This window comes from Moschus berezovskii, chromosome 11, assembly GCF_049115385.1.
Source record: "Moschus berezovskii isolate FMDL1 chromosome 11, NW_MosBer_1.0, whole genome shotgun sequence".
NCBI classification, from domain to species: Eukaryota; Metazoa; Chordata; class Mammalia; order Artiodactyla; family Moschidae; genus Moschus; species Moschus berezovskii.
Window position 1 is genome coordinate 25,782,422 of NC_142470.1, and position 288,358 is coordinate 26,070,779.

Consider the following 288,358-nt stretch of genomic DNA (forward strand, 5'->3'; position numbering starts at 1 on the left):
TAAATTAAATGATAATATTCCTTCGATGTTTTTAGAATTATCGTTCCTATTTGACTACATGTGACTTAGTGTTACATATATAAGAGGCAACACACAAAACATTTTAACAACAAACACTAAAAAGATGAAGGATTAAAACAGATATCGCCAAACAACGCCTCAGTGCAAACAGAAGTAACAAAATCTGCTTGCCCAATGAGACAAAGCAGCTTCACAAAAGCGCACGCTTCTAAACCAAATCTCCCCTACAAGAGAACACGTTTTAAAGTCTCAGTGTTCACTTTACCCTACACACAAGTTGTCGGTTAAGTCATCTAAAACCTAACACAGCCACGAGAGAGACCTCCAGGGGGAATAGGGACATCTCTCTGAACAAATGGCATCATGACCCCTTTGGTTGATGCAGATTGCAGTGCGGAGACTGATCTCGAGAGAGAAATCAGCACAGCGTAAAACGCTTGAGTAGGGAAATCGACAAAAGACGAGGAATCACTTTGAAAGCTTTTGGAGGTCGTGTCCCTGGCCAACCAAAGCGACTTATCTGCAACTGACTTTTGCCCCCACCCCATCCGGAGGAACAGAAAGAATCCGACCGGGCGAGCCCCGCTGCGCAGTGCGCATTGCGTCCCGGGAGCGCAGGGCTGGCGCCCGCCAGATCCACAACCTGCTCGGCTGCCGCAGCGCGCCGGGGCAGCGCGCCCTGCTCCGCGCCAATCCACGCTCCGGGTTTCCGCGGTCTCCGCCGCCGCGCGGAAGAGCCCCGCGGGGAGGGCGCTTCGGAAAGCCTAGTTCAGGGAGTCCCGAGAGCGCTCCTCTGCTCTGTGCCGCCTGCCCAGGGCGTCTGGCCCAGCGGAGCGCGTTCCTGAGCTCTGGGCTGGCCAGGTTGGCTTTGAGCTTCAGGCACCGGCTTAGGTGTCACCACCTGGGGCCCTCACCCACCACTGCTCTTCCAAAACCAGAGACTTGTTCCTGAGGAGTTTCTCTTGATCTTTGCTTAAGCAGGCTCAAGGTCTTCCAAGCTGGGCGCCCCCTACTAGCAGTCAGGAGTAGGCACCTTCCTAGCAATGGAGATGTGTCTGTCTCCAGCTCTTTTGCCCAAAGAGATACCCTTGGTGTCCTCAGAACCGAAAGGTTAACTGCAGGTTTAAAAAAAAAAAAAAAAAATTTTTTTTTTTTTGCTGTACCGCAAAGTGAATCAGCTTCCCGGATGTGATAAGGTGTTTGAAGGCACTTTGCAAGTTGTAAAATTCTCTGCTTAAAAAGAAAGTCCATCTACACTGTGTAACAAAGAGTATCTTTGTTACCCCATGGACTGTAGCCCGCCAGGCTTCTCTGTCCATGGAATCTTGCCAGCAAGAGTACTGCAATGGGTTGCCATTTCCTCCTCCCGGGGACCTTCCCCACCCAGGGATCAAACCTGCTTCTCTTGGAATGGCAGGTGGGTTCTTTACTACTGAGCCATTGAGGAAGCCCCCATCTTCACCGCCCCTCCAGAATTTCCCTCTCTTGAAAACTCCCATCTGAATGAAAACCTCAAGAGGGATTTTGTTCGCTGCCTTTACCCCCAAGGCATTGAAAAATGCCTCAAGTCAGTGGGCAGGTGGTCAATGAATAATTGTTGAATAAGCAAAAGTACCAGAGAAGGCAATGGCAACCCACTCCAGTACTCTTGCCTGGAAAATCCCATGGACGGAGGAGCCAGGTAGACTGCAGTCCATGGGGTCACTAGGAGTCGAACACGACTGAGCGACTTCACTTTCACTTTTCACTTTCATGCACTGGAGAAGGAAATGGCAACCCACTTCAGCATTATTGCCTGGAGAATCCCAGGGACGGCGGAGCCTGGTGGGCTGCCGTCTATGGGGTCGCACAGAGTCGGACACGACTGAAGCGACTTAGCAGCAGCAGCAGCAAGCGAAAGTACAAACAACACACTTTAGGAAATTAATTGGGTTGAGAACATTTGAGACTTCACCTTGCTTTCCTGATAGAGAAGCGACCAAACATTTACTGGGCACTACTGCTTGCCAAGTCTTCTAGGCTTTGGCTAGGACAGTCAGGATCCGGGGAGGGCTGGCAAATGTACGTGTCCTTCAAAGACATAGAAGGGGGCTTTATAAGATGGCTTAGTCCAATCCCTCAACCCTAGATTCCCATGAGGGCTCATTGACTCCCTTTCACTGCCCACCGCAGCCCCACCCAAAGCATATTCAATAAAATGTATTTAGTGCACAAAGAAGGTGCTTGTTGGTAAATGCTGGTTGATGATTAGCATGATTGGCCCAAGGTCACCCAGGACCAGGAGGAGAGCTTCAGCCCCACCTCCCTTCAACACACAACTTCTCCAAGGCCGTTGGGGACCACGACCATCCTGAGTAGAAGGCTTTTAGAATGCCTGGCTCCCAGTACTCTCAGTATAAGACCCTCGAAAGAAATGGCCCACGCAAAGTGCCAACCATAAGGGTTTTCTTCAGAGTGAGCCATGGAGACAAGCTCACAGCTTGCTGGGCACGTTTCCTTCGGAGCAAGGGATTTCTGCAGTTTTCTCCTTCACCTTACAAGCCTGACAGAGTGGGCCGGGGGCCCTCCAGGCCTGAGGGTGGCGGGAAGCAGACTCCAAGTGTCCCATTTCTGGCCTCAGCCTTCACCACCAGAATTGGCTGGTTAACCGCGGGGGCGTGGTGAGGCCAACTCGCTCAGGCAGTCCAGGTGAAGGGCTGCGCCAGTGGCCAGGCTTCCTTTTCCTATCTACTTTTCTTCAGAGTTTCTGCTAAAATCTGGAGACGTGGAATCCACTCGCGGCAACTCCGAGCCTTTCCAACTGAGCATGCGCCAATGCCTGGCTGCTTTTGGTCACCGGCCCCAGCTCCCTCTGAGCTGGGCTGCGGAGCCGGAGGAGGAGGGAGGAGGGGAAAGGGGAGGGGGTGCCTGGAGAGGCGGCGGCTCGCGCGCCTGCGCATCCAGCTCCAGGGACCTTAGGTTTTCTATGGGATTCCCAATCTGCTGCAGAGACCTACCGGAGCGTGTTGCGGCGGCGACTGGGCTTGCAAGGCGCGATCCAGGAGGGATTTAAGCAACCCAGAGCTCCACTAGAAAAAAAAAAAAAAAGAGCGCGAGAGAACCATACCCAGAGACGGCTTAACCGTTTATCCGAATTAAATATATATATACATACATTTATTTATACAGAACTGTTGAGTTTTATCATTTTCGTTAAGTGACCGTGAGCAGCGCTATAACTGTAAGTGGAAAATACAATCTTCGTTGCATTTGTGCATGTGTAGTGCAGCCAATTGTCTGGGAGACGCTTTGGTTATTGTCACCTACTTGGCTTTGCATAGATACGTCTAAATGCATGGTGTGACAATAGCTTTGGTTAATGCTGGTGATCTAAACGTATACTGTTAGTCCATGGGGGACCTTTTGGAATAATGGGGGTGGGGGAAGGGGGAGTGTTTACATGCGGGGTGTTTGGGGAATTGCCTTAGGCTAGATTTAAGACAGGTGAAACTGAGGTGCTTTTTAAGTTTGTCTATACATAGGCAGATTTCCTTACACAGATTTAAGTAGCAAATGGACCGATTGTGAAGTTTTCCGGTTGCTGATAAAACTATTGAGCGGTTGCAGTCAAGTACCAACCTGTCATCCGTTGGGCTGGTGCACCATTTTTCTCACTGTGGAAGAGGAGCGAACGTGTTTGTTAAGTGAAACTGAGTGGACGAGATGGTGTGGAGACCAGGATTGGTTTCCAAAGTGGGATGTTTAGAACCACAGGGCTAGGCGCAAAATCAGCTCATTTCTCTTAGTGTTTAAAAATGAGAAGATAATGTTTCGGATTTGATTTTTCGTCACGATGGTGAATGGGCAGAAAAAGGAAAGATGTTCAACCGCCCGGTCAGCCCGGTCTATTTTGAACAGAGTATGAGACTCAGAGCCTTTGAATGGGGACTGTCAGATCCAAACTAGTTACCTGCCTTTGCATGCTGTATTTGCATTCCAGAATGCAGGGTTGAAAAAACCAAATGTTTTACCTTTAGTAGTGTTTCTTTAAAGGAGAAAAGGTCGTTCTGTGTTTTGAGTTAAAATGGATTGTTCCTTGCCCAGATACTGAAGAAGGGTCTTTGCAAGGTCAAACCCCCCCGTGGAAATCAGGGGGTCTGGGGAACTGGGGGAGGGTGCAGGAAATGGTGATGCTCTCTGTGGGTGCTCAGCACTGCAAGGAGATGCCAGAGTGAGAATACATTTTTCTAGAGTTGCCCTCCTGTCCATATTTTGGAGATCAAAATGAAGTGGAAATGCTAGTAGGCATAGAAAAAAAAGTATATACTATCCATGTGTCACATCTCACTTGGAGACAAGAGGACCCAGGGAGCTGTATATCTACATATTGATTTTTTCAATTTAAAGGAATTTCACATTGAAAAAATTAAAAATGAAACTCTTGGGAAGACACATTTTTTTCCTCACTACCGTTTAGCTATTGTCTTTGGTGGAGGCGGCCAGGGGCGGGGAAGGGGTGGTGTTGTAGAGGGGTCCTGCATCATTGAACACCCCACTCTTGAGCACACGCTCATTAAGCTTCGGTGTTTAACCCCAGAAAATGCTGCACTGAAGCAGGCTGGCAGAATGGCATGAGGCAGGCAGACAGGAGAAGAGCATGGCCAATGTGTGCTGAATTTCCACAGAAAAAGCAGATCCAGTTTCTAGGATGAAATGAAATACATTTTACTCCAAATAGGACAAGCCATTTTAGACTCTTGACCCTTTAGTCAGTTCAACTATTTGGAATGTTTCAAAGGAATCTATAGTTCATTTAAGTGGACGAAATGTGAAGTAGAAAATTCGAGAATATCCTCTCCGTGGAAACCTAAAGTGTAAATCATACTGCCTTCTTGGTCCTTCCTTTCTTTACTCCAGGGCAGAAGGGCCAGTCATTTGTCCTAACTGAGCCATACTCCTTGTCATCAGTGAAAGTTGGAATGGCTCTCTGATGGAGCAGGTGCAACACTGCATTGATAAATGGGTGGAGGAGAAAGAAGGGGAAAACCTGGTGTGAAAGGTCATAGATGTTTTCTCCCAGATACCCCGGTTCATAAGGCTGAGTTATGGAGAATCGCACTGGGCAGAGACCTTCGAAAGCATCTAGTCCAAACCCCTTGTTTTATAGATGAGAAAATTGAGGCCCAGAGCCATGAAGCTAGGGGAAAGTCAATTAACTTCGAGTCTATGGAATAAAGAATTAAAGAGTAATGTTGAGGGAAAATGTTCCCTTCTCTCTGCACTTATAGCATCCTCAGTGACATCGCTGAGGTCTTAAAATAAATAATTGCCTGCTCCCAGCGCATCTTTCAAGAGAGTCCCGAAGGTTCCTTTTTACACCACTGCACCTCTCTTTGTCTCTCTTTTTTGGCAAGGTCTACTGTCTCTCTTTTCTGTTGCCCCTCACTTCTAATATACCCACTTCCTTAGATGTTTAGTCTGGCCTTCCTGGCATTCTCAGTTAGTTCCTTTGGAATCCTTCGAGTTTTTGGAGAGAACTGACAAACCAATTGGAATCTTCAGCTCCCGTTTGAAAACTGTCCAGGCCCATCGCCAACCCCTCTCTGCCCTGTTCCCCAGAACCTTTCAGGGAATCCAGCCTTCTGAGATGCTGCAGGCATCTCCCCTTCTGTTCTACCTGTCTCACCTCCTTCAGCTCTGCTGCAGCTGCGGACACTGGGACCTCTCAGAGTGAGGAAGTTGCCGTGTCAACACACAGCAGGCGCTGCCAGCTCGCGTCTGGCTCCTAGAAGGCAGAACCCAAATCCAAGATGCCTAGCTGTCTCCAGCCTTCATGGAAATCCACCAGACAAAGCCACCTGCAGAGAAAGGGACTGAAGACTGGGCGGGAAGACTGGAGGAAGACACCTGACTGTTCCTTCCTGAAGTCGGCGCTATAGAGGAGAGCAGAGCAGCTTTTTAAAGCCTTTGGAGCTTTTAAAGCACAGTCTTGCTGGACAGGAACTGCAAAGCAGGCAATAATAATACCTGCCTAATTGGCCCTTCTCTTTCCTTCTTTTTTTATCTTTTCCACTCATTTGCTTTCTCTATTTCTCCCTCATATTCTCCCTTCCATACAAATTTCTTGAGTATCTGTGCCATGAAGCTTTAGGCCTTTTAAAGATAATCTAGTCATCCCTGTCCCTTCTTCCCAGGCACTCAGGAACTATCACAAATATCCCCTTTGGGGAAATGCCAGGAATTCTTACCTGAAAAAGCTGAGAAGTTGGGGGAGGCTTGAGAAAAACAAAGTCTGAGACTCTTCCTCATTTGAGAGATAAGCTAAATACACTTGGCAAGTTTTGAAGCTCAGAAAGCAAGGTAGTGAGTTTCTCAACACATTTCCCAATCAACAATTTAACTTAACCATTTCCCTCGTGGTAAACTTTTACTGAGTTCGGATGAGCTCTGTCTTGGAGAGAGTCTGTCCCTAACACATACTCTTGGATCAAATGTCACCTGGCCTTGCTATTCTGTTCTGAAAACAGGCATGTCCAAGCTATTCTATACACCACATACAGAGGTCAGAGACTTGTAGCTACTAAAGATGCTGCTTTGCTTTGCTGTGGTGTGCATCTCATTCTGTAATAAGACAGCATGATTAGAAATGTCCTGAGCAAGCTATAGGTTTCTCTATTTTTTTTTTCAAGCGAACATCCAGTTCTCTTTATTAGGATGTAAATAAATCTCTTAGCACTACAAAAATATGAGTCATATGAGAGGTTTACAGTGGTCCTAGTACTGTATGTAGGAGGGGTTTAAATAAAACAGCTATTGATAATTAAAAGCGAATTAGTCCAATCAAGTTACAGTATCATCCTTCAGATTAAAGTGCTCTGATATTAACTAATGTGGCAGCAAACGTGATCCTGAGAAGGAATCCCACTGCCAGTCATCTTGCCTCTTAACTTTGAAACAACCAGAACGAACACAGAGAGAGTTCCGTGTAATAACTGCTCTCCCCTCAAGTCCTGCCCGCCCCCTTGGCCTGTGACATTCTCTCCTGAGGAGAGATGTCGGGATTTGATGAGATTCTGTCTCAACTGGGACAAAGAAAAATGAGTAATATGGAAAACATTCTAATATCGGGTTATGAACAATTGAATTAAACAAATTACCTGACAACTCTGTTTAGTTGCTAAGTCATGTCCAACTCTTTGTGACCCATGGACTGTAGCCCACCAGGCTCCTCTATCCATGGGATTCTGTAGGCAAGAACACTGGAGTGGGTAGGTTTTCTATTTGGGTTGCATGTACAGATGGATTCCAAACCTTGCTGAGGAGCTCCCTGTGGAATTTCATAGAATGACAGTATAATATCAATATCAAATGCATGGTTTCCTAGTTTGCAAGAGCAGAATATGTTTAATGTCATTCCAAAGGTCTTTTTCTTTGTGTTGAATGATTTTTATGTCTCTACGATTAGCAATTATAGAGGTGATCACATGCCATTGATCTAAGCTTGAAATCAACAATGCCCATCTCAGTTGCATTATTAGATGTAAATATGTTAATTTTCTGAAGTATCAAATGGCACAGAGAGAAATGAACAAATGGTTGATATTTCTACTATGCTGGTGGTTAATTCACATAATTTATAGAGTATGTGAACTGGATGGGATCCATATAAATTACCTAATCCATCCCTTCAATACATAAAAAAATGTAGTATAGTAAGGAACATTTTCCTGTAGGAGGACATGGCAAACCACTCCAGTATTCTTGCCTGGAGAATCCCATGGACAGAGGAGCCTGGCAGGCTACGGTTCCTAGGGTCACAAGGAGTCGGACACAACTGAAGCGACTGAGCAAGGAACATTTTATCTTAAAGACATATCTGCAATGTGAAAACACATTTCACAAAAGCAGAGATTTTAATGATCTTTTTTATATTTCCACAGAATCTATACAATGTCCTTTATAATAAATACTCTGTAATATTTCTCAATTAAATATTCTAATAAGAATCAGTTACATGGCCCTTGTTAATTATGTCAAGCAATTAAATCATGTATACTAAAAGCAAGGCTTCCCTCATAGCTCAGTTGATAAATCATCTGCCTGCAATGTAGAAGACCTGGGTTTGATTCCTGGGTTTGGAAGATCCCCTGGAGAAGGAAATGGCCATTCACTCCAGTATTCTTGCCTGGAGAATCCCATGGACACAGGAGCCTGACAAGCTATAGTCAATGGGATTGCAAGAGCTGGACATGACTTAGCAACTAAACCACCACCACCACTAAAAGCATGCACAAAATTAGAATTGCATTAAGTATCTTTATGTCACTAAAAGGAAAATCTAAACTAAAAGTTATTTTATAATTTATTTTCAATAAGGACATAAAAGCACTATGCTAATAACTTTAAGCATGCTTTTTAATGTACTTAAAGAGTATACTCCCTTTTTATCTCTTCATAGGTAAAAATGTAAATTATTTTATGTATTTACAAGAATTGATATCAATATGTCAAAAAAGGAGTATAAACCTACACTGTAGTAGATATGTATACCATGTATTTAAATCATGATTCTCTTGAGCTATGGAATTATTTTAATGTGTTCACCCTGTGAAGAGACCATAACACTGGATTTCTCATTTACAGTTTGTTTCTAAAGATAGCTTATGATCTCTTAAGTGAATCAAATAATTTGAGTTGCTTCCAGTTTCATTCATTGAGAACTCCACAAATGGAATCTTAGGGGTGCTTTAGAAACTGCTTAATGAATGAAATAGATATGCAATAGAAAATTACTGAAGAATCCTCAAAGAGGTTTGACACTTTAATAACAAGGTGTCTATGAATACATTAAAGATGCTCTATACCCTTATCAGCTAACTTATAGCATGCAAGTCGAGTAATTTGTTGGTGATTCTTTTGTTTCACTCTGGATTTCTCCATTGCCTTCTTTAACTGCATTTCTAACACAGATGACCTGCTGTGTAGCCATCAATTGTTTTTTTTTAAAGACAGCGCACTGCATTTCTAACCATTTGTTGGATTATTTTCAGATGAACAACATATTTCCTTTTGTTCTAAATTACATTTAAGATTTGGAATATCCTCATTCACCAGCAACCTTCAAGCTCATTATATCTAATGCAGTAATTGCAGAACATTTTATAGAAAATTAGACTCTCAAAAAGAGTTCATTTTTATTAAGCATTGCCCATAAAAGGCAACATGTTAACAAATTAGCTAAATTTACTTGTAATTTTTATATATCTATAGAATGAATATGACTTTTGTTTATTCTTGTTCATATAAGGACTTTTCTAAGAAATATGTCCCTTTAAATATATCATTTTCTCCTTTCTTTGGATCTTATTTATTATCTCTCAGGCTCTGAAAGACTGTGAACTTTTGAAGAGCTGAATGTAAATAGATTTTTTGCAAATTATTAACATGTTCAATGTGCTTTGCAGCCTTGGTAAATTTTTTCCAGTGCGAACAACTAGATCCTAATATTTCTGCTGTTTCATAGTTTAGAATGTTTATTGCAGTTGAAAGCTTCTCAGAATAGTAGATTTTGATGCTGCTAGAGTCTCGTGTTTTACATTTTGCCTTGGCTTTATTAATTTGTGATTAGTGTATTTATTTTTGATTTATTGAAACCCAGTCTTAAATTATGAGTGAAATTTCCCATTGGAGGCCCATTAAGAATTATCAATAAAGTTGACATGCTTATTAATATAATAGCTTATTTTTAATGTGTGGAATAGTGCTGTACAAGTTTGATTTTCAATTAGCAACTTCTGGAGTTTTCTGGCTTTTGATCTTATGAGCTAATGAAAGACTATCAATTTTGTTTATTCCAGAAGTTCAAGTGTTTCTGAAATTTATACGTAAGGTGTGTGGTATTTGCTTTCTTGCTCATATGGGAAATTTTATGAAAAATAAAAAAGAAATTGTGAAATGTTTAAATTCTAAACAAAATTGTTAGTTTTTTTTAAGTGTTTATAAAGATATTTATTCCTCAGAGTGAGATGAAAACCATCCATGTAATCTTCTGCCATTTTAAATTAGTGAATGGAAAAATTCCTCCATTCTCACGGTTTCAATTGGCTCAAAAGAAATTATGAAATTGTAAAACGAATTTTCAAGCTATATACACTTAGATAAAAATCCCTAATTCCACAGTTTATTAGTTCTATGACCTTGAATATATTGTTTAACGTGTCAAGCTCAGTTTCCATTTAAAATTGGATTCTTGAACAGAAATAGAAGACTATGTATTAAAGAATATAATATAATGCCTCATTATTGAAAATGTGCAATTAATGATAGTCATTATCATTACTGTCATTTCTTGTATCAGAAATTAATGGTTCATAAATCACTTTAGTCTCTGAGTTATATAGTAATCCCACTCGTAATAGAACCTCTGAATAAGAAATTGAGCTATGACCAATGAACAGTTAACAGTGCTTAACCTACCTTGTAAAAAAAGCATCCATTAAGTAAGTGTGCCAAGCACTGTGTAGTCACCAGAATCAATAATAAATAAGTTACAGTCTCAGCCTTCAAGGAATTTATACCTAATGAGGAAGGTAAACACAGTTCAGTAAGTCAAGTGAAACAAAAATATGGTATAGATGCATAAAGGAAATAATTTGTAGAAGAAATGCCTACACTGAGACCTTATTCTCATTCTTATTTCTTTCATTCTTTCCTTAAATGCATCTCCTTTCATTATACTGTTTCTTTGCCATTATCTCCCTACCATAAAATACCAGCGTATAATTGGACACAACAGAATATGGAACCAAGAAGATATTTTTAACTTTGTTCCCTTATTGAATACATTTTAAGGTCATCTATTAATTATTTTCCAATGTAGCTAAATAATATGGCCCTTGTCTCCCACCCAAGCCTCCAGAGGGTCATTGAAACTCAGTGAAAAAAGAGCCTTGCCTTTGGTTTAAATATTATACAATGATACTTCTATCCTTTAACACCTTCCAAAAAGAGCTTTCTATCTGATACTCTCTGTGCCAAATGTAAGTTGCTTCAGTCGTGTCTAACTCTTTGCAACCCTATGGAATCTTAGGCCGCCAGGCTTCTCTGTCCATGGGGATTCTCCAGGCAAGAATACAAGAATGGGTTGCCATGCCCTCCTCCAGGGTATCTTCCTAACCCAGGGATCGAATCTGTGTCTGCCACATTGGCAGGCGGATTCTTTACTACTGAGCCTCCAGGGAGGCTCACACATACACGTGTGTGTGTGTGTGAAAGTCACTCAGTCATGTCCGACTCTTTGTGACCCCATGGACTGTAGCCTGCCAGGGAAGCCCACACATACACATACATAAATCCAAACTGACCTTAACTATCTTCAGCTCTTCTAAGAGCTTTTTCACTTTTCCTCAGCTTTTCCTCAATTCTCCCTCTATTTCCTGCTCCATTTACTAGGAAAACTCAAGTATATTTCTTATCTGGAGTTAAAGAGATATCTTTTTTCCCCTTTTGAAGTCTGTAACAAAGTTGCACCTAAATTCTGAGGCTCTTTTCTGTAGGAGGAGTATTGTATGATTCACAGAATTAGGTAGGAGTTTTGATTCTAATTGATTTGGGGACTTTTTTTCTCATTTTTGAAATGGGGTCATATATCTACCTTGGTACTAATATGTGTGTGTGTGTGTGTGTGTGTGTGTATCACATGTATATGTATACCACTTTAAAGAACACACTTGCCACTGCAGGAAACATAAGAGACGCAGGTTCAGTCCCTGGGTTGGGAAGATCCCTTGGAGGAGGGCATGGCAACCCAGTCCAGTATTCTTGCCTGGAGAATCCCATGGACAGAGGAGCCCGGGAGACTACAGACCATAGGGTCACAAAGAGTTGGACACGACTGATGCATGCATCCACGCACACCACTTAAAAGAGATTAGCACATAGTAAATAATTCTTCCTCTCCCTCCAAATTTCCACCTTCCCATCTCCTCTTCCCCATTTATCCTAGCAGAACACTAAAGTGTTCTGTTCTTTTCAAGTATATTTGTCCTAATCTGCTGGTGGTTAAATAATGCAATAGCTAGGACATGCATATCCTAGGTAATGTGGTGAGTATGGTCCTAGAGAAGGCATCCTAACTGAATCAAAGTCCCAGCATAGACCTGTGTTCCTACATCTGTTTGAAAAAGACTTCCATTCATTTAAGACATGCCTCCTACTAAAGTTCCAAAAGCTTCTACTGACTATGTTCAGTTGATGAATAATCCATCCCCATTCAATGATTTATAAGTTTAGTTCAGTTGCTCAGTCGTGTCCTACTCTTTGCAATCCTATGGACTGCAGCATGCCAGGCTTCCCTGTCCTTCACCAACTCTCAGAGCTTGCTCAAACTCATGTCCGTTGAGTCAGTGATGCCATCCAACCATCTCATCCTCTGTCATCTCCTTCTTCTCCTCCTGCCCTCGATCTTTGCCTGCATCAGGGTCTTTTTCAAGGAGTCAGTGCTTCGCATCAGGTAGCCAAAGTATTGGAGCTTCAGCATCAGTTCTTCCAATGAATATTCAGGACTGATTTCCTTTAGGATTGACTGGTTTGATGTCCTTGCAGTCCAAGGGACTCTCAAGAGTCTTTTCCCACGTGACAGTTCTAAAGCATCAATTCTTCAGAACTTAGCTTTCTTTATGGTCCAACTCTCACATCCATACATGACTTTTGGAAAAGACCTTGGTTGGCAAAGTAATGTCTCTGTTTTTTAATATGCTATCTAGTTTGTCATAATTTTTCTTCCAAGGAGCAAGTGTCTTTTAATTTCATGACTGCAGTCATCATCTGCAATGATTTTGGAGCCCAAGAAAATAAAGTCTGTCACAGTTTCCACTGATTTATAATGCTCTTCATAAATCTTGTCAGAAGATATCTGCCAACCTTTAATTTTCAACCTTCATACTCTCCCTCCCCTACCTTTTCCTTCAAGGTGCCTTGAGTGTGTTTTAAACATTCTAATGACATCCTTACTTCACTTCTTTGTTTCAGGTCTAGCACTATCACTTCTATATTTTTGGTCCAACTAATGTCCATCAAATAAATGATAGAAAGGGAGCCCTCAATGGAGTACATAATACCTGTTGCAGATCATGTTCATGCCAGGGTTGGCCTCTCAGAGCCTTCATTTGTTGAGCATTTGTAGAAGTGTATCCTGATGTAAGTTAGCTAGGAGCCAAGAACAGCTCGCAAAGTGGGGGTGAAGGAGAGGTACACCTACATACAGATATATAAATACTTACATATTTACATGCATGATAGATACACAGTAAGTTCAGTATGTTGTCTTAGGTTGTTTTACATTTTAAGGAAAAGATTTAAGAGCAAATAGCTTTATAATAAATCAGCACTTTTGCTCTCATTCTAGGTGAAGTGGCAGATTTGAAAGTGAAGGAAGTTTTAAGGCTTCCCAGGTGGTGCAGTGGTAAAGAAACTGCCTGCCTATGCATATGCCGTTCTGCTATCTGCTGTCTGCCAGTGCAGATAGGAGATGTGGTTCAATCCCTGGGTCAGGAAGAACCCCTGGAGTGGGAAATGGCAACCCATTCCTGGGAAATCCCAAGAACAGAAGAGTCTGGAGGGCTACAGTCCATGTGATCCAAAGAGTCAGACAAAACCAAGCACTCACACATTAAGGACATTTTAGACTGTTTGTTTAAAGAAATATTTCCAAAATGCTACTAGTTATTTCCCCTTGAAGAGTCTTGTGGAAACCCTTTTTGAAGTAAATAATGTTTCCAGCATCCCAGTCTTAAATTATTTGCAGTGCATATTTTCATATTAATAGTAAGTCTGAGTGGTCCTGAAGACCCAGCATATGTTTCATTTGCTTAACCTTATGTTTCCAAATCTTTTTGCACAGTGAAGTTATGTTAAAATGTGCTTGTTAACCATCTCATGTGGTTCTAAAGAACCCAATTGAAAAAGAAGGACAAAAAACTGAACTATGTAGTGAAAGGTACTTTAGAACAAGGAGCCATTAATTGTGTCTTTTAGGTATCAAAGTTGTGTTTTAGGTATCATAAGTGTGAAGTCTTGCAAGAGTTACTTTACTTTTCTGAGTTTTGGTTTTGTCATTTAAAAATAAATATGAGATTTTCTGCCTTCCCTTCTCTGGTTAGGAGTTTATTGTGAGATTGAAATGACTTTGAACATACTCTATAAACTGGATAGTGCCAAGTAATGGTAAGAGGCTTATGATTATTATTCAACTTTAGAGTTTTAGTTTATCTTTTATTTTAAAAAGATAAATTAAGAATCAGAGTACTGGTCTGGTGCAAATTATTGCAATGAGATTATATCTTCTAAAAGAAGTCCCCTGCCTCCTATCCTTCCTGCCCCCTATCCTTCCCCCTATCCTTCCCATATGGTAACTATAACTAGGTCTTCACACAGTAAAATTGAAAATGTGATTTTAAAATAAAATAAATCTGAAGGGGAAAATCAAATTACTTACAATTTTAGACACATCAACCTCTGGTTTTTTTCCTCAGGATTTCTCGTGTAGTTGAGCCCACAGTGTTTCTCGGTGGAGTAAGCATGTTCCAATTTTCAGAGATACTCTTGTGGAAAGAGAGGCAACCATGGCCATGTCCAAGTGTTTGTTCCAGCAGACAGGCTTTGGCAATAAAACTTTTATCCTAATGGAATAAACAGGTCTGTGAGAGTCACTGGGCCTTACATTCTTGAATGCAACATGTGTATATAGAACTGAACAATGCAAGGACAGGGGAAAATGACTGAAGAAACAAGAGAGACCCGTATATGTCTGTGTCCAAAGAGAATCCATTTTGAACAAGGTCTGTGCCTCTCAGTGCAGGTCAGCAGGAGCAATGACTTCCCCTCAGGGACAATGGAAATCATTTCTCATGAGTTTCTATAACCCTGATTATCAAAATCTGATTCCTTCCTCGGAATCCTCCCCAGTCATCTTAGCCAAGAGTTTTCTCTCAGGCTTCTTACCATATCTGAACTCATAGTTACTTGTGTATGTGCCAATTCTCCTAGAGAATTGGAAGTTCCTTGAAAGGAAATCTGTCTGATAAATTTTTAGGTCCCCTCTAGAGAGGTGTGCCACTGGAGGGCAGTTGAATAGGGGTGGTAGCATGCCAAGTGTACGTTGCCCCATTAATAAGTTGTAAAGAGTGGCAATCATAGTCAGGCACTATTAAAGAGTTCGCAAACAGGTTTTGAGAAGCAGCATTTGGGCGTCTGACTCACAAAGGGTGTTGATGGCTAGGTTACACAGTGCCTCTAAGAGTAAGTAAGACTGCCCATTTCCTATATAACCTCCTTTTCTCAGCCCCTCCCTGGAGCAGTAGAGCAAACAGTGAAAGAAGGAAGCAAGCAGAATAAAGAACAGATTACAATCTCCTCTCTTCTGCTTGGTTCAAAATTGAGCTGAGAAAGGAGAGACTAGGTTAGATATATAGTGAAAAATTACAGTTAAGTTAGACTGAGCTTTTTAATACCTACTTTAATACCTACTTTTCTGATACCTGAAAGTTACTTGGAAAGATAAAGATCAGCCCAATATATCATTCTGGAATGGGAAAGGGAGGCACAGTTAGAGCATATTTGAGGAAGAGATTAGAAAATAAAGCTATGTAGCCAACCCATTCGATAAACTGGTTATAAAAGAAACAATACAAAATGGCCTATGATTCATCCATAAAGCAAGAGATATAGGCCAGAATTGCTGGTGTAGGTGTTAGAAAGAAGAAACTGGTGTGAACTGGAGTGACAGAAGAAAATGGTCTGGGTCCAGATCACCAGTGGTACAGGAGAAATTGGAAAAGAATGACTTCCAAAGAGGCGCTCTGTAGATATCCAAGTACACAGAGCACTTGTATCATTCATCTTTGGCTCATAACCAAGATCAGATTCATCTGAATATTGGAAGTTATCTCTAAGCTAATTTCAGGAGAGCAAAGAAATAAAAGCAAAGATCATTTATACTTGGTAATAACATTAAATAGTAATGGTATAAAGAATTTAAAGTGTATAGGACACTGTGTTGGCTATTTACACGTTACTTTATTGAATCCACATTACAAGTCTGCAAGGTAAGCTTCATTTTATGACCAAGAAACTGTGTGTTTCAGAAAGTAGTTTTTTCAAGGTCACACATCAACTAAGTGATAAAGGTGTTGTTTAAACCAAGGGCTCTATCTTTTTGTAGTTGTTTAGTTGCTAAGTTGTGTCCAAGTCTTTGTGACCTCATGGACTGTAGCCTGCCAGGTTCCTCTGTCCATGGGATTTCCCAGGCAAGAATACTGAAGTGGGTTGCCATTTCCTGCTCCAGGGGATCTTCCTGAACCAGTGATCAAACCCATGTCTCCTTCTCTGGCAGGCAGATTCTTTACTGCTGAGCCCCCAGGAAAACCTGCCTATCTACATAGGCTTTTTTTTAAAAGCTTTTTATTATGGAAAGCATACACATTTGAAGAGAATGATATAATGACTCTTATGTACCCATCACTCAATTTTAACCACCAAGAGTCACTTTGCTTCACTTCTATACCCATACTTCCCCTTCCAATGGTTTAGTTTGAACAAATTATGACACTATGTCATTGCCTCTATAAATATTCAAACATGCATCTATAAGGAGTCTTTGAAACACGTCCACAGTAATGTTATATACCCCCAAAATTATTTAATGTCATCGAATATCTTAGTCAGTGTTCAAAGCTCATAAGTATTATTATAATTTATCTGAATCAGGATCTCGATAAGGTCTACTCATCCCAGTTGGCTAGTAGACAGCTGCTGCTGCTAAGTCGCTTTAGTCGTGTCCAACGCTGTGCGACGCCATAGACGGCAGCCCACCAGGCTCCTCTGTCTCTGGGATTCTCCAGACAAGAACACTGGAGTGGGTTGCCATTTCCTTCTCCAGTGCATGCATGCATGCTCAGTCGCTTCAGTCATGCTGGACTCTGTGCGACTCTATGGACAGCAGCCCACCAGGCTCCTCTGTCCACGGGATTACCTAGGCAAGAATACTAGAGTGGGTTGCCATTTCCTTATCCAGTAGACAGCAGCTTGTTTTATATAAAACATTTATATAAGACATGTTTCTCACTAGAGGAAAGTATGGTATGGATAAAAGAGACATGGCTTCAAATTTGAACTTGTTATCTAACTTTTGAAAAGTAAAAATTATGTTCCTGAGATTAGTTGCAAGGTTTAATAGCATAATGTCTATGAAAGTGCTTAGAACAATCTCTGACATGTACAAATATTTTAGTGAATTTTAGTTTCCTTTCCTTAAAAAAAATTTAAAAGAAAAAAATAATATACTAGGCCAAGAAACTTGAGGAAACTTCTTCAAGTGCTTTGGCTACTGACGCTTGTGATCATTCCCGTTTTGCTTCTGGATATAAATTTGACCACAGTTATCCCATAATGGCTGATGACTAACAGCTGTGAATCCTCCTCACTGGCATGTTTCATGTGGTTTCCCGCATGAAAAGGAAGGAAATTTGTGAGTTTAAAATGATCTCAAGTTCAAAAAAATGAAATGTTACAAGCTATTATCATCTCAATTAAAAGTAATAGGAAAAATTTAAAATATGATATCATGTTAGCAGAGGTTAATATAACTTTGCATAAGTAGCATGATTTAAAAAAAACAAATAGAGGTTATTAAAATGATTCAGGTTTGAATATACTTTTTGTTCTTATAAACTTAGGCAAGTCACTTCATTCCTCGAGATCCCAGTTTCCTAGGGTGTAAAATAGAAATTCTGAATAAGATAATCAAAATAATCTAAAGATCAAACATCAGCAACCTGGGAAAATGGAAATAATATTGGGCAATAAAACCAAATTTGAATTCTGACTCCACTATTTAATGGCTGTGTGGCCTTAGGCAAATAATTTAATCTCTCTGAACCTCAGTCTTCTCAGTTGTTAAATGTAAATTATAACTGTCTCACAAAATTGTGAAAACCAGAGGTTATAGGTACATTTTAAATGACTAGCAGAAACCAAGCATTTAATTGACACTCAGTTTTTTAATAATGAAGTAGTATTTGCTGTTCTCAAAGAGTTTTTCATTTAAATTTAGAAAATTAAATGAATTCATAATCAAGAAGCATAGAACTGAGTACAGCTGACAGGCCATCTCCTGAATTGAGTCCATCTAAAGCCATTTGTGAAGTTAACAGGTACTTTATCTAGAACATGATGTTTGAATTCAAAACATTGTATTTATAAAGGCTTATGACCAACCTAGATAGCATATTAAAAAGCAGAGACATTACTTTGCCAACAAAGGTCCGTCTAGTCAAGGCTATGGTTTTTCCGGTGGTCATGTATGGATGTGAGAGTTGGACTGTGAAGAAAGCTGATCGCCGAAGAATTGATGCTTTTGAACTGTGGTGCTGGAGAAGACTCTTGAGTCCTTTGGACTGCAAGGAGATCCAACCAGTGCATTCTAAAGGAGATCAGTCCTGGGTGTTCACTGGAAGGTCTGATGCTAAAGCTGAAACTGCAATACTTTGGCCACCTCATGTGACAAGTTGACTCACTGGAAAAGTCTCTGATGCTGGGAGGAATTGGGGGCAGGAGGAGAAGGGGACAACAGAGAATGAGATGGCTGGATGGCATCACCGACTCGATGGACATGAGTTTGAGTGAACTCCGGGAGTTGGTGATGGACAGGGAGGCCTGGCGTGCTGTGATTCATGGGGTCGCAGAGAGTCGGACACGACTGAGCGACTGAACTGACTGACTGACTGATAGCCCAGTGACAGTAACATAATGTTCTTATAGTGCTTATGCCTGCTTATTTAGAAAATATAAAGTAAGCAGTTTTTTTCTGTGTCATGTGAGACCAGAGGTTGCTGGTGAAGAGTATTCAGATTTTTATAATAGGTTTATAAGGTTATACATCTGTGAATAGAAACTCACTAGGCAACCCACTCCAGTGTTCTTGCCTGGAGAATCCCAGGGACAGGGGAGCCTGTAGGGCTGCCATCTATGGGGTCGCACAGAGTCAGACACAACTGAAGCGACTTAGCAGCAGCAGCAGCAGCAGGAGGTGATGTAATGTTGATAGGAGGAAGGCTAAAAATTCATACAGCATTCCAGCTAGTTTATCTGCAGTGTAGTTACTGATTTCTACGGTCAGTAGCCAAGAATCACATTATTTCTCTGAATTTGAATCTAACTGGACACCACTGATTGTTATCATGGTGATTGAGTTTGCATCATTATAACAGTGAGAATATTCCAGTTTTGTGGTTGTCTCAGATTAGATATGAGTGCAGAATTTTTTTTTTAATTAAGTGGAGACAGAGACTGCTTTTTTTCTTTCAAAAGACTTTTTAAATCTAATTTTAAAAATTCATTTGACAAAACTCCAAAAACTAGAACTAAAGAGGGTTACTGTCGACATTCCAGATAACTCACCAAACAAATAACCACACTTCAAGCTGCTCCTCATATGACAGCTCTTAAATGAGCTTCATTGAAAGCCAGGACTTTGCTCTTTTAAAGTACTTTTTCTGAGTAAAAAGAAGAATATTTGCTCACTGTAGAAAATTTAGAAAGCAAAACCCAGAACAAATAGAATCAGAAAAGAAAAACCAGAGGAAAGAATAAAAATCACTTACAATCTATTATTTATAGGTTATATTTTCCTCTTTTATAAATATTTTTTTCTAATTGAGACCACTCGTTTCATTAAAATTTGTATTCTGCTTTTTTTCCCCTTAACACCAGCTTTGCAATTAAAACTGTTCACAAATGCAGTTTTTAAAAAAGATGTATTTATTTATTTTTGGCTGTGCTGGGTCTTTGTTGCTCCCTGCAGGCTTTCTCTAGTTGGAGCAAGTGGGGGCTACTCTCGAGGGCGGTGCACAGGCTTCTCATGGCAGTGGCTTCTCTTGTTGCAAAGCCTGGGCTCTAGACCCTCGCGGGCTTCGTTGCTCTGTAGCATATGGGATCGTCCCGGACCAGAGATCAAATCCATGTCCCCTGCATTGTCAGTCAGATTCTTAACCACCAGACCACTAGGGAAGCCCCACAGATGTAATTTTAAGACATTACACTCCACCATATGCACAGAGAAGATTTGCTTCAGTATTCTCTTATTCTTACACTTTTAGCCTTTTAAAGACCACTGAAGGGAGCATATTGTGCACGAACTTCACTGCCTTTTTAAGAATGGACTGGTCAAGGTCCTTGGTATAGATTTCCGGGCATCACTAGCAGAATGAGTAATTTCTTTGAATGTAGGCTTTTCTGCTTGGTGACAGGGAATGGGACTCTGGAGAAACAGTAAGCCTAAGGAGTCATAATCTTAAATACTTTGTGGAAAATTCACCTAGTTTGTAGTTTTTGGAGACTCCTTTATGAGCAGATAGCTGAATTCGTTTCAGAAGTTCTGAAAAACCTCTTCTGATCAAAACCTTCCTGAAATGTCATTATATCTGTCACTTTGTTTTGAAGCAGGAAATAGGAGAGAGAGCCATTTCTGGGCTAAGATCCCAGAACATTGTTTGATTACCATTTTTAACATCATGCTTTGCCTTTATTATCATTATTACCACTATTACCACTGTCATCGGCATCCTCTTCATCGTCATTTCTAGTAGGACCCTTCGTAACCCATCTGGGAATTCCTAGAAATCAGACATAGGGCCTCAGTAAACTTTGGATCTCTCACAGGGCCGTACACCTAAGAGGACATAGTTAGGGGCTTTAAAACAGAATTCACCCGTATAGGTTTCAGCTTAAATAAATTTCTGAGTTTTTCTCTTGAAAGCAAGTTTTGTTCGAAGAAACTACATAGCAGACTGTTAGGCTCCCGTAAGGTGGTGAATAACATTTCCTGCATTCAGAATTTGTTCTGTTCCAGGCCAGCCCTATGCCCCATTTTGACACTCCCAGGAGCTCTTAATAGGCAGAATTTCTCTTACTCATACAGCAGACACCTCTTGTGCTTTTACCATATGCCAGGGATCCAGTTTAATTCCAGGAGTATAAAGATCTTTAAGATAAATCTGTCTTCAAGAAGCTCATGATCTAAAGCAGCAGTTAAATGAAGTGGGCTGTATGTTAAAGGAGTGTTAAAATGGTGATATTTTGATCAAACAGAATACTTGCCTAGAATCTTTACCTTTTAAAACACTGTTGTTGTTTTTCAGTCGCTAAGTCACGTCTGACTCTTTGTGACCCCATGGACTGCAGCACGCCAGGCTTCCCTGTCCTTCACTGTCTCCTGGAGTTTGCTCACATTCATGTCCATTGAGTCGGTGATGCTATCTAACCATCTCATCCTCTGCCACCCTCTTTTCCTTTTGCCTTCAATCTTTCCCAGCATCAGGGTCTTTTCCAGTAGCCAAGGGATTGGAGCTTCAGGTAGCTCCAATCAGGTAGCCAAGGGATTGGAGCTTCAGCTTCAGCATCAGTCCTTCAAATGAATATCCAGGGTTGATTTCCTTTAGGATTGACTGGTGTGATGTCCTTGCAGTCCAAGGGACTCTCAAGAGTTTTCTCCAGCACCACAGTTCAAATGCATCATTTCTTTGGTGCTCAGCCTCTTTATGGTCCAACTCTCACATCCATACATGACTACTGGAAAAACCATTGCTTTGACTGTACAGACCTTTGTTGGCAAAGTGATGTCTTTGCTTTTTAATACACTGTCTAGGTTTGTCATAGCTTTCCTTCCAAGGAACAAGTGTCTTTTAACTTCTTGGCTGCAGTCACCAACCACACTGACTTTGAAGCCCAGGAAAATAATATCTGTCACTGCTTTCACTTTTAAAACATAGCATGGAGTAAACTGGCCAACATAAGCACATACATGGTCTTATGTGGTTCAAGGTTCATTAATTTGGCACTCCTGGTGTAAAAGAAAAACTCCTGGATCCTAACTTTTGCTATTATTTTAAGGCTATTTTTATTTTTAAGGTTGCTGTACCAAATGCAAGTGGTGTGAAAACTCAACTTTTATGAACCTATATTTTTACATCAGTTATTATAAGAACTATATTTATTAAAGTGACTAGCAAAGAGTCGGACACAACTGAGTAACTGAACTGAACTGAACTGAGCCTAATAAAATAAATTATAAACTAATGCCAGTTCAGTTCATTTCAGTTCAGTCGCTCAGTCGTGTCCGACTCTTTGCGACCCCATGAACCATAGCACGCCAGGCCTCCCTGTCTATCACCAACTCCCGGAGTTCACTCATCACTTCTTAAATCAGTTAGACCATTAAAAGTGATAGGCAGAGGTCGGTGGTAGATGGAAAAATCATGTTAGTAGTGTTACATAGACCTGAAGTCAAACCCCAGCATTACCACTGGCTAGTTGCAGCATCTTCTGTTTCCTTGACTGAAAATGGAAAGTCTATCTTGTGTCATCCTCATAACGATTAAATTAGTTTATGTATGAAGCATACGTAGGACAGAGCTGGGGATAGAAGGAATGTGCAATATCAGATAATTATTATCATTATTGTTTACAGCGATAATGTGAATAATTAAGGTCCCTAGGTTCTTCCAGGACTTATTTGCACAGCAAAGCTTTTAGAATCAACTTCTATGTAATTCACCAGTGTATTCTCAGAACCAAATCCAGTGATTAGCATATACAGCAAAGATGCTCAATAAATATGGATTGAATGAATCAAAGAACCCCAAGAGGTCTGAGATGGAATAGGGAAGAGGAAATTTCTGGTTATATGGGGAAGATATTTCAGGGGCAAAAGAACCTCACATTCTCCAGGGTTTACTCATCAGAGTTCTTTCCACTTGTCACAGAGTCTTACACCTTATGCTGTTCAAAAGTTCTGAAACTCCCCACAGTTTATTCAGCAAAGAAGGGGAGAAGAGGAAGAGCTGCTTTTTCAGGTATGCAGGGTTTGCAAATACTTGCAGCACTTACCCTCCCTCTGTGCCAAAGACTGTGTAGATGCTTTACTTTACATACACATTATCTCACGCATTTTCACAATAATTCAATGAAATAATATCTGCACTTTAGATGAAGAGATTAGTACTTACAGGGAACGGTTAATTAACATAAAGTCTTAAAATTTGTAAGTGACGGCTCTTAGACCCGAACAGATCTGTGCTCTTTCCACTTACTTTACCACGTTGCTTTTCTCTTCACTGTGTTACTTTCACATGAAGTACCATCCCTGTGCTTCATCAGTTCATTCATTCTTTCAACAAATACCTGTTGAAGGCATCTATCATTTGCCTAGTACTAAATGTACAGGGTAAACTAAAACAGCCATAATCCCTGCCCTTAGGCTTCCCAGGTGGCCCAATGATAAAAGAATCTGCCTACCAATGCAGGAGATTCAGGTTCGATTCTTGGGTTGGGAAATTCCCCGTGGAGAAGGAAATGGCAACTCACTCCAGTATTCTTGCCTGGAAAATTCCATGGACAGAGGAACCTGGCGGGCTGCAGTCCATGGGGTCACAAAGAGTCGGACAGGACAGAGCACACACATGCAAGCACAAGAATCACAAAGCAGCCTAAAATTACAAGTAAGATTAAGTATCATGAAAGAAAAATACTTCGTGCTGTAAGAAATGGTAACATGGAGATCTATTTTGAGCTGCTTGAAGTAATAGATTCCAGGGAAATCCACTGAGGTCTAGATTTCCAATTCACCCTCCTGGGATTGCTACTAAGACATGTTTACTGTGGCTGTGTCTCAGGAAGGTAATGAGTGCTGCATTTCTCCTTGAGAAGAGAGGAACAGGCCTTGCTTCCAGGTTTTAACATTTCCCACTTTATCCATCACTCACAAGTCCCCCAGTAATAAGGACAACAGAGCTTTTGATGCCAGCTCATCTCTAAGAGGACCACACTCTCTGGTGCATAATTCACTGGGACAGTTTCCAGATAACTTGCAAGCACCTGTGTGTCAAGGACTTCTCCCAAACCCTTGGTTGTTTTCATGTGGGCCTTTAAACACACCCAAATGCCTCTATAGTTCCACTAAGTAGAAGTGGTTTTCACTGATTCAACAAGTGTTTATTAAGCACTTACAATGTACTCTGAGGATACAAGACATTGTTCGTACCCTCTCAGAACTCGCACTGCAGTGGTGAAGATAGGTGATAGTCTGATAAGAACGGCTGTGAGAGAAGCAGAATGTGCTGTGGGAATACTTCTGGGATACACAGAACCCAGACCTCCCTAGGATGAGAGTTGGAGGTGGGATCACTTTGAGGTCACCAAGGCTATGAACTAGGAAGACAGTGGGAAAGAGGAGTTAGGACACTATTATTGACAGAAGGATCAGGAACCACAGTATAGTTACAATAATGGCAAAAAATACTTTCAGATGAGTGTGTTTGACATAGAGTGTTAAAGTTTATAGAATCTTAAATAAGATGAGCATGGCATAATGGAAAAAATTGTGGGTTTTGTAATCAGGCCCTGTCACAAAATATTCCAAATTAGGTGAGTCATTTTATCATGAAATATTGATAATGATACCTATGGGACAATATTATCATGATAATTAAATTACAGATATTACCACGTAAGTAAATATGATATCTAGACTTTAGAGGTAGTAGTGATGGTTTCAATGATAAGATCAGTTACATCATGGGGTTGATTTATATCGACATTATCGTATGTGTTTATGTTTCTAATGCTCACAACCCATGCTAAAGAGCTTTTGATGTTCTGACTGCAAAGAAAACTTAGAAACAGGAGGCGACAGGCCCACCGTCACACAGCCAATAAGCGGCAAGACCAGAAAGTATGACTTCAGAGCCATTTCTTGACTGCACTCCATAGTAGTCAATACACTGCGTTTATTATCATTATCATTATTTTAAGTTTCAAGTTCTTGAGAATATAACCAGAATTCTATTAAACATCTTGGCTCAGATGATAAAGAATCTGCCTGCAATTCAGGAGACTTGGGTTCGATCCCTAGGTCAGGGAGATCCCTTGGAGAAGGAAATGGCAACCCATTCCAGTATTCTTCCCCCGCCCCCCACAGTATTCTCTCTCTCTCTCTCTTTTTTTCCTCTCCAGTATTCTTGCCTGGGAAATGTCATGAACAGAGGAGCCTGGCGGGCTATAATCCATGGGGTTGCAGAGTCAGACACGATTGAGTGACTTCAGTTCAGTCAGTTCAGTTCAGTCGCTCAGTCGTGTCCAACCCTTTGCGACCCCATGAACCACAGCATGCCAGGCCTCCCTGTCCATCACTAACTCCTGGAGTTCACTCAATCTCATGTCCATCGAGTCGGTGACTTAACACTTTCATAATCGTTATGCTTTCTTTTTTTTTTTTTTTTTTTGAGCAAGAGCTTGCATTCCTGTAATTTACTAACAGACCAGTTAGAATTAGATTCAGCTTAAAATGACAGAGAACCCCAAATAACAATAAGTTAAAAGTTTATTTCTCAATCGTATGAAAGAAATCCAGCAGTTGGCAGTGCAAGGTTGATAGGGGAGCTTCACAAGTTCTCAGGGGCTCAGTCTCCTTCTGCCCTTCACCTCTGCCATCCTTCACAGGTCGTTTCCATCTCTCGATCTGCCATGGCTCCCAGCCTCACATGCACTTTCTACTAGCAAGAAAGAGAAGGGGGAGATAAAGGATGCATCCTTTCCTTTTGGCATATATACCATTGGCCAGAAATCAGTCACATTTAGCAAAAACCCTGCTATAAATTAGGAGTTTTATTATTAAGGAAGAAGGACATAGATTTTGAAGGAAGCTGGAAGCTTCTGCTATGCTAGTTATAATAAAATTTTAGAATAAATATTTTTATTTAGATTATCAAATTTTTTATGTGTAATATTAAAAAATCAGCACACACACAAAAAATACCTCTAAAGTTCTAATCAACAAAATTTTTCTTAAAAACATTGTCCCAGGGGTCATAAAATTTTGATATTTTTGCCTGGGCTTTACTCCTAGCTTTTTGTCTTGGTCAAATCACTTTCTCTTGCTGGGCCTCAGTTCATATGTAGAATAAGTAGGGTTAAACCAGGATATCTCTAAGATCTTTCCATCCCTACCTACTATTATCAAATGTAATAGGTAAATTTCAAGATCTTACCAGAATATTAAAGTGTTATAGAGCAAAAATCTTGCAATGAGCCACTTTTCTCAGAAATAGGTACAGATTTATTACTGTATATTTATACTTTGGGGGCTTCCCTGCTGGCTCACATGGTAGAGAATCTGTCTGCAGTGCAGGAGACCCAGGTTCAATCCCTGAGTCGGAAAAATCCCCTAGAGAAGGAAATAGCAATCTACTCCAGTATTCTTGCCAGGAGAATTCCGTGGACAGTGGAGCCTGGCAGACTACAGTCCGTGGGGTCACAAAGAGTTGACATGACTGAGCGACTAACACTTTCATTTTCATTTATACCTTGTCTTCACTCAGAAAAAAATTAAAGATTTCTATTGTTCTTTATTTGTGCAAAAGCAATATGACGACAAAATAAAATAAGCAGAATAAAGACTGAGAAAGAGATTAAGCCACCAATTTTTTGGGGGGGGTGCTGAGCTTAAAGTGAAAGTGAAAGTCACTCAGTCGGTTCTAACTCTCTGCAACCCCATGAACTATATAGTCCATGAAATTTTCCAGGTCAGAATACTGGAGTGGGTAGCCTTTCCCTTCTCCAAGGGATCTTCCTCACCCAGGGATCAAACCCAGGTCTCCCACATTGCAGGTGGATTCTTTGCCAGCTAAGCCACAAGAGAAGCCCAAGAATACTGGAGTGGGTAGCCTATCCCTTCTCCAGCAGATCTTCCTGACCCAGGAATCGAACTGGGGTCTCCTGAATTGCAGGAGGATTCTTTATCAACAGAGCTATCACGGAAGCCTTGCTGAGCTTATTTAGAGAAAATCCAAAGTTTCAAGTAGAGTCAAAAATTAGTAAATATTAGGAGGCTGGATGCAAGATAAATTACAAAAATAAATAGACTTTTCTTTTAGTCTATCAGAAAAGCTTTCAGAAATGAAAGTGGAAAGATATTCTATGTTCAATAACAACAAATACAAAATAGTTAGGATTAAAAATTTTAAGAAAGGCAAATGTTTTGTGGATGTTAACTATCTGAAATAAATCAGTTATCAGTAGATTTTTGAAGTTGCCTCTTCAGGCCTCAGAATTTCTTCTGTGAGAGTGTGACAGTTAATCCAACTCAATAAACATTAATTGATTAATCCGGCTTAGCAGATTTTAATTGAGTGCTTATTATATGCCAAGCCCTGTAATGGAAAATTTAGGAGTGGGAAAAAAAAACAAACCCAACCTAGAGTCTTTCATGGAGCTTATAGTAAGGAAAATACAGCAAACAAATGATTAAGAACTGATCAGGTGGTGGGTTTGGGGGAAGCAGAGATTATGCTCCTATGGGCATGTATAGCAAAGAGATTAACTTAATCTAAGGAATTTAGGGCAGAGACAAGGTAAAATCTATGCTGCAATCTAAAGTAAGACTTCCCTGGTGGCTCAGATGGTAAAGTGTCTGCCTACCATGTGGGAGACCCGGGTTTGATCCCTGGGTTAGGAAGATCCTCTGGAGAAGGAAATGGTAACCCACTCCAGTACTCTTGCCTGGAAAATCCCATGGACGGAGGAGCATGGTAGGCTACCAGTCCATGGTGTCGCAAAGAGTCGGACACGACTGAGCGACTTTACTCACTTAAAGTAAGAGTAGGGGCTTCCCAGGTGGCTCAGTGATAAAGAACCCGCTACCAATGCAGGAGATGCAGGTTCCATCCCTGGGTGGGGAAGATACTCTGGAGAAGGAAGTAGCAACCCAGTCCGGATTCTTGCCTGGAGAATCCCCTAGACAGAGGAGCCTGGCAGGCTACAGTCCGTGGGGTTGCAAAGATTCCAACATGACTTAGCAACTTAACAACGACAATGAAGTAAGAGTGGGAGTCAGCCAGGTGAAGGAGGCACAGAAAGATTGCTCCCAACACAGATAATGGCAAGTGCAAAGAGCTGGCTTTGAAAGTGAACCTGGTGGGAAACAGCAACTCCGAAGAGTGGCAGACAGCTAGACTTCATATTGTGATGAATCTTATGAGGACTGTTCAGAGTTGTTTTGGTTTTGTTTTTTTTTTAACTGGGTCCTAAGAGGAATAGTGAAGAACAGGGAATCCTCGTGTGCTGCCGTCCATGGGGTTGCAAAGAGTCAGATATGACTAGGCAACGGAACAAAAACAACAAAGAAGACAATGGAAACTGTGGAAGGTTTTTGAAAGGAAGTGACTTGATCAGACTTGCATTTGCAGAAGATCCTTCTGGAGAATGAATTAGGGAGGAGCTTAATGTAAACAAGCCAGTTTGGAGACAATTATAATTGTCCACGTGAGAAGTGATATTAGCTTGGGATGAAATAGTGCAGTGCAGATTCAGAGACTTGTAGAAACTTGGGAAATATTTAGGAGGTAGATCACATAGGAGCATGACTGTGTTTGTGAAGAGAGAGAGGAAGATAGTGTGTTCATAGAAGATTGGGTTGATGGTATAATTCATCAGATAGAGAATGAATGCTGAATATCTATTCTTTTTTGTAACTCTCAACTCTACAGCCCAGAAGTTAGTAGAGAAAATGGCACTCCTTTTATGTTGTTCTAAAAAGGTATTAGTTGTTGTCTAGTCACTAAGTCGTATCCGACTCCTTGCAACCCTATGGACTGTAGCCTGCCAAACTCCTCTCTCCATGGGATTTTCAGGCAAGAATACAGGAGTGGGTTGCCATTTCCTTCTCCAGGGGATCTTCCAGACTCAGGGATTGAACCCACGTCTCCTGCTTGGCAGGAAGATTCTTTACCATTGAGTCACCTGGGGAGACCCAAAGATGGCTTCTTGTTGTTTTTGCTAAGTTGTGTCCAACTCTTTACGACCCAATGGACTGTAGCCTGCCAGGCTCCTCTATGCCTGGGATTCCCAGGCAGGAATGCTGGAGTGGGTTGCCATTACTCATCAAAATAAAAAATGTGACTCACACCAAACCCTCTAACCCAGCCAGCAGGGTCTTCAGTACCCCACCCTTCAGAATTAATATTCTATTCTATTGAGGATAAATTCAAACTTATTGAGGTTTTCATCAGGTCTACAGCTTGTCAGGCATTCCTAATTTTTTTCAGCACTACTTTACACTCCTAGGACTTCTTTGTAATGCTAGCACTATTTCAAGTCTCAAAGTTAATCATTGTGATTTCATTATTAGTCAGTTGAAAGAACACAGAGTGATAAATAGCTACTATAAAATTCAGTAATGCTTAAAATTCATGTATTATTAATAGCAGTAGCATTGACATATATTTGAAAATAATGCAATGATATATGAAAGACACACTATGCCATTTCCAAGGCTTAGTTTTCACATGTGTTCACAGACCCCTTAGTGAATTTAGTGATTTAGTGGATTTCTCCACTTCCACAATTCTCCCAGCAGTCCACAGACCAAAATGTATCTTTCAGATGATTAAAAAGAGTTTTTGTTTTACATAAAAGAATGCTGCTGTTAAAATGAAAGAATCAATTTTTGCTCCCTCACGGTGGCATTTAGACCGGGCCATGAGATTACATAAGCAGGTATTCTCTGAGCTGCGGCATAAATTTAGAACCTAGACGCTGTCTCCAGTCAGGGCATACATTGCATTAAAGCAGTGTTATCTGCCTCTGAACATTGAATTTATACAAAGAATACTTATTTTAAGAATGAGCGTCAGAACTAGACCTAAGGAGCCATCAGGAACCAGCAGAACGCTGAGGACTTGCTGTTGTCTCCTTTTCTTGGTCTTGTGGAATCCAAGATGTTCTTCTCTCTATACATAGCATCTCAGCTTCTCTCTCTGCAGTTTAGCTTTGTAATCACTATTGACGAAAGATCCAGTACCATCTGCTTTCCATTCCAAATCCCTGAAAGTGTAAGTCTGACAACTTTTATCTCTATTTGCACAGCCCTTCCCATCATCCAGCGTCACTGATTGACCTGTGTGCTGTGCCAACTTTGATTGGATTTTTAGGTCATCTCTGCCTAAAAACACCTTAGCAATACTCCCCTGAATATGAAATCAGATAAGACCGTCTCAGGTAAAAGAAGAGATAGGACATATTAATAGTACCATATCCAGTATATCTAGTGAGGAATAACCAGGAAGGGGAAGATGCAGAAGGATGGGAATTATTTTATGACAAAAATAACTCAGGCACTTCCCATGCATCCATAACAGAACACATTACCTTCAGAACAAAACCAGAGGGTTTATAAAAGTTCTGTATTTAACCAAAGAGGACAGTGGAGCTTTGAGGGAATGAACAATGTGCTTGGTCATCCAGCAGACCCAGGCCTTTTTGACTCCAGAACTTGAGCTTTTTGCAGACCCCTTCTAACCTGGAGTGTTTAGCTGTCCCTGGCATCAGTCAGCATTATATGTTTAATTCTGGGGAGAACACTTGTTAATCAGTCAACTTGGTTAAATTTAGGTCAGTCAGGACAACTCTAAAAACATTAAGCAAATATATAATTGCTAAACATTTGAGAATTGCCTGTGTGCTATCTAAATGTGTAAGTCCTTTAAGGGTAATGTTCGGTTTCATTATAAAGATAATATTTGACAATGATAAAAATCTGAAAAATTCTAAAATGGAAAGAAATTTAAATCATCATCTTAATATTCAAAGTTAATTATTGTGATTATTCGACATTTTCTTTCTGATCTTTTTTCTGTATGCTTACTTTTTTACATAGTTGTGATATAAAGAAAATTTACCTTCTTCTAAGTATTCCTTTTTAAAACAAATTCTTCTGATGATAGCACGTGTTTTTCGAGTCATGCTCTTCTCTGTTTTCTTTTATCTAGTCTTCTTCCATACTTCGGAAGTGATTTCAGTTAGGTTTAGGAAATGTATCAAATACAGTGAAATAAAACAGTAAAAAAAAAAAAAAAGTTAATTAGAAAAGAGAGGTTTCAAAAAAGGAAAACAAGGAAGTTTTTCTGTGTAGCCTGGCAAACTCCTCTCTACCTTCCTTGAGTCCTCTGACCCAAAATATGCTTCTAGAGCCTATGAGCTGAAAGAAACTGTGCCTAGATAGTTGGCTAAGGATTATGTTCCATTTTGGCAACAAAACACATATTTATCATTAAGTGGACTTTATTACACCATTCCATGAGACTATTCAGAGTGACCTTTACAAAATTATCCCAATACTCATGCTTACAGTTCTGGAAAAACAACAACAGCAACTACAAGCAATTACATACTCATTTAATGTGCTTAGTACAATGGCAGAAAACCAGATGGACTCAAAGAGTTGCTATCTATCCAACTTTTTTGATTTAGCACCTCAAAAGGTCAGACTCTCTCAGAAACTCTTGCCAATGTTTCATTAAACCATTGTATCTAATATCTCCATTCACAGATGAAAGTTGGGCTTCCCAGGTGACGCTAGTAGAAAAGAACCCTCCTGCCAGTGAAGGAGACATAAGACACGTGGGTTCGATCCCTCAGTCAGGAAGATCCCCTGGAGGACAGCATGGTAACCCACTCCAGTATTCTTGCCTGAAGAATCCTATGGACAGAGGAGCCTGTGGGCTACAGTCCATAGGGTGGCAAAGAGTCAGACACAGCTAAAACAACTTAGCACACACGCACAGATGAAAATTGAAATTTTATAAAATCATTTTAAAAGCACTCACTGAATGCCCATGTGATAAGGGTATTTGATGAACAAAATTGGGTCTCTATCTTCAAAGCATTCCAAGAGTCTAGTCAAGTCAGGCAAGGAACAAGTAATTGTAATGCACAAAAACTACCTAGGAAGTGTTAACTGTAGATGCAATTGTAGCACCAACAAAACAGTCATGAAACTATGGAAATTAACTTGATTTCCATTTTGCTTTGTGCTACCAATTTGTATACCACAAAAATGAAACCACTTGGGAATTACCAATGGAGAATAAGAAAAATGTCTTTTTTTCCTAGACTTAAAATGCACATGCTTTAAAGTATTCAGTAAAATTCTTAGAGTCTGGCACAATTTTCTCCTCAGTATTCTGCCACATGTTTTCTTTGAAATGAACGTTATTACTCTAAGAGCTGAAAGAAAACATCATTATTCAAAATCATAATGGCACCCAAGCCATTTGATTAGTTAATCTTCCGCAACGGAGTGTACCTAAGAAAAAGTCAGTTGGGATTTGAGAGAAATCTGAATTATAGAATAAAGGAAAATAAATTACTTTTTTGTTGTGAAAAATTTCAAACATTCAGAAAAATTTAGCGAATAGTATGAAAAATATCCATTTACCTACTACCTAGATTTCAGAAAACTATTGCCATCTCATGTTTTCAAATTATCATTTTCCTTCTCAATCCCACTCACCTCCCTTATTCCTCAGAAAAATCATTCTGTTATTTGCTATGCATTTTCGTCTTGAATACCTTATTCTTTTGACCAATTATGTATATCTCTATAGTATCAGTTTGGCTCTTTGATGTTTAAGTAGATGACATCATAATGTATGTGTCATTCTCCAACTCCTCTCAAAAATATTTTTAGATCACCATTTTTATTCATGTAATATCTTTGTTCTTTTTGACTACTGTATAGTGTTTCATCATGCAACTGTATTTCAAAGTAATTACTCATTTTTCTATTTCCCTGGTAGCTCAGTGGTAAAGAATCTCCTGGCAATGCAGGAGATGTGTGTTCAATCCTTGGCTCAGAAAGATCCCCTGGAGAAGGAAATGGTTACCCTCTCCAATATTCTTGCCTGGAGAATCCCCACAGACAGAGGAACCTAGCGGGCTATAGTCCATGAGGTCACAAAATAGTCAAACACTACTTAGAAACTAAACAACAACAAACCTGATGAACATTTAAGTTATTGTCACTTTTTTTTTTTTTTTTACTTTGGTATTACAAATTTGTTGTGTACGTCTTTTTCACGCATCCCCTTATGTATTTGTGTGAGTTTCTCTAAGGTTTGTATGTCTAAATGGAATTGGTGCATGCATGATAAGTTTCTTCAGATATGTCTGACTCTTTGCGACCCCTGGACTGTAGCCCCCAAATCTCCTTTCTCCTTAGGATTCTCCAGGCAAGGATACTGGAGTGTCTGTCCTCCTCTAGGGTGTCTTTCCATGCCCTCCTCCAGGGTATCTTCCTGACCCAGGGATTGAACCCACGTCTCTTATGTCTCCTTCACTGACAGGTGGGTTCTTTACCACTAGCGCCATATGAAAGTGAAAGTAGCTCGGTCGTGACCGACTCTTTGAGACCCCATGTATCTCCATACAGCCCATGGAATTCTCTAGGCCAGAATGTGAGAGTGGGAAGCCTTTCCTTTCTCCAGGGGATCTTCCCAACCCAGGGATCAAACCCAGGTCTCCTGAATTGCAGGTGGATTCTCTACTGGCTGAGCCACCAGGGAAGCCCAAGAATACCAGACTGGGTAGCCTATCCCTTCTCCAGCGGATCTTCCCAACCCAGGAATCAAACCGGGGTCTCCTGCGTTGCAGGCGGATTCTTTATCAACTGAACTATGAGGGAAGCCCAGGGCCATATATACATATACATACATATATATATATACATACATATATATATGTATATAAAATAGCTATTAGCATTTTGTCTGGCATATTTTCAGTTTCTAATAGTTTTCTTTCATTTAATTTTATATGAAAGTGTTTATTTTAAATGGTAATGATGTGTTAAAAGATGTACATGGTGTGGTTCTGACTTCCTTTTTGCACCAAATGGCTATCAAGTGATGATGATAGCATCCCCTACAAAATTATATTTTCTTTTCCCCTTGCTCTGAAAAGCTTCCTTGATCATACATTAAGTAATTATGTATAGCCAGATCTATTTCTAGACTCCCCGCTCTGTTATGCTGACTTATAAGTCTATTTTTGTACCAGTAAATCCTTCACTTATATGAGGAGAGCTCAAATTTCCTCTCTAGAGCCTTTGCTTCTCCAGCCTAAACATTCCCAGTTCCTTCAATTGCTGCCCTTGTATTTAGCAACCCACCCCTCCCCCAACCCCATGAGGACCAAAGCCCAGCAACTGGGAGGTAACTGAATAGGACTACCAATACCTTGAAGTTGACTCATTTAGGTAAAGAAGTGCATAGATCAGAGCAGCACCCAGGCAAGAGGGGAGAATACTGAACCCTAACATTAAAATAACAGTTTTTGCCCTGGCAAGCACTTTCTTGTTTCTCTTCTCCTTTAATAAGCAGAATAGCTAACAGAGGGTAAGAGCCTTCTAGGGTTCAAATCCCACTGCTTTCTTTTAGTGTGACCTTGGACAAGTTTGTTAAATTCTCTGAGCCTTATTTTCCTTGACTCTAAAATGAAGATCTACATGGCATCTACTTTAAATTATTGTAAAGATGAAGTGCATAATCCATGAATGAACGCATGGTAAGTACTTGCTAATACAAGCCAGGGTTGTTACTGCTAAAATATCAGTGAAATAGATTTTTATTTCATTTAGTTTTTGCTGCTGTTGTTGTTTAGTTACTAAGTCATGTCCGAGTGTTTGCAACCCCATGGACTGTAGCCCTGTCAGGCTCCTCTGTCCATGGAATTTTCCAGGCAAGAATACTGGAGTGGGTGGCCATTTCCTTCTCCAGAGGATCTTTGACCCAGGGATCGAACCCATGTCTCCTGCATCAGCAAGGCAGATTCTTTACCACTGAGCCATTTAGCATTTTGAGATAATTATTAATGTACATTTAATTTAAAGTTGGATGAACGGGATAAGAAAGATTAAATAACTTTCCTGAAGGCACCAACTAATAGAAGAGCTGGAGGTGGAGATCTCGCCTCATATATCTGACTCCAAGGTCTGGGCTGTTTCTCGTAGATGACACTACTGCACGGCACGATGTAAGATACTTAGAACTGGTTCTTTGGGTTCGGCGATGGTTACATAAGTGAAGCTGCAAATTCTTAGGTAAATATAAGGTTCAAATATATGATTATCCTGAGATTTCCTTTTGGTTTCAACATGAAAAGCCATTAGATTAACAGGAAGCAGAGATACGGTTTGATCTTAATCTACAAATTAGCTGATGTGGAAACCTATTCTTTTCAAACTATTACTCCACCTGCAGCTCCAAGCGGCAGTGACATAGGCCCAGAAGCATTTGTCATCCCCACAGGGTGCCAGGGGAAGCAGCATTTCCACTCCTTCAGCACATGTTACCTGTGCTCTCAGAAGGCCCAGGGCCAGGAGGGAGGCGGGGAGAAGGGGCCACGTTAGCAGCCTGTGCACGCAACTGCCAAGTCAAACAGCACCGGAAGGTCTAATTTTAGCCTTCTCAGCCTTGGCATTGTCCCTTTTAGCCAAGATATTTTTCCTGCACCACAAAAAAAGTGCTTTGTTCCAGCCTTACTGGGTGCTTCACAAAGACCCAGCAAGGACGGGGTGAGCATAATTCAGAGCTGGAAGTACAACAGAGATAGGAACCTCCATGGGAGGGTCAGCTCTCTGCTGGCAATTTTGGGTAAATATGCTCTTTCCATTCCCCTTCCAAAGCCCCAAGGCGGGCCGTGTGGTTGCCTCCTCTTCTCTAGCTGCTTTGTGAAGCTTCTGATAGCTGCTCATCCCCAGGTGTCTTTGCACCTTTCGCTGGGACTTGCAAGTTACTCTCTCTCTTCATTCTTGCCTAATAAAGCCCACTCCTTTCCACATGTCTGGGTCTTATTCTCTGCTGAGGTGTCCTAGAAAGTGCCTACATTGAGAGCTAGGAACACTTGCCCATTTCACAAACTGCCTCTGTGGTTTTTCCCAGTGAATTAGGTGAATTCTCTCATAGAACTTTTGGAGATGAGAAAATGGAAGTTTAAAGAGGAAGCCAACTTTTGCCAACATCACACAGGAAAACATGGGCAGAGTTGGGACTGAAAACCCAACTTTCGTGTTTTAAGAAAAGGCATGGTCACATTAACCTGTCAAAGCAGAGAAAACCCATACAGGTCTTTGGGGAGGCCCTGGGAAACTTTTCCTGAGGATGTCAATGGGTTTCATGGCCAAAAGTTCCAGATTGAGAACCCTGGATGGGGGTCTTTTGTTGTTGTTTAGTCTCTCAGTTGTGTCTGACTCTTTTGTGACTCCATAAATTGTAGCCCACCAGGTTCCTCTGTCCATGGAATTCCCCAGACAAGAATACTAGAGTGGATTGCCGTTTCCTTCTCTAGGGGATCTTCTGACCCAGGGATCAAATCCTTGTGAATTTGCAGGTGGATTCTTTACCCCTGAGCCACCAGGGAAGTCCCCACAGTGGTCTTCACCTTCAAGCAAATCACCATTTCCTTATTTCTTAGGAAGATGGCAGGAAAGCTTCATCCCAGACACATCCAGAGATACCACTATTTCCAAAACCTTTGTAAGGGAGGAAAAATAATTCTCTTTCTGCCCTATGGGTCCTTGGTTAAGATAGATTAACTGGAGAAAAACAGAAGTTTAATAACATGTATAACTCCTTATACAAGCAAAATATCCAAAAACCTGAGGAACTCTCTGAAATGGTCCAAACCATCCTGTCTCTTTCAGAAGGGGAACGTCTACTTGGTTTTCAGAGATTCTCCTATGTCTGGTGTTTATTAAAAGTAATCAGCCTAAAATAATCCTTATGCCAAAGAGGCATGTTTTGAGGTGACAAATTCGATTCCCCTTCACCTCAGAGACTCCGACACACAGGGCTCCCCTCCCAGCACTGTGTCTCCCCATCACTGCCTCTCCAGGGTGAATGTGCGTGAGGAGGCGACAGAATCGGGATTCTTCTGAGCATCTCTTCCATGTTCATCACTTCACCCAGAGCCAAGCCTGGCTTCAGAGCTAAAGGTTTGTTGTCTCACCACACCTGGGCTTCCTCCAGGGGAAAGTGATTATCATGTTCTCCTTGGCATCCAGTTCAGACTGAACCCTGAAATATTGCTGTGAATTAATTGTTTGAAAAAAAAGTGGCTTTAACTGAAAGCACCATAAAAGTTCTCTTTCCACAGTTTCTGAGACTGATTGTTTTGTCAACAAAAGACATTTCATTTTTAGTTGAAATCATTTATGTACTTTTTCTCTATTATAAATGTTACATGTAAACATTATAAAAATTCCAGAATGATTCTGAGCAGTGAAATATTACCATTATACTGCCAGCAGTAATAATAACCACTGCTAAGACTTCATCATAAATTATGTACTGCCCTAACTTTCAACGCACAATAACTTGAGCTTGAACACATACAGAGTAAAAGCAAGGCAATACGACATACACTGTTTTATGACTTGTGTTTTCTACTTAACAGTTTATTGCAATGTCTTCTTTCATTTTTTTCTTTTTTTGGATCTCAAGAGCACATGATCATCATATTCCTCTGTTCATGACAGGCAATCATCGTTGTCTATATTATAAAGTCCCTCTTGTGTTTGATTACATATTTTTATCTTCTGCACTCACTTCCATTCTTCTCTTCCATTCTATTTTATTTAATACAATTCTCGATGGATTTTTATCCTTGCATATATACAGTTGTTTTGTATATCTGTGTGTTTTAATTTAAATGAATGACATTGATGCAATACTAATTCATCCCAATCAACGTAGATCTACATTACCACTTGTAATGGCTTTGTCATTTCCATTGTATAGTTTCACCAAAATCTATTTAACCAGTTGGTTTTTTGGGGTTTTTTTGATGGATAGTTAGGGTTTTTTTTTAAAGATTTTTCTAAAATTGTTTTAAACAATGATGGGGTAAACATTCTTTTGGATATGTCTCTGAAGAATTGTGATTATTTCCTTGCAATAATTTTGTGGGACCACTTTGTGAGAAATCCTTCATTCAGTTTTTTCATTTTTCATCTCCTTAAGTAGTTTTGTTACTGAGTTCCAGAAGTTCCCCACCCCCATCCTCTTTCTCTATCTGTCTCTTTCTCCCAAAACTTTGTTGGTCTCTCTCTAATGGCACTAAACACAGTCATCTTTGATCTATTTCTTGCTTATCATTCAGCTGATAAGCTCTAGCTCCTTTTCGACAGAGATCACGTCATAATTAATTGATTCGACAACATTTCCTGGGCACCTGTTCAGAGCTAGGCTCTGAACTGGATGCCAAGGGGAACATGACAGTCTACTTTCCCCTTGAGGAAGCCCAGGTCTGATGAGACAGCAGACATGCCTTATGGTGACCACGTCATGGCAGGTGGCGTGGTAACAGCAGTGTGTACAAGAGTCAAGGTGAGAAAGAGGGAACCAGACAGCATAGTCACAGACGAAGATCCCCATCTGTGTCTGGAGCGGACACTGGAATTAACCGGCAGACCAAAGTGGACCTGAGGGGACTGCCCTCAAAGCAAAAGCAACAGCTAGTGAGCACCCAGAGACGTTCAAGATGGTAAAGGCAGTTGGAGCACAGGGTGGGAGGGTGGACAGAAAGGTTCCTGGGTGGGGGCCAGAGCAGGCCCAGGCGAGGCCTGAGGCCACTGTGGGGTGAGGCAGGGCAGTGATGTGACTGGACTTCATGTTTTAGAGAAAAGGTCATTTTGGCTGTAGTGTGGAAGACGGATTTCAGGAGGGCAACCCAGATGGACTTCAGTAGAGGCTGTTGTAACAATCAAAGTGAGAGACGATCCTGTCCTGAACTGAAGTAGAGGCAACAGGGAGAAGTAGATGGAATTTAAGAGACAGGAAGCAGCGCCTACACACTATTTAACTGGATGGTGGACTAGGTAATAGGTCTACGCAAGAGACCCTGGGCAGGCGGTGAGACCATTTACCCAGTGAGGAGCACAGGAAGATTCATTGAGTTTGATATGGTTGTAGGACGAAGGTAGAAATGTCCAGCAGGTAGAGGGTATGTTCTCTAGTGTTCAGGAAAGGCTCACCATAGAACGAGATTTGAGAATCATGTTTACCTTTCTAATATATGTTAATATTGAATAAAACTTCATTAAATAAATGAACAAATTAAATTTTAGTATCATATATCCTTCAAATGTGGAATAGGAAATGGCAAGCCACTCCAGTATTCTTGCCTGGAAAATTCCATGGACAGAGGAGCCTGGAGGGCTACAGTCTATGGGGTCTCAAATAGTCAGCCTCGACTGAGCACATCCTTCAAGTGGACTTCCAGGTGGCACTAGTGACAAAGAACCCATCTGCCAATGTAGGAAAAATAAGAGACGTGGATTTGATCCCTTGGTTGGAAAGATCCCCTAGAGAAAGGCATGGCAACCCGCTCCAGTATTCTTGCCTGGAGGATCCCATGGACAGAGGAGCCTGGTGGGCTATAGTCCATGGGGTCACAAAGAATTGGACATGACTGAATCGAGTTAGCACTCATGCAGGCATCCTTCAAACAGAGCATTTTACTTCTATCAAGTCATGTTTATCTGAGAATTTGCAAGTTCTCTGTACTTAAGGCCCACCAACATGAGTTATAGTAATTTTAGAAATACTGTAGAGACAACAGTTCAGGAACATGGTAAAAGCAAATGGTTCTCAGAGGAGATAGGCCACCAGCTGAACAGTCAGAAGACTTGCACATCTCTGCCATGACCAGTAGACACTTGAATGCATCCCTTGCCCCTTGAGGTATCTCCTGACTCTCCAGGCAAGGAGGAGCTCGCACCACTGATGCTCCAGGCTGCTCCTAGCCCTGTGTCTAAGGATGTGCGGGTGACATCAGTGCCCCCGGTCTGTACTTCTCTCTCACAGCTCCCTGCCGCTCGGCGATGAGGGCCATGGTTCTTCCCCACTGGGACTTGGCAGCACAACCTGGAACACAATCTGTTGGACAGAAGGGGGTGGTTATTAATGAAAGCATTTCCTCTGTGACCTCGCAGGACTAAGCAAGGCTCTGACACTGCCAGAGGCGGCCCATTTCCTTTCACAGAAATCGCTGCTCAGAAACACATAGCATGGTCAGAGGCAAGACCAAGAGGAAAGTAAAAAATAAGACTCAAAAAAGTGGGCAGTGGCTTGAACGACTCCCAGATGAAAGGTTACCAGCTATTAATCAACTCACATTCTGTTCAGTGGGTGAGCAAGGAATTGGATGGAAGCTTCACTCAACAGCAGAGGCTTCGTCAGGACTGTGGAATCCTCAGATGACCTTCCTCTGTCAGGTTGGGTATGAAGCACTTTTACTAACAGGAAAGAAGCAGAGAAAATAGGAGCACAGTAAAATTCTCCATGTCTGACTATGTGTGTACTTCCGTTTGGTGGCACTCGTGGTCAGGAACCCACCTGCCAATTTAGGAGACTTAAAAAGATGTGGGTTCAATCACTGGGTCGGGAAGACCCTCTAGAGAAGGAAGTGGCAACCCACTCCTGCATACTTACCTGGGAAATCCCATGGACAGAGGAGCTTTGTGGACTACAGTCCATAGGGTCGCAAAGAGTCAGACATGACTGAAGAAACTTAGCACGCATACATGCACACACGCACATACTTCTGTTTATGTACAACAGGCCTGGTGTAGGTGTCAAAGTTAAAATGACACCTTGGTGTCTAGACCTGAAACCTGAAACACTGGCCTCTGCCTCTTCTGGAATAACCCAGTTTCCTGGGTCCTATGCTGAGGGTAATAATAGTTACTGTTTGTTGAACACCTAGTATGTGGAAGGCATTGTTGGAAGGAATTCAGTGTGTTATCTCATTAATTCTCATAACAGCTCAGTGAACCAATGTCATCATTTCCATTTGACAAATGAGGAAACCGAGGCTCCAGTGGGCAAGTAACTTGTCAAAAGTCACACAACTTGTGTGCAGCAGGAGCTTCATTTGATCCCAGGTCTGACTCCAGCACACGTTCCCCGTCCCCCACTAAACTAAGTCCAAGTACAAAATAAAAGAGGCACACAGCATGATAGAAAGAGGAGGGAACCCGCAAAATGAGTCGAAGGGAAAACTAGGTCTGAGTAGAAACTTTTCCAAGGTCGTAGCCCAGCACCTGGTCACGGACTGCGGCTTCTGTCTATGTGTCATTTCCAGGTGTTCAGGAAGTGTTCTCTGTGCAGAGAACAGGAGGGGGAAGATGGCAGTTGAATCTGACCCTTAAAGGCTTATAAGGCCACTAGATTCCTTGCAGATCAGAGTCCCTGAGCACCTGGCCACCGAGTTACCAGATGGATTCAGTTTGGAACCACCTAGTCAGATCCATGGGCTAATGTCCACTGGCAGCTCCTGTCCTGCGGTCAGGATGGGCTGTCCCATCCAGCTGGTTCTCCAGGGCCCCTGCAGCTCTCAGACTGTCAGTTGTAGAAGGACAACTCAGGTGGTAACTTGACTGGGGACAGCAGACACGGGCCTGGGAAGGAGGCCACTCTCCACACCTCGGTCATCGGATGACTCTTCCCAATCCTGCAGGGCCTAGAACCGTTGGCCGATCTCAGCACCCGAGGATCACAGGCCTGCACATGGCAGCAGCCTCAAATCTTATTGCCAAGGCTTGGTAGCCAGGGCGCTGCTAGAGCCTGTTGCTGACTTGCTGTAGTCCCCATGTTTAAGTCCCCTGACCTCCCAGGCTGTCTCTAGAAAGCAAAGGGATTGAGTCAGACGGTGGATCCCTTGGGCCCTCTTGTGCTTTCCACCTTTTGTTATTCTTTCTGGAATAGAACTCTTGTCACTTGCCCTAACACTGCCACTGCCACTGCCATCAAAATGTTTTTCTTCATTTATGACAAATCAAATAAGTACTCTTGCCTTATCTCGAGTCCTCAAGGGTGTAATCTCTGCCCCCTGCCTGTTTCATGCTTGTGGGCTAGGACTTCTGCTGTCATCCCAGGAGATTCCTAGTTAGAGGTAAGATCAGCAGAGAATGCCCCAAGAAAGCCTGTCTCTCCCTTTCTGAAGCTGCTCTGGTCCCCAGAGGTGGTGTGAAATGCCAGCCTATGATCAGCACTCTCCTTACCCCCTGGGAAATGCTGCTGGGGACTTGTAAGTACTTGGCTTTCAGGAGATGAAGATGAGAAGAACAGAAAGAGCCAGAAGGACACATATTTGCCTTTGTTAGAAAAGAAACCCCCACCAGTGTACTGGGAAACTTTGAGGCTTAGTCTTCAGGGCTGTTTTAACAGTCTCTGGAAACTAGCAACCTAATGTCATTTGTTTATGGGATCCAAGAGGGGTGGTGATGGGGATTGTTTCAACATCCTGGCATGGAGAAAAACATGCCTCCTGGCTGACGGACTGTGCATGTTTGGCATGAGCACAGCGTGCTGCGGGGCTGAGAGGGTGTGGGCACACAGTTAGCTTGGGAGAATCGGGGTTCTCATCCTGGCCATGCCGTCAGTTGTCCGTGTGATCCTGGAGGAATTTTAAACGCACCAACCTACGGTACGACCAGGGGGCTTAAAACAGAACAACCCAGAGGCAAGTCTTTACACGCTTTGATCTTCCCTGGTTGTGTGATTTTTAGAACCTTAATGCTAGTCCCTCGATCTTGAAACCACATCAAGGATGCCAGATGGAAGGCATGAGGGATTAGAGACAGCGGGGTTATATCTGTGCTACTGTGGGCATTTTCCACCTTGATTTTCGTTCATATTTTTCATCAGTGATTCCCAAATTGACTGAGAATCATATTTGCCTGAGCTGCTTGTTCAACATATAAGCTTCCTTCTAAGTGAAGGTCTCTTGAAGCTGTAACAAAATAACCGAGGATGACTCTTGTACGTAGGCAACTTAGGGACACACTGCTTAAGAATTTTCACCTGGGGACCAGTCACAGGTAAAATTGCCTGATGGGAATTTGTCTCTCTGTCCCTTGTGCTCCCTGGCTTTCAGCTGTGACCATTCATCTCACGAAGCCCCACATTCCAAGAGGTGTCTATTTCATCCAGTACTGAGCCCTTCAAGGCTGGAACCTTGTCTTCTTTTTTACATTCCACTGGGCCCAGCACAGGGCCTTTTTCACAGATGATGCCTATAATGTCCACTGAACTTGGACAGTTGCCCAGAGAGTTTCTATCTGCCTGAGTTAACCAGACCATCAGTCATTACTGGTACAAATCCATGCCTTTAGGGACAAGGAGGAGAGGAGAATTTGTAAAGACGTGCCACAGAGAAGACAGCATGGAAACTGAGCCTTGCAGAACGAAGTAAGATTTGGGCAGGCAGTAAGAACGAGAAAGGGGAATCCAGGCAGAAGTTTAAGCGTGAGCAAAGCCAGGCTCCTCCATATTTCCGCATTCAGGTAAGGATCCCATGGCCCAGAAAGAAAGCTGGATGTAGCCTTTGGAGGCAAGCCAATTGGAATTCTTTAACTTGTATTTTCATACTTACCAAACTTAGGTTGCAAATCAGTGATCGGTGGGGTCAGAAGGACCTTAAAGATTATCTTGTGCAAGTCACTCACTTTTCACTCATTCAGATCTGGCCCAGCTAACCTGACACTAGAACCACCTTAACTCCATTCAAGACTCCTTCCTTATCAGGCACTGTTGTGTGTTCCTTAGGCCTCCCACCTGAGCCCCTAAAGATCTTTCATCCTCCAATCTGAACTCTATTTCCAGGACTATTTCCCTATCAGTGGTGCTCATTCTGCTGTCCACTTGCTTGTGAGGTGGCACCATCCCCATCTCAGCCCCCCAGTCTTCACATGAGCCTCACCAAGACTCAGCCAGGCTGATGGCCAGGTTCTTGGGAGAGCCAGGCGTGCTATTCTGGGTGCCTCAACGCACACAGCAAGCCTTGGTGTGCCCTGAGAAGCTGGGCTTAGATGTCAGAGTAGGCAGGGTACAGGTTCAGGCCAATACACACACACACACACACACACACACACATGCACACACACACACATGCACACACACACACATGCACACACACACGCACACATACACACCATACAAAAATATATTTAATTTGAATCCTCTTCAAGACCAAAAGGGTCTGTGGAGGAAAGATGGGCATGGGAGCTTCTCAGGCCTTCTGGGGGTCTCATCCCCCTTCCAGGAAGTTCCCCAGTACTCTCCTTAGAGCATTCTTACATGTCTCACCTCTTCTGTGCTAGAAACCTGTTATCCAGACAGGGTAGCAAATGGATGAGAAGTGGCCAAACGCAAGACAGGAAGACCAATTAAGAGGTGGTTGCAGTAGCCAGGTAAGAGGTGACAGTCTGGAAACCAGTGGGGTTTGAGACAATTCATTTACTCTGTACTTGTGACTCAGCTGATAAAGAATCTACCTGCAATGCAGGAGACCTGGGTTTGATCCCTGGTTTGGGAAGATCTCCTGGAGAAGGAAAAGGCAGTGTTCTGGCCTGCAGAATTCCATGGACTGTATAGTCTATGGGATCGCAAAGAGTTGGACACGACTGAGTGACTCACTTTTCAAGCTTTTTGCTAGCTGTGGAGCTAAGGCAAATTACTTCATCTTTCCAAGGAGCTTCAAACTCCTCACCAATAAAAGGGATGATAATTATCTCTTCCTAACAGCATTGTTATGTGGGTAAATATTGTTACACAAAAGCCTTTTGCAAGCTGTAGTGTATAATAATGTGGTCTTTTCTGGTTATCATTTGCACTTTGGTGCCTCGCCCACAGGTCTGTTCCTGGTGGTCTTCTCTTGCCCATCAGAACCCTTCCACCAGTCCCATTTTGTGCCTAGTGCCGAGTCTCTCTCTGATATCAAACCATGAGGAGTGATTTGATCTGGGGCTGGGCTGCCCTTTATCTTACAGCCTGGAGCCCTAGCCTAAAAATAATACACTCCTGTTTCTGTTCCCTCCCTTCTTAGGTAACAGACTCTCAAGTACCGACTGGCTTTCAGGTAAAGAATCCACAGAGCCAACATGCCCTGACTCTTTAGAGACAAGCCAGATGGAAGTCTGTGACTCGTATTTTCGTACTTAAAAAACTTATGTTGCAATCAGTGAACGGTGGGGTTAAAAGGACCTTCAGTTCAGTTCAGTTCAGTTCAGTCGCTCAGTCATGTCCGACTCTCCGCGACCCCATGAATCACAGCACACCAGGCCTCCCTGTCCATCACCAACTCCCGGAGTTCACTCAAACTCATGTCCACAGAGTCGGTGATGCCATCCAGCCATCTCATTCTCTGTCGTCCCCTTCTCCTCCTGCCCTCAACCTTTCCCAGCATCAGAGTCTTTTCCAGTGAGTCAACTTGTCGCATGAGGTGGCCAAAGTATTGCAGTTTCAGCTTTAGCATCAGTCCTTCCAGTGAACACCCCGGATTGATCTCCTTTAGATTGGATTGGTTGGATCTCCTTCCAACTCACTCATTTTTCAGTTGGAGAAACTGTGCAACAGAGGAGGAAAAGATCTTGCCCAAGATCACAGATTTAACTAGAAACAGAGCGGGGATAAATACTCCCCATTATGTCATGGACACTTTAGGGAACATGTTAAGCTTTACTGTCATTTTTACCCTTCCTTTCATTGCCATCTCATAATGAAAGAGACTACTTGGTCCACATCATTGCAACTCCAGTATGATGGTTGTTGTTCAGTGGCTAAGTCATGTCTGACTCTTTCAGACCCCATGCACTGCAGCTCACCAGGCTTTCCTGTCCTCGCTATCTCCTGGAGTTTGCTCAAACTCATGCCCATTGAGTTGGTGATGCCATCTAACCATCTCATCCTCTGCCACCCCGTTCTCCTTTTGCCTTCAATCTTTCCCAGCATCAGGGTCTTTTCCAATGAGTCGGCTCTTTGCATCAGGTGGCCAAAGTATTGGAGCTTCAGCTTCAGCATCAGTCCTTCCAATGAATATTCAGGATTGATTTCCTTTAGGATTGACTGGTTGGATCTCCTTGCAGTCCAAAGGACTCTCAAGATTCTTCTCCAGCACCACAGCTCAAAAGCATCAATTCTTTGGTGTTCAGCCTTGTTTATGGTCCAACTCTCACATCCAACCATGACTAATGGAAAAACCATATAACTAAGTACCACCTTTGTACGGAATACTGAGAATGCTAAGACAAAGGCGCAGATCCTGCCTTCAAGTTATGTAGAATGTAATGATGAAGACAGACAAGGAAACAATCTCTTAGAAGGGCAGGCTGTTTTCTATACAGTTAAATGAAATATTCCTCCCATCTGCCATCTGCGCCCTATGTTCATACTTATGGTTGCACTAACTTTCCTCATGTATGGATTATTATGAGGCTGATTTTCCCAGAAAGAAACATACCAAATCCCATAACTTAATGAAGACCAGTGACCAGCTCCTTTATAGTGGCTCATGTATCCTTCATTCATTCCCTCAAAAAATATTTGTTGAGCATCTAGTATGAGGTACCAGGCTGCAAAGATTTTTTTAAAAAAGCAGTCCCCTCAAGCAACTAACAATCCAGTAGAGAAATAATGATTGTGGAAGCTTTTACAAGGGAAGGAAGATGCCTAGGACAAAGGAAAGTCCTTTGGAAAACCTTGGAAAGTCCACAAAGATTTCACAGATGAGGTGGTATGTGAAACTGAGACTACTTAAAGAAGTACGCTGAGCAGACAAAGGAGGATGATATTCTAGGAAAAGAAACAGCACATGCCAAGCATGAATGTGTGGAAGCATGCAAGTCCTGGGACCTGTAACAGTTGATTATTGCTGGCATGTGAAATGAAAAGACAGGTTGGCAGAAAGTGAGTTTATGAATAGACAGGACTGTGCCATGCTAGCAAGCTGGGGCTACATCTTGTAGACAATGGAGAGCTGCTGAGTGTTTTAGGGAGAAGATCAGATGATGAGGTTTGCATTTCAGAAATGCTGTTAAGCAGCCATGCAGAAGGCAGGCTACAGTCAGAGAACGCAGTGAGGATTACTAATCCAGGCAAAACCTAAGAAGAGCAGTGGCAGGCTGCTCAGATCCAGGCCAGAACTTGATCTTCTATATGATTCACTTATTTCCTGGCACACCTGAGTGATGATACTGACCATGACCCATAAACAAGTTGCATGAGTTTATGTATTTGCATCTCCAAAACTGTGATTCATGATGCTAATCATGTTCCCCTTGTGTGTAAGAGGCCATCCTTTCCTGGGTCAACTGAACAGTTTAAGGCATCACAGTGATCCTTGGAGAATCCAAGTTTCCTTGCCTAAGAGAGAAGCTGACACACTGTTGACCTTCTAAAGGCCCTTGGGAGAGGAGGTTTTTAATAACGCTTAATCCATTTTCCCATCATTCACATAAACTCACTTCTGAGACTGTGGTTTTGGCAAATCTAACAGGCTTTTCCAAATGACAGCCTGGCAAAGTGATTGCTCTCTCATCCCTTCTTTGAGCGCCAAAGGACACTGACTCAACCTCTCACACCTTCCTGCTTCTGCTCCTGTTCCTTCTCCTGAAATATCTTCCGACCACCTATCTCTTGGTAGTTGTGCACTGATGTCTTCCTTACAGTTCCAGGTTCAAATTCTAGCTCTGGTTGTATGACTTGTACAAGAAAGCCACTCTAATCACTTGCTCAGTTGTCATGGGGCTAGAGGTCAAGCTTATGAAGTGTTCAACATACTGTCTACCCCCCAGTCACCGTCAGGACTCAGTAGCTATTATTATTAGGTGAGACTCTAGTTCAAAAATGACAATTTGTACTTCTCTACTGAAAAGAGCATAGAGAAGTACTGAAAGGTTGGGTAATACATCTTTTGATTATCAAGAAAACCATGAATTACAGTTTTCTTACCCAGATTAATTAAATCTGACACCTGAGTACCCACTTGATTTCCAAATCCAGCTGTGGAATCCCACAGAAACCTATAATTAAGAGACAGTTGCTAATAAGAGACTTGGAACTTGAAATTAAGAGTGAAAATAAGTAGAGAAACTCCAGAGGTCATTGTTGCTGATCCTCAGGTCCTTTTCTCAAACAGAAGCATTTGAAAGCAAATGGCCATCTTAACATTACAATTCATAAGATAACATTCATTACAATGAAAGAATTGTGCAGTGTTAGGGCAGGCTACTGACAATGGGTGTGGAATCTGTTTTAGAAGAAGGTAAAAAAATAATAACAACAAGGTATGTGGTAAGATTACCCCTCTTGGGCTATTGCAAGTGTAGACCTGCTGAAGGCCTGGTAGAGAATTTGTCTCTAGCACGTAAAAGGGCTAGGTCTGCTTGGGTAAATTCTTCTAAACCTCTATCTCCTCTAACAGGACTTTAAAGATCTTGTGATACCTTTCTTGTTCTGGTGACTGCTCATATTTTCAAGTCTAACTTGATTTTTAAATCACTCTGTGGTTAATTTGTTTTGTTTTCATTCTTTTTTGTTACAAAACAACAACATTAAAGGGGAAAAGTTTAAATCACCTTTAATTTCCCTTCACTAATTTTGGAATAATTTTTGCTCTTTGTTTACCTACTTGTTTCTTAATTAGCCATCACAGTAAGTCTGAAAGCGTTTTTTGTTTTTTTAATGTGTGCTTTGTTGGGAAAGAAATTGAAGATAAAGCAGATAATTAATATTTCTCTAAGCAGCACACAAGATAAATGGCCAAATCAGGGGTAACTCTAAACCTTTGCTCTGCCCACCCACACTTGAGAGGGACGTTGGTCACACAACCTGCCACATGATTGATATAGTTTATATTTTATTTTATGCACTATTATTTTTACTTACTAGCAGTAATAATAAAAGAATGAAATTATATCAACTGAAAATCACTAACCAATCTTGAAAAAAAGAAAAAGCCACCCAGAGGTTGTCAACACGGAAGGCAATGTTGTAGGAAGTCTCTGAAGATGAGAAGAGAAATAGAGAGCTAATGTGACCAGTAAAAATGAGCTGTTTCCATCTGAAAAAGAAAAAACAGCAGACACTTTAGAATTAGAACCACCACCATTGCTGATCATGTTTTCAAAGCCATTTTTTGATGATATGCCTATAAAGCCTTCTTATTGTTCTTGTCAATAGCCCCACTTAGCAACCCTGCAAACTAAATGCAGAATTAGGTATCTGGGCAGTAAGTGCTAAGGAATCATAATTAATAAGATGATATTATAAAGTTTCCATATACTTTACCTGAATAGCATAGAAGGAGATGACTGGCTTTCCTTGTGGGGGTCAGTGTGTGTAAAAGATGACACATGATAAAGGAAGATGAAGTCAACAGCCTTCTGAGAAATCTTTTTCATGCCTCGCTTTTCTAGAATATCAAATAGAAGGAAACAGACTTGGGGAGACTGATCAGACACACTGGAGGGACTTCCAACCAAGAGACTGCTCAGAACTCTAGCTTGGCTCCTAATCAAGCTTGAAATGATCACAGCCCCAGCACTAATTGCATTAATTTGCTCTTCTTCAGGCAGAATGGGGAAACAGAATAGCAAACTGGCCCCCGAAGTGATGGAGGACCTGGTGAAGAGCACAGAGTTTAATGAGCATGAACTCAAGCAGTGGTATAAAGGATTTCTCAAGGATTGTCCAAGTGGGAGACTGAATCTCGAGGAATTTCAGCAGCTCTATGTGAAGGTAAGTTGTTTTTCAACCTTTTTAAAAAATTTTTCAGGCCAGAAAACCTTGTCTTCATCAACTATAGCTTCACATGGAATTATAACTCCAAGTAGCCAGTTTGTTTCAACTCTGGTGGTTTTCCACCCCAAAAGAAAAATGGTCATTTTTAAAAATATGTGAAGGAATGTGTTTTGTTCCAGAGATAAGTCAAGCAATTTCTGAACAAGAAGAGTAATTGTTCAATAAAACACCAAACAGAGTTCAGACTTTGACAGCATCTGGTAAAGAGGAGTAAAAATCTCAGATAATAGTGTTTGTTGATGATTATGGACAAGCAACTAATTGCATCGTTTGGCTTGTTAAAGGTATCTACACGTTTCTCCGGCTTCCCTGGTAGCTTAGCTGGTGAAGAATCCGCTTGCAATGCAGGAGACCCCGGGTTGATTTCTGGATTCAGAAGATACCCTGGAGGAGGGCATGGCAACCCACTCCAGTATTCTTGCCTGGAGGATCTCCATGGACAGAGGAGCCTGGCGGGCAACAGTCCATGGGGTCGCAAAGAGTCGGACATGACTAAGCGACTAAGCCCAGCACAGCACATCTCAGTTAAATAGGAAGTGCATGGGAGGGTTTTTGCAACAAAGTCTCCTTTATTTGCAGATAAGAAAAATATATAGATCTCTAAAGCTCTGAATTTAAAAGGAAGTAGGGAGTTCTGATGTATAGTAAGGTCAGCATGGACGGTCTTCTATCATTTTATCAAGTTCTAAAATATTAATTCCTCCCAGCATTTTCTATTGTTTAGAAGTTAAAATTCCCCCGTTGTTTAGTGACTAAGTCGGGTCTAACTCTTTTGCAACTCCATGGACTGTAGCCTGCCAGGCTCCTCTGTCCTTGAGATTTCCCAGGCAAGAATACTGGAGTGGGTTGCCATTTCCTTCTCTAGGGGATCTTCCCAACCCAGGGATCCAACCTGTGTCTCCCTCATTGGCAGGCAGATTCTTTACCACTGAGCCACCACAGAAGCCAGGGACATTAGATAAAACCATTCCATGAAAGGTATTTGTACTGCAGTGATGTTGTTTCGGTTTTTCTGAGTTTATCAGTTGTATTGGTTCTAGATTTGGCATGATCTAAGGATAGCATCACCGACTCAATGGACATGAGTTTGAGTGAACTCCGGTAGTTGGTGATGGACAGGGAGGCCTGGCGTGCTGTGATTCATGGGGTCGCAAAGAGTCGGACACGACTGAGCGACTGAACTGAACTGAAGACATTCCTTTTAATTTATACTTGAATAATTTGAGGCTTGTGGAAGAAATGCATTGTTTTTCTTTTAATTTTTTCTGACTAAAATACCAAATGTGTGATAGTGCTCTTATCATTTAAATGCAGCGAATACCAATTTGAGCAATATGAACCATCCACATGCATGTATGTGTGTTGGGATAATTATATAAAATATTAAACATCATCATTCTCTCCTGAAGTTGAACATCTCACATAGTCTTTGCTCCAGCAATACCATCCTGTGCATATAAAAAGATACATATAAGAATGCTCATAGCTGCACCATTCACAATAGCAAAACTGGGAAACAACCCAAATGCCCATCTAAAGGAGAGTGGAAAATAAACTGTGGTATACTCACACAGTCATCCAAACAGTTGAACTTCCGCAACCACTGAAACATTAAGTGCTAAAAGTCAGTCTCAAAATACTTTAAACACAGATAAGATAAAAAATATATTTTATAGAACTACAAATAAAAGCAACAAAATCACACAAGAAAGCAAGATGAAGACAGGATTAAAACCGACGGTTGCCTCCCATGCATAAGAGGCAAGGGCTGAAATGGAAGTTTAGCCACGTGGTTAGATACAGATTGTGTCAAAGTCTTAGCCACAGCTTTGGGGGCTGGGTTAATGCAATAAGCATGGACCACTAGTGAATGTCAAGAATCCATGATTATCATGAATCCAGTGCTGACCCCCTGAGAGCTCGAGGCATATAAAATTCTCTCTTTGCATGTCTGTAGAAAGGACAAAAAGTGGCAGGTGTGCATGTTATAAGATCACTGTGACATTTTTAAGACGATCTGAGCCATTGGTTTTAGTGTATAGAGATCTTCTATATGGAAGCACTGAGAAATGCATTTATCATTGACAGAAATAGACATAAATTGCTTTTGCACAGAAGTGGGATGGTCATTTTCCTAAATTTTTATACCACTCTCCGTAGCTTTCAAAGTCACATCTTCTATCGTTTTATTACCCAGCAGTGAGCCTGTTCCTCCACATTGTCTTCCCTCAGCCCCAAGAAAAGTACAAATAAATGAGATTTGTCAAAGCCACTTTCCCATCAGGAAAGGTCATGCAGGCTGTTACTCTGTGTTTAAGAGAGCTGTGTGTACCACGTTTCTCACTATTTGTTTACAGTGAGAGCAATTTTGCCTTTGAAGAAATAGTTCAAATACAGGAAATGAAGTATTTTATTTACACGCTGGAGGGACTCCACACTGAAAATAAAATCCACCTCAAGATAAGGGAGGAGCGTGTATAAACATTAAACATCCTTCAGCGTTTTATGGTACAACTGATGTACATGGACCAACATCAGCCCCTGTTTCTACCTCCCCCAGTCCACCCCAGAGTAGACTTTTTTCCAAGAAGGTGAAGTTTTATCCTGGTAGATGGAGTTTAGATTCTTGGCAAACTCTTAACCGTATTTAAACTCAGCCGCTACTCTGGTTATCAAGTAGTCAGAAAGTAGGCAAAGTCTTCCTCTCCTTTGAGAGTTGTCCAAGGACAAAATACAAAAAAGAATCACAGAGGAAATATGCCACTTCCTTCCACAGGGAGAAAGAAGGAAAGAAAGACAGATCTGATAGGTTGGAAGGGAGAATAACAGAGAAAGATGTGGTTTATGTAATGAAGGCCCAGGAGAAGGGCTGGGAAGAAAACGCTTCCTTTAATGCTGCTTAAAAGTACAAATGTTCACCAAGGCACAGTCTTTATCTTGGTGAATAGGCATTTTTCAATAGTTCCTTCTGTCTCAGGCTGAACAGTGAGACATCCTGGAATCCAGCTGAGTGAGCAAAGCTGCCGGTGGCCTCTGCCCTCTATCTGTGAGGTCAGCCTGGCACATTAACTGTTACTGACCTGACCCCTTTTAGGCTTCAGGAGATTCACCTCACTGCTGTCGAGTCAGCTGTGATGAGAGCATGGGGTGGAGCAGGGTAACCAGAGAGCTCCCCCGCACCCGCCCCCTGCAAGGCTAGGAACCACAAACCCTCAACTTCAAAAGACTTCGTATGCAAAATATAAAGAAATTCCATCCAGTCTCAAAACGTAGATAATTTTCCCAGTGTCACAAGAAGAGTGGTGATCAGGACAGACATTAAAAATGGGGTACCCTGACTCGCCCAGCAGCACACGGCCCTGCCTGTCCCCTGGATTCTCTTGACAGCCTCTCATCACCCTCCCTCCAAGCCCCTCCACCATACCAGCTGCTGGAGTGGGATTTGAAAAACACAGGGCTGGGCATGGTCCTTCCTGGTTTGTGGCTGGTGTTAACCAAACCAGGTTCATTTGCCTGACGCACGGTAAGCCAAACGCTGAGATGCTGAGGTTTGTGGCAGGGAAAGAGCTGACTCAAGACAGCCAACCAAGGAGCTGATTGATAAAACAGCCAAGCAAGGAGACAGGAGAAGGAGTCTCAGATCCACTTTCTTGATGACAAAGGGCGTGAGATATTTATATATAAAGAAGCGAGGTTGTCGAGGCCTGGGACAAGGTGATGGGAGGTAGGGAAAAGGTGAGTTATCAGCATTCTGTGCAGGTGTGTGTGGGTTACATGCTTCTTCATAGGATGCATGTTGAAAAATGGAGGTGCTTTAGCAAGATCTGAGGGTGGATGTTTTGGCAATCTAACATCAAAAAGTCACTTGTCAGACAACTGTGCAGGCCGTTTTAGTGTCAGTGGTCCCTGCCTGCTTGAGTCAGCCTGACTAGACAGGCGTTGATGCCAGGTTTCTGGAGAACGGCTTAAGTGGCCGTTCCTATAGTGATCCATACGTCAGAGGAGTTATCTATAGGAGTGGTTAAGAAGTGTTGTGATATTATTACCTCGCTTTGTGAAACTTGGAAGGTATGCAATTAAAGAAAAAAAAAAAAAACTAAAGCAAGCTTAATCAGTAAAGGCAGGTTACAAGCAGGGTTTGTTTGTTTTTTTTAACAATCTGTTCCCTTATCTGCTGTTCTGTGGAAGTCAAGGATTTCTGTTAACCCTATGGGGCATGGTTTTGCCGGTTTCATTCATCAGTCCTGTACAGCAGGAGTCCCCAGTCTCTAGGATTTAATGCCTGATTATCTGCGGTGGAGCTGATTTAATAATGATAGAAAGTATTAATAATAGAAATAAAGTGCACAATAAATGTAATGCACTTAAATCGTCCTGAAATAATCCCACCCATCCCACCCCCCAGTCCATGGAAAAATTGTCTTCCACAAAAACTGTCACTGGTGCCAAAAAAAGTTGGGGACCACTGTTATAGAGAACAGTCAGCTCACTGTCCCCTTATAACATAAGACCTGGCGGCTAGCACAGGGCCTGCCACAGAGCAGGCATCAGTGTTTGGTGACTGACCTATAAATAATAAACTCTGGCTGTGTATCTCCTTTTCCAGAAGCCTTGTGGTGGAGGCATAGAGAAGTGGCTAAAGAATAGTCCTGCCTGCTCTGCAGGAACTCAGAAGCTAATTGTAGAGACACAGTTAACCACAAGCCAAGGCAGAATGACACTGATGCATGTTGTTGGGGCACAAGCGGAAGGTAGACGTAATTTCATGATGGCATATTAAAGTAAGAAGTTAATTAATGCAGTGCAAATAGCTTTATCTGTACCATTTTTCTAGATTCCACATGTTCAGTCACTAAGTCATCTCTTTGTGACCCCATGACCATGCAGCACGCCAGGCTCCTCTATCCTCCAATATCTCCCAGAGTTTGCTCAAAATTCATGTCCGTTGAGTTGGTGATGCTATCTAACCATCTCGTCCTCTGTCGTCCCCTTCTCCTCCTGCCCTCAATCTTCCCCAGCATCAGGGTCTTTTCCAATGAGCTGTCTCTTCCCATCAGTGGCCAAAGTATTGGAGCTTCAGCTTCAGCACCAGTCATATCAGCAATGAATATTCATGGTTGATTTCCTTTAGGATTGACTGGTTTGACATGCTTGCAGTTCAGGGGACTCTCAAGAGTGTTCTCCAGCGCCACAATTCAAAAGCATTGATTCTTTGGCTCTCACATGCGTTGATACACAGTATTTGACATATGTGCACTGCCATGTGTGAAACAGATAGTGGAAACCTGCTATGTAGCACAAGGAGCTCAGTTCGGTGCTCTGTGATGACATAGATGGATGGGCTCGGGCGTGGGCTGAGAGGGAGGTCCAAGAGGGAAGAGATATATGCATACATGTAACTGATTCATTTCATTATTCAGCAGAAACTAAAACAACATTATAAATCAACTATACTCCAATTTAAAAAAAAAAAGAGAGAGTAAGTTTAAAAAAATCACGGGATTTAGAATCTGACAGACCTGAGATTCAATCCTAGCTGTGCGACATTTGCCAGATCTCTGTCTCTCTGAATCTGTTTCCTTATCTACATGATGGAAATAATAAGCCCCCCAGTCTGTCACCTCAGTGGTGGAGTCCCAAAGGAAAGAAAGGAAGTGAAAATGACTTCCAACCTATAACAAGATGTTTTTGCCGTCATAATAGATGATCCGCTCATTTACTCTCAGAGAACCAAGGTGGAAAATAGGTTTTATTTCCTGTGCCAAAGGCAGTGGCAGCATAGAATGGTCTATAGAGGAGGAAGTGAGGTTCTCTGGAGGTTCAATAGGAAAATGAGCCTCCTAGTGTTGTCTACCATGTTTCCAGGGTAGCAGGACCCACACGAGGCTACATCCCCAGCCCTGAGATTCTTAGCCACTGAGTTCTTTGTTTTCTCCAGCACAATGGCCTCTCCCAGCTCCCTGCTGCCAGGCAGAATAAAGCGTGGTGTTCCATCTTCTGTATTCAGTCCCGCCAACCACTCAGTGTCCTGTCCCCCACACACCTCCACCTGCTCCTACCTGCTCAGTCTCTACTGCATATCCTTTTGCAGATGGAGAAAGAGATAAATTCTCAGAGGTAACTAAATAGCCAAAGATTGTTCTTCTGGTTCTGTTCTGTGCTCAGTCGCTCGGTGGTGTCCAATTCTTTGTGATCTCATGGACCGTAGCCGACCAGGCTCCTCTGTCCATGGACTTTTCCAGGCAAGAATACTGGAGTGAAGTGCTATTCCTTCTCCAGTTGATCTTCCTGATCCAGGGATTGAACCTGCGTCTCTTGTATGTCCTGCATTAGCAGGCGGATTCTTTACCGCTAGTGCCACCTGAGGTCTAGCCCAATTCTCCTGAGCCACTACTTTTCCACCAAGCAGAAACAATTCCACCAAATTTTCTCCTCAGGAGTGTTAAGTGTTAGGCAACTGAGGCAGGTGGGAGGGCCCTAGAGTGCCTTTGAACCATCTCTTATCCAACAGTTTGAATTTTAGTAAAACTTATTTACATATAACAGAAGAGATCTTGCCTAGTGATTCCACGTGTCCACTCAAGCAGTCGTTTCCTGAAGAGCTCCTGTAATTTGGTTATTAGAAAATACCCTTGCAGCTTATCCTTCAAAGAGTGGGTTTATCCATTCATTTAGTCATTCAAGGCCCATCTCCTTTATGCTTTCTGTAACATGTTCTCTGTCTTAGGTCTTGCCCTTGGTAATCTCAGAACCTGGTAGAGCTGGAATATCTTTTTTTTTTTTTTTTGTATAATGCTTTTCACTTCACAAAACTATGTTTATTTTACAATAAAATATAATTGGAATCCCAGTCAATGAGCAATTGTCGGGGCCTAAAAGTTAAGAAATACAAATCTTGACCCCAAAATTCTGATGTTGTAACTACCCAGAGAGAAGGATTAAAACAAAATTTTTAGAAAATGCTATCATAGAATCAGGAACATTTAAACATTTGATGATAAAGACATTTTAGTAGAACAAGAGAGATTTTCCAGATAATAATGAATCAATAACCTCAGATATGCAGATGACACTACCCTTATGGCAGAAAGTGAAGAGGAACTCAAAAGCCTCTTGATGAAAGTGAAAGAGGAGAGTGAAAAGGTTGGCTTGAAGCTCAACATTCAGAAAACAAAGATCATGGCATCTGGTCCCATCACTTCATGGGAAATAGATGGAAAAACAGTGGAAACAGTGTCAGACTTTATTTTTTTGGGCTCCAAAATCACTGCAGATGCTGATTGCAGCCATGAAATTAAAAGACGCTTGCTCCTTGGAAGGAAAGTTATGACCAACCTTGATAGTATATTAAAAAGCAGAGACATTACTTTGCCAACCAAGGTCCGTCTAGTCAAGGCAATGGTTTTTCCCGTGGTCATGTATGGATGTGAGAGTTGGACTGTGAAGAAGGCTGACCGCCGAAGAATCGATGCTTTTGAACTGTGGTGTTGGAGAAGACTCTTGAGAGTCCCTTATACTTCAAGGAGATCCAACCAGTCCATTCTGGAGGAGATCAATCCTGGATGTTCATTGGAGGGACTGATGCTAAAGCTGAAACTGCAATACTTTGGCCACCTCATGCGACGAGTTGACTCACTGGAAAAGACTCTGATGCTGGGAAAGGTTGGGGGCGGGAGGAGAAGGGGACGACGGAGAATGAGATGGCTGGATGGCATCACCGACTCTGTGGACATGAGTTTGAGTGAACTCCGGGAGTTGGTGATGGACAGGGAGGCCTGGCGTGCTGTGATTCATGGGGTCGCGGAGAGTCGGACACGACTGAGCGACTGAACTGAACTGAACTGAATGAATCATTACCTAATTCGCTAAAGGACTCCCTGGATAGCTCAAATGGCAAAGAATCTTCCTGCAATGCGGGAGACCTGGGTTTGATCCCTGGGTTGGGAAGATCTCCTGGAGAAGGGCATGGCAACCCACTCTAGTACTCTTGCCTGGAGAATTCCATGAACAGAGGAGCCTGGAGGGCCAGAGTCTATGGAGTCACAAAGAGTCAGACACAACTGATCGACTAACATTACGCATTGCACCTAATTTGCTTTGTGGCTTTGGAAGTTTACTCTAAAATTGTGCTCTTATGTTAAAAAACCTACTATTAAAAGGAAATATGACCTCAAAGATAGTCCTAACAGAGAAAACCCATGAATGACATTTTGAGAGACACTGCCTAGAGCCTAGCCTGAGAGTATCCTGGGATAGACTCCTAGAGCTCTATACACACTGAAATGTAAAATTTTGTATCTACACTCTCGGGATAACTTCCTCAGATTTGTTTTGTTTTATTTAGTTAGTTTTGGCTGTGCTGGATTTCCTGTTGATGTGCAATGTGGGCTTTAGTCACAGCCAGCAGGGGCTACTCTCTAGTTGCAGTCAGTGGGCTTCTCATTTCAGTGGCTTCTGTCATCGTGGTTCCTGGACTCTAGGTTTGCAGCCTCAGTAGTTGTGGTGGCACACAGGCTGGGTTGCTCTGTGACGTGTGGAAGCCTCTCAGAGCAGGGATCGAACCCACGTCCCCTGTGTTGGTGGGTGGATCCTTAATCGCTGGACCACCAGAGAAGTCCTGTCCTAAGATTTCTAAAGGGTTCTTTGCAAACTCTCAAAATGTTGTTATTGGTGTTGTTGTCACTCAGTCATGCCTGACTCATTGCAACCCAATGGACTGCAGCATACCAGGCTTCCCTGTCCATCACCAACTTCTGGAGCTTGCTCAAACTTATGTCCATTGAGTCAGTGATGCCATCCAACCATCTCATCCATCATCATCCCCTTCTCCTGCTGCCTTCAGTCTTTCCCAGCATTAGGGTTTTTTCCATCAGGGTCTGAAATGTTAAGGATCACCAAAGATACTTGTATCACTGACAGGCTGAATATTCTAATTTCCATAACAGCAGAGTTATGGGGTCTCGACTGACATGAAACAAATGGGGAAGATCTCCCTTCTCTACTAGACTTTCAAATAAACTTTGCAGGCAATAAAAGAACAAAAGTTTCTAGATGGCACTCTGTGAAATTGTTTTCAGTTTGTTGGGGATGCTTTCCTGATTCATTCAGGGCCCATTATTTAAGCTGTATTTTGTCCAGAGCCCCATGAAAATGGGAAGGCCCCACAGGGATGAAATGTATCTGCTTGCCTTTCATTCTCCTAAGCACCTATGTGCCAGATGCTGTATAGGCTCTGGGTCTACAGAACACATCTCAGATCCTTGCCCTCAAGTGGTTATGATCTGGTCCTATCAAGAAGTCTATAGGTTGAGTGTATGAGATGTGTGTGTGTATGTGTGCGTGTATGTGTGTGTGTTCAGTCACTCTATCATCTCTGACTCTTTGCAACTCCATGAACTGTAGCCTGCCAGGCTCTTCTGTACATGGGATTTCCTAAGCAAGAATACTAGAGTGGTTGCCATTTCCTTTTCCAGGGAATCCTCCTAACCCAGGGGTCAAACCCTCATCTCTTGAGTCTCCTGCATTGGCAGGCAGATTCTTTGCCATTAGCACCACCCGGGGAATCCCTATAAATGGGTAGGTATATATATAATACATACATATATATATATATATATGTGTGTGTGTGTGTGTGTGATATATATATAAGTATGTGGTTTTTATATACACACATACACATACCTATGGTGCAGGGGCTGTTGTTCTCAAGACTATGAAAGACAAGGAAGGACATGAAGGCCCAGGGAGGGCTGGTGGGAAGGAAATATTAAAGCTGAGCCTGAAAAGAATAGTAATTTGGACATGAGCTGTCAGTCTGTCTGGAAACTCCAAAATCCCAGTGACCAGAATCACAAAAGCTGAAATAAAAAAATTTTAAAAAACTATTGTGTTTGAGAGCTCCCTTGCATAATGCTGGCAGGAGGCCCTTCAGATTGAGCATATTAGGTTGAAACAAAAGTACAATGAAACAAAACACAACAAACTCACTCACCAAAACCTCTCAGCAGAAACTTGCTGATAATCTGGAAACCACCTGTCGAAGATAAAGCTCATTCCCACCAGGACTCCACCACAGGCCTCCTCTCCATTGTCTCCCCTGGTGTATCCCCCTCTTCTCCCTCCCCCTCTCCCTTTCTTTCCTTCCTTTGTGATCACTCTGAAGTGTTCCATCTGCCTGGTAGCTCACTTGATTCTCCATGACCAAGGAGCCAGACTTTGGACATAGTGTTTCCTCGTTTGAAGCCATAGGAGTTGGAAAGTCAGGAGACCTGACCTGCAGAGGGGCCAGCAGAGTCAAACATGTGGGCCACCTTGCAAGCAGCATTCTCCCCTCCTTGCTGTGCTTCCTGGGTCCTCTGGGTCCCATTCAGGAGCAAGCACCAGGAGTTTCTCTGTCTAGTTTGTTGTGAGCCATGTGCGCCACACCCAGCCATCTTTCTAGGACCAGCTCAGAAGTCTTGTTGCAGCATTCTGGGAAACAAACTCACTCAGAAAGACAATGCAGATAGTGGATTGCAGTATTTTACACCAGCGGGCCCAAGGCAGAGTCTCCTCTTAGCCAAGGACCCCGACCAGTTTTTGTGAAAACCTTATATACCCTAAGCATACGTGTTCAAACTCACCTCCCCAAAATTCCCTGAAACTAGTCTGAACAAAGGAAAAAGAAAGATACAATCAAAGTTAACCTGTGATTCATAAGCTTTAAGCCTAGGTAGTTAACAGTGGACAATTATCAATAGGTTTGTGGTCATACCCCATTAAGCATAGTAGAGTGTATGTTTCTGTTCGGTTACACAGATAATTAGGGTATTCTTTTAGGCCATGGAGAGCCCTGGGGCTCTTCTTTCCAGGGGCCTGGTTTTCCAGTTGGTATGTCATTTCCATAGATACTGGGCATATAGCTCAAAGTTCACAGTCCTGCCCAAGATGGAGTCCTGCTTTCAAGATAAAGCCTGTTCTGTTTCCTCCTTCAGTCTCGCTCTGGAAGAGCCTCTGATCTCTTTACCCTCAAAGTCAAAAGAATCTCTTTCTCCTCTGAGTTCCTTTGACTTTGATTCACCTGCATCCAGCTCAAGACATTATGGTTTTGTAACAAAATTCTGTAAGCTTTTTTCACCTTCTCTCTAAATAGAAGCCTTCTTCATTCTCCAGAGCCTATACTGCTGTCAGTGTTTTGCCAGAATACACTTAAATGTGATGTGGTTTAATGAGAAGGCTAGAAGTGTACCTGGCTCTTCCGTTAGCTGGTCTTGTGAACTTGGGAATGTCTTATGCTTAAATGTTAAGTAAGTCAACAAACCACTCTAACCCTCAGACTCCTCATCTTTCAGATGGGGAGAATTACTCTGAGGCCTGCTTATATCATGTGAGAGCCAACCAAAGCACTTTGTAAACAGTGACTGTCCTTGCCCAGGTAAGACTGATCAGGACTTGATCTTAGGCACCTGGGCATGGGAAGACTTCCAGATGCCCAATAGCCAGTCTTTTGGGCTGTGGCATCAAGAGCTGGCTCCCCTATCAGATATTTTTCAAAATAAAATGTAACATTGCTTCTCAACACCTGATTCAAATCCATTTTGAAAATAATGCTCTTGGATCAAGAAAAGATTTTTGGTTAATTGGTTTTTGGAGATTCAGATTCTGCTTGTTCATAAGAGGTAATTAGGAGCAGGCCTTATTAAAAATTTGTTGGGCAGAGCGATATACAGAAGCATTTTAATTCCTTTGGGAAATAGACATTACATAAGACACAAAATGTTATCCAGATTGGGCTGGTGAGAACGTGGTGATTTTTAGTGAGAACCTGGAAATCCATTTCCACTTGGAATGTTTGCCAACATGATTCAGGCTGCACTTCAGCTTGAATTAATGTGGAAAACAAGAGCTGGGGTCTGAAATCTCAAGGAAGAGATGACAATAAAGTTACAGTTCTGGGAAAACAAGGTCCCATGTAAGACTGCAAAGATACTTTATCATGGTGAGACTGTCTCAGGGAATAGCTGGTTATTTCCTGCATGTCTTGCATTAGAGGGAACATTTATCCCAGAAGGTTGGAAGTGATAACCTTCTTCTGTCTCAAAGGGTGTGAAATTATGTTGAATGGCTTCCACACCTTGGGACTTTGCTTTCCCATGATAGGATAGGTGTCAGTTAGAGAGATAGCAATGATCATTGCAGCCATGCCATCTAAAGGAATGCTCTTAGAGAATACCTCAACTTCTGCAGCCCCAGGATAAAGTTGGAAAGAGTCCACCCTTCCCCCATTGTACAAAAGAGGAAATAGATGCCCTGGGGGGTGGGGGCAGGGCTGTCCAAGGAGCTGTTTCCTAATCGTTCTAACTAACATCTAAAAGGACATGCCTCAACTTCAGCCTCTGTGAAAGTGAAAGTCACTCAGTCGTGTCCGACTCTTTGTGACCCCAGGGACTATACAGTCCATGGAATTCTCCAGGCTAGGATACTGGAATGGGTAGCCTTTCCCTTCTCCAGGGGATCTTCCCAACCCAGGAATCGAACCCAAGTCTCCTGCATTGTGGGCAGCTTTTTTACCAGCTGAGCCACAAGCCTCTGTATGAGGGTTTAAATCCAGAAGAATCTACTCTCCTGTTAGCTATTCTCTTCAATTAATTCAGTTCAGTCGCTCAGTCATGTCTGACTCTTTGCAACCGCATGGACTGCAGCACACCAGGCCTCCCTGTCCATCACCAGCTCCTGGAGTTTACTCAAACTCACGTCCATAGAGTCGGTGATGCCATCCAACCATCTCATCCTCTGTCATCCCTTTTTCCTCCTGCCTTCAATCTTGCCCAACATCAGGATCTTTTCAAATGAGTCAGTTCTTTGCATCAGGTGGCCAAAGTATTGGAGTTTCAGCTTCAGCATCAGTCCTTCCAATGAATATTCAGGACTGATTTCCTTTAGGATGGACTGGTTGGATCTCCTTGCAGTCCAAGGGACTCTCAAGTGTCTTCTCCAACACCACAGTTCAAAAGCATCAATTCTTCGGCACTTAGCTTTCTTTATAATCCAACTGTCACATCCATAATGACCACTGGAAAAACCATAGCTTGGACTAGACAGACCTTTGTTGGCAAAGTAATGTCTCTGCTTTTTGATATGTTGTCTAGGTTGGTCATAACTTTCCTTCCAAGGAGCAAGCCTCTTTTAATTTCATTGCTGCAATCGCCATCTGCAGTGATTTGGAAGCCCCCCAAAAGAGTCAGCCACTGTTTCCATTGTTTCCCCATCTATTTGCCATGAAGTGATGGGACCAGATGCCGTGAGCTTTGTTTTCTGAATGTTGAGCTTTAAGCCAACTTTTTCACTCTCCTCTTTCACTTTCATCAAGAGGCTCTTTAGTTCTTCTTCACTTTCTTCCATAAGGGTGGTGTCATCTGCATATCTGAGGTTATTGATATTTCTCTCGGCAGTCTTGATTCCAGCTTGTGCTTCCTTCAGTCCAGCATTTCTCATGATGTAGTCTGCGTATAAGTTAGATAATCAGGGTGACAATATACAGCCTTGACGTACTCCTTTCCCAATTTGGAACCAGTCTGTTGTTTCACATTCAGTTCTAACTGTTGCTTCTTGACCTGCATAGAGATTTCTCAAGAGGCAGGTCAGGTGGTCTGGTATTCCCATCTCCTGAAGCATTTTCTACAGTTTGTTGTGATCCACACAGTCAAAGACTTTGGCATGGTCAATAAAGCAGAAGTAGATGTTTTTCTGGAACTCTCACTTTTTGGATGATCCAACAGATGTTGGCAATTTGATCTCTGGTTCCTCAGTTAATTATTAAAGGACAATATACTTCCAATTGGAAACAGAGCCAAAGAGGAAGAAACAGCCCATTCCTATTACAGGGTTGGACTTGAATATAAAAAAATCATATCTGGATCTCTCAGTGTAAAGCTGTTTTATATCACTGGGTTTTTCTGACGTTTTGGAAGGGTGAGAGGGACTGGAACCTGATATCACTGACCCATCTTAGTAGAAATCATTTCCTTTCCTCCTGTGGCCTGTTCAGCACCTGCTAGAAGAAAGCTGTCTGTCTTATTGATTATGTACCTCTGGGTCTCCACTCGGAATGGTTCTTGGACCCTCACTGTCCTTCCGAGGTTGTGATGGAACTTGGGATCCCCTCCCTGTGACAGCACTTGTGTTGCTGGTATCATAAGCAGTTGAGCTCTAAGACAGCTTCTCCCCTTGCGTCTGCAATCAGTGTGCTCCCGTCATTACTGTGGAGAGAATGCAGCAAAGCTAGGGGGGAGGTTCAGCCATGAAACAGGCCTCTCCACCTATGAAATGCCCAAAGGCATCCTTCACTGTCTTAGGGGAATCCTTTTGTAGATAATCACCCATAGCAGCTTCTCCCAATCACCCATCTTTGCCAAGCACTACTGGGTTGTATATATAACAAGTCTGTAACCAAGAGCCCTGGAGAATACAGTTTGAACCAGACTCCCTCACTCCTTTAAAGAGCTTGCAGCCTAGTAGAACAATCCATGTAGAGCATGCGAAGATCATAGAGAAAGTGATATCTGTGCAAAGCCCATGTAGATGTTCTAGCATAGTGAATTTCTAGATAATTCTCTTTACTGAATGGACTTGCCTGGTGGTCCAGTGATTAAGACTCCGTGCTTCCAATGCAGGGGACGTGGGTTCAATCCCTGGCTGAGGAACTAAGATCACATCTGCTGCATGGTGTGGGCAAAAAAATATCTTCACTGAAGATTTCATGGTACCTTGAAATATAGGTCAGATTGGCAGCTGCAAGGATGACGACATTAGCAGCGGTACAGGGCAGGGGTGCAGGGGAGCAGCAGAACAACAGCAAGCCACTGTGTTGGCTAAAATGTTGGCTCACCAAAGAGGTATCGAGGGAAACAGAAGTTGGAGATGTGAGTGGGGTTCAATCTCAGAGAGCTCAGACTGCCAGAAAAAGCTCTGACGTCCTGAATGCTGTGGGCAAGGTAAAGAGACGGCTTCCTGCCGGAATCTGTTTGGGGACCATGGAAATACTGGTGACCTGGTGTTGTCTTCCTCTTAAAACAACATAATGACGGGACCGGGAAGGAAGAATTATTTTTCATTTCCTTTGTAAATGTCCCCAGTGACTCTGTGGGTGAGGCTGCAGGAGCTTACCGTGTGCCCTCCAGCAAATGACTTACTTCAAAGTTGACGGAGTTATTCACCAAGTATGTACCAGCTGTACCTTGTCTGTGCGTACTAAACCCTGAGGGGAGCCGGAGGTAGGACTCCCATGGAAGCGCTGGGCCATCTGGGGGAGATGAAGCCTTCCAAGCAGACAAGTGTGGGGACAGTCTAAGAGCTCAGTGAGGTTATCGGTCAGTCAGAGGTTTGTTATCTCGGGTGAAGAGAAGGGAAAGAGAGGACCAGGGAGGGGCTGATAAGGCTTCCTGGGCAGAGGGTACAGGGCCAGTGTGGGCGCTGGGGGCTGGGTCCCAAGCAAGAGACAGAGTGGGGAAAAGCGTATTGCCTCCTCAGCACAGGGGGTGAGCAGTAGGTGGGTAAAGCCCTGCTCTTGGAGTGGCCGGCGCCTTCTGGAATGCTCAGCGGCATTTGGAATGTTCTTTCCCATTGTCCGTTTGCCCAGGCAGCCTCGCTGCCTCCTCCCTTTAGCAGAGGAGGCTGACCCCACCCCACAAGACTAGTCCTGTCCTGTCATCCTGGCCCAGTTCCAAGCCAGAGCTGCCTGCTCCGAGCCCTCCGCTTGCTGAGAAAGAAAGTGAATTCGTCAAAACTTTCAGGGTGAAGACAGTACTCTGGGTGTTCCAGAAAGACCCTTTGGGTCTGGCTGTTACAGGCAGCATCCGTGCCTTCAGATCCCACATCCATGTCTTCTGTAGACGAAAGTCCTCCTCTCTGAAGTCAAGGAGCAAACTCAGTGTGTTCTAATTTGAAATGAAAGAGAAATAGTAGGACTTCCCTGGCTATCCAGTGGTTAAGACTTCACCTGCCAACGTAGGTGGTGAGGTTTCGATTTCCGGTTGGGGAGCTAAGATCCCATGTGCCTCATGACTGAAAAACCAAAAGATAAAACAGAAGCAATACTGTAACAAATTCAATCAGTTCAACTTAGTTCAGTCGCTCAGTTGTATCCAACTCTTTGCAACCGCATGAACTGCAGCACGCCAGGCTTCCCTGTCCATCACCAAGTCCCGAAGTTTGCCCAAACTCATGTCCATTGAGTCAGTGATGCTATCCAACCATCTTATCTTTTGTTGTCCCCTTCTTCTCCTCCCTTCAATCTTTCCCAGTATCAGGGTCTTTTCAAATGAGTCAGTTCTTCACATCAGGTGGCCAAAGTGTTGGAGTTTCAGCTTCAGCATCAGTCCTTCCAATGAATATTTAGAACTGGTTTCCTTTAGGATGGACTGGTTGTATCTCCCTGCAGTCCAAGGGACTCTCGAGAAGACTCTCCAACACCACAGTTCAAAAGCATCAATTCTTCGGCACTCAGCTTTCTTTATGGTCCAGTTCTCACATCCATACATGACTACTGGAAAAACCATAGCTTGGACTAGACGGACCTTTGTCAGCAAAGTAATGTCTCTGCTTTTTAATATGCTGTTTAGGTTTGTCATAGCTTTTCTTCCAAGGAGCAAGTGTCTTTTAATTTCATGGCTGCAGTCACCATCTGCAGTGATTTTGGAGCCAAAAAAATAAAATCTGTCACAGTTTCCACTGTCTCCCCATCTATGTGCCATGAAGTGACCAGATGCCATGATCTTAGTTTTTTTAATGTTGAGTTTCAAGCCAGCTTTTTCACTCTCCTCTTTCACTTTCGTCAAGAGGTTCTTCACTTCCTCTTCTCTTTCTGCCATAAGGGTGGTATCATCTGCGTATCTGAGGTTACTGATATTTCTCCCAGCAATCTTGATTCCAGCTTGGGCTTCATCCAGGCCAGCATTTCACACGATGTACTCTGCATATAAGTTAAATAAACAGGGTAACAATGTACGATAAAAGACTTTAAAAATGGTCCACATTAAAAAAAAATCTTAAAAAAGACAAATTGGATTTTTTTATTAGCCTAGTGCAGGATGGGTTCAGGGAAAAGTATAAGACAGATGCAGTCCTCTGTTTTCTGTATGTATTTTTTGCTAAAGGGAACAACGATGGGAGCTAAAGTAATAGATATTATTAAGATTATTTGGGGCTTGGATCCCTCTATCAGAGACACAGAAAGCAGTTCAGAATATGTGTTAAATAAGTAAGAACTGAAAAGGCAGCTTCTTTTATGTGCAAAGAACAACACTGGAGCTGACACTCAGTTTGAACCCAGGTTCTGCCCCTAAGATCTGCGAATTCTTAGACATGGTCCTTCACTTCTCTTATCTTCACTTCTGCCGCTGTTAACTTCTTCTCCCTCTCTCCCTTACAAGTGCTTCCGCTAAAGGTGCTCAACTAATGCCTCGGTCACTTTGGCCCTGAGGACTGATGACAGGGGTGCAGGGGTGAGGAGGCTGGTCTCACAATGCAGGAGAGATCCTTCTGGCTCTGTCTGCCTCTCAGCAGCCTCGTGTCACCCTTTGCCCCAGGGCGTTGTCCATCTCTTTGGCGGGGAGAACTGTCTTGCCTCGCATCCTGTGAACCAGGCTTCCCCGGGAACCAGCCATCCCACCCCTGTGGGGAAAGAGAGGAAGAGAAGAGATTGTTCCAGGCACAGATGCCAGCTTGAATTCTCCCAGCAGTTGGGGAGGGAATCCAGTAGACAGAAAATTCTCCCCTTCCCTGTGCATCTCTGCTACAGACAGTAACTGCCTCGGAGGTGTTACCCTGACTCCAGAAAAGAGCTTTGGGAGGAAGTGACTTCCCCTGGACAGGGAACCCAGGTGGCACACTTGGGGCAGGTGTACAGTTTCCTTGGAGGGCTGAATGGGAGGAGCAGGATCCCATTTGAGGCAAAGCATCCTCACACTAGGGATGGAGGTCAGTGGCCGGGAAGGTTCCTCTTATCCTCGTGCAGTCTGTAAATATGCTGTCCGCTCCAGGGCACTGTCACACCCTGGTGGTGAGTAGAGAGGGGGCAGGTTGTCATTATAACAAAAAATACAGTAGAAAGCGCACGCTTTAGGTCCTTTCTGTTGTGTTGTTCTTCAGTCACTCAGTCATGTCCAGCTCTTTGCGATCCCATGAACTGCAGCCCCTGTCCTTCACTATCTCCCGTAGTTTGCTCAGACTTGTGTCCGCTGAATCAGTGATGTCATCCAACCATCTCACCCTCAGCCACCCTCTCTTCTCTTGCCCTCAGTCTTTTCCAGCATCAGAGTCTTTTCCAGTAAGTCAGCTCTTCACATCAGGTGGCCCAAGTATTGGAGCTTCAGCATCCATACTTCCAGTGTATATTCAGCATTGATTTCCTTTCGGATGGATTGGTTTGACCTCCAATCCCAAGGAAAGGCAATACCAAAGAATGTTCAGACTACTGGACAATTGCACTCATTTCACATGCTAGCAAGGTCATGCTCAAAATCCTTCAAGCTAGGCTTCAATAGTACTTGACTCGAGAACTTCTAGATGTACAAACTGGATTTAGAAAAGGCAGAGGAACCAGAGATCAAATTGCCAACATCTGTTGGATCATAGAAATGATCCAAGAGAATTCCACAACACATCTACTTTGGCTTCATTGACTACGCTAAAGCCTTTGACTGTGTGGATCACAACAAACTGTGGAAAATTCTTAAAGAGATGGGAATACCAGACCCCCTTACCTGTCTCCTGCAAAACCTGTGTGCAGTTCAAGAAGCAACAGTTAGAATCAGACATGGACTGGTTCAGAACTGGGAAGGGAGCACCTCAAGGTCCTTTCTAGGACAAATCAAACTGTGACTAGTTGTGGAGATGAATGATGGGTAGGTGACAATAGGCAACACTAACCGAATGCTTATCAAGAGTCAGGTACTGTTCCAAACATATCATTTTGTGTATGTTAACTCATTTGGTCCTCACAAGGGTATATGAAGTAGACATTGGTATTCCCCCACTTTTCAGATGAGGAAACTGAGGCATAAGACGATTGATAACTTTCCCAGGGTCACGTGACATTCACACCCAGGCCGCCGGGCCCCATTGCTGGTGCTTTTAATGGGTGGATGGATCCCTAATAGAAATCTCAGAGGACCTGATCCCTACTAAAAAGGGTAGTTTGTATAGTTTACCTTCCCACAGTCTTTAATTACAACATCCAAATAACTGCTGTGGTTCCCGAGTACAGACAGGTGGAAGGAGTGAGGAGGCTGGAGTCCAGGAGTCTGTTGGACTGAGGCAAGTTCTTCACTCTCCGAGCCTACGTTTTTTCACCAGACAAGGCAAAGGCTAGGGTCCTTGTGAAGGCCAACGAGTGCCTATATTTCCAGTGTGAGATCTCCTTGCCAGCAGTGTTAGAGCTGGCTCAGCAGAAAACCAAGGAGAGCTGACTATGTCTACAAGGGTGGAAAAGACTACTCATTGTGAGGCATTACAGCTTCCTTCTCAAGCAGGCTTAATGACTACAGATTATGGGACCAGAGTGCTTACTGCCTGGCACCGGCCAGAGGAGACACAGAGGGGTGGCTTGATTAAATGAGGTGGTAGACATTGTGGGTTGTATACCCGGTGGCCGTGGTCCTCGCCTCACCATTCTTCTCTGCCCATGGCCTACCTCCCATCAGTTCAGTTCAGTTCAGTCACTCAGTCATGTCCGACTCTCCGCGACCCCATGAATCACAGCACGCCAGGCCTCCCTGTCCATCACCAACTCCCGGAGTTCACCCAAACTCATGTCCACAGAGTCGGTGATGCCATCCAGCCATCTCATTCTCCGTCGTCCACTTCTCCTCCCGCCCCCAACCTTTCCCAGCATCAGAGTCTTTTCCAGTGAGTCAACTCGTCGCATGAGGTGGCCAAAGTATTACAGTTTCAGCTTTAGCATCAGTCCTTCCAATGAACACCCAGGATCCATGGCAGAGGCTAAAATCCCAGGTCCATCTTGCATTTGAGATGTGTGCATGTCACCCAATCCTGGTCCAAACAGATCTGAGAAAAGCTGTGCTGGAAGCTGGGACTGGTACTGCAAAAGGATTTCTTCACTTTAGAAGGACCAGCGTAGTGATGTTTGTATAGTGCCTGCATGTGATTTCTGGAATTGCTATGGCTAACCCTCAGAGGTAAAGGAAGATGCTGATTCCAAGCTGAACATGGCAGAATGGAAAGACAGAAGGAGCCTGGGCCCTTGCTGATATCCCTGGGCTGCTGACTTGATCCTGAAACAGTGTCTGGACCGTGCATTGTATGGGATAATTAACCCTCTGTGGTGTGGGCCATCTTTGGTTGGTCTGCTCCTTGCAGAAGAAAGCATCATAGGAGATTGAAACTGAGAGCCAGGAGCCCTTGGTTCTGGTCAGGGCTCCACTGCTAAGAAGTTGTGTGACTCTGGTCCAGTTACCAATGTCTCCGAGGCACAGTCTCGATTTATTTACTTAATTATTTACTTTTATTTATTTTTTTAAAATTTATTTTTTATTAAAAAACTGAAATTTACAACGTGTTTATATCACTCACTGAGTACATGGCATTTAAAAACAACATCATTAAAGAAAGATAACAAAAATACAAAGTCTTAAAACCTACAGGATATGGAAAACATTATCCACTGAGGCCTTGAATGTGGTAGACTTTACATAAAAAGAAAAATCAATGAGTATACAAGTGTACAGCCAGTTTAAGAAGTTAGCAAGATAAGCAGAATAATTATAAAGAAAAGAAAGCACCTAATACATATCAGGTATTAATGCAATAAAAATAAAGTTGAGAGTCTCAACAGAGTCAAAACTGCCTTAAAAAGCTTCTCTAAAATTATTTACTTTTATATTATACTTTTTTTTTTTAACTTTTCAGACGCACCTTGCAGCAGGCAAGATTTTATGTTCAGGGATCAAACCCATGCCCTGTACAATGGAAACATTTAGCCTTAACCACTGGACCTCCAGGGAAGTCCCTTAATTTATTGAAGAGGCTAGTAACCCTTGTTTTACCTCCTTCTCAGAACACTTGTGAGACCACATGAAACTTTTTTTAGCCCCACCTCTACTTTGTTCTGAAGATATATTGGGTTGGCCAAAAAGTTCATTTAACAAACTTTTTGGTCTACCCAATAGAAATGAATAAAATAGGGTATGGATAAAAATGAATGAATAAATGAAATGAATGGGTAGAATGAATTTTAAAAGACAAATATGGGGGCAAACTCCATGTTCCACGGACAGAAGAAAGGAGTTCAACACGACTGAGCACGGGAGATGGAGGGACCAGAGGCAGAAGATGAGAGGTAGGAAAGGGAAGCGCAGCCTGAGCTCCCACCTCTGTAAAATGATGGGGAGAACCACATGACCTCTTAATTTCTTCTCCAATACCAAGATTCTGGAAGCCAAGCGGAGCTGTCACTAGATCTCTGCTAGATGTGAATGTCCCAGTACCACATGTCACTTGGCATCATAGCAGTTTTTCTGCCCAGCTACCCTCAGGGGCAGGGACTGTCTTACTCATCACCGTCTCCCCAGCACCCAGTAACTAAAACTAATTGGTTAATTGAACAAGTTAATCAATGAATAAAGGACTCTGTCTTACAGGTTAACTGAAGTGTTTGAAAAATAAATGAACGAAACATTTTCTAGTGTGTAATCCAGAATAATAAACCTACAGAGATCCATAATGAACCATTGCATATAGTACATTTAAGTAAACAGGATGCAGCATCACGTAACAGGATAGCATAGCATCCCCATTCTCAGAGTCAAGTGGCTCATTTTCTTACAAATATTTGCCAGCAAAAGAGAGTCATCATGAACTTCCTTAAGTACTATTTTTCCCAAAGAGGAAATGAAAGAGGAAAATGTAAAGTCAAGATGTCTCATATGAAAAAGCTATGTAATGACTTGAAAATTAGGCTGCTTACGTTTGAGTTTGTAATGAGATTGTCAAAGAAACAAAGCTGTGAGAACTGAAAGGATTTTCTTTTAGAAGAGATGCGAAGGAGACCATTAAAAACATAGATGGTCTCTGAAAATAGATGACTGTCTGCTTTCTGAGTAAATCTCTCTGCATAGTCAAGGTAGGACTTATTTTTATCTATGTTCTTTTAAAAAATGTGATGTGTCTACTGAGAGCACGATAAATGATGACACTGTTTAAAGCTAATATGTTGTGGCTTCACAGATCAGCCCAGTAAAGTCTTGCAGACTCAGAAGCAGGGACCTGGAGACATCTTTCAAGATGACACAGATGGGTTGCCAGGGTAACTCACTGGATGAGGATGGGGCTGGTTTTGGGAGAGATTACATAAGACAAGACCCACTGGGAAGAGCTAAGGGAAGTCCTGGAGTCAAGGGATGAAGAGTTCCTTCTGCCTTCAGAGGAGGACATCAATTAAGGTGGGGACACTTGGAAATGGACAGCGTTAGACACCTGGATTGGCCACCTAAATGGAACATCTTAGGGAACAGACTGGTGAAGAAAGCTCTGGGTAACTGAGGATTCCAGTTGATAGAGAATTAATATAACATATAAAAGCAAGGATGACCATTTCCCTAAGAATCAGTCTCACCATTTTCTTTTAAGGTGTCAGAGATATTGAAGAAGATGCCCTCTTATTTTGTGTTTATATGTGTTTATTGTTCAAATGGATGAATGACTCCCTTGAAGGACCAAGATTCAGTTGAATTTGTAACTGTCAATGGAGGAGACATAAAGATACTGCTGAGTATGTGTGTGTGTGTGTGTATGTAAGAGAGAGAGAAAGAGATCTGATACACACACACACACACACACACACACTGTCCAGATACAGTGTTTGAGTTGCTCAGTCCTGTCTGAGTCTGCAACCCCATGAACTGTGTAGCCTGCAAGGCTCCTCTATCCATGGAATTTTCCAGGCAAGAATACTGGAGTGGATTGCCATTCCCTTTTCCAGGTCTTCCCAACCCAGGAATCAAAATCCAGGTCTTCTGCATTGCAGGCAGCTTCTTTACCATCTGAGTCACACACATCTGAGTCTGCAACCCCATGAACTGTGTAGCCTGCAAGGCTCCTCTATCCATGGAATTTTCCAGGCAAGAATACTGGAGTGGATTGCCATTCCCTTTTCCAGGCCTTCCCAACCCAGGAATCAAAATCCAGGTCTTCTGCATTGCAGGCAGCTTCTTTACCATCTGAGTCACACACACACATATATGTTCAATTTACACACATAAAAATATATTTGTTTATATGGGTGTCTTTTTAGAGAGAGAGAAAGATTTTATACATACACACACACACATCTATATGTCCAATTTACACACATATAAATGTATTTGGTTATATGGGCGCCTTAATTAAGATGAAAGTTCAACCGAGTGTGACAGAGGTTCATCTCGTTTCAACATGACTGAAAGCTATTTTTCTATTGTGGAAAGTCCAAGCTGGCCTGGCCGCTCTGCTGTGCAAGCCATCAGGGACTCAATCCTCTTGTCTCCTGATGCACCTTCCTGGAGTGTTGCTCTGATTCAAACATCCCCAAGTGGCTCCCCATGGCATCACATTCCAGCTAGTGGAAGGAGAAGTCAGAAGAGGTGGGGGAACATAAAGACCCCAAAATTGCACATATCCAGAGCTTAGTCTCACGGCAATACCTAGCCACAAAGGACACTGGGAAAGTGGCCTTAATTTTGGATGGCCACATGCCCAGCTTATAAGTCACTCACCCTGGAAGACTAAAACATGGGGAATCCTAGCAGTCTGTCACCAGCCTCTCCTCAGCTGAAACAGACATTCAGTTGTCTGAGCATCTCTGTGGTTGAGATTTGAGACATGACAAGCAGAAATGGACTCACTCTGTGTGTGCTTTTGTTTTACCAAAAGTGTGCGATGCCGAGTTACCCGTTCTGCCGGACTGGGCCTCGCTACCTCTCCCAGGTTTTGCTCTGTCTGATGTGCTGGGGCTTGATGGAAACTTCATCCAAATGGATGTGGCCATAAATGTACCAGTGGTGGTCACTCCATATGCTGCAGGCAGGGGCGTTCATTTCTGAAGCCTGAGAAACTGTTGTCCATAATTTGCTAACCCAAAGCCCCCGTCACTTGCATCCTTTTCCTGTGCCTGCTTTCTGAATCTTTACTCCCCACAGGGCTGCCTCTGCAGGGTGCAGCACTGGACTAGAGGACCATGGTTTAGTGCTTGCATTTCCCTCCTTGTGTCAGTTTGGTAGCAGAGGTGTTTATTTGCTCAGTGACTTGAATATCACGTGAACAGCAGGCCTCTGGGGGCATTAGGCAAATGCACCATCACATGAGGGGCAAACACCTAACAATGGGTGAGAGACGCTGAGACACAGGGCTTGTAATCACATTCATTGTGAGAGTTATTGATGCAGAATGACTGTTTGGTCTTTGTATCCCTTCCATGCATCCATGCATCCATTCATCTATCCGCCCATCTGTCCATTCACCCATTCATGCACCCATCTGCCCATCTATCTATACATCTGTCTATCTATCCATCCATCCTTCTATCCCTCCATCCATTTATTCATTAAAATGCCCTACAAAAGTCCCGAATTAAGAGCTGGGGATATTGAAATGACTCAATAGCCATGATCCATGAGTTCCTGTCCTCAATGAGCTCAGTCAATGGGAGAGATTGTTAAGTAAACTGACATTGATGACTGTTGTTGTTATTTAGCTGCTAAGTCATGTCCAACTCTGCGACCCCATGGACTGTAGCCCACCAGGCTCCTCTGTCCATGGGATTTCTCCAGGCAAGAGTACTGGAGTCGGTTACCATTACCTTCTGCAAGGGATCTTCCTGACCCAGGGACTGAACCCACATCTCCTGCATTGGCAAGCAGGTTCTTTACCACTGAGCCACCTGGGAAGCTGGCGTTGATGATCCAGTGAGGTAAATGAAGTGCTGCTGCTGCTGCTAAGTCACTTCAGTCGTGTCCGACTCTGTGTGACCCATAGACGCAAGCCCACCAGGCTCCCCCATCCCTGGGATTCTCCAGGTAAGAACACTGGAGTGGGTTGCCAGTTTCTCCAATGTGTGAAAGTGAAAGTGAAGTCGCTCAGTCGTGTCTGACCCTTAGCGACCCCACGGACTGCAGCCTACCAGGCTGCTCCATCCATGGGATTTTCTAGGCAAGAGTACTGGAGTGGCTTGCCATTGCCTTCTCCAGGTAAATGAACTAGAAACAGTGAAAAGCAAGTAGTTCTGGGAAGAGACTTGGGGTGGAAGAAGGGGGCTTCCCAGAAGAAATAATGCTTGAGCCACATCTTAACACATTGAGCCAGCTGGCAATGAAAAGAAGGAGCTGTTGACAGGAGCACGCGTTTGCAATCCTTTTCTCTTTTGGCTGAGATTTATTTCTTCCTAGTCTTAGTCCACACAATCATCTTGCAAGGCAAGATCTTAGATATTTCTCAGCCACACTAAAAATACATCCATAATCTAATGGAAACAAGCACGCTGGCAGAATGTTCCCCTTCCTGCCCATTAGTCAGCCTTTTATCAGAAGGTCCCCTGTCGAGGACCAAAAACATGACGTTGGATTGCAACGTGTCAGTGATAGGGGACTGGAAACATCCGGGTGATGGGGCCTTGGCTGTCCGTCTCCACTGTGTGTTTCCAAGGAGTCTTCCTCTGAACTCTAGCCAAGCAAGGGCACAGCTCAAAGGCCTGAACCCTGCTTGCTTTGATCCAGCAGTGCCTCAGTTGGCTTTTTCTCCTGGGGAACATGAAAATCTTTGTTCCATTAAACAAGCAATTATGTCCCTTTTCTGTTCCTGATGGCAGTTTTCAGAAAGAGAAAAGAAAGGGGAAAGGGAGCTAATATTTACCGAGTTCCTACTATGTGTCCAGTAGATGCTATGAGAAACCGCGGAGATAGGATCCCCTTGGAAAATGTGTGAATAGTTATAGTAACAAGGACAAGAGCAATAATAAAAGCAAACACTTGTGTATTATATGCCAGGCATTATACTACGTATGTCCTATGTCTCAATTCACTTAATTCATACACCAGCCTTTTGTACTGGGTACCTTTACTGTCTCCATTTTGCAGATGAGGCAACTGAGCACAAATAGCTGTAACGTGTCTAAGGTCACACAAATGCTGAACGCCTGAACTGTACACAGAATTCAACTTTGGAACCCCCAGCTCTGGCCTATACTGTATGACCATGGACAAATTACACAAACTCTCTGGGCCCCAGTTTCTCCATCTCAGGGATGGAGATAGCAATGCTTCATGCCCAGCTCAGTCATTATGTTGAGATACCAAGCTCGTATAGATACAAAATGAAGGGAAACCTTGCCTATGACAAATACACAGTGGAACCCTCATGTATGACTTCCCTGGGGTTGGCTTTATCCATGAAGTGGGGCTTGACCTGGGCCAAAGGGTAGATTTTTTTGGGTTAGGATGAGGTTCGAAAGATTATTCTAAAGAGAACAGAGGTGGCTCCAACTGATCCCCATGAGATCCCAGACCAGACAAACCTCACCTCTGGGTTTATTCCCTCCTCATGAAAGGTGTCGGGACTAAATAACCTCTAAGGACTCTCCTTCTTGGGACAGTCACCCCAATGTTTCTTTCATGTTAAACTCCCTTCTGTGCTCATGGTTGCCCTCCACCCCCAGCCAGGCAGAAGGTGGGGCCCTATGACGGAGAATGCTCATTTTCCCGAGCTGGACAGAGCTACTGGTCCAAAGTAGCTCATTGGCTCATTTTTCATACAGTCGCCTAGAAGCAAAGGATTCATCTTTCCCACCAGTTATTCATTCATTTATTCCAGCAAAACATAAGTAGCATGTGTCAGTTACACAGCTCTTTATAGGGTGATCAAGAGAAAAATCCACCAGACAGGATCCCGCCCCCTAAAGAGCTCCTGGTCCAGGTGTGAGGGATAAACTGTTAACTCTATAAAGCAAAATGTGCTCAGTTGCCTTCAACAGGGAAGTCACAAAGGTTTGGAAAGGAGGCTGGGAGGGAAGCATGCTGAGGAGGGGCCGTCAGAATAGACCTCATGGAAGAGGTCGTATTAGAGCTGGGCTCTGAACCAGGGTAGAATTCCCCAGGACTGTAGTGGGGAAGGCATTGCAACAGGCATTCCTTTTATGTGGGCAAAGCCCCCTACAGTCTATCTGAGGCCTCTCCCACCACCTTTGCTTTTGTGGCAGCAGAAGAGAGGGCACTGAAACAGCACTTCCTGTTGTCAGACTTCCCATTTGGGGAAAGCATGGGCTTAACGATGTTCAGCAAATTGCATATTCACAATGAATCCTGTTGGCAGATTTTGCCAGCCCTGAGCACTAAAGAGTGCCTCTGACAGCATAATTACCCCTCACTATGAGTTTTGCCAGTTGTCACTTTTCCCAAGAGCTTTGCTTAACAGTCAGAAGGGAAACCAGTCTGATGGGCTCCACACAGCACTTTCTGTGGCTTTCTCATCTTGTCCTTTCCCTCCAAACCCATGCCAGTTTGTCCCTGCCTTACTTACTCAGCTTTGGCCAGCACCCAAGGGGACATTGACCCTTGGGATCAGGTTCAGAGCATTTTGCTTCTCAGCAGAACCCACCAGGAGGAAGCTCCCTGGGCAATCACTTTGCATTATGTCCCATCAAAGCCATCCAGACATATTTGTATCTGGAAGCATGAAACACATGGGCAGTTATGAAGGAAAATGGGAAAATGCAAACCTGCTTGTTGGTGAGACAGCGGACACAAGGGCTTTGGGTTTCCCAGGTGATGCTAGTGGTAAAGAACCTGCCTGCCAATGCAGGAGATGTGGGTGTGATCCCTGGGTCAACCCCAGGGGAGTGCATAGCAACCTGCTCCAGTATTCTTGCCCAGAGAATCCCATGGATAAGAGGAGCCTGGCAGGCTATGGTCCATAGGGTCACGAAAGAGTCAGACATGACTGAAGTGCTGAAGTGACTTAGCAGTCAAGCATGGGGAAGACAAGTAGGGGGTGACTCAAACTACTTGCTGGATGGCCTGGTGACTTTTCTTTCTCATGGCGTTAGTCCAAGCACCAGCTAACACAGACAGCTTACTGTCATCAAACAAGCCTCCACGTGGCACCTCCATCCCTGTACTCCACTGTTCTCTAGGCTACGACAGGTTCCCTTGGGAGGTCATGGTGAAGGGAACAAGGCACTCACACACTGTGAACATCGTCACAGAGAGAAGCCCAGCTGCCACACACTGAGTCTTGACTCTGGGTGGCCCTGCAGCCAGCTCTGTGGCTCCTGTTGGGCTCTCATGATTAATTAATGAAGTTCTATTTATTTATTATGAAGTGTTATGAAATGGCACAGTGTAGCCTTGTCCCATGAACACTGCTAGCTCCCTGGATGCTCTCTGCAGCACTCTAGCAAGTCCCAGAAAGATGAGGAAGAACAGAATAAGCTACTCCGAATACCCATGCTGATGGGGTATTAGGTAGTGTTAGGTAGCATGAGCTAACGGAGCGAAGTGAATTTGCTTTCTAAACACAACCTTGGTCAAGGTGGGCTCTGTGTCGACCCTGGATTACAGTTACTTGTGCGTATGTCTCAACTTGCTTGACTACAGCTCCTGGAAGTCAGGAGCTAGTTGAGCATCCTTAGAAAAGTTACCTTGTGGATCAGATTGGTTGGAGGAGTTTCTCCTGCTTTGTATTAACAGGGTCTCAGAATCCATCCTTGCCAGGGGTGGGGCTTAAGAACTATGCCATGGTCTCTGAGGAATAAACAGTACAAGAAGCAAAGCTATCTAGTCTCACAGCAGGGGCTCCTCCAATAGATGGCAACCGGAGGGTGGATTCATCACGTATTCTCCTACCTCATCCACCATGGAATCGGGCATTCCTTGGAGAAAAATGAGAACTTGGAATAACACAGAGAGTAGCATCTTTTGGCAGTTGTCCGCTGGGGCTCTTCTCCCCACTACCACAGGGAAAAGGTTGGTTTTTGGGAACACTAAAGAATAGCCATCAACCTGATTTCTTTAGCTCCAGCTCAGTCTTAAGTTTAAGTTTACTATCTCCCAGTGAACTTTATCTCCGAGTTGTTAGAGGGGCTCTCAGGGGCCCTCCTGGGCAACCGCTTGTTCATCACACCAAAGAGGAAATGGGCTAAGCAGGAAAGGCCTTAATGAAGAGATCTTGAACCCAGTGCTCTGCCCACTCTTCCTTGCAGCCTCGTATCCATTTCCTGGCTTCTGGAATCCTGCAGTTAGTTTAGAAAGAGGGAGCATAGCGGAAGTGCTCTAGCCTCATGGAAAGTCACACCCTGTCTTGACCAGGAACTGCCGAGCCCTGGGTGGTGACCGGATTGCACAGCGGCAGAGCTGTTCTAAGGAGGCAGTGAGCAGAAGCCAAGGGATGCTGTTTCCATGGCAACTGCCTTTCATCCTCTGTTTGCCAGGTTAGGCATTCTGGAGTAGAGCAGGGCTGAATTTTTGCCCCACCGTGTAATATTTTTTCAGTTTGGAAAATGCCTTCATTTCATGCACACACACTCACCACTTTTGATTCCCAGGGACCCTTTTCAGGTATGGAAGCACCTTCCCAGCCCCAGACAGCATCAGTAATCTGGGAAGGGGAAGTGGGGAGAGGGGATGAGAGGTGTGTGAGGGCAACCAGCTATCATCACCGTGCCTGGTGACCAGAGTTTGGCGGCCACTGTTGCTGTCAGTGTTCGAGATTGTTGTCCCCTGGTGCATTAGTCTCCTACTGCTGCTACAGCAAATTGCTGCAAACTGAGTGGCATACAACTACACAGGTTTATATTCTTGCAGTTCCAACGGTCAGATGTGTGACATGGGTTTCACTAGGCTAAAATCAGAGTGTCTGCAGGGTTGTGTTTCTCCTGGAGACTCGTAGAGAATCTACTTCCTTGTTTTTTCTACCTTCTAGGGGCTGTTGGCTTTCCTTGACTGATGGTCCCTCCTCTGTCTTTAAATACAGAAGAATGGCATTTTCAAGTCTCAGTCTGCTTCTGCTTATGTTCTCACATCTTCTTCTCTGACTTTTTTAAGGACCCTTGTGATTACATTGAGTGTGTGTTAAGTCACTTCAGTCATGTCTGACTTTTTGCAACCCCAAGGATTGCAGCCCGCCAGGCTCCTCTGTCCATGGAATTCTCCAGGCAAGCATACTGGGGTGGAGTGCCATTTCCTTCTCCAGGGGATCTCTCCAACCTAGAGATCGAACTGGCGTCTCTTGCATCTCCTGCACTGGCAGGTATATTCTTTACCACTAGCGCCTCCTGGGAAGCCCTATGTTAAATGTGTCATATGTGTGCAATTTGATGAGTTTGGGCTAGAGATATACCCAGTATACCATCACCACAATCAGGTAATGAACCTATGCATCACCTCCAAAAAGGTTTTTGTGTCCCTTTGTGATTTGTGTGTGTTTATGTGTGGTTAGAAAACTTAGCTTGAGATCTGCTCACCTTAACCAGTGTTTAAGTGCATGACAGTGTATCATTAACCACAGGCACGAAGTGTAAGCCCATCTCTAGAACTTAGTCATCTTCTGTAACTGTGACTTATCTCCATGGAGCAGCTTTCCATCGCCCCCTCCCCCATACCTGGCAAACTCCATCTATTTTCTGCTTTTATTAGTCTGACTGTTTTAGATACTTGTTAACCACGGAATCATTTAACACATGTCTTTTGATAACTGACACCTTTCACTTAGTACAGTGTCTTCCAGGTCCATCTACATTGCTGCATATGAAAGGATTTCTACCTTTTTTAAAGGCTCAGTAATATTCCATTGTATCTATATATACCTCATTTTTCTTTATCCATTCATCTGTCAGTGGAGAGTTGGGTTGCATGTTTCAGTTTTAAAATAAGACATTTTAGGGAGTATAATGCATATTTCATATAAATAAAATGTCAAATAAATATATACATGCTAAGTAAAATGTGAAGCTTCAAACAGCAGCCCCTGAGCCTGCCAAGGCCACAGGTATTTTCTGCTTCAAAGTGTACACTGGTGGCAAATCTGAGCCTCGTCCCCCAAGGTGCTCAACCAGGTCGATTGTCTCATATTTGCCTTTTTAGAAAAGGCCTCTTGTAAGCAGAGTAAGTGGGTCACCGACAATATTAGAATTGTCCTGTCCTGACTCCCATCTCCTGCTTCTTTTACTTCACCAGCTGCATTTCCCCACCTGAAAAAGGAAGAGTGACTCATTCATTCACTGAGTCAAGCTTTATTGGGCACCTGCGATGACCCGGAACTGTACTAGACACCAGAGATTCGAAGATGAGTTAATGTCAGTCTTTTTAAAATGTGTGTTCGGTTGTTTGGCTGCACCAGGTCTTAGGTGTGGCACGCGAGATCTTCCATCTTTATTGGAGCATGAAGAATCTTTTTAGTTGCAGCATGCAAACTCTTAGTTGTAGCATGTGGGATCTAGTTCCCTGACCAGAGATGGAACCCGGGCCCCCTGCATTGGGAGCTCGGAGTCTTAGCTACTGGACCACCAGGGAAGTCCCTAATATCAGTCTTGTTTTCCTAATTAAAAATTAGATGCAGTCCCTACTCTTCAGGAACCCAGGGATGTTACTGGGCTCTTCTGGCATGTGGTTGGTGCCACACTGGGTCCTGTTGGGGGTGTTAAGAGGGCGGAGAGGCAGAGCACTCCATGTGGCTTGAGTTCAGGCTCCCTATGTTACCTGAGTCCTGGAAGTTGTGTAGGAAAATGCCAGGAGGTAAGAAAGCATCAGAGTGAAAGCTTTCCATATAATGGGAGAAGTGTGGAGATGTGAAACTACATTGGGACGAACGTTGAGAAGTATTGATACAAAAGTATCAATTTTACTAGAGTGGAAAGTGTTGATCAGGCAGGTAGGGCACAGCTGTATGAATGGGATAAACCCTAGAGAGATGAACAGCCCCTTTTAAGTAGTTGGTTCTGGCACTGTGTGTGGACAATGGATTGGCAAAATGAGAGGGATCGGCTGGAGGCAACAAGGTCAGGAGCCACTGACCAGGTGACCCAGGTGGGAGGAGGGCGGGGCCCTGCCTCTTCCCTCGGGAAGGTCCTTGAACCCCCACGGGATTGCCCTGCATGGAAAGGTTTCAGGATAGGGGACTGTCTCTGGCTTTGGCGTAGTCTCCCTCCCTTGGAGGAGGGCATGGCAACCCCCTCCAGTATTCTTGCCTGGAGAATCCCACCGACAGAGAAGCCTAGTGGGTTACAGTCCATGGGGTTGCAAAGAGTCAGGCATGACTGAGCAACTGAGCACGCATACACCCTCACCAACAGATCAATGCTATTAATTAAAACCAAGGGGCCACTGGAAAAGTGCAGTCATCTCTGTTTTCCTGGAAAAGTGGGCAGGTGAGTAATATGTTAGTCATGATATTCTCTTTTGAGAAAAAGATTTTCTCACCCACCATTGTCTTTCTTCTAGTAGCATTGCAAAATAGATTCCAAGCCTCAGAAATCAAAGAGGGTGTATAGTTAAAAAAAAAAAAATAGCAAGATCATACAATGTTTCCTTGCTTGTGATAAAAAAAAAAACAAAAACAAAGCTCAGAGAGGAACTCCTGATAAATTCAGGAAAATGTAGAGTGAAATGTCTCAATTCAAACTCACTGGAGAAGGCTTATTTGAATTTTACATGGTTCCTAAGGAATGCAATTTTATTCACATCTAATGGTAAGAGAATATTTGTGTCATCAGATGCTGATGAGTAGAATAAGGCAAGTTAATATGAAAATATAATAGACTTGTGTTACATAATGGTGAGTCAGGAACAGTCTGGTCGTTTTCATATACGTGAATGAACTTGATGACGGATAGCTTTCTTAAAACAATATCCAGCCTCTCACTTAATAGAGAATCTCTCGCTGACAGATAGCCCTGAAATAATCAGTGGTTTCCAGGGAGGCTACTGGTTCTTGGTTCAGTTCTTCTGGGAAGACCAGGAGAAGTCACAATGCAAGAGGTTAACCTGAATAGGTGAAGTCCTCATTCATCTCCTCACTTTTTCTGAGATGCTCTCTTACCTCCCCCTTCCCCCTACTTATGACACAAATCAAACCCAGAGGCATCCCAAACCAGAGCACTCCAGCTCGTCTCTAAATCCAGCATGAATCTTACCTCTAAACATAGAAAAATCTTCCATGAATCCTGGTCATCCATATTTTTTTAAACTGTGTATTTATCTGGCTATACCAGGTGTTAGTTGCGGCATGTGAGAGCTTTTAGTTGTGGCACGTGGGATCTAGTTCCCTGACCAGGATCAAACCTGGGCTCCTTGCATTGTGGAATCTTAGCCACTGAGCCACCAGGGAAGTCCCCCTAGGCATCCATATTTAATGCATAATAAAACAATCATTTACCACAAAGTTTTTGTTTCCTCCCAAGAGTTTAAGGATAATTTAGCATTAGAAAAAACTATAAATACTTTATAATTACACCAAAAATTTTGAAAAACATCATCTAAAATAATAACTGAGGGAAATTCCTCAATTTGAGCAAGGTTCACTATCATAAACCTTAATTGGTATCATCATCTTTAATAATAAATATTTATTAAAGTCAAGACTGATGAAGGTACATCCATGATCTTTGACTGCTGTTATTTATTTTTTTATGGAAATTCTCCCCCATTCAGTAAGATAGAATATCAGCACTAGTATCATAAGTTAAGAGATATAATTATCAAGGGACCATGTCCCCCCAAAACAGCTCCATGAGTATCAACAGAAAAATTTATATTAATAATGATTAATTTTAAATGACCTAAGTTAAAAATATAATAGTCATCACCTTCCCTATATACATCAATAATTAATCAGAAAACATATTAGAAGAAAGGTAACAATGATAATAGCAACAAAATAGAACACCTAGAAGCAACCTTTTGAAAAAAGAGTGCAGGACTTGTATGATGGACTTAAGCCTGAAGTAGATGGAGGGAAACTCAATGTTCCTGGACAACAAAATTACATATTATAAAGATATCAATTTTCCTGTAATTAAATGTCAATTTTAGATGATTCTAAGATCAACTTGGAAGAATAAATAGCTGAGAGCAGCTAACTCTTAAGTAAGTGGGATACTTGTTCTCTCAGATATGAATATGTTTCATAACTTCAGTAATTAAAACAGTATGGTACCAGTGTCCATCACAAAAAATGGCAGTTAGGTTGGAAACAATGCCCCGCTGCATAAGAACATCGTGTGTGCTCAGATGCCATCACCAACTAAAGACTGCTGGGACATTTGTTGGTTTTTCATTTTCTGTGGGGAGAGAGTAGAAAATAAATTCAGATCCTCTCCTTCCATCCAGCATTAAATAAATTCAGGCAAATGAAAGAATTGATTATTTAAATTAACTAATAAGGAAAATAAGGAAATAGAAAAGTGTTATTTGCTCAGTCATGTCTGACTCTGCAACGCTATGGACTGTACCCTTCCAGGCTCTTCTGTCCATGGGATTCTCCAGGCAAGAATACTGGAGTGGGTTGCCATTCCCTTCTCCAGGGGATCTCCCCGACCCAGGGATCAAACCCAGGTCTCCTACATTGCAGGCAGATTCTTTACCATCTAAAGAAAGGGCTGTTAATTATCTGCATGAAGGGCGATTTCTAAAAGTAATGGAAAATATATGTTCTATTTGTTTACGTACATGTAGTTTGACTATATATAAATTATACTGTCAAACCAGAAATGCCCCGGGCTAAATTAAAGACTGAAAACCAATTCTGCTGTAGAAACATCTTGCACTGAGTTACAATAAGGACTAAATTTGTCGATCAAAAATACCGATTTCTGCAAGGCAACTTTTGAGAAAGGACGTGTTCAAGTCTGCCAGAGGTTGGTAGAGCATTGTTGATTTCAGTGATATGAGTCAGACCCAGTGTTTTTGGGAAGCCAAGCCTCGCTGTGGACAGATACCTGCAGTGTGTGATGATCAACTGGCCTGCATTTACCTACTGGGTAAACTTGGAGTAGTCCCTCTGCATCCCTGTGCCTGTTGCCTCCTGTGGAAAATGGCAAGTGTGGGATGCAGAATAATGCTCCCCCAAAATTTCCACAGCACCATCACTAGAGCCTGTGGATATGCTGCATTATGTGGCAAAGGAGAAGTAAGGTAATAGTAGAACTAAGATTACTAATAGGCTCACCTTAAAATAAGGGGAAAACCTTGGATCATCCAGGTGCCCAATGTAATCACAATGGGGTCCTCAGAAGTGGAAGAAGGGAGCTGAAGAGGAGCTCAGAGATGTGTGATATGAGGATTCCACTGCTCATTGCTGGCTTTGAAGATGGAGGAAAGGGCCACAAGCCAAGGAAGGTGGACATCCTATCTGTTCAGTTCAGTTGCTCAGATATGTCCGACTCTGCAACTCTATGGACTGCTCTACAACTCTATGGACTGCAGCACGCCAGGCCTCCCTGTCCATCACCAACTCCAGAGCTTGTTCAAACTTATGTCCATCGAGTCGGTGGTGCCATCCAACCATCTCATCCTCTGTTGTCCCCTTCTCCTCCTGCCTTCAATCTTTCCCAGCATCAGGGTCTTTTCAAATGAGTCAGTTCTTCACATCAGGTGGCCAAAGTTTTGAAATTTCAGCTTCAGCATCAGTCTTTCCAATGAATATTAAAGATTAATTTCCTTTAGGATGGACTGGTTGGATCTCCTTGCAGTCCAAGGGATTCTCAAGTGTCTTCTCCAACACCACAGTTCAAAAGCATCAGTTCTTTGGTGTTCAGCTTTCTTTATGGTCTAACTCTCACATGTATACATGACTACTGGAGAAGCTATAGCTTTGACTAGATGGATCTTTGTTGGCAAAGTAATGTCTCTGCTTTTTGATATGCTGTCTAGGTTGGTCATAAATTTTCTTCTAAGGAGCAAGCTTCTTTTAATTTCATGGCTGCAGTGATTTTGGAGCCCCCCAAAATAAAGTCTGTCACTGTTTCCATTGTTTCCCCATCTATTTGCCATGAAGTAGTAGGATCGGATGCCATGATCGTGGTTTTCTGAATGTGGAGTTTTAAGCCAGCTTTTTCACTCTCCTCTTTCACTTTCATCAACACGCTCTTTAGTTCCTCTTCACTTTCTGCCATAAGGGTGGTGTCATCTACATATCTGAGGTTATTGACATTTCTCCCAGTCATCTTAATTCCAGCTTGTGCTTCATCCAGTCCAGCATTTCACATGATGTACTCTGCATATAAGTTAAATAAGCAGGGTGACAATATACAGCCTTGATGTACACCTTTCCCAATTTGAAACCAGTCCATTGTTCCATATCTTGTTCTAACTGTTGTTTCTTGACATACATACAGATTTCTCAAGAGGCAGGTCAGGTGGTCTGGTATTCCCATCTCTTGAAGAATTTCGACAGTTTATTTTGATCCACACAGTCAAAGGCTAGGGTAAAAATTAGGGTTAGGGTTCAGTTCAGTTCAGTCGCTCAGTCGTGTCCGACTCTTTGCGACCCCATGAACCACAGCATGCCAGGCCTCCCTGTCCATCACCAACTCCCGGAGTTCACTCAAACTCATGTCCATCAAGTCGGTGATGCCATCCAGTCACCTCATTCTCTTTCATCCCCGTTTCCTCCACCCCCAATCCCTCCTAGCATCAGACTCTTTTCCAGTGAGTCAACTCGTTAGGGTTAGGGTTAGTCAATAAAGCAGGCAATAAAGCAGAAGTAGGTGTTTTTCTGAAATTCTCTTGCTTTTTCTGTGATCCAATGGATGTTGGCAATTTGATCTCTGGTTCCTCTGCCTGGATTTAGAAAAGGACATCCTATAGAAGAAGGAAAAAAGGGCATGGGAATGGACTATCCTCTAGGGCTTCCAGGGCACCAAAATCACTGTGGTCAATGACTGCAGCCTTGAAATTAAAAGACACTTGCTCCTTGTAAGGGAAGCTCTGACAAACCTAGACAGCATATTGAAAAGTAGAGACATCACTTTGCTGACAAAGATGTATATAGTCAAAGCTATGGTTTTACTAATAGTTAGGTACAGATGTGAGAGTTGGACCATATAGAAAGCTGACTGCCAATGAATTGATGCTTTTGAATTATAGTGTTGGATAAGACTCTTGAGAGTCCCTTGGACTGCAAGGAACTCAAACCAGTCCATCCTAAAGGAAATCAGTCCTAAATATTCATAGGAAGAACTGATGCTGAAGCTGAAACTCCAAAACTTTGGCCACCTGATGTGAAGAGCTGACTCACTGGAAAAGATCCTGATGCTGGGAAAGATTGAAGGCAAAAGGAGAAGAGAGCGACAGTGGATGAAATGGTTAGACAATAAATAAACCAACTCAGTGTTTATGAATCTGAGCAAACTCCAGGAGATAGTGAAGGACAGGGAAGCCTGGTATGCTGTAGTCCATGGAGTCTGAAAGTTGGACACAATGGAGCAACTGAACAGCACCAATGACAAGGGCCCCCAGAAGGTAATGCAGCCCTACCAACACATGGCTGTTAACTGAGGGAGACCCATGTGACACTTCAGACCTCCAGAAGTGTAAGATAACACATTTGCTTTGTTTTTAGCCCACAACTTTGAGGGTTTTGTTACAGCACCAATAGGAAACCAATGCAACAAGTAACATATGCAGGCTAATTCGATTCAGTTGTGTCTGACTCTTTGCGATCCCACGTACTGCAGGCCCCCAGGCTCCCCTGACCGTGGGATTTTCTAGGCAAGAATATTGGAGTGGGTTGCCATGCCTTCCTCCAGGGGGTCTTCCTGACCCAGGGATCGAACCCACGTCTCATGTCTCCTGCATTGGCGGGTGGAGTCTTTACCACTTGCTCCACCTGGGAAGCCTGCAACAAATAATACTTCAATGTATGATTAAGCTATTTTCAATGAAAGCACCTGTGTGAAATGCTAGTATGGTGATTGGCATCCAGATGCTCAACTGAAAGCATTGGTTGCCTTAACAGAGCCGCTGTGATGAGGCTCAGTAACCAGATTTCCTGAGGAGTCTTGACTCCTTGACTTATCATCGTGAAGTGTTTTTTTTCCCTTACAACCCCACATAGCAACCATACTGCTGTACCCTTTGTAGTAGCTTCTCTGACAGCATCTTGGCAAGATTCCCTACATTTGCAGTCACTTTTGGTTATTAGAATAGACTCATTTCAGGTATTTGGGACTCAGTCCTATTCATTTGAAAAAAAAAAAATCCCATCTCCATCTCATGTCTGGTTTTCTTTCCCCTGCCTCACTCCACAGCGTAGGCTGACTTCTCTGTAGCCTCAGCTTCTCGTGACGGGGGTGGGAAGTTTCAATGATCAGCTCTTGGCAAAGCACTCCTCTTTCCTCTACCATTAGAGCTCCTCTCCCTCTTCAGGGCATTGGGGCAGGGAGAACAGTAGAGAAAAGGGAGTCCTCTCCTAACTGAACTGGGCTGGTTACATCCTCCCCTTGGCTGATCTAATCTAACCCATTGTCTCAGGCTCCTTGAAGGATGGCTGTGACTCCAGTAGGCTCCCCCAGCAAGAGCGGAGCTTATGACTCTGCAGAACTCCCTAAGCCCTTGGATTTCATGCTGCTTTTCTGTGATGTCAGGGTTTCCCTGGTGGCTCAGACAGTAAAGCGTTTACCTGCAATGCAGGAGACCCGGGTTCGATCCCTGGCTCGGGAAGATCCCCTGGAGGAGGAAATGGCAACCCACTCCAGTACTCTTGCCTGGAAAATCCCATGGATGGAGGAGCTTGGTGGGCTACAGTCCATGGGGTCGCAAAGAGTCGGACATGCCTGAACCACTTCACTTTTTTTGTGAGGAGTTGGGTTGTGTTCGCCCTCAGCCACCCCCAGGCTAACACTCGGGCTAGTGGGCACCCGCCAGATCCATTGTCTAACCCCCTTAGAAACTAAGAACTGGGAAGGGGGACCTGAATGGGGAGCCACTAATGAACCACCTGCACAGCATTCATCCAGGGAACAAGATGCCAGCCTTTGCTTTATGCAGGGCCTGCTGTTCCTTTATAGTGATCCCCCTGGAGCTATTTTAATTAAGTTAATTTGTGTATTTTTCTTTTTTCTCAAAACAAAAACTGCTTTTTAAAAATCTTATCCACTTTTTTATTGAAGTATGGCTGATTTACAAGTTGTGTTAATTTCTGCTGTGCAGCCAAGTGATTCGGTTATACTTCTACATTTATTCTTTTTAAATATTCTTTTCCATTGTGGTTTATCACAGGATATTGGATATCATTCTCTGTGCTATACAGTAGGACCTTTTTGTTTATCTGTTCTATATACATATATATATATATTTATACATATATAAAAGTTTACATCTGCCATCCCTTCCCTACTCCCCTGCCTCTTGGCAACCATCAGTCTGTTCTCTCCATCCGTGGTTCTGTTTCTATTTCATAGGTCCATTTGTGTCATATTTTCGATTCCACATATAAGTGATATCCTGTGGCATTTGTCTTTTTCTTTCTGACTTACTTCACTTGATATAATCATTTCCAGTTGCATCCATGTTGGCTGCAAATGGCATTATTTCATTCTTTTTTATAGAGCCACCCACTTTGATGGTAAGGAAGGGAGGCATGGCAGGAAAAGGGTTCAGGCTTTCTCAAGTACCCATGAGACCATGGTTGGATGCAGGACTCATTCTTGGATTAGCACCTTCTCATAAACCCCCCTCAGCATATGGCTGACCCCAACTGCCAGCAGCTCTCTGAAGCTAGAATGAGACGTGCTTAGCGCCTCTAATTCCCAGTTTGGGCCTTGGGCCACAATTCCAGGACACCAGGAAAAAACTGTCACTGGCTAGAAGCTTCATTGACTTAGAAGAAGAAGTGAAAGGAAGATTCATTAATGTATTCACATGATTAGAACTCCAGCACTCCTATGCCAGCCCCACTTCCAGCTGACCATTGCCAGGGCCTGCTGGGTCCCCCATGCCTTCACAGAGACTCAGGATGAGTGAGACCCAAGCAGCAAAGGCCATAAAGGGCTATTTTGTTCAAAACTTACTGTTCCTGGCATATCCCAGCAGCTCCACCCTCATTCCAGCAACACTGCCTCCAAACAGCTTCAATGATCAGAATGAAAACCCAGGGCTGCGCATCTCCAGACTTGGCTCCCTTCTACTGCACCACTGCTGTGTGGCTGCCTCGGGGTTACTGGAGGAGCTTAGAGGAGCACCCCTCAAACACTCATACATATCACACATCAGAAAAAACTGCAGTTGTTTCCAGGGCTTCTTCAGTTATTCATTCTTTCAATGGGGCACCTATCTTGTGCCCTGCTATGTGCCTTGAGGGACACAAAGATAGAAATGACCATTTCCCCCTGGAAACAGACAACCTACCTATAAAATAAGATACAATAGGGTAGGAACCCTTAGAAAAGTATAAATAAAAGGTTAAGAAAGCATACATCCAGGATATTCTTTTTTTTTCTTTAATATTTTAAAAAATGTATTTGGCTGTGCTGGGTCTCAGTTGCTGCATATGAAATCATTTAGCTGTGGAATGTGAGACCTAGTTCCCTGACCAGGGATTGAACCTGGGCCCCCTGCATTGGGAACGTGAAGTCTTAACCACTGGACTATCAGGAAAGTCCCCCAGGATAGAGATTCTAATCTGAATCAGCAAAGGCACAAGAGTGTGAGCTGAGGACAGCCTTGCATCATCTCTCTCTCTCTCTCTGTATTTGTCTGGGTCTAGCACTGTGTCTGACACGTATTGGATACCTAACATTTGTTAAGTTAACTTATCGTTGGAGGCATATGGAGAATTAGGAAAAAAAAAAAGATAATAATAATTCAACATGTCTGAGTTCCAGCAGAGAGAGAAGAGACTGTGAAGAGAGATCTGGTACCCCATTTCAAAGGCTTTGGGATGCCGTGCGTGGGAGTCAGCACTGTTTCCTCTGGGTAAGAAGGGACAGAAAAGATGTTCAAGAGATACGAGAAGCTGTGAAATGTGTGGCTTTGAAAATACTGCCCTTGGGTAGTGATTAAAGGCAGGAGGTGTGGCAAAAGAGTTCTTTTCGAGGGAAAGAGATTTGTGAGGGCTGCAGTCATCTGAGTCTTCAAATGTGGGTTTCAGTTTGTTGGAACATCTCTTAAATGGTGGTGTCAACCAAAAGAAAAATTCACAGCATAAGAGATGTGAGTTATGTTTTATTCAGGGTTTTACCGAGGACTGTAATTCAGGAGACAGTCTCTCAGTGGCTCTGAGAAATTGCTCCAAAGACACAGGGGAGGAGCCAGTATATGTATGAGTCATTGTGGTTAGGAAATCCGTATGGTCAAATGTACATCTTGATAAAAGATGATGGATAATCACAAAGAATGTATATCTCAAGTTAATGATTTTAGTGCTTTTTGAATATGTTGTCCTTCATCATCTGCCGGAGTTTGCTCAAACTCATGTCCATTGAGTCGGTGATGCCATTCAACCATCTCATCCTCTGTCACCCCCTTCTTCTCCTGCTCTCAATCTTTCCCAGCATTAGGGTCTTTTCCAGTGAGTCAGCTCTTTGCATCAGGTGGCCAAAGTATTGGAGCTTCAGCATCAGTCCTTCCAATGAATATTCAGGAAGATACAAGAATCCAGGGTCATTGAAATTCTTTCTGAAATATACATCAAACTAGCTATGGGGCCTTTTCCCAATGGACAGAGAGTCCAGTCCTGTTTTTCCATCCTCAATTCCCCTCAGGAACACTGTCCCTGGGTTGTGACTTCATCCTTTGTATAACTGGGTGATGAGTGACACTCTGTTCATTTTTTGTTCACAGTTTTAAAAGAGAAACTCAAAGTCCTGGAGCCCTGGAACAGGCTAGCCACCTCTGGGTGTGAGGGAGGTTACCCCATAATATCCAAGGTCCTTGAGTTTGGAAGGTCAGGGAAAGCCCTTGGACCCTGGCAGATGGACCCTGAGCTGGATACGAAGCTTGGCCTCCTGCCTGGTCTGGGGCCCCATCGGTGTCTTGAGTGGCCAGGGCTCAGGAGCCGGCTCTCTGCCCACCGCCCCCAGGCGCTGGAAGACCCAGCCCCCCACTCGCATCTTCATTCTCTCCTCTGTGCCACCTGTTCAGATTCTGCCTCCCCCACACTCACAGAGCGTTGGCTCTTTCTTGTCTGAACTTCAGCTCTCCCTGCTCCTGATGGACAAGCAGAACTTCTGCCTTCCACATGGGGCTCAGCGCCAAAGCCCCATCCTCCTCCAATCATGCATTTCTCTTGGGTGTCCACCCACCTGGCCCCTCTCCCAGGCACCCAGCCTGGGGATCCAGAGCTGCCCCCTCCTTCAGTCTCCTCCCTCCCCTAGGCTGGGTTTTCAGGCTGTTATTAGGTCCCTTGATGATCACGATGATTTAATGAAAGGCTTAGAGCCAGGCAGATCTAGAATCCAATCCCAGAGCCTCAGCTGCCAGGCCTTGGGCGGTCACCAAATCCTCCTCTCTATCTCTGTTATATGGGGCAGCGTCATCCACCTCCAGGGTCAGCAAGAAGATGTGGTGAGATGCTTACATAAAACACCTACCCTAGGAGGTGGGCCCAAATTAGCACCACTTCACTTGTCTCAGAAAAGGCCTTTTGAGCCACCCCTACTGAGATCTAGGCTAGGGCAGTTGTCCAGAGAAAGATATATTTATTCCCAGGGCAGGATTTTCTAAATTCCTTCCCTGTGTATGCACCTCCGAGTCCAACAGAATTGACTTACCTGGCAGTGGGTTCAAGCTACCCCTGGGAATGCCAGCCCAGAGTCCTTCTGGGCTGGGGGGCTCATTTCAAGAGCTCAGTGCCTCCCCTCCACTCTTCAAGGCCTGGGGAGCTGGCTGTTCACACTCCAAGAGCCCAATCGGTTGGGCAGACATCAATCAGCACATGGATGCTCTTAGTTCTTGGATAGGAAGACTCAGAGATGCCAGGTCTCCGTGAATGAATATAGCAGCTCAGAGCAACCTCAGTGAAAATTCCATTTGCTTTGTTTAGTTGTTTTTGAACTTGACCTAATTATTTTGCAGTTCCTCTTGACAAACATATTTTCAAAATAATTCAGAAAAGAAGAGTAAAAGGAATGCTTGCCATGCACTCAGTTCAGTTCAGTAGTTCAGCTGTGTCCAACTCTTTGCGACCCATGAACCACAGCACGCCAGGCCTCCCTGTCCATCACCAACTCCTGGAGTCCACCCAAACCCATGTCCATTGAGTCGATGATGCCATCCAACCATCTCATCCTCTGCCATCCCCTTCTCCTCGTGCCCTCAATCTTTCCCAGCATCAGGGTCTTTTCCAGTGAGTCAGCTCTTTGCATCAGGTGGCCAAAGGAATTTCAGCTTCAGCGTCAGTCCTTCCAATGAATACCCAGGACTGATCTCCTTTAGGATGGACTGGTTGGATCTCCTTGCAGTCCAAAGGACTCTCAAGAGTCTTCTCCAACACCATAGCTCAAAAGCATCAATTCTTCGGCGCTCAACTTTCTTTATAGTCCAACTCTCACATCCATTCATGACCACTGGAAAAACCATAGCCTTGACTAGACGGCCCTTTGTCAGCAAAGTAATGTCTCTGCTTTTTAATATGCTGTCTAGGTTGGTCATAACTTTCCTTCCAAGGAGCAAGCGTCTTTTAATTTCATGGCTGCAATCACCATCTGCAATGATTTTGAAGCCCAGAAAAATAAAGTCAGCCACTGTTTCCACTGTTTCCCCATCTATCTGCCATGAAGTGATGGGACCAGATGCCATGATCTTAGTTTTCTGAATGTTGAGCTTTAAGCCAACTTTTTCACTGTCCTCTTTCACTTTCATCAAGAGGCTCTTTAGTTCTTCTTCACTTTCTGCGTATTAAAATGTATTATAATCTTGCAGTAATTCAAGCAGCAAGCTATTAACAGAGGAATAGACTGCCTGACAGGCAAAGAAACAGAAGTGCAAGCATAGGCCCCAGGATAGCGTTTCAAACAGCCAGGGGAAAAATGGACTCTTCATTAAATCATATAAAATTTGTCTCTTCATCATATTCACACAACACCTGTGACTGTTCAAGGGTAAGTGAGAGACAGAGTGAGAGAGAATTAGAAGAAAATATGAAGGAATATTTTGAACCTCAGTGTGAGGAAGGCCTTTCAAAGTATGACCCCCAAACCAGAAGACATTTAGAGGAATACTGATGGATTTGACTACCGAAAAATTTAAATGTATGTATAGAAAGAAAAGAAAATTATAATCAAGCTTATTTATGATTTCCCAAAGGAAATGCAAAAAATATTTTAAGCTCACCAGGAATCAGAGAAATGCACAAACTCTTAGATAATAAAGTGATATCCTTTTTCTTCTACCAGAAGGGAAGAGATGAAGGAGAATGTTCATACTCAATTTGACAAAGATATAGGATAAATTAATGCTGGTTAACTATTGGAGTGTCATTTGGTATATGTGTCAAAATTAAAATGTGTGTACTCTTTATACCAGTCATCTATTTTAGGAGGTAACCAGATCAACCAGGGCTTCCCAGGTGGCTCAATGGTAAAGAATCCCCCTGCCCATGCAGGAGCCACAGGAGATACAGGTTTGATCCCTAGGTCAGGAAGATCCCTTGGAGAAGGAAATGGCAACCCACTCCAGTATTCTTGTCTGGGAAAACCCATGGACAGAGGAACCTGGCAGGCAACAGTCCATGGGGTCACCAAAGAGTCAGACACAACTTTAACAACGCACCATGCCAAGAGTGAAGACTTGATTAAAGAAATTACAAAACATTGACCATGAAAAAGAGGGTCATTCGTTTAAAGCCAGTGGCATGAAAAGATTTTCATGGCATATCACTAAATAAATAAACCTAGTTAGAAAGTGCAAATACACTTGTGTGTGTAGGTGCCGTGTGTGCAGAACTGTACACAGGCATATACATAAGCAATGGCTAGAATAAAGAAAAGGCTTTCTGTGTGCCTGATTCACTTCCATATCTCCAACACATGAAAGACTGTAGTGTTCAATAAATACTCTGAATCAGTGAATGAGTGAACTATTCCTAACGGCTCTCTCTAAGCGGCAGAGATTGGATCAGTTCAGTTCAGTCACTCAGTCGTGTCCGACTCTGCGACCCCATGAATCGCAGCACTCCAGGCCTCCCTGTCCATCACCAACTCCCAGAGTTCACTCAAACTCATGTCCATCGAGTCGGTGATGCCATCCAGCCATCTCATTCTCTGTCGTCTCCTTCTCCTCCTGCCCCCAATCCCCCTCAGCATCAGGGTCTTTTCCAGTGAGTCAGCTCTTCGCATCAGGTGGCCAAAGTTTTGGAGTTTCAACTTTAGCATCAGTCCTTCCAATGAACACCCAGGGCTGATCAGATTTGGATAGTTAGTCCTTAATGACTATGCTTTAATTTTTTTCTTTATAAAGGTGTTTTATCTTTATGTTCAGTTCAGTCGCTCAGTCATATCTGACTCTTTGCAACCCCATGGACTGCAGCATACCAGGCCTTTATCTTTATAGTCAGAAAAATTGCTATTTTCATTAAATGAAAATAGAAATGCTTCTTTAAAATCAACAACGAATCTCTTTCAGTAAGACATCGAGCAGATCACTCTATGGAAAAGAATTCTAAAAGAAATGTGGAACAGAGCATATGAAAAATTTGTCTTGGCTCACTTCATATAAAGTTACAGCAGAACTGTATACAACAGATCTGGTGGAGGGCTTCACCCATTAAATTGTTGAAGAACTAGAGATTGAATATCCACTGTGTTCCAGGCACTAGAGATACATAAATGAGTCAGGCACAGTCCTTCTCTCAAGGACCTCAGAGTAGCGTTGGAGGCAGGCACATAACAGGTCAGGACGGTGATGAGTGGTGAGTGTCCTGTACACAGTGATATAGGCTGGGCTCCATCACTCCTCAGAGGGGAAGCTTAGGAGGGGAGAGTGTGGGCTCTGAGCTTGAAAGGGAAGGACGATCTGGGAAGACAGCTCAGAGGAGGTGACTCTTGAGATGAGTGGCATAGGCCTAATGGGAAGTAGCCAGGAGTGAGAGAGAAAAAGGATATTTCTTGCAGAGAGAGAGAGAAGTTTGAAAGAACACTTTGGGAGGATTTCCATCGGATCATACAGGCATGGAGTGCCCAGGGGGTGGCCTGGGAAATGAGACCAGGAAGATGGCTGGACCCAGGTCCCAAAGGGTGACTTTGTTCCTGGGGCCGTGGGATACTGTGGTGGTAAGAACATCAAAGAGCTTTCAGTAGAGCTGTGAAAGGGTTAGACTTGCTTATGTACTAGTTCATTCCAGCAGCAGTGTGGAGGCAAGGCCTGGGGTCCGCCCTTGGATGTGAGACCAGAACGGCGGCTCAGGACCATGTGTTCAGAAGGGCCTGCACTTGGTTTGATGTTCCTGTCGCCATCTTGAAATTCTTAATCCCTGTTGAACAAGGGCTCGCATTTTATTTTGCTCATGCGTGTGTGCTCAGTTGCTCAGTCATGTCTGATTCTCTGAGACCCCATGACAGGTAGCCCATCAGACTCCTCTGATGGGATTTCCCAGGCAAGAAAATTGGAGTGGGTTGCCATTTCCTCCTTCCTGACCCAGGGATCAAACCTGCGTCTCCTGTGCGTCTCCTGTATTGCAGGTGGTTTCTTTACTGGGCCCCAAAAATTATGTATAAGGTCCTGCCAAGACTAGAGGCAGGCTTCGTGTTTCAGTGGACCATAGTGGGAGGCCATCCTGGTTTCTGTCTCCCCCTCTCTCGGCCATTGTATTTAAAGGTCTTCTCAACTCATTTACAAGACAGGAGTGACAAATCAGGGGGCTCTGAGTGGCCTTACCCAGGCCCGTGAAGATGCCCTGCAATGCGGAAGTAAGAAACTTTGGTCCAAGGCTCACTGACTGTGGCCCCCTTCTCCTGTCCTGCCATCCTCATTTCTCCTTTCTGTGGAAATTGGGCTCAGCCCAGCAAGAATGGGCTCCAAAATCACTGCAGATGGTGACTGTAGCCATGAAATTAAAAGATGCTTGCTCCTTGGAAGAAAAGCTGTGACCAACCTAGACAGCATATTAAAAAGCAGAGACTTTGCCAACGAAGGTCTGTCTAGTGAAAGCAATGGTTTTTCCAGTAGTCATGTATGGATGTGAGAGTTGACTATAAAGAAAGCTGAGCACCAAAGAACGGATGTTTTTGAACTGTCATGTTGGAGAAGACTCTTGATTGAGAGTGCCTTGGACAGCAAGGAGATCCAACCAGTCCATCCTAAAGGAACTCAGTCCTGAATATTCATTAGAAGGACTGATGTTGAAGCTGAAACTCCAATACTTTGGCCACCTGATGCGAAGAACTGATTCATTTGAAAAGACCCTGATGCTGGAAAAGATTGAAGGCAGGAGGAGAAGATGACAGAGGATAAGATCATTGGATGCCATCACTGACTCGATGGACATGAGTTTGAGTAAACTCCGGGAGCCAGTGGTGGACAGGGAGGCCTGGCGTGCTGCAGTCCATGGGGTCTCAAAGAGTCGGACACGACTGAGCGACCAATCTGAACTGACAGCAAAAATGAGGTTCACAGCAGACCCTGAAAGAGATGGGGAAGACAGGTATTTTTGTGTATTCTTTTTTCCTCCCTAAGGAGCACAGCTACCAAAGAAGAGAAAATGGTTACCTTCCTGCTTTAGGTCATTTAGCTGCACCCGCCCTACCCCCATCCCCTCCCCTCCTGCCCCCAGCCCCCTGCCTTCCTGCCGCACCCGTGCTGTGTTGCAGTCCTGCTGCAGGGAACTGGTCCCAAAGCCAGTGCTGGCTGCCAACTGGACCTGAGTGGGTGGGAAGCTCACTGCTACCCACCCCCAGCTCCTTTAAACACACACACACACACACACACACACACACACGCCCATTGCTCCGGGCACATCAGGGTTTGTTTTTTGTCACCATGAGGGTTCTTTCCACACATCTCAGCATGCACCAGCTGCTTAGCAACACACCCTTGGGCCGCATTGGGAATTAAATTGTTCTCTAGCTGCTGTAACCGCAGGTGCCCCATGGGAGAAGGAGGGTCCCTGGGAGGGACTCGAGCTGAGGACAAGGCTGTGAGGTGGCCAGGAGGATAGCAGAGACAGGACAACTGAGGCACTGATGCTGAGCCGGGACTCTCAGGGACCTGCTGAGAATGATGGTCCAGAGAACAGAATCCTGACAGAAAGCCATGTACAGTGGGGAAGCTGCCCGGATGCTAATAACAGGTGGCAGGCAAAATGTACAAATTCATAAATATATGTTGATGGGATTTGCCTTGGCAGGATGACCTGGGTTCAGGTCATTAGTCTTCCACACTGGTTTGTGGTTCTTGCCTTTGGTGCTTGAGTGACTGCTCGGTCATGTCCAACTCTTGTGACCCCATGGACTCCATTCCATGGCTCCTCTGTCCATGGAATTTTCCAAGCAAGAATACTGGAGTGGGATGCATTTCTTCCTGCAAAGGATCTTCCCTACCCAGGAATTGAACCTGCATCTCCTGCGTTGACAGATGGGTTCTTTACCATTGCATCACCTGGAAAGCTCTAGCCTTTGGTGCTTAAAGTCAAAATTCTCTCCCCTAAGAGTCCTGCCTTTGGTATAGCAGTGGGGGGAAAAAGGACCCCCGGGCTCCACAGGTAGCTTTCCCAGGTTCATACCTCCATTCTGCCATTTCCTGTGTGACCTTAAGAAAATTGCTTAACCTCTCTGTGCCTCAGATTTCTCATCTGTGGGCACTACCTCATAGGACCGTTGTGAGAATTAAGTTAAAGCAGGTTCAGTCATTCAGTGGTGTCTGACTCTGTGATCCCATGGACTGCAGCACACCCGGCTTCCCTGTCCTTCACTGTCTCCCAGTTTGCTTACACTCACGTCCATTGAGTCGGTGATGCCATCCAACCATTTTATCCTTGGTCACCCCTGCTCTCAATCTTTCCCAACATCAGGGTCTTTTCCAATGAGTCCTCTCTTCACAGGTAAAAGGACCTAAACTGAGGTCCAGCTCGCAGAGGTGGGTCAACCTGCGATCAATTACTCTTCTCTGGGATAAAAATGGTTTTTGGTTAGAAATGGCACAAACTGTAACGTAGAGTCTGAAACACAGGCATGCATGATCTTGAGGGCGGAGGAAGAGGTGTAAGCTACCCTTTATTTGTTTATTTTCTTTAGTGTCATCCATGTACCTGACATGGTCCAAAATGCTTTACATAAGCTAGTGCATTAACCACTCCTGGGATTGGTCTTTTCACACCTGAAACTGAGGCTTAGAACAAAGTGCCCTCCTCAGGGTCACACAGCCACTTCAGAGGTGGACTGGGGTTTGATGTGGTCACTGTGGCTTCAGAGCTTCACTCTGAGGGACTCTGACAGCTGTGCTGTCTCCCCTGTTACTTCTCTGAGAAGAAAAACAAACACTGGTCTCTCTCGGAGGGTCAGGATTTGTTGCTGGAGTCAGCGCCTCCCCAGAGTGACAGCTTAAAACTGTGCAAATTCAGTGGCTTTGCACCATGGCACTCCTTGTGCACGTACCCAGAAGGGGGAAATACTAGCCAGGGTTTTGAGGAAATGGGAGATACGACCAACATGAGAAGGCATTAGACACTGGATCTGGAATAAAGCACCTCACATCAGCAAGATGCCCAGACCAGCTGGCGGAGAAGCCTGGGGTGTCTGAGGACAGGAAGGAAAATGAGTGACGGCTTGAGAGGGCACGGCTTTCCTTGTTAACACACACACTCCTGCTTCCCTGACCAAGTGGACGCTTCTGCTATAACATATACATTGTTCCAAAGTTCATTTAAAGCAGTAGCCTATATTTCTAGAATCTAGGTAATTAAAACACATTCTAGGTTTTCCCTGGTGACTAAGTGGTAAAAAAAATCTGCCTGCCAATGCAGGAGACACAGATTTGATTCCTGAGTCAGGAAGTTCCTCTAGAGAAGAAAATGGCAACCTGCTCAGGTATTCCAGATTGGAGAATTCCATGGATAGAGGGGTCTGGTGGACTGCAGTGCATAGAGCTACAAAGAAGCAGCGGACAGGACTGAGCAACTAAACAACAACCCCATTTATAAGCAGAAAAGCTGAGGTGCTAAGAGTAGAAATGATTCTGGCACTCCACGATCATCTGTAGACCCTCCACCTGGCCCCTGGCCCCCATTCCCACGCCCCCTCCTAAGGCTGCTGGTGGGTGTTTTTTAGCGCCTCCTGTCCCACGAGGACTCCCCTCCCCTAGGGGAAGGCCTGCAAGGCTCTCCTTGGGAGGTTCTGCATCTTTATTCATGAGCCTGGGGGCGGGGATTGAGGGGGGAGAAGTTGGGAGCCTTGGTAAGTCTGCTTTCTGCTTTCCCTGCTGAGAGATAAATATGGAAATGTGAGAGAAGAACTTCCCCATCCAGAGTCAGAACTGCCACCTCATCTAATGCATGAGCACCTCGAGCCAGAGGAGGTAGCTCCTGGCTCTTTAAGGCTGAATGGCTCAGTGTCCTCAACCCCAGCTCAGAGACCCCTCCAGCCTTCCCCCCAACTCCCAGACAGGATCACCCCTGCAGACTGATGCAGCTGAAGCAGCTCATTCACAGGCTCCGGAGCCATCCCACATCATCATTGCTGCGCCCACCCCCCGCACCCCTGCGGGCCCTATCCCCAACCCCGGCCAACACCCCCACCCCCGTCAGCAATGCTGAGCATTTAAATCAAGAAGCCTGGGCTCTGGCCAAAGCCCACGATCCTAGGCAATTTCTGAGCGACTGAGCACATCATGAGCTTCAGAAGGTCTGCTGACCTCACCCGCCAGGCTTCTCTGCTTCTCTACCAGACTAGAATGGACGCAGATGGTCTGCTGTTGGTACATGGTGAGAGTGAGGGCGGAAATGGGGTTTTGCTCTTTCTGGTGTTCCTACGTGTTAGATCAGAGGCAAGCAGCTTGGTAAGAGTGTAGCCTCTAGAGTGAAACGAGTTCAATTCGGCCAATAACGAGGTATGTGATCTTGGGCAAACTAACATAATACCCCTCATGCCTCTGCTGACTCATCTCTGTAATGGGTTGGGAGTGGTACCTCTGTCAGAGGTTGTTAGAGGATTCCACGGGGAAACACTGGCAGTGTGCTGAAACACGCCTGGCACGTAGGAAGTGCTATAAAAGTGTTGTTAATTAAATCAGCATCTTTTGTCAAGTATAATGTTGTCGATTACGCAGATTTAGAGTTACAGGGGTTGATAGACCCTCTCGGGCTGATGGAGTATCGACCCCCTCATTATACACGAGAGGAAACAGGCCCAATTGCTCAGACCCTTCCCCGACATCAGTAAGTGTCACCTTCAGAACTTGGACTCCGCCCCTTGTCTGCGATGGGGTCACGCCCTGCAGGAGCTAGTTAGAGAGTAAAACCTCTGCTGTCTGGCACCCCGGAACCCCAGTGCCTCCTGTCCTTGTCCTCATCAGGGTGGGAGGATTCTATCATGACCCCCTACTGGCAGACTCTTCAGAGATTTCCCCTGCACCCTGAGATCTAATCTCTAAATAGATCCTTCTAGACAACCGAGTCAAGAATCAGATGGCCTTTGCTGGGGTTACTCCCCAGGGAGAGGAGGATCAAGGAGTCTGGGTTTGGGAGGAGAAGCTGCAGAGGCAGTTTCTGTCGCAGAGAGCTCTGTCCAAGAGCTGGTTCTGCAGCAGGATGAGAAGTGGTGAGGGTCTGACGCCCCGGCTTGGCTGCTCTTCTGTGTGGGTTTTATGTTCCTGCTCTTTGTAACCTTGAGTCCTGACTCTTGGTGCCTTTTTTGTGTGTTTTAGTCATTCAGTCACGTCCCACGCTTTGCGATTTCATGGACAGTAGCCCACCAGGCTCCTCTGTCCATGGAGTTCTCCAGGCAAGAATACTGGAGTGGGTTGCCATTCCCTTCTCCAGGGGATCTTCCTAACCCAGGGATCGAACCTGGATCTCCTGCATTGCAAGCAGATTTTTTACCAACTGAGCCACCAAACCCAGTTCCTCTTTTGGCCTTTCTCAAATAAAGCCTTCTCCTTCCTACAGCAGGTTCTGGACTCTGGGTTGTGGTAAAAAGGAACCCCTCCTGGAATCAGCAGTCCAATGAGATCTGGAAATAGGGCTCTGGGGTTTTTCTGTAGCAGCGGGAATCTACTGCTATGGTCTGTTCTGTTTTTTTCATTCTTCCACTCCGGGGCTGGGTTGGGAAGGTGGGATATATTGCTGCCCTGGGGGGCGAGGGAGAGCCTACACTTCCTAGAATTTCTCCTCTTGCAAGAATTCTTTGCCTCAACTCAAAATCTGGCCACAGTTTATGCTTTTCTGCATCCCTTTCGGCAGTAGACTAGCACCTGTCACATCATGGGTGTACTTGGTAGACCATTATTGACTAATCGTTCCATTTTTTCGATTCTAGTGTCCTCCTCCTTACATCCCAAAGATCCCAGCCCAGCAGCCAATTCTCCCCCTTCCCAGTTTTCATATAAACAAAGACTTTGAAAAAGCTTTAAAAACACTTTGCCAAAGGTCCCACATTTAAGAAACTGCAGAACTGACACTCAATCCCAGATGCATCTGATCCTACCACCGTGGCATACCACCCTTCCTCCTCCATGTGATCTGTTTCTCTTTCATTTCTTGGTCTGCAGTCAGACCTTTTTCTTATACCTCTGGTGGCAGAGATGGTATTACATCTGGAGCAATTTGTGGCTCCCCTGGTGGCTCAGTTGGTAAAGAATCTGCATGCAGTCCTGGAGAAACTGGGTTCAATCCCTGGGTCAGGAAGGTCTCCTGGAAAAGGGAATGACAAGGCACTCCAATATTCTTGCCTGGAGAATCCCATGGACAGAGAATCCCATGGACAGAGAATCCTGGTGGGCTACAGTCCATGGCGTCAAAAAAGAGTCAGACACGACTGAGCAACTAAGACTTTCGCTTTCACTGGAACAATTTATTTAAAAATTATGGCTATGTCAGCCATGATGGACAGTAAAAAATTGAGGAGACATTTTAGAGTTGGGAGGGAGACTTCTCTTTCCAGGAAAGGGAGGACACAGCTACTGAGGTGGTGGCCCTGTATATGTTCGTTTCTTACAAATGAGTTCAACTGCTACAGACAGAACTCCCCATCTCAGACAATCATTGCGGTCCCTGTCTCCAGCTGTGCTGTACAGCTCTCTCTTCAGAGTTGCAGCCTTGGTGGCCTGTGACATTATATTAATAGGTTTTAATTGAGATGCAGCCATTCTGAGCAGTCTCATCACGGTCACCATGATGCTGTGAAATGAGTTGGGCCTAGGGTGAAATGGTCATTGATCTTGAAGAGACTACTTTATTCTAGGAGGAGTTCAGGAGGTGAAATAAATAAGCAGTTTCAGACCCATTGCAAAATCTGCTGCTCTACCCACTTCAGTTGGAATAATTCAAGAGACTATGAGATGAGGAATACTTTTCCAGTTTTCCCCCCACGCAACCAGCTTTGCATTGAGCATCTTCAAAGAGCCTCACCCCTTCCTTAGTTTCAAAGATGGGTTTCTTTATAAATTGACAAAATTGTCTTCTTTCTAATATAGTAGACTGACTTTAAATGGAAACATGACAATTTACTGTTGTGCAATTTACTATAGTTGACCCCCTATTTTGTAATAAATGCTAACAGTAGACTGCTTTACCTGGTGGTTCAACATTAGTCAACAAGAGAAGTACTGGAGGAAACCCGTTGTCCCAAATCAAGATGTCATTGAACCAGTTTGTAATGTGAATTGGGTGTTTGGGAAGAAGTATGTGAGAAGGCGATGGCACCCCACTCCAGCACTCTTGCCTGGAAAATCCCATGGACAGAAGAGCCTGGTAGGCTGCAGTCCATGGGGTCGCAAGGAGTCGGACACGACTGAGTGACATCGTTTTCACTTTTCACTTTCATCAATTGGAGAAGGAAATGGCAACCCACTCCATTGTTCTTGCCTGGAGAATCTCAGGGACGGGGAAGGCTGGTGGGCTGCCATCTATGGGGTTGCACAGAGTCGGACACTACTGAAGTGACTTAGCAGCAGCAGCAGCAGAGAGAGTTTCTATTTTTTATTTATTTTTTGAGAGAGAGTTTATTTTTAAAGTCTGAGTAACCAGTGAGTGGCCTTCTCAGGTGGCTCAGTGGTAGAAAATCTGCCTGCCAGCACTGGAGACCCAGGTTTGATCCCTGAATTGGGAAGATCCCCTGGAGAAGGAAATGGCAATCCACTCCAGTATTCTTGCCTAGGAAATCCTATGAACAGAGAAGTCTGGAGGGCTACAGTGCATTGGGTCACAAAAAAGTCAGACACGACTTAGTGACTAAACAACAATAGATATGTTAACCCTTCAAAGTCTGATCCTGTAATTAGGCTATACCAACAAAAGGGGCCACACTCACTGGAAAAGACCCTGATGCTGGGAAAGGCTAATGGCAGGAGGAGAAAGGGTGACAGGGATTGAGATAATTGGATGGCATCACTGACTTAGTGGACATGAGTTTGAGCCAGCTTTGGGAGATGGTAAAGGACAGGGAGGTCTGATGTGCTGCAGTCCATGGGGTCACAAAGAGTCAGACACTACTTAGCAACTAGACAACAGCCACACAAGGGGGCAGTAGATTAACAAATCCAAATTCATGAAAGTATCACCCATTTGCCAAAATTATTTTCTTTTCTCCTTTTTCTTTTTTAAAGATTTCTAGAATCAGAAAAAAATAAATAAAACGTGATAGCTAAAAGAAATTTTGAAGCTTACCTGATTTATGCTGTCATTTTATATCCAAAGTGGCTTGAGTTCAGTCACAACTAGATACCCTGCCACAACCCAGCATCGGCTCTTCTGCAGCGAGTTGCTTCCTTTATCCACTCGGAGCATTTATAAAGCATTTATCAAGCATCTGCAGGATAACAAATCCTAATCTAAAACCAGTGAAGATGCAATTAAGAGCAAAGCATAGTATTTCCTTTAACGAAGAGGCGATTCTGGCTTTACCCGTGGTGTGAATTCTCAAATGAGGGAGACCTGAACGTTAGTCAGGATTTCTGCTGCCTGTGTCTTGTTTTCTATAAGAAGGTCAGAGAACTTCCCTGGGCTTCATGACTTTCTTGGGGCGATATGCTTATGGAGGGACCTGGTCAAGGACATAAATGAAAATTGCTTCCGTGACCCAAGGGGCAAAACCCCCTCTCTAGGAATTTAATTCAGGACTAATTTTCTTCTCAAATAGATGCAGCTCAAGAACCATGAGCTAACAGTGATTGTCTCTTAATAAAACCTGCAGTCCTGAAGGACCCATAATGTAAAAAATGGATATCATCACCTAGAGGACAAGTGAAGAGGCAGCTCTGAAAAGTGACCTCAGGATCTGGGTGCCCGCAGGGTAGAGGGGCTGTGTCTTTAATCTCTTTCCAGAGAGCCCACATGTGGAAGTCAGCTCACACTTTGGGCTGCGTCTGCATTTGATTGGTTATGTCTGCTTGAGGGCAGGGACCGGGTCTTCTATTTTACTCTTATTCTTCTTTGCTGCCCCTCACCCTCCCTCCCTCCCACACAGAGCTCAGCATGAAGCCTGGCACCACCCCTGGCTTTGGGAGTATCTGTTGAATGAACATCTTGGCAGAGAACAGTTTGGGGGCCACCATTTCTGATTAAAGGGAAATATCTCTCTCCTTTCCCCTGCACATGACCAAGTGTACCTTGTACTGCTCTGATGATGATTCAATCCTCGTGAATCATCGGCTGAAGCGGTAATGGGGATGACACGATTTAAGGCCAAGTGGGAGCCTTCTTTAGCAGAGCTGACTTTAAACACCCTTCGGAACACATTTCAGGCCTTCCCGGGTCATTGGGTGGATTTGCAGCTGTATCCTCAGGCTCGAAAAAGACCTGCTGTGCTGAGTCATATGTTCATCTGACACCTCCTGTGTGCCTGGCCCTGTACTAGATGCCAGGGATCACAGTGGTGGGCGAAAACAGGCCACTCCTTGCCTCCATTTAGTTTATGGTCTATTAGGGGAGGGGCTTCCCTGGTGGTTCAGGGGTAAAGAATCCACCTGTCAATGCAGGAGACGCAGGTTCTGTTTCTGGGTGAGCAAGATCCCCTGGAGAAGGAAATGGCAACCCTCTGCAGTATTCTTGCCTGGGAAATCCCATGGACAGAGGAGCCTGGTGGGCTGCAGTGCATGGGGTCACAAGAGAGTGGGACACGACTTGGCGACTAAACAACCACGGCAACAACTACTAAGGAAAATGGGCCTTAATCAAGCAATGCCATGAACGTTTCTTCACTATGATGATAAATGTAACCGAGGGTGGGACTCAGTGACGTGCGTGTGTATAACGGGAGCTTCTGATGTTGGCTCGGAGAAGACTTCAAGGTCTGAAGAAGAACACAGGCATTAACTGGGTTGGAGCAGAAAAGGAACATTCCAGACAAAGAGAAAAGCATGGCAAAGGTTGCATAGCTGTGGCTGAGAGCTCAGTAAGGTCCCAGGTAGCAGTTAGTGAAAGAATCCCAGAGGGCGGAGGAGTGGACCGAAAACTGGACACAGAGGCTTGGGGGTAATTTTGTTCCTTCTCCTGAAAACAGTTAGATGCTATTGACGGTTATGGGAAGTGGACGGGAGAAAACTTGGGTGTGTAAAGTTCCCTCTGGACGTGTGACGGCTTGTGGGTGTGATGAGCCTAAAGCCAAAACCAAATACCAAGTGAATCCTCAAGGACACCAGCTTGACCAGCAGCCCAGGGCATGTGTGTGAGAGAGCCCACTGCTAACCAGCTGCTCACCCAGCTGCCATCTGCAAACATCAGGAAATGGGACGCTTTTGAGCAGCTTTGAGGGGAACATGGAAGGGACCAGGCCCGGCTCCTCACAGCCTCAGTTTCCATATGTTCTGTCCCCAGTACATCTCACAACCCTTCTACATCATAGGTATTGATTATTATTGACTTATTTTGTGGAAGAGGAAACTGAGGCTCAGATGACTTCATCATCACAGAATAAGACAGAACTGAGCTCGCATCTCACCTCTGCCTCTCGCGAGCCTGGGGTGGGTCCTGCTTTCTCTCAAGGACCCCAACCCCCTGCAGCCCTGGGGTCAAGATGGAGTATCTGCTCTGAGCTGGGCCACAGTGAGGTCCAGGAGGCTGACTGCCATCCTTGGTTGGCCTCTCTCCCTCCACAGCAGTACCTGCCCTGGAGCCGGGGGCTATGGTCCCTGCCGACCTGCCCAGGGCCCAGCCCTTCCTACTGCCTGGAGAGGAGGGGGTGTCCCCCGTGAAGGACAGGTGTTTTCCCCGCTTTGTCCCTAACAGTGGGCACCACTCCCTGTGAGCCTGCTCTGGCCTGGACCAGCCTTGATGACAAGGATTGAAGCTCCTGTGAGCACAGTGCAAGGCAGGAGTGCGTGGGGAGGACGAAGCAGAACCACCGGCCAGATGGGCAGATCCTTTCCAGAACCTGGTGGAGGAGGCGGGTTGCAGCTCCATTTCGGTGCAGAAGGCCAGGCAGACTCAGCAAGTGCAGGAGAGGCAGCGTCCACTGAGCAAGCTGGGTTTGATCCCAGTGCCCTCACCCTCCTTAGAGATACAGCCTTACTGTTGTTCAGTCACTCAGTCACATCCGACTCTTTGCAACCCCATGAACTGCAGCATGCCAGACTTCCCTGTCCTTCCCTATCTCCTTGAGTTTGCTCAAACTCTCGTCTACTGAGCAGTGATGCCATCCAGCCATCTCATCCTTTGTCACCCCCTTCCCCTCTTGCCCTCAATCTTTCCCAGCAGCAGGGTCTTTTCCAATGATACAAACTTGAGCCAGTTACTTAATGCAGAGCGATGACCCTCTAGTCCTAAATATGTTGAAAGGCCAGCCGAGGCAGCACAAGAGAAGGACCTGCCTAGGATCTCACTCCCCGATAGGCTCTCATGAACCACTGCTCTACTGGCAGGACTTGGAGAGGTTGATTTCTGAGCCAGGACATCCAGGAGAGGCTTCCGGCTAATTCCAGCAGAGGTGAGGGAAGATGACCTTGGAAGCAGAATTGCCATATTTCAGGGGTGCAATAGATAAGATTCTGTCGTACCGCTCATCACACGACAGGCCAATAAATCGAGAGAGAAGTTGTTGAGACAAGGAAGAGTGACTTGATATGGAGAGCAGCAGACCCAGAAGATGGTGAACTTGTGTCCCTAAGAACCATCTTGCCCAGTGGGATGTTAGCTTATTTTATAGAACAAAGAGCGGGAGGTGAAAAGGTAAAGTTAAAAAAGGCAATAAGTTGTTGCAAATATTTCCTGGTTCCAGCCAGACTCCAGGGAGGATGTATTAATTTCTTCTTTCCTGCATCCATTCACAGGTGGGTCTGGTCAGTATGTTTCCTGAGAGCTTAAACAAAGATATTTTAGCTTAACTCTCAGGCATGGGAGGCAGGGTTCCTGGAGGTGGGACATTATGTATACTTCAAGGTGGCTCAGCCATTAAAAAAAAAATCTGCCCGCCAAAGCAGGAGATGCAGATCCAGATTTGATTCCTGGGTTGGGAGGATCCCCTGGAGAAGGAAATGGCAATCCACTCCAGTATTCTTGCCTAGGAAATCCCACGGACAGAGGAGACTGGCAGGCTGCAGTCCATGGGATCACGAAGAGTGGGACATGACTTAGCAACTAACAACAACTTTCCTTTTGCTTATAGCAAAAGCAATAGAATATAAGGGTTAAAGTTAAAAAAATAGATCCAATATGAAGTCAGATTTGTTCTTCCCTACTACCACTCCATCCTTGGGGAGGGGATTCTGTATAGCTAGACAATATAGGCTTCTGACATTTGAGAACAAAGGAAAACAGAACTGACCTGAGCAAGGACTTTTCCAAAAGGACTGTGTCTGGTGAGAGACTGGATGGCAGGCCTCTCTGTGACAGTGAGTCGCAGAGTGGTCCAAGAATACTCTTCTGTTCTTTGATCCCATTGTGAGCGCTATTTCAGGCAGATTAATGGGCAGATATCTGTTCTGAGTTCTGAGGGCTGCCCAGCAGCAGCCCAGAGCTGGAAAGAGACCGCCCTCCTCACTCCCCCCCATATAGAAGGTCTGTGGTCAGCTGTCACCGTGGGTCAAGGCCTTGCTTGTGAAAACCTCCCCTGCCTGAAGGTTGGATGGAGAGCTTCTAGGGGACCCAAATCCTCCATCAAATTGAGGCAGGCCCCAGTGACTCTGAGAGAGAAGGGAGGATTCTCATGGGAAATGTTACGATGTTTTCTTGGAACTCAGTACAACTTCTAGAAGGATGAGCTAGACACACGGACAGCAGCTAGGGCTGGAGTGGGGAATGGAACACTATGTTTTGACATCTTTTTTTTTTTTGACGCAGCCACCTGTGTTGTACTGCGGGTAGTGGGGGGTTGGGGGAACTTTGGCATATTCAGTATGAAATATCTGGGGTTCACTCACCATCTCTTAAGGAGACATCCCATTTAATATTCACAACTGCATAGATTATTGAACAGATGGAAATGTGGGACATCAGCCCACTCTGTGTAAGGAAAACCTCTGCTGTGGCTTTGGAGTAGGCTGATTAATTTGTGCCAAGTCTCCCTTTGCCCCCTGGGGACAGGCAGAGTCCTTGAGCATTTCCTGGTTTTGTTCCTCTTCTGCACATGGGTTAGTTCAGGATGTGGAGTGCAGCGGGACCCCGAAGTTTTGGACTCTGACAAAGTTTTTGACTCTTAAACTATGACGAAGAGCAGTGAATTGCCGCCACCTGCATAAATGGGTGGGGGAAGGGAGCTGAAACTGAATTTTCAGTAAGTTTCAAACTCATAAGATCATTCTCGTAACTTTCGCTTGTGGCTCCATGCACTTGTGTTGTGCTCAGTCGCTCAGCCGTGTCCGACTCTTTGCGACCCCATGGACTGCAGCCCGCCAGGCTCCTCTGTACCTGGGATTCTCCAGGCAAGAGTACTGGAGTGGGTCGCCATGCCCTCCTCCAGGGGATCTTTCAAACCCAAGTCTCCCGCATTGCAGATGGATTCTTTACCAGCTGAGCCACTAGGGAAGCCCAAGAATATTGGAGTGGATAACCTATCCCTTCTCCAGGGGATCTTCCCAACCCAGGAATTGAACCGGGGTCTCCTGCATTGCAGGCAGATTCTTTACCAGCTGAGCTACCATATCATAGTGCAATTTTATATGTATGTAGTTGTATGATTCGGAGAAGGCAATGGCAAGCCACTCCAGTACTCTTGCATAGAAAATCCCATGGACGGAGGAGCCTGGTAGGCTGCAGTCCATGGGGTCGTTATGAGTCAGACATGACTGAGCGACTTCACTTTCCCTTTTCACTTTCACACATTGGAGAAGGAAATGGCAACCCACTCCAGTGTTCTTGCCTGGAGAATCCCAGGGACGGGGGAGCCTGATGGGCTGCCGTCTATGGGGTCGCACAGAGTCGGACACGACTGAAGTGACTTAGCAGCAGCAGCAGCAGCAACAGTCGTATGATTAGTGTCTAGGTCTCCCACGATTATAAATATATATTTTTTTTCTACTTTGGCCACCACCCAGAACAGTGCTTGACATGTTGTAACTGCTCAGTAAATATTTGCTGCATTAAAGAATGAATGAATCATGAAAAATATCCCTCAGGAGCATTCTAGTGATTTTCATGTAGTACATACTTCTTGCCAGGAGATGGCGATAAATACACAGTATTAGCAGGATGAAAGCTAAGAATTACATAATGCAGCAAATTCGTTTGTTTCATCGATGTGGATTTAGCTTTATTTCTTCACCTAATACATGGTTAGGGCTTCTCAGGTGGCTCAGCGGTAAAGAATCCATCTGCCAATGAAGGAGATGCAAGAGATGTGGGGGCAGTCCCTGGGTTGGGAAGATCCCCTGGAGAAGGAAATGGCAACCCACTCCAGTATTCTTGCCTGGGAAATCCCATGGACACAGGAGCCTGGCGGGAACCGTCCATGAGGTTGCAAAGACTCGAACACAACTGAGAGACTGAGCACACACACACAATACTTCATTAAGAGAAACAGAAAGATGTAGCAGAAATGACCTGGCAGATACACATTCCAGTCCTGCCTCTCTCATAGCCAGCCAGGCACCATGAGCAAAGGCCTTGACATTTCAAGCTTGTCCATAAGGAGTTTGTGATGGCAGAGTGTTCCGAGTACGATGCAGAGTTCATGATCAGACTGTTCCAGGCAGATCAGGCAGATAAAATTTTTTTCCCTAATTTTCTACCTTCTGTTTGTTATACAGTAGTCAGTCCCTCAGCATCCATGGGAATTGTTTCTAGGACTCAAATAGCAAAATCCCCAGATGCTCAGATTCATTGTATAAACTGGCCTAGTACACTCAGCCCTCCATAGCTGGGGGTCCCAGAGAACCCAGGGACAAAGGGGCTACTTGGTGGTCCCACCTTCTGTTACTAGCTCTGAGCCCCCAGGTGTTTGAACCGAAGGGCTGTGGGCCACACAGGGGCAAGGACAAAAGAGGGCTGTAGAGAAGACTGCCTCCAGGGCAGCCTCACCCCCAGCCCAAGGAGCCTGGGGGACTGGCCAGCTCAGATGTCCCCAGAATTAAGCCTAGGGCTCTGCTGGCCTGAACCTGGAGCAGACCCTGCTCCACTCCAAACCCTGCTCTTCAAAAAGGAGCCTTCTCCTGGATATCCTCAGGAGGACAGGCTGCCCCACTGATTCCAAACCCCAAAGGATGCCTCCGGAAAGCACACCACACAGCTTCTGGGGTCAGAAGAATTCCTGGCTGGAAGCCTGGATTCCCATCAAGCAGGCGTTATTAACTGGCCATTTGCAGCTGCTTCCCTGGCTTCCCAGGTGGCTCAGTGATAAAGAATCTGCCTCCCAATGCAGGAGATGCAGATGTAGGTTCAATCCCTGGCTTGGGAAGATCCCTTGCAGGAGGAAACGGCAACCTGCTCCAGTATTCTTCCCTGGGAAATCCCATGGACAGAGGATCCTGGTGGACTACAGTCCATGGAGTCTCAAAGGGTCAGACACAACCTGGTGACTAAACAGTGTAATCTGTTGTTTAGTCAGACAAAGCTGAACATTCTGTTTCTCAGATGAGGTGTTTCGTTTTGTTTTTTTACTTTCCTTTTATTGGAAATACAAGATACACTAGATTTAAATTTTTTGACCAAAAGTAGAACTGTGTGTGTATACGTGGGCATAAAAGAGGCAATGGACATTAATTGAAGGTTCGTTAGATGATCTAACATAGTTTTTCAAAATTTTTACGACAAAATTTATTTCCTTTTAAACAAGTTGCTATGGGCTGAATGTCTGTGTGTCCCAAATTCATATGTTGAAACTTCATACCCAAAATGATGGTATTAGCGTGGAAGTGCTTAGGTCATGAGGGTGGAACCTCCATGAATAGGATTGAAGAAAGTGAAACTGTTGCTCAATTGTGTCCACCTCCTTGCAATTGCATGGACTGTAGCCCGCCAGGCTCCTCTGTCCATGGAATTCTCCAGGCAAGAATACTGGAGTGGGTTGCCATTCCCTTCTCCAGGGGATCTTCCCAACCCAGGGATCGAACCCAGGTCTCCCGCATTGTAGGCAGATTTTTTACCATTTGAGCTACCCAGGAAGCACCATGAACAGGATTAGTGCTCTTATAAAAGAAACCTCATAGAGTATCCTTGCACCTTCCAGAACGTGAGGACACAGCAAACAGTCAGCAGAATGCAACCCAGAGGAAGGCCCTTACCAGTACCTGACCATGCTGGCATCTTGATCTTGAACATCTAGCCTCCAGAACTATGAGAAATAAATGTGTGTTGTTTACTAGCTACCCAACCCATGGTAGTTATTTTATAGCAACCTAAGGGCTTTCCTGGAGAATCCCAGGGACAGGGGAGCCTGGTGGGCTGCTGTCTATGGGGTCGCACAGAGTTGGACACGACTGAAGCGACTTAGCAGCAGCAGCAAGGGCTTTCCAGATAGAACTAGTGGTAAAGAAGCTGCCTGACAATACAGGAGACATAAGAAACTCCGGTTTGAGCCCTGGGTTGTAAGGATCCCCTGGAGGAGGGCATGGCAACTCAATCCAGTATTCTTGCCTGGAGAATCTGTGGACAGAGGAGCCTGGTGGGCTAAAGTCCATAGGGTTGCAAAGAGTCAGACACGACTGAAGTGACTTAGTATGCACGCAAAAAGACACAAGTGAAATATATAAAACTATATATATATATAAAATTTTTCAACTTCCAAGTTTTTTATATATTACAAGACTTGGATTATTAATAATACAAAAATTATTTCTACATCAATATTTAATGCAGGAGTTGATACAAAATACATTAAATTTTAAAAATACCCTTCAAGCAATAATACCCTCCAAATACTTGTACTTCTTAGGCAGTGTTTTACTCCAAGAGAATTGGATATGAGTTCAAGACCTTGATTTCTTCCTACAGAAATTGAAGGGAGTATGGCTTCATTTTTTCTGTTATGACCCAGAGTTGAATTATTTCATCAAAAGAAGGATCATTCCCCTGATTCGAAAAACTTGAAGTACTCAGAAAATGATAGGATGAATTTTCTAAAGGAAACAACCACTCCAGATATCTGAGGGCTCTTCATCACACACTCCGTTCCTCCAGAGAAAACATGTTAGCTGTAAAAGTCACTAAACAGACCTTCAGCAAGGCACATGCAACTTTTATAGCTCAAAATTTACCATCGATTTTTTTTTCTGAAGGTCTTCCAGATCTAAATTAATTTTTAATACACTGACCTAAGATGCCCAGCTATTTTCAGATAAAAATATCAGATAGCCCTTAACTTAAAAGGATGCTGTGAGATATAAAATGGGTAAAGCATTGCACCACCAGAAACCTACAGGATGGGGAAAAATTATACCCAATGGCCTCATGTCACTGGGTGCAGAAAGGCTGATGGATAAAAATCCCAAGGGAGACCTTGGAATCCACCAAGGGGCTCAGTCTGCTCTGTTTTTAGGTTATTATATTTCTCAGGTACAGGCTCTGCTCAAGACCCCTGAACACAGACGACACATTAGCAACAGCACCCCCTTAGAGAAAGAGGACGACCGCTCAGGCAGAGGGCACATGCGATACTTAGAAGAAATAAACATATTGATCTTAGTCCTCGGTTCCTGGTACAGAAGTTTCTAAGACTCTAGGAATCTCTGGAGTGATCAGTGTCCGCATGCATGTTCAGTCGTGTCCAACTCTTTGCAGCCCCACGGACCATAGCCTGCCAGGCTCCTCTGTCCAAGGGATTTTCCTGGGAAGAATACTGGAGTGGGTTGCCATTCCTTCTTTAGTGTCTATTGTGTGTTAATAAGATGAGTGGTGGTTGAATGCCCATCGCTTCAGGAGTGGGGCAGGATTTGGGGGCGGGGGGCTGGTCCCAGAGAGACAAGGGACAGATTAGAGAACTGGAACTTCCAGCCCCAAGCCAGACCTCCAGTGGAGAGACGGTGTCTGGAGATTGAGTTCAGTCGCCAACGACCAATGATTTAATCGATCATGCTTGCATAATGAAACTGCCATCAGTTCGGTTCAGTTCAGTCACTCAGTCGTGTCCGACTCTCCGCGACCCCGTGAATCACAGCACGCCAGGCCTCCCTGTCCATCACCAACTCCCGGAGTTCACTCAAACTCACGTCTGCAGAGTCGGTGATGCCATCCAGCCATCTCATTCTCTGTCGTCCCCTTCTCCTCCTGCCCCCAACCTTTCCCAGCATCAGAGTCTTTTCCAATGAGTCAACTCGTAGCATGAGGTGGCCAAAGTATTGGAGTTTCAGCTTTAGCATCAGTCCTTCCAATGAACACCCAGGATTGATCTCCTCTAAAATGGACTGGTTGGATCTCCTTGCAGTACAAGGGACTCTCAAGAGTCTTCTCCAACACAGTTCAAAAGCATCAATTCTTCGGCGATCAGCCTTCTTCACAGTCCAACTCTCACATCCATACATGACTATGGGAAAAACCATAGCCTTGACTAGACGGACCTTTGTTGGCAAAGTAATGTCTCTGCTTTTTAATATACTATCTAGGTTGGTCATAGCTTTCCTTCCAAGGAGTAAGCGTCTTTTAATTTCCTGGCTGCAATCAGCATCTGCAGTGATTTTGAAACTGCCATAAAAACTCCTTAAACTATGGGGTTCCAGGAGCTTCCAGGCTGATGAAAGCATTCAAGGGCTGGGAGAGTGGGGCAACCTATACTGGGAGCTCCATGCACCCCTTGCATTACTCTATGCATCTCCTCCGTTGGGTTGTATCTTTATAACAAACTGGTGAAGTGAAAGTTGCTCAGTTGTGTCTGGCTCTTTGCGGCCCCATGGACTATGCAGTCCATGGAATTCTCCAGACCAGAATACTGGAGTGGGTAGCCTATCCCTTCTCCAGGAGATCTTCCCAACCCTGGGATCAAACCCAGGTCTCCCTCATTGCAGGCAGATTCTTTACTAGCTGAGCCACCAGGGAAGCCCAAGACTACTGGAGTGGATAGCCTATTCCTTCTCCAGCAGATCTTCCTGACCCAGGAATCAAACTGGGGTCTCCTGCATTGCAGGTGGATTCTTTACCAACTGAGCTATTAGGGAAGCCCCAACAAACTGTTACTAGTAAATAAAGCTCCTTTCAGAATTTTGTGGGGCTATGGGAACCCTCTCACTTTATAGCAGGTCTCTCAGAGGTGCAGGGGGCAACCTGAGGCATGTGACTGGCATCTAGGGTGGGCGCAGTCTTTCCGGACTGATCCTTCCCTTCTGGTTTAGTCGCTCAGTCGTGTCCAACTCTTGAGATCCCATGGATTGTAGCCCGCCAGACTCCTCTGTCCATGGGGTTCTCCAGGCGAGAATACTGGAGTGGACTGCCATTTCCTTCTCCAGAGGATCTTCCCCACCCAGGAATCGAACCCAGGTCTCCTGCATTGCAGGCAGATTCTTTACCAACTGAGTTATGAGGGAAGCCCCCAGTAACTCCAGGCTGTTAGAGTCAGAAGTGGATTGACCTGTAGGACACCTAGTTGGGATACAGCCAGTCGGAAAATTGGTTGTTGTGAGGAGGAAAAAATAGAACAACCCCCCAACTCCTCCCCGCAACATGTGGTGTTATAAGTGTTACAAATGATGAACAGTTCAGAATATATGAGGCTCATAGTTACAGAATGAATTGTTTGATTAGGAAAAAAGAGATGGTCAGTTTTTATTTTCCAAGATTAATAAAATGATTGTTGCTGTTTCACACCACCAGGTTTAGGGGTAGCTTCTTACACAACAAGAGCAAGCACCAGATCAGATACTGGCATCTGGAAGAGGGAACTACTGAAATGCAAATTGAAACCAGCTCTCCCTACCCCCACCCCATCCTCCCCCCCCCCCTGCCGCCCCCGCCCCCAGGGAATGCTTGTCTCATCCCTGGGCCTCCTGTATTCGCTCCTTACATGAAATGCTTGTCTTTTGTTTCTGGAGGGAGATTTCCTACCATCCAGTGTGCTTCTCAGTGCAGGGGCAGTGGGTAGCAGGGCTCAGCGGGTCCCAGGTCAGGATGTACGGTGAGAAAGAGGACACGGTCAGAGAGGGCATGACGCCAGCCATCTGTGTGTGGCCAGCCTGACCCACTGAGCAGGTGGCAGCACCCACACCAGAATACGAATGCCACGGCATCCTTAGGAATCTGCTTTGGACTTTGTATTTGGTGGACTTCTTCATCCAGAAACACATACGCACCTTCTCTGGTTTAAAGCAGCCTGTGGTTTGTTTTCGTTTGGGGGTGGGATGCGGTTTGTTTGCTAGTTTCCTGTGCTACACCTGGAGAATGTCTTTTCCTTTTTTTTAATATTTTTATCAGAGTATAGTTGCTGTACAATGTTGTGTTAGTTTCTACTATACAGCAAAGAGAATCAGCCATACATATATGTGTCTACGTATATGGAGAATGTCCTTTAGCTTTGCTGGGGCAGAGGGTCAGGTATCAGAGCTCCCTGCTGTGTGTGGTGGGCCCAGACGTGTACCCAGGACCGGGGCCACCGCCACGGTCTCCGTGGTCTTCCCACTTTGGGAGTCTGCAACCCCTCCTCCTCCTGTGTCCCTCTCCTGTCTCCTGCAGCACCCTGCCAGCTCTGAGAAGACCCCTCTTTATGTCTCTCAGAAATAAGCCCATTCGTGTTCTATTTTTAGTGGGTCTTAAATGTCCTGCAAAAGAAAAGTTTCTAGAAAAAAGAGTTGGATGCTGGCCCAACACCCAGGGGGAGCATGGTGGGCTGGGGACCGGGAGCCACTGGCGGGAGGTCAGGGCCACCTCGCTCAGGCCCCACGGGCAGTGAACCTGGATGATCACAGCCAGAGAAATGTGGGAGTCCAGGTCACACTGCCTTGTGCAGGCGAGAAGTCAGCTGGCTGTCCCTGTCCTAGACCTTGAGGGATAATGACCAGAAAGGCCACAGAGGAGGAATTCTAGCAGCTCTGATACAGGTCCCACCAACCTCAAAGCCCAGTGTCTCCAGCCTCACCCTCGGGAAAGAGCGAGGGGCCTGGGAGTGAGGACGCATGGGGAGACTGCTTCCCTGTGCCCGTCCTTAGCCTTGAGTGTTGGGCCAAACCTTGTCCACATGGGCAAGCCTGACCCCCTCACCCCCTGGGAGGGCTGGGAGAGCCCCAGACCAGCCTGTGCTGGTGGCCTTTCACTTCGGGGCCTGTGATTCTTCCCCTCCTAACAGGTGACCTTGTGTGTTCTGCTCTGTAGTTCTTCCCCTATGGAGATGCCTCCAAGTTTGCCCAGCACGCCTTCCGCACCTTCGACAAGAACGGGGACGGCACCATTGACTTCCGAGAGTTCATCTGTGCACTGTCCATCACCTCCAGGGGCAGCTTTGAGCAGAAGCTGAACTGGGCTTTCAACATGTATGACCTAGATGGGGACGGCAAGATCACCCGAGTGGAGATGCTGGAGATCATCGAGGTGAGGTCCTGGGTGTTGTCAGGGCCTGGGCTGCTGCCGGCAGAAAGGCAGACCTTGGGAAGGGGCTCCCTGGGCACAGGCCGATGGCAGGTCCCCTTCTCCCCGACCAGGAGCCCTGGCAGGCCTATGAATCCTCTGTCCTGTCCCCTCCCTCCATGCTGGATAATGTCTCAGCTCCAAGCTGCTGGGCTCTGACTGACAACCACATTTCAACCAGCCATGCTCGCACTGTGAGATCTTCCACCAACAACAGAGGGGTGCGAAGGGTGGTATCAGGACCTGGCTTCTCTGGCCCTTGGCTTAGCTCTGCCCTACTGGATGCCGCTCTCTTCCTCAAGCCAACTTCCCCACGGTGGGCACAAGATACTGCCCGTGGTCCCCAGTTTCCCATCATTCCACGTGAGCAAGCATCTTCCTCAGTTGCCTGTGCAAATGTCCCAGGGCCCCCTGCCCACTGCTGCGACCTCAGTCTTCAACACCGCTCCTTACACACTGAGTGTGATATCCCTAGGCCTTGGTTTTCCTGGAACACACATCCTCTCCCTCTGCCCAGGACCGCCCCCCCGCCAGGTCCCCTCGTTCCTCTCGGGGCTGCCCCCTCATCTCAACATCTTGGCAGTCCTTCCTCCCTGAACTCACATCCCCCTACCCCTGGGTCATCTAATCCCTTACTTACCTTTTTTTTTTGGTCACAGATTTTATCACTGCCCTAAATCACCTGATATAATAGAACACCAGCTACATGTAAAGAGAGGGCCATACTCTCTCACTGCTGCATCCCCCCAGCCGGGAGCCTGCCGGGCACTCACCCGCTGATGAGTGAGTCAGTGCCTCTTCACTCACTGTCTTAGCTTGTGTGTCCACCTCTGCGCTGACAGGGTGACCCAAAGAGGGAAGTGCACACTGTCACAGGCAGGACAAGTGTCTCATCCTGGAGCTGGGGCAGGCCCTGCCCAGACCACGGGGCTGAGACTTAGGGGGCGGAGGGGTGGATCTCCAAAGCAAAGCTAAGGGGCGATGGCAAGAAACAGTAGCCAAAACCCAAGTAACCAAAACCCCCAGATGCCCTCTATGCTGTGCTAACTCTCCTCCCTCTGGGGCCGCTCTTCAGCGCAGTCAGCTCTGGCCTCTGGAGCCCTGCCTTCCACTTACCCCACCTGCCCCAGCATCTTTAGTCCCTTCTCTACCTTTAGTACCCACTTCCCTTCCCAAGTAAACTGGAGACCCAGTAAGGTTCAGGCATGGAGATGGCTATAGGGCGTTGAGCACCAAACCATCAATGTCTTTATGAAAAAAATGATAATAAACCTACCCCTCAAGACTGTGGTAATGATTAAGCACCTGGCACACTTTCTCTCAGGCTTCCCTGGTGACTCGGTGGTAAAGAATCTGCCTGCCAAGGCAGGAGACTCAGATTTGATCCCAGGGTTGGGAAGATCTGCTGGAGAAGTAAATGGCAACCCACTCCAGTATTCTTGCCTGGGAAATTCCATGGACAGAGGAGCCTGGTGGGCTACAGTCCAGTGGGTCACAAAGAGTTGGACTCAACTGAGCTACTAAACAACAATACTTCCTGTCATGTAGGAAACACTCAGTACACGGCAGTTCACTATCGAGGTTGTCTCCCTTGGAAATATCATCCACCTCGACTCTGAGCTCCTTTCCTTCTAATCAGCCGCGCCCCTTCTTCATGCTCCCTCTGCACGTGGCTCCCTATCTCTTTCTCCAGTATTTTCTCCAGCTTCTAGCCCTCTGCACTTGCACCCTGGAACCCTGTCCTGCCTCCAGGTTCCTTTTTGCTGAGTCACCTTTTCAGAACCAAGGTATTAGTAGCTGATACAGCCTTTACAGCATCTCTGTACTTCAGGAGCTGCTCATTCATTTAGTCAAAAGTCTTTACAGAGAGGTTCCTCCATGCCAGGCACAGCTGTGCACATAGATCCGGCTGTCCAGCTGACATCCATTCGCTTGCATGTCTGCTACAGCTTCACTGTCCATCCAGGGCTGCTCACCCTTGAACACACACCACTGGCTACTTTGGCCTTTACCATGCTTTTTACCTGGGCTTCTCACCTTTTCCTTCAGGGCTCTGGGCCTATCCAAATCTTCTTTACCCTTTAAGGTCTAGGTTATTTTGCCATCATTGTAATCCAATTGTAGAACACTTTTATTCTCCCAATAGGATCCCTTATGCCCTTGGATATTCCCAGATTTTGGAAACTACCCTTCTACTTTTTCTTTATGGATTTGTCTCACTGAACATTTCCTATAAATGGAACCTTACAATATATGTTTGGCCTTTTAGATCTGCCACTTTTTTTGACATTTATCTATGTTGTAGCATCTATCAGTATTTCATTCATTTCTGTTGCTAAAATCATATTCAGTTGGATAGATGTGTCATATTTTATTTATCTCTTTGCCAGTTGAGTATTTGTGCTGTTTCACTTTTGGGCTATTATTGAAATTGCTGCTATATGTTTACCTACAAGTCTTTGTGTAGATGAGCATTTCTAAGGCACTTTCTAAGAATGAAACTCGTTTCTACCTGTAATTTCCATTTTGAGAATTACATATGTGCAGTCTAATGGAAAATGTAATCATCTTACTCTGTTCTTTCACTCATGAAGAGAGTCCCTGACTCACAGATCCCCCTCAGCTAACTTCTTTCAGGGCTTAATTTTACTGGTGCACCTTGCTTGCTTTCTTGACAGATTGTAAGTCCCTTATCAGTTGGGACCACTGGTTACGGTCCGTTTCATCTGGGACCACTTCATCTTTTCCTAGATCTCCAAGGAGTAGAGCTTGTTGATTCCCTTCTGACCTCAGACTCAGAAGTTTTCAAACTGAGCTCATCATTTTCCTTCCTAAACCTCCCTGATCATCATTCTTGGTCTCACCACAACTCTTTTCACTGACCTCCTCTGGCCAGAAAAATTAGGAGTCACACGAAATTCTTCTCTATCCTGTTAGTCATGAGACTCACACCGATTTGATTACACCACTCTCTTATTTAAAAGTATTTAAGGAGTCCTTTAAAGTAAATTTAAATTCTTTACCCCATCCTAGGTGAACTTTATGATCTACTTCTTGTCTTCCCAAGGCTATCTACAAAATGGTGGGCACGGTGATCATGATGAAAATGAATGAGGATGGCCTCACGCCCGAGCAACGAGTAGACAAGATTTTCAGCAAGATGGATAAGAACAAAGATGACCAGATTACACTGGATGAATTCAAAGAAGCTGCCAAGAGCGACCCTTCCATTGTACTACTTCTGCAGTGCGACATTCAGAAATGAGCGGAGGTCAATGCTATGGACTGCACAAGGGTATCAATGTTCCATTCAGTCTGCAGCTATTAACACACACACACACACACACACACACACACAAATATCGCTTGGACTACCTATAAATGGACTTGCTTCTTGTGTTTGAAACACTTGTGTGCATGAGAATGTCATTTGCTAATGAATTTTAAAAGCATATATTATAAAACAGACAACCTGCCACAATGTGATATGTGTAATATCATTTCATAAAAAAACCTTCCTCCTCCAAAGCCTGGGCAGAAACGTGCTGCAAAGAGTTCTATGATTTCTTGTTCATGTTTTGCTAATGCTTGTGTCTTCTTGATTACATAATGTTAGTAGCACTGAGACCCCCACGGTAATGTAACTGAATTTTAAGCTGTGTCACCATTCTCCTGTAAAATAGTACTAGACAGACACACTGAGGAGTTCTTGACTCCCCTGTGTGGTCCACACACAAGAGCTTGTATTATCAGTGAATATAAATGTACGACATTTGCATGCCTTTTAGGTTTGCCTTAATTCTTACCTCATTTGCACCCTATCAACCTGGAAAGAGCTGTGTTGGAATTAATGCAGTATAAACCTTACAAACTCTGCTAAATGACTCATAAATATATCTATCTATAATATACATATACTCAAAGATATTATTTATTGAAAGTAAAAAAAAAAAAGGATGTGTATTGATTTCTGCTTGAATTTTCAAAGGCTTCCAAAGAGGTGGCAATAGATGTCCCAAATAAATTTATAACATTTGATTTTTCCCCTCAGTTCTTATTTCGTAATTTTAAATTGGAAACAGATGTTTCATGATCATCCAGGGTCAGTAGCAACAAACTTACTAAATTTCCCTTTGAACACACAACTTGGGAATTCAAAGACAGAGTGACAACCAATGGGAAAAAAACAACTTCTCCATACTTCATCCTGGCCCTCAGAAGAGGGGAAATTAATATGGCATGTCAAGTTTAAATAAAACATAAAACTTGTTCATTCTCAAAAAATGCTCACTATATGACAATACATGCTATCTCAGGGTGACTGTGTGTTATGTTTTACACAACTATGTGTTATGTTCTACATGACACACTGAGTGGGAAGCGTCCTCTGAAAGACGCTGGCAGAAAAGGGGCCCTCTGTCTTGCCAAATCATAAACATACTCGTGGTTTTAAAGATGGAACAAAATCCTGACCCTTTTGAGCTTGAGGAAGGAAGGCAGAGATTCCATGAAGAGCCCTAGGGGTGGGTTTGCGTTTTCAGAGCAAGCGTGGATGAGACCAGTTTCTTTCTCCAGGACCATCCAGTAGAACTTGCTGGGATGGTGGAAACTTCTGCACTGGTTGTGTGTGACTTTGGAGCACTTGAAGTTCAGCTTATATGACTGGCAAACTGCATTTTTCATTGTATTTTAATTAATTTACATTTAATTTGCCCCATGTAGTGAGTTGTCATTGTATTAGTACAGTGCTAAACTGTTTGCTTTTTATGGACTGCCTTTTTTCCTAAATATTCGTCCCTTGTCTGTCTTAGGATCCTTAAGTGAGACCAGAGACCAGGGCCTGACGATTCCATTCATCTATTCAGCAAGAAATTGGGAGTGAGCTAAACTCCCCACAAACTCTCAGGAGACCGGCGGTACCTGAAACCCTGCCAGACCACAATTCCACCCCTAGAGAGAAAAGTCCCAAGGACTCATAGGACTTCTGGGTGTCCTTAACCCTGTGCTTGGTGAGTCCAGAGTGGAGGCAGGGGAGACAGGGTCCTTCAGAGCCCCCAGTACTCTCTCCTCTGATTGGGGGTGGGGTGGAGGTGGAGGGCCGAGGAACTGGGAAGACTCCTTAGAAGGGCACTTGGTGAAATCAAGCCTGAGCCAATGAATTCTTAGCAAATTTTGACTGATCACCTATAACACACCCAACACCATTCTTCTGGGGAGAGACAGACAGTAACCACACACGCTCACACAAACTTCCGATTGTAAGAACTCTGAAGAAAAGCACAACAGGTGAAGACAGATGGAAAACGATGGGATGCAGCAGTGGTGTTTGCTCTAAGCTGGTTCGGTGACACTGATGTACGACCCAAGCGAAGGAAGTGAGCCACATGGGTATTTGGGGCACTTAGGTAAAACAAACTCTCCAGGGTCTTCCCTGGTGGTCTAGCAGTTAAGAGTCTACATTTCCACCATAGGGGCACGGGTTTTATCCCTGCTCAGGGAACTAAGATCTTGCATGGAACTAAGATCCCCATACACCTTGGTGCAGCCAAACAAACAAGAACAAAACACACACCCTCCAGCAGACTCAGTTCCTTTCAGTTCAGCCACTCAGTTGTGTCCAACTCTTTGCAACCCCACGGACTGCAGCACACCAGGCCTCCCTGTCCATCACCAACTCTCAGATTTTATTCAAACTCATATCCATCGAGCCAGTGATGCCATCTTGTTCTCTATCGTCCCCTTCTCCTCCCACCTTCAGTCTTTCCCAGCATCAGGGTCTTTTCAGATGAGTCAGTTCTTTGCATCAGGAGGCCAAAGGATTGGAGTTTCAGCTTTAGCATCAGTCCTTCCAATGAATATTCAGGACTGATTTCCTTAAGGATTGACTGGTTGGATCTCCTTGCAGTCCAAGGGACTCTCAAGAGTCTTCTCCAACACCACAGTTCAAAAGCATCAATTCTTCGGTGCTCTGCTTTCTTTATAGTCCAACTCTCACATCCGTATGTGACTACTGGAAAAACCATAGCCTTGACTAGACGGACCTTTGTTGACAAAGTAATGTCTCTGCTTTTTAATATACTGTCTAGGTTGGTTATAACTTTTCATCAAAGGATCAAGTGTCTTTTCATTTCATGGCTGCAGTCACCATCTGCAGTAATTTTGGAGCCCAAAAGAATAAAGTCTGCCACTGTTTTCACTGTTTCCCCATCTATTTGCCATGAAGTGATGGAACCGGATGCCATGATCTTGTTTTCCTAGCAGATTCACTGGGGAATAAATAAAATGTAGAAACTGGGCCAGCAAGTGAACATCTTGTTGTTTGTTTTAGTGCTCACTGGTCTACTAGTGTAGACTGGTGCAGAGGGCTGAGAGCAGTCTGGCAGTATTGGTTAGAATAAGTGCGCATAAATCCTCTGACCCAACATCCCCACTCCTGTGTATGTTGCCCAAGATGCTCTCACAGGGGTCTGGATGGGGACTTTTCCCAGCATGTCCATGACAACTCTGTTTCTGGAGTGGGGACTGGAGGCAACTAGTAGTTCGTGACTAGACTAGGTAAGTAAGACGTGGTACATTCACCCTATGGCTTACTCACCTTCAGCTGAGAGCCGACATTCACATGGGTTTTTACAATGCTGAAAGGGAGAAAAAGCCATAGTGAAATCTGTTGCACAGTATAATACATACAAATGAAGCATACATTCTCACAAAAGAACACTAAAGGCACATAAAATAAAAGGAAATATCACATTAGAGTTGGGGGGGCATACCACAACATTTTATCCTCTCCAAGTTGTGATGGCTTAAAATAGAAATCATCATCTTAATATTCCTCACAGCTCCTGTGGGTCAGGAATTTGAGAAGGTTCACCTGAATGTTTCTGGTTGGGGGTTTCTCATGCAGTCACATGATAGTTTGAGCTGAAACAGGTCCCTGGAACGGCCTGGAATGGAGAGGGCATCTCTCCTCTTCCAGCCTCAGAGCGTCTCCACACAGGCTAGTTTGTGCTTCGTCACAGCGTGGCGACCTCAGAGCAGCCATAGTACTTACCTGATGGTTCAGATCTCCAGCACAGGCATTCCTGCAAAGCAACTGGAAGTTTCATAGTCTTTTCTGACCTAGCCTCAATTGTCATGAAGTAGCACATCCACGGCATTCCATTGATTACAGGAGTCACAAACCTAGCCCACAGTCAAGAAGGAAATTAGACTCCATGTCTTTCTTGATGGGTTTTTAAAAGTTTCTGGAAGAACAGAAGCAATGTTGTACCACCCTTTTTGAAAAGCCACTCGCCACAGTCTGCCCTGTAGCCACAATCCATCTCTTCCACTTTCAAAATGCATTCACCTGCTCCCAAGTAACGACAGAAGTCTCATCCCATTATGACTTCAGGGTCGGGCTTGAAGCCCCAGATCTCATCATCTAAAAGTTCCTCAGAGTTGGTTCATCAGATGTAGCACATTGAGATCATTCTTTTTAATCCAAAGGCCTGTGGATAACCAATAGGTAATTATTGCCCTCTTTCCTGCCTGCCTTACACAACACAGAATGTTTGGGATGGGGAAGCATAGTCAAAGCTATGGTTTTTCCAGTAGTCATGTATACATGTGAGAGTTGGACTATAAAGAAAGTGAGCGCTGAAGAATTGATGCTTTTGAACTGTGGTGTTGGAGAAGACTCTTGAGAGTCCCTTGGACTGCAAGGAGATACAACCAGTCCATCCTAAAGGAAATCAGTCCTGAATACTCATTGGAAGGACTGATGCTGAAGCTGAAACTCCAATCCTTTGGCCACCAGATGGGAATAACTGACTTATCTGAAAAGACCCTGATGCTAGGAAAGATTGAAGGCAGCAGAAGGGGACGACAGAGGATGAGATGGTTGGATGGCATCACCAACTCAATGGACATGAGTTTGAGTGAACTCTAGGAGTTGGTGATGGACAGGGAGGCCTGGTGTGCTGCAGTCCATGAGGTCGCAAAGAGTCGGACACGACCGAGCAACTGAAGTGAACTGAAGCATAACTACAGTAGAGACACACTTTCAAAAAAGGGGAGACTGGGGAGCTTAAGGTAGTCCTGTCCATACCAATTCTGATACCCAGCTAGGTACGTCTTGTGATTTCCGTGATTAAGGCTCAGTCCTACTTTCTGCGGGTTGTTCTCCATGGCTTTTGGCTCTGCCTTTTGTGTTCTTGTTTCTATCTTCTGAGTTAGCCTTCCTTTTCCATAAAAAAATGTAGCCTGTTTATAGCTGAGTGGTTTCTCTGCCTACTGCCTGCCCATAAGGTTTCAGGAGTACAAAACCTTGTTTTCATTTTTGTACTGTCTCTTTCAGTCTAAGCTGATACAATTCTTTAAGGAAAAATCTTACACTTTTTTTATGGATCGGTTTATAAAGTCCTATGAGAGGGGACTGGAATGCAAAAGTAGGAAGTCAAGAGATACCTGGAGTAATAGGCAAATTTGGCCTTGAGTACAAAATGAAGCAGGCCAAAGGTTAATAGTTTTGCCAAAAGAACACACTGGTCATAGCAAACACCCACTTCTAACAACACAAGGGAAGACTCTACACATGGACATCACCTGATGGTTAATACCGAAATCAGATTGATTAAATTCTTTTCAGCCAAAGATGGAAAGCTCTATACAGTTAGCAAAAAACAAGACAGGAAGCTGACTGTGGCTCAGATCATGAACTCCTTATTGCCAAATTCAGACTTAAATTGAAGAAAGTAGGGGAAACCACTAGACCATTCAGGTATGACCTAAATCAAATCCCTTAAGATTATACAGTGGAAGTGAGAAATAGATTTAAGGGATTAGATCTGATAGAGTGCCTGAAGAACTATGGGCGGAGGTTTGTGACACTGTACAAGAGGCAGTGTCCAAGACCATCCCCAAGAAAAAGAAATGCAAAAAGGCAAAATGGTTGTCTGACGAGGCCTTACAAATAGCTGTGAAAAGAAGAGAAGCTAAAGGCAATGGAGCAAAGGAAAGATATACCCATTTGAATGCAGAGTTCCAAAGAATAGTAAGGAGAGATAAGAAAGCCTTCCTCAGGGATCAGTGCAAAGCAATAGAGGAAAACAACAGAATAGGAAAGACTAGAGATCTCTTCAAGAAAATTAGAGATACCAAGGGAACATTTCATGCAAAAATGAGCACAATAAAGGACTGAAATGGTATGGACCTAAAAGAAGCAGAAGATATTAAGAAGAGGTGGCAAGAATACACAGAAGAACTGTACAAAAAAGATCTTCATGACCCAGATAACCATGATGGTGTGATCACTCACCTTGAGCCAGACATCCTGGAATGGGAAATCAAGTGGGTCTTAGGAAGCATTACTATGAACAAAGCTAGTGAAGGTGATAGAATTCCAATTGAGCTATTTAAAATCCTGAAAGATGATGCTGTGAAAGTGCTGCACTCAATATACCAGCAAATCTGGAAAACTCAGCAGTGGCCACAGCACTGGAAAAGATCAGCTTTCATTCCAATCCCAAAGAAGGGAATGCCAAAGAATGTTCAAACTACTGCACAATTGCACTCATCTCACACACTAGCAAAGTAATGCTCAAAATTCTCCAAGCCAGACTTCAACAGTACATCAACCGTGAATTTCCAGATGTTCAAGCTGGATTTAGAAGGCAATGGCACCCCACTGTAGTACTCTTGCCTGGAAAATCCCATGGATGGAGGAGTCTGGAAGGCTGCAGTCCATGGGGTTGCTGAGGGTTGGACAAGACTGAGTGACTTCACGTTCACTTTCCTGCATTGGAGAAGGAAATGGCAACCCATTCCAGTGTTCTTGCCTGGAGAATCCCAGGGATGGCAGAGCCTGGTGCGCTGCCATCTATGGGGTCACACAGAGTCAGACACGACTGAAGCAACTTAGCAGCAGCAGCAAGCTGGATTTAGAAAAGGCAGAACCACCAGAGATCAAATTGCCAACATCCGCTGGATCATGGGGAAAGCAAGAGAGTTCCAGAAAAAAAATCTACTTTTGCTTTATTGACTACTCCAAAGCCTTTGCTTGTGTGGATCACAATAAACTGTGGAAAATTCTGAAAGAGATGGGAATACCGGACTGACCTGCCTCCTGAGAAATCTGTATGCAGGTCAAGAAGCAACAGTTAGAACTGGACATGGAACATAAGACTGGTTCCAAATCAGGAAAAGAGTATGTCAAGGCTGTATATTGTCACTCTGCTTATTTAACTTATATGCAGAGTACATCATATGATATTCCAGGCTGGATGAATCACAAGCTGGAATCAAGATTGCCGGGAGAAATATCAATAACCTCAGATATGCAGATGACACCACCCTTATGGCAGAAAGTGAAGAAGAACTAAAGAGCCTCTTGATGAAGGTGAAAGAAGAGAGTGAAAATGTTGGCTTAAAACTCAACATTCGGAAAACTAAGATCATGGCATCCAGTCCCATCACTTCATGGCAAGTAGATGGGAAAATAATGGAAACAGTGAGTGACTTTATTTTGGGGGGCTCCAAAATCACTGCATATGGTGACTGCAGCCATGAAATGAAAAGACACTTGTTCCTTGGAAGAAAAGTTATGACCAACCTAGACAGCATATTAAAAAGCAGAAACATTACTTTACCAATAAAGGTCCGTCAAGTCAAAGCTATGGTTTTTCCAATAGTCATGTATGGATGTGACAGTTGGGCTATAAAGAAAGCTGAGTGCTGAAGAATTGATGCTTTTGAACTGTGGTGCTGGAGAAGACTCGAGAGTCCCTTGGACTGCAAGGAGATCCAACCAGTCCATCCTAAAGGAAATCAGTCCTGAATGTTCATTGGAAGGTGCTGAAGCTGAAACTCCAATACTTTGGCCATCTGATTTGAAGAACCAACTGCTGGGAAAGATTGAAGGTGGGAGGAGAAGGGGATGACAGAGGATGACATCACCAAAGCGATGGACATGACTATGAGTAGGCTTCGTGAGTTGGTGGACAGGGAAGCCTGGTGTGCTGGAGTCCATGGGGTCACAAAGAGTCAAACACGACTAAGTGACTGAACTGAACTTATAAAATCCATGCCATTAGAAGGGGCTCATTTTGTGATTGCTTGGGAACAACACCCCTGATATTCTTAGACTATTGTTTAATGAAGAGCACTCAAAAGTCACAAGCTCAGAAAGAGGGGTCTTTTATCTGTCTGAAAAGGTCTAAAAGCCCTGCCTTAACTCTTTCTTCGGTCCTAAGCAACGGTCTTACAGTGTTCTCCGTTCTGTTCCATTCCGTTCAGTCGCTCAGTTGTGTCCGACTCTTTGCGACCCTGTGGACTGTAGCCTACCAGGCTTCTCCGTCCATGGGATTCTCCAGGCAAGAATACTGGAGTAGGTTACCATCTCCTTCTCCAGGGGATCTTGCCGACCCAGAGATAGAACCCAGGTATCCCGCATTGGAGGCAGACGCTTTAACCTGAACCACCAGGGAAGCTGGATTTAATTTTGTATGGAAGCCTCTCCATAGTGTAAAAATTGGTTGTCGTCTGGGAGTATGGAAATAAAAAATAGTCCTGGCTCCTCATGTGTAACTGCTGACTTTTTAGTTCATCTCTCCTCTCATGTTTTGTCATAGGCAGCAAGAAACCAGAAGTAACTTTTCACATTCTACCTACACATCTCTTTGGCTAGATCACCAGTGGATTAGGTACATTTCCTACTTTCCATGTTATTAGTACCACGGCATCAGCTATGCCAACTTTCCATCACTACATAACAAGGGTCCCCTTTTTACTCCTCTTCCAATGGCATTTTCCTCTTTTAGCTTTCACCAAGAGCATCCTTGAAATGCTTTATTTTCTAACACTCTCCCCAAGGCCCTTTTAAGCTTCCACAAGCATCTTCCTCTAGGTCCTTTATGTGCTTGTGAATCTAAACTTCCAGGTCCTTCTAACCAGTGCCATATGGCTTAAATTCATTTTTATTTGGGTATTCCTTTTTTCAGACGCCAAAATCCGTTTGTTACTAATACTGTGACAAATCACCCCAAAACTTAATGGCTTGAAACAATAACTACTGTATTATCTCCCATGGTTGTTTGGGCCAGGGTGTCAGGAAGGACTCTGTTAGGCAGTTCTGGCTTGAAGATCTCATGCAGATGGACAGAGACGGGGGTCTTGGTGGGGTTGGAGCAGCTGAGGGTGGCTGGGTACTTCTCTCCATGTAGTCCCAGGGCTTCTCCAAGTGGTTTCCCTGCACAGGCTAATTTTGTTCAGGCTGCCTCATGGAGTGGCAGCCTCAGGGAAGTCAGACTGCTTCCATGGAGGCACAGTGATCTGGCATGAATGTTCTAGAGACCAAGGTGGGACGAAGTTAACACATTTTTACATACTGTCATTCTAGTGGTTAAAAGTGACATACAAATCTGTCTAGCTTAAGAAGGGAATTAGACTCCACAGAGCAAGGTTTAGGAAGAAGACGGAAGGGATCTCTTGTGTGGTCATCTTTAAAAAATACAATCTACCTCAGGGAATGAAGAAAGGAGGTAGAAGGAAATAAGTATCGCATGAACCAGAGTTGAAGGCGAGCCATGACAATTTCTGGAATCAAGTTCCATTTAAGCACACGCACACCCACACCCTCAGTGACAAGGATGCTCAGGAAACTGTGTCCCTCCCAGCACACACACCACACCCTCAGTGACAAGAATGCTCAGGAACCTGTGTCCCGCCCAGCACACGCACACACGCAGTTCAATGACAAGGATGCTCAGGAACCTGTTTCCCTCCCAGCGTGTGCACACACACACACACAGCTGACAAGGATGTTCAGGTACCTGTGTCCCTCCCAGCCTCTGTGGTCCCGAGAAAGGAGAAGCTATGGGCATCCTATCAGCATTCAGTGGCCTACGTTCTGTTTCAGCTTACACTCAGCTATTTTGATTACCCTGTCAACTGGCTCTTTTAACTCCTGCTGTCCTGAAAGGAAAATGCTTCCAAATGTCTTACTTTGATGCTAACTTGAACTTTCTGCATTTTGAAATACTAAGTTTCCATATTTCCTCTTGTATTATTTCATTTTTCTTGAATAGCTATAAAACTATTTCTAAAAAGGACTCATACTGCTTTAAGGCTTCATCTTCCCTGTAGTTCCTTCCTTCAGGATCACGGTCTCCAGATGAATATGAACCACTTTCTTAAAGAAGCCAGATGCTGATTTCCTCTACACCATTGGAAACCATGTCAGGAAGTAAAACACACGCTTCAGCAGACGTCTTCAGAGAGCCTTACCTCACCGGATGTGTAGGGGTTTAAGTGAGAAAATGATAGTCAATTAGAGCCTTCTAAATAAAATGACACAGTTCCCATAGGGCCTTTTGTGTAAGTAATTCAGTTTCATAAATATCTTGGGCATGCAATTTGGGTTCTTCCCAGGATTTTGCAGCAAAATATAGATCTCTAGACTCTTACCTTATGTTATCATTTCCCAAGTTCTTACATTTATCAACGTAAAGTAACCCATCAAGTACCCAATTTACTAAACGATTGTCTCAAATGCCACCTGATCACATCAGAGCCAGTCTAGTCTCCCCGTCAGCCGTCTATTTTTCTCCCCTACCCCACATCTTCCCTGGCTCTATGAATGACATCATCACTCTTCTAGGTTTTTAGACCCCAGACTCCCGGCCAATGATCCCTGGTTCCTCTCACAGCTCTATAGTACAGCTGACCCTTGAACAGTACAGATTTGAACTGTGTGGGCCTACTTATAGGTGGATCTTTTCAACAGTAAATACTAAAACGAAATGGCAGCCCACTCCAGTGTTCTTGCCTGGCAAATCCCATGGACAGAGGAGCCTGGTGGGCTACAGTCCATGATGATGCAGTTGTACATGACTTAGTGACTAAACAACAGTGATTTCCAAACCACGATGCCAGGGGCAGAAATGCATATGTGGAGGGCTGATGATAAAATTGGATTTTTGACTGTCTCTAACTCCCGTTGTTCAAGGGTCAACAGTATTCTTATCAGCAAGTCCCGCTGCCTCTGAACTTCAAATCCAAATGCTTCTATCCTCATTATCTGGTCCAAGTCACCCCCGTGACCTCTCACCTGGATCATGGCAGAAGCCTCCAGATTGTTTGTTCTTTCCATGTTGGCCCAAACTCCTAACTCCTCCTAACTAACTCCTTTCATAGGCGGAAAGATTCTTTGAAAATGATCTCCAGACCAGGTCTGAAAACCTGCCCAGGACCTCAAACCATCTCACTTCTTAGTCTATGAACTTCATTCCTTACACTCACCAAGTTCTGGCCTTGAGATTTTGAAACGTGAAATTCATTCTCACACTTTGCACTCATCTCCGCCTCCAAGTGTCAACCCTACATCCATCTTTCCATGGCTCTTCTCTTACTTGTTTCAGACCGCTGCTTAAATATCAGCTTCGGCCAAGTCTTTTCCTAACACTCCATTAAAAACACCTGTCCTCTCCATCTCAACTCCTTACCCTATTATTATTCATAGCAATGACCATACCCTGAAATAACACGTGGTACTGTTTCTCTAACTAGACTTTTTAAGCTCCATGAAGGTAGATTTTGCATTACAGGAGGATTCAGTTCAGTTCAGTTCAGTCACTCAGTCGTGTCCAACTCTTTGCAACCCCATAAACCACAGCATGCCAGGCCTCCCTGTCCATCACCAACTCCTGGAGTTAACTCAAACTCATGTCCATTGAGTCAGTGATGCCATCCAGCCATCTCATTCTCTGTCGTCCCCGTCTCCTCCTACCCCCAATCCCTCCCAGCATCAGACTCTTTTCCAGTGAGTCAACTTGTCGCATGAGGTGGCCAAAGTATTGGAGTTTCAGCTTTAGCATAAGTCCTTCCAATGAACACCCAGGATTGATCTACTTTGGATTACCAGTGCTTAAAGTAGTCCCTAGCGCTAAGAGTCGGACACGACTGAGAGATTTCACTTTCACGCATTGGAGAAGGAAATGGCAACCCACTCCAGTGTTCTTGCCTGGAGAATCCCAGGGATGGGGGAGCCTGGTGGGCTGCCATCTATGGGGTCGCACAGAGTCGGACACGACTGAAGCAGCTTAGCAGCAGCAGCAGCACATGGTATCAATATTATATAAAATTAAGAAAATTTCATTTGCCGACTCAAAGAAACAACTAATCTATATTCACTCTTTAAAGAACAAAACTCCTTAAAGATATATCAAAAAAATATTTTGATATACCTTCAAGCCCACAGGTACTTAGTTCAAAATCATGAAACATCAGTAACTTTTAGAGCTACAAGTTTCAAACCTATTTGAAAATCTGGGTGATGCAAAGTACAGGCCTCTATGTAGATAAATAAAGTAAAAAATCTAACCAGATAACTACTGACTCAGGACATAATTTATACCACATCTAATTCGTATTCAGGAAATTTTCTAATCAGGCACTCTGGATCACTTGATGTTCATCACAGTCAACAACAATTCTGATCCAGGTTTTGAGTTGCAGGCAATAGTTTCTTAGGCAGAACTCCAAATAAAAATTTAGATCTCCATATAAAGTATGTAGATCTCCATATAAAATAGCCCAGACATTTTGAAGACATGCAAAAAGGCATCAGGTGATGGGAAGAAGGGAAAATTTGGAAAATACTAAATATTTTCACTTATGATAGTTGAAACCAAAACTCTGTGAGGCCAAAGCAATGAAAAATCTTCAGCTCAACAAGAGATACCTGGATACCTGAGGAGTTTTCCCATTCTGTATTAAGAACCACAACATTAAAAAACGACCATAAAAACTCAAGACACTGAAGCTGTGTAGTTGATAAAAGTTTATGCATTTGGTATATTCTACTTTTTTTTTATTTGAAAAAGCACATGTATGTTAAAATAGTTTTGATACAAATGAATTATAAATGTAACTTTAAAAAATCAGACTTTGTCTTGGTAGTGGGTGATGTTTAAAACATTCAGCATGTTTCCTCTTTCTGCAAATTCTTAGATTACAAAAGCACAGTTCTGGACTTCTCATTTACCAATTGATCTCCGCTTAGGACTAAATTCGACTCCTTCCCCTCACCGAAAACAAAATCCAATTTTTCTCAGTAACTATAGAAGTGTCACTGCTTTTAAAATACTGCCATGTTCTTAAAATACTTCCTTTCAATTTCATAAATATTTACTGCTAGCAATAGAGGGAATTCTTGTTGGATATGCACGTCTTTTTAAAAAGGTTAGCACTAATCCTAGTATCAAACGTAAGAATACAAACAGGAGTTCTACTCCTGTTTTCTTTAGAAAAAAAAAAAAAAAAAACCATTCATAAACACAACTGCTTACAACAGGCTGTTATTTTATCATTCTAAGCAGCACACTTCTTAACAACTCTAAATCAGGATGTGTCTCACAACTGACATCCGCTCCACCCCACTGCGGCCCCAGCAGCCGGGCCTTTGACTTTTGGTCACTTCTCTGCTCCAGGGGGAGCTGCCTTCGGTCGTTTCCCCGGCCCTTCTTCTCAGCCTGGTCTGCAGAGTCCCTCTGACCTGCGTCCTCTCAGCTGAGCCAGAGCTCGAGAGGCTCTGGACTGCAAGCCAAGGAAGTCTAAAGAAGGCAAGCTCACTGTAGGACAGGGTGCACAAGTGGGCTATAACCTGGTTCCAACACAGATCGGACACTCAGCTGGGAGGCTGATGGCCAAGGACTGAGGGAAAGGCACCGTGTCAGAGTTGGCAGTGCTTCTGTGCTCCGAGAAAGTGCCTTAACAACACCTGACATGTGATGAAACACAGTAATTAAAACTATAGTCCAGATCTGTAGTCGCAGCTCCAGGATTAACAATGACCTATGCGGAGGTTGTGACCAAGGTTTTTAAGGTCCTGTGTAGGTCTTTCCTCATTAATATGCACAAAACAGACAATAAATCGACTGGAAGCTGGTCCCTGTCCACAGCCCGCCTGTGCACTGCCCTACCCCCTTGCCATGAGAATAATGTAATATCCTGGAAAAGTAAAACTAAATATAACCAGATGCTCAAACGTTTATTTTAATTCTTACAAAATACTATAGAAATGAACCCAAACTTAACAGATATGTACATGTACATATGTACAAAATTTGAAGCTTCTGAAAAAGAATCTATAAAAGTAGATGGTTAAAATAAAAAACAAAAAGATTTAAAACCAGTACTATGAAATTGGGTTTTCTTAAAGTAAAATAACTGTAATTTTAAATCGCTGGTTGTGGCTGGTCTTCTAGGCTTATTTACATGTTTTGTAATACATAATGTCAGATACATAAAGGAGTTTCTTTTTTTTTAGAATACCTTGTTTCATTTTATTTCAAACAGTCCTGGATGTTTTTTCCCTTTACATGTTTTTCAACATGAGGACATGGCATATTAAGTCACAAATCAACTCCGGTCTTCTTCTTCTTCTTGAGATAAAGGTCGGAAAGGCAATGTAGTTTGTCCTCTTTCAGGATCAGACATTCGAAGAATTCTAATCAGTTTACTTGATGGAAGTGAACTAAAAGAAGCAAAATTAATTACTCCAATTTCCAAGTAAACTTTTTCACATTAAAAAAAATTCTAATACAACCTCATGAAAATATAAGTCAAATGGCTGCTAATGGGGGAGGGGATATAAGTCTGATATCTAAAATTCTAGGAGAAATATAATTTATAAGAAGGAAATACATTTTCATTTTCAAAAATTAACTTCCTGCTTAATGCCATGAGTTTTCACTTTGGAGGAAAAAGAAAATGAAGGAGATTTATATAACATCTAACTCTCTTACTCTTCTTATCTAGCCAGGAAGGAGTCACCTGAATATTTCCTGTCATAAACTTAAATCCCCAAATGATCAAGTGAGAAAGAATATCAACTTTAAGTGACACAGAGCCTGACACCATGCAGGTACCTCATAAATGCTGACTGACAGCAAAGTAGCATTCTTTATTTAGAAAGACTTGTAAGTCACCAGAAAAAGATTCAAGATTAGGGAGACTATGAATTATTTCTTTTGTCTAAGTAAGTTACTAAAATTATATTAGTTGCTTCCTGATAACCACAGCAGAGCAGATTCAAGACAGAAATACTAAAAAGTAAATACTCACATTCAAATAAAACCTCCTCTATTATGGAAGGAAGATAACACCAACAGTATTTTAAATATCTAATAAGGAAAAACTACCTTCAATCTCTGGAATGAGTTTAGAGGTTTGTTTTTCTTTTTATTGGTCACTTATGCATTTGCATTTAAAAAAAATTAAGAATATAAAGGATTTTTTACTTCTTTTTATATACTTGACATATATATACATATACATATTCACAGAAGAAATTTTTAAGTTACCTCATGCTTTGAGGGGTAAGCAGGATAAACTGTCTGAAGCGCTGGGAATCCGCCATCTTGAGTATCATGTCCATCGCAATCCTCCGGTTAACCATATCCTGAAGAACAGAGGCAGAAGTTAGAGCTGCTGCCATGTCAATTATGTTCTTGGAGAAGCAGCCTTGGATTTTACACAGCCTTGAATTTTTATCCAAGGATCATCCATTATCTTATCTACAATGTCAAGCAACTCTTACATACCGTGAAACCCAGTATCTAAATTATTAGGGGAAAATAACTGAATGTATATATCTTTCAGGAATTTCTGTAGTCTTAGTATTTTTAAGTATAGCTCCTTGCCTCCAATATAGTTAATGATGAAAATAATCAGAAAATAGTCAAAATTAGTTGTTGCAAAATGAATCTAATTTTCTACAGTAACAGTTAGGAGAATGGTATCAAAAATGACCAAATTCAAACTTATTAAATCTTAAATTTTCCCTCAATGATTAAGGTGTTTTAAAAACTCTGTCCTCATCACCTTCTACAATTTGTACAATAGTAATAAGTTCGAATTTATAGACTAACTTCTCAACTGAATCTTTAAAATAAGCTAAATAGCACATCAGTGTATAGGGAAAAAATGCCTGCTTATATATAATAGGTTGTGAAACTAAATGAATTAAGCTTTGTGTTTACATCTTCTGAGTTAAATAACACAAAAATGATAAAAATGAAAGTATCTCTCCCCTTCCATGAAAACGCTGGAAATATGCAAACACAAGCAAATGGAACCACACATGGCCATACAGTGTGGTGGTTCAGAACCTGGACTATGGAGGGCAGACAGGGGCCCAGTATCCTGGCTACACTGCTCAGTGACTCTTATTCTAGAAATTCTTCCATTGGGCGTATCTGTAGTCTAACTTAAGGTAGAAAAGTAACCAGGGCTTGCCCAAATTGAATACTGTTCTTTCAAAACAATGCCTGGAGGAAAGTCTATCATTTAATAACAAAGCTGCCAAGGCACCAAGAAATATTTATTCATTTCCTTTAGACTGGTTCTCCAAACTTGGGTACATTTTTCTGAATAATTTCAACAAGGCAAAATGTCATTCTGATTAAAAACCTCTAAGTTTCTGAATGAGAAAGAAATTATTCAGATTAAATATGAAAAATAATATGCTTGATAAAACTGCATAATGGCATTCTGGACAAAATTATTGTATGGAAAGAGCAATCATCATCTATGATTTGTGAATCAGCTTTCAATCCAAATCTCAAAGGAATTTCTTAATCTTCAACACTGACAGCATAGGAAAAAAAACCACTGGAGTGGTTTGCAAATATGAATTCTGATTTGCAAATAAGCATTTTCTAAAATCCTAATTATGGACTAGGCATTAATAGGTAGAAATATGATTAAGACATGGTTGATAACTCAAAAAATAATTTGGTGAGTGATTCAGACATGAAAATAGGGGAATGCAACAAAATGAAAGCTAAATAAATATAATACATAATAATAAAAGGTAAATAATATATTGAATATCATATAGTAGTAGTGTTTAGTTCTCTTTTTTTTGGGTGACCCCGTGGACTATAGTCCACTAGGCTCTTTTGCCCATGGAATTTTCCAGGCAAGAATACTATAGTCGGGTGCCATTTCTTACTCCAGGGGATCCTCCCAACCCCGGGATCAAACCTCTGTCGCTAGCGTTTCCTGCACTGGCAGGCAGATTCTCTACCACTAGCACCACGTGGGTGAACATTATATACTATAAAATATAAAAATAATACAATTGCATGAGTTGATATAACGTGGTGCTGAGGAAACTCTGAGAAGTTAACTCCTAAGCCTGTCTGCAGGGTGGTGGTATGGAGGCTACATAAAGGTGACATCCAAACCAAGTCTTGAAAGATGAGTCAGAGTGTGCCATACAAGGAAGAAGGGCACAGTGTTCGGAAAATCACAAACAGCTTAGTCCAGCTGAAAAAATAGACGGATACAGTATCATAAAGGGTCTCAAAGTCACCCTACAGGATTAAACCAAAGACTTTTAAACAAGGGAGTGATCACAATTATTTATTTTAGAAACAGAAACCTGGCAAGATGGTGAGGAGAAAGTGAGAAGCTCAGGATTAAAGTCTGGAAGCCTGGACAGGAAACAAAGACAATGAGCGAGAGCTGAGGACGGAAGAGGCGGCAGAAGGAGCAGAGGCTAGGGAGGAATTACAGAGGAGGAGGAGACAGGGGTCAGACTTAATGTGTGACCAGGAAAGAAGAACCTCAGAAAAATCACTGGTGTTGCAGTCAGGTGTTCGGTTGGTAATGGCAATTTGTGAATAATCAAGGAAAGGAACTCAAGAAAAGAAAAGCTTTGAGTGGAAAACCAATTCAGTCTCAGACATGCTGAGTTTGGGATGTAGGTTGTTCACTAGATGAGGTCTCACAGGGGGCAAGAGAGATGTCAGACGGGATGCTTCGATTTGGTAGGAATCCAAATGGAGGCGAATCCTGTGGACAGAGGAGCCTGAGGGGCTGCTGTCCATAGGGTTGCACAGAGTCAGACACAACTGAAGCGACTTAGCAGCAGCAGCACACGTAGGTACTAGACTGTGGACTGTGTGTGTGTGTGACAGGTGGGGGAGTAGGCAGAGCATGATATCCAGGGAAAGTCACACCACTAGAAAAAACAAAGAAGACCTTAACCATTTAAGGGCATGTGAACTGGGGTGGTGGGGACAGACTGGCAGGTTGAGAACAAAGAGGCGTGTGGAAACGCGTAAGAAGACACAGCTTAAGAGATGGAGGCTCGTCTGTGGTACAAATACTTCAAACAATTAACGTTCATTTATGATCCTTGCTAAACAAGTTTCACTGCAGTACTGCAGTTCAAACCCAGATTGCAGTGGGTTTAGTGAAGAATGAAGGATGAACAGCTGAAGTGAGAGGCTTACTATGTGTCTGAACCACAGTGAGGCAGACCTCACTGGAGCCTCGCTCTAACCCTATGAGGGAGGAAAGGCTAAGGATCTTATTTTATAGATGAAGAAACTGAGGCCTGAGGAGGACAGATACTGAGTCCACAGTCACCTGGGTAACTGGTGACAGAGGCAGGCCTCAATGTTAAGTTTTTTAACTTCAAAGTCCAATGTCCTTGCTCCTCACGTTAGAGGTTGTTCTTTTGAAAAGTGTGGCTGAACAGGAAAGGAGACAACAGTGGTGTGAAGGTCACAGCAAGGGTGGTGAACTGCTTATCATAATAAATGCAGGAAAAGAGCACAAGTCCAGGATGGGGGCCCTGTCAGTGTGGTGTGTTGGCAAGGCAAAGAACTGGGATTCTTTAGCTCTCCCCTACCAGTTATCACAGACAGAACTGTCAGAGCAGGACCTTTTCTGTTGAGAAGAACTAACAAATGAATAGTTTCCTTTCAAAATATACATTTCAAACCACCACCAAAAAAAGAGAAAAACTAGAGAATTTAAAAGTTAACACTACCATGTAGACATCAAACTCATCCAGGCATCTGAAAGGAGATTCAGCGATGGACCACAGAGAAAGAATGAAGCAAACCGTGGAAAAAGAACGTTCACCGCCAGATAAGGCCCGCATATCATTGAAAGCAGCTTTGTTTCCTTCTCCAGGCTGAACCTTGAAGGAGGTAACAAAAAACAAAATGCAGAAAAAGTCAGATTAACTTCTTTACAGAAGTGATTGGCTGCCATTTTAAAAAGAATTAATTTATAGTAAAAATGAAGATGAGCAATGACATAGAAATGACATCTATTCCATTTTAAATATTTTAAGCAAAAATATAAGCTGTATAACTGTGGCTTCTGTTTTACTGTGAGAAATCTAATTGAAAACATTTTCTCCCCTTAACCAGGTCTAATATACCAAAATTCTAAAAGCTTTATAAGAGTACTAATATTAGGGAAATGAAAACCATTATAGACTCCACCCAGTTTCACTGAGATAAAACTGACATTTAACATTGTATAACTTTGAGGTATAGGACACGACACAAACATACGTATTACAAAATGATTATCACCACAGTAAGGTGAACATGTCCATCAACTCACACGGTTGCATTTTTTTTTCTTTCAGTGGTGAGAGTTTCTGAGATCTACTGTCCGAGCAACTTTCAAATATACATACAGTATGTGTACTGGCATAAAAATAGACACATAGACCAATGGAACAGAATTTGAGAGCCCTGAAATAAACCCACACAAACAGAAAACTAATATTTGATAAAGGAGCCAAGAACATACAATTAAGTTCCACTAGTCTATATGTCTATTTTGGTTACTGTTTTGATTACTATATATTTGCAACACAGCCTGAAATCAGGAAATGTGATGCTTTCAGACCGTTCTTTCTTCTCCAGATTGCTTTAGCTACTATCTTATCTGGTTCCATTCAAATTTTATGACTGTTTTCTCTTTTTATATCAACTCTTCTGATTCATGTATAAAGGTTATCTTTCCATTTATTTGTGTCTCTGTCAATTTCTTTCCTCAGTGTCTTATACTTTTCACTGTATAGATCTTTCACTTCTTTGGTTAATTTATTCCTAGGTATTTTATTGTTTTTGATACTGTTAACCAGATTGTCTCGTTTATTTTTGTCAAATATTTCTAAGTGCCAAGAAATATTTGTTTTTACTTTTGTTACTTGATTTCTAGTGACATCTAGTGGTTAAACTGCTTTTGAAAATAATTAGAGACTTTCTATAATGTCCCACAAAATTTAACATGCTGTATAAATTTTAAAAAGGAGCCAGTGGAGTGAGAAGAGATGGTAAACATTTACCACTGAAAACAAAATTCCCAATTATCACCATAAGATAATTTGGCTGTCCGCAGGGCAGGGAGGAAGGGAAAGAGCTACAACAGCAGCTTTAGTCAGCAGAATTAATTTAATTTTCAACACTTTGGCAAAAACTGTCTTTAACTTAAAAATAAGTTCTTTTGTTTCCAATGACAACAGATCAACATATCATCAAAAGAAATGAAGCCCTCCCCATCAGAAAAAGAAATGAAGCAGGCAATCCTCCTAATGACTAACATGCAAAGAGTTAAAATACTCACTGATATAGTAAGAGTTTCATTCTTGTGGTCAAAATTCATTTTTCCACAATAGGCCCGCTGAGATAATAAGTTGTCAAAGTACAATTTACATCGTAAAGTCAGACACCTTGAAAAAAGACATTGGGCACATAAAAGAGATTACAAAGTTTTAGAGAATTGTAGATTCAGCATGAGCTTTAAACCAGCATGTAAAACCAGATGAAAATATGCCAGGGTGTTAACACTGGTGCCCATTTAAATAGGTAAAATTTAAGGTGATTTTTGGCCTTGTCTTTATATTTCATTTATGTCTCCACATTTTTATCAATTCATTTTATAATAATCAAAACATCTATAAGATGAATAAAAATGTCCCACATAGAATAAAATCCATTATATTACAGCCAGTCCATATGAATGTATCAATCAACTAATTTAAACAAGATACACCCTAACACAGAAGATATAAACCATGCCCTTGAGAGGATTAAACTTGAGCAGTGTTAAGATGGTGGTAAATGGCCTATTCATTACCTTGTCTCCTCCTAACTTTATAGTAGCCAAAATGGCGAGGGAAATCTCTCAGTCGTGTGTCTGCAGTACCTTACACACTGCCAAACACAACACAAACTTCACTTATTTATCAGATGGCATCCTGCTGTCAGGGAGACCTTTCCCTTCTTCCTCAATTATTTATTTACACCCTTTTTATAAGGATGCAGTCAGATTTCTATTTTATTCACTGGGTTACCATTCATTTGTTGTTGCTAAGTTGTGTCCAACTTTTTGTGACCACATAGACTATAGCCTGCCAGGCTCCTCTGTTCATGGGACTTCCCAGGCAAGAATTCTGGAGTGGGTTGCCATTTCCTTCTCTGGGGGATCTTCCTAATGCAGGGATCGAACTCGAGTCTTCTGCACTGGCAGGTGGATTCTTTACCATGGAGCCACCAAGGAAGCCCCACCATCTATTACTGTTCTTGTTTACTGTGGTCCTCAAATTGTCCCACATTTTGCCAGTGGGAGTCTCTTTCAAGATGCCTATGTCCTTTCATCATGACTCTACATTTTGGGGGATCACTTCCTTAAGTTTCTGGCATCTATACCTTCCCTGCTCAGTTCTGTATTATTAACCACTTCTCCAAGGAGCCTTGATTTCTTTTGCTGGGGAGTGTTAATTAGAAAATAAAATCTGGGTGATAGGTAACCGGCTATTTGTTCTAGTTTTTGTTCCGAAAGAACTTAAGGCTCCTTTCTTTAGAATAACTAACTGTATTTTATTCCTTTCCCTCCCAATTCCCTTCCTAAACTGCATTAGATTTCCACATCTGAAAATACTGATAGCTTCAGCTTTTCCTTTGTTGCCACAATAACTATTGCTAGCTGGTATTCAGAATTTTCTGTTAACTTTCCTTCTGAAATACTGATATGCATTTTTCAACTGTGTACACTCATGGGATGTCAAAAAGATTGTCCTCATAAAGTGACAAGGTTCTCCAGTGTAAAGAGATAAACAATTTAAAAAATTTAACCATCTCTACTGTCCTCTCAAGATTAGGTGAACAATGTAAAACTTGTCAGTGGTGAAGAAACATATCAAGATAATAAATTATAAGACCAATACTTTAACAGAAAATACTTTAAATACAAATTTTCTAGATAACAATAAGAAAACAAATCCTACTGTTTCTGGAAAAGATGTAGTAATAGGCATTAGATTTACTCTTCTGCATGAAATAACTAGAAAACTGGACAAAGTACATGAAACAAGAGTTTTCAGACTCTGGACATCAGACACTGCAGTCAATGCCAGTCAAAACGATCTCTGAAAGATGGCAAACACACACACTGAGCCCTAGGGACGCCACAAATTACTTTCATGTTAAGAGTAAAAGGCCATGAAATTAAAAGACACTTGTTCCTTGGAAAAAAGGCTATGACAAATTTAGACAGCATATCAAAAAGCAGAGACATTACTTTGCCAACAAGAGTCCATATAGTCAAAGCTATTGTTTTCCAGCAGTCATGGATGGATATGAGAGTTGGACCATGAAGGCTGAGCGCTAAAGAATTTATGCTTTTGAACTGTGGTGTTGGAGAAGACTCTTGAGAGTCCTGTTGACAGCAAGGAGATCAAACCAATCAATCCTAAAGGAAATCAGTCCTGAATATTCACTGGAAGCACTGAGGCTGAAGTTGGAGCTCAAATACTTTGGGCACCTGATGTGAAGAGCCGATTCATTAGAAAAGACTGACCCTGATGCTGGGAACAATTGAAGGTGGGAGGAGAAGGGGACGACAGAGGATGAGATGGTTGGATGGCATCACCGACTCAATGGACATGAGTTTCAGTGAACTCCGGGAGTTGGTGATGGACAGGGAGGCCTGGTGTGCTCCAGTCCATGGGGCTGCAAAGAGGTGGACATGACAGCGACTGAACAACAAGAGTAAAAGGGTAGTGAAAACCCAGGCAGCACCCAGAAGCCCCGTGTAGGAGTCTGGGGAGGCCCAGGCCTTCCGGTTCAACAAGCAGAGTGTGGGGAAGAGAGAGCTGCACTGAGAGTCTAGAGAACCACAGAAGGGCTGGGAGATCCCCAGGCTAAGCACTCTTTTTATCAGTGGCAGTGTGGGGATACTGCCCGAGGCTAGCAAGAAAAACACCCAAAAGAAGCAGAAACAACCCCCAAGGTCACCCAGAGCCATGAATAGTTCCATTCCCACAGGCACGAGTGGAGTAAACTCACAGTGCATCAACAGAGGACTCAGAAGAGCACGGCTTCACTGGTAAGAAAAAATTTGTCCTTGACCGAAGACTGCTCTGGTCCTACCTAACAAAACTTAAAAGCTGCCTCAAAAGGATAAAATAAGAAACTCTTTAAGTCAAGTCCTAATAACATGCATATAAAACTGAAACACACATTTCAAAAACTAACCTATTGTTTAGTTAAGGAATATGGTCAAACATGCAAAGCCTATTTCTCATAATGGCTTTATTTGAATTTCCCCTCACAGAAGATGGTGACTGCAGCCATGAAATTAAAAGACACTTACTCCATGGAAGGAACGTTATGACCAACCTAGACAGCATATTAAAAAGCAGAGACATTACTTTGCCAACAAAGGTCCATCTATTCAAGGCTATGGTTTTTCCAGTGGTCATGTACGGATCTGAGAGTTGGACTGTAAAGAAAGCTGAGTGCCGAAGAACTGATGCTTTTGAACTGTGATGTTGGAAAAGACTCTTGAGAGTCCCTTGGACTGCAAGGAGATCCAACCAGTCCATCCTAAAGGAGATCAGTCCTGGGTGTTCATTGGAAGGACTGATATTGAAGCTGAAACTCCAATACTTTGGCCAGCTGATGCGAAGAGCTGACTCATTTGACAAGACCCTGATGCTGGGAAGGACTGGGGGCAGGAGGAGAAGGGAACGACAGAGAGTGAGATGGTTGGATGGCATCACCAACTCAATGAAGAAGAGTCTGGGTAAACTCTGGGAGTTGGTGATGGACAGGGAGGCCTGGCATGCTGCAGTTCATGGTGTCACAAAGAGTCAGACACAACTGAGCTGAGTGACTGAACTTAACTGATACTAGGGGAACTTAAAATTTACAAAAATTAAAAAAATTCTATAGTCTTAGGACTATAGCTCTTGGTATGGGAATGCATGCTCAGTTGCCTCCAACTCTTCAGAATCCCGTGGACTGCAGCCCACCAGGATCCCAAGTCCATGGAATTTTCCAGGCAAGAGTACAGGAGTGGGTTGCTATTTCCTTCTCCAACAGTTCTTGGTATAAACAGAGTTTAAAAACATGCTACTGAGGGGATGCCATGGGGAAAACAGGTTAGGTGGAAAGACTAGGGCTGCCTAGGATTCAAGTATATCAAGAGCCAAGCCTACCTATCAACTGTCCTCTGGTTTCTTTCTATGGCTTGTGATTTTAGCTGGGGTTAATTGATCCCTGACAATCTGCATATTTCTGGGTATACTAATGAGATCCAGTGTCACTGACCCTGTACTCATTCATTCAAACAATACACATCATGTTTCTACCACATTTCAGGCAGTGCAGTAGGCACTGGGGATATATCTATGAACAAAACAGAGATTCTGTATCCAAGGAGCAACATGGTTCCAGGAGATCAGGGTACTCAACTGAGAACATGCCTCAACAGGGCCCATAAAAAGCCCATAAAAACTGTCTCATTAGAACATGCACTGTCTAAGACTGAAATAGTCTCTTTCAGAGCCAATAAGCTTCTAAATGACCCATTTAAGCAGAGACTGAACAGCCATCTATGAGTTATCTAGTAAGGTACATCTAATGGAGTTTAAGTTAAAAAAGCTCATTTATAAAAGTCCCTTCAAATCTAAAATTCTCTGATTAAATTATAGGGTCCCAAGCGCTACTACATCTTTTCTAATTGAATCATGAAAGTTCTTCTAATTTTATTGTTTATAGGGGAGAATTGAAAACAAAGAAAAAATAAAAATGCATAATATGTGGTAATATTTTTTAATGCACTTACCTTCTAAATTGTTGATATGTTTTATATCTATGGATCATTATTTCTTCCAGTAATTTAATAAACCTTTTTAAAGTCTTTACTTTGCTATCCAAATCAAGATAGCTTTCTCTTGCCTCTTGATACTGCCTATTTTATGAAAAAAAAAAAAAAAGATTAAGCAAATAAATGCCATTCAATGAAACATAAAATCTCAAATATATTTAATAAGTTCTATAATTCCAAAGAAAAAAGTTATTTGTTAATATTACATGTATGAGAGACTAGTTAAGCTGTAACCATATGCCATAGAAACACTTTACCCAAACTTAAGATTTTATATAAATATCTTTGTCTTACTAATATTATATGGATAACGTCATAAAGTAGAAAAGCAAGCACTTACTTCATTATTTCCTCTCGATCTCCATAACTAGCATGTTCTGCCTGTATCTTCTGTCTTAATCTATTAATTTCTTTGTCTAGAATTGAGGCAGATTTTTTTACTTCTATCCGCTCTGGACAGATTTGTCTTGCTTGTGACATTTTCTCCTAAGATAACAGACGTTTAACTTTAAAACGTCTTTGATACAACAATTCACTGAACTATTTGTACCAAAATATGCAAAGTAGAATTCTGAACTTATATTTAAGAAATGTATTTTAATTACCCTTAATATCAATGTCATTTTTCTAAGCTTTATACTGAGAATACAGTTCAGAGTCATCATAAATTTTCAAAAGAAAACTGCATTAGTGTACACAACTTTAACAATTTAGAGGAGCTCCATAACACCTCCTAGTAAAACAAATTTCAAGTAGAAGTTATGAAGGTTTGGCAGCCCAGATGCTGAGGTCAGACATAGCTTTCTCTGAGTTTTAGGATGGATTCTAAATACCAAATGGTACTGAAAACATAAAGACCCTTGTGTTTGTAAAATATTAAAAACCCAAAGCACTTGCACACATAGTACTTCCATTCATGACATTCGTATATTAAGTCTTAAACAAATAAGGCAATGGGTTTCAGAGTTGAAACCATTTTCCTAAGACATGTAAAAACAAAGCTAGAATCCATCTCTTTTAGGTTAAACCATGGTTGCTTTCAACTTACTTTCCTCTAAAAATAGGGCTTCCGCTTTCCACTGTCAACCAGGGTTATTAGTAAGGAAGAGCTGGACTGTAGCCCAACTCACTCCCGAGTTAACTCAGAGGCAGGGGAGTCTTTTTCTGACATAAAGTTGCAGTGCACTTTTCAAGTTGGGCATTCAAGGAACTATTTCAGAGCAGGGAGTGCCATTTTCCAAATCACTTGGAGGCACAATAAGGGTCTGTGGCAGTCCTGCCTAAAGTACTCTTCATGTTGATCTATGAAGTCCCCACATTTTGAGAGTCCCTAAGTCTTTCCCTCTGTTGATTCACTGAAACAGCTATTACTCCAAAGAAAACAGATATCCATCAGACAACTTGTCTGTTTGGAAATATGACATTAAGAAAAACACACTTTAATAATCATGACTAAGGTTGTAAACAAAATGTTTTAAAAACTCATGGATAACCTCTAGCTCTTTTTCTTTCATATCTAGTTCTCGTTTCTTTTTATTTAAAGTATCCAAGTGTTCTTTCTGCTTGTCTTCATAATGCCGTTTCCCTCGTTTTTGGTTATCCACTTCAGAATCAGCAAGGTTTAATTCATCCTGTTTAAATAAGACCAAAATAATCTATAAGGAAAAGACTGCTTTAAAAAATTATCAGCTTAGGTATAAATTGACAAGTAATAAAGTGGACAGGATTATGCTGCTTGAAGAGAAGAGGCCAGTGTTAAGAGTTCATATCCTTCTGTGAGCATTGGAAAAATGCATCACTCAACTATTCTTATTACTCAAAATATAGCTTTATCCACAATAAAGATGTCAATGCTGAAGACACTTGAGAAAGGTTAAAAAATTTAATTCATGAAATGTAAATGGAAACAAAGCAGTATTTCAAATGTTAAACGTATCACTTCGTATATATGATTCTGTGGTGTTCATGTATAATTAAAAACAGACTGAATGTCAAGTACACATTTTGATTATTTTGCCTGATAATTTTATTTATGAATGATGCCCCAAACATATTTTCTTCTGTTATTGGAATTTTCCCTTGTTAGGGGAATCTGTCTTCTATTCGAGTATATACAATATACAAATTTCTTTAAAGGAGGTAGCTGCTGCTGCTGCTAAGTCGCTTCAGTCGTGTCCGACTCTGTGCAACCCCATAGACGGCAGCCCACCAGACTTCGCCGTCTCTGGGATTCTCCAGACAAGAACACTGGAGTGGGTTGCCATTTCCTTCTCCAATGCGTGAAAGTGAAGTCGCTCAGTCGTGTCTGACCCTTCGTGACCCCATGGACCGCCAACTACCAGGCTGTTCCATCCATGGGATTTTCTAGGCAAGAGTACTGGAGGGGGTTGCCACTGCCTTCTCTGAAAGGAGGTAGAGACTGGTGAAAAGATTTTATTGGTATTTAGAGATGATATATGTACAAAGCCATAAATTACGGCAGCTTTCTTAAATACTGATATACAGATTGCCTTCTTTATCATCAATTTGGATGTTTTAAAAAACATATATTTCCAAACTCCACCTCTGGAGATTTTATTTTAGTAGGCCGAGAATCCCTACATCTCAATTTTTAAAATGACTCTTGATTTCAGTTCAGTTCAGTTCAGTTCAGTCGCTCAGTCGTGTCCAACTCTCTGCGACCCCATGAATCACAGCACGCCAGGACTCTTGATTTAAGAACCACCAAATTAAATTTTGCTGACTTTGTCTATTTTTTGAGCCTAGTCTAGTATTCTTGCCTAGAGAATTCCATGGACAGAGGAGCCTGGTGGGCTATACTCCATGGGGTCACAAAGAGTCAGACACGACTGAGCCACTAACACTGGACTAACTATATATACTATGATGATGATGTTTACCTTCAGGAATCACAGTTAAAAAGAAAAAAAAAAACAAAACAAACACAAACCAAAACAACAGCATCAAGGAAGACAGAAGGCTTACAGATATCCCGAAAAGAAAAAGAACACATGATGCATCTAAAAATTCAAGTTATTTACACCTCATATAAAAGAGTAGATATAGGCTACTTCCTGACTTAAGAATACAATTTTCTGCAAGGTATTCACACTGCTAAAAATAACTACCACCCAAGGTAGGCACTTTATAATATACAGTTTTTATAACACAGGTCTATTAAAAATAAAAACATTATTATATGGAGGATAGAGATAAGCTGCTCCTTTACTTTGAAGAAAATAAAAGAAAATGGGTACAATTTTCATAGCAGGAGATATTACAGTTGGAAATTGGAATGGTTTACAAAACAGAATGGTTGCCAACACTAAATTTTCTATCACTTTTTATAGAAACTGTCAAAATATGTCCATGTTTGCTTTAGGGGATCAAATCAGCTTTATGGAGCCAAAGGGGTAAGTTACATCAGGATGGATCTGTGCTGGTTAATTTTCTCCGAGCAACTTTAGAAAGGGAAAAACTTGACTTACAAAACAGAATGAAAAGAACTTAAGGTTCTTTCTCTATTGTGGCTTTTGATTTGCACTCAAATATTTAATAAAATACATCCGAGGTACCAACAAATTTAAAACTTTTAAAAAGGAACCAAAAGAGTATTTCCTGTCATTTCACTTCGGTGATGATGAAACAGAGACCTAAAGATATTAAATTCACTTAAGTGACACTCACCCTGTTTTGGGCTGAGGGCTAGGATAGGTTAGATCTAGAACTAAATTCTGATATAGCCCTATGTCTTTAGAGCTTCTACCCTTTAAGAAAGTTCAGCCTTTAAAAAAACAATAGGCTGAGATGATAGAAGGGACAGAATCATCGAAAAATTTTATTCTCTTTGATGCCTAAATAACAAATTTTAGTTAGCTGACAACATTGGATAAATTATTATAGTATGTATTATAGCCACTTGCTTCCTATAATTACATCCATCAATTATGAGGTTTTAGAAAGCTATAAATCATTAGATCTTGGAATTTTCAAAAGCATAGTCAGTCTCAATAGAAATAAACACTCATTATCTCTATCAGAAACCGAGACACCCTCCTACTCTAATAATGCAGGCCATGATTCTTAATGTAGATCATGCTCCCTGTACAAAAAATTTAATATGTAACTAAAGCATTAAGCTTGCAGTATAACTCAAAATAAACTGTTCAAAGTGAGAAAAATATTCCTTATGCCAAGATTTCAATGACTACATATTTGAACAGCATGTTCCACCTCTCGCCACTCCTCTGACACAAAATGAACAAATGTCCTAGCAGAAAACAGATTATATCAAGAAGCTGCTAATACATCATGACAGCTTCTAAGGAATTAATTTCTTTGTTAGCCAACTCTTCTTGGTCCTGTTATTGACGGCTAGTGGGATGTGACACTGTAAAGAAAAACCCTCTTGACTACTGGACGACTATGTGCAGGTTTACTGAAGGGTTCACTTATTGGCAACCAAGGCAAAGAGCTAAGATCAAGAATTCTTACTGCTTTCTGCATTTATATTCTGCTACTGAACTTATCTGTGGACTTCCAATTCTAGGAGCTGCTTTAGCCTACAGGTCCCTAAAAGAACAAAACACAGCTTAAATTATCTGGGATAATTCAGGGCTTCCCAGGTGGCGCAGTGGTAAAGAATCTGCCTGCCAGGGTAGGAGACGTGGGTTTGATCCCTGGGTGGGGATGATCCCCTGGAGGAGGAAATGGCAACCCACTCCAGTAATCTTGCCTGGAAAATTCTATGGACAGAGGAGTCTGGTGGGCTACAGTCCATGGGATAATTCAGGTGCTAATTAATTCTTTTTCTATATTCAGTCAGTTCAGTTCAGTCGCTCAGTCGTGTCCGACTCTTCGCGACCCCATGAATCACAGCACGCCAGGCCTCCCTGTCTATCACCAACTCCCGGAGTTCACTCAAACTCATGTCCACAGAGTCGGTGATGCCATCCAGCCATCTCATTCTCTGTCGTCCCCTTCTCCTCCCGCCCATAACCTTTCCCAGCACCAGAGTCTTTTCCAGTGAGTCAACTTGTTGCATGAGGTTATTACTTTAGCATAAATTATCATTTCTATTTTAATCAATCCACCATTTAAAATTTTCTTTCATCTCATCTTTGTTTTAACTTCACTTCTCTAATCCCTGACTTTTGAATTCGGTCTCTCCCATTCTTGACAATTTTCATACTTATTTTTCTCCTCTTATTCTATTTTCTTTTAAAAATTAATTTTGTCTTCTTTATCTTGGACTTTTTGTCTTTTTAATTCTAATTTCCTGTAGTAACTACTTTCTATTTGTCTTTTTCAAAAGTATCCTTAATATGTTTTCCTTCCTCACAACATTAAATTTTTTTAAAATTCTTAGCTCAAATAGAAAAAAACAAAACCAACATGCATTACCAAGGCAGCCAGAAATCACAGCTCTATGGAAAGCAACAATAAAGAGGTCACCACAAACAGGGAAAAATTGTTTCTATTCAGCTTCTCCTCTAAATCTCTGTAATAAATTACACTTTCTAAAACTGTCAGTGGAGACAACTATAGTAAAGCACATATGCATGCAAGTCCTTTTAAACTTTTAAAATATTTAAATACATTTTGAGTCAAAGAAGCAATTTTCCTGCAAAAAAGGGGTTATATCATCAAATACCTCTTCCCTCTTAAGACATACTACTGATTCTTCTGTGTCTTATAAATAAAATCTGAAGTTTTGAGAATAATTGAGCTGTTCAATTAGAATGATAATAAGCTGCTGATAATAAACTTTATTTCCCTAATTTGGTTTCAAAAAGCATGTGTCTTCAAACAAAAAAGTCAACTGAATTCTGACTGGAATATAATGCAGATATGTTAGTAAGAAGGAAGTGGGTAGCACTTTATTTCAAGCTGGCTTTTATATCAACTAACCTTAGAGTTCAAAAATTAAACTCTTTGGCAGAGATCAAATTGCCAACATCCGTTGGATCATCGAAAAAGCAAGAGAGCTCCAGAAAAACATCTACTTCTACATCTACTTCTGCTTTATTGACTATGCCAAAGCCTTTGACTGTGTGGATCACAATAAACTGTGGAAAATTCTTCAAGAAGAGAATACCAGACCATCTGACCTGCCTCCTGAGAAATCTGTATGCAGTTCAAGAAGCAACGGTTAGAACTTGACATAGAACAACAGAATGGTTCCAAATAGGAAAGGAGTATGACAAGGCTATATACTGTCTCCCTGCTTATTTAACTTATATGCAGAGTACATCATGAGAAATGCTGGGCTGGATGAAGCCCAAGTTGGAATCAAGATTGCCGGGAGAAATATCAATAACCTCAGATATGCAGACGACACCACCCTTATGGCAGAAAGTGAAGAAACTAAAGAGCCTCTTGATGAAAGTGAAAGAGGAGAGTGAAAAGTTGGCTTAAAACCCAACATTCAGAAAACTAAGATCATGCCATCCAGTCCCATCACTTCATGGAAAATAGATGGGGAAACAATGGAAACAATGGCAGAGTTTATTTTGGGGGGCTTCAAAATCACTGCAGATGGTGACTGCAGCCACGAAATTAAAAGACACTTGCTCCTTGGAAGAAAAGTTATGACCAACCTAGATAGCATATTAAAAAGCAGAGACATTACTTTACCAACACAGGTCCATCTAGTCAAAGCTATGGCTTTTCCAATAGTCATGTATACATGTGAGAGTTGGACTATAAAGATGAGTGCCAAAGAATTGATGCTTTTGAACTGTGGTGTTGGAGAAGACTCTTGAGAGTCCCTTGGACAGCAAGGAGATCCAACCAGTCCACCCTAAAGGAAATCGGTCCCGAATATTCATTGGTAGGACTGATGCTGAAGCTGAAACTCCAATACGTTGGCCACCTGATGCGAAGAGCTGACTCATTGGAAAAGACCCTGATGCTGGGAAAGATTGAAGGCGGGAGGAGAAGGGGATGACAGAGGATGAGATGGTTGGATGGCATCACTGACTCAATAAACAAGAGGTTGAGTATGCTCTGGGAGTTGGTGATGGATAGGGAAGCCTGCCGTGCGGCAGTCCATGGGGTCACAGAGTTGGACACAACTAAGCGACTGAACTGAACTGAACTCTAGAGTTATTGAGGAGAGGTAGGACAAGGGAACAGATAAGCACAGAGACAGAATAGACAGATAAATATTCCTGTCTCTGATTCTAAAAGAAGAAAATATCCCACAAAATAAAAAGGTAACAAAAGCTGTAATCTTCTGGGGGGAGAAAAATTTGGCAATTTATTTTCTGTAAAGGCGTGAGGAGAGTATTTAATTCTGATTGATCTGATGATGAAAAGTTTTATACAGCTTTATTTACATTTAGTCATAAATTCTGTTAGAATATTTTCTAGCAGGTATGAAAGTGAAAGTCACTCAGTTGTGTCCGACTCTTTGCACCCCTTGCACCCCACAGGCTATACAATCAATGGAATTCTCCAGGCCAGATTATTGGAGTAGGTAGCCTTTCCCTTCTCCAGGGGATCAATCCAGGGATTGAACCCAGGTCTCCCACATTGCCACCAGATACTTTACCAGCTGAGCTACCAGGGATGCCCAAGAATACTGGAGTGGGTAGCCTATTCCTTTTCCAGAGGATCTTCCCAACCCAGGAATTGAACTGGGGTTTCCTGCATTGCTGGCAGATTCTTTACCAGCTGAGTTAACAGGAAAGCCCTTTTAGCAGGTATACTGCAGATATAAAACTGAAAAATAAATAAATAAATATATCAGAATAACAGTATGTACCTTAAGTGGATCTGCTAGCTCTGAAAGCTGATTAATTTTCTGTTTAATTGCATCATACTTGTTTTCTGCTTCTACTTTCAGGCTTTTAAGATGTTCCATATTTTCTTTTTGTTGTTCCATATTTTTCTCAACCATTTTCATCTTGATTTTATTTTCTTCAGCTTCATCTTCCTGGCAACATTTACAGAGCATATAGAATTAATTCAAATACTTAAGTTATCCAATAGGAAAATAATACAGTTCTGGAAAAGGAGAAACTATAGGCTACAAGCAAATCAGATTAAAGACAAATACAAAGAACATTACGATATTTTCATACTCTTACTGGTAAATTAGAAGGTAGAAGAATATAGGTTAAAAAATAGAAAAGGATTACATTTAGAAGACAAACTATTTTATCATGCTTGAGGTCATAATCAAAGAGGATAACTTTTATTCTATTACTCACTTTTTCTTTTAAAATATAGTACATATAAATATATACCTTATGCCAAACAATGTATCAGATGCTGACTGAACAAAATAAATAAGACACCTTTAAGAAATTGAGTGTATCAACAATAGGAATGAAAGCAGAAAAACACTAAGGGGAAAACCAAATTACTAATACAAACTAGAGACAAATTCTTATTGGAGTAAAGCTCCATCGGTACACTGACTTTACCTGTTTTGTTTACTGTTGTGTCCCTCAGCATTTAACATGATACCTGGTACAGAGTAAATACTGATTTACTCTGAATGAATCAGGTAAATACTGATTCATTTTAACAAGACTCTGCAATCTATTTAATTCACTACTTATCATAACTGGGGGAGTTAAGCCGAAAGTCATAAAAAGATGCCTAAGAGAACAAATATGTGGTGAATAAAAACCATTAAACTTGGAAAAAGGAAAACAGTTCAAAGAGACCAACTGCAACTGACTAAATGATATCACTAATACTGGTACTGATTAATTATGAAAAATACTATGCTAGGTAGTTTGAACAGTTACTATTTAGATAAACAAGCTCTGACAAAGTTTTATTACGTGTAGAAGATGAAACCAATTACAATACATGGAAGTTATATGTACAAAATATTAAGGAACTTGAAGCCCATACACCAGGAAGTTTCTAACTTATTTGTAAATGGAGATAGCAATCATAAAAAGTAGCCTCAAAAAGGTTATTTTAAAAATTCTGAGACTAGATTCTCTTAACCTAAGTAATAGTTTTGTATTTTACATTACATTTAAGTTGAGGAAAAGAATCTTACCAAGGTTGCGATATCTACAGACTGGTGTTCTTCTATATTCTCAAGTTCCCGAATTTCAGAAATACTTTTCCTTATTTTCATCTTTTGAAAAAAAAAGGTATTTAGATTTTAGTAACATAAAAATATATGAAAAATAGAAACAAAAATCCTGGAAAGGATGTATTAATCAACAAAATTCTACTCTGGTTTATATTACAGAAGGATTCCACAGTTAAAGACACATTAGTATTAAAAGAACCAAAGAAAATTATATATAAAGTCTGTATCAATCACCATTATTGCTAATCAACTCTCATACAAAGCAGATAGAAGCATTCCGTTTTAGCATTTAAAATGAAGACAGTATGACAGTGTTGCATCCACAGAGACACTGTTTTCTTAAAACATCCAGTCTAAAGTGCTAGAAAGATTATCCCAATGGTTCTTAAAGTCCAATCCCAGTATCTCCTGGGAGTCTCAGAGACTCATTCAGAGGGTCCATTAAGTAAAAGCTATTTTCATAAAAACATTAAGCATTATTTTTTCAGACCACTTTTACTATGGATCTCCCGTAAGTGTACAGGAGCAAAACTGCGACAGACTGATTACAGAAGCTGGTGTGACAGGCAGGGGAATTTTACTACGCCAGATGGCAGAGATTTAGAAAATATAGAAATGTCAACCTTTGTACCAAATCTTTCTGGCTTTGGAAACTAGCTATTTGCCATAAAAATGTTATTTATGTTAATACACAATATACTTATTATTTTTAAATTAGTTAATAAATATTCTTAAATTTTGCTTTAATTTTTAATAATAGGAATACTGATAAAACCCACACAGATGAGGGCTCTTTTAAGACTATAAAGGGGCTTGAGGCCAAAAAATCTGAGAACTACTCATCTAACTAAATGCACGGTAAGATCTTAAAAATAACTTGCAAATGATTAAGCTGAGAAAACAAAATGACGTTTTCTTACCTTTAACTCTTTATAATGCATTTGGTACCTTCTGAGAAGTTCTTCATTGCATTTAATATCCTTTTCAAGGGTAGACAGATGTTGCTGAAGATTTAATATCTGGGCTTTCTTATTTTCAACTTCATTCTCCAAGTCACTTAATAGAAAAGAGAGGGTAAAAAAATACTTTAAATCTACTTCTGAATATTACGAATATTTAGATCTTTACAAAGAAAGCTTTACTTGTAACAGAGTTTTGCCAAACTTTATGCAGTTAAACCAGTTCTCTATTCTTAACAAGTAATTCATAACATGGAAACATGGAGATTTCAAAAAACATCTTTTAAACTGGAATTAAATTTTACTTATTTCATTAATAAATAGTTATGATCTACCTGTGAAAGACACTGTGCACAGTGATAAGCAGAGGTAGAAAAAGAATTAAGGCATGAAGAAATTAAACAAAAAGGAAATAAACAGTAACACTGAAATGTGAATGGGACACTGCACTGCATGTCCACAGCACTATAGAAACATAAGAGTAAGTCTGGGAGAAGAGACAACTGATGTGTGTTCTCTGAAGTTTTCACCAGCTGCAGCAACTGGAGAAGAAGGTGAAAAGAAATACATGAAGTGAGAGACAGACTCCCACAACTGTGGTGGTAAATAAACATTGTGAATGTGTGGGAAGAGAAAGGGGCAGAGAGGAAGACAACGAAAAGAGGTGGAGGATAAGGTCACAGATACCAAAGCCAGAAGGGCCTCCACACCAGCAGAGGCACCTGCCTTCAGAAGTGATCTTTTTTCCTGCCTCACTGACCCAAGTACCTGTTGTCCAAAACCGTGTGCCTGGTGGAAGAGAACCACCTGTGCAGTTAAGAAGAGCTTTTCTCTGATAAACAGTGTACGCCAGATTTCACTAAGAGCATTTTTCCCCACATTTTAACATCTCTGAATTCTAAAATCATCTTCCAGTCCATGGTTCAACTAGCAAAATTTTTCCTTTTTACTCGTGTATAAAATAACAGGGCATTTAAAATCTGATGTACTATTATTACAGCCATGCTACCTGGCAGAACTTTCAAAATTAAAAAAGCAATCAGTAAATGTTGAATGAATGATAAACAAATGAGCAAATCAGAGAAAGAGGGGAGTACTTGTATATTTCTGGTAAAAACGGGGCCAGACACCAAATCTTTTTCAGGGCAATATTTCACCAACGGGAATCTGCCGGTGCTGAGTTGATGAGGGCACAGAGAAGCATTCTTCATATCTTCACAGTATGAGAGGGAGGGCATTAGGGAAATCAATCATTCTATAGTCATTTGGCAACTGCTATTAAGTGATCAATTTATGTAAATCAAAGAAATTTTAAATATTAAATTATTTATTAAATTATTACTTTTAACAAGTATTAAGGCTCATTTAACATTATTAAGTACTAAAAATAACAGTAATTAATATTATTAAATATTTAAAATTGGGCCGTAAATTGTTTGTTAATAAAACAATGACAATGACTATTAAATTATTTTAAAATCCACATATCCTTTGACTCAGCATTTTCACTATTTAGAATTTAAGCTATTCACATACTTTCAAAAGTATGCCAAGACACACATGTGTGTTCTCACTGCAGCACTGCTATATTAAGAGAAAACTGCAGACAATATCTCTGTCCATCAACAGGAACTGGTCAAGCATATATTATGGAGCAGCTTTACATGTGCTGATATGGAACAATCTCCAAGATTTAATTGTTGCTGTTTAGTCGTTAAGTCATGTTTGACTCTTTTGCGACCCCATGGACTGTAGCTTGCCAGGCTCCTCTGTCAGTGGGATTTCCCAGGAAAGAATACTGGAGTGAGTTGCGATTTCCGACTCTAGGGGACCTTCCTAACCCAGGGATCGAACCTGTGTCTCCTGCATTGTAGGCAGATTCTTTACCACTGAGCCACCAGGGAAACCCTGCCCAAGATATAATATCGAGAGACAAAAGGCAAGACATAGAAACCATATGCATACTTATACACAGCACAAATGGATGAACTTTGAAACATGCTAGGTGGAAGATGCTGGACACAAACGGATGCATTTTATATGACTGCATTTCTATGAAGTATCCAGAGTAAACTAATCCATAAAGACAAATCTAAAAATAGAGTAGTGGTTGCCAGAGGCTGAGGGTGGGGAGGAATAAGGGAACAACTGCTCATGGGCAGTTTCCCTTCTGGTGTGACAAAAATGCTTGGGACTGATATAATAGTTATGGCTGCACAAAAATCTCTCAATTGTACATTTGAATTATATCTCAATTTCAAACTGTTCTGAAAATAAATATAAGAAGGTACAAGTATATAAACAATTCCGGAAATATATGTTAAGAAACTGTTAAACTATTACCTTACTTTTGAAAGAGAGATGGGGGCAAAGGGCTTCACTTTTCAATGCATACATTTCTGGACTGTTTGAATTTTCTCACCATGTGCATATATTACTTTTAATTATTTTTAAAATGTCAATAGGGACTGTCAGGAAATCAGATTATGAGTTACTTTTGTTTTCTAATTTACATTTTTCTGTATTTAAAAAACACCAGTGAATTTTTTTTAAACTTTCAAATATCAGACAACTACTATACTTGTTCAGATCAAAACAGATGACACAAAGTATCATAACATCGTATTTTCAATCAATAAAGTTAATTTATGTGAGAAACAGTTTAAAAAAATAAAAAAACAACAAAGTTCAGGGATTTCCCTGATGGCTCAGTGGTAAAGTCCACCTGCCAATGCAGAAGACACGGTTTGATCTCCGATCTGGGAAGATCCAACCTGCTGTGGAGCAACTAAGCCCATGGACCACAACACTGAAGCCCATATGCCCTAGAGCCATGCTCTGCGCAATAAGAGAAGCCACTGCAATGAGAAGCCCACACACCCTCAGCTAGAAAGTAGCTCTCCCTTGCCACAACTAGAGAAAGTCTATGTGTAGCAAAGAAGACCCAGCACAGCCAAAAATAAATAAATCACAAAGAAAGGGTGGGAATAATACAATAAAGCTACACTGCATACCAACCTTATTTCAGAATCCACATCTCTGCTTAGAAACTTAGGTCTTGTATATTCAGATGAATAATAACGCCCTGCAAAAACTTGATCACCATCAGCAGTAAAAGCTTCTCTACAATTCTTGGGTGGCTTTTGGGATTGCATCACTGCACGAGCTACAGAATTATTCTAAAAAATATAGAGGGAAAAATACATTTTTAAAATATGTCAAAGCACTTCCACTGTATATAATTTCAAAATGTTACCTATCACTAGTTTAAGATTCAAGTATTTTTTTAAACATTCAAATGAAATAATTCCATGAAGATAAATAGAAGAATTTAAAAAACAGCTTTCAAGATTCAAAGAATTAAACTAAGTCTTAAAAACATAGGAAACAATGTTCTATGACAAACTGACATTTTATTTTTAAATTCTAACACTGCTATCCATTAAAATAAAAAATCTTAAGTACCTTTTCACATAAAAATATTTACCTTAGAAATCTTATTTTTCACAGAAAAATGAAATCTTACTTTTTTCTAAATGTCTTTTAAACCTTAGAAAAGATGAGTGAAGAGCAAATTCCAAGAAAAGATTAGTACACTGAATTATGTAGGGAAAACCTGGACATCTTTAATATTTTACTTCCTAGAGGAAGTAAGGTGATTAGGCTTATTGCAGCCATGAAATTAAAAGACGCTTACTCCTTGGAAGGAAAGTTACGACCAACCTAGACAGCATATTAAAAAGCAGAGACATTACTTTGTCAACAAAGGTCCGTCTAGTCAAGGCTATGGTTTTTCCAGTGGTCATGTATGGATGTGAGAGTTGGATTATAAAGAAAGCTGAGTGCCGAAGAAGTGATCCTTTTGAACTGTGGTGCTGGAGAAGACTCATGAGAGTCCCGTGACTGCAAGGAGGTCCAACCAGTCCATCCTAAAGGAGATCAGTCCTGGGTTTTCATTGGAAGGAATGATGCTGAGGCTGAAACTCCAATACTTTGGCCAGCTGATGCGAAGAGCTGACTCATTTGAAAAGACCCTGATGCTGGGAAAGATTGAGGGCAGGAGGAAAAGGGGACGACAGAGGATGAGATGGTTGGATGACATCACGGACTCAATGGACATGGGTTTGGATGGACTCCGCGAGTTGGTGACGGACAGGGAGGCCTGGTGTGCTGCGGTTCGTGGGGTCGCAGAGAGTTAGACACGACTGAGCGACTGAACTGAACTGAGGCCTAATCAACCTTTCCTAGAACAGATCTTTACAAGGGGACTTCATTATTTTCTTTCAAGTATCTGTCTAAAATACGAGAGGGCCAAGCCCACAGGTAATTACAATATGAACTTGCAATATACATGGACACATTTGGATGACTGCTATCACTGCCTCTCAGATTCTATTAAGGAGAAAAAGAGACTGTATTAATTACAGATTTGTTTTGAATTTCCTTGTCCCTTCTCAGCAAATTTATACCAATAGATGAAACACATTACTGGTGATATAATCTAACAAGTACATGGAAATACATATGCTGATAAAGAGTAAACGTTGATTTATTTTACAGAGGTTTTTGTTAAGAAAAATAATTCATAAAATATCAAGTAAAGTACTTAAGTAGAATTTATATAACCAATTTAAGTTAGGAAATATAAAAATAATATAAAACACAGGAAGCATCTGGACTTACTTTGATTAATAGCACTGTCTCTATGCCTCTCATGTCAATCAGGCTATTTGCAACAACTGCATTATCTATTTCTAACGCTGTCAGAACTGTTGGGTACTCTGGATGATATGCAGCTCTAGGAGACAAAAATATATAAGGATTAACTTACCCAACTTTATTTAATATTATATATGATATATATTTTAAACAGGTTGAGAAAATGAGGGATAATAACAAGACATGGAAGACATTTGAAAACATCTGTAATAGGCTTAATTTTATATTAGCAAACATTCATATAATACTAGGCACTGTTCTAAGTATATTTTAAGTACAGCTGATCCTTGAACAATACGGGTTTGAACTGCATGTGTCCACTTATACGTGGATTCTTTTTCAATGAATACAGTAGGTCCTGCACTGTCCACGCTTGTCTGAATCAGGAACTGTGGCTACAGTGGGCCAACTATGGGATATGAGCATCTGCAGATTCTGGTACCAACAGAAGGCCCTGGAGTCAATCCTCTGTGGATACCAAAGGACGAATGACCATGCTGGCTTATTTAATTCTCAGAACAACTATATGAGATAGGTAACATTATTCTACTTTTTTTTCAAGGGAGGAAGCTTCAGAGAGTTCAGCAAGTTTCCTGATGTCATAAAGCTAACTTAGAGGTCAGGCTAGGATTTAAACCAGGCAGCTCAACTCTAGAACCCAGATTGTTAATCATTATATTCTATTGCCCACTGTAACTAATTATTACAATTTCCTTAAGTCCTATACTGCTACCACATAAACATAAAAGTCAATTAATTAAAAGACATGGGGAAATGGCAATGGCATTTGTAATGCTTAGTTCTAGAATTCCAAAACAAAGTATCTTTGCGCGTGTGTGTGTGTATATGTTTTCCACTTAGTTATCAATTCACCATGTACTTTCTGAGCACCTACTATGTGCCAAATGCTGTTCAGAGGATGAGGAGATAGGAACAAAACAGACTATATCCTTCTCCCCATGAAGCTTACAGTCTATTGAAGGGAGAGAAAAGCAAGAAAAAGTACTTTTTCACACAGAAAAGGTCAGGAAAAGCCTTACTAGGATAACAATGAGCAGACACCTAAGGGAATGGGAGTCACATTAGCACCCTGAAGAAGAGCATTTCATGCCAGAGCATGATTTGCATGCCAGAGCAGCATTTGCAATGACCCTGAAAATGGTTGTTGGAGAAGCCAGGAGGTTGGTATGCAGTGGACAAGCAGTGTGGCAAGTGTGTCTGGACACTAGGACAGGACATAAGGCAAGAAGATAGAACACGTAAGCCTGAGAGATCACAGTGAGGCCTAAAGAGGATGAGAACACACTTTGGCAAATACTGCTGATAGGTCAAGTCAGTGAGTAGGAAGGAAGGACTCCAGGACCAACCCAAGCAAGGCTCGTTGGTGCCCAGACAAGAGCTGTTCTGGGATGTGATGAAGTTCTACAAGCTTGACAAGTTAAGGTTCAAGAAAGAAGAGGAAGACAGAAATGAGTGACAGACACAACTCTTCTGAGGAGTCTTTCCTGTAAAATGAGGCAGAGAAACAGGATAGCAACCTTAGGACAGAGCTCAAGCGAAGTAAAAACAAAGACAGAACAGGGGGTTGGCGCTGTAGAAATGTCTGTCAGTGAAACAACGCAGGGAAGGAGGGGAGAGAGGGTGGGGAGTAGAAGTCTAAGAGGGAGGGGATGTGGAAGGGGACTGCGGTAAAACATAGACTCTGGCCAGTCCACTGAGAGCACAGGTTCTATGCTGGGGAGGAGCAAGTACTTTCAAGTAGGCATGGGCCACTGCTGGATGGGTCTGCTCCTACCAGCTCTAAAGCTCTCAGTCACAACCACCTCTTCCTTTTGCTCTACTGCCCTGGGATGTACTTCGTATTTAATTTATATCACAATAAGTTGTGGTAAAATCCGTATAGGAGAACAAAAAGTAGAAAGGAATAGTAGCAATAACGGGTCAGTCATGAGACAAGGAAAGGACATGTATGAAAAAGGCTCACACAACAAAACGGAGAAGCCTAAGGAGGATGGGGACAAAGGAAAAACCCAGGCAAATTCAAATTCCAGGCAAGCACGATGAGCCTCAGTGGTAGGAGCAATTACAGGACAAAATGCTTTGATGATCCCAATTAAGCTTAGAAGAAATCTTAATAAAACATGATTTCTAAAGCCAAGTAAAAGGAAAAATACCACAATCAAATTAAATATGGAAAAAACATGCTTAAAAACAAGGGCATTTTTCATGTCTCTGGACTTAATTGAAAGAAGCAAAAATTGGATTCATAACGAAAAAATGGAGTGGGAGAGAAAAAAATTTTTAGAACTGTAATCTAGTAATAGGAAAATATATATACAGAGGAATATATGTATGTAGGAGGATACACCTTACATATATATCATATATACATATATGTGTATGTGTGTGTGTGTAAAAGAGTAAACTGTTAGCTAGCTGCTGCTGCTAAGTTGCTTCAGTCGTGTCCGACTTTGTGCAACCCCATAGACGGCAGCCCACCAGGCTCCCCTGTCCCTGGGATTCTCCAGGCAAGAACACTGGAGTGGGTTGCCATTTCCTTCTCCAATGCATGAAAGTGAAAAGCGAAAGCGAAGTCACTCAGTCATGTCCGACTCTTAGCAACCACATGGACTGCAGCCTACCAGGCTCCTCCGCCCATGGGATTTTCCAGGCAAGAGTATTGGAGTGGGTTGCCATTGCCTTTTCCGGTTAGCTAGCTAGCAGCTAACAATGGGGCCAGTTTACGTATGGTGCCCTTGAGGTTTGTTAGGGTCAAAGAAAACAATCAAACAAAGATCAAAGAAAACAACCACATCTCTTTATGGACTCTGTAAACCACCTCGAGTTGAGCTGTGAGCATTAAGTGCCACAACTCTGCCGTACACCCTCCTTTTTAACGTCGACGGGTATGCACCATTTCATTCTTCAGTATAATTTCTAAGCCACACAAGGTCTATTTCCTGGTATGTCTCCCAAAACAGACCTTGTGTAAGGACCTCAAAGGCAGGGAGTATCTCTCATTTATCGATCTATGTATCTCCAACGCCTAGATTCAAATTAAAGATGTGGCTGATGGAATTTTTACAGATCAGTAGTGTAGACATGGTTAACATTAAAAATGTTCTAATTCTTTCTGAGCTTGTACATGACTAAGCAAAACCAGAACAGTTTTTAAATAATTACTGATGCCTTACCTGTGTCTTACATCATACATCTCATTCCGAAACTCAGAAACTATGATCTGTGGCCGTGAGGTCCCTGGTGAATAAAACTTTTTCATCAGTGCCTGAAGCACTCTTTCATCGGCATGGTTATGGCAACAATAGGCTTGAAGAAGTCCTTTTAAGCAAGATTCAATAGCCAAAGCAAGCTCAGGGTCCCGAAGATGAATGCAAGCTCCTAAAAATGAGAGAAAGCTATTAAAATGGCCATTAAATACCTGAAACATTAATGTAACTATCTTTGTATGAAATGATAGTCACTCAGTCATGTCCGACTCTTTGTGACCCCATGGACTGTAGCCCGCTAGGCTTCAGTGGATTGCCATTTCCTTCTCCAGGGCATCTTCCCAACCCAGGGACTGACCCCGGGTATACCGCATTGCAGGCAGACTCTTTACCAACTGAGCCAGCAGGGAAACTATTATCTTTGTATAACAGTTCATAAATGACTTTAAAATATTTTCACACTAAGCAATTTAAATGATATTACAGATCTTATTTTAACCAAAAGGGAAATACCCTCATCCCACTGGATACACTGGGGAAAAAACACTGAATCCTATGAAAAGCTGTCTTGCTCTAATGTAAATCAACACTGTTTTTCCTTTAAGTATACTAATTCAGCCTCTGAATGGGTTTTGAATATCAGGCCAAAAGGGTTACAGATTCTACTATTTAATGCAAAACTGATTAATATTGAAAAGAGAGGGAAAAAAATACCTCACCTATTGAAATGGATCCTGGTACAGAGGTACACACATATGATTTAAATGAAGAGACATTACTATAATACTTAATGCAGAATATAAAACTGTACTAAAAATGTATCTATAACATCATTTTCACCTAATGATGTACAGAATTAAAGATAACTCCTCAAAACTCAATGTATTTTTTAATAAAGATTTTTTTGATGTGGACTATTTTTAAAGTCTTTATTGAGTTTATTACAACATTACTTCTATTTTATGTTTTGATTTTTCGGCCATGATTTATGTGTGATCTTAGTTCCCCACCCAGGGATTGAACCCACAGCCCTGCACTGGGAGGTAAAGTCTTAACCAATGGACCAACAGGCAAGTCCCTCAATTGATTTTTTTTCTCATGCACATATAAGGATAGTTAAATAACCCCAGATTTATACTTGAAAGAGAACTAAAAAAAAAATATTGTCCAACCTAAATAGAAACTTCCTACTAATCAATTACATGCAAATTAGTTCACTGATTTATTCATTCAGGAAAAAAATCAGAACCAGATTATTTAACTCTATAGCTACTTTTCCTTTTCCTAAGTTCTCTTGATTCTTTTGTGCTTAAAAGATACAAGAGGAAAGTTACAAAGCTTAAAGTGATTTTATCATTATTTCTTAGAATGCGTACAAAGTCTACACATAACTACACGGTTCTTTGATGACAGAACTTCAGAAAAATTATATTCAACAGATTCCTTCCTGAAAATAAAAATACACTTCTAATTCTTATGATATCCTGACTAACTGGTGACAAATACCTAATGGGCCTACAGGTTTATAGGTAAAGTGTCCCCGTCTGTAGGCATCATCTATGGCTTCAAGAAGAGCTGGAACGTGAGGGCCAAATCTTTTGAGTCGATCGGTTTTACTATCTTTCAATTCTTTCAGTTGCCTCTGGTTAAAGTTCAGTGTAGTCTTCACATCTAACTCTTCTCTCCTAAAAAAAACAAGTGGAAAAACAGAATAGGTACATGAAAAGGTTATACAGACACATCCAGACTTTTCCCCTAACACCTGCATACCAATAAATGACACAGCTACCCTAAGAACTAAAGGCAGATTATTTGAAAACAATTGTGTTACCAGGAAAAAGCAGTCAGAAGACCTCAAAACTTAGCATGAAAATAAAAATAATGCAACGGTGACAAAAACAAGAAGACCCAGAAATTGTCCAATTCTACAAGTTTAGAAGTTTTATTAGGAAAGTGATTTTGAAAGATACTTTATTATGAGAAAGAACAAAATAAAAACCAAGTATTTTATTTTCATAAAGAGGAAAACTACATGATTTTCAAATAACTGAAAAAATATAAGTATGTGGACACTTACTTAATCCTGGTATGTTCTTCTTTGTCTTTTTCTATGGCTTGCTGAAATTGTTCAATCTCCTGATTGACTGAATTTTCCTGATCTTGTAAGGCCTTTACTCTCTCTTTTAACCAAGATATTTTTTTTTGCCTTTCCAACCGTTCAGGTTCCAAAGACTGATCAGCACTAAGAGTAAATAATCCAAAGTGGAAATGTTAAGTTAAAAACCTAACATTTTAAAAAATATAAAGCAATGTAATAAAATTCCTCCACAGTAGTAGAGAAAACTTACGGTTGCTGGGGGGAAGAAACAGTTAGGGAGTTTGGGAAGGACAAGTATACATTGTTATGTTTAAAATGGATTAACCAACAAGGACCTACTGTACAGTACACAGGAAATTTGCTCAATGTTATGTGGTAGCCTGGATGAGAGGGCAGTTTAGGTGAGAAAGCCATACATGTATATGTATGGCTGAGTCCCTTTACTGTTCACCTGAAACTATCACAACACTGTTAATCCACCATGTGTGTATGTGTGTGTGCGTGTTAAGTTGCTCAGTTGTGTCCGACTCTTTGTGACCCTATGGACTGTAGCCTGCCAGGCTCCCCTGTCCATAGAGTTCTCTAGGCAAGAATACTGGAGTAGGTAGCCGAACCCCTCTCCAGGAGATCTTCCTGAACAGGGGATCATACCCAGGTTTCCTGCACTGCAGGCAGATTCTTCATGGTCTGAGCCACCAGGAAAGCCCGAATTGACTATACCCCAATACGAAATAAAAAATTGAAAAAAAAAGAAAAGAAAATACTCCCTCCATTTCACTTGGATTATTTTATTACAAAATGAGGTAAAAATGAAAATTGCAAAGTAACTATCTTACCTTTTTCTCAGTTCTTCAATTCTTTCGCAAAGCTGCTCATCATCTTTTTTTAATGCTTTATACTCATTTAGGGAACGATTATACAAAACCTAACAAAAAATCAGACACACTTTAGTAAAATGAAAAAACAAATATCCCATTCAAGTCCACTTTTGCCAAATAGTCAAATCAAAGGTTGAATATATACAGAAATATATACTTAAAAACGAAGTACATATACGGCCACGTGAAATTCTAACATTTTTTAAAGCCCGAAATCAACATAACTACGAAAACTCTACTTTTAAAAATGAACAAACAGTATTGATATTTGATATGATGAAGTTTTTAACGGGCTTCCCTGGTGGCTCAGACAGTACGAGTCCACCTGGAATGCAGGAGACTCAGGTTCAATCTCTGGGTTGGGAAGATCCCCTGGAAAAGGGAATGGCTACCCACTCTAGTATTCTTGCCTGGAGGATTCCATGGACAGAGGAGCAGTATTTATATTTGATATGAAAGTTTTTCTCTCACCTCAGCTTCATTATAGGCCCTTTTCTTAGAAGTAAGATCTGCTTTCAGTGCCATAAACTCTGGTGCTCGTGCATTTGTCTCTTCACTAATCTTCTCTAGTTTATCTTGAATGTCTTTGTATTTTTTTTCTGCTTCATTAAGTCTGACCTTTAAGAAAATTAACACTGTTGGAATACATTTTATTTTTCTTTAATAAACAGAAAACTTAATTATATATGGTTCACATTTCAAACAACTTAATTTTGCTTTAGCTAAACTCTAGACAGCAATCAGATAAACATTAACTATATAAAATGCTAAAAAATATATGTATTTTTATTGAAGTATAGTTGATTTGCAATATCGCATTAGTTTTAGGTATACAGTAAAGTGATTCAATTATACATACACATATTCATTCTCAAGTTTTTTTTCCATTATAGGTTATTACAAGATATTGAATATAGGTTCCTTATGCTATACAGTGGGCCTCCCAGGTGGCCCAGCAATAAAGACTCTTCCTGTCAAGGCAGGAGGTATAACAGACACAGGTTTGATCCCTGTGTCGGGAAGATCCCCTGAAGCAGGAAAAGGCAATGGAAATGCTCCGGTATTCTTGGGTCGGACATACTGAGTGAGTGAGCACACACACACATACTATACAGTAAGTCCTTCTTGCTCATCTATTTTATATAGTATGTTAATGTTAATCTCACACTCATAATTTATTCTTCCCCTCCCTTGCCCCTGATAATCAAAAATTTGTTTTCTTTGTCGTCTATGTCTATGAGGTGTTTCTGTTTTGTAAATAAGTTCATTTGTATTGTTTCTTTTTTTCTTAAATTCCACATGTAAGTGATATCATATAACATTTGTCTATCTTAGTTCACTTACAGTATGATAATCTCTCAGTCCATCCATGTTGCTACAAATGGCAGTATCTCATTCTTTTTTATGCCTGAGTAATATTCCACTGCCTATACATATCACTTCTTTATCCATTTACCTGTTGATGAACACTTAGGTTGCTTGCATACTTTGGCTATTATAAATAGTGCTATGAACACTGGGGTGCATCTGTCTTTTCTGGATATATGCCTAGGAGTGGGATTCCTAGATTATATGGCAACTCTATCTTTAGTTTTTTAAAGAACTTCACTGTCTTCCATAGTGACTGAAAGAATCTATATTCCTGTCAACAGTGTTAACAGGAGGGTTCCCTTTTCTCCACACCTTCTTCCACCACTTTTTATTTGTACATTTTTTGATGATGGCCAATCTGACCAGCACGAGGTGATACATCATTATAGTTCTGATTTGCATTTCTCTAATATTCTAAAATATATTTTAATTTTAAATTCACATTTAGTAAATGTAAAGGGAGACAGATACAATTTAGCAGAGAAACAACCATGCAAGTAGATTATACAGTTTGGATGCAATAATGCTTAAGTAGGGTATGTATATTTATAATAGTGAAAGCACACAGGAAGAACTTACAGGTCTGTCAGAAAAAGTCAGGAATGCTTTCAAAGCAGCATTTAATCAAAACGTTTCAGATCAGAGAGTAGCAAATTTTTTCTAGAAAGAGCCAGACAGTGTATCCTTCAGGCTTTGAGGGCTGTAAATTATCTGTCATAGCTATTAAACTAAACATGCTAAGTTTGAAGTGTCTGGAACATGCAGGTAAAGACAGGAAGACAGATATTTGAATCAAGTGCTCAGGATAAAAGTCTGAACAGCAGACATAAATTAGGGATTGTCACTATGTAAGACATTTAGAAACATTATATAGAATAACAGTGTATTTTTATTATGAAGACATCAGAAGTATAATCTGTATGTTTTTAATAATAATTGAAGTTGGTTCAGGTGTTACACAAACTAAACAAAATTCATCTATTTTCAGTTTTAAATTAGGTGAGTACAAATTTAAAGTCTGCTTTAGATACTATTTTTTCAGAAGTCTTCTCTTCAATAGTTATGCTGTAATCTATAAACAAGTATATACTATACGAAAGGTTTTTATATAAGACATGGTGGGAAAATATAAATTAAGACAATTAAGACAATCCATACTCTCCTGAAATTTACCACTTACTACATAGTATAACACTTAAATACTCAAGTAGAGCAAATACCTACAGAAGAACTAAGTATCACCCAGCCTCAATATTCTCCTTTCTTAATTTGAAAAAACACTGAGCATTTATTACTAAAACTGATTTCACTTTTAGATTGGGAAAATATCTAAAGAGGAAACCAACAAGGTCTTCCCCAATGACAAGCTATGAAATGAAGCTGAGAAAAATCGAGTGAAAATTTCAGAATATTCTCTCAGAAATGAAAAAAAATAAAGTGAGAGAGGTGGGTGGGGTTGAATTTCCATTTACTAACTGAAGAGGGAATAAGAAATTCAGCCCAGAGATCACTAAGTAAATGTACTGCCTTCACCATTTCTGTTACTTTTACACATTCCTCTATTACCTTTCATGGATTAATGCTATAGCTCTTATCAGGAAAAACACTTATCTGCTTATCTTAGGGGTAGACAGGAAAAAGCAAGCTGGGAAAGATTACACCCGGTAGTACAACCAAGCCTGGCAGCCAGAAGCTCATAAGCTAAGTAGAACAACATAGTAGTATGTAAGTCAGTCACCCTGAGTACATGGGGGCTCCTATAAAGAAAGGTTAGATCTATCTCTGGTGAGACAGCAGAGAATTCCACAGTGGTGGCTATAAAACCTTGTGAACATACAAAAAAAAAAAACCTACCGAACTGTAAATTTTAAATAGGTAGACTGCACAGTATATGAACTATATCTCAGTAAAGCTGTTAAAAAGAGAATGGAAAGGGACTTCCCTGGTGGCCAGTGGGAAAGAATACGCCTTGCAATTCACAGGACACAAGTTCAATCCCTGGTCAGGGAACTAAGATCCCACATGTCACGAACAGCTAAGCCTGTGCGCCACAACTACCGAGCCTGGGTGCCACAACTAGAGAGTCCGTGTGCTGCCTGGAAAAGATCCCACGTGATGCAACGAAGATCCTGGGTGCCATAATTAAGACCCAATGCCGCCAAATAAATAAACAAGCAAACAGAAAATAACTCCAGAATTGTGTAAACATAACTTTTAAAAAGAGAGAATGGAAAAGTAAATATAAAAGTGGGTCTGCTCATGGTATAAAGGTCCATGTGGATCCTCAACAGAAAATCACTCCCTTATTTACCACTCAACCAACTTCTACCCCTATATAAAAAAGGTGTAATCACCTGCTGCTCCTCCGTTTTCCTCTCAAGTCTAGCAGCACGATCTTCTCCAATTTTGATGTTATCTCTGATAGCATTCAATTGCTTTTCAATTTCATTGACCTAAAAAGAAATTATACAGCAAATCACATATAAGACCAACTATAACCAAGTATATTCTGCATATTACAAATATGTGTGAATAAGTAATTAAGTGAAATTACCACTGCCCAAGCCATTTCATGTTTCAGGTATTCCAGGTTGGTCTTCATTGTACTTAAGCCAGCGATATTTTGAAAACGTTCTTCTTTCTCCAAACACTGGCGCTTTAGTTCACTAAGTCGCTTTAAAAAAAAAAAAAAAAAAAACGTATTTCTTACTAACACTGAAAAGATGGACTTTCTGTCAATATATTTCTTTTGAACGCATTGCCTAAACAAGTACTGAAAAAGATCTGCTAAGCAATTATTTCTTTAATTAGAGCAGAAATAAAAATATTTTTCTTTGGTATACTATGTGCAATAGTTTTGTTAATTCTGCACTCTAAAAATGGCTAGTCTTCAAATGAGGAAGGATGAAGGAATAAAAGTTTCAAGGCCACACAAAAACTCAAGTTTTCTCATTTTCTCTCAGTTCCCTATCTGAGAGACAGTCTGAGTGAAGTATACCACTAGATTCATTTCAATGATACCGGAAAGGTCAAAAGGAATTTATTTCTAAAAATCAAATGTTATATTTTTTCTCATCAAAGTTTTCTCTTAATCAATAAAATTATCAAGCAAAAACTAACTACAGTGATATACAAACAGCTTCTAAAGCTGCACACCTGACTGGAAAGCCTCTCCTCTCCATTCAGAGTTTCTGTGTTCAAATAGGGACTTCGCTGTGGATCTCAGTGTGTTTCTCTATCCAAGTCACTTTCCCATTTTTCAGGATTATTTCAATCCATTATCACTTTCCTCAAACCTCATACACCTACCACCCTAATCCCTCACTCCTCCCTGATGCCTATTTTCATAGAATCCAGAAGCTGTAGAAAGCAAGTTCTTACAGCTTTCAACAACCTGATATATAAACTGAAAAGCAGTCTTTTCCTCCAGCTAAAAAGGAAGAGGTAGCTTCATTATACTTAAAACCAGTCCCCACCTCTTATTTGGATCCTGCCCACTCCTTCTCTCTGCCTTCTCAGTTCAGTTCAGTCATTCAGTCGTGTCTGATTCTTTGTGACCCCATGGACAGCAGCATGCTGAGCCTCCCTGTCCATCACCAACTTCAGGAGTTTACTCAAACTCATGTCCATCGTGTCGGTGATGTCATCCAACCAGCTCATCCTCTGTCGTTCCCCTCTCCTCCTGCCCTCAATCTTTCCCAGCATCAGGGTCTTTTCCAGTGAGTCAGTTCTTCACATCAGGTGGCCAAAGGATTGGAGTTTCAGCTTCACCATCAGTCCTTCCAATGAATATTCAGGACCGATTTCCTTAAGGATTGACTGGTTGGATTTCCTTATAGATCAAGAGACTCTCAAGAGTCTTCTCCAACACCAGAGTTCAAAAGCATCAATTCTTCGGTGCTCAGCTTTCTTTACAGTTCAACTTTCACATCCATACATGACTCCTGGAAAACCACAGCTTTGACTAGACGGAACTTTGTTGGTAAAGTAATGTCTCTGCTTTTTAATATGCTGTCTAGGTTGGTCATAGCTTTTCTTCCAAGGAGCAAGCATCTTTTCATTTCATGGCTGCAGTCACCATCTGCAGTGATTTTGGAGTCCAAAAAATAAAGTCTTTCCACTGTTTTCCTCATCTGCCTTCTCAGGAGGTCTAAATTAGTTGATTTTTCATCCCATCTTTTTTCCACTTATTCCTTTTCAATGACTCCTTTCCAGGATCACATTTAAATCTTTACCTATCTTTTCCATTTACAAACAAACAACAATATCCACCCCAAGGCACCACCTTTTTCTCTAAAAGTGGTTTCCCCTTTACATCTAAGTTTCATGAAAATTATCTCCAGCTCCTTCATTCTTCCTGGTTTTCAGCCCCACAAATCTGGCTTTTGTTTTCACCACTACCCTCCATGCTCCACGTAACACTGGCCCAAACCATTTCAAAGCTCTTTTCCCTATTACCATGGCCACTATTCTAACTTATCGTCATCATCTGTTTGGACAATAATACCTTCTTTATTGATCTCTCTATGTATATTCTCTCCTTGGAGTAGTTCACTCTCTTCTGTAGCAGAGTGATCTACTGAAAATATACATTCAATCAAGCCATCCACTTTCATGTGTTGTACTGCCCTTAAGTTTCAAAGCTCCTCCACAACCTGGCCTTTTAACTCTCATTCTTGTGTTCTTCACTCTAGACAATGTAGGATTCCTTCAGCTTTTTAAAAACACCACACGCTCTCTTGCCCGAAACTCCATCTGTGGTTATTTCCTGGAACACACTTCCTCACTCTCACATCCTTTGTCTATTGCTATTCACCCTGCACTTCTTACCTGAGGCATTACTTACTTAATAACTACACCCCTCCCACTGCCCCTGACTTGCCCCCTGTTGCTAGTAACCTATTAAAACTAATCTTTAACTCCTCTAGGAGCACTCACCATACTCAATTATTTACCATGTGCTTTCTGCTGCATAGTTAGGTACATGACGCCAAGAATCTTGTTATGTATTTACCATTATATGGCCACGGCCAAAGCACAATGCTAGAAGGCATGCGGTAGGAACTCAGTATTTGATGGCTGAATGACTTCCAGTTTCTAATCTTCACATTCTATTTCTTTTCTCCGACTTATTTTTATTTGTATCTCCCACTGAATCCTTTCCTGATTGCTTTTTTTTAAAATTTTTATTGAAGTATAGTTGATTTACAATGTTGCATTAGGTCACATTCTACTTCTTAAAGGCTAATCCAGGGTTTATTTCGAGAATCTAGTACATTGAATCAATCAGAAAAAAACTTCTTACAAAGTGCATATTATACATAAGAAACTCAGCTACATGATACAGGGATATACTTCTTAAACTTCATAAACAAATTATTTTCAATCGCTGATGACAAAGTATACCATGAAGAAAGTGGGTATTTAAACATCAAGCTATTTAAAGCAAACAAATTTCTTCAAAGTCCTGACCCACTGTTTTTAAAATAATAGATGTTAATATATACTATGCATATTTGTCTGAATATACATTTCCTTTCCCCAATAATAACACTGATATTCAAAGAATATCAATGTGCTATATCAATTCTATGGCTTATAGCACCTCCTTGCACACAGTATCACATACCTCAGGTTCATAGCAATAATGTAGGAATAAAAATAAATATACTCATCTTGACTTTTTTAGTTTTCACTTGGTGAACCATATAACTATAAACCCAATTTTAAATATGCATTCCTCAAAAATTTGAAGTAAAAAGGTCAGTGTAACATCTAATACATTTAACTTGGGTCAATCATTAAGAAAATCTGTCTCAAAACAACATAGTATGAAATTGCTGAAAGCAATTGATAGCATAAAACTGATTAAATGACAAAAGAACAAGATACAGAATCACAGGAAAACTGCTGGGACTTAAAGTACTAGATAAACAGTACTTTCAGTGCTAAAAGAATGTTAACATTTAACCAATGTAATGAAGTCATCTATAATTATAAATGCATATTATGTTAAACACCAGCTGAGGCTCCTGCTTATTTTCCCATCAAAAGAAATATAGTTTTTAAACTACTGCCCAGTGGGAATTAGTGACACATTATTATGGAAGCAACTAGTCATACAGCAAGGGATAAGTAGGTTAGATACTGCCCTGCCCTCCAGTCTATGATTAAGTCATGGACATACCCATTATTATAAAACAAAAAAAGCAAAGGCTAATAAATACCCTGAAGGTAAAAAACATACAAAAATGATACTATTTTTATATAGGTACACATATATAGACATTGGTATATAATTTTACAATACCATTTACCTGGTAAAAGAATTTGACTGATTTCAAAAAATAATTGCATTAAGTGCTTACAAACCTCTTCTCCTTGATTTATCTGCTCTTTTGTTCTTTCTTTTGTTTCCATAATGTATGAATAGTCTTCCTTCATTTGTTCAAGTTGGGTTGCTTTCATAAAGAACTAAATAACAAAAAAAAACATAATTAGGAGTTTGTAAATTTCCATGTGACTATGAAAAAAAAAAAACTGGTCTCTGAAAACTAAACACAAACACAAAAGAATACATTTTATTTAAAACTCCAAATTAACTTAAAGTGCTACATTCAAACATACACTTTAACTTGCAAAAGTTCTTAAAGCCTTGTGAAAGAAAAAACTCATTTGGTGTGAAGGTAATACCATTCTGAATTCTCATTTTCACTGTTCTTCCCATCTTTAAGCAAATGTGAAAACAGAGAAACATTCACATCCTTGGTCTCAATGCATCATAATTTTTTAGCAAAGGAAACACCAAAACCATTCAAAATTCACACTGCAAGCTGTAACAGTAGTCATATATTTTGTTGGCTTTTTAAAGAATACTAAATAATTTAATGTTTAAAAGTTATTATGTATGTATGGTCACTCATTCCTTTCTATTTCTACAAACACAAGTTTTAGAATTCACTCTCTTTCAGAATTAAAAGCCAAAAAAGTTACAGCAAGGATTTATCAGTAAAATTATACTTCCACCTTAATTTTCTAAATTAGTCATACAATATTACTTTAAATAGTGGCTTAAAAAAGTACTTGATAGTTACTATATGACCAAGATTAATGTTCAGTATATATGCTTAATTTATAAATATATTCTTTTTTGGGTAGGTTTATGTTTATTTCGGTGCTTCTTACTTTGTACTTGTCTCCCTCATTTTTAGACTGCAAGAACTGCTTGCTCATCTCTTGTGTTAAAACAGAAACTGGATTATCTACCTGAAAAAAACAAACAAAAGATTATCTTTAAATATTTCATTTTAATGCCTTAAAGAGAATTGAACTAAGATATCAATTACAAGTGATCTATGCTGCCATCAGGAAGGCTAGGTACTAGCCAGAGGTTAGAGCATTAAATACACAAAAAGAAAACCTTAGAAACTTTTAATGAAAAGAAAATATTTCAAAATTTCATGATAGTGAAACAAATACTACACCTATGGCTGATTCATGTTGATGTATGGCAGAAACCAATACAACACTGTAAAACAATTATCCTCCAATTAAAAATAAATACTATAGCCAAAATTAAATATTCTCCATTATATAAGGGCATAAGAACTTTCTAAAGAAGTGTTTTTATTAGAAAGTTTTCCTTCCTTCCACCTGTTTTATAGATACCACTCCGATGCTACTGGTTAACCATCAGATCACAAAGTTGGAAGTTCTCTAGCGTGTAAGCAGCTGACTTGGGCTCTTATTTGGCTCTGTCTTAACATTCTATGTAGTCTCAGGCAAGTTAATTACTTCCTCCAACTAAATACACAAAGTCCAACTCTGTTACTTCTCATCAGAATTAAAATGACAAGTATTGTTTATTTTTTGTACAGCAGTTCTTTGGATTTCTTATTTTGTGTTATTTCTTCATGAGGAATTAAGAATTTTTTTTCCTACTTATTTCAAAATGATTCACAGTCATTGCCCGTTTATATCTTTGGTATTAATTTGTGTAACTAAGTCGTGTCTGACTTTTTTGTGAACCCCATGGACTGTAGCCACCAGGCTTCTCTGTCCATGGGATTTCCCTGGCAAGAACACTGGAGTGTGTTGCCAACAAAGTCATGTATATGTCAGAAAATAATCTTGTGTGTAAAGCGAAGAATATGAAGGATCAGCAGAAATGAAAAAATGTGTAACTCCTTTATTTTACCATCTGTAAAATACTGATTGTACTTTATTTAGTATACTCCTAGTGAAAATCTTTCTTTCAAGCAAGATTTTGGATCTTCCCTTTCAAGAAGATAAAAAAAGATTTATGCAGTTATAAAGAAATCCCTAAATATTACATTTTTCTCATTATATAGGTAGCTCAGGCTCTGACTGTCATTTTTTTTTTTTTAAACAAGGCCTGTGTGGTATCTTAATTTCACACAGCAACTAATTTCTTAAAACTAAGCTTTAATGACAGCCATTTTATCACCAACTTTGGATTAACAGCTTCGCCAAAGTTCATGTTCTTTTTTCCACATCCTCTGAAATGGGGTTCCTAGTTTTTATATTAGAGATTATTTAAAAATCTGACACCCTTATATGTCAAGACCCTGGAGTAAGCAAAAGGCAAGTACAAACAGATAAACTTCAGAGAAAAAGTAAGAGGTATGATGGACAAATGCAACTGGGTACTTAAAGACATTAAACACCCTCCTTTCTCCTGACAATTCTAGGCCACACCATCCAATGGAAATACAATGCAAACAACACATACAATCAAGCTTTCTAGTAAGCTACATTAAAAACATAGAAAGAGACAGATGAAACTGATGTTTGTAATATATTTTAAACCTAATGTATCAAAAATACTATCATTTTAACACGCAATCTTGCCTGGAAAATGCCATGGGCAGAGAGGAGCCTGGCAGGCTGCAGTCTATGGGGCCACGAAGAGTTGGACACAACTGAATGATTCTGAGCACAACATGGAGTCAGTATAAAACTGAGTTACTCCCTTGCATTAAGTCTTCAACATCTAGTGTGCATCATTTCACACTACAGCACCCCTCCATCTGGACTACCCACATTCTGAATGCACAATATCCATCCACACGTGATTAGTGGTTACTGGATATTCACCTTTCGCATTTTTGATCAATGAACTTGACTGAATTGTGTAAGAAGAGGACTAAAGCAGTTATGATATCTTCAAATATTTCAGAAGAAACATGTTTTTATACTCCCCAAGGAAGTGGGCACTTAAGAGAAAGAGACTTGATTCAGCTTTTCCCATTAACAACTTTTAATAAACACAGTCAACTACAGGGGTCAGCAGCCTCAGGCAGAGATCATTTTCCCACCACCGCCCACTCAGGCACCCGCCAAAGGAACACCTGGTGGAGACTGCACACAATGTGAGCATGCAATATGTCACGACACTGGATGCCCTTCAAGTTTCTCCCAACACCTGTGATTCCATAAACTCTTAACTTTTGGTTTTGCTGACTTCGGTTAACAAACTGGCCTGTGTTCTACACTGTATCTGCTTTTCCTCAGATTTCACTAATTATTTTTCTGAACCTGTGCTGCCCCATATGCAAGCTGCTAGCTACATTCAGCTTAAGTAAAACACAATAAAACATTTGATGATTTCTTAGTCACACATTTCAGACGCTCACACGGCTAGTGGCCACCCCACTGGACATCAATAATACCTAATATTTATCATTCTATCATTCCAGGAAGTTTTTCTGGACAACTTGTTCTAAACCAAACTGGGAAGGAGACCCGGACTCATAACTGCTTTTTCCCCTTGGTATGTATCTTGGTGTTCTTAATCGTGGAGTAAGGCGAGGTGATACAGTGGATAAAGCATTAGAACTGAACATAGATATCTGGGGCCCATCACAGGCTCTGCCAGTAACTATGCCTAGACAACTGTAAGTGCACATTTACTCTTGCTGGCTCCCAGTTTCTCATCTTCAGGATAAAGGGTCCGGATTAGATATTCCCCCAAGACAACTCCAGGGCTAATGTCACCGGACTATCTGAGCCCCGTTTCCAAGTGCTCAAAGTATCTTAGCAGAATGGACTCAAATCTTATCCACCTGGAGGTATGAGGAAATAACTCCAAAATACATAAAGAAATGTTTTCTTGATATTTCTAGAATAAATTTCCTTTCTACAAAAGAAACTTAGCAACCACATTTAGGAAACTATGATGCTATTCTGATTTGGACAGCAGAAAGCCAAGAAACTTTATTACATATATTTTATCAACATAAATTTTAGCATATATTATTATAGACAAGATATTCTTATGTATTCTATCAAATTAAAGATGTTATGTCTTGAAGGTTCCTGATACATTAGAGGCTTACTAACAATAGTTAAATATATTCTTCCTGTGGTCAATTTACTCATATGAGGTCATTTAAATTCTTTCTATACCACAATTGAAATCACACAAAAAAGTAGCCAGCTGTATTTATTAATCTGAAACACAGATTTAGCAATTACCTGAATGTTAAAATGATCAAGAATACCAATCAGTTCTTCTTTCTTAGTAGAAACCACAGCACCTAGTTATGAGAAACACAAAATGATCAGACTGTTTCTAGGGCAGTAATACATTTTTAAAAATGAGCAATTATTTATAAATATAAATATTAACTATTTTCCTGATGTCATTAAGAAAGGTATGTTGAATGTACACACATCTGAATGAACTGGGGCAACACACGTCACGACATAAGTACAGAGGAGGCAGAAGCACAAAGATGTAGTGACAGTGTTTCTCTACCTTCCAGAGCCAAACATTTGCTTTCTTCTTCTCATCTATCTCTTTACAACCCCCTCCTCTTCCTTTTTGCCCTTTTCCACCTTTCACTAACCTTCCCTTTCCACATGTGATAGTAACTATAGGGGTGAAAGAAGGTCAAAACGGCATATCACAGACTGTTTCAACCTGATGCAAACTCTGCTAGTCACACTTTGCTGTAGAATCCCTTGTGGTAATGCAACAATGTGTAATATATGTATGTATGTATACATACATATATGTGCATATAAACATACATGCAACCAATCAATCCTCTTACAAAAAGGAAGTTTCAAGAGATGAGAAGTATCCTTCCAGTGATACCAGCACAATCAATGATCTCTTTTAAATTGGATGTTTACTACTGGTTCTCCAAAATAAAAGAGAAATTCATAACAAACCTGTTGCACTCTTCAGTTTGTAAGATCGACTTCCATCCATGCTGATGTGCTGTTGCACAATTATAGAGTCACCATACACATTTCCTCTGTAGGCGTCTTCCCCTCTGTTCCTTAATGTTATTGAGATATCTGCTGAGCTAAAGCAGTAAGGTCAAACTAAGTCACAGGAAGGTACATGGCAACTGTAACACCAACTTACAGTAATTTTCAAAACCTCTCAGTGATTTGGCTAATTCATTGGAAAAGTAGCTTTATACCAGCAGTTGATGGCTGAGAGGCAACTACAGAATAATATTAAAGATACCATAAAACAAATATGAGAAGAGAAACTTAAAACAAAATAACTGACTATGCTATCCATATCAGAAATACATTTTCACAAAATCCATTTAAGTTTTGGTTGCTTCATGTCACGCAGATAAGTTACACATTTTCCTATCTGCAATGTATAATCAATATTATACAGCCTGGATAATAATATTGCATATCAGTACCATGCTAAATCACATAATAAAGCATCATCCTGACAGCAGGCGTCTAAAAATGATGAAATAAGAATTAAGATCCAACCAGTCTGTTCTAAAGGAAATCAATCCTGGGTGTTCACTGAAAGGACTGATGCTAAGGCTGAAAATCCAATACTTTGGCCACCTCATGCAACGAGTTGACTCACTGGAAAAGACTCTGATGCTGGGAGGGATTGCGGGCAGGAGGAGAAGGGGATGACAGAGAATGAGATGGCTGGATGGCATCACCAACTCGATGGACATGAGTTTGAGTGAACTCCGGGAGTTGGTGATGGACAGGGAGGCCTGGCGTGCTGTGATTCATGGGGTCGCAAAGAGTTGGACACGACTGAGCGACTGAACTGAACTGAATATATTTTCTAAGAAGATGAGAATTAAGGGGAACAATTTTGATTCTTCTATTACTTATGCAACAACAACAACAACAAAGGCTAAAGTACTTGATATCAAGAAATCTAAACTACATCTCAAAATTTCCTAAGGTTTTATTAGTATTACAAAAGAATTATTTTCAAAGTTTAAAAGAAGTCTGAAGCATTTATAGCCATGTATATTTTAACATATTATGGGGGAGGAGAGAATCAATCTCTGTTTTTCTACTCTAAATTCTGTTAAAATAAGCCTTGGGAGAAAAAATTTTAACAAGTTAATGAAGGGCATTAATAAGTAAATATAATTTCCTCAAAAATAAAAGTAGACAATATTTTCTCTGGTTAAAATGAGTATCTGCCAAAAATGCTCAAGTCCTTTAATGTAAATCTGTTTTTGGTAATTAAAGGCTATATTAAACAGAAGAAACTTGTTTTCATGAATTTGTAGTCATACTCTAAAACTGCTTCCACTTGTAGGAAATGCAGGCAAAAATACTCAAGATGAATTTCACTGTAAACTTAGTAAACATCCTGAAGGGGCTCAGTTCTTGTTCCCCCCGTACATGTATGCGGGGAAGTGCTCTCAGAGACAGAAGGCTCAGCAGCCCCCAACCCTCCCCACAGGGACTGAGCTAAATATAGAAGACTCCGTTAATGTGTGTGTGTTCAGTCGCTCAGTCGTGTCTGACTCTTTGTGACCCCATGGCCTATAGCCTGCCAGGCTCCTCTGTTCATGGGATTTCCCAGGCAAGAATACTGGAGTGGGTTGCCATTTCCTCTTTCAGGGGATATTCCCAACCCAGGAATTGAACTCGTATCTCTTGCATTGATAGGCAGATTCTTTACCACTGCGCCACTTGGGAAGCATATAGAAAGTGAATGGTAACTGAGCCAGACACTCTTCTTTAAAATTCAAATTAATAAAAATTAGTAAAGCTCAAATACAGTCTGTAGTCTAGTTAAAAATGATATACCAATGTTAACCACACAGTACTTTGATAAAAGTACCTCAGGTATTTAAGATGTCAACATTAAAGGAAATTGGGTCAAGGCTATAAGGAAACTGTACTAACTTTGCTACATTTGTGTAAATCTAAAATTATTTCAAAATCACAAGTTTTAAAAACAAACTCAGATTCAGACTCAATCAAGTGTTAAGGTGGTAATTCCTTGGAGCTACAAAGTTCTGAGGGCTCTGGGACTAGAGAGATCAATTTGGGGCGTCATGTTCTGACGAGTACAAAGTCTGCAGAGACTACAGAGAGAAGCAGAACACAGAACAGTTAAGTTCTTGGGAAACCACCTGGACAGACAGCGACACTGAATCACAGATACTGGCCATGAATCAGAGACATAGAGAACTCAAGAGCACTAACTTTCACAGGCGGCCCCACATGCGTGCCTGAACAAGGAGATACAGAATAGCAAAGACTCGAAGACTAAGAAAGAGCACACATACTCCAGGGTCGGTAAGAAATAGTCACACACTTGCACGCCTGTCAGAAGACGGAAGGCAGGAGAGCACAGCACAGAAGAGAAGGCCACTCAGCCGGGATGGGAGGGGAGTTTGGGGGAGAATGGATACATGTATAAGTATGGTGACAGGTAACTGTCTGGCTTGTAGAGGCTTGGATTTAAAATGCAACACCTGTTTGAAGTCTGGACCCCATCTTCCCCCCACAAAGGATTACACTCTCACAGAAAAGGTAAGTTAGAACTTTTTCCACATAGCAGTAAGAAAAGATAACAAGGTTTAGAGAATGAATTCATGGTTACCAGGGGGGAAGGGTGGGGGAAAGGGATAGTCAGGAACATGTACACACTGCTATATTTAAAATGGATAACCAACAAGGACATTCTGTACAGCATGGGGAACTCTGTTCAACGTGATGTGGCAGCCTGAATGGCAGAGGAGTTTGGGGGAGAATGGCTGAGTCACTCTGCTGTGCACCTGAAACTACCACAACATCGTTAACCAGCTATACGTCAATATAAAACGTTTAAAAAAAAGTGCAGCCATTGAGGAGAGGGAGGGAGACAGTGGAAAGGAAGAACTGTCAGCATAAGCCTGACGAAGGAAGGAAGACACAGATCCAGAAACAAAGACACAAAGAGCCACAGAGACAGAACAGAGACCCAGAGAGCGACGATCTTTGGTTCTGAGTCTCTTAGTTCCAGTCAATCCTGATCCAATTATGCTTCCTCCCTGCAGCTTCCAAGATATACAACCTGCATCTTTATGATCTGTCTCTTCTCAAGATACCCTGAGTGTCTTGGGGTGTGTACGTTTTTAATCAGAAATAGCAATCTCTAACTAAGACAGACTTGCTCCTGAAAAGTTCTAATTAATGAGCTTTTAAAGCTCTCTGCGGTGATTCTAATGAACCGTCAAGGTTGAAAACTATCAGCTAAAGTCTATGATAGGGGAAGGGTATCTGGCCTACAACATGGAGCCAAAAATATTTGTAACTCATGAAAACATTTTTTAAAAATAAAGTGATACCTCCCTTGATTTGCAAACATCAACTTTACTTTCCTTCTGAGCCACTACTTGCATTTGAAAGCTATTTTTACTACTGTGAGAGCTTTGGAGACACTGATGTCCTACTACCACATGAATTCATAAGAAAGGCAAGTTATTTAAAAACATTTAAGGCTTACAAAAAAAACCCTTCATAACGACTGCTCAGAAAACCTACATAAGGAGACAGGATACCTGCGCGGGGACTGACTGCTGTCTCCCACGTACTAACGCAGCTGGTGTGGAATTTGGGTCCAGAGCCATAGAGTCCAGTGTCTGTCACTAGAGAGACCCTTCAGTGAGAAGAGGAACGATCACGGAGAGACCCTCCAGAATGACAGCACACGTGCACGCGCACACACACGCATATGCAGTGCCACCCTAAGGCTGTGGCTTCATTTTTTTTGGATCCAAAAAAATATTTTTTATTTATCACCATGAAGATTTTTACATATTTAAAACTCAAACTATATACTTTTGACAAGTGAAATTTGTGCCAATGCTACAATAAAGCTGTTTTTAACAAAAACTATTTTCTCATATAAGATGTCACTCCCACAAAGAAGTCACTGAAGTTCATGTCAAAATTAGAATTTCTAGGGGTTTCAGTTCAAGATGGCTACAGGATCCAGAACTGACCTTCTACAACACACTGAATCTATAGCTACGCATCAAACAACTTTCTCGGGATAAAAATAATTAAAAACTAGTTGAGCAAGTCCTATACACGGGATGAAGGAGAGAAGGCCCACGTCAAAGTGGGTAGAAGAGAATGGGACACAATGTGGCCATAAAATATGAGAACAAGGGAAATACAGCTTTATTAGACATTTACCTCTTGATGCTGTAGCAATGAGGGACTGTGAAAGTAATTAATAAATAAAAGTCACAGAAAATCCCCAATGATAAGAAAAGATGCAAGTGGCTTAAAACAGAAAAAGAAAGGAACAACTGTGAAAGAGGAAATATGTAAGAGGCTACCATTTTCAAACCCAGAACAACAAATGGCATACATCTCTGGTCCTGGTAAGAAGGGAAACCTGAAGTTTTTTGTTTTTTACTTTCGTGTGCTTCTCCACATATATGCCTGATTTTATACACCTGCACATATAAAGGTTACAAACTTGGGAAGTGAGGCTTACAATCACCAGGGAGGTGGGCCGTGAAGGGGGATGATGTAGAAAGAGCACGGGACCTCTAATGCTACTTACAGTGGAATAGGGAAGTGTATTTTGGAGGTCCCTGAAGGAAAATGCAACTGAAGTGCAGAGAATGTAGGGTGGTGGTGGTTCAGTCACTAAGTTGTGTCCAAGTCTTTTGCGACCCCATGGATTGTTCTGCCAGGTTCCTCTGTCCATGAGATTTCTCAGGGAAGAATACAGGAATGGGTTGCCTTTTCCTTCTCCAGGGGGCTGTGGCTTCTTTCTCGGCTTCAGGAGATCCTTATCTGTACAGAGGTGACTGTAGCACTGAGTATTGATGGAAACGAGGCACAAGGAACAGGGAAAATGCCATGTAGAATAAGGACACACCTGTTCCTTCTCTGGGTGGCTAGCTAATCTGCAGTACGTTCTGCAAACTTGACTAAATCAATCAGGCATGTGTAGTATCCCTCCATAACCCACTCCCCCAACGCTACAGCTGATGTCAAAAACTGGCCTGGTGCCTAGATCCCAGGACTAGGATTAGGGAGGCTGAGGGAAGGAACAGTGAACTGAACTCGATGAAGAATGTGAAGGGCTATGGGCCTGAGACTTTGGTCTCTCAGAGAGGAGGAGACATATCCATACTACTGCAAAGCCTTTCTGGATGATGAGAGGGCGGAGCCCCAGGTAAAGAGCCTCTAGGCACAGTCAGTCCTCCAAACCATCTTAGGCAAGCATCTCTAAGGAGGGCTGGAACCCTCTACAAAGGCAGCCTGGAGCTCAAGTGTCACAAGTGGGCCATTTCAGATCAGGGGAGGGGGAGTCCTGAGGACCACCTTAAACCTGTGCCTGACTAACAGGCGCCCTCAGGAAAGATGAACAGCCACACAGATTTTAGACACAAAACAAAAAGAATACACTCAGTGAGCTAATTCTGTAAAAAAAAAAAAAGTGATGACAGAATCAGAGATTATAAAATTACAGAAATTTTATAGCCACCAAATGTTTTAAATGAGGAACACAAGGACAAGAGGAGTAGGAATGGGTTTGGAAAAGCTGTTTTTAGCTACTTTTTCAGACAAGATCAGTACAAAGCAGACTGAGCTCAGGTTAAAGCTTTTAGCTGTTATTACCTCTGTTTAAAATATTTTAATGTTCCTATCTACAGGCAGCTGTGTCTTTCAATGGTGGTGATTTGTGCAAGCTAGCCTTTATCCTTCTTTCTTTTTTTAATGGCATTCCAAGGACAAATCTCAGAAAGAAGCTTCTGCTTTAGTCCAGGTACTTCCCATATGGAAAAAAATTTTAAAATCTTTAATTGAGACATAAAACATTTAATGGTACAGAATAAAAAATTTCTTCCTGAGGTTTCATTTTGAAAGATCAGTGGGTTATCCAGCTAGGTAGACTAGGTAAATACTTGGATAACTTGAACTGAAACAGGGTTGAGACCATTAACTTTGAAGTGTTCAAATAGCTAACTTTTGACTTCAGACATAATTTTCTTTGGAGACTGTGAGAGAGAAGCCCTTGCCAGACTGGAGCCCAAATAAGGTCAGGAGAGACAGAAAACATGCTGGAGAATCGTTTCCAAGTAGTTCCTTTCCAAGGTCATACAGCATGGGAAACAATTTTCTGTGTATCTTTTCCTCCCTCCTCCTAAGTCCACTTGCAACTTTGGCTTGGGGTAAGATTCCTAAGGTTTCTGACAAATACATAAGAAACCTTCAATCCTGATTCACATCACGTCCCCATTCTTTTCTTAGAAATCAAATGGAAAATGGGGGAAATTAAATGAATATAACACTGAACAGAAGGAAAGTCAGTTACAAAGGGGGGGAGAAAAGACAATCAGTGTTAATTATCAAAGTTCCAGAAGTCCTTGGGCACTGAGTATGTGAGGGAGAAACAAGAAGTGGGAGCCGCCTCACTGTGGGAGCTGGGATGACAGAGTCTGGGATGTCCAGTTCATAGGAGAAATGATAATCTCTTCAGGGTTTTTTGAGGCTGAACTAAAAAGAATAAGGAGATCAGCCTGACAAGAGCTCCTAATGGACAAAAGGCCATGAGTCTATGATGATGCAAACCAGGCAATTAATATAGTTAGGTGATGCCAAATGTAACACAAACATTCGGCGAAAGAAACAAACATAAAGCCACACATAGTTGGTATATAACCATTCACAAGGGTCAGAATGAACCACAAAGAGGCTTGTGATTGTGGTCCTCACGACAAATTCACTGGTGAACCAATGGAGTAAAGCATACAAAATGAGAGACAGAATGGAATCCTTAAGAGAGTTGGAGGCAGAATTCTGTTTAGGGACACCCTGACTGGTTACTAACTGCTCTAGCTCACATGGTATTAACATGGACTTGCTGAAGCTGGATTTGGGACACGAGCCAGAGAAGTCCTGATGGTCCAGTGGATAAGGCTCTGCACTTCCTGCAGGGGACAGCAGCTCGATCTCTGCTCGGGGTAAGATCCTGCATACTATGCAGCCAAAAAAATTTAAAGTCCCATGTTCATAAATATTCCTTTAAATGGAAGTACACAAATTATCATTGCTTATTCTTCCAAAAGGTTAAAGAAACAAGTGTCGGGGGAAGATGCATGGCATTAAGTGACACAAGAATTTTGTCAGGAGAGATAAAGAGGCAACAGTGGGGAAGGAATGAAAAGATGTGACACCTGACACCTGAGCTCCACTTCCGGGAAGCCAACATTTCCGACAATGTCTGCATGAATTGGGAATCTAAAGCTGCTTCTTATTAAAGAACTGAAAGATACAGGAAGAAAGCCAACACTTACTTCTGTCCATCCTTCACAAAACCTTTTAAAGAAGATCCTCGATTAGTAGTTACAGCTTTTCCACCAAGACCAACTATGAGAGCTGTGAGCACCGCACTCTTGCCACCTAAAGAACAGGTGTTGAGAAAATCACATGCATTAGAGAGGGAGAAGTCTGATTCCTACAATTTGATGTAAAAATATTTCTCAAAGAAGATGTGAAATAGTCTAACCCTGAAAGGAAGTGTTACACTTCAATTATAGTTTTCTTCCAGTGCCAAAAACAAACAAAAAGTTGTATATATCATGAAATATTTAGCTGCTGCTATTAGAAAAAAAATCAGTACATTTCAGGAATCAAAGTTTTGTCAGAAATGGAAAAAAACGCTTGATAACTTTTCAACCTAAAATTTACAGCATCATCTTGACCTGTTAGCTATTAAATGAACTTATCTTTCTAATTAACCCAAATATATTTAACTCATCTAATGTTTCTTACATCCTAATTTAATTAAAATTAAATTTTCTTTTCCCATAAATTCTCAGAAGCCCAAAACTATTTTTGACCCTGATTGCAAGCTCGAGACAGGACCTTAACTCAGTGGCTATCTCCAATATCAGCCCATAATAGGCACTCACATATGTGCTGAATAAATGAGTTTAAATATGAAAAACTACCAGTCGTATAGACAGGTGTTTTTAATTTGCGTATTATTCATTTGCTCACTCTTTAAAGAGTACACTATTTTACTCTTGACAAAATATATCACAAGCTAAAATAGCAAAATCTGTAACAGTTGCCCAGAATATGATAACCATTCTCTCAACTTCACAATCAACCAAAGAGATCAGCTCTTATCAACTCAACATCTTTCACAACATACTCTAAATTAAACCAAGTATACAAGAGTTAACCCAGTTTAGTTCCTGGGATGCCTTTCAAGTTTCTATCCTAACTCTCTCCTTTTTCTTCATTTCCAAATTCACAGCTTCCACCACCTGCATTAGATTAATACCTTCACTATTTCGAATATTAAGCTCTAACTGCAGAACCTACAAGTCTGTCTTTACTACTTGTCCTGTTTGATTTCCCCATAGCTCTCGTCCTTTGTCTATTCTCTCCTTCTGAAAACACTTTTCTCTTGAACTAACAGAGGAGGGAAAACAAAGAACAACTAAACAGACCACGGAGCTATCTGTACTAGTTGCATTCTAGCACAACCACCATACCTGGATCCTGGCAAGTTCCTCTCCCTCTCTACTGGCTCAGTCAAGCAGCCAACATGTCACACCCAGCAGGTTCACCACAAAGGCTGCCTAACTCATCTTTCCAACTCCTATGTCTTCCTCTATGTCTCAGCTACTTCTTCCCCACAAAGATCTAAAAGATCTTTCATTTTTATTCAAGTACCACCACAAATACCATCTCTTCTTAAAGCTTTCACTGACCACGAGTGAGAATTCATTTCTTTCTTGTTTGGATTCCCATGGCACTTCATTCATGCTGTTACAACATTTAATAGATACAAGACACAGGACTGCCTCAACAGCAATGAGGATAGCTTGCCCACTCTTCTATGGTATGAATTCCAAGGTACATAGATTCAAATCACTATGCATTCTAAAGGGAGTTGGAAGGGAGGTTTGGGAGGGATGGGAGGGGACATGGGTGTACCTATGGCTAATTCTTGTTGATGTTTGATTGAAAACCACAAAATTCTTTAAAGCAATTATCCTTCAATTAAAAAAATAAATAAAGTGGCAAAACAACATGAAGGAAAGGTTTATCCCTCTTGCATAATGAACCCAGAGTTAACTCACTATTTTCTTAAAGTGTAGACTGGCAGCAAATACTGAAAAATTCATGACCACAAACCAGATATCTAAAACTTAGCTGTATCAGCACTAATAGGCACCTATTTTAAAAAGTTAAAGCATTCTGACTTCAATGTACTGCTCAAAGTCAAATAAGAAGGAAGGCAAAAGCACTTACTTCCATTATTGCCAACAACAAAGTTGACATTAGAACCAAACTTAAAGGGTCCAAGCATCGAATGACACATGAAGTTTTTGAGCTGAATACTCTCAATTATTCCAACTTCTGCTGCTGTCTATGAATTTTAAAAAATGAGAGAAAACAATCAATCTAATTCAATCACTACAATCATCCAGCTGTTTGTTAGCAGGAGAAAATCAGCAGTGCTACCAATGAAAAAAGTCACAGAAAGTATAATTTTAAATGTTAATTTCAATCAATGAGTAAGTGCATGCTCAGTCACTAAGTTGTGTCCAACTCTTTGAGACCCCGTAAACTGTAGCCCGCCAGGCTCCTCTGTCCATGCAATAATACTGGAGTAGGTTGCCATTTCCTTCCCCACCGAATCTTCCTGACCAAGGGACTGAACCTGCATCTCCTGCATTGGCAGGTGGGTTCTTTACCACTGAGCCACTAGGGAGGCCTTCAATCAATGAGCAAATGGCATTAATTCATATGATTAACTGCTCATTTTAAAGTCCTTATAGGTTCTAACAAGTATTTCACAGGATTCTTTTTTAATATAGACAGTACCAACATCTTGAGTCAGATCACTTTTTGTTGGAGAGAGGCTAACTTCGGCACTGTGGGATATTTAACAGCATCTCTAGCCACTACCTACCAGATGCCAGCAGCACTCTCTCCTCCAACCCCAGATGTGACAACCAAACATTATATTCAGACATTGCTAAATGTATCCACTGCAGAGAAAGCATAGAATTATAATTTCCATATTGTGAATATGTCATAATTAAATTAGAGATGGTTCATATATGTTTTAACCAAGAGTTCAACAAACAGTGGTCACACTTTGTAGTTAAAATACGAAAATAAATCAACCATATTTTACCAAACCTTTCAAATGTTTTTGAAGAACGTTTAATGTCTCCAACTTTTAAGTTATTTATTATAAAAATCTCTGGCTCTCTATCACTAAACAGCAACTTATTAAAAAGCAGGAAACATTTACATCCTTATATGAGTGGCTTCCCAGGTGGCTCAATGGTAAAGAACCTGTCTCCCAATGCAGGAGACATGAATTCGATCCCTGGGTTGGGAAGATCTCCTGAAGAAGGAAATGGGAACCTGCTCCAGTGTCCTTGCCTGGGAAACCCCATGGACAGAGGAGCCTGGCAGGCTACACGCCATGGGGTCACAAAAGAGTCGGACATGACGTAGCAACAAAAATAAGCAGAATTCTGTAGAAATCATGGTTGAAGACTTTTTAAAAGTCTTCAGTTTATTTTGATCTAATTGAAGACTTAGATGTAGTTATAAGAATAAAAAAATAATACAGAGAAATCCTGTGACTCCTTTACCCAGGTTCTGCCAAAGGTAAAATCTTGAAAACTATGGTACAAATACCACACTAGGGTGCTCATTTTGATAGAGACGCACAAAATATTCCCGTCACAAGTACCTGTCACATTGTCCCTCTAGAACCCCATCCTCATTCCTCCCCAGCCATTCCTCCTTTACCCTGGCCCACTGGTTTGCTCTCCATTTCTGAGACATTGTTATTTCAAGAATGTTACATACATGGAATCAGACAGAATGTAACCTTTCGAGAAGCATTTTTTCCTTCACTCAGCTTAACTGTCTTCTGTTGTCCTTCTGCACAGTTCACTGCTTTCTACGGCTAAATAGTATCTCAGGGTAGAGACGTACTATAGCAGGTTTAACTACTCACTCACTGTATGACATCTGGATTGTCAGTTTTTGAGTATTACAAATAAAGGTGCTATGAACACTCATGTACAGATTTTTGTGGGAAGATAAATCTTTTCTCTGTGATGCTGTGCTATGTTTAGTCACTCCGTCGTGTGACTCTCTGCGACGCCATGCACTGTAGCCCACCAGGCTCCTCTGTCCATGGGGATTCTCCAGGCAAGAATATTGGAGTGGGTTGCCATGCCCTCCTCCAGGGGATCTTCACAACCCAGGGCTCGAACCCAGGTCTCTCACATTGCAGGCAGATTCTTTACTGTCTGAGTCACCAGGGAAGCCCAAGACTACTAGAGTGGGTAACCCATCCCTTCTCCAGGGGATCTTCCTGACCCAGGAATCAAACCAGGGTCTCCTGCACTGCAGGCAGATTCTTAACTAGTTGAGCTACCAGAGAAGACCCTTTCTCTGTGATAGATACTGGGTTATATGATAGATGGTTGCATGCTAAATTCCTTACAGAAACTGCCAAACTATTTTCCAGAGTGACTGTACCATTTTACATTCCCACCAATATATGAATGATTCAGTTTCTTTGCATCCTTGCCAGCATATGGTATTGTCATTCAAGAGAAAAAAAAAATGTAGCCATTGTGATGGGTATGCAGTGGTATTTCACCATGGTCTTAATTTGCATTTCCCTTATGACAGGTTATTCTGAACATCATGTCATATGTGTATCTGCCGACTGTACATCCTCTCTGTCAGTGAAATGTCTCTTTATGTCTTCTGTGCATTTTCAAATTGGATTCTTTGCTTTCAACTGTTGAATTTTGAGAATTCTTTATAAAAACAAGATATCCGTACTTTGTTGGATATGTGATTGGCAAATATCCTGCTAGCTTGACTTTCCATCCTCATAACAAGGTCTCTGAAGAAGAAAAGGTTTTAATTTTGATGAGGTCTAATTTATCAGTTTTTCATTTTATGGTTTGTATGCTTGGTATCAAGTCTAAGAATTCTCTGCCGAATGCTAATCTGAATCTGAAACCCAAACATTTGGTACAATTCTTCAGTCAAACCAACTGCAACTAAAGAGACCTTTTTTAGGAGTTTTTAAAGGATGAATTAAATTTCCTTGATAGTTATAAGAATTGGTCCACTCTACACTGCTAATCTATATGTGCAGAGTTGTTAATAATATTCCCTTATCATCCTTTCTTTTAAATTTACTTTTGGGTATGCGGGGTCTTCATTGCTGTACCAGGCTTTTATTTAGTTGCAGTGAGCAGGGAGCTACTCTCTAGTTCTGGTGTGAGGGCTTCTCACTGAGATGGCTTCTTGTGTTGTGGAGCACGGGCTCTACAGAGAGCACAGGTTTCAGTAACTGTGGCACACAAGCCGTAGCCCCGCAACATGTGGGATCTTCCTAGACCAGGGATCCAACTCACATCCTCTGCACTGGCAGGCAGATTCTTAACCACTGGACCACCAGGGAAGTCTCATTATCCTTTTGCTGTTTGCAGAGTCTATGGTCAAATCCACTGTTTCATTCCTGATATTGGCAGTTTGTGTTTTCACTCATTTTTCCCTTTCGTCAGTCTTAGTAGAGGTTTTTAAGTTTTACTGACCTTTTCAAAGAACTACCTCTTTGTTTTATTGTTTCCTCTACTAATTTTTTCTAAAAATTAACATGAACTTCAAAATTAGGTGATTTTTATCTCACTTTTAAAAATTCATGTTATTTTTCCTCTGCAGCTAGACACACAGCTTCGGATACTAAATTAAGAATACGATATATAAAACAGACAGGAGAAACAGGACAATCAAAAGATATTAATTTTATAATTTTGCACTCACCAAAGTAGAGGTACCATTAGTGAAAGAAACCGCACATTCATCTTCGTCACAATCATCTTTATCAAAATCGTCCAATTCTTCTTGTCTTGGTCTTTTGGCATTTTCGGGAGAGAAAAAATTTTCTTCCTTTCTTTTGGCCATCAGGTCTAAACAAATATTACAGTGACAATGAAGAAAATCATGTAAAGCATCCATACAACTGTTCTATATATATATTTAAAAATTAGCAAAATTAGACAAAGCTTAAGTTTTAGTACTATATCCATTCATTTTCACTTTAAGAAAAAGTAAAATTATCATCTGTGTGGAGGGAGGGGACCATAAGCCAAACAATGCAAGTGGTCATGAGAAGGTGGAAAGGTAAGGACACAGATACTCAAGAACCTCTGGAAAGGCACATTTCCCTCCTGCTCTCTTGATTTTAGCCCAGGCAGACACGTCAGACTTTTCACTATAGAAGTAGATAATAAATTCTTGTTTTAAAAAATCTGCATATGCTACACTAGTTGATTTTACTTTAGAGATATTCATGGATGGAGGTTTCTATTGATACGGACCTATCTAAGTAAGTTCATAAAAGGTAAACGCTTTTATTTGTGAAACTGTGGATCTACTGATGAGATGGTATAATGCCTTCTGAACTTACTCCAGAGCAGTCATCCAATTTTCATGTTATAAAGTAATACTGAATCATATAAAACTAATATTAATTATTTGCAATTATTATTTGTAGTATATTTGTAGTAGACTATATAGTCCATGGAGTCTCAAAGAGTCTGACACAGAACAGTGACTTTCACTTTCACATTTGCCTAGCACTAGAAGAGAAGCGAAAGGAAAAGGAGGAAAGGAAAGATGTACCTATTTGAATGCAGAGTTCCAAAGAATAGCAAGGAGAGATAAGAGAGCCTTCCTCAGTGATCAGTGCAAAGAAATAGAGGAAAACAATAGAATGGGAAAGACTAGAGAGCTCTTCAAGAAAATTAGAGATACCAAGAGAACATTTCATGCAAAGATAGGCTCAATAAAGGACTGAAATGGTATGGACCTAACAGAAGCAGAAGATATTAAGAAGAGGTGGCAAGAATACACAGAACTATACGAAAAAGATCTTCGTGACTCAGATAATCACAATGGTGTGATCAATCACTCACCTAGAGCCAGACATCCTGAAATGTGAAGTCAAGTGGGCCTTAGGAAACATCACTATGAACAAAAGCTAGTGGAGGTGATGGAATTCCAGTTGAGCTATTTCAAATCCTAAAAGATGATGGTGAGAAAGTGCTGCACTCAATATGCCAGCAAATTTGGAAATCTCAGCAGTGGCCACAGGACTGGAAAAGGTCAGTTTTCATTCTAATCCCAAAGAAACGCAATGCCAAGGAATGCTCAAACGACCACACAATTGCACTCATCTCACACGCTAGTAAAGTAATGCTCAAAATTCTCCAAGCCAGGCTTCGGCAATATGTGAACCGTGAACTTTCAGATGTTCAAGCTGGTTTTAGAAAAGGCAGAGGAACCAAAGATCAAATTGCCAACATTCGCTGGATCATCGAAAAAGTAAGAGTTCCAGAAAAACATCTACTTCTGTTTATTGACTATGCCAAAGCCTTTGACAGCGTGGATCTCAACAAACTGTGGAAAATTTTTAAAGCAATGGGAATACCAGACCATCTGACTTGCCTCCTGAGAAATCTTTATTCAAGTCAGGAAGCAACGGTTAGAACTGGACATGGAACAACAGACTGGTTCCAAATCGGGAAAGGAGTATGTCAAGGCTGTATATTGTCACCATGCTTATTTAACTTACATGCAGAGTACATCATGAGAAACACTGGGCTGGATGAAGCACAAGCGGGAATCAAGACTGCCAGGAGAAACAGCAATAACCTCAGATATGCAGATGATACCAACTTTATGGAAGAAAACGAAAAAGAACTAAAGAGCCTCTTGATGAAAGTAAAACAGGAGAGTGAAAAAGTTGGCTTAAAACTCAACATTCAGAAAACTAAGATCATGGCATCTGGTCCCATCACTTCATGGGAAATAGATGGGGAAGCAATGGAAACAGTGATAGACTTTATTTTGGGGGCCCCCAAAATCACTGCAGATGCTGACTACAGCCATGAAATTAAAAGACACTTACTCCTTGTAAGGAAAGTTATGAACAACCTAGACAGCATATTAAAAAGCAGAGATATTACTTTGCCAACAAAGGTTAGTCTAGTCAAGGCTCTGGTTTTTCTAGTAGTCATGTATGGATGTGAGAGTTGGACTATAAAGAAAGCTGAGCACCAAAGAATTGATGTTTTTGAACTGTGGTGTTGGAGAAGACTCTTGAGAGTCCCATGGACTGCAAGAAGATACAGTCCATCCTAAAAGAAATCAGTCCTGAATATTCATTGAAAGAACTGATGCTGAAGCTGAAACTCCAATACTTTGGGTGCCTGATGCAAAGAATTGATTCATTGGAAAAGACCCTGACACTGGGAAAGACTGAAGGCGGGAGGGGAAGGGGACGACAGAGGATGAGATGGTTGGATGGCATCACTGGCTCAATGGACACGAGTCTGAGTAAACTCTAGGAGTTGGTGATGAACAGGGAGGCCTGGCGTGCTGCTGTCCATGGGGTCACAAAGAGTCGGACACAACTGAGCAACTGAATTGAGTAGTGTCACTTCACTGTTCTCTAAGAAATAACCCAGGCTAATTGTCTAGTTTTTTGTTTTTACCAATATTCCTTAAAATTTGTCCCTAGAAAATTAACATCATCAAGCTTTTCTAAACATAAATGCCGCACCTTAAGTCCAAGTTGATGGTCGTTCATTGAAATGAAATGGTATGATTACTTGAACTGTTGCTTTCATCTTTCTCTTAAAAATTCTCTTAGAGCCCTAAAATGAGAGGTACCTAATAACTGTTTGCTGAGTAACGAGAAACATCACAGCACAGGTTAACAAAAAATTTCTAAGATACAAGAATATGAAAAACAGCTCTACTTTCAATCTGTTTAGGTGCCCCCAGAACTATATCACAGCAGGTTTGTACCAGGTATCTGGGCAGCAGGGGATTAAATGAGATTTTCTCTCTCATGAATTCGGACTGAAAGATTCAACTCAGTCCTCAGTAGAAGAAAGGATAGTTCACCTTGATGACATACGGATGGCAAGAAAGCCAGTCAGACATGTGGGTGTGTGCTGGGAGGCTGGGGGGCCAGGGGAGTATGTTACAAACACAGCATGAAATAGATGAAAATGGGAGAATAAGGACTCTAAAGCACAAATGAGAGAGAGGAGGAGGGCAGGGGAGAGATACAGACGGTGCTTAATTTGTATCCACTGCCCTCCAAACTTATACTGACAGAAGCAATTTTGCAGAAATATCAAATAGCTATACATACCTTGTTGGAACTGTTTTGGGGAACTATCTTTGACAAGTTTTATTATGACAATGTATGCTTCATTAAGTGAACTGGGTAGTTTCTCTATCTTTTAGTGCTCTGCAATCACCACTATGGCATGACACTGAAAGGTTTTTTGAAAGTGAAAAAGAACTAACCTTAAAGTTATTAGATAGTGGAGACTATTTTAATTTTATAAAATCATTTCAATTTTTTTTTTGTATACTGGTTATTACAGGTTGACTACAGATTTCTCGAACAAGTCTGCTGTAATTCTATTTCCCAGAACACTGATAATTCAAAGCTTCAAATTTATTACACGAAAGTACCTTGTTTTGGCCTGGCGTGCTGTGATTCATGGGGTCGCGGAGAGTCGAACACGACTGAGCGACTGAACTGAACTGAACTGAACTGAACCTTGTTTTGTACAATCCTCAACTGTGGTCGTGATTCCTTTCATGTCAATTCTATTTAATTAATCTTTTTTCTCCCCAAAGTAGCTATTTACATTTACCAAATCTAGTTTTTCTTTAACAAAAATATTTTAATACTTACTCATATATTTTTAGACAACCAAATATAACAGAGATGCAGTGGGGCTGGAGTTCAGAATTCTTTAACCCGAAGTGCAAGTTGAAAAAAGCAATCAGAGACTTCCACTTCTAGGAAGGTGGAACAGATAGATGTATTTTCCCTATTCCTCTAGCTTAGTAAAACATCCTTGAAAATTATATACTATAAAACAAGCATAACACAGCTCTGAAAAAGGAGGTAGATTGGTGGGAACCTCACAACCCAAGGAAAGACGTCACAGTGGTTCACTGAGTTTTCGTTTTCCCTCAACTACTGCAGACTTGGAGAAGCCAGCAACAGGGGAAACACCAAGAGGTGCAGGGGGAAACAAAAGGCTTAATGAAAGCCTGTTCTCTCCAGACAAAAGGCCAGGAAAAGGGAATCTAACAAGACGACTTCCAGACAATAATCACTCTAGGCAAATACCATTAAAAAAACTGTTGTCCCTTCCTCACCGCCCGCTGCATCAGCAAAGGTCAAGTGGGTAGTGTGGACCTCCTTCTGGTGATGCTAAAAGGAGGCATCTCAACATCCCATCTGGGCCAGTGTCAGACAAGGCTGTGCAGGCCAAGTAGGGAGGCATGATAGGGGCATCTGATGAAGAACCTAGAGGTCTACCCCTAAGAGGGTGTAACAGGATGCTATAATACTTACTCCCACTCCCCATTGGATCAGAGAAGGCCTTTTACCACTGTCTAGAGAAGCAAGGAGCCCACCCCAGCCCAACAGCACCTCAAGCCATGGAAAGAGCTCTGGTCAAGTTCCAGATGTGAGTCTCTTGTGTCCATGGCCTAAGAAAACCAGAGGGCAGCAGTTCTCAAAGGTTGCAGTGTCTTAAAAAGTACCAAGGACCTCAAAGGGCTTTTGTTTCTACCAATATTTACCACATTATAAATTAAAACTGAAAAGAAATTTAAAACAACCCACAAGTACACATTGTATCAGCCATCAGAGCAGTGACATCATTACATGTCTATACTCTCTAGAAAACTCCACCGTGTAGTCACAAGTGAATGAAAGTAATAAAGGGAAATAACATCTTATGATTATTATGAGAACAATTTTGATCTTGTAGCCCCTCTGAAACAGTCTCATGGATCCCTGGACTACATTCGTCAAACTGCTACTGCTAGGAATACTTATAAGGATGCCCACGACACAGTGCCATAAATGACAAGGCACAGCTACCAGTAATAAAGTTAGGGCAGCAGAGAAGCCAGCCATAGAATGACTGGTAGACTTGATATTCAAAATGTGGTCCAAGGACCAGCAAGCAGCGTCTACATCTCCTAGGAACACACTAGATATCCAGAATCTCAGACTTCAATTTAAAACAAGTGAATCTGAATCTTCATTTTAACAAGGTCTCGGGTGACTCACAAGCACATTAAGTCTAAGAAGAACTGTTGTAAACAACATTAAAAATTTAGGACTTTATCCCGTCCTGAAGGCAACAAGGAGCCTAATATATCATGATAAATCAAATACCATTTAAAGGGAATATCAGTTAACATCCAAAGGACATTTAACCTAAACAAATGCCTTTTGAGAGAGTACTAGCATTATAGTCACAATTACATAATATTCACCATCTTTCTGACAAGTAACTTAGTGTTTATTTTGAATCTCTTATTCAAGTCAGAACTTGAAAATCAAACATAACTTTCAAATTATTTGATAGCAGCAAGAATTATATACATTAATTTCAGCTAACTTAAATTGCCTAGAGCACTGCTGCTGCTGCTGCTAAGTCACTTCAGTCGTGTCCGACTCTGTGTGACCCCATGACGGAAGCCCACCAGGCTCCCCCGTCCCTGGGATTCTCCAGGCAAGAACACTGGAGTGGGTTGCCATTTCCTTCTCCAATGTGTGAAAGTGAAAAGTGAAAGTGAAGTCGCTCAGTCGTGTCTGACCCTTAGCGACCCCACGGACTGCAGCCTACCAGGCTCCTCCATCCATGGGATTTTCTAGGCAATAGTACTGGAGTGGCTTGCCATTGCCTTCTCTGCCCTAGAGCACTACCAGGCTATTATTTTCCCAACACGGCCTTTCCTCCCACCCATACCTGTACCTTACTCAATTACAGTCATTTATTTATAACAGAAGAGCAAAGAAGAAGCATTACTTCTTCATTTTCCCAATATTAAATGTCCTTTCAGACAGTTTTTATTAATGCTTAATACATGATCTTGCAGTTAGCTGACACTCAGACATCAAGTGATTGATCTTAGTAGTTTACCTCTAGAAAACGGTCATTTTTCAAGTAAAATCAGGGGGAGGAAGGGGAATGAAGGTACGTGTGATTAGGTTCTCATAATCAATGTGAGATCCTATACAAAACAGAATACAGTGCACTACATGACGACAATGTTTTTTTATTTGCTGTATTTAGCCTGGGATTTGCAGTTTGCTTTTAGGTTGCCATGGCAACATGCATCTAACAGACACTGAAGAATCCAACCTTTAAAAACAGGAATCATTCTATAATTTAATGATAATGGACTTTTAAAAACACACATGACTGTCCTGAGACTTAAATACAGGTTACAACAGTAGAACTGTTTCTAATATGCTAAAAAGATAATATAAACAGATGTAAAGAAAAATACTTTTAATATCCTTTAAAACATAACAATAGGGTGAAAATAAAGCTCCTCTGGGATTTTCAATACATTCATAAAGTTCTTCATGCTATTTAATATTTATTTACAATAAAAAAATTCAAAATTAAGGAACATATCTCTTCTCCCTTGCAGAAAGCAAGCTCCATCAGAGCAGGAATAGTAACAAATACGATCATCAAGAAAAAATAAGTACAAGAGAAAAAAAAAATTAATCACCAAGGGTTAATTATAGCAAGCATATACACAGGAAATCTGAAAAGCCAAAAGCATTTTCACACAGGATTATAAATTTCTAAATTTTCAATTTTAATGTAACTAGTAATTCATACTTTCCATTAATATCAAAGTAGGGGCTAACAGCAGTGAGAACAGTCATAACAGGATTGGAAATATCAATAGAAAACAGAGGTTTTAAAAAAAGGTAAATTACTACTGCTTCTGAATCTGCCATGGACTATTTACCTCATTCCCAATTCCGCTCCTACCACACCACAGACAAATTCATTCTGCATTAAACCAACTCATTTTTAATGTCCTGAAATATAAGCACACTGCTTGGAATATATCATGAAAAAATATGAGATGCAACAGATAATAAATAAGTGAAAAAATTAATTAGTCCACCCATCAAACAATTATAGGTGAGCAATACTCAGGTAATAAAATATGAACACTCAGATTTGTGTTTTTAAAAAACCCCTGTGGCCTCAATAGAGTACAAATGAAGCAGAGTGAGAATAAAGGCAAAACAGACCAGTCTCTAAAGGACAAGCAGTGCTGAACAGAAGCAGTGGCATGCACACCAAGTGCATCACAGCATTATTACAATAGCCAACATATGGAAGCAATCTAAATGTCCATCAACAGATAAATGGATAAAGACACGATACACATATACATCCAACATCCATGGATCATAGAAAAAGCAGAAGAATTCCAGAAGAACATCCACTTTTGCTTCAATGACTATGCTAAAGCCTTTGACTGTGTGGATCACAACAAACTGGAAAATTCTTAAAAGAGATGGAATACCGGACTGCCTTACCCGGCTCCTAAGAAACCTGTATGCAGGTCAAGAAGCAACAGTTAAAAACAGACATGGAACAATGGACAGGAATATCAAGGCTGTATGTTGTCACCCTTCCTATTTAACTATGCAAAGTACACCACATGAAATGCCAGACTGGATGAATTACAAGCTGGAATCAAGACTGCTGGGAGAAATATCAACAACCTCAGATATGCAAATAATACCACTATAACGGCAGAAAGCAAAGAGGAACTAAACAGCCTCTCAATGAGGAAGAAAGAGGAGAGTGAAAAAGGTGGCTTAAAACTCAAGGTTCAAAAATGGCATCTGCTCCCACCACTTCCTGGCAAATACATGGGGAAAAAGCGGAACAGTGGCAGATTTTATTATCCTGGGCTACAAAATCACTGCCGATAGTGATTGCAGCCATGAAATTAAAAGACGCTTGCTAGTTGGAAGGAAAGCTATGACAAACCTAGACAGTGTGTTAAACAGAGACATCACTTTGCTAACAAAGATCCGTATAGTCAAAGCTATGGTTTTTCCAGTACTCATGTACAGATATGAGAGCTGTACTGTAAAGAAGGCTGAGCACTGAAGAATTGATGCTTTTGAACTGTGGTGCTAGGGAAGACTCTTGAGAGTCCCTTGGACTGCAAGGAGATCAAGTCAGTCAATCCTAAAGGAAATCATTCCTAAATATTCACTGGAAGGTCTGATGCTAAAGCTGAAGTTCCAATATTTTGGCCACCTGATACGAAGAGCTGACTCACTGGAAAAGATCCTGATGCTGGGAAAGATTGAGGGCAGCAGAAGAAGGGGACAACAGAGGATGAAATGGTTGGATGGCATCACTGACTCAACAGACGAGTTTGAGCAAACTCCAGGAGATGATGGACAGGGAAGACTGCACCCCTGGAGTGCTGCAGACCATAGGACTGCAAAAAGTCAGACAGGACTTAGTGACTGAACAACAACAAAACAGATACACAAAATGGAAGACTATACAACTGTTAAAAAGAAATCCTGCCATTTGCAACAACATAGGTATTGTTGTTGTTTGTTTAGTCACTAAGTCATGTTTGAATCTTTTTTGACCCCATGGACTGTAGTCCACCAGGCTCCTCTGATCACAGGATTTCCCAGTCAAGAATACCGGAGTGGGTAGCCATTTCCATCTTCACGGGATCTCCCCACACCAGGGATCTCCCCAATCTCCTGCATTGGCAGGTGGATTATTTATCAGTGAGCTACCTGGGAAGCCCCAAAGGGTATTATGCTATATGAAATAACTCAGACAGAGGAAGACAAATACTCATATGACCTCACTTATATGTTAAATCTAAAAATCAAAAGAAACAAACAAAATGAAAACAGATTACAATACAGAGAACAAATGGATAATTGCCAGAAAGGGGGAGGGGAGAAGCAGGGGAGTGAAATAAGTGAAGGGGATTAAGATGTACAAACCTTTTAATTCTCAACATCCTTATAAGTGATCCCTTACTTTACATAAGGGGATACTGAGGCTCATTTAAAATATACCCAAACTTATGTAGCTATATCTTAGCAGAGCCTAGATTCAAACCCAGGTTGTCAAAACCCAAAATCAAACTTCTTTAATGTCCAGGTTCCTCCTGGCATGAACTAAGTTTAACCAAGTTTGACTATTTATATGAAGTGAAATTGTCTGTTCATCTTATTCATCCTTTGGTAATGTATAAAACTACAAAAAGGATTCTAATGTGCTATGTCCCTCTAATGTTGGGCTTGCTGTATAAAATTTTATCTTGTGTTTAATTTTCAGAAACAATCTTTACTCTTTAATAGTAAATGCTATCATCAGTAGACTGAGGTTTGTAAAGGAGGGAATATACATGATTCATTCATTTTTCTTGAAAACATTAAGTTTGAAGTGCTTCCAGGAAATTGAGATGGATAGGCCAGTATGCAGCAAAATAATAGAGGTAGATTCTAGTAGAGACTTCCTAGGTGGCTCAGTGGTAAAGAACCCGCCTGCCAATGCAGTCGACTCAGGTTTGATCCCTGGGTTGGGAAGATCCCCTGGAGAAAGAAGTGGCAACCCACTCCAGTATTCTTGCCTGGAAAATCCCATGGACAGAGATGCCTGGCAGGCTAGTCCATGAAGTCATGAAAGAGTAGGACAAGACTCAGCATCAAGACAATAACAAAGTCGTAGATTTGGCAGTGGCACTAAGAAAGTCACAGAAACTATTTTGAATTTGTTCACCAGGGAAACTAGTGAGTAAGATGTATCTCATTAACTAGTGAATAAAAAATACTCACATTAAGTGTCTACACTTGACCCTCAGTCATCTGGACTTACGTATGTATATATACATATATAACTGTGATGTTTAATTATGCCTTAAACATAACACCTGCACGTGTGAGCACTCAGTTGTGTGACTCTTTGTGACCCCATGGACTGTGGCCTGCCAGGCTCCTTTGTCCATGGAATTTTTCAGGCAATACTGGAGTGGGTTGCCACTTCCTTCTCCAGGGGATCTTCAGGACCCAGGAAATGAACCCAAGTCTCAAGTCTCCTGCATTGGCAGGTGGGTTCTTTACCAGCTGAGCCACCAATTCCTGAAAGTAAACCAAGTACGGCTTTGACTAATTTTCCTAACTTAGATCTAAAAATGATCAAGATTTAGGCAGGCTTTATACAAAATTCTACATCCAGACACTCAGTAAAATAAAAAACCAGGCTCCCCTGTCCATAGGATTCTTCAGGCCAAGAATACTGGAGTGGGTTGCCATTTCCTTCTCTAGGGGATCTTTCCAACCCAGGGGAACCGAACCCAAGTTGCCTGCATTGCAAGCAGATTCTTTACCATCTGACACACTGGGGAAGCCCAATTACAGAATAGAAAATGAAATTTACAGAGGTGGTTCCAACCTGTTCAGGGTCACACAACACTGGTTCTTATACAAAAACATGTAAAAAGCAATATTCTGGTAACCTCCAAACTTCTTTGTACTTACTGGCATTCAAGGGGGAAAAAAGCAGAAAACTGTAAACACACATTCCTACAGGAAATAATTACTATTTCTCACAGTAAAAGGAGATAAAGTGAATCTAAGTATTTCTAACATGCTCCCTTATCACCCATATACACCCATGGAACTATCTACAAGCCAGTGCATAAGCTAGTATTTTAAAAAACTACACAGCAGTCATCTAAAAGTCCGGAAATTTGGACTTTTTCTTCTTTTGAATATATTCCAGAATAGCTTGTATTTAGAACACTCCCGTTCAATCTCACGACATATACAGAGTACCAAGCACTCACATAAGTTCCGTGTTCACGGTTTAAACACCAAATAGTTGCTCCTCTAGGAATTAGCACAGCACCCTCTCATGCCCCAAAGTGTCCTGAAGCCCTTCCTCCACCCTCGAGCTCTGTGTTCTGGAATTCCCAGTACTGATTCTTCTCCAATTCATCTCCACAAGAAAATAAGGGGAAAAGACATGCTATCATAAAGCCTCCAAACGTCACAATTTAAATTTTTCTGGTCAACAGTTTTGCGTTCTCCTGAAACTGGCATTTAGCAACAAAGCCATCTTCAGGGATATTTACACATATCTCTTAAATGCAGTTAAGCTGTTACTTGTAAGGGGTCATCAGAGGGGGTGATAAGAACCCAATTCCCGAGCCCCTGACCCTTCTCCCCCTCAAACCACTCATCAAAGCCTAACGGGGGCCCTTCGGGGCCGGGCGCCGGGTTCCCTCAGGCTAGCCGGAGACGGGATTTTTCAAGCACCGCCGCCAGAGCCGTCCGAGGGAGGGGCCCGACCAACACCGGCAAGTTTCCTGCGGCTGAAGGGACCCGCGCCGCCGGCGGAGAGGGCGCGGAGACCACCGCCGGCCGTTGACCCGCGCGCCCTGGGCACCGCCGCGGCTCCCCTGACCCGGCCGCCAGCGGGTGGGCTGAGGGAGGGCGCGGGCCACGGGAGGATCCGAAGCAAGAGAGAGCGACGGAGCGCGCCCTCAGCCTACCTCGAACAAGTCGAAGTCTCCCCCAGGGAACCCCCGATCGGCGGTGCTGCCGACGCAGCACAGGACGCTAAATCCACGTTAGTGGGCTCTCGCAGTCGGCCCAGCAGTCGTTGGTCGGCGAGACACCGCGCGCCCACGGCGGGAGAAGGTAGGAGCCCGCCGCCCCCGGCGCCCACCCCGGGACGCTCCGCGCCTGCGCCCCGCCCCCCCTCCGCCCGCCGGGACTCCGCCCGCGCGTGCGCGCTGCGCAGTTTTCGCGCCACTGGAGTCTAGGAGGCGGGGCCGGAAGTACCCCCGGGCGGACAGTGGGGATGCTGGGAAGAGCGCCGGGGCTGTGCGACTGTGGGACGCGCGGAGAGGTCAGGGCGGGTGAGTTGCCTAACGGAAAGAGGGCAGAAAAAAAAAAAAAACCACCCTGGAACCCCCACGGCGACTACAGTTCCGCGCATGCGTACAGCGACTGGCTGGGCGCCGCCGCGGAGTGTGTGGCCGCGGTCGCGGAAAGGCGGAAATCACTTCCCGGAAGAGGCGGAGCCGGGTGACTGAGGCGCCGGATTCAAGTGGTTTCCGGGGAGCCTTCCGGTCGTGAGTTCTAAGCCTTCGAAGTCTAGGCTTTGCTTGGGGAGGGAAAAAGGAAGTTTTCGTTTTCTGTTTTTTTTGAGTGGAGGAACATTTAGAAACTTGGAGGCAGCAGTAGTTAGAATTCAGACCAAACTGGTAAATGACAGAAGGGCGTCTTTCAAATACCAAAGAAGCAGGGTTGTCCGGGTAAGTCCCGCGCGGATCTGTGGAGAGACGGCCCCCCCCCAGGCCCCTCTACCGGCTCCTTTGCAATCTGGGGGCTGTTGCAAGCTGGTTGGGGGCGAGCTCTATGTTCGCGTCCCTGTCTCGCCCGCCCCTCCCCCCAGGACACCGCCCGCGGTTCTCTCTGGGTCCAGGAGGACCGCGGCCCGGGACTCCCGGCCGGGCCCCGGCTCTCCGAGCCCGGGGTCTCCGGCTCCGCGGTTCGTACCCGCGGGGGAGGTGTCCGCCGCCGCTAAGCGCACAGCCGAGTCCCTGGGTCCCGAATGGTCTCGCCCGGGCCCCGTGGGGCAAGTCCCACGCCTGGTGCAGAGGCCGTGCTGGGCGTGCCTTTCTCGGTCACCCTGTGGACATACTTGGGTGTTCCTCATTTTCGGTGCTAACTCTGTTTGAAAATAACTTCCCTTGTTACCTATCCCTACCTTAAGACTTTATGGTTTATATATACAATCTTTCTTTCCCGCCTCCACCCCCACCAGCTCGTGCCTGGTTTACATTGTAAACCCTCTCAGTAAACCTCGGAACTAAAGAAAGTGTAAATTCCTTGGCTTAGCTTTCAGTGCTTTACTTCCCATTTCTGTCTTTACACAACTCTTCTCGTGACATGCTAATCTAGGTATATAATCCATTTTCGGTACTCCAACACTTCCTTTCTAGATGGAAAAAAGATATTTACCGCGAATCCAGAACACCCCCAAAGAAACGAATGTCAAACTTCAGGTCTCCAATAAAAAAAATTTCCTACCCCTTTAACTTCTAAAGATAATCAAATATATGCTCCTATCCTAGCCCTTGCCATGACACACATATGACATAGTCAAAATAGATGAAAACTCTGTAGCCTCTGGCCGAAGTGGTCCTTGTTGGTGTGAGATGGGAAACACGGTTGGGAGCTCTCCGCTTAGCTGTCAGTTCCTTTAGGAAGCCTTCCTGCTGCCCTGCACTAGGTAAGCTGCCTTCTTCAGATCTATATACTGCTCTTCCTCTGTCTAGCCTTACTTCTATGCCTGTACTTGTCTCATTGTTGAAATTCCCTTTTTATCTCTAAGCTAACCTAACCACAGTCCTTAAATGCAGAGCTTGATCTTTCACTGTTGTATCTCCAGCACCAAGAAGAGTTCTGGTAAATTATAAGCATTTAATAAGTGTTTACTATTAGCAAGTTAAGCCTGGGTTATGCTATGCTTCAAAATTTAGGCTAAATTCAGATGATAATAAAACAAGAAATAATAACCATAGCATTAATTAGTGAAATTATGTGGTGTATCCTATACAGTATAATCCTGTGCTGAAATAAATTTTATACAGTTTACCAAACTTTATATGAAAATACAATTATCTATGTGAGAATTGGGAAATTAAAAGTATTTCCTGCTTTATCGTTAAAAGAGATTTCCAATGTTTATGCCTGAACTAAAACTGGAAAACTGTTAGTTTAATAAAATGTATATTTTTGCATAAATAAAACCATTGACCTCTTTTTGTGTTCTTTAAATTGATTCATTAGTGGAATTAGCAAGGTTCTGTGCTTTTCTCACCTCATTCAGTTTTATAATTAACCAATAAAAGCTTATTAGCTTTTAAGGAAGTTTTAGGAGCATAAACTGGTTTATGGGCACCATATGGTTACATCAAAGGATTTGGTTTTGTTTTAATCTGAAGGGGATTCTTAAGCTCTTTCTTTAAACTAGAAATCCATGTTCTTTCTACCAAGTGATAATAATCTGAAATAGAGTTTAAATACCAGGCTATCAAAATTGATGATGAGATTCAAAGAATGTCAGAATCTTGTAATTCATCTGTTTTAACCCCTCTCATTTTGTAGATGAGTTAAATGTCTTCCCGAGGTTACACATATAGTTAATGTATATCCAAGATCAAAATTCTAGGTTTTCTATCCCAAGTCCAATGCTCTTTCACTAAAGCAAATAAATTGAAGCTACTAGTAAGGCTATAAAATTATTTGATATGGGTTTCTCTGACTTTCTGATTCACGTAAGTGTTCTTGCATCATGTTAATTCTTAAGAATTTAAGAGTATTTGAGGAGACGCTTTATATAGGTAATATACATTGATTGCATGAGCAGATTGATGTCAGTGAAGTCATTATGTTATAAAATATGAGTAGAGACTCATCAAATCCTACACCACAAAAAATTTCAAATTTCACCCTGTTTAAATAAAAATGGAACATAAAGTTATACACAGTTTAGGGTGAGTATGCTATGTGTAGTGTTTTTAAATTTTACTTAATGCTGAGCTATTTTCAAGTAACCTTTTCAGGTTGATCATGACCTCATGCAAGAATCATCAGTTCTATCTTTAAATGTGGTTGTACTTGGATATCTTAAAAATTGTTACATTCTGTCCCTTTTTGGAACTTTAAATGCTTTACAGTCTTACCATTGCTACTTAATATCACTTCAGAGGCAGAGCTGGTGCCAAGAAAGGGACAAAGAATGAAATGGCTTCTGTGTGTAGCTTCTAATGATTGTATAGGAGTTCAGTTCAGTTCAGTTGCTCAGTCGTGTCCAACTCTGCGCGACCACATGAATCACAGCACGCCAGGCCTCCCTGTCCATCACCAACTCCCGGAGTTCACTCAAACTCATGTCCATAGAGTCTGTGATGCCATCCAGTCATCTCATTCTCTGTTGTCCCCGTCTCCTCCTGCCCCCAACCTTTCCTAGCATCAGACTCTTTTCCAGTGAGTCAACTCGTCGCATGAGGTGGCCAAAGTATTGCAGTTTCAGCTTTAGCATTAGTCCTTCCAATGAACACCCAGGATTGATCTCCTTTAGAATGGACTGGTTGGATCTCCTTGCAGTACAAGGGACTCTCAAGAGTCTTCTCCAACACCACAGTTCAAAAGCATCAATTCTTCGGAGATCAGCTTTCTTCACAGTCCAACTTTCACATCCATACATGACCACGGGAAAAACCATAGCCTTGACTAGACGGACCTTGGTTGGCAAAGTAATGTCTCTGCTTTTTAATATACTATCTAGGTTGGTCATAACTTTCCTTCCAAGGAGTAAGCGTCTTTTAATTTCATGGCTGCAATCAGCATCTGCAGTGATTTTGGAGCCCAAAAAATAAAGTCTGACACTGTTTCCACTGTTTTTCCATCTATTTCCCATGAGGCGATGGGACCAGATGCCATGATCTTTGTTTTCTGAATGTTGAGCTTCAAGCCAACCTTTTCACTCTCCTCTTTCACTTTCATCAAGAGGCCTTTGAGTTCCTCTTCACTTTCTGCCATAAGGGTGGTGTCATCTGCATATCTGAGGTTATTGATATTTCTCCCAGCAATCTTGATTCCAGCTTGTGCTTCTTCCAGCCCAGCATTCCTCATGATGTATTCTGCATATAAGTTAAATAATCAGGGTGACAATATATAGCCTTGACGTACTCCTTTTCCTATTTGAGGTAATAAAAATTGTAAGCAGGGAGACCAGATAGGAGACTGCAGAAAGAACTAAGGGAGTTTTCTTTAGAAATGGGGATTTAGGGTGTGTTTTGGAGACAAAGAACTTGCTGATCAAGTTGCTGTTAGTAAAGAGAACAATCAAGAATGACTGCTAGGTTTTAGGCCTAAGCAACTGAGTATTTGGGAATGACTAAGGGTAGACAGTTTTCAGGACAGATGGTGGAATCAAGAATTAGATGCCTATTGTCAGTTCAGTTCAGTCGCTCAGTCGTGTCCAACTCTTTGTGACCCCATGGACTACAGCACGCTAGGCTTCCCTGTCCGTCACCAACTCCCGGAGCCTGCTCAAACTCATGCCCATATTGTGCATCCATGTAAAGATAAAGTAGGAGGTTAGATTTTCTTTATCAATAACTTGGAGAAGGGAATTCCCTGACAGTCCAGCGGTTAGGACTGTGGGCTTCCATTGCAAGGGGCTTGTGTTGGGAAACTAAGATCCCTATGCAGCCTAACCAAAGAAGGAGTACCGTTTATATTTCAGTCCTATACATAAATGTGTGTTTGTGTGTGCTGTGACAAACAACACTGCACTCTGTGACACCTAACACCCTTCATTCATTACTATCCATTTATATATGTGCAGTCAACCTATGTAGTGAAACGTTAGAGCTGTGGTTGGAAGGAGTGAGCTTTGGATCAGGAAGGGCTGGGGAAAAGATGCACCATGCCTGAGACCATGTGATTCGTTCTTAGGTTTTCTGCAAGAAACAAGAAGGTGTGACTCTCATCCCTAAAAAAGCCATTCTGAAGTCATGTTTGATACTCATGCACTCGTAAAGTTTAGAACATTGCTTTTTATTGACCACATATTTAACTGAAATATGACTACATCCATATTTCGCTACTTAATAATTTAGGCAAGACAACCTTGATTCTGCATCTGCCGCAATGTCACCCACTTTCAATCTGTGGGCCTTCTTGTGAAACAGTCAGTACAAGCACTGGAACCACCATTAGCTAATGCTTTCATCTCTATTTAAATCTATAATACTCCTTCTAAAGTGACATATGAGCAAATGTTTATGCAGCTCTTTATAAAAATGAGTGCACAAAATACTACTTGTGGTAACACTGGCCACATTTAAATTTAGGGTTCAGAAAAGCTCAGAGAAGAACAGCCATGCTTCCAGCATTTATTTTCTTTGCAGTCATGTACAACTTGAGAGCATTTACTTTTACTATGGACTCTGTTAAAAGAGCAGACAATACGGTTACATTTTATTTAGAGTGATTTTACATTATGATGATAGTTTTTTGTCTTAATATGTTTTTGTGTCATTTTCTTGTGTTTTTAGAATAAATTAAGGTCATTACTCAGAGGATATCTGTTATTTATCTGTCTAGTCCAAGCTACGGTTTTTCCAGTAGTCATGTATGGGTGTGAGAGTTGAACCATAAAGAAAACTAATTGCCGAAGAATTGATGCTTTTGAACTGTGGTGTTGGAGAAGACTCCTGAGAGTCCCTTGGATTACAAAGAGATCCATACTTTGGCCACCTGATGCAAAGAACTGACTCATTGGAAAAGACCCTGATAATCCTGGGAAAGATTGACGGCAGGAGGAGAAGGGGATGACAGAGGATGAGATGGTTGGGTGGCATCACCAACTCAATGGGCATGAGTTTGAGTGAGCTCTGAGAGTTGGTGATAGACAGGGAAGCTGGGTGTGCTGTAGTCCATGGGGTCGCAAAGAGCTGGACACGACTGAGGGACTGAACTGAACTGATCTGTTATAAAGTCAGACTGAATCTTTAAATGCTACATAATAGTTTTTATCAAATAATAACAAAGGAAAAGAAAAACAGCTATAGATGTTTAATAAAGGAAAACTCGCATATAGAAAATACCAAAGCAGGTTACGATAGCAGAACTTAAGCCAATTTTGTTTTTAAAATATGTACATAGAAAACAGTTTAACATTAGTATTTTTTGAATAGTGAAACTGTGCTGCTGTACTCAGTCGCTTTAGTTATGTCCAACTCTTTGCAACCCTGTGGACTGCAGCCCGCCCTACAGGCTCCTCTGTCCATGGGATTTCCCAGGCAAAATACTGGAGTGGTTGGTATGCCCTCCTCCAGGGGATTGTCCTGACCCAGGAATCAAACCTGCATCTCTTGCATTGCAGACAGATTCTTTACTGCTAAGGCACCAGGAAAGCCCAAATGGGATATTAAAAATATTTTTCTTTAAAAAGATGTTTTATTTTCCCACAATGAACATATGTGACGTTGTCATTTAAAAAGTCAATGCTCTTTTTTAAAATAATTACATATTCCTTCAATTCTTCATTTTCTATCTCCCATTCTCTTTTCCGTCAGAGTTTTCCTTCATTAATCCTGTGTTTTTGTCTTTTGTTTGTGTGTTTGCATTCTTCCTTGTTTTTATCTTTTTGTTTTTTCCTGATTATGATAGAGGACTAGTCATATTCTCTCTTTAGGTACGTAAATCGAGGGGTGACTTCTCAACAAGACAAATACACATTATCAGATCCTTCGATTTTCTCTGCATTTGTTAGCTCTTATTATTCACTGGAGCAAAGCCAATCACTACCCTTTTGGATGAGGGTAATTTTTCCTTTTTTAATTTTCTAGGTTTCATGCAATATTAATGTGACCATGTGAAAAATTTTATTGTCAGCCACTGCTACAGGCAGCATGGAAAAGAAGAAAGAATGAAGAGGGATAACCATTGACATTTGGTGACTTTAAATTTTAAAGTAACTTTAGTTTTCAGTAATACAGAGAAACGTTGGGTGACATGAGTGGGTTTTAAGGACAAATTCAGCATGCTACATTCTGCTAATAGCTTTTCAGTTGCTCCATCAGTATTTTTGTAGCCACTAAGTGTATTACCACCATTTTTAATGTTTCAGGTATTCTTGATTCATCCTGAAGAGCTGACGAGTAAAAGAAATGAGAATACTATTTATGAATCACCCCCAACTAGCTCAAAATACACTGTCTAAATTTTTGTTCTGAACCTCTGTGTCTCTTAACAATCTTTTGAAAAGTTTGTTTCAAATAACAGCAGATAACCACCAGGATGGGAGTAAATGACTTGTGGCAAATTTTGGAGCCTGTTAAACAACACGTCCACCTGCACAGTCTCAGTGGGAAAACCATTGCGGTTGATCTGAGTCTCTGGGTGTGTGAAGCACAGACAGTCAAAAAAATGATTGGGACAGTCATGAAGCCCCACCTCAGGTAGAGTAAACGTTCTCAGAATATAGATGGGTGATTGCATAAGCAGTGGACGTCTTGGTTTTGTTCCACTTCATTTGTTTTGTTGTTGCCATTTTGCATTGTGAGATTTTAAAATGTATTAACATGCCCACATCTGCCTTCAGCATATTGAGTGTGTGCATGCTCAGTCAGTCAGTTGTGTCCAACTCTGTACAACCCTGTGGACCATAGCCCATCAAGCTCCTCTGTCCATGGGATTTTCCTGGCAAGAATACTGCAGTAGATTGCCATTTCCTCCTTCAGGAGATCTTCTTGACCCAGGGATTGAATACATGTCTCCTGCATTGACAGGCAGATTCTTTACCACTGAGCCACCTCATACTGGTGACTCACAAATTTGTACGTCATACCCTTGACGCTTCAGACTCATATACTTGCCTGCCTATTTAACATATCCCCTAGGATGTTTCAGTGACTAAAAGGCAGGAATTTGGGAGCCATTCTCCCCCCTGCTTTACCTCTCCCCATATCCAATCCATCTGAAGTCTTGCCAGTTCCCCTTCCAGAATATATGTCGCATTCACAAACTTCTCTCCAGAAGTACTACCTCACTGTATGGCAACGTCTCTTATCTGCCCTTTTGAGATGAAGTTTTCAGTAGCTTCCCTCCTTCTTCTCTTGGCCTCCTCCTCCTCCAAACCATTTCCCGCATAGCAATTAGAATAATCATAAATCTCCTTTGCTAAAAAACAAGCAGTGATTTCTCAGTTCAGTCCACTTCAGTCAGTTCAGTTCAGTTCAGTCGCTCAGTCATGTCCGACTCCGCGACCCCATGAATCACAGCACGCCACGCCTCCCTGTCCATCACCAACTCCCGGAGTTCACTCAAACTCATGTCCACAGAGTCGGTGATGCCATCCAGTCATCTCATTCTCCGCCGTCCCCTTCTCCTCCCGCCCCCAACCCTTCCCAGCATCAGAGTCCTTTCCAGTGAGTCAACTCGTCGCATGAGGTGGCCAAAGTATTGCAGTTTCAGCTTTAGCATCAGTCCTTCCAATGAACACCCAGGATCGAGCTTCCTTAGAATGGACTGGTTGGATCTCCTTGCGGTACAAGGGACTCTCAAGAGTCTTCTCCAACACCACAGTTCAAAAGCATCAATTCTTCGGAGATCAGCTTTCTTCACAGTCCAGCTCTCACATCCATACATGACCACGGGAAAAACCATAGCCTTGACTAGACGGACCTTTGTTGGCAAAGTAATGTCTCTGCTTTTTAGTATATTATCAAGGTTGGTCATAACTTTCCTTCCAAGGAGTAAGCGTCTTTTAATTTCATGGCTGCAATCAGCATCTGCAGTGATTTTGGAGCCCAGAAAAACAAAGTCTGACACTGTTTCCACTGTTCTTCCATCTATTTCCCATGAAGTGATGGGACCAGATGCCATGATCTTTGTTTTCTGAATGTTGAGCTTCAAGCCAACCTTTTCACTCTCCTCTTTTACTTTCATCAAGAGGCTTTTGAGTTCCTCTTCACTTTCTGCCATAACGGTAGTATCATCTGCATACCTGAGATTATTGATATTTCTCCCAGCAATCTTGATTCCAGCCTGTGCTTCTTCCAGCCCGGCGTTCCTCATGATGTACTCTGCTTATAAGTTAAATAAGCAAGGTGACAATATACAGCCTTGACGCACTCCTTTTCCTATTTGGAACCACTTAAAATCATAATAAATAAGATTATTGCATGTAACATTTTTGATACTAGTGTCTTTGCCATTATGTCATTCTGCAATGTTGCCTTCTGCTATTCATATATGATAATTAAAGTATCATTAACTTTTTCCATTTCAGAAACCTATTTTTTCGTATCTCATATTTAACGCTAATAGATGTAAAGCTGGTGTTCGTTATGGAAGGGGAACCCCCACACCTGAAAGCTGATGTCATCAGTAAGAGGAATCAGGTCCGGTATGGACCTTCTGGAAAAACATGGTCTCAGAAAACAGGGAGATCACATTTTAAGTCAGTCTTAAAGGAGGTAAGCATTCGGGCCTGATTCAATAATTCTGATTTGAATTAAAGAGTGTATTTTACTGTAATAAACTTTGTTGGTCAATATCTTTAATACTTACTATCTTCACTAAAAGGCCAATGTTAATAGAGAAGAGAGTTTATACTTTGGAGTGAAACTCATCTGTGTTCAAGTTCTAATTCTGGCATCTAGAAACTCTAGGGGCAAGATTTTTAACCTATCTTTGCCTCATTTCGTACTTTGTAAAATGAGGGTAGTAATACTTTACAGGGATATAGTGAAAATTAGAGAAAATATATCTAAAGCAACCGGTAGGTACGTAATTGGGACTTAATATGTTAAGTTTTATGAAACCTTCAGCACTTAACAAATTCCCAGAATAGCAGTCTCATTAATTCACACTTTACTCATTCAGGATTAGTGATAGTTGATAGATAGAATTTGATTTGGCTTTCCTCAGGGCTTTGTAATTATAAAAGTTATTATTTTAATGTATTTATCTGTTCCGTTCGTTCCGTCACTCAGTCGTGTCCGACTCTTTGCGACCCCGTGGACTGTAGCCTACCAGGCTTCTCCGTCCATGGGATTCTCCAGCCAAGAATACTGGAGTGGGTTACCGTTTCCTTCTCCAGGGATTTATCTGTTACACAATATTATATATCTTAAAGAAAGATAAATCTGTAATGAGATTATGTAAGTAAAACAATAGAAAGCTATAACTATTTTGTATCTTTTTAAATGTGTTTAATTTTTAAAGTTGCCATATTCATGTGCAAGTAATTTTTATCTTGGACTTTTCACTTAACGTAGCATACCCATATTTCCCTGTTACAATATTCTATTCAGAATTATTACTTGTAATGGTTGTACTTGACATCATTCCCCATGATTGTATATTGTATATTGTTTGCTTTTCAATTCTTCTCTATTATACATGAAATCATGGGAAACATTTTTTTGTGAACACAGCTTTTTCTTGTGATTTGAAAATAAAATTACCCAAAGTGGGCTTGATAGACCTAAGTTTAGGAAGGATTTTATAACTTGCCAACTACTTCCTACCAAAACAGATAGGAGATAAGTAATTTCAGTGCATCCACAAGATCTTTGGATATTAGGAGTTTTATCTTTGTACTATTTAGTATGCAAAGTCAAAGATATTTTTTGGTTTATATAGTACATATAACTATGTATTACACATAGTTATATGTTGTATTCTTTTAATGGTGAGGTTAAACATTAAGTTAGTTTTAGTCCTTCTATAAGTAATGACCATCATATCCTTTTCCCACTTAACCTTTTTGAGGTTTTACTTTTTATTTTGTTCAATTTCTTTATAGGCTAACAATATAAAACTTTTTATGATATTTGTTTTGAGTACAAATTTTCTTCTTAAATGTTGGTTAAAATTTTAATTTCTTTTAAAAGACATTGTACAAATTAATAAGCTTTTTTTCTCCAGAAGTTTTGTCTAATTTTTTTTCTATTTTTTATTTTCATGTAATTAAAGTAATTTTCAGTTAGTGACTATTCCATCTTCAGTCAGTCAGTTCAGTCGCTCAGCGTGACCAACTCTCTGCAACCCCATGAATCACAGCAAGCCAGGCCTCCCTGTCCATCACCAACTCCCGGAGTTCACTCAAACTCATGTCCATCGAGTCGGTGATGCCATCCAGCCATCTCATTCTCTGTCGTCCCCTTCTCCTCCTGCCCCCAATCCTTCCCAGCATCAGAGTCTTTTCCAGTGAGTCAACTTGTCACATGAGGTGGCCAAAGTATTGGAGTTTCAGCTTAGTATCAGTCCTTCCAATGAACACCACTATCAATAATTGAAGAAAATATCTGTACTGGATTCTAATTATTATATAATCATTTACTAGAAATATCTGTGGTTCACATACTGAAGGCATTAAACACCTAGTATAAAGCAAAAAGGTGTTTGTCTTTTTGAGAAAATGCTTCTAATTTCTTTATTTCACCAATTGTGATGTTCTTAGACATTTTATGTTGGTTCAGTGTTGCCTGCCCATTAATCATTATCATATTTCTGTACAGTCTGTTACTAGGCCTTGGTGTTAGTGTTAGTCGCTCAGTCATGCCCGACTCTTTGCGACCCCATGGACTGCAGCCCACCAGGCTCCTCTGTCCATGAGATTTTCCAGTCAAGGATACTGGAGTGGGTTGCCATTTCCTTCTCCAGGGGATCTTCCCAACCCAGGGATCGAACTCGGGTCTTCTGCACTGCAGGCAGATTCTTTACCGACTGAGCTACAAAGGAAGCCCCTTATTAGGCCTTACCTTCTCCTAATCTACTGCCATTTTTAGTTGCAAGCATCATGAAAAGCACAAATGTGTCCTCCAAAACAACCTCTGCCCCACATCATAGAGACTTAGGGAAGGGAAAATTCCAGTCAACCTCATCACAAATTCTGTGCTAGCTTTTGAAGAGTTAGGAGGACATGCACAAGAATCTGGAATAACTTAAACTCTTGTTGTTTTGTATAAAAGGTTACTTCTTATCTAGGGGTAAGAGGAGACAACTATGCTTCAGCTGAGCAGCACCTGTAAGGAGTCTGTCTCCCTAAGGTCCCCCAGCTGGAGTCCTGAGAAGTACTTTTTTTTTGACATGGTACTTTGTCTTTCTGAACCTTGTCCACCTTGGGCACCATCTGGCAGAGGTTTTTTATTACATAATATAACATGTAAACAAACAGTTAAAACAGAAGAGATATTTATTCTGTCCCTCTAGAAACGACAAGTAAATTTTCCTCACCATACCCGGTATTCCCCAATGATAGAATGAGAGTGTGACATATAACAAAAAAGAATGCACTAAGCTGTAAAGCTGAACTGTAAGCTACCCAACAGAATAAAATTCATAACCCAAAGAAAGCTATAGCAGATTATTTATCCATCAGCAAATTGATAATAAACATCCTGCACAGACTTGTGACTTCCCTGGGAGCACTCAACAACCAGCCCCTGTGTGGTTTCCCACAATAAGAGAGTTTCATTGCACAGGGGAGGTGATAAAAAGTGAACTTTAAGTTCTCAAGCCAAAATTGTGTACTTGCAACTTCTTTGAAAGAGCTCATATTGGGATGGTCATCATGTGAAAAGGATTGCTATAGTTTTACAGATGCAAATGTTAATGTGATACATTGTTATAATTTAAAGATATTTCCAAACTCTTGAGATAACCCTGAACAGTGAAAATTGAATATTCATTACTTTTAAAAAATAATTTTAAAATTAATATTTAATTGGATATAGATTACTTTTTAATTGACATAAAAATTTTTAGCTTTTCATTACAGAAAATTTTAAATAAATACAAAAGTAACCCATCACCAATCTTTGAAAATTATCAGCTCGAGCAATTTTGTTTCATGTATACTCCCACCCGCTTCCCTATTTCCACATTATTTTGAAGCAAATCCCAGACATAGTATTGTTTCTCTTAATGGGTCAGTACCTTTCTCTAAAAGATACGGGTCTTAAAAAATAAAAACATGACTCAATACAGTATTTATTAATGTACATAAAAGTTCAGCAATCATTCCTTAATGCTCTAAAGTATTCAGTGTTCAAATTTCCGATTATTTCTTAAATATAATTTAAAACACACCTTAAAAGCTACTATTAGTATTTGTAATATAACAGTAAGTTAAACACCATAAAAAGCAGCAATGCGAATGTTCTTAGATTTGTTGCACCTACTTTTTCTTTTCAGTGTGTTGATATGCTGGAATGCTTAGGAATTCCCTGGGTCCAAGCTACTGGTGAAGCTGAAGCCATGTGTGCCTACCTCAACGCCAGTGGTTATGTGGATGGCTGCCTCACCAATGATGGAGACACTTTCCTTTATGGGGCCCAGACTGTTTATAGGAATTTCACTATGAACACCAAGGTGTTTTTTTTTTCTCTTTTTCAGCATTTGTTTTAAAAACTAATTTGTTTAAAGGGGGATTATTAGAAGATTAGATAAACTAAAACGTGTAAAATGCTTACTGTAATGCTTGTGTTTTTTTGTGTGTGTGCACGTGGTTGCGAAGTCTTTTCTGACTCTTTACAATCCTATGGACTGTAGCCCGCCAGGCTCCTCTGTCCATGGGATTCTCCTTGCAAGAACACTGGAGTGGATTGCCATTTTCTTCTCCAGGGGACCTTCCCAACCCAGGGATAGAATCGGCATCTCCTGCATTACAGGGGGATTCTTTACCATAATGCTTGGTACACAGCAATTGCTAAATAAAATGTTTACTCATATTAAAAATATCACACAAAAAAATCACACACAAAAAAATATCACTACTGCCTGGTTCATTCTCTTTTAAATGTGGATTTCTCTAAGAACTTGGTTTGTTTCACATGGTTTAATTCTAAATCAGTTTCAATTTGGTATTATAAAATGTCATATGATATGTATTGCCTTGAACCAGAATTTCCACTGTTCAGTTCAGTCGCTCAGTCGTGTCCTACTCTTTGCGACCCCATGAATCACAGCATGCCATGCCTCCCTGTCCATCACCAGCTCCCAGAGTTCACTCAAACTCATGTCCATCGAGTCGGTGATGCCATCCAGCCATCTCATTCTCTGTCGTCCCCATCTCCTCCCGCTCCCAATCCTTCCCAGCATCAGAGTCTTTTCCAGTGAGTCAGCTCGTCGCATGAGGTGGCCAAAGTATTGGAGTTTCAGCTTTAGCATCAGTCCTTCCAATGAACACCCAGGATTGATCTCCTTTAGAATGGACTAGTTGGATCTCCTTGCAGTCCAAGGGACTCTCGAGTCTTCTCCAGCACCATAGTTCAGAAGCATCAATTCTTCGGCGATCAGCTTTCTTCACAGTCCAACTCTCACATCCATAAATGACCATGGGAAAAACCATAGCCTTGACTAGACAGACCTTTGTTGGCAAAGTAATGCCTCTGCTTTTTAATATGCTATGTCATATGATATGTATTGCCTTGAACCAGAATTTCCACTGTTAATAAGCCTCAAAACACCTCCAAGTATGCAAAGAGAGATATACAAGGATGTTATTAGTAGTTGCAGCATTGTCAATACTTGCAAAAACTTGGCAAACAACCCAAATGCCAATTGATAGGGAATGGCTAAATACAGCCACGGTTCTCATGGAGGCAGGTACTATACATGGGACATATTCATTGTAACTGTTCAAGGTTGAGCAAGGGAGATTATGGACATTTGATGGATTGAAGCCAGGAAAACTAAGCCATTTGCCAGAGAATTCTGTTCTCTTTCTGAAAATGCTCTCGGTGTCCCCATCGAGACAAATTGTCTTGGAGTCCATCTAGTATAATAGTAAGCAGTCATTAAGGCCTAGGTGGCTCTAGTAGTAAATAACTCACCTGCCAGTGCAGGAGACATGAGAGATTCAGGTTCAATCCCTCGGTCAGTAAGATACCCAGGGAGGAAGGCACGGCAGCCCACTCCAGTATTCTTGTCTGGAGAATCCCATGGAGAGAGGAGCCTGGAGGGCTGCAGTCCATAGGGTTGCAAAGAGTCAGACACGACTGAAGCAACTAAGATATCCAAATGTATTAGTGGGAAAGAAATATTGCAAAATAGTATTTTTATATAATCCTATTTTTACTTTAAATAAGCATTTGTCTATATGTGTTAAAGAATTTTTTAGAGAAATATGCATGGCTGTCAATAATAGTTACTTCAGATGATGCGTTTACAGGGAATGTTTACTTTCTATAATATATATTTTATGTTTAATTATGTAAGATGAAAATCTACTTTTGTAGACACCAAAAAACAAGAAGAAAAAAAATGACTACTATATAGTTATTTTTTTAAAACTATTTTGAAACTTGATTTTATTTCCAGATGTTAAAATGTTAGGTTATATGAAGATTCTGGTGATCAAGATAATTTTAAACTTTTAGGAATAAATATTTAGAGGCAGCTTTGATAAATTATGTTTTACAGTGTTGATTTTGTTTAGTTTTCTGAAGGTGAAACTAAATCTGTACTTTCTTCTAGGACCCACATGTTGACTGTTATACAATGTCATCCATCAAGAGTAAACTAGGTTTGAATAGAGATGCTCTGGTTGGGCTGGCAGTACTACTTGGCTGTGATTATCTTCCAAAGGTATGTTGAAATTGTATTTACTATTCATAGTGGCTTTTTCTGATACCTTACATGGTACATAAATATGAATATAATATGGTATTATATAGTTAAGGACCTAATTTAGATATGGGTGTAATAAACTATTCAGTAACTAAAATAATCAACGTTTCAAGTGGTATTAAAACACTCGCTCACTGTGACACTGAATGTTATAAATGAGAATAGAATCATAACTGGTACTACAGCTTGAATCTCAGTATACTATTACTCCAAAAGATTCGTATTCACATTTGACTATCCTTCTAGAGGAATAGGAGCTACTCTTGTCTCATGCCAATATTAGTTTCTATCACTGTTTATCTGTGTTCTGGTTTTGAATCTCCATAGTAACTTTCTAACTGTATACATGCTCCATGTTATTGTAACTGTTGCTAGGCAACATGATTATTGGGCTAAGTCATTCATCCCTCTATGCCTCTTAGCATTGCATTGAGTTTTGCTCATGAAAGCCTTTTTAATTTTATATCTTAAGATAACAATACATACTCAGTGACAGAGAGGTATAATAGGTGAGGGATGAATTAAGAATTACAGTGATAACCCCATTCATAAATATGATATTTAAAAATACAAAATGATTTATATTGTAGCTCCTACTATTTTTATATAGTCCCATTATTATGTACCTGCTGATCATCTTTGTATCCTTATTAAATCCTTCATTGTACTATAGACTGTATACCTGAGAGAATTCTAAAGAGGGATGACATGTATTTTTTTTCACTAGAGCATAGAAGAGGGAAAAAATAATAGGATAGTAAAATTATTAATTCTGATTTCTAATCTGTGTCACCAGTGACCAAATAGAGAAATCAACAATTTTTTTAACAAGTAAGAAAAGAAAACAGAAGGAAAAAAAGCTGTTAAATAACACAAAAATTAATTATTGTAGTTCTCTTTCGGAAATAGAAGATTCCTATTTCCTATATGTAATTGTATCATAATTAAAGTCTGGAAACAGCCCAGTGTTGAATATAAGAAAAAATTTGCAAACTTGAACTCGCAAAAACCAGTTTCAACTATAGTGGTATTTATTACATTATAGACTAGCATTGCCTATTTTGATTTTGTATATCTTTGCAACCAAAACTGCTGTCTATTTATATCATTGTACTTAATGATCTTTAAGACACTACTATAATAACATACGGAGAAGGCAATGGCAAGCCACTCCAGTACTCTTGCCTAGAAAATCCCATGGATGGAGGAGCCTGGTAGGCTGCAGTCCGTGGGGTCGCTAAGGGTCGGACACGACTGAGCGACTTCACTTTCACTTTTCACTTTCACACATTGGAGAAGGAAATGGCAACCCACTCCAGTGTTCTTGCCTGGAGAATCCCAGGGACGGGGGAGCCTGGTGGGCTTCCATCTATGGGGTCACACAGAGTCGGACACGACTGAAGTGATTTGGCAGCAGTAGCATAATAACATAATTTGCTGAAAAAATTTTTGGAAAAAAATTTAATATGTAACTAAATGCTAATACAAGAAGGATCATATGCAAAATACCTAGTAACTGGATTACTAAAGACATAAGTTGTAGAAATGGAACAAGCTTCTGGCACCCTCTGTTGTGCCATGTGTAACCCTAATCCTGAGTGTAGGTGGGTTGGGAAGGGAACTCACACTAGGGAGAAGACCCCTTTGCCAGCAGGCACTCAGGATATGTGGGCAGTGACTGTTTACTAACCAGTCTGGATGTATTTTAACACTGATATGTCTATCCTGATGCATATTGGCTAAAGAGCAGCATTGCTTACAAAGACATATTAATAAACTTTTATAGGAACTAGAAGACTCAATCTAAACCAGAAATTGTCATGTGAATATACATTTATTTATATATACATGTGTGTGTGTGTATATATATATATATATATATATAGTATTGGAAATTAAATGCTTGTTTTAATTTTCTTAAGTTACTAATTTCAGAAATTGGAATTCTCCTTTGTTCTATTGGGTGTCTGGATCTTTCAATCTTAAATGTTTCATATAGTCAAAGAACATGCCTTTTCCTGATTATAAATATTGCATAGTTAGGTTAAGTTAAAATATTATCAAAATAATGAACATAGAAAATGAAATGCTGTTCATCTAAAATGCTGTTCCTCCCTCTCCTAAAATAAACTGTAAGTGCTTTTGTATGTAACTCTCTGACTTTTTTGGTTACATAAGTTAACACTGTAATTGCTATTTAACCTATAAATCTAAGCCACACCGTATTCTCTTCTGCAGTTTTCATTTACACCTAACAATGCGTCTTGCATACGTAGAGTTACCTTCTTCTCTGAGCTGCACAGTCCTACATTGAATGTATCTGTTCTCTAGTGATTAACATTTGAATTTCTTTTCCCACTTTCTGAAAGGGAGTCCCTGGAGTTGGAAAAGAGCAAGCATTAAAACTGATAAAGATTTTGAAAGGGCAAAGTTTACTTCAGAGGTAACTAAAAATTATTTTTGCTTATGACATTAATCTTCTAGTCTTATTGAATTTAATAGCATATACAATAAGTATTTGGCTTTCCAAAAAAGGGTTTTGTATTTTTAAGCTGATCTATATTTTCTTTGACAGTCACTTATTTATTGTTACGTTTTCCAAAGAAGCTGAAAAGAACATGTCCTAAGCCATGCTTTGCATCGTCAATATTATTAGCTCACTAAAAACACAAGTAGGAAGATGTCAAATGGGTTTATTTATAACCATGGACATTTGCCATAAGCTATCTTAGACTATTTTATCAACAAGTAAAGATAATTTTCTATTTAAAATTATTTTTATATAAATACTTCGATACTGTATTTTTCTATAAATGAAATGCCTGTCATGTTGCAAATATTTAATTAGTAACACTTGATCAAAGTTTTATTTCACTACCCTTTGTTCTATATTCGCAAATTCTAATGAATTTAGACTATGTGATTTGAGGATTCAGGCTTCTCTGGTAGCTCAGAAGCTAAAGAATCTACCTGTGATGTGGTAGAGCAAGATCTGATCCCAGGGTCTGGAAGATTCTCCTAGAGAAGGAAATGGCAATCCACTGCAGTATTCTTGCATGGAGAATCCTATGGACAGAGGAGCCTGGCAGGCTACAGTCAATGAGGTTGCAAAGAGTCGGACATGACTGAGCAACTAACACTTTCACTTCATTTGAGGATTCAGGAAAATTAAGATAAGAGTATATTGAAGTTTGCAAACTGTGCTGTTTTGTTTTGAGCTTTCAAAGCAAATCTATCAATTACATTTGCTTGATGAGGGCAGTGTTTTATAAAAAATGAATATTGGTGATAATAAAATATAGAATGAATAGAAGGAAAGGAGCCAGGACACCGGGACAGTTAAAATCATTTTGGCCTCCAGTAGGTGTGAGATAGTAAATGAAAAGAAGCATCAAGTGATAGACATGAAGATTGGGATGACCATGGGAAAGATTTCAGGTACTCATGCTCTTTTCCTAAGATGCCTCTCTTTCCACTGTAAGGCTAATGATAGATCTAAAACTTTAATAAACTCATTATTAATATCAGCGATTACTATTTTCCAAAACAGGAAAGCAAAGGTGTACTTTGGCATGGGGATGAGTTAAGGAATGATTTGGGAATTGTTAAGAATAAAATAAAAAAGGAAAAGCAAGCAAATATGACTCTTGGCTAACTATAAATCATTCTTATTGAGACAGTTTCAGCAAAGGCGAACTTTTGGCAATATTTTATGTTTGTCTTCACAGTTGAAAATAATGAGATTGTATTTTCTTATAATAATCTGTCATTCTAATTTTTATTAGTTTAGACTAACCTTCCCCTGAGTTTTAAATTATTTTGTGTTTTTATGTTCCCAGGCTAGGACAGCAACTTTACTGCCAAAGAGAAAAAAAGTAGGCAAGTGGAAAGGAGCAGAATAGCCTGACCTTTGAGAACATGGCAGTTTGGTGACCTTAGTATTTGTTTGTTGTTTTTTTTTTTTAAACCATTTTCTTTTAAAGGTTTAATGAGTGGAATGAAAAATCTTGTTACTCTAATTCACAACCAGTACTCGTTAACAAACTGGCTCATTGCTCTGTGTGTTCCCATCCAGGTAAGCAGACATAAGGAATGATATCTCAGGAACACTGCTGTCTAGCTACCTATGTTTAGTATATACCTATGTTTCATCTCTGTTCCTTTGGTACTTTTTACTTACCTACCTCCCTTACCAGATTGGGAACCCGCAGAATCAGGAGCTGTGTCACATAAACACAATAGACACTCAGTAAAAACTTACTGAATGCAGTAATGTCATATCAATGATAGATATAGGATAACTGTAGCTTCAAACTGCATTATCAAATTATTTCAGTGTTAAAATTGTGTTTTCAATGTAGAAATCCATTTTAAGAGAAAATTGTACTGATAAATCTTAGGGGAAAATGGAAGTGAAATCCCTTGTTTTTATGTCAGTGATTTGTTTATATTTACATAGTGGATTTTTATTGTGTGTGAAGATAGTAACTTAACATTAATTTCTAATACATTTTCACTGTTACTGAAAATAGCTTGTGTTCTCTTCATTAGTCTTGATTTAAAAAATAATGTCCCTGGAAATTCCCTGGCAGTCCAGTTGCTAGTAGTCCGTGCTTTCACTGCCAAAGGCCCAGGTTCAATCCCTGATCAGGGAACTAATAAATAGATTTAAAAAAAAACCCATCTCTCTCTTTGCAATATAAGAATTATCTTTAAAAAATAAAAGATGTTTCTGACATGTAATGGGTCAAAAAAGCCTTTTGCTCTCAGGAGAGATTAGGAGATCATGTTGACTCATCTTTTAAAAGAAATTCTGCTCTATTTTTCTTAATATATTTTCATTGGCATTTAAGAATTATAGATGATAGCATGGAAGAAATAAATGTTTTTATAGATAAGATGCCATTCTGCAGGGTTTTTTTTTTTTTTTGATGCTTTATGAATGTTGGTTTTAAGTCATATCACTTATGTAAGCTCTCATGTATTCTCAAGACAGTGCTGAAGGTAGTCATGCTTTCCTTTTAATGGTCACTAGGGTCCAGCATCCAGGCCACAACCAGAATTTGTTTATGTTCCAAGCTTAGTTTAAAAATAGCTATATAGGTACCTGAAAGCTAGCCACTAGCAGAGGTAATAACTGCTGTATTCCTTTCATATTCTTATTTTTTAAAATTCCAAGAATTATTGCCTAAATAATTTTTTACCAACAGTATCCTTCTTGTGTGAAACTACCATGTACTCCACAGTCTTCCATTGATTACTCTAAATGTACAGTTTAATATTACAAATTAACACTTTCAGATAGAAGAGTAATTTATAAGAAAATAAAATAGTGTCAGTGATAGTGACAGCTAAGGACTTAGTTTATCCTAAGAATTACTGTTGTGTTTATTACTCTATTCAGCCTAAATGTACTGAAACCCTTCTATATGCTAGGTGTTATGCTAGGCAGTGTTTGTTTTTGAGAATTTGAGTAAGGCAAAGAAAAAAAATATATAGAAGATAATTCTAAAAAGCAGTGAAAATTATACTTTTTGGGTCTCTATAAAGGTTCATCTAAGGATCATGAACATAATGGATGCAAGTTATGTCAAACTGATCGATACTGTGAACCACATGATTATGAATACTGTTGTCCTTGTGAATGGCACCGCACAGAACATGAGAGGCAACTGAATGCAGTAGAAAACAATATTAAGAAGTAAGGTTTTATTTTTGTATTCAGTGTTTTCTGCTGTGTGACCTATTTATATACCTTTGGTTGAATTATTTCCACGTAACTTTCCCTCATGTGTAGATTAATAATGTTTCACAAAATCCCTTTCTTAATTCTGTTCAAAAGTTTGGCCATCTTAGAAGATAGTAATTTAATAATATTTCAGTGAGAAGGTTGATAACTGGTATACTATGCAAGAACACTTTTCAGTAAAGGAGATGAGATTAGGGGTGATGATTTTCAGTTCAGTTCAGTGGCTCAGTCGTGTACAACTCTTTGCAACCCCATGAACTGCTGCACGCCAGGCCTCCCTATCCATCACCAACTCCCGGAGTCCACCCAAACCCATGTCCATTGAGTCGGTGATACCATCCAACCATCTCATCCTCTGTCGTCCCCTTCTCTTCCTGCCCTCAGTCTTTCCCAGCATCACGGTCTTTTCAAATGAGTCAGTTCTTCGCATCAGCTGGCCAAAGTATTGGAGTTTCAGCTTCAACATCAGTCCTAAAGATCAGGACTGATCTTTAGGATGGACTGGTTGGATCTCCCTGCAGTCCAAGGGACTCTCAAGAGTCTTCTCCAACACCACAGTTCAAAAGCATCAATTCTTCAGTGCTCAGCTTTCTTGGTAGTCCAACTCTCACATCCATACATGATTTTAGAGTTTATCTAAAATTGCCTGATTATTTTAATAACCTGTATATAACTTATTTTCAGAAAAGCTTGCAGTTGTGAGGGATTCCCATTCCATGAGGTAATGAGTAATAATTCAATTATGTATTTATCTCAGAAGGTTTTTATAAAAGTTGGAAGTCTCCATTTTTACTTTTTCTTCCCTTGCTAGGTTACTCAAGAATTCCTTGTGAACAAGGATAAATTGGTGAAGGCAGTCAGGTACCAAAGACCTGATTTATTATTGTTTCAGGTATCTGAAAATAAACTCTTACTTAACAGTGCAAAGTTGGATATTAGAAAGATAAGAAGGGGTAATCACTTTGATTGCTCTGAGAGGAGGTTTGAAGTAGATAGCTGTTGAGTGCATGTGTATTTTACAGGCATTTATATCTACTTTTCATTCCTTTGTCACACAGTAGCTATTGCAAACCATAAGACAAATCACAGTTACGCTGTTCTTTACAAGACACCTTAAAGGCCATGTGCAGATGTGTTGTATTCAGGGCTGTGTTGAGGGAGAGATGCTAATAACTGGAGAATGTAAAGGTCAAGCATATTGTTAGGGAGGACAGTACAGTTTACAAGTGCATTGACCTAAATTTAAATTTGGACAGTTGTCACTTACCATGTAGCCCTGGATACGTGTTTTCCTCAAAAACAGAAACAAGATTACCTATCTTGTGAAGTCATTTTGAGGATTAAATGAGACTGTTTATATTAACCCCTAGTACAGTAAGTAGAGAAACACTCAATAAATTGTAACTGCTTGTTGCTTAGCTCTACCAACCACAGTAATAATAGCAACCAACATTTATTGAACGTTTAAAATTTGATGTTATATTTAACACATTGCATGTAATCTTTCCTAACTTCATAATCCATGTACTGGATTGTATTTTACAGAGAGAAAACATGGGGCTGAAAGAGGTTAAGTAATTTACCCAACATCTAGGAAATATGCTGGCATTCAGACCCAGAACCCTCACACTGAAATCATTGTGCAATATTTCCTCCTTAGGAGGCTCACGGCCCATTATGGGAATCTTCTTGTTGACACAGCTTTAATACTAGTTATCTCTTACGGAAAAGATAAGATCTCCTGAGAGTGCTATTTGTTCACCAAGAGATAATGAAGTCTTATTATATTTTTTATTACATTTACAGAGATTTACTCTTGAAAAAATGGAGTGGCCCAATCACTATGCATGTGAGAAATTGTTGACACTGTTGACCCACTATGACATGACAGAAAGGAAGCTTGGTCGAAGGAACTCTAATCAACTGCAGCCGATTCGGTAATATAAAGAATTGTATGGACAGGTCCCTGTGTTTTCATTGGAACATCTTATGATCTCAAGTAACTTTTTAATATCTTTAATAGCAGGATATATCAATATATCTCTTTGTTTTAGAAGAGTGGAGGAAAGGTCTGCTGGAATATTAAAAGCTTGTTCAGGGGTTAGTGTCAAGATAACATAGTAAGTTCATGCTTTGACACTTTTCAGTCTCAAACATATAGTAATAATAGAGTATTAAAGGAAATAAATATAAAAAGTTGTGGTGTCCTGTTGTTTCAGTTGTGTCTGACTCTGTGCGACCCTACGAATTTTAGCCCGACAGGCTCCTCTGTCCATGGGATTCTCCAGGCAAGAATACTGGAATAGGTTACCGTGCCCTCCTCCAGGGGATTTTCCTGTCCCAGGGACCTGCATCTCTTTTGTCTAACCTGCATTGGCAGGCGGGTTCTTTACCACTAGCGCCACCTGGGAGGCCCCTATAAAAAGTTGTAGCTAGGCTTAACTAGGTAATTGTCTCAGTGGACCAGAAAGGGAACAGAAATGTAAAGTGGAGGGGCTGATGAGAACTGGTGACTCTCAGTGAAGGGTATATGATTATTCATTTTACTATTCTTGAAACTTTTCTTAAGGTTTGAAAATTTTCAAAATAAAAAGTTTTGGGAAAGTATTAAAGAAAAAAGATAAGTTCCAAAGGAGTCACAATCCATTAGCGTACCTCTTTGATGACAATAGTAGACGTCAGAATGATGGAGTAATATTTCAAAGCTTTGACTAAAAATAATTGGCAACCAGACATCATTAAAATTATTGACTGGTTGGCAAGACAATTGCAGACCTATGAAGATTAAGTTTGCCACTCACAGACCCTCATTAAAAGCACTATTAAAAATTGACTTCAGCAAGAAGGAAAATGAATTTGGGGGAAGATGAGGATAATAACAAACAGTGGTCAGCTATAGAAATTGAAAAAATATATTTAGCTAATTTAATAAATTGAATGGGAAAAGTATGTATATACATATCTTTATAATGCTTGATAGTTAATACATGATGATGATAATAAACTGACACTCCCAAAGTATGCATGTGAACAGTTAAGGATAACCACTAAAACATGAGAAATACAACTTCTGTCTTTAAAACCAGTACATAAAATAGGAATGTAAAACTCCAACCAAAAGAATATAGGAAGGTGGAAAGGTAAAATAACAACGACGAGCTTAGTAACCAGAACCACAAATAAGATGTATGAATGAATCCAACTATGTCAATAATCATAATGAATGTAAGTGGATTAAACTCGTCTATTAAGACATTATATTAGATGAGTAAACAAAATTTAGCAATATTCTGCTTTATAGGGCACGTGCAGAATAAAACTATATTAAGTTCGAAAATAAAAGAGATTTAAAAGATTTACCAAGGCAAAAATTTACCAAGGTGATGTAGCAAAGTTAATAGAAGCAAAATAGACTTTAAAACAAAAATTGTTATTATCTAAAAGAGGAACACTGAACAATAATGAGAGGAAAATCTGATAAGATCTAACAATTATAAACACTATCTTTTAAGAAAGCAAATCAGAAATAACTACACAGTAGTTCGTTACAGAATCTTTACAATATTATTAAAACAATAAAAATTAGTGGGCATTGAGTTATTCGGTCAACAAATTGAAGATTTCCAAATAACTCAATACAATTAGACCCCATTAGATGTGTGTTTTTTTTTTTTTTCAGAATCATTAAAAACCGAATCAGAAATGGAGTTCATTGTTTTGAAATAGAATGGGAAAAGCCTGGTATGTACATACTGTAAGCAAAATTTATAACATTTAGTCATGTATGTTTAGCAGATATCGTATATAAAACAAATGTGTATATATAAAAAAGAAATGAATCACATACACCAGTGTACCTGTGCTATATGTAACTCTTAGTAAATTTTAAATGTCTTAAATTGATATTCCTTTTGTAGTTAATGTTTGTAAAAACAATATGAAAATGGTTTTGATGTATATTTCTAAAGAAAATAGTACTACTACAAATAGTTTGGTCATTGGATTTAACTATATAGGCAGTTCTCAGGAAATGAAGCTTGCTAATAGCACCTGTGGTGCTTCCTTTCCTTTCTTCCTTTCCTTCCTTTTCTTTCTTTACTGTGTTTAGTTTTCATGGGAATATATAGTGTCAAATTACTCTCATTTTCTGTAGACAGAGATACAGTGAACTCTGAATTCGCTCCAAAACTGAAGGCAGGGGAAGCACTGAGCACTTAAAATGGAAAATAATCCCAAATTCATTTCTGTTTGGATTTGAAATTCAATTGTATAATTACATGTGACTGAGTGAGAGAATAGATTTGTCAATAAAAGTTCTAGTTGATGAACGATAAAGAATTATGTAAGCAGAGACATTACTTTGCCAACCAAGGTCCGTCTAGTCAAGGCTATGGTTTTTCTTGTGGTCATGTATGGATGTAAGAGTTGGACTGTGAAGAAAGCTGATCGCCGAAGAATTGATGCTTTTGAACTGTGGTTTTGGAGAAGACTCTTGAGAGTCTTTTGGACTGCAAGGAGATCCAACCAGTGCATTCTAAAGGAGATCAATCCTGGGTGTTCATTGGAAGGACTGATGCTAAAGCTGAAACTCCAATACTTTGGCCACCTCATGCGATGAGTTGACTCACTGGAAAAGACTCTGATGCTAGGAGGGATTAGGAGTGGGAGGAGACGGGGACGACAGAGAATGAGATGGCTGGATGGCATCACCAACTCGACAGACATGAGTTTGAGTGAACTCCAGGAGTTGGTGATGGACAGGGAGGCCTGGCATGCTGTGATTCATGGGGTCGCAAGGAGTCGGAAACGACTGAGCGACTGAACTGAACTGAAGCTGTTCAAAGGAATAATAGAAAAGTAGCTGAAGAATTTTGAAAACTGTAGAAACAATTTCACCTACTACCATGTGTTTTCAGGAAAGACAATGGCATTAACCCAGTTTGGCCATGCATCTCTTCTGTCTAGAACTCAGGGTTAGGTGCCCACTTTCACTTATCCTTGTTGGAGTTTTCCCTTAAGGAGAAAATGTACCCCAGGTTGCTTTAAGAAATACTCTTAAGTTCATTTGTTTTCATTGTTTCTTCTTCAGACACATTAACTTACATTTCTTGATAGTTTGGCTTCTTATGTAGTTTTCCCCTCATATAGAATAAACATAAGAATCTAGTGTACTATTTATGTTTCTCATTGTAAATGTACACATTAGCATTCTCATTTTTGTTTATTGAGTTCTTGTGAGTCCAAGTAAGCCTGGGTATTTCCTCGAGAGACTGATAATCTTTGAAACATGATCTGGAAAATGGTAACAGTTTTGATGACCTTTCAATTCTGTCCTTTTCAGAAGCTACTACTGAAGAAAGCCAATGTTAAAGTTTCAGGAAATTGTCTATTTTCATTCTTTATCTGGAATTTTACACTTATTATACTGAATTAAAACTGACTAACCTTTCTCTAACTCTGGGAGTTGGTGATGGACAGGGAGGCCTGGCATGCTATGATTCATGGGGTCGCAAAGAGTCGGACACGACTGAGCGACTGAACTGAACTGAACGTTTCTCTAAGCTGTTCCTACCATCTCTAAAACAAGAGAAATTTAAAGTTCTAATTTAAATGGTACTTCGTTCCAGCTCTTGCCAGGTGGAAAAAGATCACTTCTGTATCAGCAGATCATTAGAATAAAGATGTCGTAAAGTAACTTAAATTGAAGAAAGTAGGGAAAACCACTAGACCATTCAGATATGACCTAAATCAAAACCCTTATGATTATACAGTGGAAGTGAGAAATAGATTTAAGGGACTAGATCTGATAGATAGAGTGCCTGATGAACTATGGATGGAGGTTCGCGACATTGTACAGAAGACAGGGATCAAGACCATCCCCATGGAAAAGAAAGGCAAAATGGCTGTCTGGGGAGGCCTTACAAATAGCTTTGAAAAGAAGAGAAGCGAAAAGCAAAGAAGAAAAGGAAAGATATAAGCATCTGAATGCAGAGTTCCAAAGAATAACATGGAGAGATAAGAAAGCCTTCCTCAGCGATCAATGCAAAGAAATAGAGGAAAACAACAGAATAGGAAAGACTAGAGATCTCTTCAAGAAAATTAGAGATTCCAAGGGAACATTTCATGCAAAGATGGGCTCGATAAGGGACAGAAATGGTATGGACCTAACAGAAGCAGAAGATATTAAGAAGAGGTGGCAAGAATACACAGAAGAACTCTACAAAAAAGATCTTCACGGCGAAGATATTCATGATGGTATGATCATTCACCTAGAGCCAGACATCTTGGAATGTGAAATCAAGTGGGCCTTAGAAAACATCACTACGAACAAAGCTAGTGGAGGTGATGGAATTCCAGTTGAGCTATTTCAAATCCTGAAGGATGATGCTGTGAAAGTGCTGCACTCAATATGCCAGCAAATTTGGAAAACTCAGCAGTGGCCACAGGACTGGATAAGGTCAGTTTTCATTCCAATCCCAAAGAAAGGCAATGCCAGAGAATGCTCAAACGACCGCACAGTTGCACTCATCTCACATGCTAGTAAAGTCATGCTCAAAATTCTCCAAGCCAGGCTTCAGCAATACGTGAACCATGAACTTCCAGATGTTCAAACTGGTTTTAGAAAAGGCAGAGGAACCAGAGATGAAATTCCCAACATCCGCTGGATCATGGAAAAAGCAAGAGAGTTCCAGAAAGACATCTATTTCTGCTTTATTGACTACTCCAAAGCCTTTGACTGTGTGGATCACAATAAACTGTGGAAAATTCTGAAAGATGGGAATACCAGACCACCTGACCTGCCTCCTGAGAAACCTATATGCAGGTCAGGAAGCAACAGTTCGAACTGGGCATGAAACAACAGATTGGTTCCAAATAGGAAAAGGAGTATGTCAAGGCTATATATTGTCACCCTGCTTATTTAACTTATATGCAGAGTACATCATGAGGAACGCTGGGCTGGAAGAAGCACAAGCTGGAATCAAGATTGCTGGGAGAAATATCAGTAACCTCAGATATGCAAATGACACCACCCTTATGGCAGAAGGTGAAGAAGAACTAAAAAGCCTTTTGATGAAAGTAAAAGAGGAGAGTGAAAAAGTTGGCTTGAAGCTCAACATTCAGAAAACTAAGATCATGGCATCTGGTCCCATCACTTCATGGGAAGTAGATGGAGAAACAGTGGAAACAGTGCCAGACTTTATTTTGGGGGGCTCCAAAATCACTGTGGATGCTGATTACAGCCATAAAATTAAAAGACGCTTACTCCTTGGAAGGAAAGTCATGACCAACATAGATAGCATATTCAAAAGCAGAGACGTTACTTTGCCAACCAAGGTCCGTCTCGTCAAGGCTCTGGTTAGTTGGACGGTGAAGAAAGCTGATTGAACTGTGGTGCTGGAGAAGACTCTTGGGAGTCCCTTGGACTGCAAGGAGATCCAACCAGTCCATTCTAAAGGAGATCAGTCCTGGTGTTCATTGGAAGGACTGATGCTGAAGCTGAAACTCCAATACTTTGGCCACCTCATGCAACGATTTGACTCAGTGGAAAAGACTCTGATGCTGGGAGGGATTGGGGGCAGGAGGAGAAGGGGACGACAGAGAATGAGATGGCTGGATGGCATCACCGACTCGATGGACATGAGTTTGTGTGAACTCCAGGAGTTGGTGATGGATAGGGAGGCCTGGTGTACTGTGATTCATGGGGTTGCAAGGAGTCGGACACGACTGAGCGACTGAACTGAACTGAACTGAAAGTTAAATTTGCATGTGTTATCCATTTGTGAATGACCTAGTTGACCTGGTAAAATGAGTTACCTGGGAAAATGGAGTATTTCAGATCTGTTAGTAAGGTTGTTTTATTGTATTTTTAATCCGTTAGAACATTATGCTATAGAAGATAAACATGGAGAATTGGCTCTACAAACAATAGAAGAAGAATCATTGTTTGAAGCAGCTTATCCTGAGATTGTTGCTATTTACCAGAAACAAAAGTCAGAAAATAAAGGGAAAAATCAAAAAAGTAAGTATCACATTTGATAACTATTTATGCTGCACACATAAATGAATTGTCCTATTTGAACCTACCTTGTCCAAATTTTGCTGATTCTGTAAAATCAAGAGTAAGGATTATACTCTTGCTCCTTTGTCTTGACATACTTTGTTTTAAAATATAAAAACCAAGAAAAAAGCATTCTGCTCTAAGTCTGCTAACTTAACTGAGTGTTAATAATAGTAATTACACTAACCATTTATTGAGCAGCTAGTATGTATAACATATTTAGGATTATAAATACATTTTTTCATTTCCCAGAACTCAGTGAAGAAATTTTAACATTATTTTATAACATGACAGTAATAACAGTATTTCTGAAAGAAAATATTTTATAATATTTTATTAATAATTATTTTGTTATAATTTGATATAAAACAGTTTTCAGGAATGCACTGAGACAAAAGAGGCGAAAATTGATCATACAGATTTCTGACCTGAACTCTTTTTATTTATTCACATTAAATAAAATAAAATAGATTTTAATTGTATTATATATTTGTTTCTTTTCAGGCATGAAAATTAAGTCTAAAGGAAACAGTTTGCCAGAATCAGATGAGATGATGAAAGTCCAGTCACACATGACTTTAAAACCCACATGGGAAATCTTTCCTAAGCAAAATTCCAAGTTAAGCTTGGAAATTTCCCCTGATTCTACATCACCCGAGGAATCTATTTCCACATCATTGAATGTCTCGCTTTTACCTGAAGATGCTGCCTGTTTGACTACACAAGAACGGTTAATATCTTCTCCAAGACCTTTGGCTATGCAGCAAATTAAAGATATCAGTAAGTCTCTAATTGCAGAATCTAGCCAACCTAGTACCTCATCCCATAATATATCCGCAATTGCTGATCTGCACTTGAGCACCATCGACTGGGAAGGTACTTCTTTTAGTACTTCTTTTAGTAATTCTCCGGCCATCCCCAGGAACACATTCACTCATGGTTTAAAATCGGAACTTGAAACAGCTATTCCTGACAGTTTTAAAAATAATCCAGAGCAGTTGTATTGTGAATCAGAACGGCACACCACCAGTGTTAATAAACTGTCCTGTTGGGATCTTCAAAAGATTAATCCTGAGGAGCATCTACTTTCTGCCATTAGTGATTTACATCTTCAGGATTTACCCTTAAAGGAACGAATACTTATAAAATCATATTCTCAGAATACTGTAGAACCAGATGCTGACCTAAAAACTTTGTCCCTACTTACTGTAAAAGAACAGTGTGTTGCTAATAGTACTTCTCATTGTCCACCACATCTTTCCAAGGATCTTCTAGGAGTTCATTTGCAAAATGATTCTAGAAACTGTAAAGTTCTAAAAGGAGACCAGCTGTTTCAGGAAAATGATAAATCAAATACATCTGTACCCTTGTCTGTCAGCCCAGGAATGAAAACCTCCAATGTTAGAACTGGGCCACCAAATGCTGCTTTATATCATAGTAGAAAAGCTGGCGTTCAAATCGCTCGGAAAACTGTAATGAAGAAGAGTGTTTGCCTTGACAGACTTTCCTCTGATGAAGAAAGTGTCCCAGAGTTTGGGAAAGCTAAATCCACAACTCAAAAAATGAAGCCAAGTTTTCAGAAGCATAGCCCAACCCAGTTGAAGAAAAATGGTGCCAACAAATTGAGTAACCCTGAGGCATATATTAAAGAAATTGAGCAGTGTGTCCAGGCTTATAAAACAGCTAGAAATGAAGAAACCTGTTTCCCAGATGCAGCAAAAGAGCCTCCGAGTTTTCTACGATACCATGAGGATAAAGATGACTCTGGTACCTGTTTGGATAGTCCTCTTCCTTTAAGTCAGAGATTAAAACTAAGGTTCCAAAACACTTGAAATTTAAAGTATTCAGGTATGACTTAGTATTCTAGTACTGTTGGCATTAGCAGAAGCAGAAGGAAGGTATCTGATTAATGTATAGTAGAAAAATTTAATTTGGTTCTATATATTATGAAACCCTTGCCATTTTAATCAAAACTGTAATTAAAATGTTCCCTAAAACTTTGGTTTTAAAGCGCTATCCTCTGTAGTGAAAACTCCAGATAATGTATATTTTTATAACATACTTTTTCCATTTTAAAAAGTATCTTTATTGATTATGCTTTAGTTATATCCTTAAAATGTTAGCATAGCACTAGATAGAGTAAATGCTGCATGCATTTGTTCATTTTTACTCATTTCTTCCACAAGCCTCTGAAACAGTTTTGGATATTACAACTTGTTCCCCAGAGGGTAACTCTTTATAATTGCCTGCATTGTCATGTCTTTTATTGTGCCTTTCTGGGAGTTATATTTACTCTCAATGTGAAGATACTTTCAACTGCTCTTCCAATTTCAGTAATCTCATTCTCTTTTGTGAAATAAAATCCACAAAATTTTATATATAGTGAAACTCATGGTTGTAGTGGTTGATTAAATTTGGAAAGCAACTTCTTACACATCCCCAGAGGTTCACATGTATGCCAAGTGGACAAAGATTTGAAAAATAGAATGTATAACCAGAATAGGATTAGAAACTTGCTTGGGATCATGCAACTAATTAATAGTGGTATGGGAACCAGATTTATTTTTTATAGCACTTTTTTCTTTCCCATTTTGTAAAAAAAAAAAGAATCTGTAGTTTCCTGGGTAGCTCAGGGGTGAAGAATCCTCCTGCAATGAAGGAAACACGGATTTGATTTCTGGGTCAGGAAGATCCCCCTGGAGAAGGAAATGGGATTGAACCCAGATCCCCTGCATTGCAGGCAGATTCTTTACCAACTTGAGATATCAGGGAAGCCTGAGGAAAACGGCAACCCACTCCAGTATTCTTGCCTGGGAAATTGCCATGGACAGAGGAGCCTAGTGGGCTACTCTGGGAGCATGGGGTCGCAAGTATGAGGCACGGTTTAGCAACTAAACAACATATAATACTCACATCAGTACCTCCAAATATTAAGTTATTCATTACTTTACGTACCACTCAAAAATTCTAAAGGGAACCATATTGGAAAAAAAAAAGTAAAACTATTGCTACTTGCTGGTAAGACCTCATGTTTATGAAATTCTGAGGAATTTACTGAAAACTATTAGAACTGATCAGTGAGTTCAACAGGTTGCAGGATACAAGGTCCAGAAACAAACATCAGTTGTATATCTATACTCCTGCAATAAATAATAATAAATGAAATTAAATTCACTTTACAACAAAAAAAAATATTTTGGAATAAATTTAACGGAAAAAAAACCCGCAAAATATATACTCTGAAAACTATAAAATATCACTGAAAAAAATTCAAGATAATCTAAATAAATGAAAAGACATCCATGTTCATGGATCAGGAGACCTGATATTGAGATGAGAATACTTCCCAAACAAATTTGCAGATTCAGTGCAATCCCCACCAGTTCCAGCTGATTTCTTTTTAGAAACTGATAAACTAATTCTGAAATATATATGGAAATTTAAAAGAGACAGAACAGGCAAAATAATCTTTACAGAAATGACAAGGCAGTACTTGCCCTTCTGATTCTGGTTTCAAAACTGATTACAGAACTACAGTAATGAATGTGCTGAATGCCATAAATGTAGACACATAGATCAGTAAGAGAATGGGAGGCCCAGAATATGTCCTTGGGCTTCTCAGGTGGCTCAATGGTAAAGGATCTTCCAGCAAGGAGACCTAGGAGAAAGTGGGATTCATCCCTGGCTTGGGAACATCCCTGTAGGAAAAAATGACAACCCGCTCCAGTATTCTTACCTGGAGAATCCCATGGACAGAGGAACCTGGCGTGCGACAGTCCATTGGGTCACAAAGAGTTGGACATGACTTAGGGACTAAACAACAGCAACAGTAACAAAAACTCATTTGACTTTGCTATAAGCTTCCTCTTTTAAAAATTTCCCATGTGCCTTTAAATAGTTTAGAATAATTATAAATAACAAGAATTTACATATGAAAACAATAAATTTACTTTGAAGACCTGACATTAGAAAAACTGACAGTATGGTGGCTACCACGAGTGTTATTTCCTTGGTAAACTTACCACATTTTAGAGTTTAGCCAGTTTTGAGCTGCTGCTAAGTCATTTCAGTTGTGTCCAACTCTGTGCAACCCCATAGATGGCAGCCCACCAGGCTCCTCCATCCCTGGGATTCTCCAGGCAAGAACACTGGAGTGGGTTGCTATTTCCTTCTCTAATGCATGAAAGTGAAAAGTGAAATTGAAGTCACTCAGTCACGTCTGACTCTTAGCAACCCCATAGATGGCAGCCCACCAGGCTCCTCCATCCCTGGGATTCTCCAGGCAAGAACACAGGAGTGCGTTGCCATTTCCTTCTCTAATGCATGAAAGTGAAAAGTGAAATTGAAGTCACTCAGTCACGTCTGACTCTTAGCAACCCCGTGGACTGCAGCCTACCAGGCTCCTCCACCCATGGGATTTTCCAGGCAAGAGTACTGGAGTGGATTGCCATTGCCTTCTCCTAGTTTTGAACTAGTATCACATATTTTTAGTAATCTCAGTTTTAAATGCACATGTAATGTAACTTTTAAATTTTTCAAGGACTTAATGTTTTTGGCATAAATTGGACATTAATTACCGCATAGATAGGTGTACAGCTCTAAGTTCTGAGGTTAGAGTTGCACAAAACCCCAGTACTATGCATTGAAGGGGATGAGGATGAAGTTCTACTTTGGAGTAATTAATTTGGATTTCAACTGCTTACCTAACCCCACGTCCAGTAGATTTATGTTCTCAAACATATACCTAAAGACTCCTTTTTCACTGACTTCTTTTTATTGTGGTATAATTTACGTACAATAAAATCCACTCATTTTAAGTGTAAGTTTGATGAATTTTGGTAATTGTGTCCATTTGTGTAACTTAGATCACAATCAGAATATGGAAAATTTCCATCACCCCGAAGTTTCTTTATGCTGCTACTGCTGCTGCTAAGTCACTTCAGTAGTGTCCGACTCTGTGTGACCCCATAGATGGCAGCCCACCAGGCTCCCCCGTCCCTGGGATTCTCCAGGCAAGAGCACTGGAGTGGGCTGCCATAGCCTTCTCCGTTCTTTATGCTACTTTGCAGTTAATCCTCTCTCCCAAACCTTGATCCCAGTCAATGCTTTTCTCACTATGGTTTGCTTTTTCTAGAATTTCTATAAGCAGGACCGTACAATATATAGTCTTTTACTTTCTACTTAGTACATTTTTAAGACTTATGTATGTTATATATATGAATAACTTCTTGTGTAGAGTAGTATGACATAGTTTAATTGTAGAGTAGTATAACATAATATTCAGTTCAGTCATTTAGTTGTGTCCAGCTCTTTGCGACCCCATGGACTACAGCATGTCAGGCCTCCCTGTCCATCAACAAGTCACAGAGGTTGCCCAACTCATGTCTGTCTAGTCGGTGATGCCATCCAACCATCTTGTCCTCTCTTGTCCCCATCTCCTCCTGCCTTCAGTCTCCCAGCATCAGGGTCTTTTCAGATGAATCGGCTCTTCACATCAGATGGCCAAAGTATTGGAGTTTCAGCTTCAGCATCAGTCCTTCCAATGAATATTCAGGGTTGATTTCCTTTAGGGTTGACTAGTTGGATCCCCTTGCTGTTCAAGTGACTCTGAAAGAGTCTTCTCCAGCACCACAGTTCAAAAGCATCAATTCTTCAGCGCTCAGTCTTCTTTATAGTCCATCTCTCACATCATACATGACTACTAGAAACACCATAGCTTTAACTATATGGCCCTTTGTTAGCAAAGTAATGTCTCTGCTTTTTAATACACTGTTTAGGTTTATCATCGCTTTTCTTCCAAGGAGCAAGTGTCTTAATTTTGTGGCTGCAGTCATCTGCAGTGATTTCGGAGCCCAAGAAAAGTCTCTCGCTGTTTCCATTGTTTCCCCATCTATTTACCTTGAAATGATGGGACTGGATGCCATGTCATTTTTTTAATGACATATTCAGTTCAGTTGTTCAGTTGTGTCCTACTCCTTGCGACCCCATGAATCACAGCACACCAGGCCTCCCTGTCCATCACCAACTCCTGGAGTTCACTCAAACTCATGTCCATCAAGTCGGTGATGCCATCCAGCCATCTCATTCTCTGTCGTCGCCGTCTCCTCTCACCCCCAATCCCTCCCAGCATCAGAGTCTTTTCCAGTGAGTCAACTCTTCGCATGAGGTGGCCACAGTATTGGAGTTTCAGCTTTAGCATCAGTCCTTCCAATGAACACCGAGGACTGATCTTTAGAATGGACTGGTTGGATCTCCTTACAGTCCAAGAGACTCTGAAGTCTTCTCCAGCACCACAGTTCAAAAGCATCAATTCTTCGGCGCTCAGCTTTCTTCACAGTCCAACTCTCACATCCATAGATGACCACTGGAAAAATCATAGCCTTGACTAGGCGGACCTTTGTTGGCAAAGTAATGTCTCTGCTTTTTAATATGCTCTCTAGGTTGGTTATAAATTTCCTTCCAAGTCTTTAGGTGGACATATATTTTCATTTCAGATAAATAATGAGATTGCTGGGTCATGTGATCAGCATATGTTTAATTTTTTAAGATACTACCACAGTCTTCCAAAAAACCATTGTGTTCCCAACAACTATATATTGGAGTTTTAATTATGCTACATTGTCACAAAAACTTAATGTCAGTCATTTTCATTTTAGTCATTCTAATTGGTGCATGATGGATCTCATTGTGACTTTGTCTTTTCCTGATAATTGAAGTATCATGCATATTGGGTATTTGTGTGTCTTCTCTCGTGAAATTTCAATCCTTTTTGCCAAATTTTAAATCGGGTAGTTTCAGTTCAGTTCAGTTCAGTTACTCAGTCGTGTCCAACTCTCTGCAACCCCATGAATCACAGCACGCCAGGCCTCCCTGTCCATCCATCACCAACTCCCGGAGTTCACTTTGTTGTCTTGTTATTCAGTTATAAGTGTTATTTTTTTCTAGAGACAAGCTGTTTGTCAGATATGTGTTTTGCAAATATTATATCCCTGAGTCTTTCATTTTAACTTTATTTAAAAAAGCAAAATAATTAAAATTTTTATGTCTATTAATTTTTGTTTCCACTGGCCTATTTAAGATATATTTGTCTAACCTAATGTCCCAGATATTTTTTCTGTTTTCTCCTTCAAGTTAAATGGTATTTACCTCTTACATTTGGGTCTGATTTGTTTCAAGTTAATTTTTGTGTATCATGTGAGATAAGAACTGAGGGACATTTTTTCCCATACAGATATCCACTTGCATGATCACAATTTGTTGAAAAGAAATCTTTTCCGTTATTGAATTACCTTGACTCCTTTGTTGAAAAATCAATGGCCCATGAAAAGTGTGAGTCTGTTGCTAAACTATTCTTCCCATTGATCTGTTTGCCTGTCATCAATCCAACACCACTATCTTGATTACTATAGATTTATAGTAAGTCTTGAAATCAAGCAGTTTATCCTTGTTCATTATATTTTCTTGTCAAGGTCACCAATTGACCTCTATATTACTAAAGCTAATAAACAACTTACAGTCTTAAATTTACCTTTCTGGAGAATCGAGGACAATTGAACTTTCCTCGAAATCTTCTATTATCTTGTTTTCCATGTCAACACTGCTTCTTGGTTTATCTCCCTCCTCCTTGGCTGTGATTTTAAACTCCTCATAGGCACAAATATTCATGCTCATTCAATATTAATACTTGTGTTCCTTCAGTTTTCTCTCTTATTCACTCTAGATATTTTCTACCCTCATGACTTGAGCTGCTTATGTGCTTATGACTCAGACATGGGTCATTAGCCAAAGCTTCTCTCCTAACCTTTAGATCTGCTTACTTAACCAATTTCTGACATCACTGGGAAGGAGTACAGTGAGAGAGATGGGTTGAGGCTCCGAGGTGCCTGACATCTAACCCTGGATGTAGTTCCAAGTCTTGTAGTGAATATTCATTCAATCCAGAGACGACATTAACTCATGGTCAATTAAATAAGTATTATGCACATCAAATGTTAAGGACTGCCAGGAGAGACAAAGTGGAGTAAAGCCCATTGTTTACTTTCAAGTAATTGACAATCTAGAGCAAGGTAGGGCAATGTGGCATCTTTACACCCAAGAATAAATTGTACTGGCAAGCACAGAATTGTTCAATGAATGAAATATGAAATTGACAATCAATACTATAGGAATCTTTCAGAGGAAGGAAGATTCCTTCAGTAAATGGGAAGATTTGACTGGACTTTGAAGGGTAGTTTCCCTGGTGGCTCAGAAGGTAGAGTCTGCCTGCAGTGCAGGAGACCTGGATTCAATCCCCGAGTTGGGAAGATCACCTGGAGGAGGAAATGGCAACCCACTCTAGTATTCTTGCCTGGAAAAACCCTGTGGGCTACAATCCATGGGGTCACAAAGAGTCAGATACGACTAAGCGACTAACCCTGTGTCTTGTGTAAAGGGTTGGCAACAATTTGATTGACAGAACTGGAACAGTATTACCAGCAGAGGACATTTCAGTGAATGAGTGAATAACTTCAAGAAACCTTGACATGGACTTTGCAGGTGACATGGGTGTGTGTGGGGGCGGGGGAAATCCACCTACCAAGCAAGAGATACGGGTTTGATCCCTGGAGAAGGAAATGACAACCCATTCCAGTATTCTTCCCATGAACAGAGGAGCCTGGCAGGCTACAGTCACTGGAGTCTCTTTTGGAACTCCAGGCTCCATAGAATAAATCACTATGCAGGAAAAAGAATTACCAGGAGTTGTAGAGAAGTTGTGAGGGATTTGGAACAGAAAGGAAACTAGGATATCTTAAGGCAAAAGGAAAAAAGAAATGTAGCAAAGAGACTGACCTGGATGCTAAAGGATTCTGAAAATATAAACCACATATGAAAGTTTATGTGTGAGTACATCAATTCACAGATTTAAGTACCAAGCACCCAACCTGGTCATAGAAAAGAAGGAAGACAAGGAGAAGGAATTTTAAACCACCGGGCAAGGAAGAAAACTAACATTTCTTGAGTACCTACTATGAATGTGCAAATGAAGGTTCTTGACAACAGTTTTTATCCTCTCAACATCTCTGTAAGGACTGTATTTCAATATTGTGTGCTCCCAGAATGTTGCCCAGTTTGATTCTTTGATTGAGACTCAGTGTAAACATAGTTTCTCTAAGAAGGAACTATATTGCTTCTTATGGATCTCTGCTAGTCCCTATAGACATCTACGATACTAGCTATAAGTAGTTTTGTTTTGATTGACTTTCATTTTTGTCTCAGGCACCAAGCTGTGAGCATCTTGTATTTCTGAATCTGTAGCACCTAGCAAAGGGGCTGGCACAGAAAGCATTCCGTGAATGGGTGCTGATTGCTGGTAATGAATTCAGGATCTTAGTTCTTCCACTCTCTAGAGAAAGATCAAATCCGTTTGGATGGTTCCTTGATCACTAGTCCGCTTTAGTCATTTTAAGGTGCCATGGTGAGAAATCTTGCTTTCTGAAGCTGAAGGGGCTCAATCACCTGCCGGCTGTTCCTATTGTGCTGGTAGCACTTAGGGTACAACAGCTTAAATAATATTACTGAAGTCAACTGCCTTTCATCTGCAGATCAACGTGGCAACGTTCATCACCTTCTCAGCCAGGAAAAGCTTTTATCGGGCTCAGCTAACAGCTCGTATTAGTCTCTTACAAGGACTTGCCACATTGCCTTTAAACTGAGATGCTGCAGTAGTCAGCCCCAGAAGTAATCCAAAAACCTGGAACCTTTTCTGATGATTGTCAGAATAAATAGCTTATTTAGCGCCATTCCAGATAAATTCAATAAATTGTTTGGCAGTGGTGAGGAGGGTCATCAGCAAAGTAGGTTGACCCTTCAGTGGGCAGAATGACTTTGAATGTTTTGCTAATATTGGAAGAATTCTTTTTGCAAGCATCAAAGCAGAATTTCTTTACTAGGGATTAAGTGTCTGAACTTCCTCAGCCTTATTCTCTGCCAAGACCTCAAAAGGGAGACACTGACCTCCCAAATGGCAAAAGATGCCGGTACATTTAGAATTGTCTGATCGAAGACCTAATGAATGAGTTCTCTGATGTTTGCATCATCATAACTTAAAAACTTCATTTCCCACTCAGTGGTTACCTGCCTTTCAGCTGTGAGTAGAGTCTGAAAAGGGCTGTCCTTTGAGATTGAGTGATTTATTCAATGTGAATGCAGACTACAAATCCTTTGCCTTTTTGTTTTGTCTTAATACTGGTTGCAGTAACTGCTCCAAAGGAATTCTTATGATTAAAATCACTTATATTTTTGTTAAACTGAGAATGCTGCCTCTGGATGCCAGATGTCAGAAGGCTTACTTTATAGGGTTGTGTCCAAACACAGACCTCTCTTGTCTGGGCCCCATGAAGGCATCACGACTTCACAGCTGGGATAGTTCTATGGGAGGTATCAAAGGACTTGGCACAACCAGGTGAACATCCTGTGACACAGACCGAAGGACACTTTCTTTAACCTGAGTCGTGGTTGTAGTAGTCGTCCTGGCTCTGAAGGAAACTGACTGCATTGGGCAAACCTTCTCAGCCTTCAGCTTGCTTCTTCTAAGTGGGAATGATGTTGCTGCCTCCCTCGGCCCTCACTGACACACCCAGGACAAACAGCTTTTGAGAGACATATTAATGTATAGATTTAGCATTACTAATTGTGAAACGCTAAATCTATATTGATGAGTCACAAAGGACATCATTAAAATGTGTTCCACCATAACCTGTATGCATTTTAAAAATTTATTTTCACATGGTATCCTTTTTCCTATTGGGGTTTAGCTGCTTTACAATATTGTGTTAGTTTCTGCTGTGCAACAAAGTGAATCAGCGATATGTACACATATATCTCTCCCCTCTTGGACCTCCCTCCCACCCCACTCCCCATCCCACCCTTCTTGGTCACCACAGAGCACCAAGTTGAGCTCCCTGCACTACACAGCAGCTTCCCACTGGCTATCTGTCTTATACATGGCAGTACACATACGTCAGTCCCAATCTCCCAGTTCATCCCACCTGTCCACCTGTCCTCACATCCACCTGTTTGTTCTCTATATCTGCGTCTCTATTCCTGCCCTGCAAATAGGTTCATCTGTATCATACTTTTTTTTTTGAGAAGGCAGTTGGCTCTAGTTTTCATATGAAGAAAGAGACAAAGCATATTGGGCATTAAAGAGTATGGTAGGTTCACACTGTGATGCAAAGTATTAGTGAATCTGGGGAGAAGAGAAATGACATATACTGTTCATTTACTGTTATGTCTGCCCACTTTACTGATTCTTCAAATTCCTCCTATATGATCCTTGGAAACTTAAAGGCAGGCACTTTTACCTTCATTTATATATGAGGCTAAGAGGAACTAAGGAATTTATCCAAGGTCAACATCTATTAAACAGCAACACCAGAATTTGAATTCAGAGCTAGTATAACTTCAGAGCTTCTTTGGCAAGATGTAAGGCTTCTGTATGCTCCAGATTTACTTGGGTTTGTGGCACTTTTAAAGAAACTACCCATCAGGAGATACAATGACCTCAACTAATCTTATTTACAGGAAACTGGCCACTAAGTCAGAGTAGTTTAGGGTCCCAGAAAAGCAGTATTGTGAATATTTAAGAAATGATGGCCAAAGCTACTTTAATTTTCAGAATTAAAAAATTATTCAGTTAACACTTGGGGAAGTTTGGGATTTTATCGGTTTGTGAGTAAGGAAAAGGGTGTGATGGACAGACAGGACACAAAATATCTCAGAAGTTTCATCCCCTTTCTTCAAAGCTCTAACCACAAGGGCCAGATGTCCTCAAAACGAGTTTGTCCTCAACTTCTCAGTAGAGCATTAATTGTGTCTCCTTTTTAGCTTTCATATCTGACTTGAATCACCTTTGCAGAGTGCCCACAATGAGCCAGAGACCCCATAATAATTGAATTCGTCAAGCATATTGTTCATTAATCTTGAAAGCAACCCAAAGAAGCACAGCAGCACTGCCATGGTCACACAATCAGTACAAACATCTCCTTCCAGTTGTATTGCTACCTCCAAAGGGCAGGGACAAGCATCTCTTGCAGGAACTCCTAAGAGCGCCTTCAAACTGATCTCTTTGTTTCAAAGCACTTGTGCCCTTCATTGTGCACACATCGGCCAGATAAATGCAAACCACTTTCTTACAGCTCCCCCTGCAAAAACTTCCCATCCCTCTCAGTCTAAATTGCAAAGTCCTGTACAGAGCCTATGAGGTCCTCTGTGGCCGAGCCCTGCTTATCTCCCTAACTGTATCTCCTGCCTCTTCTCGCCTTGCTCCAGAGGCACTGACTTTCTTTCACCTCCTTAAACACACAGAACTCATTCCACATTCCAGCTCTTAAACTTGCTGTTCCCTCTGCCTGGACTTTTGCCAGATCTCCTGATAGTAAACTCCTTCACACCATTCCATCTAGAACTTCTGTGACCACACCAGCTGAGTGGCCTCCTCATCTCCCGACTCTAACCCCCACTATTTTCTTCACAAATAATTGAATTTTGTTTGTCTCGTGTCATTACAGTAACAACACAAGAGAAGAAATTTTATCTGGTTCTTTGTTATATTCCCAGAGCTTGCAGCAGCATCTAACATGCATTTAATACATCTTGGCTGAATGAGTGGAAGAAGGTAACCTTTGAACCCAAATTTTCCTGAAGCCAAAGCTCAAGTTTGACCATCAACATGCTGCAATTTTTCATTGCAAAATTGAATTCATCTTGAGATGGATTCAGTCTAGGTGAGGCATGGTACAGAGCACACAGGATAATACCTGTTTCTTCTCTTCATGTTTATAACTTAGCTGTAATACCAGATGTTTAAAACTTAGCTGTAATACCTGATGTTTATAACTTAGCTATAATACCAGACTCATCTGCTCTTGAAATAATGGATACTATGAATAAATGCTGGGTGAAGGGAGTGGCACCAGAGGGCATCAAAAGGCTAAAGAGAGTGGTCAGTGAGGACCCAGGTGACCCTCAGAGGCTCCCTAGTGCTTAGGGACTTCATAAAAGGCTCAAATGGCAGATGCAGTTTAGGGATGGGGAAGGAAGGTTCTCAGGTTTTGGATATGATGAAGTCAGGTGATCTTGTCCACGAAGAGTCTCATAAATGACATGTGTTTTGGGGCTTTCCACACTGGACACATGTATCAGATTCTTTTGTCTTTGGAAAAAAAAACAACCCAGTCACCCATTATATGTAAATACAGTTTCATGAGAAAAACAAGGCCAGCAAGGGAAGAAGAGAGGAGGAAAGGGAGTGGGTTACCCTGTTTCTGACTTAGGGTAGTGGTTGGGGTAGCGGGAGGGGCAGGGGCAAGGGGAACCTGGACCTGGCATATGGTGTGACATATGATTGCTTCTCTTACCCCTGAAGCTCTCTGTAAGATTCCCCTGGAATTCCATGCTTCCTCCATGGATAAATCACCAACAGGGATTCATGCAAGGAGGCCACCTCTTTGGGGCACACAGAGGGCAGAGCTGCTGTGTAGCATCATGTCTGTCCAGGAACGGGCAGCACAGAGCTCAGGCCACTGGCAGACACACCAGCCATCCAAGGGTTTCTCAGGGGGACACAGCTGCCCCTCAGAGGGGACTCTTCCCACCTCCAACCATGGCTTCCAACCCCGTGTTGATGAGATTGCAGAGGACCAGGTCATCAACTGGTGAAGATGACTTACGATGCTCAGAATTAACATCTGTTCATCCATCCATCCATTCCATTCATTCATTCAACAAGCAGGTACTGTATACCATGCCAATTGCAGGGGCTATTGTAAGGGTTAGACAGTTTCCTTGAGAAACTCATGGTTGATCGACAAAGAAAACCATATGGAGTTAGTGTCTGAATTCTACTCCTGCTTTAAGCTCAGAGTTGAATGAAATCCTGGCTTGGCCACAAAAATCACACCAAACCAAAGCAAAACACTTCATGAAGGGAAAAACTATGCTTAACCATTTTTTTTTCCCTCTCAGGCTCTTCCCAGAAAGGTGATAATGGAAGATTTGGTCCCAACAGGGCCACAGACAAGGAATTTGCATTTTAAAGTCTGACAGATATTTATAGGCCTTTTGATCTTCTTTCCCTACTCTATGCACTCACCCCCAGTCTTGCCTGCCTCCTCCTTCCCCAGCTCCCATATTTCTACCTTGTACCAGGTACAGACTTGAGAAATGATGGCTTCAGGTCCAGAAGTTTCTAGGATATGTGCCCTGGGTGCTATGCTCACAGTCATACAGCTCCTATTTATTAATACTAACTCTATAGCAAATACTTTTCTTTATTTCTGATTCCCACAAGCTCACTGCAAGTTTCATTATTTACCTTTTTAGTCATTGTTAAGGGAGGAGGAAAATGAGGCTCGAGTTTAAGTAACCTTGCCCCAAATCACAGATAAGACATAATGGGGACACAGTGAAAACTCAGGTCTGTGTATCTTCAAACCTATGACCTTTTCACGAAGCCAGTCTGACTCCAGTCACCAAGCCTGGTTGTTGCAGGCTACTTAGCTGAGGTCCCTGTTAGAAAAAGATGATCCCGCATTCCAGTTTTCTTGCTGGTGTTATTCTGGAAATAGCCCAATAAATGTCACAATTTGATTTACTCAGGACCAACTTGCAGCTGTCTTCCTTTGCAACTCTTCTTGGGCTCTGAGCTTTTCCTTTTCTTCTACTCCTCTTTCACACAGGCCTCTGGAGGCCCAACAGCTGCACGGCTTGGTTTGGAATTGCCCTCTGTGGCCCCCACTGGATTTGCTGAACAGAGTCACTCTCTGCCCCCAAAGAAACCCTGTTGGAAACGAGCTCAGAATCTCAGGAAGCCTTATGCTTTCACAGCTGGAAGGAATCCTAGAAGCCATGGAGAAAACAGAGGTTCCGAGAATGACTCATGCAAATCTGGCATCAGATTTATGAGAATGCCTGCTGAGTGTTTGCTATGTTAAAAGTGAGAGATGAAAGAGACAAATCACATGGACACCTCCACGTGCTGGGTGCTTTTTCATATTTAATCTCCACTACAATTCAGTGAGGTACAATTAATGATTATCCTCATGTTTTAGATGAGCCCTGGTTCAGAAAAACAACTGACTGAAGGTTCCTCTGCAAGTAACTAGAGGACTCAGGATCTGAACCCATGCGATTTTAAAATGACACAGAACTTTCCTTTCCATGGCAGGAGGTGTGGTTTGCTGAGGAGTACAGTTTCCTGGCTGCTGTGACCGGCCTGTGAAACGTGCTGCTGTGCTTAATTCAGAGCAAAGAGCCGACAGGACAAAGAGATGAATGCAATCATTTCATAGGTTTTGTAAGAGGTCAAGTCTAATCGAAGATCACCTGCCATTCACCAACCAACCACCCGGGTGGTCTTTTGACCAGTAACGCCTTCCCCAGAAACAAGGACCCTCCCACAGCCTCGCCCCTGACTTGCCGAGACTGTTACAAATCAGAAGGTTCTGCAAGTTCCCTTCCTCCTTGGAAAAATCCATCCCCCTGACTCTCAGAGAGGAAGCCTTAGAAGTGCCAAATTGGGAGCCATAAGCAAGTCGTCGCTGGTGCTGAGTCTTCCCGTTGAGGTTGAGAGATCAGGTTCAAAGCTCAAACCGCAGCTTCTCCACCTCCCTCCCCAAACCACCTCCAATCCAAAGAGGAGGCTCCTTCCCTTCCCCCCACTGCAGTCCTGTAAACGCTGCTGGGTTGTGCTGAGCTTGGGGCCAGAGTGTGTCATCCTCAGATACCAGCTGCACAGCAGAGGCTCTTGGGAAAGTTCCTCTCCAGGAAGAATTGGCTACAGAAGCAGAGATCCCCACTCCTGAGCACCAGGGTAGACCTGCTGTGGATTGGGTTGTTCCTAAGCATGCTGTTTCCTGAATGACTCCTGCCACCTGTACAGTTATGGGTCCCCAGTGTTCAGAACAACATGGGTAGGAGATGACACTGATCCAACAGGTTCAAATCTTACCCAGCAAGCCCTGACCCAACCCCAAATGCTCTCAGGCACAGCTCACAACCCGTTTCTCCCAAAACATTTTTTTGGCCACCTATCCATTCTAACCTTCATTCTCTTCAGAAATGAAATATATCTACACATAACTATCAGGAGGATAGCCTGTCATTGGTGGCATTTAGTAGTGCTTCCAGGGACACCTTTGACCTCAATACAAAAGGAAACTCTTCTGCATCTTGATGTCACCCATTCTGGAGCAAAGACTTGACACCCCCCTCACGGCATTGTTACTGATGATCCTGGCTCGGCATCATTTTTGCTAGCTTGCAATGATGACATTTGCTAGCTTGCCAGTGATGACACTTTCTTGTTTTGGAAAGAACAATGAACATTGTTATCAGTCCATCCAGTAGCTCTTAGCCCTTTTTCAGTTATGCGAAACCTTGAAAACTTTTTGAAAACTTTTACCTACCAGTGAACTTTTGGCTCAGTGTTAAAGAATCTGCCTGCCAATGCAGTAGATTCAAGTTCAGTCCTTGGGTTGGGAAGATCCCCTAGAGGAGAAAATGGCAACCCACTCCAGTATTCTTGCCTGGGTAATCCCATGGACAGAGGAGCCTGGCAGGCTACAATCCATGGGGTCCCAAAGAGTTGGACACGACTGAGCGACTAAGCACAGCACAGCACAACAACTAAAGCAACAAAAAACGTTTACATGGGAACATAGCAATTATCATGGTGTGTTGTATTTGACACCTTTTGAAGCTCATTTCTGACCTCTGTCACACTGCTAACCTCTGTTCTAGAGAGTGAGCACCCTGGTCCAGGGACCTCGTCCAGGTCCTTGTGTGTCTCCAGAAAATAGTGTAGTTTCTGGTGCACAAGAGATACAAATGTGTGTTGCAAGTTGAATGAATTAACTGATCTAGAATTGAGTATGTGAGAGCAATGCTGGCTTGGTGATACCCCTTGAAGGAGGCCATTGCCCTTTTGGCCTAGGAGGAGTGACCTTGAGTGACGCTGTGCACAGCTCGAAGGGTTGCACTCAGGTAGAAATGAGAGAGGGCAGGACAAATGAGGCTGACAGCATTGACCAGGAAAACACCTTGGGATGGTATGGACTGTCAGAGGTACCAGTAAGTACTCTGAAGAGTGTAAAATTCTAGGCCAATTTTTCTCAAATTCAGCTTTCTTAGGACTTGCCTGAAGAGTCTGTTATGCAAACATATTGTTGGACCCCACTGCCATAGAATCCAAGTCAGGTGGCCTTTGAATCATAGAGAAACAGCTACAGATCAGCGAGGGATGTAAGAATTGAAGAAGGGAAAAGAAGGACAATAACATTGTTTGGGGTACAGATCCAGCCACCACGTCACTGTCAGAATGATGAATCTCTCTCTCTGTCTCTCCTACCCTTATTCTGCTGCTGCTAAGTCACTTCAGTCATGTCCAACTCTTTACAACCCTATGGGATTTTCCAGGCAAGAATACCAGAGTGGATATTGCCATGCCCTCCTCCAGGATATCTTCCCGATCCAGGGATCGAACCTGCATCGCTTACGTCTCCTGCATTGGCAGGCAGGTTCTTTACCACTAGCGTCAGCTGGGAAGCCCTTATCTCATTCGACCTCCTTCTTTTAATCTGCTGCAGCTATAAGAGCTTCTGAAAGTACATGACACGCTGTCCAGAGTGATCAAGTGGGCAAATGGATTTGGAAACCCTAAGAGGACTCTAGCACCACAAAATCTGTCTCAGTCCTCCGACCAGCCGAGGTCAAATATTCCCATCCTAGATCCGAGCGTGGATGCCTTCAGGCCTTTTCCCTATGATCTTATTTCAAGACCCAGTTCTGATGTCACTGTTTTCAGGAAGCCCCTCTGGGCCGTCCAGCAAATATTTATTTCCCTCTTCTCTCTCCTCCGTGGCTCATCTCTGGTGTCTTTATAACACTTCATAGCATCACCTCTTTCCTCACATGACATTTGTCCTCCAGCACTGTGCAGTAATAATGCCAGTCACATGTACAACCTTTAATTTTCTAGTAGTCATATTTTGTTTAATGGAAATAAATAGATAAAATAATTTTAATAACAAGTTTGGTTTAACTCAATATGTCCACAATGTTATTTCAACATTGATAATATAAAAATCATCAACAAAATTTTTTAATCACACTGAGTGTTTGAAATTTGGTGTGCGGTCTACACTGAAGAGTTCATCTCAGCTTTGGTTACATTTGAAGTGCTATGTGTGGCCACATGTGGCAGGTGGAGGCCCTGTTGGGGAGCACAGTCCTAGGTCTCTGAGGGCAAGACTCTGACTCCAGCCTCTGGGTCTTCAGAAGCAGAGCCATTTCCTGAACCCAGTAGAGGATCATGGAAAGTGTTTTGAGTTAATATAAATGCAAATTCTTCCTGGAGCGTATCCTTTGGCCTTGTGTTTGTTTTAAGATACAGCATCTCTGTGGCTGACAATGGATAATGGGTACATCTGTTTCAGGAAAGGGGAAAGCAAGCCACAGTAGGTTTCATTTAAGAGCGAGAGGAACTTTCCCGGTGACCCATTGGTGAAGAATCTACCTTGCAACGCAGAGGGTTCTAGTTGAAGAACTAAGATCCCACATGCTGAGCAACTTAGCTTGCACACCTCTAACTACTGATCTCTCATGCTCTGGAGCCCACGCACCGCAAGAGAGCCAACAACAAAAGAGCAACATGACAAAACAAAGATCTTGTGTGCAGCAATTAAGATCCAATGCAACCAAATAGATAAATGCAACAAAAGAGGAGTGGGTATTGGAAGAAATATGGCGGCATGGAGCATTCATTAAAGGGAGCTGAAAAGGGCAGTGGAGTCCAAGCAGTAGATACCAGGGAAACATCTCTGTCTTGCACTGTGGGATCCAACCTAGCAGACATCAGATGATGGTGGCTCTGAACTGTGTAGTTGGTCACCTTCTGCAAGCTGCCTCGAACGGCCTGAAGAATACTGCATGCCAGAGGATTTGATCGAGGTGTAATGTTATCAGTTGTCTTTAACAAAGAGGTGCAGCAAGAATGTGTTTTCAGTAAAGATCACTTCTGAAAACCTGTTGAACTTGTTTATACCTTGGCCACAGGCTTCCCAAGAGAGTTCACTGGCTTACCTCCTAATTTACCTGAAGTTGGTTTGGTGAGGAGAACGGGCTACCACTTTTGTCAAAAAAGAACTGCCTCCAAGGCAGTGCCCATGGATATATGATCACAGCTTTCCAGGAAACCGAGATCTCCTGAGGAAATCAGAGTTCAAGCCCCTTTCCCTAGGTCCTCTGAGGTCAAAAAATCGATGTACAGAGAGGTACAGGGACTGGAGTTTGGACATCTCCCTGCAAGTTGGTTGTCATTAGCAGTGTAGTAAAGTTACAAGAAGGCATCTGAGAAGGACCAGGCCCTTGGCTAAATCCTATTGTTCCTAGATGAGGTTCAGGTTATAGTAGCAAGAGCCCAGACTTTGCAGAGGAACACCCCATTTTCCAAATGCCAGCCTGCCCATTTATGTGGAACATCTATTAGAACTCTTCATTTGTACACTGCCTTTTTGCTTCCCTAGTGGCTCAGAGGTTAAAGTGTCTGCCTCCAATTCTGGAGACCGGGGTTCAACCCCTGGGTCGGGAAGATCTCCTGGAGAGGGGAATGGCAACCCACTCCAGTATTCTTACCTAGAGAATCCCATGGATGGAGGAACCTGGTAGGCTACAGTCCATGGTGTCGCAAAGAGTCGGACACGACTGAGTGACTTCACTTTATTTTCTTTCTTTGAAAGGACTTTTTGGTGTTTTACGCAAAGCACTATAACACATGGTTAAGACCTTGGATCACTAGCATGTGACCTCCTGCAGGTTATTTTACCTCTTTCAGCCACAGGTTTTTCACTGTGAAATATGAGTACTAACACTCCTTACCCCCTTAGTGTCCTGATTAAACCGGGAGATAAAGTACTAGTCAAAATGTATGGAAAGTGCTCCATAAAAGTTTCAAGCCAACATTAAGACAGGATAGTTTAAAGTAGAAAAATGAGCTTAAAAGAGAAGATAAATCAATATTTCAAGCAAGTGGATACTGAATACATATCATCACACAATGAGTGATGGGCAGTTGAGAGAAATTAGAAGACAGGAAGACTGTTCTCTTGGTTCTCAGCTTCCATTCTGGTTGAGTGGACTGTGCCATAGGAGGAAAGCCTTGTGTTAGCCTGTGTAGCACCCACTGTAAACACAATACAGGTGACCAGCACGGTGGTGTTGAGGCCCAGTCAGAGTAGACTGGGAAAAAAAAAAAAAAACCAACAATTAGGATCTAGAAAGGCAATGACATGGCACCACTCCTCCCAGGCAGGAAACTGTACATCAGCCAGTGGTGTGAGCGGTCTGTCTTCTAAGGAGAGTGAGAAGGGAATGTCCAGACTGAAGGAAGGAAAGTGGTGAAGAGGCAATAGGAAGCCTTAGTGACAAGCTGGGTAGTAAGAATATCAAGAGTAAACAGACCAAGAGCTCCTCAGCAGGCATAGTCCCCAAAGCAACAGAGAAAGTTGCTAAGATCCGTAAGATGGCAACAGCTTGCATTGAGGGGAAGGGATGGGAGGGGAGGGAAGGTGGAGAGTGAGAAATTCATCTCCAACCCCACGGTCTGTCCCTCAGCCCAGGCCTGCCCAGGGCTCCCCTGGTCTGCCAGCAACACACTTCTGCAGGTGGTGCCTGGAGACCCCATGGAGGATACCCTTTCAGGCTCCTCTGTCCATGACATTTTCCAGGCCAGAAAACTAGAGTGAGTTACCATTTCCTTCTCCAGGAGATCTTCCCCACCCAGGGATCGAACTTGGGTCTCCTGCATTGCAGGCAGATTCCACCTGAGCCAATCACAAAGGCTGATGACTGAAAAAAGCTCGTGTGACTTCAAAGATTCTGCTTTCCTGTCTCAGGAAAGCCTAGTTTGAGACACTTACCTTCTCTCTGCCTGGCTTTCTCAGTTGCACTTGCGAAACCTGGTCTTCCTACAGGGAGTAATTAGATAACATCTTTAGGATGCCTTGAGCTGCGAGAAGGGAGAACACAGTGCACAGACATACAGGCACAATTATTTCGCAGGATTCCATTTCCTCTGTTCTCTTTGAATCCATCTCCTGGTAACAGCTGTCTGGCTCCCTAAAGCCAGCAACAGCTGCAGTAATGAGCCCAGCATTTGAGCCTGTAGATGACACAGGCTCAGCTCCAGGGGTGCAGCTGTTTTTTAAAGCCTGATGTCTCAGCCCTCCCCCAGGTCCAGACAACAAAGAGAGCCATTCGTTAACCCTCCACATTTCAAGTTTTCATATGGTGGGGCGGGGGGAGGGGGGGTGAGGGGTGGGGGGTGGTGAGGGGGGTGGGCACTCCATTCTCTCTTTCACTAGCGCTACAGTTTCTTAATTCTGCCACTTATTGGCCATCTTGCCGAAGGCAAGCAGGAAAAGCCTCTCTGAACTTTAGCTTCCTTGGCTCTCTGTTGACGATGACAACATTACTTACCTTATGAGGCGGTTTGTGAAATTCCAAAGATATACTAGATATGGACGTCTTTTCCATGTTATAAGGCAACATTTAGGCATTACTAAAATCCTTGTTTCTGATTTTAGCAAGTGGAAAAATTATTAATACAGGTCAGTACAATACATTTCTGAATTGGGCTGTCCCTATAAATGGTCCCTGAGGAGTAAAGGGAGCAAGGAAGTTTTCTGGAGAAGACATTTATCCCCAGCTTAGAAGAACTGGGAGAATCTGAGAGGTCAAAGGAGAAGAGAGAGTCACCTGAGGAACACAGCCCAGGCAGAGCTCGAGAAAAGAAAACGTGGTCTAGGGACTATGTTGGGCCCTCCTGGAGTGGGGCAGAGAATGTGCCTGAGAACCAGGGGGATGGAAAGTTGGAAGGGTCAAGATGGGCTAGAACATGAACGGCCTTAAATGACAGGCAGTAAAGTTATCAGGAAAGGTTTTCATAGCTTGAAAACATCAAGTCCTGGAGGTCACCCAGGCCTCCTCCCTGCCTCCAGGGGTTTTTCTCTGTTTAACAATCTAGACAAAGGGCCTGAGTTGGACGTCCTCTTGGTTTCCTTGGCGCCAGGCTCAATAACTCCTAGAGCCCTGGAGGTCTTCTCTCTTGAAATGTCAGTGATTCCGAAGCTTCCCTGCTTATTAAATAAAAAGAGATCACTTGGCTCCAACCTAGATTTATCAAATCTGGGAATCTTCCTTTTAAAAATAATTCTTTTTCTCCCCCCAGGTTACAGTTGTCATCATGGAACTGTGGGAGGTTTGGGTGAGAATCATGTGCCCTGAGTGCTAAACACAGAGCCCAGCAAGGACTCAGCAACCCGCCCTCCCTTCCTCCCTTACTTCCTACTTTCTGACCTTTTTTTCCCCCCCTTTTAAATAAGTGAACTACCTAGATGCTTTGATTCAACTTGAGGACAACTATGATCCCCAAGTCTTTGTCCGCTATATATAAGGACCTACTCAGGCCAGCATTGCCTAGCCAATGCTGTGAAAATCCTGATTTTTAAATTGACAACTTTTTAGTATATGTGCGACTGAAATAAGTACTAAACTAATAACTTATTAAAAGTTAGGAAATACTGACAACTATAAAAGATAGTTACTTTAAAATAGCAGCTACCAGTAATTGAATGCTTACTGCATTTGAGGCCAGGTATAATGAAATTTCAGAAAACAAAGATCATGGCATCTGGTCCCATCACTTCATGGGAAATAGATGGGGAAACAGTGTCCGACTTTATTTTTTTGGGCTCCAAAATCACTGCAGATACTGATTGCAGCCATGAAATTAAAAGACGCTTACCCCTTGGAAGGAAAGTTATGACCAACCTAGATAGTATATTAAAAAGCAGAGACATTACTTTGCCAACCAAGGTCCGTCTAGTCAAGCCTATGGTTTTTCCAGTGGTCAGGTATGGATGTGAGAGCTGGACTGTGAAGAAAGCTGATCGCCGAAGAATTGATGCTTTTCAACTGTGGTGCTGGAGAAGACTCTTGAGAGTCCCTTGGACTGCAAGGAGATCCAACCAGTCCATTCTAAAGGAGATCAATCCTGGGTGTTCATTGGAAGGACTGATGCTAAAGCTGAAACTCCAATACTATGGCCACCTCATGTGACGAGTTGACTCACTGGAAAAGACTCTGATGCTGGGAAGGATTGGGGGTGGGAGGAGACGGGGATGACAGAGAATGAGATGGCTGGATGGCATCACCGACTCGATGGACATGAGTTTGAGTGAACTCCGGGAGTTGGTGATGGACAGGGAGGCCTGGCGTGCTGTGATTCATGGGGTCGCAAAGAGTCGGGCACGACTGAGCGACTGAACTGAACTGATAATGAAATTTCTCTACATGTATTAATCTTCACAGTGATCCTTTGAAGTTATTTCCTATTATTATTTTCATATGACAAATAGAAAAACGGAGACACAGAGAGATTGTTACCTGCTTAGGATCACACAGTTACCAAAGTAGACAAGTCAAAGTTTTGACCTAGGAAGCCTGGCTGCAGAGTCTACATTTCTAACTGTGACACTCGACCACCCCTCAAGAAGAAAGGAAGATGAATAAAGAAAATTTACCTTCAATTCCTACTACCAGAAATAACCACTCAAATACTTAGTCATCTATGAAAAAAATTTAATTGGATTGAAGTATTAATTTCATATATCTTGCCTTAAAATAATAATTTAATATTAAATTATATTTCCTATATTATTTGTTTTTCATAAATATGGCTTTTATCCACTATACAGTATGCCATCATAAGGAGAGGACATAATTTATGTAATTTCTGCTTTGTTGTTAGACATTAAGTTTGTTTCTAATTTTTTTATTCTCATAATACTGCGAAGAGGGACTTCCCTGGAAATCCAGTGGTTAATACTTTGCCTTTCAATGCAAGGGGTAAGAGTTCAGTCCCTGGTTGGGGAGCTAAGTCCCCACATGCCTCATGGCCAAAAAATCAAAGTGTAAAACTGAAGTAATATTGTAACAAATTCAATAAAGACTTTTAAAATGGGCGACATCAAAAAAAAAAATCTTAAAAAAAAACTATGATGAATGTTCTTGCTCATAAACATTTGACTACATTTGACTGCAGGTTTGCTTAGTTCTATAGAATGAGGTTCATGTAATCTCCAATGCATTCTAGAGACTTTAAAATATTTTAAAAGTCTAGCCAGGTTACCCTCCCACAAGCAGTGTGTAGGAGAGACCATTTCCTCACCCTCTTGCCAACTTTGCCCATTTGGGAGGTGAAAAATGGCCTCGCCTTGTCACTACATTTGCATGTCTTTGATTACTCTCGAGGTGAACATTTTCTTCTACTTTTGTTAGCTGCTGGTACTTCTCCTTTTGAGAGCTGTTTATTCATGCCCTTATTCATCTCCCCAGTGGCAAGCTTGTGTTTTTCTTATCTAGATGTGATCTCCATAGCAATACCCTTTGACCCATATTTGTGAGAAATACTTTCCTAAGTTTGTTCTTCCCCTCATATCTGTCTTTTAGGTATCAATTAACTTGCGAATATAGAAATATGAGTTAAAAATGGTCCAAAGGCAGGGCCAGGGTTTCTGGAAATGAGCAGGCTCATTCAATAGATGTCCTGCTAAAACACACTGAGTATTCATTTCATCCTAGGAGTGTCGGCATCTTAGTTATGGGTATTGGCAATGATGAAAGAAGAAAGTTTGCAATTTTCTGCTGTTCAGGCTGATAAAAACAGAGGGACATCCTTAGAGAACAGCCTCAGTGCAAATTGCTTTCAACTTTTTTGACATGGGTATTAAAATGCCACCCCAAATACCAGCGGTAATAAAGAATCCAACTTAAAAGGGAGAGTAGGTGTAAATGTAACACATGAGATTTTTTTTCTTTCTTTCTTTCTTTTGGATCTTGCTAGACAGTTGCAGAAGAATCAGTGGTGGGGTGCTCAAAGCTTCTTCCCCTACCTTCTGGGGAAAACCTCAGGTTAGTTGTGGGTGACATGAGATTTCGAACCAAGATGAACTGCTCATATTCCCTTGCAGTAAGAAAAATCGACACATTCTGCCCTGTTGCTCTCAAGGGAGAATTAGCTTCACTTCCTCTATTTATGACCCTCTTCCCCTGCTCTGATGTTCCTCCGCCCCACACATCGCATTTCCCTCTCTGCCACCTTTCTGTCTTCCACCGAACTGCTCATTTTGTACAGATGTGGTGGCTGGATATTTTTTTTTTCTTCTCGAAATGAGCACATTTAGTCATATGTTCAAAAGAGAAAGCAGCTTATAGTCAGAAACTGTAGGGACCCCACAGGGACATGGCTATTTGGGAATGGATTCTTTTTAGAGAGGGCTTCCCAGGTGGCGCTGGTGGTACAGAACCCGTCTACCAATGCAGGAGACGTTAGAGACGCTGGTTTGATCCCTGAGTGGGAAAGATCCCCTGGAGGAGGGTACGGCAACCCACTATAGTATGGTCGCCTCAAGAATTAAAAAAAGCCACACTGCTTTGGCCTTCATCTACATTCATTCGGCAAAAAAAATTCACCCAACACTTGGCTGTGAAATGGGTTAATGAATGAAGACCTCGAGCTCAGGTCATCCAAGTGCTTGAGGAAAGAGTAGTCTTAGAGATGTTTAGGAAGGAGTGAGGGTGCTATTATTTCCCACGATGTCACTTAGCCAAGTAGATGGAGGTAAACATAAATTCAGGTCAGGAAATCCTCTTCAGCAACTTCTTGAGAAGTCTGCCAGGATTTTGTCTTTCTGTCCTAAAGCATTTCTACAGTTGAGCATGTTTATCTTCTGTCTCTCATCTCTTTTATTAAGTAAACCAGATGATTTCATTCTTCTTCTTTTTTTTTTTTCCTGCTATTTTGTCCTAGTTTAAATATTCAACTGGTGAAAAGCGTTTATGTGTACATGACACAGTGCTTTGCCATTTACTTTTAAGAAGAGGAAAATCAAAGTTTAAAGTTTTACACTTTGGCTTTTCAATGAGCCTCAAACTTAAATCAGGAGAAGCAAAACCTTTTACTATTTATTTCCCTAGTTTGTAGAGAGAGTGATGGGAGTGGAAGCCCATCACTGGGCTGGGAAGAACAACTCCTGGCTTCACTGGAACCCTCATGGGCTTCACAGGAGGTTGTGTCAGTGACCAACTAGGAAAACGCTACTTTTATTTCTCTTTACTACCTCAAGGACATAGGAACATGTCCGGCATCGGCAGTTGGATTCTTTACCACTGAGCTACCAGGGAAGCCCAAAGCACCTAGTACCCTGGCCAATCTCTGGAGCCCTGTATGTACTGCTTACATGATTGAATGGTACCAGTCAACTGGTTTCTCATATTTACTTAGTTGAAGTTCAAGACTGAGTTCTGGCTTCAAGAGCACTATAAAGACCATCACACTGATTCCCCTAATCCTTCTCAGCTGTTTTGGCTAGTGGTTAAAAGTCTGGACCTGAGGTAGCCTGCTTGGGTATGAATCTTAGGGCTACCAGTCATTAGGTGTGGAGTCTTGGGCAAATTGCTTAACTGCTCTGTAGTTCTATTTCTTTTTAAAAAATATTTTATTGAAGTATAGTTGATTTACAATGTTTATGTAAATTTACAATGTCTTAATTTCTGCTGTACAGCAAAGTGATTCAGTTATACATATACATATATATATGTATACTCTTTTTCATATTCTCTTCCATCATGGTTTATCATAGGATATTGAATATAGTCTCTTGGTATACAGTAGGATCTTGTTGATTACTCATTCTACATAAATAGTTTGCTTCTCCTAATCCCGGACTCCCAATCCTTCCTTCCCCCACCTGTCTTCTCCTTGACAACCATGAATCTGTTCTTTGTATCTGTGAATCTGTTTCTGTTCTGTAGGTATGTTCATTTGTGTCATATTTTAGATTCCACATGTAAGTGATACCATATGGTATTTGTTTTTTTCTTTCTGACTTACTTTGCTTAGTATGATAATCTCTAGGTCCATCCATGTTGCTGCGAATTGTGTCTCAATTTCTAATAAACAGGATTGGTGATGATCATAACACATACTTCACAGGGCTGTTTCAAGGATTAAAGTGAGTTTACCTCTGTTAAGAATCCAGAATAAAACCTGGTGCAGCCTTGGCCTCCAGGCATGTTCCACTCAAACACATCCTCTTCAAGCAGCTGGAGAATGGCTCTAGGGTTCTGCTAGCCAAATGCAGCCTCTGCTTAAATCTCATCATGATGGCTAGAAGCTTCCATCATCTACAAGATAAACTCCAAGTACCTTATCACTACAGACGAGGTCCTCCTCTCCAGCTTCAGCCTCCGGTTGACGCCCTGGGAACATGGAATGACTGGTAGTTTCTTGCACAATTTGTGCTATATCTAACCTCCAAGCAATGACTAGAATGCTCTCCTCCAAACTTTCACCTTGTTAAAAACAAACAAAACTCTACTTTTAAAGGAGCATCATTTTAAGAACCCACAGGAATGTTACTTTAAAACATAATATGTGAAACAAATCGCTAGTCTAGGTTCAATGCATGATACAGGATGCTCCGGGCTGGTGCACTGGGATGAACCAGAGTGATGGGATGGGATGGGGAGGGAGGTGGGAGGGGGGTTTAAGATGGGGAACACATGTACACCCGGGGTGGATTCATGTCAATGTATGTATAGCCAAAAAAAAAAATCATGTCATGGAGAAAACCCTCCAGATTCTTCATTGTAGCCCTCATCTGTGTGCAGCTATTTCTAAGACTTGACCCAGGTTTGGTCTGCTCTGACGGCTCTCCTACTGACAATAACGTCACATTCTAACCATGCATCTAAAATCCTACATGTGCTAATACTGCAATGGGGACACATTACAGAGGGTCCCAGGGCTGCTTCATACAGTTGTGCAGGTGGTGCCCTATGGTTCAGTTTATCATAGAGACTACATATGGTGCTTTTCTTTTAACTAATTTAGTTATTATAATTGGAGGCTAATCACTTCACAATATTGTGGTGGTTTTGCCATACACTGACATGAATCGGCCACGGGTGTACATGTGTCCCCCTGTCCTGAAATCCCTCGGACACAACTGAAGCAACTTAGCACAGCACAGCACATATATCTTGTTGCTAGAATGTTAAGAAGACTGAAAATTGAAGCTTGCCTTTGGAAAGTATAAAAGGGCTATAGAGATATGATATTTCCAAAATTAAAAAAAATAAATACTTTAACAATAAAATCAATGTTGCCATGTTCCATTGTTGTTTAGTCGCTAAGTCATGTCTGACTCTTTTGGGACCCATGGACAGTAGCTCACCAGGCTCCTCTATCCACAGGATTTTCCAGGCAAGAATACTGGAGTAGAGGGCCATTTCCTTCTGCAGGGGATCTTTCTGACCCAGGAATCGATCTCACCTTTCCTGCATGACAGGTGGATTCTTCACCGCTGAGCCACCAGGGAAGCCCATGCTTCCTAAGAGCATATAAGTGAGCATGGATGATGGTGCTTTAAAGCCTGTCTCCTGAGAAACTGTGCTGTCACCAGACCTTTGAGGGGCATCCTGGATCTCTGTACACATGGGGCAGTCTGTGTGGGCCATTTGCTCAAGGCAGAGGGAGGGTTGGATGGATTGCGATCCCTTCAGTATCAGTTCAGTTGCTCAGTCTTATCTGACTCTTTTCGACCCCATCGCCTGCAGCACACCAGGCTTCCCTGTCCTTCACCAACTCCTGGAGCCTGCTCAAACTCATGTCATCCAACCATCTCATCCTCTGTCATCCCTTTTTTCTCCTGCCTTCAATATTTCCCAGCATTAGGGTCTTTTCCAATGAGTCAGTTCTTTACATTAGGTGGCCAAAGTATTGGAGTTTCAGCTTCAGCATCAGTCCTTCTAATGAATATTTAGGACCGATTACCTTTAGGATGGACTGGTTGGATCTCCTTGCAGTCCAAAGGACTCTCAAAGTCTTCTCCAACACCACAGTTCAAGAGCATCAGTTCTTCAGCACTCAGCTTTCTTTATAGTTCAGCTCTCACACCCATACTGACTACTGGAAAAACCATAGCTTTGACTAGACAGACCTTTGTTGGAAAGATAATGTCTCTGCCATTTAATATGCTGTCTAGGTTGGTCACAGTTTTTCTTCCAAGCTATGCAACCCCTTAGGATGCTGCAGAAAAGCCTTTGACAGATAAGAATTTTATCAGTAACCAAAAAGTCTAAACTAGAGTCTAATTAACATGAGAGTTACTCTTGAATTCCTGCCGTGTGCAGAGAATCAGACTCATCTATTTCATTTTTGTTTTAAGATTCACTGGTTCATCTTAATTTTCACAGCAATTCTATAGGGTAGAAGGTATAAACCACACTCTAGAGATGAGGAAACCTGTGTTCAGAAAGCGTGCTAAGTCTCTTTGCAACCCTATGGACTGTATGTAGCCTGCCAGGATCCTCTGTCCATGGGATTCTCCAGGCAAGAATACTGAAGTGGGTTGCCATTTCCTCCTCTTGGGGATTTTCCTGACCCAGAGTTCGAACCTGCTTTTCTTATGTTTTGAGCAATGGCAGGTGGGTTCTTTAACCACTAGCACCACCTGGGAAGCCCATGTTCAGAAAGGGATTCAGCAAACACAGAGGATAGAAAAGGCAGGATGCAACCTGAATACATGAATACCAAGTTCCAGACTCCTTCCTCTACACACACTGCCTCCCAGAAGCAGTCTGTGCAATGTAACCCCTGGGAACATCTATAAGATGCAAGGCTTGGCTTGAGTTCCATTCCTGCCCAGAAGCTTCTCCCATCTGTCTCAGTTCTTAGAATATGTCCCTTCTCTGATGGATAGACAGTACAAAGCTTTGGCCCCAATTATTTGCTGCTAATGCTTAACTGCCTGATGTTCTGCTTATCTAGTCACATGTTTCACTTACTACTCCAATTATGTTTTGATTCCTTAGTAGGCTTTAGCATAGAATAGGAGCTAAGAAGGGATAGCAGATTAGCCTATGGGTTTTTGTTTGATATATACTACAGGCCAAGTACTGTGCTGGGCGCTGAGGACAGAAAGTTAAGTTAAAAAGCTTTTGTCTTTGTGTTGCTGGGAGCATTGAGGGTGAAGACAGAGAAGTAAAAATACTCATAAAACTATGTCTGGCTCAGAGGTTAAAGCGTCTGCCTCTAATGCGGGAGACCCGGGTTCAATCCCTGGGTCGGGAAGATCCCCTGGAGAAGGAAACGGTAACCCACTCCAGTATTCTTGCCTGGAGAATCCCATGGACGGAGAAGCCTGGTAGGCTACAGTCCACGGGGTCGCATAGAGTCGGACATGACTGAGCGATGGAACAGAACGGAACACCGAGGAAACCAGAATTGAAAGAGACACGTGTACCCCAGTGTTCACAGCACTGTTTACAATAGGTAGGACATGGAAGCAACTTAGATGTCTGTTGGCAGATGAATGGATATGAAAGCTGTGGTACATATACACAATGGAATATTACTCAACTATTAAAAATAATGCATTTGAATCAGTTCTAATGAGGTGGATGAAACTGGAGCCTATTATACAAAGTGAAGTAAATCAGAAAGAAAAACACCAAAACAGTATATTAACGCATATATATGGAATTTAGAAAGATGGTAACAATGACCCTATATGCGAGACAGCGAAAGAGACATAAAGAACAGACTTTTGGACTCTGTGGGAGAAGGCGAGGGTGGGATGATTTGAGAGAATAGCATTGAAACTTGTATATTACCATGTGTGAAATAGATGACCAGTCCAAGTTTGATGCATGAAACAGGGCACTCAAAGCTGATGCACTGGAACAACCCAGACGGAATAAGGAGGGAGGTGGGACCGACTCTTTGCAACCTATGGACCATAACCTGCCAGGCTCCTCTGTCTATAGGATTCTCCAGCCCATAATACTGGAGTGGGTTGCTGTGCCCTCCTCCAGGGGATCTTCCCAACCCAGGATCTTCCCAACCCACATATCTTATGTTTTCCTGCTTTGGCTGGGGGAATTAGTGCCACCTGGGAAGCCCTCAAAAAGGTATATAGGGGAGAGACGCCCGGCTCCCGGCGGCGCAGACGCGAGAGACGCCCGGCTCCCGGCGGCGCAGACGCGAGAGACGCCCGGCTCCCGGCGCAACCGACCACGTGCAGAATCGTGGCTGAGAGGAGCTGCCCCGCACCCAGGGTTAGGGCGGTGGCCGAGAGGAGCTGTACCACGTCCAGGAGGCGGTGGCTGCTTGGGCACCGGAGGGTCGAGAGGAGCTGATCCACATTCAAAGCAGGAGGGGCGGCCTTGAGGAGATACCCCTCGTCCGAGGTAAGGTACAGCGGCTGCGCCTTGCTGGAGCAGCTGGGAAGAGGTACTCCACGATCAAGTGGAATATAAGAATCCAGTGTTCTGGGGAGGAAGGAACAAGACGGCGAGACCACTTTCTTCCCCACAAATTCATCAAAAGAACATTTGAATGCGGAGTAAAGTCCACAAAACAACTTCTGAATATTGGCAGAGGACATCAGGCTCCCAGAAAAGCAGCCATTGTCTTCTAAAGGAAAGAGAAGAAATCAAGCTCCACCCGCCAGAACACCGACACATGCCTCCCTAACCAGGGAACCCGGACAAGTCACCCGTCCAACCCCACACACAGCGAAGAAACTACATAATAAAGAGAACTCCACAAACTGCAAGAAGAAGGAAAGGCCACCCCAAGCAAAGCAATATAAGCAAGATGAAGAGGCAGAGAAATACCCAGCAAGTAAAGGAAAAAGATAATTGCCCACCAACACAAACAAAAGAAGAAGATATAGGGAATCTACCTGATAAAGAATTTCAAATTTTGATGGTGAAAATGATTCAAAATCTTGAAAGCAAAATGGAGTTACAGATAAATAACCTGGAGAAAAGGATTGAGAAGATGGAAGAAAGATTTAATAAGGACTTAGAAGAAATAAAAAAGAGTCAATATACAATGAATAATGCAATAGATGAGATCAGAAACACTCTGGAGGGAACAAACAATAGAATAACAGAGGCAGAAGACAGGATTAGCGAACTAGAAGATAAAATTGTAGAAATAAATGAAACAGAGAGGAAAAAAGAAAAACGAATTAAAAGAAATGAGGAGAATATTAGAGACCTCTGGGACAATGTTAAACGCTCCAACATTCGAATCATAGGAGTCCCAGAAGAAGAAGACAAAAAGAAAGACCATGAGAAAATACTTGAGGAGATAATAGTTGAAAACTTCCCTAAAATAGGGAAAGAAATAATCACCCAAGTCCAAGAAACCCAGAGAGTCCCCAACAGGATAAACCCAAGGCGAAATACTCCAAGACACATATTAATCAAATTAACAAAGATCAAACACAAAGAACAAATATTAAAAGCAGCAAGGGAAAAGCAGCAAATAACACATAAGGGGATTCCCATAAGGATAACAGCTGATCTTTCAACAGAAACTCTTCAGGCCAGAAGGGAGTGGCAAGACATACTTAAAGTGATGAAAGAAAATACCCTACAGCCCAGATTACTATACCCAGCAAGGATCTCATTCAAATATGAAGGAGAAATCAAAAGCTTTACAGACAAGCAAAAGCTGAGGGAATTCAGCATCACCAAACCAGCTCTCCAACAAATGCTAAAGGATCTTCTCTAGACAGGATACACAGAAAGAGTGTATAAACTTGAACCCAAAGTAATAAAGAAAATGGCTACGGGATCGTACTTATCAATAATTACCTTAAACGTAAATGGGTTGAAATTTTCAAAAAGGCTAGGAAACAATTCTCATAGCCATCAATAGTTCAGTGTTGAGTTCATGAATAGTTTTTAAAGTTTGGGACAAACTGTAGTATTTGCTATTTGAAGTACTATTTGTAATTGGCATATTACGATGTAACATTGGTCTTCATTTCCAACTTAAAACGCCTAAAAATGCCTAACAGATTTTTAGATTTGTGAATTTTAGTTGAAATGTATTTTACGATGTTACTAAACCTGCAGAAATATTGAAATATTTCAGAGAACTTATTCACTGTACATTTAATTTATTTTATTTATAAAAGTTATGAACTGTAGAAAGTTTTACTTGTTGGGTCAAATGCTTGTTGCTTCAAATGCTTGTTGCATTTGAAGTGCTAGTTACAAGAAAATCAAATACCTTCAATGTATAAATGCTATTAAGTTTTTAAAGGACTCTGGAGTATAAGTAAGTTTGTTTAAAGAAATTTAGTCTATTCAACCTGAATCAGCTCTGTCAAACATTAATTAAAAGCCTCATTTTAAATAAATAAATAAATAAATAAATAATGGTGGTGGGAGGGAGGGTTGGGAAGCTGGCTGGAGGTGGAGGTGGTGAAGTTTATAAATCTAATTAAAAATGAAGTTGCATTTCCATTTTCCAAATCCACCCATCCACCAGCGTACTGTGTCACTAGACATTATGTACGATTTTACTTTGCGACAGAAACCATTACATTTAAAAATTCATTACAGCAAGGTGAGTTAGATACATGATGGATGCAGCTTTAATTCTGCCATATATTATTACAGTTAAAATGTAAATGATGAAAAATATTTTGTGCTTATCAGCATTTATGTGGAAATGTGTTTTACAGTGATATATGATGTTATATTTCTATTATTGTGATAAAAAAAAAGCAATACAAAAAGACGAAGTGTTTATTAAAACATGAAAAAAAAAAAGAAATAAATGGTTTTGCAGCACTGAAGAGATTATAGAAAGTAAATAAGCTAGATCAGACCTGTTTTATGTAGTAATTTTATAGTTTATTTTAATTATTTCAGTTGTAAAATATTGTTATACTGTTAATTAGTTCTGATTGTTCATATTAAACTATTGTAATGCAAATAAATAAATAAATAAATAAAATTAAAACAACAACAACAACAAAAAAGGTATATAGGATGGTCTAAATTTTCACATGGGAAAGGCAAGGTCCATAAATGAATGAGTCACTCAGCATTCCACAGTAAAGACAGTCAGAACTGGGGCTCAGCTGCCTGGGTCATGGTTCCAAACTGCTGGGCTGTTTAAAGTTCTCTTTGGCAGTGGTGGCACCAAGGATGGGGTGGTGGTGGAAGTGGGCCACACCAGCAAGGAGTAGTCACTTTATTATTGTCATTGTTTGCAACCGACACTATATAGCACTAGTAAAACACAGATCAACCGTTTCTAAATTATCTCATCTCTGTTTCTAAATTATCTCTAGGTAATGCATCCCTTTATTGTCTGCACTGGAGGCAGATAACTACTCACCCTGGGTAACCATTGTTCTTTGGTAAAGCGTGCACGTGCTCAGTTGTTAAGTTGTGTCTCTGCAACCCCATGGACTGTAACCCGCTAGGCTTCTCTATCCATGGGATTCTCCCAGCAAGAGTACTGGAGTGGGTTGCTATTTCCTCCTCCAGGAGATCTTCCCACCCCCTGGGATGGAACACGTATCTCCTGTATTGCAGAAGGATTCTACCCACTGAGCCACCCTGGGAAGCCCTCTTTGATAAATAACTGTCTAATTTGGTTTCACTGAAAATATCTATCTGGTTGCATTTGAAAGGAGGGAATTTTGATTTCGAAGCAGAGGTGACTTGAGGTCAAAGAAAATGGAAGAGATGCATTTGGGACTACATGTATTGTGGCTCTAACTTCTTTTGACTCAGGGAATCAAGAAGTTTTTGAGCACAGTTTGTCAGTAAACTTACACCACACCATGTGTAGACCTGATGAAAAAGTAGACCTCCCTCTATGAGGTCAGTATTAGTATTTCAATTGTACAGACAAAAGCTGAAGCTAAGACAGATGCATTAACATGTCCAAGGTCATAATGACTCAGGAGCCAGTGTGAGATTAGTCCAATTCTAAATGGTTGCATTATTATACCACTACCATGCTCCATCTGTCCACCAGTGTCTGAACAGCAAACAGCAATTTAGTACTGAAAAGGCTAATATAGCAAAAGAGACACGTCACAAGAACCACCAATTTGCAGAGGCTATACCCAGCACAGAGGTGGCTGGAAGAGGTCAGGAGTGCAGCTGACATAGGTCCAAGCTCGGCAATTTTCTGACTTGCATAGAGATGCCTTATGGGCCAAGAGTGACATGGGACCACTGGTGGATTCAGATTCAAGCCTTGAAGCAGCCTATTTCCTCTTGTTTCCAGTGGATTCTCTGAGCACTGTTTGTCAATTTCCTGGAAGTGGCTCTACCTGGCCCTTAGGTGCAGAGTTTATAATCACCTCTGGCTAGTGCGAAATGCCTAGTTGTCCATGCATCTGTCCTGACTGTTACTAGGGTCATGACTGTCATTCCCTCAACTGTTTGTCTTTCTGAAAACTGGACATCAGACCACTCATTAATCTGTGTAACAAAATCCTGGGTTCTTTTCTACAGTAAAAAAGGTTATTGTTATGACTTGGGACTTGAAAGCTCAGACAATCTGTATACTTATGCTATTCTTTGGAAAATAGGACGAGGAAATTTTACAAGTCATCTTAGTAGTATGCCTTGGGGTTGCAGACTTAAAAAAAAAAGTCAGAGTATATTTGCTTTACAATGTTTTGTTTGTTTCTGCTGTACAGCAAAGTGAATCAGCCATACATATACATATATCCCCTCTTTGTTTGAATTTCCTTCCCATCTAGGTCACCACAGAGCACTGAGTAGAGTTCCCTGTGCCATACAGTCAGTTCTCATTAGTTATCTATTTAATATATAGCAATGTATCTGCAATACTTTGGCCACCTCATGAGACGAGTTGACTCACTGGAAAAGACTCTGATGCTAGGAAAGGTTGGGGGTGGGAGGAGAAGGGGACGACCGAGAATGAGATGGCTGGATGGCATCACCAACTCTGTGGACATGAGTTTGAGTGAACTCCGGGAGTTGGTGATGGACAGGGAGGCCTGGCGTGCTGTAATTCATGGGGTCGCGGAGAGTCGGACACGACTGAGCAACTGAACTGAAGTGAACTGAACTGAATGTATCTACGCCAATCTTAATCTCCCAATCTATACACCCCTCGCCCCTTGGTATCCATACATTTGTTCTCTACTTCTGTGTGGAGACTTCTTTTTAATTTGTTACAATCATAGTCACAATATCTCATAAATATTTTGAGTGAATGACATTTCAATTCATATTAAAATATTTATCCCAATAGCAGTATTGCGGGAACTAAATATCCTGACTGATATGAAAGCTTACTTATCACTTAATCTATGTTAGTTTCAAGGGAAACTAACATGACAGATCTGGGAGTCGGGTGACTTCGGCTTTTCGGTTCCCATCTCTGCCACAGCCTTTTAGTGTGACACTGAGCAAGTCATTGTCATCTCCAGAATGTAGATAAAAGGATAGGCTCAGTAGTCTCTAAGTCCCTTCATGGGTGTGACAGCTGGTCTTTTGATCAAGTGGCATGATCGCACAGTAATGTGTTTCATTGCATTTTAGAGCTGGAAGGAGGTTTAATGATCTGGTCTACACGCTTCATTTTACAGATGCTCTTCACAAAGAAGGCAGAACAGATATTATTATCCTTCTTTTACAAATTAAAATACTAAGGTCCTGAGGGGATGAGTCCTTTGCTCTAAAGGAGGTGAACTCTGGCTCTTGCTATTTCACACTGTCATCTAGGCTTTATTGGGTCCTGTTTAGTCTTGTCCAGTTTCTGTGACCCGGTCTTCAAGGCAGATTAAAAAAAAACAAAACATCAACTAGTGTGGACCCAACTCCAGGCCTTCAGATGCTAAGGATGTTAGGCTCTCCTGCATCTCCAGTTTCTTCTGACTGAGCATAGAATGCTTCATGGAGACCAGAAGCGTAGGTGCAAGTCTAGTTCTGGTTTGTTTCTCACAAGAGTGGAAAAGTCTACATCGACAAGTATGGAAACCAGGCAATTTTCTTTGTTCTAAGAGCAAGTTTTCCAGGACCAGCAATGCTGGGTGACCAGGGCCAGGGGAGAGGAGTCAGAATCCAGTAGGCCGTTCTGATACTGATGAGTTTGACCATGAATAGATAGTAACAGCAAGAACCAATCCTACATTTATTAAGGGTCTGCAGGACACCAAGGATTTGACAGATACTGTCTCATTTAGGAAATGAAATTTCTGAAAATAGAAGTTTAAGAAATCAGCAATTTTAGAAAGAAGCTTTGTGTGTTAGTCACTCAGTTGTGTCTGACTCTTTGTGATCCCATGGACTATATAGCCCACCAGGCTCCTCTGGCCATGGAATTCTCCATGCAAGAATACTGGAATGGGTTGGCATGCCCTTCTGCAGGGGATCTTCCCAACTCAGGGATCAAACCTGGATCTCCCACATTGCAGGCAGATTCTTTACCATCTGAGCCACAAGGGAAACCCCAGATAGATGCTTTAGAGAGGGAAAAACATTTATGGAGTCTGGAAGCAGAAATAGTTTTACATGGGAAATTGTAAAGTTCAAAACATGAGGCCTGAAAGCCAACCATAGCAGGGGCCAGCAGAGTCCCCTCAGGTCTATGGAGAATCCCCTTCTCTCTGAATTGCATTCAGGGCACCTCCCTCTACCGAAATCAAATGAAATTGTGGACAGAGGAGCCTAGCAGGTTTTAGGACTAACACTTTCACTTTTTGGACTTTTCTGGTGGCTCCAATGGTAAAGAATCTGCCTGCAATGTGGGAGACCCAGGTTTGATCCCTGAACCAGGAAGATTCCCCCAGAAAAGAGAATGGCTACCCATTCCAGTATTCTTACCTGGAGAATTCCATGGACAGAGGAGTCTGGCAAGCTACAGTCCATGGGTTCACAAAGAGTCTGACACAAGTGAGTGATTAACACTTTCACTTGTTTCTTTCATACCAATAGGTAAAGTTTCTTGGGTAGAATCAACAGATTCTAGACTTTCCAATAAGAGTTGAGGGAAGAGAAAAAGGAGAAGGGAAAAGAGAGCCATTTATTGAATTTATTAGTTTCATTAATATTATTCTTCTTCAAGATATGGCTTAGGGTCCTTCAGCAAATGGCATAATTAAGAGCATTCTTCCACAGATTACCTGCTAGAGCTTTTTTTCTCCCCCTGAGCCAACCTAATTAAAAAATACCATAAATGTTCTAATTATACCATTGACATTTCTTTTCAATAATTGCAAAGGGGCTTAAATAACCATATTAAAGGACACATTAATATGAAATGTAACTCACTGTGATGCTGACGTTCCTACTAATTTGTAGAATTAGTTGCATGGAGAATAAATTTTGTTCCTGGGACAAATGGGGAATCTGAGACTCCTTTTCCAAAACACCAGGTCTATCTCTCAGAGCATTAGGAAGTGAAGCAACCTAGCAGGACCATCCAACTTAACACATTTGGCGGCATTTGGAGCTGTGATGGGGAAAACGGGCTCCCTAGTTAATTTCACACTTCCTCTATACATTTCAAAAAACAAGGTGTGACTCTGCAGCTGGATTTTAAAAAGAGTCTCAGAAGGCTACATGCCAGGTATTCTGCAGAAGTCCTGTCTTAAAGGAGCATTCTATTGCCTGGTATTTGTTTGCTGTGGGGAATCCCAAACTGCTCAGTTACAGCAAGGGCTTTAAGCTTCTTGGAGGATATTTCCTGCTCATTGAGGCTCTGGATTTACTGGAGCTGCTGGCTTTTGTCATCCTGAGTGTGAGCATTCTGGGAACTTGTCTGCAAAACCCAAGGAAACGTGCAAAAGGATGGAGAGAAGAAAACTGGCATCCACTGTGTGCCTTCCCCCTAAGAGCCACACAAAGTAAGAACTACTGTCTGCATTTGACAAACAATAGGGTCCAAGCTCAGAGGGGTTACCTTGTCCCGAAACGACCCTGATTCTCCCACGGAGCACCCCCTCCGCTCTGAAATACCTAGGTGGTCGTGGCTCCTCTGGGAGGTGGGGCTCTGTTCCTCTCCAGCAGGCCCCGCGCCACCACCTCCTTGCTGCAGATTGCCCCAGGTTTGTTTTTCTTGGCTCCCTCATTAATGAGTTCCACAGGACAATGCTAAGTCTAGTTATGCAGCCTTAATTGGTTTAGTTACAACTAGATAATTCCTTTTTTCTTCTCTCAGAGCCCTTTCTGTTTAAAGACATTTTAGCTGGAAGATGCTAATTATCAATGAGGAGAAAGTGACACCTGAAGAGTTCATTCTCCATCTTGGTCCTTGGTTTCTCCTTTGAACTCCCTCTACCCGACCCTCTTTCCCACTTCATCACTTCTCCCCGGCCGTCATAAAAGAGAGCCCTGCCCTGGCCAGGCGGCACAACTTGCCTTCTCACTTGCCAGGGCTTCATCTTCCCTGCAGCTGTGTCGCAGGCATGGACAACCTGCGAGAGACCTTCCTCGGCCTGGAAGACGGCTTGGGCTCCTCCGACAGCCCTGGCCTTCTGTCCTCTTGGGACTGGAAAGACAGGGCGGGGTCCTTTGAGCTGACCCAGGCCTCTCCCGCCCAGAGCCTCTCCCCGGCTCCATCCCTGGAGTCCTATTCTTCCTCTCCCTGTCAGGCTGTGGCCGGGCTCGCCTGTGGGCACGGAGGTGCCAATGGTAGGGGTGGCGATGACTGCAGCAGCCTTGGGACCAGCGGCCTGGTGGAGGTGGACTACAACATGTTGGCTTTCCCGCCTGCCTACCTGCAGGGCTCTAGCGGCACCAAGGTCCAGAAGGGCACCAAGGTCAGGATGTCCGTCCAGCGGAGACGGAAGGCCAGCGAGAGGGAGAAGCTTCGGATGAGGACCTTGGCTGATGCCCTGCACACCCTCCGAAATTATCTGCCCCCTGTCTACAGTCAGAGGGGCCAGCCGCTCACCAAGATCCAGACGCTGAAGTACACCATCAAGTATATCGGAGAGCTCACAGACCTTCTCAACAGTGGCCGAGAGCCCCGGCCCCAAAGCGCTTGAGCTCAGCCTGGGGACTTGGGGGACACGCCACCCAGCCCCACTCCGGGCGGGGGACAGAGGAGCTTTAAAGACCTGGACCAGCTCTTGGAACAGCAGCACCTGATTATTTTCATAGAGTGAGTGTGATCTTGTTGTCTGGAAAAGTCTAAGGGAATTCCCACTGAACTATTCAGAAACATCCAGAACACTTAACTGCCAGACAAGCAGGTACTTTTGGCTTCCAGTTTTGCCACCATTTCTGAAGAGACTTGCCCTTTGCAAAGACACAGATGGCTTTGTCCTTTTCTGTCTGTTCCAGGTATTTTAAAGGGTCAGTGATTTCAAATGCATTTTGTTTTTCAAGCATGTAAAATTGTTACCATTAATCTTCTCCCTCTCCCGGCATTTTGGTGCGGGGAGTTTTCTTCCTGTTGCTAACTAAATCTGCATTTTGTACTGGATCCCGGGTGACACCTGGATTCTTATTTAGAAAGATGAGCATCAAGTAAAGGGCTGTAGTGCTCCTGTTTTTGTTTGTGTGCTTGTGTGTGTGTGTGTGTGACTAAAATAAGGTCTTTGCTTTTGCAGGGACCAATATCACTTAAGTGCAGAAGAAATAAGTGTCATGGTAAATAGAAATTCACAAGCAGATAAGTTATATTAAGACAGAGTGGAGGGTTTAAAGGCTAGCTCCTCTCTTAAGGGAAGTTTAAAGGCTTCCCTTCTCTCTTAAAGGAAGGAAAAGGAGGCTAGAGGCCAGCGAATGAAGGGCTTAGTCGGGGGAGGAAGAGAAGGAAAACTCAGCCTCATAGCCAGGAGTCTTAACAGAGCTGGGGAGGGCATGGAAGGAGGGGTGGGTTCTCGGGGAGCCAGGCCTGCTGTGTATATGACCTCAGTGAATCCCATCACTTACTCATTTGTCAAATAAAGTCTGGTGTTCAGTCATGTCTGACTCTTCTTGGCCCTATGGACTGTAGCCCACTAAGCTCCTCTGTCCATGAAATTTTCTGGGCAAAAATAATGGAGTGGGTTGCCACTTCCCAGCCCAGGGACTGAACCCACATCTCTTGAGTCTCTTGCATTGGAAGGTGGATTCTTTGCCACGTGCACCACCTGGGAAGCCCCTCAAATGAAGAAATTAGCTCAAAAAGGAGATTTGTTTGGCTTTAGAGATAAGTGCAAGGGTGAGGATTAGAATGCAATTCTATATCTAGCCCCTCCAAAGAGATTTCTTTCTTTATCCACATCTCCTCCTCCTCCCACCGAATCCCCAAATCACCTCACATGCGCCCCCACCACAAACACACACCTCTCTTCACAGTGCCTCATTGGGCTGGGTGGCTCTAACACCCTCAGCTTGGCTAATTTGCTGGCACATGGCATGGAAATGGGGGCTTTGAATTAAGGAGATTCTTGAAAACTAGTGGGCTTTTTTAGGGCTGAATTTTTCTCTTCCAATCAGTATTAACCAGCTGCAATTGAATTGTCTGCTCACGTCTCCTGTCATTTTTTTCTGTTGGTGATTTTTTGTTTTTAATAACAAATTACAAAGATGGTAGATGTGTTCATAATTGAATGTATAACTTCTCCACTTTTTTCCTTTGCTAATACAAACATGTACCAATAAATATAGGTGTATATACATTTTAATGAATACCTTGAATTCTGCAAATTGCTTTTTTTTCTTAGCAATATACAGTTAAAATCATTCCAGTTTAACACATATAAATCATGTTGTATGTACCCTTTTTACCTTGACTTTATAGATGAGGAAATTGAATCAGATTAAGTCACAAATGTGAAAAATATAGTGGAAAGAAGAGTTCCAACAGTGTTCCATAGCCAGGTATGCTATGCTAATATAATTTGTCCAATGAACCACCTTTCAAATGAAGTTTAGGTTGTTTTCAGTTTTTATTACCAAAAATGCTATAACAAACATCACAGACAAATATTCACTGGTTTTGTGAAAATTTTCCAGAAATGGGATTCCTGAATCAGAGTTGTGTGCATGCACATTTTAATTTTAAATAAATACCATTAGGTGACTTTTATAAATGTCTGTAGTTATTTACACTCCACCAGCTTGAGTTGACAGAAGCAGCTGGTCCATGCTGCCACTGGATACTATCAGTCTTCTGAAGTTTTCAATGCATTGAAAAATAGTCATGTTGTTCTTGTGTTAACTTTAATTTTCCTATGCACTCTTTGAAATGGTTTATTTTTTAAAATTTTATGTGACTATTGTTCATTTTGGTTCCTCTTCTATAACTTGCTAGTTTATAGTCTTTGCCATTTTTCCATTGGGTTATTTATCTTCCTGTTAATCATTTGGGAGAGCTCTTCACATGTTCTATGTATTGAAAAGTTTCCTTCCAATCTATCATTTTGTTATCATCTTTGCTTGTGCTTTTGATTCTGGTGTCTTATGTTCTTTGAAGCTTTGATTTTTATATGATCAAATCTCTCTCTCTCTCTTTTTTTTAACTGGCTTATGTGTTTCTCCCCTCTGCTCAATTTCTCCCAGTTCCAAGGCTATCCAAATAGCCTTGATTTTCAAATATTTTAATATTTATATATGGATCTTTAATATATCTGCGATTTATCTTTGCCCATGGTGCAAAGAACGAATCTAACTTAATTTCTGATCAGCTTTTTATAACTGCAGAATAAGTATAACTTGTCATTGGAGGTGGTGGATGGTGGTAGGACACAGTTGCTAAAAGGTCATCCTATGAATACAAATCTTCATCCACTTCTCATATATTCCCTGATGATGTTTTAAAGAAGAAACTAGAAAATACTGAACAATATTAAGATTTTCTTCAAGGGACTTTACCATATACAGGTGTTCATGTGAGAATGCATGTGTATGCATATATTTATCCATATGTGTGTGTGTGTGTGTGTGGTGTTTCCTGTGTCGGGGGAGGAGGATTAGAGAAATAATATTTTAGGAAATGGAGTGTTCAGCCTTTGAATCAGTTGGAATTTTCCTTGTCATTTTAAAGAGAGTAGAATCCAAATGCTCTTGGCTTTTGGTTTTTCAAACTCAAGCATTAAGTATGTTTTATAAATAGCTTGGGTAATTTTGGTTGCCCTAGGGACCAAACACTGTGGATGGGTTAGGAGGTCCTGTCCTGACTTTCAAAAAATTCTAGAAAGCCATTCAGCTACTAGGTAGGTTTGTTCTCAGGACTCCTAAGGTCCTCCCTGGAAAGCCTGGAGAAGATGATAACTTTCTGGGACTGGGCCTTGGACCCAGGGGTTTTGTCTTCCTAACATCACCTGCAGCTCCAGGTTGGCCCTGATCAGGACAGGCAGCTGACCACCAGCATTTGATTCCAGAAAAAATCCCCAGTGAAGTCGCCTCCTTTGTGCAGAAGATAGCTGGACTGTGTCCCTGATTCCTCTAGAGAGCATTTAAAAGCAGTTGGCTCGAGCGTAGCTCAAGATTAGGAATAAGTTATTTCTGGCACTTGGATAAGGTGTGCATCTAGGATATTGTGGTCCAAGTTTTCACATTCAGAATTTCATGTAATCTACCTAACAGCTCCGGAGTTGGGCATCGTTAGTCCCCTTTTGAGGATGAGCAAACAAAGCTTTAGGACAGCTACATGGTGCAAAGCCACCCGATCAGCTGGTGACATGTGGTTGGCTAGTTAGCGAGTGAGTTCAGCTCTAACTCCAAGGCTTAGACCCTTCCCGGCTGGTTCTGTGAGCCTTGGGTGGGGCTGGCAGAGAGCTTTCTCAGCAAATGCTCACTCCCAGGCTTCTTAGCCTTGTTTCTGCCTCCGCATCTCTGGGGCCCTCATTTGCTTTACCGTCTGAAGCATTTCTGAAGGGGCTATTCATCTTTTCCTCTAAATTATTTCCCTTTGAACTTCTCCCTCCGCCCCAAACATTTCCTCTGAAATTCCTTTCACCTCCTTGCTGGCGCCTCGAGTCCTTAATCCACAGAGAAACCTGACTTCTGCTGTTCATCTGTGTTCAATAAAACGTTCCACAATTCACACCGGGCTGAGGTTTCTTTGTTCTTGTAGTTTCTGTCACATTAGCTAATTGGGAGAGAGGTCAGAGCTGGGGTGGGGGAGAGCCTCTGCAGACTGACAGGTCGACAGAATTACTTTTACTTTCAGACGTCTTACAGAAAAAACACACACAGCAAAAGAAGATGCATATGCAAATAAGTTTTGGTACTTCTGCCTTGGGGCTTCCTGGGTGGTAAAGAACCTGTCTGCCGGGGTAGGGGCGGGGGAGCTGCCAGCCCGCCAAGCCCCAGACCTGGGAGGGGAGGCCCCTTCTGTTAGCCCAGAGGGAAAGAAAGAACTGGGGCGATCCGGGGAGGCCATAGTCACAATGCTTAACTGCATGCATCTAACCCGGGGCTGGTTTTAACCCTGGCGCTCTGACCTAAACTGCTCAGCTCCCGGAAATTCCAAGGATCCCTGTGGCCTTAGTCCTTCAGGTAAATCAGCGTGGGACACAGGAAAGAAAACCAAGTGGACAGCTGACAGTTCTTCTTCAGAAGATGAGGAGGAGTACGTTGTGGAGAAGATGCTAGACAGGCATGTGGTTAAGGGACAAGTGGAATATCTGCTGAAGTGGAAAGGCTTTTCTGAGGAGCACAATACTTGGGAACCTGAGAAAAACTTGGATTGCCCTGAGCTAATTTCTGAGTTTATGAAAAAGTATAAGAAGATGAAGGAGGGTGAAAATAACAAACCCAAGGAGAAGTCAGAAAGTAACAAGAGGAAATCCAATTTCTCAAACAGTGCTGATGGTATCAAATCCAAAAAAAAGAGAGCAAAGCAATGATATCGCTCGGGGCTTTGAGAGAGGACTGGAACCAGAAAAGATCACTGGGGCGACAGATTCCTGTGGCGACTTAATGTTCCTAATGAAATGGAAAGACACAGATGAAGCAGACCTGGTTCTTGCAAAAGAAGCTAATGTTAAATGTCCACAAATTGTGATGGTATTTTATGAAGAGAGACTGATGTGGCATGCATATCCTGAGGATGCGGAAAACAAAGAAAGAGCAAAGAGCTAAAGGAGGGGGTGGTCTCTGTCATTTCTCTTTGTATATAATACATTCAGCTCCCTGCCTCCTCTCCTTTCTACCCACCCCCTTCTATCCTAAGCACATCCATAAAAAATGTGCTTATCACTGTGCTCCACAGGAGAAGAAAAAAAAAAAGAACCCGTCTGCCAATGCAGGAGACACAAGAGATGTGGGTTCGATCACTGGGTCAGGATGCTCCCCTGGAGAAGGAAATGGCTACACACTCCAGTATTCTTGCCTGGAGAATCCCATGGACAGAGAAGCCTGGCGGGCTACAGTCCATGGGGTGCAAAGAGTCGGAAGTGACTGAGAGGACTTAGCACACACCCACTACTGCCTTGAGCTCCAATTACAGTAGCTTAGGATGTTCTGTGACTCCTCTGAGGCGTCATCTGATCCCTATATACTCCAAGCTGCCGGAAGGAGCCTGGACCTGTGCCTTGACCCCTGTGGGCTCAGCCCATGCTGGCTTGACAGCAACCAGAGCTTGGCAAAGCCTCCGGTCCTCCTGCTGGAAACCCGAGATAACGTCTACCTCGTAATGAAATACTGAAGACTAAGCAGTGCCTCTTAGAGCATCTGGAAGGACTTGCTCTTAATATTTTGGTTCCAGAAAGTCCCTAGCCCTGAACAGGGAGAAAGCAAAATACTTCTGAGGAGGCTGGGGAAAAACATATGATTTGTTTGTCTCTCGGGTTTGGGACTATTCACTCTCCTTTCCTTAGCAGAGTCTCCTACTAAGTTCTTTCTCATGTGAATGCTATTGACTTTTGTTTCTCTTCATTAAGAGGGGAGGCCTGCAAGGCTGGAGTTCAGGGCTGTGCAGGAGACAGGAGAGTTTAGCAGGCACTGCATGGGTTGGTCCCAGGCCAGCCAATGGAAGCTGTTGATTCTTCATGTGAGGTGCCAAGTTTCAGGGCCAAAGGCTCTCTATATCTTTTCTCTTTTATTCTTAACAGCTGTAGAAGATCACTAACATTAGCCCATTTTGCAAACAAAGAAACAGGCTCTGGGAAGCCAAGTGATCTTGCCCAAGGTCACATAGTTGGCACAGGGCCCAGGATTCCATGGGATTCCTAGGTGGCACCAGTGATAATCTGTCTGCCAATGTAGGATACATAAGAGACACAGGTTCGATCCCTGGGCTAGGAAAATCCCCTGGAGGAGGAAATGGCAACCCATCCAGCATTCATGCCTGGAAAATCCCATGGACAGAGGAGCCTGGTGGCTACAGTCCATGGGGTCTCAAAAAATCGGGCACGACTGAGCACGCACTCATGCACACCAAGATTCCACTCAGGGCTTCTCCACTGATAGTTTTGACAGTACTGTGCTTCAAGTGCTGGAAATGCAGCTGAGAACAAAACAAGTCACAGCAAAGTCTCTGAATTTGAGCAGCTCCCACTAGTCTACGCTCTCCTTTGAAGAAGTTTTACATTTTCATTTACACTGTGCAAGCAACTTATTAGAATGTACAGAGATCAGGGCATATTTTAAATTGTGATGCCTTTTGGATGGCATTACCGTCTCAATGGACATGAGTTTAAGCAAACTCTGGGAGACAGTGAAGGACAGAGAAGCCTAGCATGCTGCAGTCCACGGGGTTGGAAAGAGATGGACACGACTGAGCGACTGAGAAACATTTTCCACTCTCCTCTCACGTGTTATGGAGCATGGCCATTCTTTCTCTCATAGACTGGAATTTGAGAAAAGTGTGAGTTTTGTAACAACCTTGGGGCATTTGTATGCCTCCAAGGGTATCATAGTTTGGATTCTAGAAATACCTGTTTTCAGGGGCTACAGTTTATTGTTTTCCTTCAATTTCTTTTGGGTGCCAAGTGACCAAATGAAAATTGTCAACCATAATGTTAACAATGGCGCAACAACTAATATTTATTGTGTCCTTACTCTGGGTCAGGCAATGTTCAAAGTCCTTTTCATGAAATATGTATTTTAATCCCTATGAAGTATGAAGAAGCTACTACCTTATGACATAAGGACAAACATTTACCCATTTTATAGATGAGAAAACTGATGCACAGAGAGGTGAACACTTATCCAAGTTCATGCAACTCAGCAGCAGCAGACCTAGGAATCAAACCCTGGCAGTTGTGCTCCAACCAAGCCATTACTACTTATACCAGGTGTGTCCTTATATTGGTTTGGTCATTACAATACATTTCGTATATATTATTTCATTCTTGCTGCTGCTGCTGCTAAGTCGCTTCAGTTGTGTCCAACTTTGTGCGATCCCATAGACAGCAGCCCACCAGGCTCCCCCGTCCCTGCGATTCTATTTCATTCTTCAGTTCAGTTGAGTCGCTCAGTCGTGTCTGACTCTCCGCGACCCCATGAATCACAGCACACCAGGCCTCCCTGTCCATCACTAACTCCCGGAGTTCACTCAAACTCATGTCCACAGAGTCGGTGATGCCATCCAAGCATCTCATTCTCCTCCTGCCCCCAACCTTTCCCAGCATCAGAGTCTTTTCCAGTGAGTCAACTCGTCGCATGAGGTGGCCAAAGTACTGCAGTTTCAGCTTTAGCATCAGTCCTTCCAATGAACACCCAGGATTGATCTCCTTTAGAATGCACTGGATCTCCTTGCAGTCCAAGGGACTCTCAAGAGTCTTTTCCAACACCACAGTTCAAAAGCATCAATTCTTCGGTGATCAGCTTTCTTCACAGTCCAACTCTCACATCCATACATGACCACGGGAAAAACCATAGCCTTGACTAGACGGACCTTGGTTGGCAAAGTAATGTCTCTGCTTTTTAATATGCTATCAAGGTTGGCATAACTTTCCTTCCAAGGAGTAAGCGTCTTTAAATTTCCTGGCTGCAATCAGCATCTGCAGTGATTTTGGAGCCCAAAAAAATAAAGTCTGACACTGTTTCCACTGTTTTTCCATCTATTTCCCATAAAGCGATGGGACCAGATGCCATGATCTTTGTTTTCTGAATGTTGAGCTTCAAGCCAACCTTTTCACTCTCCTTAATTATACATGGAACTGAATAGGGTTTGTTATGTCCAGCTTAGCGATGAGGATATTAAAGCTCATAATGACAAAATATCATAACTAGGAATGAATGACAGAGCTTGCACCAGAATCCAAGTTTCTTTAATATTTATTTGTTTATTGACTGCTCCGTGTCTTAGTTATGACATGTGGGATCTTTAATTGTGGCGTATGGTTCTCTGACCAGGCATCAAACCCAGGCCCCCTGCATTTGGAGCTCAGAGTCTTAGCTAGTGGACCACCGGGCAAGTCGCAGAGTCCAAAGTTTTAAACTCCTGGTCTGGCACTTTCTGGCTAAACTCCTCTGTCTCCAAAGGAAAACTTAGTTGTGCCCAAAAGCTTGCCCCCAAGGGCATCTTCCTAAAGTTATGTGTGCATTTCTTCAAGGCGGCTTTTGCATGGATGCTTTCTGACTTTTTGAATCTCATCACTGTGCACACAAAATAGTTCCCATCTGCGCATAGGGAAGAGTAATGAAAACCAAAACCCTTGAACACAAGTTTATTTCCCTTCATCCCTCGAGAATTTGCATTCCCAAGAGACTCCCATTGCTGTTTTTACTGCACATCTAATTACTTCCTAGCAGAGAAAGCAGGTGACATTTAAGTAATTTGAATTCCAGGATTCTAACACACATCAAACGGCCTGAGATATCCTGGGGCAGCTGAAAGTCAGGCCATGGGCTGAGGACCCCGGCAATGAAACAGACGGGAGATGTGCAAGGATACTGGGAACTGTGAGACCAGAAATGAGGGTCAGGGAAGGAGACCGGAGTCAGATTTCAGGAGCAGCCCTTCCTCGGTGAGGATGCACAGGGGAGATTCACGCAGCCCAGCGAGTGAGCAGGACCAGTAAAGAGATGAAAGGACCCGATGCTCCTGGAGGGACTCAGGGAAGGCGATACACAGGAGGAGGCTCTTGAAGTCCTCTAGGGAGCCAAGGGCATCCTGATCAGAGCAAACAGCATGTGCTAAAGAATGGAGGTCCGAGAAAGCGCTGGTTGGGGATTAGAAATGGGCTGCTTTGGTTGAAGTGCAGAGAGTGAGTTTGAAGGGCAGGGAAGTGAGATGGACAGGAAAGCAGGAGTGGGAGGCTGAGGGCGTGAACATCCTCGCAGTCGTGGGGACGCTGACTCCCAACCTGAGAGAAGCCTCTCCTTCTCAGGCTACTTCAGGTCATTACTTCTCTTGGCCCTGATCAAAGCAACCTGGCACAGAAATCACACGCTTGCAGTGAGTGATTGCCATTGTGGTCCACGGGCTCAGTTACTAAATACTCAAGTTTTTGTTTTCTTTCTTATGTTGTTTTTCTCTATATGTGCCTATGCATGCATGCTGACTTGCTTTAGTCACGTCCGACTCTCTGCAACCCTATCAGTTGTAGCCTGCCAGGTTCCTCTGTCAAAGGGATTCTCCAGGCAAGAATACTGGAGTGGGTTGCTTTGCTCTCCTCCAGGGGATTTTCCCAACCCAGGGATCAAACCTGAGTCTCTTATGTCTCCTGCTGCATTGGCAGGCAGGTTCTTTACCACAAGCGCCGCCTGGGATGCCCGTTTTTCTTTATATATTCACAAAGAAATCCAGTCCTTAGTAATATTTCTTAAAATTATCTTTTTATTTCTGCTTTTTCTGTATCTCATTAATATTTTAATTTTTGAAAAAAACCTCCTCCCCACTTATAACCACATGAGTCTTGTTCTTTCCCTGCCCCAATTTCCCCACCATCCCACCCTTTGGTACTTGCTCTTCCTTCTGTTCCAACCACACCAGTCCAGCACTGGTGCTCTCATAGGGCGAGGAAGGGGAAAATGAAGCAGATGGAGCCAGAACCTTCTTTCATCACTAAATACAGTCAATGATTCGCCTATCCTACTTGCAAGCACAGACCTCCAAGAGGGTTCCTTTTATTTTTTAAATCATTTATGCAGTACAGATTATCAAGCATATGTGTACCAAGCTGAGAACTAGGTCTTGGAGCAACAAATGGGTGGAGGGTGACCAAGATGCCACAGTTTTTAAAAGTATATTTTATCTATTTGGCCCCACCAGGTCTTAGTTGTGGCATGCAGGATCTTTTGGTTCCCTGACTAGGGATCGAACCTGGGCCCCTGCATTGGGAGCATAGGGTCTTAGCCACTGGACCACCAGGGAAGTCCCAAGATGCCACAAATTTAACACAAGTAACTCTGTGCTCTTTCCTAACCTATGCTATCTCATTAACCCTCATAATAACCTTGTGAGGGCAAAACATGGTCTCTGTTCTCAAGAAGTTTAAATGGAGTTGGGGGACATACCTAAATAAGCATATACAATGCAAGAAAAAATGGAAATTTTTATTTTTTATTATTATTATTTTTTCTTTTTCAAAAATCTTTATTGACTCTTTCATTTCTTTCTCTTTTTTTTTTTTACTTTACAATATTGTATTGGTTTTGTTATACATTGACATGAATCCACCCCGGGTGTACATGTGTTCCCCATCTTGAATCCCCCTCCCACCTCCCTCCCCATCCCATCTCTCTGGTTCATCCCAGTGCACCAGCCCCGAGCATCCTGTATCAACCCTGGACTGGCGATTCATTTCACATATGATAATATACATGTTTCAATGCCATTCTCCCAAATCATCCCACCCTCGCCCTCTCCCACAGAGTCCCAAAGACAGTTCTATACACCTGTGTCTCTTTTGCTGTCTGATATACAGGGTTATATTATTAAAGTGTGGCTAAAATCAGTGAGAATAAGGAAAGGAAAGAGGGATTCTGTTTGAAGGGGCAGCTGACCCTGGAGGTAAACTGGCACTGAACTTGAACTTAGATGGATAAGTGGGACCTTGGTCGAGTACAAGGGTCATTCAAGAGACAAAGAACTGCGAAAACAAAGGTCCAAAGGCAGAAATCAGTGAGAGGCACAGCATGAGGGCACGTGGCTGAGAGAGAGTGGAACAGGGAGTCTGGATACAGAGTATAAAAGGCTTGGATGCTAAGGTATGGGGCAGGACTTAGCAAACACTTTTAGTTTTTATTTGACTCATTCTGTAAGAATTTGTGAAGATGATGAATTCATTCACTGAACAAGAATCGATGAGCTGGTGGCGTGTTTCTTAGCCTGTGTCTGGTTTCTGGAAGACGGATAGGACCCCAGACCTTTGGACGTTTACACTTCAGTGGTGGAGGAATAAGATTCCATGATGGTTTAAAGAGGATGTGGTTCAGACAGCGAGTCTGCTGTGAACTGTGGGTTGGAGGGGCCCTCTCCGGGGATTGGAAGCACGGAAGGAAGGGGCTGAGGGGTTACAAAATGAGAGAGCTGAGGCTGGGGGGGTGGGAGGGACGTGGAAGGCAGAGCATCCCAGTGGAACTAGAGAGGAGGGTGAATGAGGAGCCAGGAGAAGTGGTGAGAAGGGAAAGACGGCTCCAGCTTTGGAAAGCTCTGGTAAAGCCAGTAGAAAAGACATTTCCAAACTCTGATCAGTCTGTGCATTCTGCTGTTCCTGAATGTTCACTTCAGTGTGTAAGTGTCAGGAACACTGCTGAGCCCTGGTCTCCACATCCTAATACTCCCAGCAAGGCTGTGAGGTTGAGGCCGCTATTCCCATTTCACAGATGAGAAAACAAGGCTAGGCACGTCTCTAGACCTATGGCAGTAAAGGGCTAATGGGCTCCAGAGCTTCCCTGAAAAGCCTCAGCAGCACTGTTGTCATTTAGCTGCTCAGTCATGTACGACGCTTTGTGACCCCAAGGACTGTAGTCCGCCAGGCTCCTCTGTCCATGGACTTTCCCAGGCAAGAGTACTGGAGTGGGCTGCCATTTGCTTCTCCAAAAGAATCTGAAAGTAGAAACTAAAGAATGATTGCCCAGGAAATTTCTGAGCATAGCATTCAGTTCAGTTCACTTCAGTTGCTCAGTCGTGTCTGATTCTTTGTGACCCCATGGACTCCAGCATGTCAGGCCTCCCTATCCATCACCAGCTCCTGGAGTTTACTCAAACTCATGTCAGTGATGCCATCCAACCATCTCATTCTCTGTCATCCCCTTCTCCTCCTGCCTTCAATCTTTCCCAGCATCAGGGTCTTTTCAAATGAGTCAGCTCTTCACATCAAGTGGCCAAAGTATTAGAGTCTCGGCTTCAACATCAGTCCGTCTAATGAATATTCAGGACTGATCTCCTTTAGGATGGACTGGCTGGATCTCCTTGCAGTCAAGGGACTCTCAAGAATCTTCTCCAACACCACAGTTCTTCAGCGCTCAGCTTTCTTTATAGCATATAAAGAAATAGCATAGAGAATATATAGAGCATAGCATTATCTGTGATTAATACTTAAATGATAAACTCCAGGAATGGGGGTGGAGAAGGAAATGGCAACCCACTCCAGTAGTCTTGCCTGGAGAATCCCATGGACAAAGGAGCCTGGCGGACTACAGTCCATGGGGTTGCAAAGAGTTGGACAGGACTGAGCGATTCACACACACACACCAGGAATGGGGGAGGGACAGATATAGTTCTCCCTTTACAGCTGATTTAAAGGAAATGAAAATGCCTCTTGATTTTGATCTCTTTCGGGGGGATGACCTTTCCAAAAGTCCCAGGGGTTTAAATAGGTACGTACATCCAAATAAAATCCTGCAGTCACTTCCCTGGGGTCTATGATTGTTGCAAAAGAGGTCCTTTCAGGGCATGGTGCTCTGGGGTTCCTTTGCCCCCTCCTCACCAGTAGGCTAGCCTGTGAGGTGCTCCCGGAACCAACTTTTAACCCTGTTAACAAGGCTGGAGGCGCCAATAATGGACCCCCGGGGGGCTGGAGGGACCAGGCGACTCCATCATAAAGGGCTCTAGTTAAAAGGAACAAGAGGTGCCAGAAAAACGCTAGGGTCTTGTTTTCCGTTTGTGTGGTGTGTGTATTTTAAATGCCAGGAAGGAACAACAATTCCCATTCCGGGACCCAGAGCACATCCAACAATGCTGAGGACTTTTACTGGAGAGCAGAGCCTCTTTGCGGAAGTAGGAACCCAGTACAGGGGCTATTCTCCCCACTTTTGGAAGCCCCCATCCATCCTGTGAACAGACGGTTGTTGTTGTTTTCCTGAAAAGCAGCTGTCAGTTTCCCTAGCTAGTAGGTACCCCGTTGCTGCTTCCAGACCCAGGTGCCCTCGGGGGTCCAAATTGGGCGCAAGTGGACAGTGAGCCATGTACCCCGTGGTCTGAGCTCAGCGCCCACCAGGCTTAGTGGCAAAGGGTGTGGGCAGACTGTTCCACTGCCAGGGAGGCCCCATGGGTGGAAAACAAGGAATCCATTCAGAAAACTGTATTTCCTGGCAAGTAGGCAGTCATGCAGACCTGGTCCCGGACTGTGGAGGCGGAAGAGCAGAGAGGATGCCAGGCTCAGCGATTCTCAACCCTGCGCCCGGGGGTCTGAGAGGCACAGTGCGTGGTCCTGGGCACAAAGGTCACTTTTCTTCCTCCCAGCTAGGCTCTGAACAGGCTTGGTGCTGAGGCAGAGAATAGCTTGGCTTCTTGTTCCAGGCAACTGAGAAGCCCAGTGGTTTAGTGAAAAGTGCTTCATTTTGGAGTTACTTAACCATGTCTTCAAAGCCATAAGGCTCACAAACTTCAAGTAAGTGTTTAATCTGCAAAATGAGGGAGCATAGCTTACTGCACTGGTCAGGGGTGAAGATAAAATGGGGCAGTGGCATTGAATTGCCAGCACAGTGCTTGATGGAGCAAACGCTCATTTCCTTCTCCTGAAGTTCAGGGGCACTGGTAAATTGTCTATTTTTCCCTCAAAAAGTTAAATCAGCAAGCTCAACAGAAGAGAGTTAGAAGTAGGTGAATTTCTTGCCTCCAGTGGGGTGGATGGGGGGGTAGGTGGCCTCATGATGGCTAGAAATTATCCTGCCTGGAGGTAGAGATCCAAATGCAACCACAGAAAGAAGCTGTTGCCCTTAATTCAGTCTTGAGGTCACAGTGTTATTAAATTTGGTTTCAATTACACAGCAAAAAAAAAAAAGTTCAGTTAGTATGGACAAACTGAAAATGCAAAGGACAATCAACTTCCCTCCTTGTCTAAACTATATTTTTTTAAATTCCAGAATTAGCCTTATGATTTTGTGATATATAAAACAAAGAAATTGGTATTCCCTTTTTCAGATACTGCATCTCCTCCTAATTATTCCTTTTACTTTACGTTGGTGGTGGTGGTTGTTTTCAGTTGCTAAGTTGTGTCCAACTCTTTGTGACCCCATGGACTGCAGCACGCCAGGCCTCTCTGTCCCTCACTATCTTCTGAAGTTTGCCCAAGTTCACATTCTCAGAGTCAGTGATGCCATCCAACCATCTCATCCTCTGTCGTCCCCTTCTCCTCCCGCCTTCAATCTTTCCCAGCATCAGGGTCTCTCCCAGTGAGTCACCTGTTCGCATCAGGTGGCCAAAGTATTGGAGCTTCAGCCTCAGCATCAGTTCTTCCAATGAGTTTTCAGGGTTGATTTTCTTTAGGATTGACTGGTTTGATCTCCTTGCTGTCCAAAGGACTCTCAAAAGTCTTCTCCAATACCACAGTTCAAAAGCATCAATTCTTTGGTGCTCTGCCTTTCTTATGGTCCAACTCTCACATTCATACATGACTACTAGAAAGACCATAGCTTTGACTAGACGGACCTTTGTTGGTAAAGTAATGTCTCAGCTTTTTAATATGCTGTCTAGGTTGGTCATAACTTTTCTTCTAAGGAGCAAGCAAGTGTCTTTTAATTTCACGGCTGCAGTCACCATCCACAGTGATTTTGGAGCCCAAGAAGAGACAAATCTGTCACTGCTTCTACTTTACCCCCTTCTATCCGGGAGTTGGTGATGGACAGGGAGGCCTGGCGTGCTTTGTTTCATGGGGTCGCGAAGAGTCGGTCACGACTGAGCGACTGAACTGAACTTATTGGTAAGATTTGTAACAATAAATTTTGCCCTCTAATTACAGTGTGTTTTTGGTAACCTGTATGTATCATTTCCCCAGCTTTCTACTTGATATCGTAAGTCATTCACTCTTAAGATCTGTTCATTTTAAGAATATTTCTCTTCTGTAATCTGTTGTAGGATTCAGTTTTACTTTTGATAAACCTTACTTTCCGAACAGGTAAAACTGGAGTGGTTCTTGCTTGCCTCTCATGGTAACTGAAGGACAAATGAGAAAACAGACACAGGTAAGAGTGACAGGAAGCGTCACAGAAGGCACAGGTGAATGATTTCATGTCACTGTTGGCATCAGATGGATTATCTTCCCACAC

General features: G+C 41.8%; 4 protein-coding genes and 1 pseudogene across 7 annotated transcripts; 4 read left to right on the forward strand and 1 right to left on the reverse strand.

Annotated features, from left to right (window-relative positions):
- Positions 1-3,012: 3,012 nt before the first annotated feature.
- On the forward strand, positions 3,013-122,159 carry VSNL1 (visinin like 1). Its single transcript, XM_055400777.2, has 4 exons — positions 3,013-3,241; positions 49,297-49,463; positions 117,285-117,500; positions 120,604-122,159. Exons 2-4 carry the CDS (start codon positions 49,302-49,304, stop codon positions 120,799-120,801), a joined length of 576 nt encoding a protein of 191 aa, XP_055256752.1. The 5' UTR covers positions 3,013-3,241; positions 49,297-49,301; the 3' UTR covers positions 120,802-122,159.
- Positions 122,160-133,338: 11,179 nt separating this feature from the next.
- Positions 133,339-203,795, reverse strand: SMC6 (structural maintenance of chromosomes 6). Of its 2 annotated transcripts, XM_055399304.2 has the most exons (27): positions 203,591-203,795; positions 191,936-192,081; positions 188,369-188,486; positions 186,397-186,502; positions 179,021-179,157; positions 178,319-178,380; positions 175,007-175,087; positions 174,194-174,295; positions 170,376-170,495; positions 170,176-170,274; positions 166,922-167,068; positions 166,409-166,497; positions 165,552-165,716; positions 164,981-165,159; positions 163,442-163,646; positions 160,212-160,326; positions 158,547-158,707; positions 155,490-155,625; positions 154,531-154,611; positions 153,274-153,444; positions 146,999-147,136; positions 145,846-145,991; positions 145,464-145,589; positions 140,958-141,063; positions 139,360-139,512; positions 135,878-135,975; positions 133,339-135,048 (listed from the first exon to the last, which is right to left on the reverse strand). In XM_055399304.2, exons 2-27 carry the CDS (start codon positions 192,074-192,076, stop codon positions 134,934-134,936), a joined length of 3,297 nt encoding a protein of 1,098 aa, XP_055255279.2. In that variant the 5' UTR covers positions 192,077-192,081; positions 203,591-203,795; the 3' UTR covers positions 133,339-134,933. The 2 variants fall into 2 exon arrangements, with proteins under 2 accessions (XP_055255279.2, XP_055255280.2); XM_055399305.2 differs by lacking the exons at positions 186,397-186,502; positions 188,369-188,486 and having other exon boundaries at positions 203,591-203,793.
- An 89-nt stretch (positions 203,796-203,884) lies between these two features.
- On the forward strand, positions 203,885-240,178 carry GEN1 (GEN1 structure-specific endonuclease). 3 transcript variants are annotated; one of them, XM_088841202.1, is made up of 14 exons: positions 203,885-204,358; positions 210,909-211,084; positions 212,917-213,103; positions 216,831-217,007; positions 219,114-219,224; positions 221,636-221,709; positions 223,250-223,341; positions 224,817-224,967; positions 225,700-225,736; positions 225,827-225,907; positions 226,822-226,952; positions 228,695-228,756; positions 232,895-233,035; positions 233,579-240,177. In XM_088841202.1, exons 2-14 carry the CDS (start codon positions 210,924-210,926, stop codon positions 234,904-234,906), a joined length of 2,733 nt encoding a protein of 910 aa, XP_088697328.1. In that variant the 5' UTR covers positions 203,885-204,358; positions 210,909-210,923; the 3' UTR covers positions 234,907-240,177. The 3 variants fall into 3 exon arrangements, with proteins under 3 accessions (XP_088697328.1, XP_055255286.2, XP_055255285.2); XM_055399310.2 differs by having other exon boundaries at positions 203,912-203,959; XM_055399311.2 differs by lacking the exon at positions 210,909-211,084 and having other exon boundaries at positions 233,579-240,178.
- Positions 240,179-272,442: 32,264 nt separating this feature from the next.
- Positions 272,443-273,024, forward strand: MSGN1 (mesogenin 1). Its single transcript, XM_055399299.2, has one exon. The coding sequence runs from the start codon at positions 272,443-272,445 to the stop codon at positions 273,022-273,024; it is 582 nt and encodes a 193-aa protein (XP_055255274.1).
- Positions 273,025-276,591: 3,567 nt separating this feature from the next.
- LOC129540002 (chromobox protein homolog 5 pseudogene) lies at positions 276,592-278,133 on the forward strand (annotated as a pseudogene).
- The last annotated feature ends 10,225 nt before the right edge of the window (positions 278,134-288,358 follow it).

Excerpts from the sequence above, each read along its gene's own strand:
- VSNL1 (XM_055400777.2), top strand. The coding sequence starts at position 49,302 with ATGGGGAAACAGAATAGCAAACTGGCCCCCGAAGTGATGGAGGACCTG. Across the intron at positions 49,464-117,284 it reads TTCAGCAGCTCTATGTGAAG|TTCTTCCCCTATGGAGATGC; the intron begins GTAAGTTGTTTT and ends TCTGCTCTGTAG. Across the intron at positions 117,501-120,603 it reads AGATGCTGGAGATCATCGAG|GCTATCTACAAAATGGTGGG; the intron begins GTGAGGTCCTGG and ends TGTCTTCCCAAG.
- SMC6 (XM_055399304.2), bottom strand. The coding sequence starts at position 192,076 with ATGGCCAAAAGAAAGGAAGAAAATTTTTTCTCTCCCGAAAATGCCAAA. Across the intron at positions 174,296-175,006 it reads ATGAGGGAGACAAGTACAAA|TTCTTTATGAAAGCAACCCA; the intron begins GTAAGAAGCACC and ends TTTGTTATTTAG. Across the intron at positions 135,049-135,877 it reads CTTACCCCTCAAAGCATGAG|TTCACTTCCATCAAGTAAAC; the intron begins GTAACTTAAAAA and ends TGCTTCTTTTAG.
- GEN1 (XM_088841202.1), top strand. The coding sequence starts at position 210,924 with ATGGGAGTAAATGACTTGTGGCAAATTTTGGAGCCTGTTAAACAACAC. Across the intron at positions 228,757-232,894 it reads AATAGAATGGGAAAAGCCTG|AACATTATGCTATAGAAGAT; the intron begins GTATGTACATAC and ends TTAATCCGTTAG. Across the intron at positions 233,036-233,578 it reads TAAAGGGAAAAATCAAAAAA|GCATGAAAATTAAGTCTAAA; the intron begins GTAAGTATCACA and ends GTTTCTTTTCAG.
- MSGN1 (XM_055399299.2), top strand. The coding sequence starts at position 272,443 with ATGGACAACCTGCGAGAGACCTTCCTCGGCCTGGAAGACGGCTTGGGC.